Source organism: Homo sapiens, chromosome 19 (assembly GCF_000001405.40).
Source record: "Homo sapiens chromosome 19, GRCh38.p14 Primary Assembly".
NCBI classification, from domain to species: domain Eukaryota; kingdom Metazoa; phylum Chordata; class Mammalia; order Primates; family Hominidae; genus Homo; species Homo sapiens.
In genome coordinates, this window is record NC_000019.10 from 56,594,820 (window position 1) to 56,882,581 (window position 287,762).

General features: G+C 44.1%; 6 protein-coding genes, 5 long non-coding RNA genes, 1 other non-coding gene and 1 pseudogene across 60 annotated transcripts, besides 5 other annotated features; 9 read left to right on the forward strand and 4 right to left on the reverse strand.

Moving 5' to 3' along the window:
* Window positions 445–834: a silencer, noted in NCBI's record as "silent region_11070". NCBI's record gives its function as "represses an Ori minimal core promoter by ATAC-STARR-seq in GM12878 lymphoblastoid cells {active_cell/tissue: GM12878}" and the evidence as "EXISTENCE:reporter gene assay evidence [ECO:0000049][PMID:35858748]".
* Window positions 483–29,667, forward strand: ZNF71 (zinc finger protein 71). Of its 3 annotated transcripts, NM_001370215.1 has the most exons (4): window positions 483–609; window positions 6,688–6,772; window positions 18,993–19,119; window positions 26,449–29,667. In NM_001370215.1, the coding sequence occupies exons 2-4, from the start codon at window positions 6,740–6,742 to the stop codon at window positions 27,936–27,938; spliced, it is 1,650 nt and encodes a 549-aa protein (NP_001357144.1). In that variant the 5' UTR covers window positions 483–609; window positions 6,688–6,739; the 3' UTR covers window positions 27,939–29,667. The 3 variants fall into 3 exon arrangements, with proteins under 3 accessions (NP_001357144.1, NP_067039.1, NP_001357143.1); NM_021216.5 differs by lacking the exon at window positions 18,993–19,119; NM_001370214.1 differs by lacking the exon at window positions 18,993–19,119 and having other exon boundaries at window positions 483–507.
* On the forward strand, window positions 483–62,428 carry ZNF71-SMIM17 (ZNF71-SMIM17 readthrough (NMD candidate)). Of its 2 annotated transcripts, NR_163262.1 has the most exons (6): window positions 483–609; window positions 6,688–6,772; window positions 18,993–19,119; window positions 50,749–51,017; window positions 52,739–52,815; window positions 60,284–62,428. It is a non-coding gene; the product is annotated as a ZNF71-SMIM17 readthrough (NMD candidate) (long non-coding RNA). The 2 variants fall into 2 exon arrangements; NR_163263.1 differs by lacking the exon at window positions 18,993–19,119.
* Window positions 22,179–22,397: a silencer, noted in NCBI's record as "fragment chr19:57128366-57128584 (GRCh37/hg19 assembly coordinates)". NCBI's record gives its function as "represses an EF-1alpha promoter that drives an FKBP-Casp9 reporter gene in an ReSE screen in K562 erythroleukemia cells {active_cell/tissue: K562}" and the evidence as "EXISTENCE:reporter gene assay evidence [ECO:0000049][PMID:32094911]".
* Window positions 43,182–43,476: a silencer, noted in NCBI's record as "tiled region #15209; HepG2 Repressive DNase unmatched - State 10:DNaseD, and K562 Repressive non-DNase unmatched - State 10:DNaseD". NCBI's record gives its function as "represses a minimal TATA promoter and a strong SV40 promoter by Sharpr-MPRA in HepG2 and K562 cells {active_cell/tissue: HepG2 | K562}" and the evidence as "EXISTENCE:reporter gene assay evidence [ECO:0000049][PMID:27701403]".
* Window positions 43,182–43,485: a biological region, named in NCBI's record as "Sharpr-MPRA regulatory region 15209".
* Window positions 43,274–43,485: a silencer, noted in NCBI's record as "fragment chr19:57149461-57149672 (GRCh37/hg19 assembly coordinates)". NCBI's record gives its function as "represses an EF-1alpha promoter that drives an FKBP-Casp9 reporter gene in an ReSE screen in HepG2 liver carcinoma cells {active_cell/tissue: HepG2}" and the evidence as "EXISTENCE:reporter gene assay evidence [ECO:0000049][PMID:32094911]".
* On the forward strand, window positions 48,340–62,428 carry SMIM17 (small integral membrane protein 17). The gene is made up of 4 exons (NM_001193628.2): window positions 48,340–48,391; window positions 50,749–51,017; window positions 52,739–52,815; window positions 60,284–62,428. The coding sequence occupies exons 2-4, from the start codon at window positions 50,849–50,851 to the stop codon at window positions 60,392–60,394; spliced, it is 357 nt and encodes a 118-aa protein (NP_001180557.1). The 5' UTR covers window positions 48,340–48,391; window positions 50,749–50,848; the 3' UTR covers window positions 60,395–62,428.
* A 4,732-nt stretch (window positions 62,429–67,160) lies between these two features.
* Window positions 67,161–76,938, reverse strand: ZNF835 (zinc finger protein 835). 3 transcript variants are annotated; one of them, XM_005259382.3, is made up of 2 exons: window positions 76,782–76,938; window positions 67,161–70,426 (listed from the first exon to the last, which is right to left on the reverse strand). In XM_005259382.3, the coding sequence occupies exon 2, from the start codon at window positions 70,377–70,379 to the stop codon at window positions 68,766–68,768; it is 1,614 nt and encodes a 537-aa protein (XP_005259439.1). In that variant the 5' UTR covers window positions 70,380–70,426; window positions 76,782–76,938; the 3' UTR covers window positions 67,161–68,765. The 3 variants fall into 3 exon arrangements, with proteins under 3 accessions (XP_005259439.1, NP_001005850.2, XP_005259440.1); NM_001005850.3 differs by having other exon boundaries at window positions 76,757–76,938; XM_005259383.4 differs by having other exon boundaries at window positions 76,730–76,938.
* A 221-nt stretch (window positions 76,939–77,159) lies between these two features.
* On the forward strand, window positions 77,160–115,956 carry LOC105372473 (uncharacterized). 2 transcript variants are annotated; one of them, XR_001754023.3, is made up of 5 exons: window positions 77,160–77,612; window positions 89,482–89,552; window positions 107,451–107,520; window positions 111,960–112,095; window positions 114,980–115,956. It is a non-coding gene; the product is annotated as an uncharacterized LOC105372473 (long non-coding RNA). The 2 variants fall into 2 exon arrangements; XR_936110.4 differs by lacking the exon at window positions 111,960–112,095.
* LOC105372472 (uncharacterized) lies at window positions 94,463–163,666 on the reverse strand. The gene is made up of 3 exons (XR_936108.3): window positions 163,413–163,666; window positions 99,538–99,693; window positions 94,463–94,503 (listed from the first exon to the last, which is right to left on the reverse strand). It is a non-coding gene; the product is annotated as an uncharacterized LOC105372472 (long non-coding RNA).
* On the forward strand, window positions 166,046–166,414 carry OR5AH1P (olfactory receptor family 5 subfamily AH member 1 pseudogene; annotated as a pseudogene).
* On the forward strand, window positions 170,503–204,827 carry ZIM2-AS1 (ZIM2 antisense RNA 1). Its single transcript, NR_110744.1, has 4 exons — window positions 170,503–170,595; window positions 195,109–195,259; window positions 196,236–196,488; window positions 203,174–204,827. It is a non-coding gene; the product is annotated as a ZIM2 antisense RNA 1 (long non-coding RNA).
* ZIM2 (zinc finger imprinted 2) lies at window positions 179,728–245,907 on the reverse strand. Of its 15 annotated transcripts, NR_163142.1 has the most exons (14): window positions 245,763–245,907; window positions 241,199–241,285; window positions 238,471–238,601; window positions 229,443–229,608; window positions 228,771–228,860; window positions 227,934–228,017; window positions 226,832–226,935; window positions 223,781–223,883; window positions 222,927–223,019; window positions 195,053–195,132; window positions 187,581–187,652; window positions 187,134–187,302; window positions 184,558–184,653; window positions 179,728–180,710 (listed from the first exon to the last, which is right to left on the reverse strand). NR_163142.1 is itself a non-coding variant. In NM_001387356.1 (13 exons), the coding sequence occupies exons 4-13, from the start codon at window positions 229,456–229,458 to the stop codon at window positions 179,869–179,871; spliced, it is 1,677 nt and encodes a 558-aa protein (NP_001374285.1). In that variant the 5' UTR covers window positions 229,459–229,608; window positions 231,569–231,644; window positions 241,199–241,285; window positions 245,763–245,907; the 3' UTR covers window positions 179,728–179,868. The 15 variants fall into 15 exon arrangements, 11 of the variants coding, with proteins under 11 accessions (NP_001374285.1, NP_001356703.1, NP_001139798.1 ...); NR_163141.1 differs by lacking the exon at window positions 238,471–238,601; NR_163140.1 differs by lacking the exons at window positions 222,927–223,019; window positions 238,471–238,601 and adding an exon at window positions 231,569–231,644.
* PEG3 (paternally expressed 3) lies at window positions 215,263–245,907 on the reverse strand. Of its 29 annotated transcripts, none has more exons than NM_001369720.1 (12): window positions 245,768–245,907; window positions 241,199–241,285; window positions 238,824–238,944; window positions 238,471–238,601; window positions 231,569–231,644; window positions 229,443–229,608; window positions 228,771–228,860; window positions 227,934–228,017; window positions 226,832–226,935; window positions 223,781–223,883; window positions 222,927–223,019; window positions 215,263–222,760 (listed from the first exon to the last, which is right to left on the reverse strand). In NM_001369720.1, exons 6-12 carry the CDS (start codon window positions 229,456–229,458, stop codon window positions 218,856–218,858), a joined length of 4,395 nt encoding a protein of 1,464 aa, NP_001356649.1. In that variant the 5' UTR covers window positions 229,459–229,608; window positions 231,569–231,644; window positions 238,471–238,601; window positions 238,824–238,944; window positions 241,199–241,285; window positions 245,768–245,907; the 3' UTR covers window positions 215,263–218,855. The 29 variants fall into 29 exon arrangements, 27 of the variants coding, with proteins under 27 accessions (NP_001356649.1, NP_001356653.1, NP_001356652.1 ...); NM_001369724.1 differs by having other exon boundaries at window positions 245,763–245,907; NM_001369723.1 differs by lacking the exons at window positions 238,471–238,601; window positions 238,824–238,944 and adding an exon at window positions 232,315–232,427 and having other exon boundaries at window positions 245,763–245,907.
* Window positions 217,661–218,974, forward strand: PEG3-AS1 (PEG3 antisense RNA 1). The gene has a single exon (NR_023847.2).
* Window positions 246,083–253,737, forward strand: MIMT1 (MER1 repeat containing imprinted transcript 1). The gene is made up of 2 exons (NR_024059.2): window positions 246,083–246,767; window positions 253,133–253,737. It is a non-coding gene; the product is annotated as an MER1 repeat containing imprinted transcript 1 (long non-coding RNA).
* Window positions 253,738–269,342: 15,605 nt separating this feature from the next.
* On the forward strand, window positions 269,343–275,752 carry LOC124904779 (uncharacterized). The gene is made up of 2 exons (XM_047439800.1): window positions 269,343–270,239; window positions 275,503–275,752. The coding sequence occupies exon 1, from the start codon at window positions 269,484–269,486 to the stop codon at window positions 270,150–270,152; it is 669 nt and encodes a 222-aa protein (XP_047295756.1). The 5' UTR covers window positions 269,343–269,483; the 3' UTR covers window positions 270,153–270,239; window positions 275,503–275,752.
* Window positions 275,753–287,762: the final 12,010 nt, after the last annotated feature.

Consider the following 287,762-nt stretch of genomic DNA (forward strand, 5'->3'; position numbering starts at 1 on the left):
CTTCCCCTCCATCCTTCTTCCAACCCCTCCTCCTTCTCCATCTCTTCTTCTTCCTCCCCAGCTCTCCTCCCCAAGTCCCTCTCCATCCTCTCTCTTCTCCCCGCTCCTCCCCATCCCTCCTCCCCTTCCATCCTTCTTCCCACCTCTCCTACTTCTTTTCTCCCTCCTCCCCCCTTCCCTCCTGTCCCTCCTCCTCGCCCCTCCTTTCCCTCCGTCTTTCTTTCCACCCTTCCTCCCTCCGTCTCTTCTCTCTCCTTCCCTTTCCCTGCCTCCTCCCCCTCAATCCTCCCTCTCGCCCCAGCCTCCTTGGCCGCGGAGTCCTCTGTGAGATGGAGGAGCTCAGTTGGCTCCGCTCGGCTCCACTCGGCTGGGCTCGGCTGAAAAAAGCCGGGGGGAGGTGGCGCGCGCGGGTTTCTGGGAAGCGTAGTCCGGCGCAGTCCGCGCAGGCGCACTGCCGTCGGGCGGGCCTAGCGGGCGCGGTCATTGTCCTGGCAGAGCGGCGAGCCGGTGAGTGTGGCTGCGGGGTCGCGCCCACCCTCTACCTGTGCCGGGGGCCGGAACCTGGCCCCGGGGAGGGCGCGGCCTCGGGGAGACGGCGTGCAGGCCCAGGTACGGGGAGTGCAGGGCTGGGTGCTGGTCCAGGGCGTGCGGGCGCAGGAGAGGGCGTGCAGGCCGGGACCGAGGTGCGCCTGGAGAGGCTGAGCGGCCGAGGAGAGGCTGAGGGGAAGCTGAGGGGCTAAGGAGAGGCTGACTGGAGGCTGAGGGGCTGAGGAGAGGCCGGGGCCAGGGAGGGAGAGGCGTGAGTGGGTTGGAGGTAGGAAAGTTGCATGAACACGAGGGCCATCCTGGGGGGAAGGTGGCCTGTGTGAGAGACAGGCAGTGCATATCATCCTGAGGATGAGGCTGTGTCTTTGTGGATATTGTGAATGTGTCTGTGTGTGTGTCTGTGTGGGTCTGTATGTGTGTGTGAGACAGATTGTGTCGTCCTGAGGGTATGGCTGTGTCTCTGGATATTGTGATTGTGTGTGTGTGTTTGTGTGTGTGTGTGTGTGTGTGTGTGTGTGTGTGTATGAGACAGAGAGAGAAACTGCGTGTCGTCCAGAGGCTGGGTCTGTGAATGAATGTGAATGTGTCCATGTATGTCCGTGTGGGTCATGTGTGGTAGCGTGTGTGTGTGTGTGTCCCACTTCTTCAGAGTCTTGGTCTCTCTGTGGAGCTGTGTCTCTCCAGGTCTCTGCCTATGCATGTGTGGTGATATCTCTGAGTGACTGCCTGTGTCCTTGTCTTTGGTGTTGTGGGTGTGTCAGCCTTGATCTCTGTCCATGAGTGTCTCTGTGGGAGGGTGCCCTCTGGGTGTCCACTATGTCTGCTCTTTCCATGCATGTCTCTTGGCATGAGTGTAGGGCTGTGTCTTTCCAGGGGCCAGTCCTGTCTGGATCTTTCCTATCTCTGTGTGTCCACCTGTGTCTAGAGTATTTCTTGATGTTTGCGTGTGACTCTGCAGGGGTGGGTGCGTCTGGGTGTGCCTCTTCCAAAGACTATATGCCTGGACAAGGGAGCCTAGCAGAGCCACTACCTTCTCACCCTACGCTTCTCCTAGTCTGCCTGCCCACAGTTCCCTGGCTTTTTCCTGCCCATAGAAGGCTCTGGAGGCGTAGGGGCCTGGGAGTGACAGGGGCCGGGTGGAGGAGGGGAAAAGGAAGGCTGTTTCTTCTGCCTCCCACAGGATCTTCTTAAAGTGGGATCAGACTCCCAAAGGGTCTCTGTGCCCTACTCTGTTCTGACCAAGGAGAGGTTGATTTGTTCAGGGAATGTGTATGCAGCCAGTGCTGGCCATTTATAGATGTCCCAGTAACTCTGAGGTAGAGACCATCATCATCCTTATCTTACAGATGGGGAAACTGAGTCTCAGACTAAGTGACTCACCCAAGGCTACCTCAGGCATCCAGGTTCCAGAGCCCCCACAATTAACCACCAGACAAATGGGAGATCCCTTTTTTCCCTTTCCGCTCAGCTGACACAAGGTTGCAGGATTTTCCCCGAGGGAATCCCCGCTTGGAAACAATGGAAATGGAAGAAAGGAAGGAAATGCCAAAAAGCTCAGAGGAAGAAGAATCCAGATCTAAGGCCAAACTGGGTTCAACAGCCACTGGCCATACTCTTGGGCAAGTCACTTCCAGGGCCGCTGCATGATTTTTAAGGGTACTTTGCCTTCATGGGCCCCTTGCTCCATTGTTTTTTTAAAGCACTAAAAATTACATTTTGTTATTTCATTAATAGGAAGACAAATGTAATCTAGGCTGGATTAGATATTTTCTTATGATTTTAAAAGAAATTAAGACCTTCCTATGGGCCCCTAAAGGTTTCATGGGCCCCATGCTCTGTGCCTACTGGGTAAGTGGGCTCTGGTCACTGCTGTGATCTGGCAAAATGGGCCAGTGTTCTTGACCTCACAGGACAGGGGTGAAAGAGACCACTATCTGCAAGGAATTTTTTTTTATATTAAATTGTGTTTCAAAAATGTTGATGGTAATATGAAGTTTCTACACCCAGGGAAACAATTCAAAGGAAGAGAAAGAAAAAATAATTAATAACTTCTACCCCCTTCTCATTCCCACTCCATGCCCTCCAGACACCAACCCAGCCTCATTCCACAGCCTTCCCCAGGCTGGAAGATGCTGTACAGATGTGTCCACATCCACATGTTTTGGTTTGTTTTTTCACAAAGGGGCTAAAGGTATGCATAAAACTGGGTAACTTGCTTTTCTCACTTAGTGAAACCACAGACATGTCAACAGATGCAGAACTAACTCTGCTTCGCAGAGGCGACCTGATACTTCATACTATGGAGACCCTACCCTCGATTTGATTCCTTTAGTAATGTTTATTAATTTTGTTTTCAGGGTTTTTTTTTGCCTCTAGAAACAATGCTGCCATAAATATCTTTTTTTCCTATATGTAACTTTTACACGGAGCTTTTATTGGTGTGGGCAGATTCCCAGGAACAGGGTTGCTGGGTTATGGGATTTGTGTATTGCCAGCTCACTTTCCAGAAAAATGTTGAGCGACTCACATTCCCTCACCAGTGTGTGAGAGGGCCTGTTCCTTTCAATCCTGGCCAGCACTAGAAGTTAGCTCATCTGTTCATTCAGCTTGATGTCTAAGTGCCTCCTGTGTGTTAGACGTTGTCCTAGATGTCGGAAATACAATCTGAAAGTGATCATCCCTGCTCCCTGGGGGCTTCTGTTCTCATGGAGGGAAGACAGATGACAAACTTGAAAACAACTATTTTAAAAAAGACAGTTGTCAATAGTGGTTTGTACTGCAAGAAAATAGAGGGGGAGAGAGTTGCTGCTTGAGGTCAGGTGATTGGGGGTAGAGGACTTCTCCAAGGAGGTGACGTTGGAGCTGACCAGGAAGCAGGGGTAGTCATGGGAAGAGCATTCCCTCCAGAGGGAACAGCAGATGCAGAGGCCAGGAGGCCTGGGGCCAAGCATGGGAGAGGGGAGTAGAGGAGATGGAAGGGGAGAGGCCATCAGGGGCACATCATAAGGGCTATGTGGGCAGCAGTGAAGACTTTGAGTGATTTCTAATGGTGGGGGAAGCCAACGAAGAGTTTTGAAGAGTTTTAGCCCAGAGGACATTTTCACTGAGTGATTACAGTTGGCCAGGTGTGGTGCCCGGGTACAGGCATTAAGTGGTAGGAACCCCCAGCCCACACCTTTGTGATCCTTTTGTTCTACAACAGGGCTTCTCAACCTCCACACTACTGACCTTTGGGCCTGATCATTCTTTGTTGTGGGGCCTGTCGCGTGCATCGTACAGTGTGTAGCAGCATCCCCAGTCTCTACCAACTAAACGCCCATAGCACTCCCCTGCCAAATTATGACAGTTTGGCAAATGTCTCTAGACGTTGACAAATGTCTCCGGGGGCAGAATTGTTCCCGATTGAGTTCCAAAGGCTTCTGCCAACTTGGCCTTATATATATGCCCCCCTACAATTAAAATTACTTTTCACTTGTGGAAGTTGGGGCCATTTGGCCTAAGAAAGGCTCTTCTTTGTCTTAGTGGTTCTTACGCTTTAAGACGTGTCAGAATCACCTGGGAAACTTGCTTAGAAATACCGATTCAGGGGCCCTACCCAGGTAGTTTGATTCAGAGGATCTGAGGTGGGGGGCAGGAATATATATTCTGAGTGAGATTTTAATAAGCATCCCCAGTGATTCTGGTACTTTGAGAATTGGTGCACCAGCTACAAGAGCATTGTGTTGGAGAGGATTGAGGCTTTTCTGGGTGATCTTGAAGGGTTGGAGATGTAGAGAGGCATGTTTCTGTTTATAGCAGAAGAAAAACTCATTTCCAGTCAGAGGTGTTGGTGGCACGGGTAGTGAGCCCCCATCACGGGAGAAGCCAGGACTGAGCCAGCATGTCTCAGACTCCAAGAATTTGTCCTCATCTGTGTCATGGATCCTATTTTTTTACTTTGCCATTTACTTGATTTGGCTCACTGATTTTTTTTTTGTTTTTAATTTAAATCAACTTAGTTTAAAAGGGTATTCTGTGTGACTGCTGTAAAAGAAGCTGAGTTTTGCTGTAAGAAGGGAAACAAACTTTAAAACAAATTGAAGTAAAGCCAGGTAGTTCTAATGAGATATTATGGTCACCCTAACTTTGGGGCCTGAACCCTGCTTTTCTTTTTAATTTTAATTTTTAATTTTTCTGGGTGTGTAGTGGGTTTATATATTTATGGAGTACATGAGATATTTTGATACGGGCATACAATGTGTAATAATCACATCAGGATAAATGGGGTATCTGTCACCTCAAGGATTTATCCTTTGTGTTACAAACAATCTGATTACATTTTTAGTGTTTTGTTTTTTTTTTTTTTTGAGATGGAGTCTCGCTCTGTCACCCAGGCTGGAGTGCAGTGTTGCCATCTCAGCTCACTGCAAGCTCCGCCTCCTGGGTTCATGCCATTCTCCTTCCTCAGCCTCCCGAGTAGCTGGGATTACAGGCACCTGCCACCACACCCGGCTAATTTTTTGTATTTTTGGTAGAGACGGGGTTTCACCGTGGTCTTGATCTCCTGACCTCGTGATCCGCCCGCCTCGGCCTCCCAAAGTGCTGGGATTACAGGCATGAGCCACTGCGCCCGGCCAGTTATTTTTAAATGTATCATTAAATTATTATTGATCATAGTCACCCTGTTGTGCTGTCAAATAGTAGGTCTTATTCATTCTTTGTGTGTGTGTTTTTTTGTTTTTTTGGGGTTTGTTTTTTTTTTTTTTTTTTGAGATGGAGTCTCGCTCTGTTGCCAGGCTGGAGTGCAGTGGTGCAATCTTGGCTCACTGCAACCCTCTGTATTTTTTTTTTTTTTTTTTTTTTTGAGACGGAGTCTCGCTCTGTCGCCCAGGTCGGACTGCGGACTGCAGTGGCGCAATCTCGGCTCACTGCAAGCTCCGCTTCCCGGGTTCACGCCATTCTCCTGCCTCAGCCTCCCGAGTAGCTGGGACTACAGGCGCCCGCCACCGCGCCCGGCTAATTTTTTGTATTTTTAGTAGAGACGGGGTTTCACCTTGTTAGCCAGGATGGTCTCGATCTCCTGACCTCATGATCCACCCGCCTCGGCCTCCCAAAGTGCTGGGATTACAGGCGTGAGCCACCGCGCCCGGCCCTCTGTATTTTTTTAATACCAATTAGCCATCCCCACATTCCCCCCACCCTTCCACTACCCTTCCCAGCCTCAGGTTTCTTCATCATTCTAGTCTCTATCTCCATGAGTTTGTTTTAATTTTTAGCTCACACAAGTGAGAACTTGCAAAGTTTGTCTTTCTATGCCTGGCTTATTTCACTTAACATAATGACCTCCAGTTTTATCCATGTTGTTGCAAATCACAGGATCTTATTCTCCTGCTTTTCTTTTGTTTCAAGGGGCGAGTGATGGGTTGCAGGGATGTTAAGATATCTCTCCACTTGAGACTTTATCCTGAGCTTGTCAGGAGAACTGGAGGAGAATTGAATCAAGATGCATTTCTCTAGGCGAATCTGGCTCTGAGAGCCCCTGGGTGGAAGTTCCTTACACTCATATCTGCTAGTTGAACCTCATGGTAACCCCATGAAGTCTGGGGGAAGTGCCCAAAGAGGCCACAGGTGGTTCTGGGGCATCTCAGGGGGCCTCAGTCCAGCACTCACACTCAAGGAGGGATCCGGGCAGGGCCATTGGGAGAAGGCAGGGTGTCCGGTGGCCCTCAGCAGCCTGCGGGAATGTGTGTGAGTGTATGTGTGTTAACCATATCTATAGGAGTGTACATGGGAGTGCATCTGTGAGGCATTGTAGCCTGGAGGCTAAGCTGTGGACCCAGACATACTCTGCCTGACTCCAGTCCCAGCTCTGTAATCTTGAGCAAGTGGTTTAATCTCCTCGGGCCTCAGCCTCCTCATCTGTGAAATGGGTAGGTAGAAGTAGTACCTACCTTCCAGGATGGTTGGAAGATCAAGTGATATACATTCAAGTTCCCTACATGCAGTAAGCCCTCTAAATACTCACTGTTGATGTATGTGTATGTGTGTCTATCTGTCTGTCTCTGCTTGTCTCTCAGTGGGTGTGTGTCTGTCCTGTCTACATTTGTGAGGCCAGCCTAGGCCTGGTCTCTCAGCATGCCTCCCTCTTTCTTCTCCCTACAGCACTGTTGGTCACCGCAGGCCTGTCTTCCTATTCACCGTGGGCAGCAGAGGGATGGCTGCTCAGCTGCTGACTGATGAGGCACTGGTGAGTCATGTTGCCCTGTCACTCTCCTTTCCAAAGGCTGGATCCTGCCTTGGGTGAGCCTCTGCTGCTCGAACCCTCTCCAAGGCCCCCAGTCCCATCTTCTGGGGCTGTGTCTGCCCTGATGAAGAGGGCTGTGCTTATAGATGATGCTGACCCTGGCTGTGGGGTCAGTTGTAGGGGACAGGGAAGCTTTGGAATGGCCAAACTAGCTCTCTGGACTCTTAGGAGACACAGGTGGGCACCTGTGGGAAGTGGTGGTTTAGACATGTGACATTGAGTGAAAACTTGCGCAGGACCATGCTGGATGTGTGACCTTTAAAATGGGCAAACACACTAAATGCTTCTTGTGAATGTGAATGCCCACATGTGTGATGAAAGTACAAAAGCTTATGGGAATGAGGCCCACAAATTCACCCATGATTTTACCCCAAAAGATAATCACTCTGGAATGTTTGAGTCTGGCTAAGCAATTTTAATGTTAAAGATTGCTTTTTCATCAGAGATTTCATCCTGAGCATTTCTCCACATCATTAAAAACTCCTTTGTAACGTCCATCTTAATGACCCCATAAAAGTGTTGTTCAGTGGCCATACCCTGGTTTACTTAATGGTTCCTCTGTTGTTGGACCTTTATTGGTTTCCAAGTATTCTTTTTTTGGTTATAAACAGTGTCATGAGGGACACTGGGCACAAATCTTTCTTTGTGTCTTATATGATTTCTTTAGGAGTGATTCCTTGAAGAGGAAGATTGGGTTGGGTATTTTTGAGGTATTTTGATATTATTTCCACATCAGTTACGGCGGTATGTATTCCCACCAGCATGTCTGAGCGGGTCTCTGATGATTTATATGGCTGTTGTCAGGCATTTATTCTGCATGTTGGATATATTTAGATTGGTGCAATATTGCACCATGATAATAAATGATAAATGGATATAAATGACAAATGCTATAAACCATGATGAGCCTGATAGGGGACAAATGGTGCCACGTGATTTATTTCTGAGTAGCATTGTTTGTATTATTAGTGAAGTTCAAGTCTTAGAAAATGTTTACTAGCCATTTCTGTGGGCAGGGAAATGATCCATCTTGTGCTTTAGCAGTCTACAGGAATCTGAGTATGCTTTAAAGACTTTACAGAAGCAAATGTGTGTGTGTAAATATTTGTGGCAAATATTCTTCCCAGATTTGCTTTTTGTTTCTTTATTTTACTTTATTTTTTCTGTATAAAAGCATTTCATATTTTTAAAATCAAATCTGTTGGTTTCTCCCACTGTGGTGTCTTTCTTCATCTTTAAGCTGTGAAAGGGTTTCTCCATCCACAGGTCACATAGCAGCTATATTTTCTTCCTTTTCACCATTTGTCATTTGAATGTTAACAATGAACTTTTGAATCTACCTGTAATTGATTTTGCTATATAAATGTGTCAGTAGACTTATTTGGGAGCTTTGGTTTATTCTGTCTTCATTTGTTTGGTACCTTTGTTGAGGTACACATCACGTATCACAAAGTGTACAATTCACTGATTTTGGGTACATTCATAGAGTCGCGTTAACCATCACCACAGTCCATTTCAGAATATTTTCATCATCCTGAAAAAGAGCCGAGTACCCATTGGCACTCATTTCCATTTTCCCCCATCAGTCCACGGCCCCTGGCAACCAGTAATCAGCTTTCTGTCTCTATGAATTTGACTGTTCTGGACATTTCAAATAAATGGAATCATACATGGTGTGGTCTTTTGTGACTGGCTTCTTTCACTCAGCATAATATTTGCAAGGTTCAACCATGTGGTAGCACATATAGAGCTTCATTCCTTTTTTTGACTGAATAATATTCCAGTGTGTGTTTCTACATATTTTATTTATCCTTTCATCAGTTGATGGACATTTGGGTTGTTTCCACTTTTTGGCTATTATGAATAATGCTGCTATGAATATTCATGTATAAGTCTTTGAACATATGTTCTCAGTTCTCTTAGGTGTGTACCTGGAAGTGGAATGTTGGGTCATATGGTTAACTCTGTTGAACCAGTAAAGGAACCACCAGACTGTTTTCCTAAGCGATTGCACCATGATGCCTTCATTTTTGTCTCATCTGTGATTCTTGCCTTGAATTCTTCTTTTACCTACATTACTTAGAAAGATTTGTTGATTGTTTTTATTTCAACAGGGTTGGGAGTTTTGGTTTAAGTTTTTTTTTTTTTTAATTACTACTAGTGTAATTACATTCAATTTTTAAAAAAAATTGAGCCTGTCTGGTTTCAGCGTTTTCCCTGTGGTGAAATGGTTTGTGTCATTAGACAGGAAACCGAAAAAGATGGAGTACTAGAAAAAGGGGCCTTGGACACGTACGTGCAGAGAACTCAGAGGCCCTTTGTTAGCACTTCTGTCCCAACACGATGGGCTCCCAGACCTGGAAGGCTGTGTTCTGTGTCTCAGCACAACCCTGGTGCCAGTCTGGGCTTGGTGCCTGGAGACTGCTCAGTGAATAGTTGAGTGAATTAGGTGGGTGTACTTAGGGAAGACTTCCAGAAGGAATTGTTGTATTACAATTTTGTAAAATAAATAAATATAGGTGTGAGAGGGAACTTTTGGAGGTAATGGATCCGTTTATGGCCTTGATGGTGGTGATGGTTCCACGGGTGTATATGCATCTGCAAACTCATCAAGTTATGTATATTATTAAATATGCACAGCTTTTTATATATCAGTCACACCTCAATCAAGTAGTTTAAATTTTTAGAAAAGGAGGAATTATTAGCTGGGCTGGCTGAAAGATACATTGGGCCAAAAGGTCAAATAATATCATATAAGGATCTACAGTTGTACATAAGATATATATTAAATATCAACATTAAATAATAGCAAGAGTCGACATTTACTGAGAGCTTCCTCCATCACACGAGGCACTGTGTTTGGACCATATTTGTACACATTTAACCTTACGACCCTGTGGAGGGGGACATTGTTATCAGGAAGCCTGCCTCTCATATGAGGCTTAGAAAGAGAAAGACAGTTGTCCAAGGAAACACAGCTCATGAGGGGCAGAGCCAGGATTCCGTTGCAGAGTGTGGTTCCTGAGCCTACACTCTGAACCACCAGCCCAACTGCTTTCTATCAAAGGTGACCCCTCAGGCAGAGGAGGCTATCTTGAGCCCAAGCCCCAGAAGGGCACCCTAGGACCATAGAGGGACTAGCCAGCGGGGGTGAGGCCTCCCCTTGGGATTCAGTTGGTGGTGGGGACACTCAGTATGCTGGAGAGAGCCAGTGAGCTCTGAGTGTCAGTAACAATAGCTGGCACTTATTGAGTGCCTGCTGTATGCTATGCATTACCATTCTGAGTGTCTTACATAAATAAGTGGGCAGGTGGGGCCTGTAGCAAATTGGAGCTTTCTTGCCCCATCAAAGGGTCAGCCACCACTCAGCTCCAGCCTAGAGTGGCCAGATATTCTGCTGTTTAAAGAGAAACTAGAAATTCATTTTCTTGGTAAATTGTGGATGTGTTTTTCATGTGAGTAACAATTAAAAACAATTTTGAAACCCCCATAGGAGCAAAATAGAAATGTGTACAGCTGGCTTCAGGCCCAGGTACATCTCATATGCTCTGTGTGCTCAGAACTCCCGTTCTTTCCTTGTGCCTTGGGGGTTGTACCACTGAATCAGTTCAGAACAGCAGGTCCCTCTGTAGGACACAATAGGTCTCTCATTACTCACATGCCATGCTGTGAGGAAGCCCAAGCAGCCACAAGGAAAAGTGATGTGGAGAAAAAGAGATGCCCACCAAGGCCTCAGCTGTGCCATCCATACCAGCTCAAGAGACAGACTTGTAAACAAAGAAGCTAGCAGACTACTCTAGCCCAGCTGCCATCCAACTGCCACCACACAAGAGATGCCAGGCACGAACTGCCCAGCTGAGCCCATCAACCCCAAAATAGTAATAAATTGTTGTTTTTGAGCCATTAAGTTCTGAGATGGCTGCTACCCAGCAAAATATAACTGGATCAGAAATTTAATCTGTGGCCATGGCTCAAGATCTTCATGTGGCAGAGTCATGCATGGATGATGTGATCAGCCAGCAATAATGTGAGACGTGCAGGCCTTCATCACACTAGGGAGGAGGTCGACTGTCAAGCACCATCTCTGGAAGTGGCTTCAGGATCGCTTGTGATCTGTCTGGAAGAGAAGCGCCAGCTGGGACACTCTGTGATATTTATCCAACTGTCTTCTTTATAGGCAAAAGACGTGCCATCCATCTCAGGGTCTGATCCAAACTAAACTGCTCCTTGGCTGTGATGCCAGCTAGATTGGTATTATACATGGATGAGGCCATCTAATGTTGGGGCTGAGAGTTGAACTGACTAGGTTTAAAATGCTGCCACTCCCATCTGTGTGACCTCTTGTGCCTCAGTCTCCCCCTTTGTAAAAGAAATGAGCTCATAAAAGTGCCTACATAGTAGGGTTCTTTTGAAGATTAAGTGAGATGGTGTGTGCAGTGGGCTTAGAACAATACCTGGCATGTAGTATGTGCTTAATGAACATTAGTTATTTTTATCATTATTTACTAATGAATTAGTATGGAAGAAACCTGGTGCCAATACCATGTCTGTCTTATTCACAGTTGTATGCCCAGTGCCTGGTGCATGGCAGGCACTTAATAAATATTCGTCAAATGAATACATGAAAGGGTGAAGTATCACTCTGTGTGTTTCCAGGAACCATCAATGAACATATTTAGAATATGTTAGAATATGTATTAGATACCATTGATCTAGAATTCCTGTTTAGGGGGTAAAAATTCAACCATACTTTTCTGGTAGCCCGGAAAATTATAAATTAATCAGTTAAATTTCCGATCCAGTTATATTTTGCTGGGTAGTAACCATCTCAGAACTTAATGGCTCAAAAACTACAATTTATTACTATTTTGGGGTTGATGGGCTCAGCTGGGCAGTTCGTGCCTGGCATCTCTTGTGTGGTGGCTGTTGGATGGCAGCTGGGCTAGAGTAGTCTGCTGGCTTCTTTGCTCACATGTCTGTCTCTTGCTGTGGTATGGATGGCACCGCTGAGGCCTTGGTGGGCATCTTTTTTTTTTCCACATGGATTTTCCTTGTGGCTGCTTGGGCTTCCTCACAGCATGGCATGTGAGTAATGAGACATAATGAGACACCTGTTGTGATGACTGGCTTCTCCCAGAGCAAGTGTTCCAGGAGGCTGAGGCAGGAGCTGGAAGTCTTCTGTGATCTAGCCTGAGAGTCCCAGAACATTACCTCTGCCAGATTCTATTGGTCAAGCAGGTCCCTAAGGCCAGCCCACATTCAAGGATGGGGGAACTAGACTCCACTAGTGAAGGATTTGAGGCCATTTTCAACAAGTCTACCCACTTACTATTGTCTACCAAAGCTGACTTATATTGAAAGAGACAGTGAAAATGGGTAATTTGATCCAGCAAAATATAACTGTATCAGAAATTTAACTGGTGTTTTAATTTACAATTTTCTGGGCTACCAGAAAAGCATGGTTGAATTTTTACCCCCTAAACAGGAATTCTAGATCAATGGTATCTAATACGTATTCTGATATATTCTAAATATGTTCATTGATGGTTCTTGGAAAGGTACCTGCATTTTCCTTGCTTGGGCAGCAGGACTGGGCATTTCTGATTCACAGCCCTGAGTATGATAATTGAGAGTATGAGAGTTGTATGCTCATTTTGGGCAAATACTCAAAGCAGGTAGCTTTTTATGTGTCTTCCTATCACATACGATTGCTTTCTTGGGCCTGTTCAAGGTACCATGTAAGAAATTTAAGGATTCAGTCATTTGTTGTACAAACATTTATTGAGTACCTACTAAGTGCCAGGCGCTGTTCTAGGGTCTGAGGATTCTGTGGTGGCCCAGGCAGACACAACTTCACAACCCCCCATGACGTAGATGCTGTTATCCCCTTTTAACAGAGGAAGAAACTGAAGCCTGCAGAGGTTAGGTAATTGAAGATGTTCACTTTCATACATTCACATAGCTAGAAAATGGCCAAGCCAGGGTTTGATAACAGGTCTTTGTACTTCCCAGACATGCCCTTAAGACACTGCACTGTCTTTCAAAAAACAAACAAACAAACAAAAACACTCACCCCCCTGTATTACTTGTGGCTGTGTAACAAGTTACCCCCAAACTCAGTTGCTTAAAGCAACAATTATTTACTATTTTACACAGTTTCTGAGGGTCAGGAATGGGGCAGTGGCATGGCTGTGGCTCAAGATCTTCAGTCTTCTCAGGGCTTCCCAGGCTGCAGAATCCCTTCTGAGAGCCTCACACAGTGGTTGGTGGTGGGATGCCTTAACTCCTTACTGACATTGGTGGGAGGCTTCAGCTGCTGGTCAGATGGGCCTCTCCAAAGGACTCTGCAGGGCAGCTGGCTTCCTCCAAAGTGAGTAATCCAAGGGAAAAAGAGGGAGTGTGCCCAGGACCAAAGCTATGATCTTTATAACCTTTTTGTCTTTTTTTTTCCCCCTAAATTTCTTATTGTGCTAAAATACACATAACATAAAATTTGCCATCTTAACCATTTTTAAGTGTGCAGTTGAGTGGCATTAAATGCATTCCTAATGTGCAGCGCCACCACCATCCATCTCCAGAACTCTTTGATCTTGTAAAACTGAAACTCTGCAGCCATTAAACAAACACTTTCCATCCCCCTCCCCTCCGCCCCTGGCAGCTGCCATTCCACAAGTCTCTATAAATTTGACTTGATACTTCATTTAAATCATGGAATCGTGCAGTAGTTTTACTTCTGTGTCTGGCTTATTTCGCTGAGCATAATGTCCCCAAGGTTCACCCTTGTAGCATGTGTCAGAATTTTTTTTTTTTAAAGGCGGAATAATATCCCATTGTATGCATAGACTGCATTTTGCTTATCCACTCGTGCTTACGTACACTTGGGTTGCTTCCACCTTTTGGCGATTGTGAATAGTGAGTGTGCATATAACCTTTCCTTGGAAGTGACACCACACTAACCTCTGCTGTATGTTGTTGATCACACAGAATCACCCTGGCACAGTGAAGGGGCTACATAAGGCTGTGGATACCAGGAACTGGGGATCATTCGGGGCTGTCTTGGAGGCTGCCAACACACACACACACACATACACATAAAACATGAAAATATTCACAGTGTCACTCCTCTGATACAGCTGCTGTTCACATTTTGACACATTTCCTTCCATCTTTTTCCTGTGTATTGTTTTCATGTGGTTGAGATAAAATGGTTATTTAGAATTCTGGAAACCCAGAAGCAACTCTACATGGAAAAGCTCTGCATAATCTTGTAATGAAAATAGCTATGTAATTGGCCATGGGGGTAGGCTATTATTTAATGAATCCCATGACATGGATGTTATGGTTGTCCAAAGACTTGCCCATATAAATAAAATGGAGTGGACATCTTTGTGCATGAAGCTTTGCCCAATTTTTGGATTATCTTGTTGGGATAGATTTCCAGAAGTAAAATGTCTGAACATTTTAAACACATAAAATGTGTAATATTAACCTTTTAATTGAAGAAACAATAGGTAAAACGCACCTATTTGAAAATTAGTAAACTGGGAAAATGAATTCTCCCACTTCCCCTCCCCATCCTGAAACTACTGGCATCACCTGCTCTTACCAGATTCTATTTTGGTTAAGAGCTTTATTGAGGTATAATTCACGTATCGTAAAATCCATCCATATAAAGTAGACACATTAATATCCAGTGCTTTTTAGTTTATTTACAGTTATGCAACCATCACCACAATATTTTAGAAAATTTTTACCACTCCAAAAAGAAACCCCATACCCATTGGCAGTCACTCCCCATTTCTCTCCAACCCACCCTCACCCCTAGGCAACCACACATCTACCTTCATTCTATTTTGCCTATTCCGGACATTGTATATAAATGAGGCATACGATATGGATTTTGCCTGTCCCGGACATTGTGTATAAATGAGGCATACGATACAGATTTTGCCTGTTCCGGACATTGTCCATAAATGAGGCATACGATATGGATTTTGCCTGTTCTGGACATTGTACATAAATGAGCCATACGATATGGATTTTGCCTGTTCTGGACATTGTACATAAATGAGGCATACGATATGGATTTTGCCTGTCCCGGACGTTGCATATAAATGAGGCATACGATATGGATTTTGCCTGTTCCGGACATTGTACATAAATGAGGCATACGGTATGGATTTTGCCTGTTCTGGACATTGTACATAAATGAGGCATACGATATGGATTTTGCCTATTCCGGACATTGTGTACAAATGAGGCATACGATATGGTCTTCTGTGTCCGGCATCTTTCACTTGGTGTCATGTTTTCCAGGTTCCTTCATGTTGCAGCGTGTGTCAGAGCTGTCGTGTGGACGAACCACATTGTTTATCCATTCGTCAGGAGATGGACATTTGAGTCGTTTCCACTTTGGGACTATTGCGAGTAACATTGCTATGAGCATCAGTGTATAGTTTTTGTGTGGCACTCTGTTTTCATTTTTCTTAGATATCTACCAAGAATGGAAGTGCTAGGTCATAAGGTAACTCTGTGTTTATTCACTTGAGGAAATGCCAGACTGTCTTCCAAAGCAGCTGAACCATTTTACATCCCCACCAGCTGTGCATTCTTACCAGTTTCTTGCATTCACTTCCATAAAGAGGTCTGCGCCTGTATAAGCACATATGTGTAAATTTCCCTTTATTATTTCCTCTTATGGAAATGTTAACAAACTAGACACACTGTTCTGGGCATTGATCTGTTTTTTCATGTAACAGTATATTCGGGAGATCATTCTGCACCTGCAGCTAAGGGGCTGCCCCCTTTTTTTTTGTTATGGCTGTGTGTATTCCACTGTGGTGGATTCACTGACCTGATTTATCCAAACCCCTACTGATGGCCATTTGGGATGTGTTCAGTCTTTTTACTTCTTCATCTGATACTGTAATAAATATCCTTACACATCTATGTTTTTGCATGTGTATTAATATATCTGAATTAGTCTAAAGTGTTCAAAAGAATTTGAATATTAGTTTTGATAGATTTTGCTAAATGCCACTCCATAGACATTGTCCCAGTCTGTTCTCCTATCAGGAGTGTCAGAGAGGAATGTTTCAGTATTTGAGTTGGAGAGAGTATTTCCTTTAGAGAGGAATGTTGTTGCAGTATTTGTCCTTTTGTGACTGGCATATTTCATGGAGCAGAATGTCCTCAAGGTTCACCCATGTTGTAGCATGTGTCAGAATTTCTTTCCTTATTAAGTCTGAATGAGATTTCATTGTATATAGAGACCACATTTTCTTCTTCTTTTTGTCTGTTAGTGTACACTTGTTGCTTCCACCTTTTGTCTATTGTGAATAGTGCTGTTAGGAACATGGGTGTGCAAATACAGAGTGCACCTGTAAAATTCTAAATTAGATTCTGTCCCTCTCCTGCTCAGACCTTCCAAAGAATGAATAAGAAGGAGCCAGCTTAGGCCAGACCTGAAGGAAGAGCATTTTGGGCAGAAGAAACGGCTAGTGCAAGTTCCCTGGGGGATATTCGAGGAGAGAAGGCAGGCTGGCAGGGCTGGAGCAGAGCACAAGGGGCAGAGCAGTTGTGGGGACAGTGTGGGGGTCAGAGGTCAGAGTCAGGACTACATGTATGGGCACCACAAGTTTTCATTACCTGCCGCTCTGGGTGGTTCGTGAGAGGCAGCAGCCTGCAAGGATGAGGACTCGGGCTCTGGAGACAGCCCATGAGGTTCAAAGCCTGGCTGTCCCACGCAGTAGCTGTGTGCTTTGGTCCAGGAACCTACCCTGTCTGTGCCTTGGTTTCTTTTATCTCTACCTTCCAGCCTCCCTCCAGTGCCCCCTATTGACAGAGCTTCACAGGGAGTAGCTGCTAAGGCAGAAACATCACGGGATCGCAGAGTCAAAGCCCGCAGATCTCTGTGCAGAGTGTGGAAGGGGGGCTTTTGGGGATGAAAGACAATCACTTAATCACTTTTAAACAGGCATACTATATTATAATGTTAGCACCTGACTCGTAGGTCTGTTTTAAGTTAATAATGACTGAATCAATATGTGCCAGCACGGTATCTATTTCTCAAGGCTGCTGTAAATAAGTACCACAGACTGTGCAGCTTAAACAAAGGACATTTATTCTGTCACAGTTCTGGAGGCTGGAAGTCCCTGATCAAAGTATCCACAGGACCACGCTCCCTCTGAAGGCTCAAGGGAAGGCTCTGTTCCAGGCCTGTCTCCCACCTGCTGGCAAGTTCCCTGACTTGTGGCAGCATAACTCCATTCTTCACACAGCCTTGTCCCTGTGTACATGTCTCTCTCTGTCCATGTTTTTCCTTTCTGAAATGCAAATTAAAACCACAACACCACCTTACCCCAGCCAGGATGGCCATTATTAAAAAGTCAAAAAACAATAGATTGGCGTGGATGTGGTGAAAAGGGAATGCTTATACACTGCTGCTGGGAATATAAATTAGTACAACTTCTTTGGAAAACAGTATTGAGGTTTCTCAAAGAACTAAAAGTAGATCTCCCATTTGATCCAGCAATCTCACTACTTGGTGTCAACGCAAAGGAAAATAAGTATTTATATCAAAAAGACACCTGCACGTGTATGTTTATTGCAGCACGATTCACAATTGCAAATATATGCAGTCAACCTAAGTGCCCATCAACCAATGAATAAGGAAAGTGCCCATCAACCCATAGATAAAGAAAATGTGATACACACACATATAATATATATGTATATCACATTTATACACATACACACATACATACACACACATACCATGGAATACTACTCAGCCATAAAAAATAATGAAATAATGTCTTTTACAGCAACTTAGATGGAACTAGAGGCCATTATCATAAGTTAAGTAACTCAGGAATGGAAAACCAAATGCTGTGTGTTCTCACTTATGAGTGGGAGCTAAGCGATGGATATACAGAGGCATACTGAGTGTTATAATAGACTTTGGAAACTCAGAAGCGGGCAAGGTGGCAGGGGGGTGAGGGGTGAAAAACTACATATTGGGTACAATGTACACTATTCAGGTGATGGGTGCACTAAAATCCCAGACTTTACCACTGTACATTTCATCCCTGTAACCAAAAATTACCTGTACCCCTAAAGCTATTGAGATTTTAAAAATTGAAAAACAAATTTCCCTTTTCTATAAGGACACCAGTCCTGTTGGATTAGGGCCCCCTACCCCCACTCCAGGATGACCTCATTTTAACTGATTTCATCTGCAGCAGCCCTGTTTCCAAATAAGGTCATGTTCTTGAGACCTTGAAGGTTGGGACATCAGCATATGAATTGGAGGGGCTCATAATTCAACCCATACCAACCACTTAGAGTAGTACCTGGCACATAGCAGCTGCTGCATAATGACTGGTGTTGCCTACCTCATCATCACCATCCACACTGCTCCGCCAGGTTCTTTCAGTCCACAGGCTTGTGACATCTACCACAAAGTGCTGCTCCTTCCACGTGGACTTCTCTCCACTCCCCAGCAGTCTCATCTGCCTTTTCACCTTCGGGTCTTGATCCAAGCTCTCTTCCCTACCCAGAATCTCCCACTAAAGACCCAACCACCAGTTCTCTTCACAGACTACTCAAAGTCTTCCTGGGCACCCCCCACAGCTGGCATTACTCAGGCACCTGGAGACCTTTGTTCATACCTTCATGATTGATTGCGTTTACCAAATTACGTGTCTTTGTCTGCCTCTGCCATGAGGAACTAGTTCTTGAACATTTTGTGTCTGTATCCCAGCACTGGGCTTGCTGCCTGGTGCTTAGTAGGGGCTCAGAAAAGTTAGCTGTGCCCCTGGATTCCATCTGGGGCTCTGCCTCTGCTGTGCTCCTAATGCATTTGTTGATTCACTGGGTTAGACTCACTTTGCCTTCAGTTCCTTTCCATCTGGTTCTCAGATCTGTGACCTTCTGTTCCAGAATGTTTCATATGGGATTTATTTCTCTATCAGAGTGCCAACCCAATATAACTAGACACAGAGAAAACTGTGAGTGATCCCTTTAGAACTCTGCATCTTATTGAAATCACTTCAGCTACATCCCATCTGCCTCCCCTAAATCCTCTTGGCTTTTCTGGCCATTCCTCCACGCCTCTGTAAGGAGGGCCCTGCGATGAGCGGATGTGGGTTTCCTCTTACAGGAATCAGTGACGTTCAGGGATGTGACTGTGGACTTCACCCAGGAGGAGTGGCAGCAGCTGGAGCCTGCCCAGAAGGACCTGTACAGGGATGTCATGCTGGAGAACTACAGGAACCTGGTCTCACTGGGTAAGGGGCAGCTTCGTTGAGTTACTCATCATTGGCCCATAACTTCAGGACCACAAATAAATTAAAAAAAAAAAAAGATCAACAGATCTGACTACATGGAAAGTTTTAAAATTTGCTCTACTTGAAGCTAAAAATAAAGTTGATCACGATGGTATGGGAAATAATATTTCTCACGTGTTTTACATTCAAAGGGTCATAATTATGTAAGCAGCTCCTGGGAATAAGAAAAAGACTAAGCGAATAATAGAATGGACCAAACTTATGAGCTGGTGATTCATAGATTTAGAAATACACAAAGTTAACACTTTATAAAAGTTTTTTAAACCTTACTACTGGAGACACACAAATTGAGGTACTAGCAGTTTTTGCCCATGAAGTGCACAAAGATGAAAAAAGAATAATAGCCCATATTATGAGGCTGTAGAGGAAAGGACTCTCATTTTAGGAGTATAAAGTTGGGACAGCTCTTTTGGAGGATAGCTTGGCCTTATCAGTCAAATATTGAAGGATTCCATTTTTAGAGATCTGTCCTTTAGAAATTCTCATGTAAGTATGCAAAGTTTTCCATGGGAAGAAAAATCAAGGAAAACGACCTAAATGCCCAGCTGTCTAAGACTGACTGAACGTATCAAGGCCTATCGATATGTTGGAAACCAGGCAGCTCTTCAAAGCTGAGGACTGTTTGTAGGCACTGCCATGAAAAGATGTCCCACAACATACTGTTAGGTTAAAACACTCACTTTTGTAATCAGAGCGTGGTCCTATTTCTTTAACAGCTTTTCTGGAGGTATTATTGACCTGTAATTAACCACGCATATATAAAGTGAAGAGTTTGATGCATTTTGACATAGTGCATACCCAGGAAACCATCACCATGATCAAGATAAAGGACATATCTATCATCCCCAAGAGATTCCTCATCCTCCTTTATTACCCCTCTCTCCCCTTCCTCAACCCCCATCCCCAGGGATCCCCTGGTCTGCTTTATGTCACTGTGGTTGAGTTTACCTGCTCTCCAGTTTTATATACATGGAATCATACAGTATGTACCCTTTTTTTTTTGGTCTGGCTTTTTTTGGTTTGACTTGGCATTATTTTGAGATTCACCCATGTCATTGCATGTCTCATAGTTCATTTATTTTTATCTCTGTGTATTATTCCACTGTATGTGTATGCCACAATTTGTTCAGCCATTCGCCTGGTGATCAACATTTGGGTCATTTCCAGTTCTGGGCTATTACAAATAAAGCTGCTGTGAACATTTGTGAACAGTTCTTTGTGTAGACATTTGCTTTTCCTTCTGTTGAGTGGAAAGTCTGGATCATGTGCTACATGTATATTTAACTTGTTTAAGAAACTGCCAACCTGTTTTCCAAAGTGATTGTACTATTTCACATTTCCACCAGCAGCGCACAAGCTTCATTCTAATTGCTTTATCTTTTAAATTTAGCCTCCCTTGTAGGTGTGTGGTCTCATCACTGTGCTTTTCATTTGATACTGACACTTGTAGGTGTGTGGTCTCATCACTGCGCTTTTCATTTGATACTGATAATCTTTTCCTGCGCTTATTTGATGTTTGTATATTCTCTTTGGTAAAGTATCTGTTCAAGTCTTTTCCTGTTTTTTTTTTTTTTTCTGTTGGGTTATTATTGAATTTTGAAAGTTCACTATGTATTCTTTAACTATCTAGAAGTCCAATGCGCTATCCATTGCGTCACAGAGCCAGACCACTATGTATTCTTGATACAAGATTTTCTTTAGATATATGCCGTGCAAATATTACCTCCCATTCTGTGGATTGTGTTTTCACTTTCTTGATGGCATTATTTCTGACTCTAAAGTTTTTAATTTTGATGTAGTGCGATGTATCTATTTTTTGTTGTTCTCGTTGCCTGTATTTTTGGTGGTATATCTAAACAATCTAACTCAAAGCCATGAAGATTTATTCCTGTGTTTTATTCTAAGGTTTTAGTGGTTTAGCTCTTCACTGAGGTCTTTGATCCATTTTGAATTAATTTTTGTGAGTGATGTAAGAACGGGGCTCAACATCATTCCTTTGCATGTGAATATCCAGGTGCCCCAGTGCAATTTGTTGAAGAGCAGAAGTTTTTAATTCAATGAAGTCCAGTTTATCAATTTTTTTTGGTTTTGGTGTCATTTGTAAGAAATCTTGGCCTATCCCAAGGCCTCAGAGGTTTTCTTCTGTAAGTTATATAGTTTTAGGTTTTACATTTTGTTCTTTGATCCATTTAGAGTTGAATTCTTAATATGATGTAAAGTATTAATCCAAGTTTATTGGGGTATGTTGGGGGGACAAATGTATGTCCAGTTGTCCAACACCATTTGTTGAAAAGACCACTTTCTCCAATCGCCTTTGCATTTTTATCAAAAATCACTTGTCCATACAAGTGTGGGTCCAATTCTGAATCCTGTTCTGTCCATCTGTTTGTGTGCCTTTGCACCAATACCAAGCAATGTCATCCTTTCAGATCTTGCTTTTATGACTTGTGCCCAGTCTAGAATGACATTCTCCTCAAGATCATTCTGGGTTTTCTGCCCAAAGCCCCATGAATGACAAGGTTTTACAGTCTGATTGGTAGGAAAAGGCACTGTTCCCAGCCCTGTGTCAGCTCCGGTCACTGTTTTCAAATCCTTTCAGATGTTTTTTTCCTGTGTTGGGTAGTTTCCTGACATGCACGTTTTGACCAATAGTCTGCTAAATACTGGAGGGAGTTCCTTGCAGGTCTTCAGAACACTGTGCAGCTCATTCCTCTCTCATCTGTCCTGGGAACTCTATCTGCCTTGGTCTCTCAGCTCTGTCTCCTCAACTTGGGGAGTTGGCCAGACTGTACCTCAATTTACCTTTCCTTTGTCAGAGCCTGGAAACTTCCCAGGCAGTTAGCTGGGGCAGTTGTAGGACCCACCTTGTTTGATTTTCTTCTCTCAGGGATTTTGCCCTTCATTGCCTGATATTCAATGTCTTCACAACCATTGTTTTATATATTTTGTTTTAGGCTCAAGGGAATCTTATCCTTTATACTCTGTCTTGGACAAAAGCCCCATTTGGGGGAAAAATGTGTGTGTGCATGTACAGGCGTTGGAGGGGAGTCTAAAATATAAACCAAACTGTTAACTCTGGTGAGTAAGATTACAGGAGACTTCCATTTTCTTTTGTTTTTTTTTGTTTTTTTTGAGACAGTCTTGCTCTGTTGCCCAAGCTGGAGTGCAGTGGCATGATCAGAGCTCACTGCAACCTCCGCCTCCCTGGTTAAAGCGATTCTCCTGCCTCAGCCTCCTAAGTAGCTAGGATTACAGGTGCCTGCCACCACACCCAGCTAATTCTTGTATTTTTAGTAGACATAGGGTTTCACCATGTTGGCCAGGCTGGTCTCAAACTCCTGACCAAGTGATCTGCCTGATTCAGCCTCCCAATATGCTGAGATTACAGAGACTTCCATTTTCTCCATTACTGTTTTGGTGTTTGATGTTTTAAAAACAAGTGTGAATTACTTTCTAATCAGAAACAAGCATAGAAAGACAGAAAACTGAAAAAGTGTGAAGGACGAGATTTAGCAATGTGAAAAAAGAATGCACCTACATTTGTATCAAAAGGAATGAATAGCGTTTTGCACATTAACGGCTTTTGGCGAAAGTGCCCTCTGCAGAAGCTTCGGATGTCTCCCATGACAGTGGCCATGCCGTCAGACTTCCTGCTCTTTTGCTGACCTGACTAGAGAAAAGGTGTGATCGGGTAGTTTTAATCTGGGTGGTGTGGAACTGTGTTTTCACAGCTGTCGTGGTTAAGGGCTGAGTGTTTGCTGTTTGCAGATGATCTCTACTGCAGGGTTTTAGCCTGAGAAAGGGAGGTGGCTTCCTCCCCTCTGTCCCTCTGCTGGTATGCTGCCCCCAGCTCTCCTGATTTCTCCAGGTCATGTTCACTCCAGGAGACTTCCAGCTGTATTCACAACCAAGACTCCTGGTCCTCTCCGATAGCTGCCAGCTCATATTCCAGAGCATCTCAGACTCCATCAGCCCCAGACAAAATTCACCATCACCCCTGGAGACAGTCTTCTCTCCACCGAGTCTACACCCCACACTACCATCTGTGCCAGCATCTGGGCATTGTGCCACACCCTGACTAGGGTCTCTAAACCACAATCATTCTCCTGCATGAAGTATTTCTCAGTTCTTTTCCTCTGAGATGGGAAAAGTGATGCATGGTAATATAGCCACTCCTCAGGAGCCACAGCTCGGGGGCCACACTGCCAGGGCTTGAATCCTGCTGTGCCTCAGGTGTATTGTGCCCTCGAGTACATCTCTGACTCCATTCTTGTATCTCCGTTTCCTCATCAGCAAAATGAGGATGGTCATAACTATCTACTACTGTATGTAACTCAAGTATGATTGTGAGGGTCTCCAGAGATCCGTGCAAATTGTTCAGCACTGTGCCAGGCGTGTTGCCAGTGCTCCATACTCGCTTATCTGGTACCTTCTGTGTGCAGGCTGTGTGAGGAGCTGGGGGGTGAGCAAGGCCCTTGCCTCTAGTGGAGCTGACTCCTGCTGGGGGCCGATAATAATCAGATCAAGGGACAGGCAGAGAAAAATTGCCACAGGTCACTGAGTGTTCATAAAGAAGTGGGCAGGAGGACCTTCCTTCCTTACGTAGGGTGGATTGGGAAGGCTCCCGTGGGGTTGTGGGGAAACAGGCCTGAAGGATAAGGACGTCCACGGCAGGTCCACAGGACAGTGGATGCAGAGGCCCTGAGGCAGGAAGAACACACGGACAAGAGGGAGAGCATGGTGATGAGAAACTGGGAGGGAGGGTGGGCAGGGGACGACTCAGGCAGGCCTGCTGGGTGCTGAGGGCCCTGAGGCTGCTGGAGGTCCTGGCATCATTCTCAGTACCGTAGGGAGGTCACGGGAGGGTTGATCTGACTCCTCAGAAGACCGCACTCCCGGAGGAGTGGAGGACGCATTGCAGGGGTGAGAATGGGGTGGGGAGGACAGAGAGGAGCTGCTGTCGCATTTCAGGCAAGGACCCGTGGTGGCCAGCCGGCTTTTTGTCAGTGGGGACCGGGAGATTTGGTCTGATTCAGGCTGTTTGCGCACAGCAATGCTTGCCAGCAGTCAGGACGGTGGGAGGGAAAGGGCAAGTCAGGATGTCTGCTAAGTCTCTCTAAAACAATTTTTTAAATTTTATATTTAAAACTGTGAAAAATATATAGAGAACATAAAATGTACCATTTTAACCACTTATAGGAGTACAGTTCAGTGGCCTTAAGGACATTGATGTTGTTGTGCAGCCATCACCGCCATCCATCCCCACAGCTCTTTTCATCTCCCGCAAATGAAACCCTATCCCCATTAAACACCAACTCCCACCCACTCCTCAGCCCCCGGCATCCTCTGTTCTACCGTCTGTCTCTGGGAATCCGACCTCCAGGTACCGCAGATGAGTGGAATCACATGGCATCCATCCTTTCATGTCTGATTTATTTTACTAAGTCTCTTTGATGGGCTTTGCTTTTTTAAAAAATGTTTTTCATGGGGAAAGTCTGAAATCCCAAGTTTCGTATCGGATGTGTTAGGCTTGGGCTATCCAGTTGAGATGCTGGGCTTTTTTGAACAGTTTGGACATAGCCCAGAAAGCAGGTCTGGGCTGAAGGTGTATGTTTGAGCAGCATCAGCCTGTGGATAACGTTTAGATCCAGACTCACTTTGTGTGGCTTTGAAGGTCCAGTGTGATTCAGGAGAGTGGTCTCAAACTCAGGTGGCCTCAGGAACTACCAGGTGGATCATTTATGTGGAGGAGGGGGACAGCTGCTGCCCCATGCAATGTCTTGTTGCCCATAAGAATGAGGCTCCACGTGGCCATATCTTCATGTTTTTTATGAGCTAGCAGCCACATGGACAGCAACTTTTAAATGCTGGGAATGAGTCCCCTGATGCAGAGTCTAGACTCCACCTAGGCTAGAAATCGAGGTTTAGAAATGAACAGGATACACGTGGAAGGTGATTGAAGCTGTGGGCACAGAGGTATTTAGCCAGGGAGGGTGGATGAGCAGAGAAAGAGGGTCTGAACCCAAGCTCCACGGAATGCCTGCCACCCAAGAACTAGGCAGCGTGTGACGTAGCAACAGAAGCAATTGTGAGACCCCAAGTCATGTGATTATTGTGGGCTCAAGTGAGCGGTCCTGTGTGTATGAACACTTAGTGCTGAGGCTGATGAGAGGGCTGGGGTGCGGGAGGGCTGGGGCCAGCCAGGGCAGGTGCGTGATGAGCTAGCGGGAGCCGGAGCCCCAGCCAGGGGAGAGGATCTTGCAGCCAGCAACCCTGGGGCAGCCATACCAGAGAAGTGGCAAAGGGGCAGGAGAAATGCCCGATTTTTCTCTCATTTCACTTCCAGTTTCCTGCCTTTGGCCAAACACACAGGAAGCCAGTGGGCAAAGTCAGCATCCTGAGCACAGGGCAGGTCAGAGAAGGGTGGAGAATAGAAAGTGGGTCGAAGGAGTAGAGAATAACCAACACATGCCATATAAATGCTAGCTATTTATTATTTCTTTATTCTTTTTCTTCTTTTTTCAATATTTATTTATTTATTTATTTTTTAAGAGACAGGGTCTCACCCTGTCACCCATGCTGGAGTGCAGTGACGTGATCATAGCTCACTGCAACCTCGAATTCCTGGGCTCAAGTGATCCTCCCACCTCAGCCTCTCAAGTAGCTGGGACAATAGGCATGTGCCACCATGCCTGGCTAATTTTTAAAAAAAAATTTAGTAGAGGCGGGGGTGGGGGGTCTCACTATGTTGCCCAGGCTGGTCTCAAGCAATCCTTGCCTCAGCCTCCCAAAGTGTTGGGATTACAGGCATGAGCCACTGTGCCTGGCCATCTTATTATTTCTGATAAAAACTGTTGCTTGAGGAGCACGACTGGTTGTGGATCTGCAGGATGAAGTGAGGAGGCCCTGCAAGTCAGTAGCCGGCTGCAGTCATTCCTACTCAGGTTTGCAGAGCCTGCCCTTTGCTCCCTGCAAGCCCAGCTCACTACTGCAGTTTCTCTCCAGGAGTGCCTGTCATCCCTCTTCTGAAGGGACATTTGCTCTCCCTGTTCACCTCCTGTGTTGACTCTGCTTCATAAACCACATTGGCCTCAGTTCCATGCCTCCCTCCTCCCTCCCTCTCTGATCCAAGGTTCTTCTTTGCTAACTCGCTCTGTGCCTTGGGCCTCATTGGGGTCGGTTTCATTTGCTCCTTCCTGCTGTGGAGCTTCCTCACTCCCAGCATCTTTAACTACATGTATTTGCATCTTCTGTTTTTGTTTTTTTCAGACTGGGAGACTAGACCTGAAATGAAAGAGTTGGATCCAAAGAATGACATTTCGGAAGACAAGCTCTCCGTTGTTGGGGAGGCCACGGGGGGACCCACGAGGAATGGTGCCAGGGGTCCTGGCTCAGAAGGAGTGTGGGAACCAGGCAGCTGGCCAGAGAGGCCGCGGGGAGATGCAGGTGCAGAGTGGGAGCCATTGGGAATTCCCCAGGGGAACAAACTCTTAGGGGGCTCAGTACCCGCATGTCATGAACTGAAGGCATTTGCCAACCAAGGCTGTGTCCTGGTCCCACCACGGCTGGACGACCCCACAGAAAAGGGGGCCTGTCCACCCGTAAGGCGTGGCAAGAACTTCTCCAGCACTTCAGACCTCAGTAAGCCCCCCATGCCCTGCGAGGAGAAGAAAACCTACGACTGCAGCGAGTGTGGCAAGGCCTTTAGCCGAAGCTCGTCCCTGATAAAGCACCAAAGGATCCACACGGGAGAAAAGCCGTTTGAGTGTGACACCTGTGGGAAGCACTTCATCGAGCGCTCGTCCCTCACCATCCACCAGCGGGTGCACACGGGCGAGAAGCCCTATGCCTGCGGGGACTGCGGCAAGGCCTTCAGCCAGCGCATGAACCTCACTGTGCACCAGCGCACGCACACGGGCGAGAAGCCGTATGTGTGCGACGTGTGTGGCAAGGCCTTCCGGAAGACTTCCTCTCTCACCCAGCACGAGCGGATCCACACGGGGGAGAAGCCCTACGCGTGCGGGGACTGCGGCAAGGCCTTCAGCCAGAACATGCACCTCATCGTGCACCAGCGCACGCACACCGGGGAGAAGCCGTACGTGTGCCCCGAGTGCGGGCGAGCCTTCAGCCAGAACATGCACCTGACCGAGCACCAGCGCACGCACACCGGGGAGAAGCCGTACGCCTGCAAGGAGTGCGGCAAGGCCTTCAACAAGAGCTCCTCGCTCACCCTGCACCAGAGGAACCACACCGGCGAGAAGCCCTACGTGTGCGGCGAGTGCGGCAAGGCCTTCAGCCAGAGCTCCTACCTCATCCAGCACCAGCGCTTCCACATCGGCGTGAAGCCGTTCGAGTGCAGCGAGTGCGGCAAGGCCTTCAGCAAGAACTCCTCGCTCACGCAGCACCAGCGCATCCACACCGGCGAGAAGCCCTACGAGTGCTACATCTGCAAGAAGCACTTCACGGGGCGCTCGTCCCTCATCGTGCACCAGATCGTGCACACCGGGGAGAAGCCCTACGTGTGCGGCGAGTGCGGCAAGGCCTTCAGCCAGAGCGCCTACCTCATCGAGCACCAGCGGATCCACACCGGCGAGAAGCCGTACAGGTGCGGCCAGTGCGGGAAGTCCTTCATCAAGAACTCCTCCCTCACTGTGCACCAGCGGATCCACACGGGCGAGAAGCCCTACCGATGCGGCGAGTGCGGGAAGACCTTCAGCCGCAACACGAACCTGACGCGCCACCTGCGGATTCACACCTGAGCGCCTCTGTGCAGGGCTCTCACTGGCGGTGCCCAGGACGGACGCCAGATGGCTGCGCGCTTTGTCAGCAGTGCTGTGAGAAGTTCTCCCCTGGGGTGGGGACTCGGGGTCAGGGGAGCTCAGGAATGTGGGGTTGTGGAGGGGCTGGCTGATCACACATGCCCCCTCCTTACTGAGCCTCAGAAAGCAAGCCCCTCGGTGTCTGACGTATCTGGGGACACTTCAAGGTTCACTGTAGCTGAGCCATGGCCGCTGGTAACAGACATCAGGGTTCCAGACTAGCCCTCTTGAGTAACTGTCCTAGAGCTGGGACAGGTCACGCCTGCCTCCACATCTCTGTTTCTTCAGCGGGAAAGTGGAGCTGGTGGAGGGGAGGGAGGAGACATCTCCCTCTTTGTCAGATACATCCTGGAGTCCAGATGCAGCTTGTCACCATCTGCATTTTCTCCGTGGGTTGGGAGCGTGAGGGCCTTCCTATCCCTCCACCCACCGTTTCCCTGCAGTGCACGCTGGCAGCCACCAAGCTAGGAAGTGGCAGGAGTTTGCCGGTTGTTTGTGAGGGGAAAAATTTTTTTTTCAGAGTTAGCAAATAACAGTAACTACTGCTTTGAATGCCAAAGTTTCTTAGAGTGGTCTGTTACGTTTTTTAAAAATAAAACTTTTAATTAAGGGAGACTATGTTATTTTAAACAGTCTTCTGTTTTGGCCAGTTGTCTGGTCAAAATCGGCTTCAGTGATTGTGGGAGGGGCAAGAAGGAAAAGAAACAGCAGCAGGTTTGATATTCAGAAAGAAATATGCATGGATTCAATAAGTATATACATCTGAGCACAGATTATTTTTATAGTGATTTTTGCAGCTAAATGTGAAGGCAACTGTCTTAAGTCCCTTCCTGCTGCTGTAACAAAAGACCTTAGACTGGGTAATTTATAAACAATAGAAATTTGTCACTCATGGTTCTGGATGCTGGGAAGTCCAAGATCAAGGCTCTGGCAGATTTGGTGTCTGATGGGGTATGTTCTTCATAGGTAGTGCTTGTGTCTTGATGTGTGTCTTCACGTGGTTGTAAACGGCAGACTTCCTCAGGCCCCTTATAAGGGTGCTAATCCCAGTCACAAGGGCCCTGACCTCATGACCTCCCAAAGGTCCTCCCTCTTCATACTGTTACATTGGGGATCAAGTTTCCAATATGTGAATACAGGGAAGCACCAACAGACCATATCAGTAACTTCGAGTGAGTTTCCTAAGGCCGACTGAAGCTCTGTTTACACATAAGAGTGTTCCCCAAAGTGCACTTTCTCTGGGGCCTTTTAGGCCATACTTTTAATTTTGTTATTTGATACTACTGGTTGCTAATGTTCTGGCATTTCCAGTTGTTCCACACTCCCTGACACTGGTGTACACAAATAAATAATACAGAAAAAAAATTATATCAGCAAGCACATTCTGCAAATAAGAAAAACAGCCACTCGGGCACGTATAAACAAGGTGGACCGTTTTTCAAATTCTGGCAGTCAAGTGGGCCTCAGGGTGGGTTTGATTCAGGCTCTCATCATTGGAGCCATAGCTGTGGTTCTCTGTGATGCTCTGGCTCTCCCTTCATACTTCTTAACATCATCCTCAGGCTGGCTTCCCACGTGGGATTGTGGTGGTTTCCAGCAGCGAGTCTTGATCAGACATTGCTTTAGTTGCATCTGTTGTGGGAATAAATGAGAATATGTATGCACTGCAGAGAATGGAGTGTTAAAACAGTCAACAAATGTTAGCTAATATGTACACAAGATTTTACTACTCTTTAGCAGCAAAATGGAGGGGAAGACCTTCTAAGGCCCTTTGGAGAGATGAAATGGCTCATTTAACCCTCACAAGATCCTCGAGGTAGGGATTCATGTGCATGTCGTATAGATAAGGAATCTGAGGTTCAGTGAGGCAAGGTAAGCTTCCTGAGGGCACACAACATGGAAGTGGAGGGGACAGGGTGTGAGCTGGGGTCCACCTGGGCTCCGAGGTCCGTGCTCCTTGCCTACACTGGACTACTTCTAGAGATGGACATATTGAATTTCTCAGGACTTGACTCCTGGCCTTGGTTTCCTGGACTCCCCAGTGTGTGAAGCAGAGATGGGATCGAGGCTGCACCACCACCATCCCCCTCTCCCATCCAGAGAACCAGCCGGGCCACCTCTCAGGTCCCTCCTGTTTCTTTTCTCTGCAACCCAAGCTGATGTGGAGGGCATTGAGGCTCCTCTGGGGGGATGCTGTGGTACCAGGTGGGTCTCACATCCCTGGTCTCCCGCCTCCTGGGCAAGCTCCCCACTCAGGGCTCCACGTTTCCCCAAGAGGAACCCTGAGGTGGCTGGAATAATGGCCACATTGACGGAGTCACTTGTCCAACTCTGAGGGGGCGCTCTCATCACCCCCACTCTACAGATGGGGAAACAGGCTCGCAGAGGTTCAGGCACCTGCCCAAGGTCACACAGCTGCTGGATTCAAACCCATTCTGACTCCAGAAGCTGGACTGCAGTCCACGGCACCACTCCACCCACCAGTTCCTCAGTCAGGTACTTACTGAAGCCAAATTAAATTTACCCCCCTGAAAATGTGGGTTTGGCAGGGATCAAGCAGGTCAGGAACCTGCTTTTTAACAAGTCTTCTATCCCATACATCTGTCCAAGGCACTATTTGGGGTTATGTGCTGGCCTTCGAGTTCACCCTCACTGGGCCCTGTGTCCCTGTGTCCCTGTGTCCCCAGGCCTGACCCAAGCCTGGCCTTGAGGTAGAGGTCATGGGTGCTGGGTGGGGTCTGAATGACCCCTTTATCACTTGGAGTAAATGCCAAACTCCTCACAAACCCCTGTGTGACGCAGCCTCTCCCAGCTCCCGTCCCGCTCCCCCTGCTCACTCTGCTTCAGCCACACTGTGCTTTCGTTCAGTCCCAGCGCTGGCCCAGCCCACTCCCACCGCAGGGGCCTCTCCCTTCCTGGCCCAGCACCCACGCTGAGCTTCCTCAGGTCCCTGATGCTCAGTTTCACGTGTCGGCCTGGCTGGGCTCCAGTGCCCAGCAGGCCCATCGCAGTGAGTCCCGGTGGTGCTGAGAAGACACTTTATAGATGTGGATGTCACCCATGTCAGCTGACTTTAAGTAAACGATTATTATCTGCAATGTGTGTGGGCCTCATCTAATCAGTTGAAGGCCTTAAGAGCAAAACCAGTTTCTTGGAGAGTAAAAAACTCTGCCTCAGGATTACAGTGCCAACTCCGGCCTGAGTTTCCAGCCTACCAGCCTACCTTATGGATTTGGGACTTGCCAGCTCCCACAGTAGCATGACCCGGTTATTTAAATTAAATCTATTTATATATAAAAGTATACATATGCCATATGTATAACAAGAAATATGAGGTATATAAAAGGATATGTATAAGATATATATAGGGTAGGGCATGGTGACCCACACCTGTAATCCCAGCACTTTGGGAGGCCAAGGTGGGAGGATTACTTGAGACCAGGAGTTTGAGACCAGCCTAGGCAACATAGCAAGACCTCATCTTTACAAAACGTTAGAAAAATTAGCCAGGTGTGGTGGCGTGTGCCTGTGGTCCCAGCTACTCAAGAGACGGAGGTGGGAGGATTGCCCGAGTCCAGGAATTAGAGGTTGCAGTGAGGTATGATCATGCCATTGCACTCCAGCCTGGGTGACAAGGGAAGACTCTCTCTTAAAAAAAAAAAAAGGTCAGTCAGTCAAGGTGGCTCATGCCTGTAATTCCAGCACTTTGGTAGGCCGAGGCAGGCAGATCACCTGAGGTCAGGAGTTTGAGACCAGCGTGGCCAACATGGTGAAACCCCATCTCTACTAAAAATACAAAATTAGCCGGGCATGGTGGCATGTGTCTGTAATCTCAGCTGCTTGGGAGACTGAGACAGGAGAATCACTTGAACCCAGGAGACGGAGGTTGCAGTGAGCTGAGATCATGCCACTGCACTCCAGCCTGGCCGATGGTATGAGACTCTGTCTCAAAAAAAAAAAATCTATATGAGATATATAATGTATATATAATAAATGCATAATATATATAATAGCATATATATGATATATCTATATGGGATATATATGATCTAAATAAGGCAATCTATATGATAGGACATATATAACTATATTAAGTTGTATCACTACTGCCTCTCTGGAGAACCCTAACTGATAACAAGGCCCTCCCTGATCGCCCTTCTTCCCCTGCTTCGTATTCCCCATCACACGCACTGCAGTCTGTATTGATACTTGTTTTCTTTCTTTACCATCCATCTCCATCACGGGCATTCAGGTAGAGATCTGGATGTTGCTGGTTCTGCTCACTGTTGTTTTCCCCAGCACTTGGCACGGCACAGGCACAGGCAGATAGTAGGTGCTCAGTAAATGTCCGTTGAATGAAAGAGTTAATGGTAGGTGCTCAATAAATGCTTCCCGGCTGAATCACGAATAAGCAAGTGAGTTTTCTGAGGCAGCAGCCCATTCCACCCTGGACCTAACATAGTCCCTGGAGACCTGGATCTGACTTGGATTCCTCAGCCTTTTGTCCACTGCCCCTGTCTGATTTAAAATGTAGGTTTTATTCTTATTCTGAGAAGGTGAGGCCCATAGGTCAGGAGACACCAGGGATTGAAAAGAGAGTTGCTACAGTTCCTGAGAGGCGAGGGCAGTGCCAGGCCACACAGGGAAGCCCAGGGCAGGTCAGGAGGTGGAGGGGCTGGGGGAAGACGGGGGCAGGAGCTTCTCTGTCGCTTCCACAGCAAGGAGCAGGATTGGCTTCTCTGAGTAATTTAGCGGTTCTGGGGCACAGGGGCTGCCCTTGTTGTCTGGTTCTCAGCCCTGGATGAGGGCAGGTGCACAGAGCCCCTGAGTGTGGGAGCCCAGTTGGGGAGGTGCTGGGTGTGGGCTCTGGATTGGGTGGTTTGCTTGTGAAAGGCACGCTCTCAAGGGGATTCTTTGCCGTCTCTAGGAATCACCTGGATCTGGGAGTGACAGTCCCTCCAAGGTCGGCAAGGCTTCAAAATGTCAAAGCATCAGAAAATAAAAGGCATTGTTCATACAATCTTTGCTCTAGCCAGAGATAATCCCCTGCATTTGGCCTTAGCATGGGCAGCCGGAGAAGGCTCTGGGCCCAGATCTTGGCTGAGGGGCAGCCTCAGGAGACCCAGGCTGCAGAGGGAAGGCCCTTCTGCTCCTCCCTGCCTGGACACCATCTTATTGTAGGAATCCCAGTCAGTACCCGGGAACCCAGTGCGCCTGCCCCAGAGCATGATGAAGGGGCCTCCTGGGTGGACTGATGCCCCTGGCAGCCGCAGATTCCTGGGCTGAGAATGGTCCAACTGAGAGGCTGGGCCTCAGCTCACAGCCTCAGATATGGGGGAGAGGAGGAAGGTCTTCCTGCAGAATCCCAGTGTGGTGGCAGTTTCCAAATTACATGAGATGAGCTAGGGATCCTCTCCAAGATCACAGACTTTTCTATGACCCCTGACAGGCCAGGCGTAGGGCCATGAACATGAGTGATTTGAGTCAAGCAGGTGCACTATCCAACACACACCTTACAGCCCTAATAATATTTTATTATACATACTATTATTTATTAATAGAAAGTTTATATTTGTAATAGAGTCTTAAATATTTATATAAAAGAGCTACATACATTAACAGGGCTTACATCATTAATATAGGGTAATACTATTCTCACTTTCAATTGAGGAAACAGGCTCAGAACACTAATAATTAGTTCGAGATGATGGAGCTGAAAAGCCAGACTTTATATGCAATGTTTCTGATTTCTAAATGGCAAAAATTTACATATTTGTTAAGAAACGCTATTTTGGGTCAGGCGTGGTGATGTGTGCCTGTCCTCCCAGCCACTCTGGAGGCCAAGGTGGGAGGATTACTTGAGGCCAGAAGTTGGAGGCTGCAGTGAGCCATGATTGTACCACTGCACTCCAGTCGGGGCAGGAGAGTGAAAGGCTGTCTCAAAACAAACAAAAAATATATGCTCTTTGGGCCTGGACTGGACAGGCCACACAAAATACCCCTGGGGAAGAAGGAGATTTGACTCCTGGCTTGCAGCCTGTGTAGGGCCACCAAGTGATCAGGTGGGGTCTGGGGTCAGGGAATCCTGGGCCCAGCTGCTAGTTCCATCACTTACAAGCTGGTGCTTGCTGAGCTCACTTGGTACCTGGGGATGGTCCTAGCATCTTATGCACAGGGGTTAGGCTCCAGGTGAGGTTGCAGATCTTGTGCTGGTTGGCATGGACTGGATGCATCAACAAGCCCCAGAGACCAGGAGATATCCCACACTGGAAAGTATTCCTCATGCATCAAGTCTGATTCTGCTGCTCTCCCTCAGCAGGAGGATCTACTCCATGGGGTGACTCAGGGATCCAAGCTCCCTCCACCGTAATTTCTCAAGTAGACATCTAGGCAGCAGACAGGGGAGGGCAAAGCCATTTCTGGACACATAGCTCTCCTCTCCTTCCACTGGTGAGCAGTGTTCCTTGCACCCTCCTGCACACAAAGGGTCATGGGAAGTGCAGTCTCTGGTAGGGGGTCAGCCAATCCCCAGGACCAACTCCACACCCTGGAAGAAAGGTGCAATGGTCTGAATTTGTGTGTCTCCCCAAAATTTACATGTTGAAACCCTAACCCCTAAGGTGATGGTATTAAGAGATAGGGCCTTTGGGAGGTGATGAGGTCATGAGGGTGGGGCCTCATCCATAGGATTAGTGCCCTTATGAAAGGGACCCCAGAGAGCTCCCTCACTCCTTCCTCCATGTGTGGGCACAGCAAGAGGGCTCCCTCTATGAACTGGGAATGGGCCTTCACCACACACTGACTCTGCTGGCACCTTGACCTCAGCCTTACCAGGCTCCAGAACTGTGAGCAATGAATGTCTGTTGTGTATAAGCCACCCAGTCTGTGATATTGTTACAGCAGCCCAAAAAGAAAACAAGAGTTTGAGCGGAGGCTGACCCCCCTGCTACCCAAAGCCCAGGGTGGTACCAGCACATGTAGACATCAGGTACAGGTATAAAAGGTTAAATTCCCAGTGTTTGGGGGGGCATTTCTGAGCCATGACAGTAACAGAATAAATTGCCACCCCTGCCTGGTCCCAGCGATGCTCACCCCTTGCTGGGATGATTGCAGAGGTCTCCCCGCCTCACTCTTGCTCCATCCTCCCTGCCCCGAGCCTGTTTGCCACGCAGAAGCCCTTCACGTCCCTCCTCTGACCATAACCCTCCATGGCCAAATTATATTCAAAGACATACAGACTGTGTTGGAATAAATTATATTGAAAGACATACAGACTGTGCCTATTTGAACCAGATGAAGTTCTAAGGGCTGGAGAAACAGCTATGAACAAGACTTACAAAACCCCTGCCCTTGTGGGGTTGATGTTCTTCTGGGAAGTGACAATTTTTTTTAAAGCCGTGGAGAAAAAAATCTCAGAAAGAGGAGGGTACTATGCAGAGGGTCGGGGCAGGTTCCAGATTTAAGAAGGTGGAGTGGGGAGACCCGCTGAGGAGGAGACAGGAAAGCAGAAACTCAGAGGCAGGACAAGGCGGGTGAGGATGTGGGGGAAAGTGTTTCAGGAAGAAGGAACAGCCAGGGCAGAGGCCTGGGGTTTTGCCCACGCCTGAGGCAGAGTGACAAGAGGACAGAGAACAGATGGGGGCTGGATCAGGAGGGGCGCTGGCCGGCGGGGTGAAGACTGCAGCTTGATGGGTGAGGTAGGAGTCATGGAGGGTTATGGGCAGAGGAGGGACATGATGGGCTTCTGTGTGGAGAACAGGCTGGGGGCAGGGAGAATGGAGCAGGGGTGAAGCGGGGAGACCCCTGCAATTGTCCCAGTGAGGGGTGAGCATGGCTGGGACCAGGCAGGGGTGGCGAGAACGTGATGGATTCTGGGTAGGTTTTGAAGGTAAATCCGTGATACAATGGACTTTGGGGACTCGGGGGGAAGCGTGGGATGGGGAGGCGAGGTTTAGATAAAAGACAACATACATGGTGCAGTGTGATGGGTGCACCAGAATCTCACAAATCACCACTAAAGAACTTATTCGTGTAACCAAATTCCACCTGTACCCCAATAACTTATGGAAAAATAAAATAATAATAATAAAAAGAAAGTTAAGCCAACAGGATTTATGATCCAACACAGCATCCGACTCCACTGTATAAATCTTGGGTCTCCAATAGGAAAGCACAGCTCCGAAGGGGTCTGGGCTGGTGAGCGTTGCAGGCTGAATTGTGCCCCCCACCAAATTGATGTCCTAACCCCAGTACTTCCCAATACAGTGACTGTATTGGGAGATGGGGCCTTTAACCAGGTGGTCAAGGTCAAATGAGGTCACAAGAGCCAGCCCTAATCCAATCTGCTGGTGTAATTACAAGGAGATTAGGACTCAGACATGTACAGAGGGTCGACCATCCACAAGCCAAGGAGGGAGGCCTCCGGGAAACCAACCCTGCCAACAAATGATGGTGTGTCCCTTCGGGGCTAAACCCCAAGAGGCCTCTGTGCTCTCTCTTACTCTCAGGTCCCTGCTCAGCCATGTGCACTGGCTTGAGCTAGCTTGCTGGAGGTTGACAGGCCCATGGGGGAAGTCATCCTGGTCAAAGGTATTCTAGGCCAGCCAGCACAACCCCCAGCCCACAGTCCAAGCTGTGGACAGATACAGGAGCAAGTCCAGCCAAGATCAGCCAAATTCAGATCAGCAGAACTGTCTAGCTGGTTCATAACTTCATGAACTATAATAAATAATGGTTGTTTCTGTTTTAAGCTTCTAAATGTTGCCATGGTTGGTTATACAGCAATAACTAACTGATAGACCTTCCCAGAGCAATGTCTTTATTGGTACTCCCACCACCAATGTATAAGAACACTTATCTCAGTTACTCCCTGACCCATCCTGAGGAATAACTGCAAACTTCTGATTTTTTAGATCTTCAAGGGTCCAGGGTGGGTGTGTAGAGACTGCTTATTGTTCCCCAACATCTGGTCTCTCCTTCTTCCATAGTACTAGAACCCTTACATTTTAGCTGCATTTCCCAGTCTCCCTTGCTGCTAGGTGTGGCCATGTGACTAGGTTCCAACCAATGAGGTATAAGTAGCAACATCATATTGCCACTTCCAGGAGATGGACTACTGCATTCAGATTCTGGTTTTGCCACTTCTCTGTTGAGGAACTTTGGAAAGGTGACTTAGTTTCTCTGGTGCATCAGTTTCCTCATCTGTAGAGTGGGGATAACGATAGTATCTGCCTTATAGTGTTGTCAAGAAGTGAAGTAACACAATGATGCATTTAGAACATGCTTATGGCTGAATGTGGTGGCTAACAGCCAGATGTGGTGGCTAACGCTTGCAATCCGAGCGCTTTGGGAGGCCAAGGTGGGCAGATCACTTGAGGTCAGGAGCTTGAGACCAGCCTGGGCAACATGGTGAAACCCTGTTTCTACTAAAAATACAAAAATTAGCTGGGTGTGCTGGTGCACACCTGTAGTCCCTGCTGCTCAGGAGGCTGAGGCATGAGAATCACTTGAACCCAGAAGATAAAGGTTGCAGTGAGCCGATATTGTGCCACTGCAATCCAGCCTAAGCAGCAGAGTGAGACTCTGTCTCAAAAAAAAAAAAAAAAAAAAAAAAGAACAGTACTTACACATGGGAAGTTTTGTTATGTGTTGTTATCATTATCAGTATAATAATACTTTCATTTTATTTTTTGAGAATGGGTCTTGCTGTATCCCAAGGCTGGAGTGCAATGGCGTGATCATGGCTCACTGCAGCCTCAACCTTCTGGGCTCAAGTGATCCTCCCACCTCAGCCTCCTCAGTAGGTGAGACTACAGGTGTGTGCCACCACATCTGGCTATTTTTTTTTAGAGTTTTTTGTAGAGATGGGATCTCTCTATGTTTCTGAGGCTGGTCTCAAACTCCTGGGCTCAAGCAATCCTCCCACCTCAGCCTCCCAAAGCATTGGGGTAACAGGTGTTAGCCACCACACCCAGCCAATAATACTTTTATTATCAGCTCCTAAGGTTGATGTAAGGTTTAAATATGACCAAGCTCCATGTCTATTATCAGAACAAGTTTTCCTGATGCTTATTTGTCTACCAAGACCAGGAAGAAATATTAGGAATTATATCCATCCATCTACTCCCTCCTCCCCAGCACCACCCCATGAGGCTCAGTAGATTTTCCATTTCCTTCGTGATACGTACTCATTTGCCCAATAAATCTTTTTCAAAGCATGAAAATTCATAGGGGGATCTTTTTGGCCCAAATTTCTTGTAAGAGATGCCTACAGGGAGGTAAATGTTCATTTATAGCTTATCACCTGTTTTACAGAGAGGTTGAGAGGTGGAAAGAAATGGAGGGAAGGAAGAGGTAGGAGTGAAGTTGGCATTTTTCATTGTTGATCCAATGTAGCACACAGACGTTGGTGTGAGCAGATGCATGTGGAAAGGAGGAGGAGAAATTTGGGTCAGGAAGGAACCTGAGCTATTTTTTTCTCTCAGTGGTGGGTGAGTAGCTGTTTTAAGGAAAAAGAAAGTGGAAAAAAGGAAATAAGAGAGTGAATGCCTAATATATAAATACTCAGAACTTCTGCACCCTCTGATAAGTAGGAACCCCAAGAAACAAGAAGCTTTGGGGGTGAACGGGGTGTCGTTCATTCAATAAACATCTGAGCACCTATTCTGTGCCAGGCACTGTTGCAGGGTCTGGGAACCGAGCAATGAACAAACCAAAGTCTTTTACCATATGGAACCACCACTCCTAATTTCTGGGCATGATCAGAGAATGGGATGAAATGGAGAGTGAAGGGGAGGCCGCCTCAACTTCAGTGGTCAGAGAGGGCCACTCTAAGAAGGTAACATTTGAGCAGAGACCCACTTGGCAAAGAGAAGACAGTTACATAGGTATCTAAGGAAGGCATTCTCCTTTCATCAAAGTGTTCACTGATGCTTTGCTTAGAAGAATTGACAACACCCAAGAGTCCATCCTTAGAAGACTGGCTGAATGTATCAGGATTCAACTGGGTGAGAAATGAGTTGAATATTTGAATATGGTAGGAGTTCTGAATTACAGAATTAAATGAAAACAAACAGAACAATCGATGACAGCATATATGTGTACTCTCATTTGTGTTTTCTTTAAGTGAGGGGGCTTCAGGGGCTTTCACTCAGCAGCTATTTACCTACTTTCACAGAAACATTTCAATAAGTTAGCAACCTATATAGAAGTAGTAGTGCTCTGCTAATTATCAGTTGTGTATATAAAGCGTATCAGTCAGTTTTGCTGTGTAACAAACCACTCCAAAACTTAGTGACTTAAAATAACAAGCATTATTAGCTCATGAATGTGGCCACAGGGGCTAAGTTAAACTGGATAGTTCTGGCCTCAGCTGACTTCATGTGTTCAACTGTGGTCAGCTGTGGGCTGCCTGGTCCAGAATAACCTTGTCCGAGATGACTCGCCTCTCCTCCTTGGGCATCTCATCCTCCAGCAAGCCAGCTCAAGCCAGTGCACATGACTGAGCAGGGATTTGAGAGGAAAAGAGAGCATAGAATTCTTTTGAGGTGTGTGTGTGTATGCATTGATCCTCAGCCTCACTTCTCCCATACATAGAATGAACCTTGTTATTATTACTCATTCCATAATAACAATGCCAGATGCCTATCAGCCGCAAACTATGAGATATGCACTGTTGTTATTGGATAAGTTGTGATAAGTAAATTTTTTTTTTTTTGAGACAGAGTTTTGCTGTTGATGCCCAGGCTGGAGTGCAATGGCACAATCTTGGCTCACTGCAACCTCTGTCTCCCGGGTTCAAGAGATTCTCCTGCCTCAGCCTCCCAAGTAGCTGGAATTACAGGCACCCACCACCATGCCAGCTTTTTTTTGTGTGTGTGTGTTTAGTAGAGACGGGGTTTTGCCATGTTGGCCAGGCTGCTCTCGAACTTCTGACCTTGGCTGATCCGCCCACCTCGGCCTCCCAAAGTGTTGGGATTACAGGCTTGAGCCACCGTGCCCGGCCAGTAAATAATATTTTATTGATGCTGAGTTGTTAGTTATTTACATTTTAATATTTCTCACATTGAAATATGTCTTACAATTGTTCATATCTTTGGCTTTTCTTCTTTTTTCCTTACAAAGTTCTTAACTTCTTTATTTTATAAGCAATACATCTGAAAGGAAAATCATCACATTCATGGCATATCATAGTCAGGAAGAAAAATTAGGTTGCATCCTGAGGTTGACCAAACATACCAGATTCACCCTGTTAAGTCCTGGTCCCCAAATAAAACATTGAGCACTTCCTGTAAGCCGGACTCCTTAGCAAAAAAAAAAAAAAAAAAAAAAAAAAAAAAATATATATATATATATATATAAAATGATTACCACATCCAGAAAGTTTGTGAACTCTCTTCAAATATCAGCATGGCAAAACTCACATATATATATATATAAAATATATATAATATATATTATATATTATATAAATAATATATATTATATAATATATAACATAAATATATATATAATATAATATAAATATAAATATCTATCTATCTATCTATCTGAGTTTTGCCATGCTGAGATTTGAAGAGAGTTCACAAACTTTCTGGATGTGGTAATCATTTAATATTATTACCGCTTTTTTTTTTTATCATGAAAGAACAAATGTAATGTTGGTAAGCCTGGTAATCTTGTGATTTTTTTTCTTTTAAATACCTTTTGTGTTTTTAACTTGAGAAGACTTTATAGACATATCTATGTGCCCACAGAAAATATCGACATTGTTTTATGTGTTGCTGGGTTTTCACGTCATTCATGTCAGACTGCATCTGTAGATTTGCAACTTGCTTCCCCCATCCTCCCATGAAATGATGTGTCTTGGAGACCTTTTCATATCCATCCACGATGATCTATTTTGTTCTGTAAAATGAGTATAATAACAACACTCAACCAACATGATCTTGGTGAGGACACATTAAGCTCTCAATAAATGTTACTTGATTTATAATGATTCTGTCTTTGGAATCATTTTTCTAGCGAGACTGCAGAAAAGCCCTGTGGGCTGGAAGTGGCTAGGAGAACCTGTTTCTCTAAGCAGACTTGACAGCTCGCTGCCCTTGTATGATTTACCCCATACACCCCCAAGTGATTGTATCCTTCTAGGTTTTAAATAACAAGGTGAGTTTTCCCATTTCAATCATACTTCTTCCCCTTGCAATCCCACCTTAAATAAATGGAAAATTTTTTAGTAGTAGTGAAACAAGAAGGTCTTTGGGGACATATCGCTCTGGGTTTAATCCTGGATATGCCATTTACAAGCTGACCTGCCCCAGGGTGTCCGAGGCTCCCAAATGATCACAGTTTGGAGATGGCCACGTACACTAGATACATCCACACAATGTGATTAATTCCCTGCAGTTGCCAAAAAGCATGAAATAGATTCCTCTCCTTGTGGGATGGTCCCTACTGATAGGATTCCCTGCTTGGTGCCACAGAACCCTGCCTTATGGGCCACAGCAGATGTACCAGAGGATAGAACAACAGGTCACTGGCCCATGAAGTGGTCTTATGGCAAAGTCTTACTCAACAGGGGTCTGTGATCTTGGATGTCTCGATCTGGCAGATCATAGACTTCATCCTGCCAACTGACGAGCACAGTTCAGTTCAGGTCACGTCACTCATTTTCCTTTTAATTTAATGAATTACCATCATTAAAACATTGAGATAGTTTACATTTACAAACACCGTTTTTCATTCATTCGACTGTTTCAAAACAACATTCATGGGCCATCTGGTATGTGCCAAGACACGTTCCAGGTTCTGGAGGCTCAGAGGTAAATTAGAAACACACAGCCCCTACCATCATGGGTCTGTACCATTTTAGAAACAAGGCAGACAGTAAGCAAAAAGAAATATTCATAAAGTAATGAGCTCCAGCTTATTTTGAGAAATTGAAATATCAAAACTCACTGGGCCAGCAACTCCATTAGAGGACATAATAGAAAGATAGTGAAGAGCCATATCACAGTGGTTCTAGGTAAACAAAGAGCTCAAAGTCAGAGCCTCAAAGCTCTCTGGCCCTTGAAAAGTTGTGAATATCATCCTATTAGGCATACAGGATATGCTTCAGGCATACTGGGTGTCACCTGCAATGTCCAGCACGTAGTGAGTGCTTTATGAATGTCTGTCTCTTGAGTGATTGTGGAAGCTGTGCCTTTTCTGGTGACCAGATCATTGGGAAGAACACTTATTCATCCATTCAACAATTCCAGAGAGATTTGATTTTGTGAAGGACTCACTCTTGCAGAGGGTGTACAATTCAAAACCCACATAATTCAAGACTAACCCTGACAAAAAGATGGTGGGTGTGTCTATTCACCAGCTAAAGCGACACTAAAATAACAGTCACAGTTTACAATGTATGTGATTGGTTGTATTTGGAAGCATGAGAAACTGTAGCCATGCTGCATTTCTGTAAATCTACAATAACATCCCTCTTGTGACCCCAGCTTGCAACATAAAAAATAGCGCTTTGCCGGCTGGGCGCCGTGGCTTACGCCTATAATCCCAGCACTTTGGGAGGCCGAGGCGGGCGCATCACGAGGTCAGGAGATCGAGAACATCCTGGCTAAGACGGTGAAAACCCGTCTTTACTAAAAATACAAAAAAGAAAAAAAAAATTAGCCGGGCGTGGTGGCGGGTGCCTGTAGTCCCAGCTACTCGGGAGGCTAAGGAAGGAGAATGGCGTGAACCCGCGAGGCGGAGTTTGCAGTGAGCCGAGATCGCGCCACTGCACTCCAGCCTGGGCGACTGAGCGAGACTCCATCTCAAAAAAAAAAAAAAAAAAAAAAAAAAAAAAAAAAAAACCTAGGGCTTTGCCAATAACTCGCATATATTTATATAGCCCTCTCCTCCCCACTCCACTGCTTCTCCCAACCCAGAATAACCAACAGCCTGAATCCGGGGCATACCTTTCTCTGAATTTCCTTTCTGTACTTTCCCCCTCTTCAGAGCTTTTTGGGAAACTTCATGTTAATAATTTCAATCCGGTTCAGCCAGGCCCTGCTGTCCTAAGAACAAAAGCTGTCACTTAAAAATGACTTTGCAGTTGTTGCCCTCATCTGTTTTCATCCCATGATCTCTACAGCCCAGAGATCTTTGTTTCCAGGAAACAGCAGGGCTTTCCCCAGGCGGATGGGTTCTTTGAAGGAGGGGGAAAAAAAAAAGTCTTCTCCAGCTATTCTGTGTAGAGCGTCAGCACCACCGAACGCTAATGCTTGAATGGTTTAGAACTGCGGACAGCTCACGCCAGACAGATTCAGCACCACGGACAGCCCCCAAGGCAGCTCGTGATGTGAATGGTTCAGCACCGCAGACAGCTCAAGCCTCGCCGGACAGCCCTGCTGGAAGTGGTTCAGCACCACGGATAGCCCCGCTAATATCCATCAGAACCCCGGGCGGCTCAGGCCAGAATGGTTCAGCACCACAGGCAGCCCCCCAGGCTCGCAGGACAGTTCCCCCCAGCCTCGCAGGGTAGCCTGTGCTGGGACTCTTCCGGTATCACGAAGAGCCCTGCTGGACTGGTTCTGCAACATGGATAGGAACAAGTGTCATTTCGCCATCACCTGTGCTAGATGTAGACGCTCTTCTGAGCTGATTCCTGAGCCCCCTCTGCAACTTTCACCTCTGGAGACTCTGATGGGGCTATCTGGGTAATCCAGGCTCTTCTGGAGTTGACCTCAGAAATGCAGGCATCCAACAGTTAATATGCCCAAAAGGGAACTCTGGATTTTCCCCACAAAATAAACTTGATCTCACTTAGGGCACTTCAGGGCACTCAGTTGCTCAGGCCCAAAGCCCAGAAGTCTCCCTTGATTCGTCTCTTTCTGTCACACCTCGCACTCCACCCATTAGTGAGTCCTCTCAGCTCCACCTGTAGAGCAAATCCTGAATCTACCCACTGCTCTCCATCCCCATTGCCACTGCCTTACTCCAGGCCACCGTCGCTTCTCACCTGGTTTACTGCAAGAGCCTCCTAAGTGATCCTCCTACTTTACCGCCCCTTCTAGTGCATTCCCCACACAGCAGTTTCAGTGAGCCTTGGAAAATGTAAACCAGAGTCTATCATACCATTCCTCAGTACCTGCCACTATCTCCAATACACCTATAATAAAATTCAAAGATCTTCCTGTGGCTTTCATGACTCTGGATGCCTATCTTTTTTTTTTCCTTTTGAGATGGAGTCTCACTCTGTCGCCCAGGCTGGGTACAATGGCGTAATCTCGGCTGCAACCTCCGCCTCCCGGGTTCAAGCGATTCCCCTTCCTCAGGCTCCTGAATAGCTGGGACTACAGGCGCGTGCCACCACGCCCATCTAATTTTTGTATTTTTGGTAGAGACGGGGTTTCACCATGTCGGTCAGGATGGTCTTGATCTCTTGACCTCGTGATCTGCCCACCTCAACCTCCCAAAGTGCTGGGATTACAGGAGTGAGCCACCGCGCCCGGGCGCCTCTCTATCTTACATCCCATGACACTCTCGCTTTCCTGGTCACACTGGCCACACCACCTCCCTGTTGGTTCCTCAGGGCCTTTGCCTCTGGTGTGCTCTGTCCATGGTGCTGAACTCATTCAAGTGTGGATTCAACTATAACTGTCTCCTTTCCACCATTTGGTCCTTAGCTCAAAATATGACCTTTTCTAAAAGGCCTTCCCTGACCATCCCCACCTAAAGTGGCTTCAAAGTTACTATCACAGTGATTTATTTCACAGAATTTAGTACTTCACAGAATTTAGCACAAACTATATTTCATTTTGCATTTATTGGTTTACTTGACACTGTCTGTTTTCATCATTAGAATGTAAGCTCCATTAGGCCACAGACATCAGTTGCCTTAGCTACCCGGAACAGCATCTTCACATGGCAGTTGTTTAATAAATATTAGTTGTATGAGTGAATGAATGAATGAGTGGATGAATTCTCAGCCCTGCATTAATTTTTCTTTTCCTGGCTAGTCATGGAGCCCCAAAAAGATGTCAACAGCACTTACCTCCTGGTAAAATTGTGGTCCAGGGTTTGTGTTGGGGTCCCCAAGATCATCCGCAGGTTTGATGATTTCCTGGGAGGAGGACTCAAGAGAGACTCAGCACATAGTCATACTCACGGCTATGATTTACTACAGTGAAAGTATACAAAGCACAATCAACAAAGGGAAAAGGCCCATGGGGATAACACATCTGTACTCCAGCCCTTGGCTTGCTATGAGGCTATGGCAAGACAGAGAATGTGTTATGTTACAGTAGGATAATGAAGAATTGGAACCAATAATTCAATCTACCACACGTAGTGGTGGCATATAGCTATAATTTTTTAATCGTGATTTTATTTCCCTTTTAGGTTATGGCACTTGAAACTGGCTTTCCACTTATAGGAGTGCTGTAAAGTTTCCATTTAAAGGTACTTCTTAAATGGTTTTAGAAAATGAATTCATTTTAAATAAAAATATTAAGTAAATAGGAATGCAGGGATGTTATGTGTAAATGAAAGCAATCATGAAGATGTTACTCATTGCTGCAGAAACAGGGCAAACATTGAAAAAGGGTGTTTGAGAGGTTGAAGTTTGAGAAACATTAAAGACATAAAACAGGATTCCAGACACTTTCCCTTCATTGTTTTCTTCTGTTTAGGGAAGAAATCACCTCTAAGGGGTCACTCAGTAACATTCCTTTCGGCCAGGCACTGTGGCTCACGCCTGTCATCCCAACACTTTGGGTGGCCGAGGCAGGTGGACGACCTGAGGTCAGGAGACCAGCCTGACCAACATGGAGAAACCCCATCTCTACTAAAAATGCAAAAATTAGCTGCGCATGGTGGTGCAAGCCTGTAATCCCAGCTACTCGGGAGGCTGAGGCAGGAGAATCGCTTCAACCCGAGAGACGGAGGTTGCGGTGAGCCGAGATTGTGCCACTGCACTCCAGTGTGGACAACAAGAACAAAATTCCGTCTCAAAGAAAAAAAAATTTGTTCCCTCAGAATTCTGGGGAAGCCCCTCAAACTTGAGTCCATTTTGAAACAACCATAATTCATCTGGACTATCAGGATCATAACTGGAGATTTTTACCCCATATTGAGGACCTGCTGTTCAATAATTATAATGATAATACCAGTGACATTTACTGAGCACTCAAAATTAGGAGGCATATGTATTAACCTATATGATGTTCACACTAACCCTATGAGGTAGAAAATATTATTGTCCCCATTTTGCAGGTAAGGAAACTGAGACCGAGTTAATTCACTTCCCAAAGTTATACAGCTAGTACATTGTTAGATCTGCATCTGGATGCCCAGTTCCTAACCCTCTCAAGACTCTGTGACCTGGGGCAGCTCACCTGGTCTCCTGCACTAAATGTCTTGTTATCAAAGGAGGTGATGAGGATTGGATGAAATGTCTAATTCTTGACACTTCATCTCTCTTCTCTGCACACTCTGAACTATCTTTGGAATGGCAGGAAACTCATCTTCTAAACATAGAAATGAAGAAAGTTTCCCATCCCAATTACATAACCTATCTGAAAACTCGTAGGCAAACCCAATCTCAGTCCTTCCATAATCTTACTGTGTGTCCTTTGTACAACTCATTTAACTCCTTTGTGCCTCAGTTCTCTTCTCTGTTAAATGGGGATAATAATACTACCACTTTGGGCTGTTGGAATTAAATGAGATAATATTAACGAGATGGCTTTCCTTGTAGTATTTTTTTGATAAATGACAGTTATTTTTGTTTTTCTGAATAACCAGGGTAATTCAATTTTCTATCCATTAGGGAAAGGAGGTTAAATCCTTACCTCATACCATTCAAAAAAATTCCAGAAGGTTCAAACAAAATAAATATATAAAATAAGACTGTAAAATATAAGATTATACAGGAAAATGTGTTTATGAGAGTAAGGGGAGGCCAGGAGAAGTGATTCATGCCTGTAATCCTAGCACTTTGGAAGGCTGAGCTGGGAAGATCAGTTGAGGCCAGGAGTTTGAGACCAGCCTGGGCAACATAGTGAGACCCTGTTTCTACAAAAAATTTAAAAATTAGCCAGGTGTGGTGGCACATGCCTGCAGTCCCAGCTACTCAAGAGGCTGAGGCAAGAGCATCACTTGAGGCCAGGAGTTCAAGGCTGCTGTGAGCTATGATCACACTACTGCACTCCAGCCTGGGTGACAGAGTAAGACCTTGTCTCAAAGAGACAAGGAGGGGGAGGAGGGGCGGGGAAGAGAGGGAGAGACAAGGCTGAGGAAGGGCATCTTAAGACCCTAAAAGCAAAAAATAAATAAATAAATAAAAAGGATATCTTGTATTTTTATTAAAATTCAAAACTTCAGGCACTGTGTAAACACAATAAAAACATAAGGGAGGAGCCAGGAGAAAATATTTGCCACAGATAGAGTAACAGGCAAAGGATTAATGTGCAGAATATAGAAAGAATGTCTATTAATCAGTAAGTAAAAGCTACATAAACAAATAGAACAATGCGGAGAGGAGGAGATAAACGGGTAATTCACAGAAGAGAGAATAAGCCTGTTCAAATACATGTGTTTAATTCTCCTCACTAGTAATCAGGGAAATGTAGCTAAGATGATGCAGGGACGCCGTTTTCCCCCTACCTATGGCTTTGCCGAAAATTTTAAAAATTTAATGTAGCCTCCATGAGAGCAACTTGGCTGTAGTCACTGCATTGTAAATTTGAACAACAATGGTCATTGATAATAATAGCAGCTATTAGGCACTGTTGTAAGAACTGTACGTGTATTACTTATTATTGTTATTATTGTTTTACTTTCACAGAAATCCTGGGACTTGGTAACCATAATTATTCCCACTTAACAGCATGGGCAACCGAGGCACGGAAATGTTAAGTAACACACCCGAGGACTCACTAGTAACAAATGGCAAAGCCAGCCGCTGCCCCAGGCGGTCGGGCCTCAGGGTCCCCGGGCTGCCACCCCCTGCCCCAGCTCCTTCTCCCTTCCGCCCACCCCGGACTCCCGGTTTGCAGACTGGAGAACCACGGGGGGCGTACGCAAAGCCGCTGGCCTTGGGGCGTCTGTCGCAGGGTACCTCGAACATAACCTACGTGCTCATCAGCTAGAGATGGACCAGCTCGGTACCACACCCCCCTGCAACCACGCCGCGGGTACCCCGCCTCTGCGGCTCATCCACTCCCTTCCCCACGCGCCTCCAGGTGCAGGCTTCCCGGGGGTGGAGGAGGGGAGGAGGACACCCACGCTCCCCAATTCCCCCACCTCCCATCTCCCACCTCCCCCCACCCCCCCGCAGCCTCCGCGTCTGCGCAGCCGCAGTCAGTGCGGCGCCAGCTCTGCAGAGCCCAGACAGGGTCCGGTTGGGGAGGGTGAGTCCTTCGAGGGACCCCCGCGGGCGGGAAGGAGGCGGAGAAAAGGGGCTGGGGGCGCGGGCGGCGATCCGGGGATGCGCGCGCGAGTATGGATGCGCAGAGGGTGTGTGTGCCTGGGCGAGGGTGAGGGGCAGAACCGCTCCAGGGATAGGGTCCGGGGAGAGGGCGTCTCCAAGCCCGTCCGGTGGGAGAGGACCGGGGTCTGTCGGGGTCGGGTCTGTTTCTCCGCAGCGGAGGTCTGTGTCCTGGCTTGGGGGTTGCAGGTGAATTCCAGCCTCCTCGTGAGGAGGGGAGCACAGACCTGTGTACCCTCGTGGGGCGGCACGGGCACGTGCGCTCGTCTCGCTGGGGCTTGGTGTCGATGTTCGCTCCCCCTGGGGTGTTCAGCGCACCTGCCCGAGTGTGCACCTGTGCGTGTTCGCGTTGTGTGTCCGCCTGGGCCCCTGTGGACCACCCTGCAACGGTGGGAGCGCAGGCTCTCAGCAAACAGGTGCAGCAGCCCCGCCCCCACTCTTCTGAGCTGTGTGGCTTTGATCAGGGGACTTCCCTGTCTGTTAAATGGAAACCTAATAGTATCTGTAGCGAGAAGTATGGCCACCTTTATGTGAGAAAAGGGATTCGCAGGGCTCAGCAGGGCTGGGCACAAGGAGAGTTCTGGGCTCCGGGAAACACTGCCGGTATTTTTATTGCTTTTACTGTGGTTGCTGGTTGTCGTTGTTGTGACTGCGTCTCCATTCTCTCAGGGGATGACTTGTTTGCTATTTCACCATGAACACTGAGGCTGTGGGGTGTGAATCTCCTCCCCCCACCATACCTCTGTCTCATCCCCTTTCCTTCTTCCTCCTCCATTCACTGCGGATCCAGCTTCTCCTGACCTTGACCTGATGGCTGTCGTCTTTCCCATCTGTCACCCCGCTTGCCTGCATTTTCTCCTTTCTCATGCCTTCCCCTCCCCTCAACCTAGATCCATGATTAATTATGTCTCATATTAAAAACAAAGCCAAGCAAAACCCCAAAGCAATAAACAAATCAGAACTCCCTAATGGTACTCTCTAACACTCTTTCCCACGAAGGTCCCATAGGAATTTTCTTGCCCTGAAAAATGTCTAGGCAGCCTCCTCTCCTCACTCCCAACAGACTCCCCGGCCCACACTGAGGTTGCAAATGGGCAACCCCAGGGTCTAATTCAGCCCCACAACTTGTGCTATTTGACTAAAGGTGTCTTCCTGTTAAACACTGGAAATAATTATTGACATCATGAAATGTAGAAAATGCCATCTGAAAATATAGATTTCCAGTCTTCTTTTGAGAAATCACAGGATGGGCGACACCAGTCCCATGCGTTTGCTCTGCAGACATTAGCTGAGTTGCATGGTGCAGCTTCTTCAGACAGGAGACCTGATCTCTCTTGCCCCACTCCCCACTGCCTCCGTCGTCTCTCCCCATGCCATATATCCACTGCCATTTGTTCATGTGCTCCTTACAATAGAGAAGTATTTCTCTGGACCTATATTTAATTTTCATTTGTAGAAAAGTGACAGTAAAAGAGTCCTCTTGATTGACTCATTGATTGATTTTTGAGAGAGTCTTTCTCTCTTACCCAGGCTGGAGTGCAGTGGCACGATCCTAGCTCACTGAAGCCTTGAACTCCCAGGTTCAAAGGATCCTTCCAATATCTGAGACTACAGGCTCGTGACACCACACCTGGCTAATTTTTAAACTCCTGGGCTCAAGCAACCCTCCCACCTTGGTCTCCCAAAGTGCTAGGATTACAGGTGTGAGCCACCTCGCCTGGCTGATTTATTTATTAATTCATGTCGTTTCCTATCCCATTTGTTATATACAAATGTGCAGACTGGAGAATCATGTGTGGCTGTAGGTGTGTATATGAGTATGTGAGTGTGTATGTGTGTGAGTATGAATGTGAGTGTGTGTGACTGTGAGTGTGTATGAGTGTGTGTGTTAGTCTATGTGAGTGTGTGTGAATGTGGATGTGTGTGTGTTTGTGTTTGTGTTAGTGTGTGTGTATGTGACTGTGTGTCTGTGTGTGTGTATGTGTGGATGTGTTTATGTTTGTATGTGTGTATATGGGAGTATGTGAGTGTGTGTGTCTGCATGTGCCTGCCCATGACAATCACTCCCTTTCCAGCTTTGTCTCCAGAGCACCCTCTAGCGTTTGACCTGCTGTGTGCTTTATTTGTTCCCTGCCTGTCTCTTTGTCTCCCTACTAGAATGTAAGCCCCAGGAGGGCAGGAATCTCCACTTGATTACTGCTGTATTTCTAATGCTTACAGTCGTGCCTAGCCCCTGCTGGCCCTCTGTAATGATTCACTGAATGATGAAATGTCCATCAGTCCTCAGGTTCTGAATCTTGTGCCTGGAGAACCAGAGAGGACCCTGGAGCAGGAGGAGAAAGAGAAGCTTGTCTCAGAAGCTCCACCTCCTCCTGGGGCAATGCAGAGTCTCAGGCCTGAGCAGACACGGGGGCTGCTGGAGCCTGAGAGGACCAAGACTCTGCTGCCTCGGGAGAGCCGGGCCTGGGAGAAGCCTCCTCATCCCGCCTGCACCAAAGACTGGGAGGCTGTGGAGGTTGGGGCCTCCAGCCATGACAGTGATGAGAAAGGTGAGAGGCAGGGGTCCTTTGGGAGGTGAGTGGGTGGAGAGGAAGGAATTGGCAGAGCCTAGGGAAAGACTAAACATTCACTCCTTCACTCATCCATTCAACAGCTATTCATGGAGCACTGTGTCAGTCAGCTTTTGCTGTGTAACAAGTCATCCCCAAACTTAGGGGCTTAAAGCAACAATCACTTATCAGCTCATGATTCTGTGGGTCAGAAGTTTGACCTGGCTTCAGGGGACACTTTTCCTGCCTGTGCTTGTCTGTGCAGCCTCAGAGAGCTGGTGAGGCCACTGGTCGATCTCAGATGGCTTTACCCCCATGTCTGCTGGTGCTGGCTGTTGGCTGGCTTGGTGGTGCTGAGGACAGGCCATGTGTCTCCAGCAGGATTTTTCAGGGTTATCCTCATGGGGGTGCTTGCAGGGTTCTCAGGGATGGCAAGAGAGGGAATTCCCCAATTTTCAAGCACTGGAAGATTTGAAGAGGAAAAACACATGATCTCATTTGCATTTCAAAAATATTCCTCTAACTCAGTGGATTTCAACTGGGCGTGGTCTTATACCCCACTTCTCCTCCCCGGACGATTTTTGGCAGTGTCTGGAAACATTTAGGATTATCCTAACTGTGGAGATGCTGCTGTTATCTTGTGGGGAGAAGCCAGTAGTGATGCTGATAAACGTCCTACCATGCACAGGACGGACCCTCCCCCCACAGAAAGAATGGTGCAGCTCCAAATGCCGATAGTGCCAAGTTTGAGAAACCCTGAGTCTCACTGCATGTGAGAATGGATTGTAGGGCTAGGAAGTCAAGAATGGAAGGTGGGAGGCCAGTTAGGAGATTCCTGCAACTGTCCAAGACAGAGGTGAGGTAAGTGGAGAGATTTGGGACATCTTTGGGAGAAGGAATCAGTTCTTGCTGATGGATGTGGAGAAGGGGAGGAAACGAGAGGTATCATGATGACTTTTAGGGTTTTGGCCCAAACAGATGGATAAAGGATGGTGCCATTTGCCGACATCTCAATGACACCCCATAGCAGAAAGGGGCTGAACCTTATACCAACTACTAGGCACTGTCTTTTTCCTCAGGGGATGAGCAGGGCTGGGACAGAAGGAGTGGATAACAGAGGCCAGCTCTGCTAGTGAGGCTTGGAGCTCCTGGCTGGGGCTAAGGTGCAGAAAGAGTGGAAAATGCCAGGATTTGCCCAGTCTATTCAGCTTAGGGATGAGAAGGACACTAAGGTTCTGACTATGGGGACATGTCCCCACTAGTGTCTGTTCTTTGGAAGCTGGGGAAGCCTCCATCATCCTGGTTTACTTCTGTGGCTTTTTCTTCTGCTCCTTCACTCAGTTTCTGCTGGGGGCCTGTAGAGAAGGAACTCTTTTATCTACTGGACAGGTAAGGGACTGAAGACTCAAGTGGCAGGGCACATCAGGTGACCCAGTTGAAGTTTTCTAGGTAGTTATAGAACAGAATTCAGGTCTTTCATTCTCTCAGCCCCATCTGAATCATCACATAGGCATATGTGTGTTTGTGTGTGTGTGGGGTTGTGTGTTTGTGTGTGTGTGAGAGAGAGAGAGAGAGAAGGAGGGTGAGAGAGAGAGAGAGAGAGAGAGAGAGAGAGGAGGCTATTACTAGAAAAGGGACAAGATGCCAGTGGGAAGAGCCCACTCCTGCCATCTGGCCACTCACTCATGGCTCCTTTTTCCTCCACTCCCACCCTCACCCAGACCTGTCTTCTCAAGAGACTGGGCTTTCCCAGGAGTGGAGCTCGGTGGAGGAAGATGACGAATCAGAGGGCTCCCAGGTACACTGGGGGGTTTGTTCTTTTTCCACAAATGTCCCACTCTGTAGATCTCAGCACTTTGTCACATTTGCATTCTCAGCTTGGAATTTACCTGCCCCATAAAAATCTCAAGAGATCTCTTGTGTCTGATCTCTATGGTGATCAGACACAGACTGGAGGGTCTCCATGTGGTGTGTGTAACTCAGTTCACATGTACCCTCCAACACTTCCTTCATAAATCCATCTACCCATGCATCCACCTCTGTACTTCATCTTCTGTCCACTTATTCATCAACCCTCCCTTCCATCCACCCTCTTACCTTTCCAATCACTCATCCATTCATTCATCCACCTCTCAAACATCTACTAGCCATTCACTCATCTGTCCACTCTTTCATCCACCTAAACTTTTATTCACCTACTTGCTTGTATACCCATTCCATCCATCCATCCATCCATCCATCCATCCATCCATCCATCCATCCATCCATCCCTATACTTCATCTGTTTATCCACTTATCCATCCATCCATCCATCCATCCATCCATCCATCCATCCATCCATCCATGCATCAACCCATCCCTATACCTCAGCTGTCTATCCACTTTTCCATCCACCCATAAACCCTCCCTTCCACCCACCCTCTCACCTTTCCATTCACCTGTCCATTCATTCATCTACCCATTGAACATCCACCAACTATTCATCTGTCCACTCATTCATTTACCCAACCTTTCATCCCTTATGCATCCATATACCCATTCCATCCATCCATCCATCCATCCATCCATCCATCCACCCATTCATCCATCCATATATCCAGTTATCCATATACATACTCATTCACCCTTTTATTCAGATGCCATCAATCCATCTGTTCAATCCACCCACCTACATATCCATCCCCTATCCACTCAACTGTCCACCCACCTATTCATCCCTCTACTACCTGTTGGCTGTGGTGAGGATATGGCTAGTATGCATCCACCCATATGCCCACACATTCATTCATCCATCTGTATCTATTCACACACCCAGTCATAAGACCACCTACCAATCCATTCACCCATCCACCCACTATTCCATTTATCCATCCACTAATCATCTACTGAGTTTTAATCCAGATACTACAAGTAAAACCAAAGACAATTATCAAACACATTTCTTTCACTCAAAAACCTAATGTTTTCTTTTTTGAGGAATAAGATATCAATATAAGAAAACCAGTGGTTCTTTCATTTATACATTCATCTCATACATGAGAAAAATCACATAATCACTCTCAGTGAGCACATGAGAGTCCCATCCATCTCCCAATCATGTCAGGAATGTAACTCTGGCTGCCTCAAGCCAGAAAATGGATTTATTGGCTCGTGGTGCAGGGATGAGGGCGAGGGAAACAAACTGGCCAACAAACCATGATAGTGCAGAAATAAGTGCTGGGCACAGTGGAGTGGCCCAAAGGAAGAAGTTAACTGCATGCCAGGAGGTTTATTCTTGGATATCCCAGAGAGGAGGACACACCACACCTGGAGTTTTCGGGATAGTAAGAATTCCACAGGCATAGCAGGGAAGGGAACAACATGTGCACAGGCAAGTTGGTATAACAAGGTACGTTTCAGGGACACTGAAGTTAAGGGCAGAGCAGTGGGAGGTTTGGGTGAAAATATGGCTGGGATGACATCATTCACTCATTGCACGTCTATTTCTTGAGCACCTGCTCAGTGCCAAGCAGTGTTCAATGCACAGAGTGTACAATAGTGAGACAGAAGTGGTCCCTGCCTTCATGGAGCTCACAGTCACCGAGGTAGACAGACGACAATTGAAATAAGCAGCTAAAATATGAATTGGGTTGAGTGGTGATAACTGCTATGGAGAAAAATGAAGCAGGAAGGGGGTTTGGGAGTAGGAGCTGGGGCTGGGGGTTGCTATTTTAAGAAGCTTGTCTAGGAAAGTCCCCACTGAGAGGGAGCTATTGAGTGAGGACCTGAAGGAGGTGGGGAGTGAGACTGGCAGATGTCTAGGGAGAGCGGGCTCTATGCAGAGGACACAGCAAGTGCAAAGGCCCTGAGGTACAGATGTGCCTGGTACATTTGGGGAACACCAAGGGGCATGGTGGTCAGTGTGGCTGGAGGGTGGGAGGGAGGACTAGGAGGTGAGGTCATGGGGGCGATGGGGTGGATGATGTAGTGTCTCATGGGCCATGGTGAAATGTGAGTTTTACTCTGAGTGGGTGGGAGCCATAGGCGAGTTCTGGACAGAGGAGGGACATGTTCTGATTTGGCCTTTAGCAGGACTCCTCTCACTGCTAAGTCCCACACCGAGGAGGTTGGATGTGTTTTGCAGGCAGTGGGAGCCATCGAAGGTGTTCGGGGACTTACAGAATCACTCTGGGAGCCCATGTGGAAGGAAGGTGGGTTGGATGTGGCTGGGGTTAGAGTTTAGAGGGGCAAAGGAGCAAGTCAGAAATGTATAGTTAGGGAAAAAAGGTAGAAATGAAACAGAGAAGAGTTGCCACTTTCCTTGTGCATGTTACAAGCTTCATGCTATTCTTTTTATTTTTTATTTTTTTGAGACGGAATCTCGCTCTGTCACCAGGCTGGAGTGCAGTGGCACTATCTTGGCTTACTGCTCACTGCAACCTCCGCCTCCTCTGTTCAAGTGATTCTCCTGCCTCAGCCTCCTGAGTAGCTAGGACTACAGGCGCACACCACCATGCCCAGCTAATTCTTGTATTTTTAGTAGAAATGGGGTTTCACCATGTTGGCCAAGATGGTCTTGATCTCTTGACCTCGTAATCCGCCCACCTCGGCCTCCGAAAGTGCTGGGATTACAGGCATGAGCCACGACGCCCAGCCAGCTTGATGCTATTCTAAGCTCATCTTATTATAACACATCTAGTAACTGAACACTCATTAACTCTCATAACTCATGAGCCTTGTGAGATTGTTAGCATGGTTTCCTCCTCTACAGATGAGGAAACTGAGGCAGAGAGGAACCAAATGGCTTGCTTCAGGTCCCACAATGAGTGGGTAGCAGAGCTAGCATAGAGTTTGGGCTTGGAGGGGAGGATAGGAGCGAATGGGACCCAGGACCTGATGACATTTCCAGACCTGTGGAACGTAAAAGGTGAAGGAACAGGGACAAGCCCAGGGGCAACACGTGAATTCTGATGTGGGGACAGGGTAGAGGGAGGTTCTAGCCTCCAGCATAGGGATCAAGGAGGCAGTTTGGAAGAAATGACAAGGTCGATTTTAGACATGCTGCTTGGGAGAGGCCTCTGTGACATCATTCATTCACTCACTCGTTTGCCCAGTTGTAATTCCTTGAGCCAGCATTGATGGAGCACACACCAGGGGGCTGATAGGGGAGGGCCTCTCATTGGCAGGCCCTGGGTCAGTTTTCTGCATGGACAGACCCTCCTTCCTGCAGACAACCACCCTCTTTCAAAAAAGAAAGAGGAGCGGGCTGTCTGGAACCAGAGACCTTTGATGACAGTTACAGCCTCATTATGGGCCAGGAGCTGGACTTTGTGCTCTACTTACCTTAATTTACTTGGTACTCTTATCAGTCCTTGATGTAGGACCTGTTATCCCATTTTACAGATGGGAAAACTAAGGCACAGAGAGGTTATGTGACTTTCCCTTGTCATGCAACGTGTAAATGGCAGAGCTAGGATTTGTACCCAGCATGTCTCTTAACCACTAGGTGTCCTGCCTGTGCTTGGGGCAGAGATGAAGGCCTCTCTCTCCCTGTTCTCCTAGTCACTATACCTCCTGTGGAGAGGAGTGAGTGAAGAAGTGGAAGAAAGAAAAAGAGTTACTTTCCGGGAGGGCAGAAGTTCCCAGTCTGTGGGCACAGAAGAAAGCAAGCAGGGGAAAATGGTCCCATCATTACCGTTCCATAAAATGCAAGCATATGTAACACCTGCAAATCTTATCTAAGTGCATGAGATTTTAAAAAGATCAATGCCCAGAAATAACCCCTGGTAAAAGTTGCTGTAACAGGCCAAATTCATCCATAGTGTGAGAAGTTGGGGTAGTGGTTACCTTTGAGGTGGGGGGATTTCGGGGTTGATAATGATCTGCTTCCTGTTTGGGGTGCTAGTTACATGGTGTGTTCACCTTCTGAAGGTGCCTCAGGCTGTACACCTAGGATGTGTGCAACCTCCCCTTTCTACATTCCACTTCAACAGAATGTTTTAAGCTGGCTGGGCACAGTGGCTCACGTCTATAATCGCAGCACTTTGGGAGGCAGAGTCAGGCGGATCGCTTAAGGTCATGAGTTCGAGATCAGTCTGCATAACATGGCAAAACCCCATTTCTACTAAAAATACAAAAATTAGCTGGGCATGGTGGCACATGCCTGTAATCCCAGCTACTCAGGAGACTGAGGCAGGAGAATCGCTTGAACCTGGGAGGCAGAGGTTACAATGAGCTGAGATTGTGCCACTGCACTCCAGCCTGGGAGACAGAGTGAGACTCTGCCAAAAAAAAAAAAAAAAAAAAAAAAAAAGTTGCTGTATATATCCTTGTATATATCCTGCCAAACATGTTTCCCTATATACTGAGACTGAATTGAGATTTGTGTGCCAGTGCTTGATTGAGGGTTGTGCTCTCAGGTGAAGCCCAGCGGGGAGTGAGGGAAGCTGGAGAGGGGAGGAGAGGGAGCCAGGCAAATATACTGGTAGAACTGAAATCCAGTCTCCGTCTTATCGCAAGGGAACCCTGGAATGTGAATAGAGAGTTGTCCTCCTCTGGGCTGGGCGCAGTGGCTCACGCCCGTAATCCTAGCACTTTGGGAGGCCGAGGTGGGTGGATTACGGGGTCAGGAGTTCAAGACCAGCCTGGCCAAGACGGTGAAACCCCGTCTGTACTAAAAATACGAAAATTAGCTGGGCATGGGGGCGGATGCCTGTAATCCCAGCTACTCGGGAGGCTGAGGCAGAGAATTGCTTGAACCCAGGAGGCACAGGTTGCAGTGAGCTGAGATTGCACCACTGCCCTCCAGCCTGGGCGATACAGCGAGACTCTCCTTCTCAAAAAAAAGAAAAAAAAAAGAGAGAGAGAGAGAGAGTTATCCTCCTCTGAGTCAGTGGAGTGGCCTTTTGTATCCCATATGAGTTATTGTTGGCTGTGGACTGCCCTGGAGGGCGAATTAACCTCCTGGGTAATCCTCTAGGAAGGAGGATCTCATTAGCAAAGGGCATTTGTCAGAAGAGAAGGAGCAACTACAAACTGTAAACCATACAAGTAGCGGCCAATACCCCTAGCCTCCAGGGGAGAGCTGCACCAGCCTGAAAAACAGAAATAAAGAGAAATTAGGTGAGGCATCCATGGGTCTATTATGTGTGATGTGTGTAAAACTATTGGATTTCAGATTACCTGTATTTATTACATTTTCTTAACTTTATATTCTGCTTTTCAAAATTGAAGTATAATTATTTCCAATAAAATGCACTAACCAGAGAGTGTTTACACATGTACATCCGTGTAACCAACACCCCAATCAAGATATTGAGTGCTGTCATAATTCTAGAACATTCTCTTATTTTCCCTTCTGGTCCATCTCACTCCCCAGCCCTGGAAGCAACTACAGTTCTTGATTTCCACTTGCATGGATTAGTTTTGCTTGTTGTTGAATTTTATCTAAATACTGTCATGTAGTAAACTACATATATATTTTTTAATTCCAAAAAAGGAAATTATGGCAAAATTGTTATTCCTCCAGTTGGCATTTTCACTTAATACGTGCTGGACAGTTTTCCATTTAATATATATTGATTATCTTCATTGTATTTCAAAGTTACTTTTTCCTGCTGCCAAATATTCTCTAGCTCAGTTGTGTCAGACCCATTTCCTTGGGTGATGAATTGCTAGGCTCCCATTGCTGTCACTGTTACAGAAGACAATGCTACAATGAGCGTTTGTTCAGTTGGCCCAATTTTACGCATGGATTATGAGGAACTTTATAAAAATTCACATTCTCTGGTTCTCCTCAGATACACTGAACCAGAAAATCCAAAGGGGATCCCAAGATATTCAAAAACCTCTCCCAACAACTTTTGGTGCTCTACCAGGTTTGGGAACTGCTTAAGTGGGTCATTGTCCCTAGGTATCTGGTTGTAAAGGAAGATTTGAAATAAGGTGTCATCCAGAGGGAATCAGCAGGCTAAAGGGAGGAATTTGTTTCAAAGATTATAAATGTGAATTCCATCAATGATTTATAATATACTTTAATAATTCGTAGTCTGTGTCCTTCCATTTTTCTTTTTTCACAGGATTTTTTTCAGTGTTCACCATTGCCTAACTTTCCAGATAATCCATTATGTCTTGTACATTCACCAAACTTCCTTGATATTTTAATAGCAATTGCACTAAATTCATCATTAATTTGGAAAATTGTCATCGTTAAACATTTTGTCTTCTCATCTCTTATCATGGTATGTTTTTTCATTTATGAACTCATTCAACAAATATTTACAGAGTTCATACCCTGTTCCAGGCACTGGGAATACAGTAGCAAACAAAGCAAAGGTTTGCCCTCTTGGTGCTTACAGTGTCATTGGAGGAAGAGACAATAAACATACATAGCATGTCAGGTGGTGATAGGAGCATGGAGAAAAAGACAAGGGGCATGCATAGTGCAGGGTTAAGGGTATCTGGAGGAAGGGCATTCCAGGAAGAAGAACTCGTAACTACAAAGGCTTGGAAGTGACTGTGGCTGGAACAGAGTGAGAAAGGCAAGGAATGACGTCAGCGTTAGAAGGAGCACTCTGACTGGCCCATGGGCAAGAAATTGGGTGGGATTATCAAGACAAGAAACAAAATTCTGTATCAAGAGTACAAGATAGATGACAGTGGCTTTGGCCAGGGTGGTGGTAGTGAAGGGAAGGGAAATGGTCAGATTCTGAATGTTTTGAAGATAAAGCCAACAGTACTTGCTGATGTCTTGAATGTGGGTGGTGTCAGAAAGAGAGTCAAGGATACAACAATTGGAGGTCTGGAGGGGCCTGAAGGGGTAATGGGAGGAAAACTGCATGAGGAGCTTTTTTTTGTGGGGGACATTACAATATTTGTTTGGGGACATGTGAAGTTTAAGATGTCCATCAGATATCCAACTGGAGATGGCAAATAGGCAGTGAGATATATAGTTGGGTCAACAAATACACATACATATGCAAGCACACACATATCTCTTGAGGGGGTGGGGTCATTAGAGCATAGATGGTATGTTAAAACTGAGATTTAATATACCAGTGAGATTTTGAAATTGTCATCCCATTATTCGAACATTTCCTCTGAGAGAGCATAGTTATGTTACATTCTTTTGTTTATCTTATATCTACTCAGTTGTACCGTTTTAAATTCAAACAGCTTTTCTCTTGATATGACATTTCATTTCTGATCATATAAGTCTATTTTCCTGCAAGTAACAATGGTGGCCCCTTCCTTTCCAATATTTATCCTTTTCCTTTTTTCTGTTTCAGGGCTTTGTGGAGTGGTCAAAAGCTCCACAACAAACAACCATAGTCTTGGTAGTGTGCGTGCTTTTTTTGTTCCTGGTTTTAACGGGGATGCCTATGATGTTTCACATTTAACTATAATGGTGGCTGTTGTTTTAAAAGTTTAATTTAATGAAATAGATGCCCTATGTCATGTTAAGGAATTGTGCTAGTTAAAAATCAGGAATAGGTGTTGAATATTTTCAAATGCCTTTCAAACATCCTTTGAGATGATTTTTAAAAAATTTTTGGTGTGAGTTTTCACATACTTTATTTCCATGAAATGAAGACATCATTGATTGTAAAACATTATTTTGTATACCACGGAGAAAGAAAAGTGCTAATTAATCATTAAGATGCCACCAACTGGAAGATATCTCCTGACTTTGAGAAGATGAAAAAATGTGCAACTGAAGATCAATGAAATCTGGTACATTTCCTAACATCAAACCAACTTTGCATTCTTAAGGTTTTGGTGCACCAGTCTTTTCATACACTAGATTATATTTATTGATATTTTATGTAGGATTCTTGCCTCTATCTTCACATGTGAGATTGGTGCTATCTTTGTGAAGTTTTGGTATCATGGTTAAGCTTGCATCATAGAAAGACTTGGGTAACTTTTACCTTTTCTATGCTTTTCAATAGTTTCTGTAGCTTAGGAAGTATCAGTCCCTTGACACCTTACATGAATTCATTGTTATAACCAGGTCATAGAGTCATGGAGAGAACGTTTCAGCTAATTCTTGGGCAGCTTTCTTAGTTCTTTACAATGTTATCAGTTTATTAATACTTTTTACCTCTTGCATTTATTTTGGCGAATTACAGAGGTTTTTGTTTTTTTTTTTTTTTGAGACCGAGTCTCACTCTGTCACCCAGTCTGGAGTGCAGTGGCGCCATCTCGGCTCACTGTAAGCAGAGGGTTCATGCCATTCTCCTGCCTCAGCCTCCCAAGTAGCTGGGACTACAGGCGCCCACCACCATGCCCAGCTAATTTTTTGTATTTTTAGTAGAGACGGGGTTTCACCGTGTTAGCCAGGATGGTCTCGATCTCCTGACCTCGTGATCCGCCCGCCTTGGCCTCCCAAAGTGCTGGGATTACAGATGTGAGCCACCGTGCCCAGCCCAGAGTTCTTTTATCCTCTAGAAAATTCTTCATTCCATAGAGCTTTTTCATATTATTAGCTTAATTATGCATAATGTTTTATAATTAAAAATTTCTCTTTATTTTGTTCTATCCCCTGTTTCCTGTAAACTGCTGTTTGTGGTTTACTCGTTATTAGATTTGTCAAAGGTTTATCTAGCTTACTATTGTTTTTCCAAAGAACCAACATTAGGATTCATTTATATCCATTATTTCTTTTATTTGTAATTTGTTTTTCTTTGATATGTATTGCATTTATTTTTTATTGTTTTTCTTCTTTGTCTCAGTTTTTATACTGAATACTTGATTTATATTCTCTTTATATTTTCTATAATAGCATACTTATTAACGCAAATGTACTTCTGGATATAGCGTTGGCCACATCTTAACATTTGATTATTCATTTTTGTTTATGTTGTCTAAAAATTACATTGTAGTGTGTCTAAATATTACATTGTAGTGTTTCTAAAGAGTGCTTTGAAACTCAGTGATTTGGTTTATTTTTTGTTTAAAAATAGTTTTGTTTTCTTGTTTTACTGCACTGTGAACACAGAATGTGGCCTATAACACATCTGCTTCCAAAACTTTTTAAAAAGCTTTTAGTGTGGCCTAGAACATGTCCATTTTTTGTAATTGTTTCACGAACATTTAAGATGAAGATATCTTCTCTGTCTGTAGAACTGAAAACTTTATGTGCCTGTTAGTTAACTCAGTATCGTCAATTATATTGTTCAGATTCATGTGTTATCTAATTTTGGCCTATTATATTCATTAAAAACCAATAAGGTTATGTGAAACTTTGTTAGTACAATTGTTTTTGCTAATAAATTTTTATAATCTTTGCTTTATGTACTCAACAGCTGTGTAATTCGAGGCATATAAGTGCAGCATTGTTATGTCCTTGTTAATTAAATAATATATGTAAAACACCATATGACAATGGCTGGCAGATAGTAGGCACTCAATAAATGTTAATTAAAACCTGATTCTGAATCCTTTGTTAAATATAAAATGATTGTTTTCAGTCAATTTAATCCTTTGCCTTAAATTTTACCTTGTCTAATACTGGTTGATATTATCATCCTGCGCTCTTCTGTCTATGTATATGAGGTTCTTTAGAGAAATTAACAGGGAAAAGTATGGATTATCTCTCCATTCCTCTCTCAGGCTGATTGCCTGCAACAAGCAACCAGCCCTTAAGAGAAAGGAAAACAGGCCTTAACTATTACATTTTTTGAGATTCTACTGGAAATAAGAGAAGCTCAATTCAAATGAGCTTAAGCAAAATAATAATAATAATTATTATTATTATTCGTTCATGTTACACCAAAGTTTAGGATAAAATTGGCTTTATTTACAGCTGGTTCTGGGGGACCTAAAAATATCACTGGGGCTTTTCCTCTCCTCACCTCCCTCTCTTCCTTCTACATGGCTGGAGACAGCTATCATGGACCCTGTGATCATCTCTTCCACACGGCAAGGTGGGAGACCTGGCAGATTCCCATCACGCACACCTGCAACTCGCATCCTTGTTCTGCCTTGGGGACAAGAGTCCTGAAATTAGGGGAGAGAGAGCAGCAACTGCAAAGGCCCTGAGACATAAACCGACTGCCCAAGTAAAGGATGGAGAATGGACTGCAGCAGGTCAAAGGCGGAAGCAGGGAGATAAGTGTGGAGACTGTCTTAGGTGTCCAGTCAACAGGGGATGGGCCGGGCATGGTAGCTCATGCCTGTAATCCCAGGAGGGAGGCCAAGGCAGGAAGATCACTTGAGGTTAGGAGTTTGAGACCAGCCTGGGCAACACAGTCAGACCCTGTCTCTACAAAAAATAATAGTAATAAAAATTGTCAGGCATGGTGGCATGCACCTGTAGTCCCAGCTACTCAGGGAAACTGAGGCAAGAGGACTGCTTGAGCCCAGGAGGCTGAGACTGCAGACAGCCATGATCAGGCCACTGCACTCCAGCCTGGGTGAAAGAGTGAGACCTTGTCTCAAAAAAAAAAAAAAGCACCCAAAAATGAAAAATAGGGGATGATGTTGGGGGGCTAACTGGGCTCTGATTAGCTCAGACAGTGCCACAGGTCTTGACTGATTTTGTGGAATATTGAAAATAATCATGGCCGGGCATGGTGGCTCACACCTATAATCCCAACACTTTGGGAAGCCAAGGTGGGCAGCTCACTTGAGGTCAGGAGTGCGAGACCAGCCTGGCCAGCATAGTGAAACCCTGTCTCTACTAAAATACAAAGAAATTAGCTAGGTGTGGTGGGCACCTGTAATCCCAGCTACTTAGGAGGCTGATGCAGAAGAATCACCTGAACCCGGGAGGTCGGGAGGTGGAGGTTGCAGTGAGCAGCAGAGATTGTGCCATACCACTGCACTCCAGCCTGGTCAACAGAGCAAGACTGTCTCAAAAAAAAAAAAAAAAAAAAAAAGAAGAAAGAAAGAAAGAAAGAAAAAAGAAAAAAGAAAAGAAAAGAAAAAAGAATCATGATACTATCAGTAATATAAATCACATTAGCAATGGTCTTCTAATTAGCTCTACAGTATGCCAGGGACCTAATTTCATTGACGACAGAAGTATCCACTCAAGCCACTGACGTTCCATTCTCTACCCGACAGCTGGATAGATCCCATTAAAACATAATCAACCAGATTGGGCAACATAGTGAGACCCTGTCTCTACAAAAATAAAAATAAAAATATTAGCCAGGCATGGTTGTGTGCCCCTGTAGTCCCAGCTACTGTGGAGGCTGAGGCAAAAGGGTCGCTTGGGCCCAGAAGTTCGAGGTTACTGTGAGCTACAACTGTGTCACTGCACTCCAGTCTGCACAACAGAGAGAGACCTTGTTTCTAAAACAACAACAACAATAATAATAATAATAATAATAACAATAACACAATTAGGACCATTCATAATCCTCCCATTTCAGGTAAAGCCAAAGTCTTCACAATGCCATCCAGCCCTATTCCAAGTGGCTTCTCTTCCCTCCTCCTTATCTTGCTCCCTCCCACGCAGCCACACTGGCCTCCTTGCTGTTTCTCAAACTCGCCTATCATGCTTACTTCAGGACTTTTGCACTGTTCCTGCTCCGCGGAATGCTCTTTCCCCAGAAGCTCCCATGGCTCCCTCATCTCCTTCAGGTCTCAAATGTCACTTCCTCACAGAAGCCTTCCCCGACCACCCTCAAGTAGCACCTCTCTCCGCAGGTCCCGCTCTACTCGTCTTCACAGATTGTATCATGACCTGACAAGTAATGGGTCAATGCAGTTCCAGTCTAGCGTCCTCAATGGCCATTCCTGCCCCTTGGGTGGTTCTCCCTGGAGGAACTGTGAAGATGGAATGGGGGGAGGAGAGGGCTGTGGAGTTCAGGTTGTGCCTCCCCGGAACTCCTCACACATCCATACCAGCTTGTGGCACCTCCACACGACCCCACCCCCATGCTCTTGAAGCTGCTCCGTCTCTTCCTGGCTTTTTTTTTTTTTTTTTTTTTTTGAGACAGCATCTCGCTCTGTCGCCCAGGCTGGAGTACAGTGGCGCGATCTCGGCTCACTGCAAGCTCCGCCTCCTGGGTTCTCGCCATTCTCCTGCCTCAGCCTCCTGAGTAGCTGGGACTATAGGCACCCGCCACCACGCCCGGCTAATTTTTTGTATTTTTAGTAGACACGGGGTTTCACCGTGTTAGCCAGGATGATCTCGATCTCCTGACCTTGTGATCTGCCCACCTCGGCCTCCCAAAGTGCTGGGATTATAGGCGTGAGCCACCGCGCCTGGCCACTCTGTCTCTTCCTTTAACAGGGCAGGTTGGACCAGGGTGGTATTTGAATATAGTATCTAGGGAACACTGTGTAGGGGGAAATAAGTACTAGAAGTTGGTAAATACGGCAAATCTAAAATCACAGGGATTAGGCCGGGCGCAGTGGCTCACGTCTGTAATCCCAGAACTTTGGGAGGCCGAGACAGGTGGATCACCTGAGGTCAGGTGTTCGAGACCAGCCTGGCCAACATGGGGAAACCCCGTCTCTACTAAAAATACAAAATTAGCCGGGCGTGGTGGCGTGTGCCTGTAATGCCAGCTACTCGGGAGGCTGAGGCAGGAGAATCACTTGAATCCGGGAGGCAGTGAGCTGAGATCAAGCCAGTGCACTCCAGCCTGGGCAAAAAGAGTGAAACTTCATCTCAAATAAATAAATAAAATGAAGTAAAATCACAGGGATTAAGTGGACCACCCCTTGGGCCAGTCATGTGGCCTGTGGTTAGTAATTCTCATAGTGAAATAGCCCGATTACCCGCGAGATGGTTTGGGAGGGATTAATGAGAAGGCTGCACGCTGCCACCAGAGGGCAGCTTCGGCATCCAGTGCTGTGAGGGTTCACAGAATCCTAGGTCCATTTCCTCTTTACCTTATCTGTCAATCCTTACATTTCAGAAGCTCAGAAATATTTTGGATAATTTTTCCTCCACGGACTCAGAGGACTCTAACCTCCCGGGTGCTTTTCTCTTTCTACAGCAGGAGGGGTTCATGGCAAATTCTCATCACCCCTCCCTATTGCTGCTCTGCCACTGAACAGGCGCTCACGGCAGACCAATCTGCCCACACCCAAGACACTTTCCAGCGGCGCCGCCCATGGGCGTCCCTGCTCCGCGGGAAGCTCTCACCGGCGGATGCAGCCCGACGCCTGCGCACTGGAGAGGCGCCAAGCCCCCTGCACCTGCGCACTCCGACTGGGCGGGGTCTCCTCGACGTCCTGGTGGAAGGGTTCGGAGGACGGACGCCGATCATGCCCACTACCACGCCCCCAGCCCTGCCAGTTCCCCACAGAGCGGGTTTGACCCAGCTCTTTCTGCTGCTCTCTTGGGTGATAAACTGTGCCCCATGTCTGTAAACTAGGGTAGCATTTCACGCATTCATCCTTTCACCCGGCACTGTCTGAGCCCGTACTGTGTGTCGAGGCCTGGACTGGGCGAAGTTCGGCTCTCTGTGGTCCCTGATTCTGAATGGCTCTAGGGCTGGTGTGGGATGTTCAACTTACTCATTCGGTCACTCAGCTTTTCTTGAGGACCTACTGTGTGCTGAGACCAGGGCTGAGCAAAGTTTGGGTCACAGGAAGAAACCAGAATGATTGGTCCCTGAACCTGTGGGCTCCAGGGCTGGTGCTGAGGATGTTCACCTGTTCATCCATTTACTTGGCCTCTCCTGAGGACCTACTGTGTGCTTGGCCTGGGCTGGGGGATGTCGGGGGTGAGGGGGTTAAGGAGAAACTAAATGTGTGGTCCTTGTCCCTGAATGACTCCGGGGCTGGTGCTGGGGATGTATAACTCTTCATACTGTCACTGACAATTCTTGAGGACCTACTGTGTGCTGAGGCCTGGGTGGTCAGTCAGGAGCCAAGGGAAGAACCAACTGCTTGGTCCCTGGCCCTAAAGAGCCTGGGCAACAGAGCGAGACTCCGTCTCAAAAAAAAAAAAAGAAGAAAATTCTGCATATCATATGCTACCATTTGTGAAGAAAGGTGTACTATATATCTTTCCAGAATATTCTATGCATATAAATATTCATATATATGCTTACATATAGTAAGCATTTGCTTCTAGTGAGGGGGACTTGGTAGCTGGGAGACACAGGAGTAAGAACAGTTTTTTTTTTTAACTTTATAAATTGTGGACTACATGAGTGTATTCCCCCATAAAATAATTTTCCAATGATTATAGTCATGTGAAGTTATGAGATTATAACTTTAATTCAACATTGTAGTAGGTGGATTACGTTCATAACTCCTACTTTTCACCCTTCCCTGGGACCACATGCTTAGGAAGGCTCTTCCTGTGCTGATCCTAGGCTTGGCTAGGAGGCTTGCTTTGGCCTGTGGGACTAGATGCAAATGTGACAATATCAGAGACTTGAAAGCATGCCTGTGTGTCCACTCCCTCTCAGACTCCTGCCACCTCCCTGAGAACACACCCAGGTGAGATGTGAGTCAGGAGAAGAAGATCAAATTGGCCCAGCTGAGCCCTCCTGGTCCAGGTCCAGACCAAGCCTGGTCCAGACCAACAGAACCAGCAGCTGACCTCCAGATGCATGAGAAATAGTAAATGGATAAATGAGGGCTGGATGGTTTGTTACACAGCAAGAGCTGACTGATACAAGCATTAAAGTCAGGTCTTTGAGTTAGGGGGAAAAATGGTGGAGATGGGTAGGTGTTTCCTCATACTGAAAAAAAGACTAGGCCCACTCTAAAAATCTTTTGTAGAGGAGAAGCACTCCCTTCTTCTAGAATAACTTTCAGCTCTAGATTTCTCCTGCTCATTTTCTCTAAGCACTATTTCTATCTTAGTGAATCCAGATTTCTTCTTCAGACTCTGCTCCTTTAGTAAATATGCCAACTTGGCCAAAGAAACCAAACCTTTTATTCACTTTAATTCAATTAAATTTACTGAGCAAGGGCTTACTCAATAAAATCAACAATGAAAAGGCCAGCTGGCCAGGCACCGTAGCTCAGGCCTGTAGTCCCAGCACTTTGGGATGCCAAGGCAGGCAGATCGCCTGATGTTAGGAGTTCGAGACAGCCTGGCCAACATGGTGAAACCCTGCCTCTACTAAAAATACAAAAATTAGGCTGGGCGCGGTGGCTCATGCCTGTAATCCCAGCACTTTGGGAGGCCGAGGCGGGTGGATAACGAAGTCAGGAGATCGAGACCATCCTAGCCAACATGGTGAAACCCCGCCTCTACTAAAATACAAAAAAACTAGTCCGGGTGTGGTGGCCGGGCGCCTGTAGTCCCAGCTACTCGGGAGGCTGAGGTAGGGGAATCACTTGAACCCGGGAGGCGGAGGTTGCAGTGAGCCGAGATTGCATCACTGCACTCCAGCCTGGGCGACAGAGCAAGACTCCGTCTCAGAAAAAAAAAAAAAAAAAAATTAGCCAGACTCCTGTAATTTTAACTACTCGGGAGGTTGAGGCAGGAGAATCACTTGTACCCGGGAGGCAGAAGTTTCAGTGAGCCGAGATCGCTCCACTGCACTCTAGCCTGGGTGACAGAGAGAGACACTGTCTCAAAGAAAAAAAGAAAGAAATTAAAGGCCAGCCATAGGTGTTTCTGCAGGTCTACTTGCCCGTGCCCCATTTATAATTTTGCACCAGGAAGACCGCAGGGGAGTCTGGCAGATGTGAGGTACAGTCTTAGCCCTGTGTCTTCCCCACTGTGTGCCCTCAGGCAAGTTAACAAGCTTCTCTGAGCCTCGGTTTCCTCACAGGAAGCGTCGGGGATAACACAGTATCTCCCCCATAGCATTGTGAGGTTGGAAAGGAGGCCCTCAGCTCTTAATCTTCTGCTGGTCCACGCGGGTTTCTGCCAGGGCACCCCTGTTGACAGGTTTCTCCTCCCTGTGAGAGCCCAGGTGTTGAGTCAGGCGTGGGAGCTGGGCAAAGGCGTCCCGAACTGTCTGCATGCGTCCTCTGGTGTCGGATGAGCGCGGAGGAGAAGCTGAAGGCCTTCCCGCAGCCGCTGCACTCGTAGGGCTTCTCCCCGGTGTGCACGATGTGGTGCTGGATCAGGTAGGAGCGGTTGCTGAAGGCCTTGCCGCACTCGGGGCAGGTGTAGGGCCGCTCGCCCGTGTGCGTGCGCTGGTGCAGGGCGAGCGAGGAGCCCTGGCTGAAAGCTTTGCCGCACTCGCCGCACTTGTAGGGCCGCTCTCCGGTGTGGATCTTCTGGTGCTCTATAAGCGAGGACACGTGGCTGAAGGCGGCCCCGCATTGCAGGCACCTGTAGGGCCGCTCACCGGTGTGCACGAGGCGGTGCTGGAGGAGGTGGGAGCGGTTGCTGAAGCGCTTGCCGCAGTCGTGGCAGGGGTAAGGCCGCTCTCCGGTGTGCGTGCGCTGGTGCTGCGTCAGGTGCGACACCTGGGTGAAGGCCTTGGCGCACTGGCCGCACGCGTAGGGCTTCTCGCCTGTGTGGATGCGCCGGTGCTCGGCCAGAGAGGCGCTCTGGCTGAAGAGCGCGCCGCAGTCCTGGCACGTGTAGGGCTTCTCGCCCGTGTGCACGCGCCGGTGCTGGGTCAGGTGCGCGATCTGCGCGAAGGCCTTGGCGCACTGGCCGCAGCGGTAGGGCTTCTCCTCCGTGTGGATGCGCTGGTGGCGGATGAGCGCTGAGGAGAAGCGGAAGGCCTTGGCGCACGCGGAGCACTCGTAGGGCTTCTCACCGGTGTGGATGCGCTGGTGCTCTATCAGGGACGAGCGGTTGCGGAACGCCTTGGCGCACTGGGCGCACGCGTAGGGCCGCTCGCCCGTGTGCACGCGCCGGTGCTGGGTCAGGTGCGTGACGCGCGTGAAGGCCTTGCCGCAGTCGGCGCAGCGGTGCGGCTTCTCGCCCGTGTGCGTGCGCCAGTGGGACGCCAGGTACGAGCCCTGGCTGAAGGCCTTGCCGCACTCGTGGCAGGCGTAGGGCTTCTCGCCCGTGTGCGTGCGCTGGTGCAGGGTCAGGTGCACGCTCTGGCTGAAGGCCTTGCCGCACTCGGGGCACGCAAATGGCTTCTCCCCGGTGTGGATTCTCTGGTGTAAGATGAACGCTGAACAGTAGCTGAAGGCCTTCCCGCAGTCCCCGCATTTCCACGGCTTCTTGGGGCCTCCACCTCTCTCCCGCTGGCGGCTGTCAGGATGCCTCTCCTTCGGGCTCTCCCCAGGCGCGCTGCACCTCCGGGAACTGCTGTCGTCGGGGACACTGGCTTGGGTAGCAGCAGGGCTCGATATGGTTCTTGGGATTCGGCTGAATTCATCGCGTTCCTGCATGCTGTCCCCAGCAGGGTCTCCCTTGCAGGCCACGGCCTCTGGCTCTGGACAGCTTTCCTGGTTTTCCTGCAGGTCCTCAACCTGGCCCTCGTGTTTCCAGTTTCCTTCCAACTCTGCGCCCTGGAGGGCGACGCTCAAGAGTCCCTCCATCCTCGATCCCTGGGCTGCTGTCTTGATCTCACATCTTTTCTCTGGGTCTGAAAAGAAAAAGATAGAAAAAAAAATTAAATGTTGCCACTTGTCCTGAGCTGGAAAAATGGCTAACAGCTGAACTGGTAAGAACTTAGCATGGGGTCCCTGGACCTCTGTGCCAATGACATTTTGGGTCCAATAATTTGGTGTGGTGGGACCCATCCTGTGTGTTGTGAGATGTTGAGCAGCGTCCCTGGTCTCTCCACACTGGCTGCCAGGGACACTACCCCTCAACCCCTGAGTTGTAACAATGAAAAATGTCTCCAGGCCGGACGTGGTGGCTCATGCCTGCAATCCCAGCACTTTGGGAGGCCAAGGCAGGTGGTTGCTTGAGCCCAGGAGTTTGAGACCAGCAAACTGTCTGCTGCCTGGGCAACACAGCAAGATCTCATTTCTACAAATGAAAAAAAAAATTAGCCAGGCATGATGTTGTGCACCCGTGGTCCCAGCTACTCAGGAGGCTGAGGCAAGAGGATCAGCTGAGCTCAGAAGGTTGAAGCTGCAGTGAGTAGTGATCACACTACTGCACTCTAGCCTGGGTGACAGTGTGAGACCCTGTCTGAATTTTCTTTAAAAAGTCTCCAGACACTGCCAGGTGTCCCCTCCCCTGGGGACAAAATTGCCCCCAGTTGGGAATCACTGACTTAATGGAACTAAAAACAAATTTAAAAGATCCCTGAAAAAGAAAAAAAAAGCATGAATCTGTCAGCTCTTAAAATATGGCCCTGTAATCTGGTGCTGTGAACTGAATTGTGCCCCCTCAAAATTTATACATGGAAGCCCTAACTCCCAAGGTGATGCTTTGTGGAGATGGAGCCTTTGGGAGGTGATTAGCTTTAGAGGGGGTCATGAGGGTGGGGCCCCCACAATGGGACTGTTTTATTTTTTTTTTGACATGGAGTCTTGCTCTGTTGCCCAGGCTGGAGCACAGTCTTGGCTCACTGCAACCTCCGCCTCCCGGGTTCAAGCAATTCTTCTGCCTCAGCCTCCTGAGTAGTTGGGACTACAGGTGCACGCCACCATGCCCGGCTAATTTTTGTATTTTTAGTAGAGAGGGGGTTTCACCATATTGGCCAGGCTGGTCTCAAACTCCTGACCTCAGGTGACCCACCCACCTTGGCCTCCCAAAGTGCTGGGATTACAGGCGTGAGCCACCGCGCTTGGCTGGGACTAATGTTTTGATAAGAAGAGGAAGCGACACCAGAGCTCGCTGTCTGTCAGGTGAACACATGGCAAGAAGGCAGCCGTCTGCAAGCCAGGAAGTGAGTCCTCAGTGTGGTCTGACCATGCTGGCACTCTGATCTCAGACTCCCAGCCTCTAGCACTGTGAAGAAATAAGTGTTTATTGCTTCAGCCACCTAATCTGTGATTTTTTTTGTAAGCTGGAGCTAAGATAACTGGAAAGACAGTTTTCTTTTCTGGGGAAAAATCAGTTGAAACTTTAATTCCCAGTGTGACAGCGTTTGATGTGGGGCCTTTGGAGGATGATTAGGTCATGAGGGCATCCTCCTTAATAGGATTAGCGTCCTTATAAGAGGAGACACCAGGGGGCTCACTTACTCTCTGCTCTCTCTGTCCTCTCTGCGTGTGAGGACACAGGGAGAAGGCGGCCATCTGTAAACCAGGAAGAGAGCCCTCACCAGACAGAATCAGCCAACAGTGATCCCAGATTTCACATTATGGGGACACTATTCAACTCACTATGCTCCCCTTCTACAGGGCTCCATCAGTGAAGGAGCTGCCCAGGGTCTCCCAGGCTCAGAGGTTCATGCTGGCTCGTGGGCCCAGGGTCGTTAGAGATGGTGATCTCAAGCTATTGCAGGTTACCCTGTCTGCTTTGCACATTTTCAGTGGAAAGCAGGGATCTGTTTTTATATGAGCCCAGGAAGTCACTGTTTTTTAGAAAGCCATAACAGAAGCCATACATATAGTTACTTCTAGTGGGGCTGTGATGCTGAAGGATTTATACCAATTGCCTGGTGTACACTGGACCTGCACGCTGGCGAGAAACTCACCACTGACTTCTGATGCTTTAGTTCTAACAGAATGGGAAGACAGATGGACAAATGACCTCCTGGTGCTGAGAGAGGGAAGGAGGCAGCTGCCTGTGGATCCACTGTGCTGGGGCTAGCCCCAGAGGAGGGGGCTCACACTGCTGGGAGGTCCTTTCCAGGCTGTGTGGCTGCAGGTAAGTGGCTACCTGCTCTGAGGCTCTGCCTGGTTTTCTCTCTCTAAACAGGGCTCCAGCCTCCCCTTCTCCCGAGGGACATGGCAGGTCTCTCAGCAAGCTTGGCCTCATGTTATGTGTGGGCTCAGCCCCTCACACACAGGCATTCCCTGAACCAACTAGTAGGCTGTGTGCATACAGCAGAGAGTGCTCGGCCTTTGGCTCCTCCGGGTACACTCCTGCTGCTGCTGGACAGGCTACGTCTGAAGCTTGTCCTCCCCACTTCCTGTGTGAGATCCTAACCCTTTGTGGTGGTGCTAGGAGGTGGGGCCTCTGGGAGGTGATGATGACATGAGGCTGGAGCCCTCAGGCGTTGGATTCCTGCCCTTATAAAAGAGGACCCAGAAGGCTCCCTTGCCCCTTCCTCCAAATGAAGACACAACAAGAGGGCCCGGTCTATGAACTAGGAAGCAGCCCTCACCAGACACCAAACCTGCCGGCACCTTGACCTTGGACTTCCAGCCCCTAGAACTGTGTGGAAATAAATGCTGTTTCTTTCTTTCTTTCTTTTTTTGTTTTTTTGTTTGTTTGTTTTGTTTTGTTTTTGAGATAAGAGTTTCGCTCTTGGTGCCCAGGCTGGAGTGCAGTGGCACAATGTTGGCTCACTGCAACCTTCACCTTCCGGGTTCAAGCGATTCTCCTGCCTCAGCCTCCTGCATAGCTGGGATTACAGGCATGCGCTACCATGTTCAGCTAATTTTTTGTATTTAGTAGAGATGAGGTTTCACCATATTAGTCAGGCTGGTCTCAAACTCCTGTCCTCAGATGATCCACCCACCTTGGCCTCCCAAAGTGCTGGGATTACAGGCATGTGCCACTGTGCCCGGCCAATAAATGCTGTTTCTAAGCCACCAGAGTATGGCATTCCGTCACACCCCAAAGGACCTAAAATAGGGCTTTTTTTTTTTTTTTTTTTGAGACAGGGTCTTGCTCTGTTGCTCAGGCTGGAGTGCAGTGTTGCAATCATAGCTCGCTGCAGCCTGGGAATCCTGGCTCAAGTGATCCTCTCACCTCAGCCTCCCAAAGGGCTTGGATCACAGGCAGGCACCACCAACCACACCTGGTCAAGACAGGGCTTTTGTGTGGGCTATTCTTTCTGCCTGACATGCTCTTCCCGCAGCGTGTGCCTCAGCAAGAGGACAAGAGGAGACCCTGAGGGAGTGATGATGTTTGTGTTCAGGGTGGAGAACACAGCAAGTGCAAAGGTCCCAGGGCAGGATGGTGACAAGGGTGGCAGAGGAAAGGTAAAGGGGGTGGGGCTGGACAGAGCAACTGAGGTGCAAGGCAGGGGAGATGCGGTAGAGTGGGGTGGGGGTCAGCTCACACAGGAAGTCACGTGTGCTGGTAAGAACTTGCTGGTGGGGGCCAGGCTGGGTCGGCTCAGGTGCCACGTCCACCGGCATCCCCGGAGTGTGCAGGGGTACCCACCTCGTGTGTAGGGGGAGGGCAGGTGGGTTCACAGCGGGGTTGGGTAAACCTGGGTGTTGTGCACACACAAAGGAGCCCAAGGGGAGACACAGGCTTGCTTGGGGGCAGTAGAAGAAAGCTGTCTACTCCCAGCACTTCTGACACGTGGGCTTTCTCCACACCAACAACCAAGTCTCCAATCTGCTCTGACTGGGAGGCACAGGCAGCTACCAACCATAAAACTGCCTCAACCCCTCCTTGGGTTTGGTGATTTGCTCACATAGCTCATTGAACTCAGGGACATGCTTTATTTACGGTTACTGGTTTCCAATAAAGGATACAACTCAGGAACAGCCAGATGGAAGACACACAGGGTAAGGTATAAGGAGGAGCTCAGAGCACCATGCCCTCTCTGGGTGCTCGACAGCCCCAGAGCTCGGCAAACCCTAAGTTTAGGGTGGTTATGGGGGTTCCATGACACGGGCGTGACTGACATAGGTGTGATGACACTGGCCATCGGTGATGAACTCAACTTCCAGCCCTCTCCCCTCCCAGGAGGTAGGGGCTGGCTGAAGGCTGGAATGCTCATCAGGGCTAGCTCCCGTGGCAACCAGCCCATCCTAGGGGCCTATCAGGAGTCCTCCATTAGCATAAATGTACTTGGGGGTCTACCAGGAGTCCTCCATTAGCATAAATGTACTTGGGGGCCTATCAGGAGTCCTCCATTAGCATAAATGTACTTGGGGGCCTACCAGGAGTCCTCCATTAGCATAAATGTACTTGGGGGCCTATCAGGAGTCCTCCATTAGCATAAATGTACTTGGGGGCCTATCAGGAGTCCTCCATTAGCATAAATGTACTTGGGGGTCTACCAGGAGTCCTCCATTAGCATAAATGTACTTGGGGGCCTATCAGGAGTCCTCCATTAGCATAAATGTACTTGGGGGCCTATCAGGAGTCCTCCATTAGCATAAATGTACTTGGGGGCCTACCAGGAGTCCTCCATTAGCATAAATGTACTTGGGGGCCTATCAGGAGTCCTCCATTAGCATAAATGTACTTGGGGGCCTATCAGGAGTCCTCCATTAGCATAAATGTACTTGGGGGCCTATCAGGAGTCCTCCATTAGCATAAATGTACTTGGGGGCCTACCAGGAGTCCTCCATTAGCATAAATGTACTTGGGGGCCTATCAGGAGTCCTCCATTAGCATAAATGTACTTGGGGGCCTATCAGGAGTCCTCCATTAGCATAAATGTACTTGGGGGCCTATCAGGAGTCCTCCATTAGCATAAACACAGGTGTGGTTGCAGGGGGCTTATTAAGAGTTGCAGAAGACACTCCTTCTACCCCTGTCACTCAGGAAATTCCAAGGGTTTTAGGGGCTCTGGTACCAGGAGCTGGGGATAAAGATTAAACATATATTTCTTATTATATCACAAGATCACAGGAAGACACATGCATTACATCACACTCTGACACACACAGGGTCATACACAATCATACCTGCCCAGACACACACAGACATGCAGAGACACCCAAACCCATATCCAGGGACACACAGTCGCCCTCCTAACCCCCATGCAAGGAGGCAGGTGGGAAGCCATCACCTGCAGCCACACTCACACATGCACACAGGGTCCCGGGCACACGTAGCTACACACACACCCAGCCCCACACGTAGCTCCCTGTGTGAAGAGGTGCACAGAGACGCACAAGGTCACACATGCCACCTGCTCCACACAGGCCGGCCATTACTGGGACACACCCACAGGGGATGGCTGGACACATGTGCAGTCACACTCGGTGGATAGAGCTCCAGCATAGCCAAAGCCCACATGTGCAGCGTCTCCATCATGTGCAGATGCACACACTTCAGACAGCACGGCACTCTACAGGCTCGCACAGCCAGGTCACCCATCATTGTGCTGGCAGGCACACGGGCCGAGCCAGCCTACACGGCGGCACACCCAGACATGCACACGTGGGGTCACACACCTCACATCCAGGAGAACTTTCAGACTTGCCCAAAGGCAGCCACACGTGTATGTGACATGCTGTGATATGCAGACACCGCTTCACATGAACGAGCACATAACACACCGATAAAGTGTTACATGCCTTTACCTGCAGTCACCTGCCTGGGCTGGCACCACTGAGTGAGCAGGTGCAGACACAGTGACACTCGGGGACGGGCTCACAGGCAGTCACACACCTGCAAGGCCTGGCACCGCCGAGTGAGCAGGTACAGACACAGTGATGGGCTGGCACCGCCAAGTGAGCAGGGGCAGACGCTGTGACACTCAGGGACGGGCTCACAGGCAGTCACACACCTGCACCTGCTGGTACCGTCGAGTGAGCAGGTGCAGACGCTGTGACACTCAGGGACAGGCTCACAGCCAGTCACACACCTGCACGGCCTGGCACCGCCAAGTGAGCAGGTACAGACACAGTGACGGGCTGGCACCGCCGAGTAAGCAGGTGCAGATGCAGTGACAGGCTCACAGGCAGTCACACACCTGCACCTGCTGGTACCGTCGAGTGACCAGGTGCAGACGCTGTGTTACTCAGGGACGGGCTCACAGGCAGTCACACACCTATACGGGCTGACACCGCTAAGTGAACAGGTGCAGACACAATGGCACTCGGGGACGGGCTCACACGCGGTCACACACCTGCAGGAACACGCGCACACTACACACCGTTGCTCTCGCCTCCCGGTATCACCTTCGAACGCGCTGGCCGGCCCCCTCCTAGCCTGGTGCAGTCGGCTCCGCTTCTACTCAGTCTCGGGTCCTCCTGGGCCAACGCAGACCCTGGTGCCTCCTTCCTTAGACGAGCTAAGGTCAAGACTTCTGCTGCTGCGGAGGAGCCCGCGCACCAGGCCGGGGTGGACTGCGCCTGCGCATCGGGCCCGCCTGGTTCTTAGGAACTACGACTCCCAGGGGGCGCTGCGCGCTCGCCGGCACCGCGACTAAAGCTTGCAAAGCCTGGGTCATCGAAACTACAACTCCCAGAAGGCTAAGCGTCTGCACACGCTAGGTCCGCAGGGCGCTGACCCCTGGGGGCCCGAGGAGCGCCGGGCTGCTGCCCCGAGCCCCGCCCACTACAGCCTCAGTGCATGGCGGTGGGCGCTTCCAGTAACTCAGGGGTGGGACTTTTTTCTTGCTCAGGGGATGAGGCCGAGCCCACAGGCTTAGAAAGAAGGAACTTGAGTCCGGGCACCTGTCATCCCAGCGCTTAGGGAGGCCGAGGCGGGTGGATCACCTGAGGTCAGGAGTTCGAGACCAGCCTGGCCAATATGGCGAAACCCCCGTCTCTACTAAAAATACAAAAATTAGCCGAGCATGGTGGCATGCACTTCCAGCTACTTGGAAGGCTGAGGCGGGAGAATGGCTTGAACCTGGGAGGCGAGGGTTGCAGTGAGCTGAGATCGCACCACTGCACTCCAGCCTGGGTGACAGAGCGAGACTTCGTCTCAAAAAAAAAGAAGAAGAAAGAAGGAAGCTGAGGTTCAGACAGGCTAAGTCCCTACTGCAGGCTGCGGAATCTAAAAAGGTAGGTGCCAGGGTTTGCAACCCACACTTTTATTTTGGTCTCAGGTAGCTGATGTCATTCCAGTCTATGGCAAAGAAGGTGGCAAATCCATTAACATAGATGAAGAATTTCATTTTACTTTTTAGTTTTATTTATTTATTTATTTTTATTATGTATCATGCTTTTAATACAAACTTTAAAAAATCTGGAACAATAGAAACTGTACAGATTTGATCAATCTTTTTGTTTTGTTTTTAAACTAAAATCTCTAAACACACCAATGTCCTATTCCAAAATATTGCACAACATTCTGAATACAAAACCCTTGATTGTATTCCTCCTTCACTGAAGAAAAAACTTCATGACCCTGCTCCCCGGGCTCCTCTCCAGGCTTGCGTCAATGCCCCCTTCCCATCCCTAGGGAGAAAACTAGAGAATCTATAACTCACTGCATTGAGAAAAAGACATCATTCTGGACTAACAGTTTCCATTCTTCAGAAGATAATCCACCTTTTGATTTGTTCCTGGGAAACAGGGATAGATAGAGGATGGGGAAAGGGGAGAAAAGGTTTTATTTCTCCTCTTTTTTTTTTAAAGTTTGTTTTTCCTGAAAAAATATGTTTCTCTCATCTTTTTAAGAAAAAATCTTGAAAAGAAAAAAATTGTTTTTACGTTAGAAATATACATATATTATATATACCTCTTACATTTTACAAATGTAGCAAATTATTCAATACAAACGGACACCAAAAAATGTAAAAAATAAAAAAAAGTTTTCCTAAGAACCAGGTAAATTAGTGCAGATTTCTGTTTTTGTTTTCTTAAAAAAAATAAAATTGAAGCAAAAGTGCCTAGATTTGAGACAAGACAGACTGAACTGGGCCCAAGAGCCCAGCACTGGAGTCATGCTCCTGAACACACATTTTTCTTCGTATTTCAAAAGACACAAAGGGGTTGGTCTCCCCCCCTCTCCCTACATGTGAGAAACAAGCAGACCTGGTGTGGGTGGGTGCCTGTGTGTGTGGATGGGAGGAGGGATAGAAGGGGATGTAAGGCAGCATCCAACCTTTCCCAGAGAGAAGCTATCTGCTGGGCCTGTCACCTGTGTGGGAGCCGAGGATGAGGGAAAGGGTGGCCCAGACTGGGCTGGCCCCTGAGAAGTCTAGGGGAACAGATGGTGCTGGGCTGAGAAGCCAGGACATTGCCTGCCGGGGGAGGTAGAGCTGGTGCCTACTGCAGGGAGAGGAGGCTGGCAGTGCCGGCCTGGGCTGGACCCACTGCCATAGCAGTTGCCTACTTGGGGTCCCTGGGTAGGATGGAGTGGGTGGGGTGCCAGGGGCTTTGGTGCTTTCTGGTGATGGGACCCTGATGCCAAGTGCCCACTTTGCAAAGATGAAAAAGTTCATGACCCTGCTCCCTTGGCTCCTGTCCATGCTTGCCTGGCCTCCTGGGGTTGGAGGAACAAGCTCTCTCCTGGCAGAGGCAGGAGAGAGTTTTATTTTTTAGAAACAGTTTCGCTTTGTTGCACAGGCTGGAGTGCAGTGGTACAATCACGGCTCACTGCATCCTCGACCTCCCCAACTCTAGTGATCCTCCCATCTTAGCCTCCTGAGTAGCTGAGATTGCAGGCATGTGCCACCACACTGGCTAACTTTTTTTTAACTTTTATTTTTTGTAGAGATGAGGTGTCGCTATGTTGCCCTGGCTAGTCTTGAACTCCAATCCTTCCACCTCGGCCTTAAATAATTTTAATAGTTGACATGCACATGGCATTTACTATTGGCCGGCATTATTTTAAGGTGCCTGCTCTGAAGGAATTCTGTTAGCCTTCCTAAATTATTCCCTTGGCCATTGGAAACATAGGCATGAGATCATTTTTAGATAATTGGAAAAGCAGAGAAATCTGTGAAGATAGAATGGGAAAAAAAATGCATTTCACTAAACCAACATGCCATTGATTGTGAGATTCCACATTACTTTATGTAGCCCCACGGCTGCCCTTAAACCATGACACATGCTTTATTTACAGTTCATATTTTACTTATTCGTAGACCTCAAGAGGCATTCTGTGCTTCCCTCTTCCTTCTGGAAGCTTCATGAGAAGGGACATTTTCCTCAAAGGATGGACAACAGAAACAACTCAAATATTCATTTCCTTTAAATATGGTTTTTAAGACAATTTTCTTTAGAAAGCCACATTTACCTGTTGGGGGTTGATTTATGCTCACCCCCCTCCCAAATATATGTTGGAATGCTAACCCCCTATTCCTCAGAATGTGACTTTATTTGGAGACAGGTTCTTTACAGAGGTAATAAAGTTAAAATGAGTAAATAGGGTGGGCCATAACCCAAAATGACAGCTGTCCTTATAAAAAGGGTGCATTTGCACGCAGAGACACGCATAGAGAGAACATGATATGTAGAGGCACAGGGAGAAGGCCGCCATCTGCAAACCAGGGAGAGAGGCCTGGAGCAAATTCTTCTTCATGGCTCTTAGAAGGAACCATCCCTGCCTACACCCTGATTTCAGATTTCCAGCCTCCAGAAGCGTGAGGCGATAAATGTCTGTTGCTGCAGCCACAGGTTGGCGGTGCTTTGCTGCAGTAGCCTTAGCACCTGATAGATGGTCTCTTTACATGTCAAGCACATTGCAGCGCACATTTGACACACAGGGAGATGGAAGCTCCTGGAGGATAAGTGTTTTGTCTGTGATTTTGAAGGTTGCAAGTGGAGGAACTGGGATTCGAACCCCTCTCTGTGTGATGCCTATGCCTCCTCTGTGTTAACATTTATTTTTACTTATTTTTATTTTTTAGTTTTTGTAGAGATGAGGGTCTCACTATATTGCCCAGGCTGGTCTTGAACTCCTGGGCCCAAACGATCCTCCTGCCTTGGCCTCCTGGTCTTGGGATTACAAGCATAAGCCACTGTGCCAGGCCTACACTTTAAAGCACTTTGCCTCTTTAAAGCACTTTGCCTCTTTCATTTCCTAGCCTGGAGAAAATGTACTTCTGTGGTCACTAAGAAAACACCTTCACAATCAGGCAAAAATGTCCCCAGAAAATGCTGGCTTGGGCTGCTGAGGAAATGCACAATCAAATCAGGCCACACAACGTTTCAGAGACCCTGAGGCAGGGACTCCATGTCCCAGCTATGTTTGTCACACACCAGTAGGCAGCCTCTACCCAGGGGTGGAAGATTCTAGACCCAGCTATAGGCTCTGGCAACCAGGGCAGGCAGCTCCTTCCAGGAACCGGTTTCTGTGGTTTTCTTTGGTCACTTCCATTAAGTCTTAAACACCCCCTGGAAGAAAATGAAAGTGTGACGTTGAGGAACGTGAGATCAGATGGTGGAGTAGTTTTCTAGAGCCACCATAACAAAGCATCACAGACCAGGGTCTTAAACAATGGAAACTTATTTCTTCACAGTTCTCAAGAATGGAAGTTCACGATCAAGTTATGGCCAAGGTTGGTTTCCCCTGATGCCTCTCTCCTTGGCTGGCAGACGACCATCTTCCCCATGTCTTCATATGGTCTTCCCTCTGTGTGTGTCTGTGTCCTAATCTCTCCCACACTCTTTTTTTTTTTTTTTTTTTTTTTTTTAAGAATGTCAGCCATGGGCCGGGTGTGGTGGCCCACACTTGTAATCCCAGCATCTTAGGAGGCTGAGGCGGGTGGATCACCTGAGGTCAGGAGTTCCAGACCAGCCTGGTCAACATGGCGAAACACCATCTCTACTAAAAAAAATAGAAAAATTAGCCAGGCGTGGTGGCAAATGCCTGTAGTTCCAGCTACTCAGGAGGCTGAGGCAGCAGAATAGCTTGAACCCGGGAGGTGGAGGTTGCAGTGAGTGGAGATCACGCCACTGCACTCCAGCCTGGGCGAGAGACTGAGACTCCATCTCAAACAAAAAACAAACAAACAAACAAAACAAAAAACAATGTCAGTCATATTGGACTTGGGACCCATGCTAATGACCTCATTTTATCTTAATTCCCTTTCTCCATCTCCAAGTACAGTCACATTCCAAGGAATGGGGGGTTAGGACGTCAACATAAAATTTGGTGGTGGGGCACAATTTGGCTCATCACAATGGGTAAAATGGGGCATTAAGCTCACATCCTGAATCTAAAACCCACAAGAGGCTGGAGTACTTTGCTTTCCCTGGTTCATGATCACCGTGCTAACTGGAGTGTGGTCACCTTGAAATTGGCTTAGAGGAAGATTTATGATATCCTCCCAAGTCAAGGGCTCAGGCTCTAAACACCGGCTTAAATAAGAGCTGAGTGAAAGTCCACAAATCTTGTTACATCAACTTCTGCTGGACTTTGTTGGACAGATGCTGAAGTCCTCTGTGGAGAAACACCTTAGCAACTTGTCAAAGTAGTTCATTTCTAGAGATCTCATGACCAATGAGCAATTATTCCAGATTCCCTGTGGGTTGAAATATTCTGAATTTTATGCTGCATTATCATTATAACTGGGTGATCTCTGGCTTAGCATCACGTTTGTGACCTCCTGGCTTCTAAATGTTTAGTGCCCACCTGGCCTCTACCACCAAAAGATCCTATTATTCCCACCAAGCTCATGGAATCCAATTTCCTCGTGGCATTTTCTCCATCCTACAATGGACAGCAGCCACAGGGCTCTTCACCGATCCAGAAGCCTCTTCACCTTACAGTGTTGGTGAGGCAAGTCTCCCATGGGTCCTCTGGGAGTATGTTTAAGGGTACCTGGGCAGTTTGCCTGCATAGACCGATGTCTACATTCACGTTTCCTTAAGCTTCCAGACTCCCCCCTTTACCGTGTACTAGGAAATGGCTGGGATTTTGACCTCAGGGGGGTTGCCAGTCCATTCCAGCTGCTATCACAAGACAGCATAAACAGGGCAGCTTATAACGAGCAGAACAGGTGATGTATTTATTTATTTAAACAGAGATGAGGTCTCCCTGTGTTGCCCATTCTGGTCGCAAACTCCTGGGCTCAAGTGGTCCTCTTTCCTCGGCATCCCAAAGCGCTGGGATTACAGGCATGAGCCACTGTGCCTGGCCTTGAAAAGAATCATTCTGAAGGCTAGAAAGCCTAAGATGAAAGTGCCAGGAGATTCGGTGTCTGGTGAGGACCCAATTCCTTGTTCGTAGATGGCACCTTCTTGCTGGCTGTGTCCTCACAGGGTGGAAGGGAGAAAAGAGCTTTCTTGGGCCTCTTAGAATTATGCTAATCCCATTCATGAGGGCTCAGCCTTCGTAACCAAATCACCTCCTCAAAACCTCACCTCCCAACACCATCACCTTGGTGATTAACTTTCAACATAAAAGTTTTTGGGGGGTGACACACACATTCAGGCCTACAGAGGTGGAGTGATCTGCAGATGACTGTTGATTCAGGCGTCACCGCTCCAACACTGGAGACTCTTTTTTTTTTTTTTTTTTTTTGAGACAGATTCTCGCTGTCTGGAGTACAGTGGCACGATCTCAGCTCACTGCAACCTCCACCTCAAGCAGTTCTCCTGCCTCAGCCTCCTGCGTAGCTGGGACTACAGGTGTGTGCTACCGCGCCCGGCTAATTTTTGTATTTTTAGTAGAGACAGGGTTTCGCCCTGTTGGCCAGGCTGGTCTCAAACTCTTGACCTCAGGTGATCCACCCTGCTCAGCCTCCCAAAGTGCTGGGATTACAGGCCTGAGCCACTGCGTCCGGCCCTGGTCCCTTGATCTAGGATTTCAGCCTCCAGAACTGGGAGAGAATAAGTTTCTGTTGTTTAGGTGACCGAGTCTGTGGCACTTTGTTATGGCAGCCCAAGCTCTCTGATATAGAGGCTAAGCAACTGCCATGCTTCATTTACTTAATCAGCTGTGGGTCGGCACTGTGGGTTGGGTTTAGTCAACTAGTTCTTCTGTCTTGGCTGGGCCCACTCGTTCATCTGTGCTGAGCTGGGTTGAGCGGCGGCTGGCCCATCTGTAGCCTCTCATCCTCTGCCAGGACAGCCTAGGGTCATTTCCATGGCAGCCTGGCAGGGTTCCGAGAGAGTTAGTAGGAACCGTCAAGCCCGTTGAGCACAAGGCTCTGTACTGACAGCTTTGCACTTCCACTGCAAGCTACTGGCCAAAGCAAACCACAGGTGCAGCCCAGATTTGAGGGATGGGAAAATGGCCACAGGACAAACGGCATGGGTTCAAGGAGGGGTGGAATACTAGGATGAGTTTTGCAATCTGTCATGTGCACATACACACATGTGGTGAGTTGGATACAGCCTGGTGTGTGTAATTACAAACACCCCTCTAATAAAAATGTGCAAAGATCTTTCAATTACTCAAGTGATGTTATTTCCAAACCTTTCCTATCAGACTCAACCCCCTTTAGATACGATTATTCTCATGCTGGCTGGGCGTGGTGGCTCACACGTGTAATCCCAGCACTTTGGGAGGCTGAGGTGGGCAGATCGCCTGAGGTCAGGAGTTTGAGACCAGCCTGATCAACATGGAGAAACCCTGTCTCTACTAAAAATACAAAATTAGCTGGGCATGGTGGCTCATGCCTGTAATCCCAGCTACTCAGGAGGCTGAGGCAGGAGAATTGCTTGAACCCGGGAGGCGGAGGTTGCAGTGAGCCAAGATGGTGCCACTGCGCTCCAGCCTGGGCAACAAGAGCGAAACTCCGTCTCAAAACAACAACAAAAATTATCCTCATGCTAAAATGTATTCCCAACTATGACTTGAATTTCTCTATTTATTGGTAAAAGAAAAATTCGGCCAAGCGCGGTGGCTCACACCTGTAATCCCAGCACCCTGGGAGGTCGAGGCGAGAGGATCATGAGGTCAGGAGATCGAGACCATCCTGGCTAACGTGGTGAAACCCTGTCTCTACTAAAAATACAAAAAATTAGCTGGGCGTGGTGGCAGCCGCCTGTAGTCCCAGCTGCTGGGGAGGCTGAGGCAGGAGAATGGCGTGAACCTGGGAGGCGGAGCTTGCAGTGAGCCGAGATTGCGCCACTGCACTCCAGCCTGGGTGACAGAGCAAGACTCCGTCTCAAAAAAAAAAAAAAAAAAGAAAGGAAAAGAAAAGAAAAAAAAGGAAAAATTCAGAGGTGGCATGTGCAAAACTTGCACCATACATTTATATAGCTGATACTCAATTGAAGAACATGTATGTGATTTTCAGATTCTTGCTGTGATAAATGATGTTTCTGTGAACATGGTTTTTACCAGTTTTTAAAAATGGGTGATATAATAAATAGAATGTGAAGCTGTATCAGTCAGGGTTCAGAAACAGAATCAATAGGAGATACTATGTACCTATCCACATATATATTATAGATGTATATATTAATAGACACAAATTGATCACGTGAGCCAATTCCTTAAAATCTTTCTCTTATCTCTCTCTGTGTTGTCTATATGTATACATATATAATAGAGATTCTGGTGGAAGGCTCTGAGATCAAGGGGGAAGGGAGGCAGGCCATGAAAAAGTCACTCCAAGACAGATTGGGGTCCTCAGCTCTGCAGACCCAGGAAATTCAGATATATGTGTGTATATATACCTGTCCCTATCTATCTATCTATCTATCTATCTATCTATCTATCTATCTATCTATCTATCTATCTATCTATCTATCCATCTGTCTATCTATCTGCCTGCCTGCCTGCCTGCCTGCCTGTCTGTCTGTCTGTCTGTCTATCATCTAATGTATGCAGAGGTTGAGATTTATTTTAAGGAATTGTCTCACACAGTTGTGGGAGTTGGTTTGTAGGGCCAGCCAGCAGGTGGGAAACTCAAGCAGACATTGATGCTGAAATCTTGAGGCAGGATTTCCTCTTCTCTGGGAAACCCTGAGTTTTACTCAGAAGGCCTTCAACTGATTGGATGAAGTCCACTTACATTACCGAGGGCAACCTTTTCTTAAAAAAAACTGGTTGTAGATGATAACCACATCTACAAAATAACCTTCACAGCCATGCCTGGATTAGCATGTGATTGGATTACCAGGCACTGGACCCCAACCAGGTTGGCCCATAAAACTCACCGTTAGCAGGAGTGTTGTGGGGAGTGGGCAGGAAGGGGTATGTAGAAAGAAATGACTGAGGAAGACTGATGAGATAAATATTGGTTCTAAGTACAATTAGGAAAGATCACCAAGTCCTACTTTACCAAAAAAAAAAAAAAAAAGAAAGAAGAAAGTAGGCCAAATGTAAACCATGATACATGTTATTTTGTTATTTATTCATTTTTTTTTGAGACGGAGTCTCGCTCTGTCGCCCAGGCTGGAGTGCAGTGGCGCGATCTCGGCTCACTGCAACCTCCACCTCCCGGGTTCACGCCATTCTCCTGCCTCAGCCTCCCAAGTAGCTGGGACTACAGGCGCCCACCACCATGCCCGGCTAATTTTGTCTTTGTATTTTTAGTAGAGACGGGGTTTCACCGTGTTAGTCAGGATGGTCTCGATCTCCTGACCTCGTGATCTGCCCGCCTTGGCCTCCCAAAGTGTTGGGATTACAGGCGTGCACCACCGCACCCAGCCCACTGCTTTCCATTTTTAAGGTCTTTATCTAGAATTAGAATTGCTGGATCACATGACAATTTTATTTTTAATTTTTTTTGGAAACCTTCAGACCATTTTCCAGAATGACTGCATCATACCACATTCCCATCAGCAGTGCAGAAGGGTTCCAATTTCTCCAAATCCTGCCAATATTTCTTACATTGTGTTTTATGGATAGTAGCCATGTTAATGAAAGTGAGGTGGTTTCTTATTGCAAAGATGATGATCTTTTAAATTTTTTCAGTCGTAATTGCTTAATAATAGAATGTGTGGCTGGACACGGTGGCTCATGTCTGTAATCCCAGCACTTTGGGAGGCCCAGGCGGGCATATCATGAGGTCAGGAGATCGAGACCATCCTGGCTAGTACGGTGAAACCCCGTCTCTACTAAAAATACAAAACAAAGAAAAAAAAATTAGCCAGGCGTGGTGGCAGGCGCCTGTAGTCCCAGCTACTTGGGAGGCTGAGGCAGGAGAATGGTGTAACCCGGGAGGTTGAGCTTGCAGTGAGCCGAGATCGTGCCACTGTACTTCCAGCCTGGAGGACAGAGCGAGACTCTGTCTCAAAATAAATAAATAAATAAATAAATAAATAAATAATAATAATAATAGAATGTGTGTGCCTGCTGGGCATTCTATACCTTCTCAAACATTGGCATCAGACTGGACTATGCCACCCGCACTTCCTCATCCTTGTTGATTTTCGTGGGTTTGATTCACAGCAAACACTGCCAACCCAGCATCACAAAGCATGATGTTATCAAAGGAAGTGTAGAGAGATCTTAGGCTGAAACTGTGGAACCCTGGAGGTGGAGGTTCATGTGTGTCAGATGTCTAATACTGCTACGCGTCCCTAAAATTGAAAGAATCAGGGTACCTGGGCTGACAGTTGCAGCTGTGGGGATAGAGAGGCAGAAAAGCAGGAGGTGTTCATTGGAGGGGGAGAGAACGGAAGAGCTCCCCTGGTCGCCTAGCAACGCGGAGACGCCCCACAGGGGACTCTGGTGAGAACAGGCAGTGGCAGAGGGGCTATTCTGCCTCAGCCAAATGTAGCTGCAGAGACTCAGGAAAGTAATGTAGATGTAGAAATTAGAAATTAATTAATTTCTTTAATTAATAACCCTCAGTTGTATATTGAGACGGTCTCCACTGATTTTTTCATGTCTACCGTTTGCATAGTTTTAGGCCAGTAGGTCCCAAAATGTAGTTTAAGGACTCCTGGGGGAATCAAGACCCTTTCTGGGGGTCCATAATTCCCAACATTTTCCTAAGAAAATTAAGAATTTACTTGCCTACCGACTTTTCAATTTATCTGCATGATGTAATACTGCAAATGTTTAAGTGGCAGATTTGAGAATCTAGCTGTCTTGTACTAAGGCGAACATTAAAGAAATTTGCAAAAAAGGCCGGGTGCAGTGGCTCACGCCTGTAGTCCCAGCACTTTGGGAGGCCGAGGTGGGCGGATCACAAGGTCAGGAGTTTGAGACCAGCTTGGCCAATATGGTGAAACCCCGTCTCTACTAAAAATACAAAAATTAGCTGGGTGTGGTGGCGGGCACTCGTAGTCCCAGCTACTCAGGAGGCTGAGGCAGGAGAATCGCTTGAACCCGGCAGGCTGAGGTTGCAGTGAGCTGAGATCGCGCCACTGCACTCCAGCCTGGCGACAGAGCGAGACGCCGTCTCAAAAAAACAAAACACAACAAACAAAAAAACCCAAACCCTCAGTTGTATATTCCCAAACCCATCCTCAGTGGAGACGGTCTCCACTGATTTTTTCATGTCTACTGTTTGCATATTTTTAGGCCAGTAGTTCCCAAAATGTAGTTTAAGGACTCCTGAGGGAATCAAGACCTTTTTGGGGGTCCATAATTCCCAGCATTTTCCTAAGAAAATTAAGAATTTACTTGCCTACCGACTTTTCAATTTACCTGCATGATGTAATACTGCAAATGTTTGAATTAAGTGGCAGATTGGAGAACCTAGCTGTCTTGTAGTAAGGTGAACATTAAAGAAATTTGCAAACATGTAAGACAATGCTAATTTTCTTACTAATTCTTTGGAAAATACTGTATAATTGCCTATAAAAATTGTGAAATGTTAATATATAATAAGATTATTATTTTTAAGTTTTAAGTGTATAATTTTCTCAGCTTCAATATGTAATTGTATGTAAATATAGATCATACAAAGAAAAAATTTTAGGGGTTCTCAATATATTTAAAAAATATAAAATTGGCCTGAGATGAAAAACTTTAAGAATTACTTTCTTAGGTTAAGTTTTTAGATATCAGCTGGCTGGGTGGAAGGAATGTGCATACTCGGTGCTTTTCATACACGGTGTCAAATTCCCATGAAGCTATCCAGTTGTTCCGTGGCTCTAAATTCTCATGGGAAATGTAACCCAGATCTGTCTCGCTGTTATCAATTTTTCACGCTGCCTACCATAATTAACCCAGTGAAGAATTTCAGTGAAAGGTAGATTGAGCTATTTGTACCCAGCCTTCCAGAGAATTCCCTTTATATAGGATAAGTTTAAATTCTTTTTGGGGGGCCGGCGGGGGTGGGGGTGGTGGTGTCTGGAAAGGAGGATCATAGGATAAGTTTAACATTCTTAGATGAGAAAGTCAAATGTAGATTCCTGAGTTCACAAACCCCAGCCCCAACATTCATGATGTGGGTGATCCTGGGGAAGACATCTGTCCTTCTGAGCCCACCTCCTTCACTTAGAAATGGGCACTGGGGGTGGGGAAGGATTGGACCTGGTGCCCCCCAAGACATTGTAAGAATCAAGAAATAGTAGCTAGGTGGGGGTTTTTGGGCATTTCTACCATAAATATGAAATATAATTTTATTTTAATAATGTGACAAATAAGATAAAGAGTCATCTTCTTATTTATTATTATTATTATTTTTTGAGATGGAGTCTTGCTCTTGTTGCCCAGGCTGGAGTACAGTGGCTCGATCTCGGCTCACTGCAACCTCTGCCTCCCAAGTTCAAGCAATTCTCCTGCCTCAGCTTCCCCAGTAGCTGGGATTACAGGCGCCCACCACCAAACCTGGCTATTTTTTTGTATTTTTAGTAAAGACGGGGTTTCGCCATGTTGGCCAGGCTGGTCTTGAACTCCTGACCTCAGGTGATCTACACGCCTCGGCCTCCCAAAGTGCTGGGATTACAGGTGTGAGCCACCTTGCCTGGCCGAGAATCATCTTCTTTGTGAATTTTTCCCCAACCACTGTATCGATAATCGTTAAAACAAATTCCTCCTCAATGCTGTCATAAGAGGTATGCTGGTTCTCTTGTTCCCCATCCCTCATGGGGATATAACTGACTGTTTACCTGTTTCCCCCACCAGGTCATGAACTCTGAGAGTTTGAGATGAGCCTCTAAAAGCTGTATCAATAGCACCTTGCACTGTTGAAGCAGGTAAGTGTTTTCCTTGTTACTTCTTAAGTTCAGTTGGAAACCCAACATAGCAAATCCTCTAGAATGCAGCTGAAGCAGTACTAAGGCTGGGTGTGGTGGCTCATGCCTATAATCCTGTAGGGAGGCAAAAGCGGGAGGATTGCTGGAGCCCAGGAGTTCAAGACCAGCCTGGGCAACACGGCAAGACCTGGTTCTCCACAAAAAGGAAAAAAAAATGCTAAGAGGCAAGTATATAGCAATAAACTCCTACATCAAAAAAGTAGAAACATTTCAAATAAGAGATTGGGGGCAGTGGCTCATGCCTGTAATCCTAGCACTTTTGGAGGCCGAGGTGGGTAGATTGCTTGAGACCAGGAGTTCGAGACCAGCATGGGCAACATAGCGAGACCCTGTCTCTACAAAAAATCAGAAAATTAGCCAGGCGTGGTGGTGCAAGCCTGTAGCCCCAGCTACTCGGGAGGCTAGGGTGGGAGGATTGATTGAGCCTTTGAGGTAGAGGTTGCAGTGAGCTGAGATTGTGCCATTGCATTCCAGCCTGGGTGACAGAGCTAGACCCTGTCTCAAAAAAAGAAAGAGAGAAAGAAAGAGAAATAAATAAAGAGAGAAAGAAAGAAAAGAAAGAAAACAAACAAGGAAGGAAGAAAGAAAAAGAAAGAGAAAGAAAGAAAGAAAAAGAAAAAGAAAGAAAGAAAGACTTCAATAACCTAAGGATGCACCTCAAGAATCTAGGAAAGCGAGAACAAACCAAACCCAAAAATTAGTAGAAGAAAGTAAATAAAGCGCAGAGCAGAAACAAATAAGATTGAGACCAAAAAAATACATAAAAGATCAATGAAAAAAAAATTGCTTTTACATCATGGTCTTGACCTTGCAGGGATGGCCCCTCCCAGTTTTAGCCAATTTCTCGAGTGATAAATAACTTGCTTGAGAGCATGCCTTTTATATATAAACCACCAATCCAGAGCCCACATCCCACCCACTCTCTAACAGGGCGCTATACTCACCCCAGGGCCAGGTATCACACCACTAAGAACAGCCCTTTTCCCCAGATCCCACTGAGGTTATCCAAAGTGACCAGCCCTAACCTATGAAATCTGCCTCACTTCTTCCTTTCCACAGAAACTATAGCAAAGTCTTGTCCACACCCACATTTCACTCACCTCCTTCTGACTCCTGGCAGATCCTGGCGCTTTCCCCATGGGGCTGCCTGAGCTGAGACGGGCTCTCTTCTCCTGGAAACTGAGTAACACAATTTATTTCAATGACAGTCACTTCCTCATCTGTTGGCCTCAGCGTACCTCCAATTTTCCATTACACAATAAATGGAAAATAATATAGGCCGGGTGTGGTGGCTCACGCCTGTAATCCCAGCACTTTGGGAGGCCGAGGTGGGTGGATCACCTGAGGTCAGGAGTTTGAGACCAGCCTGACCAGCATGGCGAAACCCCATCTCTACTAAAAATAGAAAAATTAGCTGAGCTTCGTGGCTGGAGCCTGTAGTCCCAGATACTTGGGAGGCTGAGCCAGGAGAATTGCTTGAACTCAGAAGGCAGAGGTTGCAGTGAGCCGAGATCATGCCGCTGCACTCTAGCCTGGGAGACAGAGCGAGACTCCATCTCAGAAAAAAAAAAAAAAAAGAAAATTGAATTGGGCCAGCCCCTCCACACCTGTGGGTATTTCTCATCAGGTGGGACGAGAGACTGAGAAAAGAAATGACACAGAGACGAAGTATAGAGAAAGAACAGTGGGCCCAGGGGACCAGCGCTCAGCATACAGAGGACCCGCACTGGCGCCAGCCCCTGAGTTCCCTCAGTATTTATTGATCATTATTTTTACTATCTTAACAAGGGGAGCGTAGAAGGACAACAGGTGGGGAGAAGGTCAGCAGGGAAACGTGCGCAAAGGAATCTGTATCATGAATAAGTTCAAGGAAAGGTACCGTGGCTGGATGTGCACGTAGACTAGATTTATGTTTCTCTTTACCCAAACATCTCAGTGTAGCAAAGAGTCACAGAGCAGTATTGCTGCCAGCATATCTCACCTCCAGCCACAGGGCGGTTTTCTCCTATCTCAGAATAGAACGAATGGGAATGATCGGCTTTACACCCAGATATTCCATTCCCAGGGACGAGCAGGAGACAGAAGCCTTCCTCTTATCTCAACTGCAAAGAGGCCTCCCTCTTTCACTCCTCCTCCTCAGCACAGACCCTTTAAGGGTGTCCCGCTGGGGGATATAAGGTCTTTCCTTTCCCATGAGGCCATATCTCAGGCTATCTCAGTGAGGGGAAACCTTGGACAATACCCAGGCTTTCTTGGGCAGAGGTCCGTGTGGCTTTCCGCAGTGCATTGTGTCCCTGGTTAATCGAGACTGGAGAATGGCGATGACTTTTACCAAGCATACTGCCTGCAAACATATTGTTAACAAGGCACATGCTGTACAGCCCTAAATCCATTAAACCTTGATTCAATACAGCACATGTTTCTGTGAGCACAGGGTTGGGGCTAAAGTTACAGGTTAACAGCATCTCAAAGTAGAAACCATTTTTTTTGGTACAGATCAAAATGGAGTTTCTTATGTCTTCCTTTTCTACATAGACACAGTAACAATCTGATCTCTCTTTCTTTTCCCTACAGAAAATAATATGGAGATGACAGTGTCTTGTACAACTGTGTGATGGCTTGTCTCCCCATGTCTGTGTGATTGTGTGTCCTTGAGTGTGTTGGATGGAGTGTCCTTCTGTGTGTGTGTGTCTGTGTTTCTCTCTGACTCTGTGCGGTTGAGGGCGTGTGGTCTCTCACGTATGATTGGATGTGACTGCGGATCTCCATGTGTGATTATGAGTCACGCTTCACCGGAAAGTTTCTATCTCAGCCTGGATGAGCCACAGGAATGTGTGTGTTCAGGTTTGCTGTGTGTCTGTGTCTGTTTGACCTGGGCTGTTGTGTGTGCATCTTAGTCTGCTGTGTTACATCATGTGCCGTTGTGTGTGACTCTCTCTAGGACAGCCCGAGTGTGACTGTGATCATAGAGGGGATGAAGCCCCCTGTGTGTGGGTTTGTGACTGTGAGTGTGTGCTCCAGTTAGGAGGGTTTTGAGCGCTCATGTGAGTGTGTGGGAAGATTGTGGATTAATTTGCTATGGCTGCTGTAACAAAACACCACAGACTGGGTGGCCTGGGTAGACTGGGTGGCTTAACCTAATACTAATAGAAGCTTATTTTCTCCCTGTCCTGGAGCCTGGAGCCCAAGATCAAGGTGTCGAAGGAGCCTGTGTTCAGGAGGCCTCTCTCCTTGGCTTCTTGGCGGCCGTATTCTCTTGGCGTCCACACTAGGTCTTTTTTTTTGTATGCATCCCTGGTGTCACTGTGTGTGTCTAACTCCCTCCTCTATAAGGATGCCAGTCAAATGGGAGTAGGGCCAGTCCAAAAGCCTCATTTAATCCCCTCTTAAAGGCCTTGACCCCAGATAGTCACATCCTGAGGTTCTGGAGTTTAGGGAATCACCAAATAAGTTTTCAGGAGAAAGCAGTGAGCCCATAACAGTGTGTTTGTGTGTGGATGTGTGGTCATGGGAGATGCTGTGAAGGTTGCCATTGTGTCCACATGACTGTGCGTGAAACAGTGATTCATGCAATTATGAAACCCATGTTGTGTGAGTTCCACAAGACCAAGGCACCTTTTATCCACTAAATGTGCACATGTCTGTGTGTGTGTGTGAGTCCCACAAAACTCAGGCATCTTTCATCCACTACCTGTGCATGTGTGTGTGTGTGTGTGTGTGTGTGTCCCACAAGACCCAGACACCTTTCATCCACTACATGTGCATGTGTGTGTGTGTGAGTCCCACAAGACCCAGGCACCTTTCATCCACTAAATGTGCATGTGTGTGTGTGTGTATGTGTGAGTCCCACAAAACTCAGGCACCTTTCATCCACTAAATGTGCGTGTGTGTGTGTGTGTGTGAGTCCCACAAAACCCAGACACCTTTCATCCACTAAATGTGTATGTGTGTGTGTTTGTGTGTGTGTGTATGAGTTCCACAAGACCCAGGCACCTTTCATCCACTAAATGTGCATGTGTGTGTGTGTATGAGTTCCACAAGACCCAGGCACCTTTCATCCACTAAATGTGCATGTGTGTGTGTGTGTATGAGTTCCACAAGACCCAGACACCTTTCATTGTGTGTGTGTGTGTGTGTGTGTGTGTGTGTGTGTGTGTGATTGAAGGAGATACTATTTGTGGATAAATAAATTGAAACCTCAGGCCACTTTCCTGTCTTATATCAACCTTATTAGAATCCTGCCCACCCCAAATGCGCAATTCCATAGGTAGAGCAAGATAGGTCCTAGGATCCATCTGGGAAGTGCCCAGGATGCCCTTCCTAGGATGCTTGGAGACAGGATTGGAGCAGGTGATGGAAGCATGGGCTCAGGGCCAGGCAGTCTGGAGACCTCTCCTCTCTGAGCCCAGTGTTGCCTGTAAAATGCAGACACTCCTAGGACCTCACTCACAGCCAGGGGTGCGGGAGATGGCCGTGCATATTGTACTGTGCACTTCGGCTCCTGTTCAAAAGGATACGTGGGATGTGAAACCCAGCCTGCGCTCTCTCCACAGCTGTGTCCATGCCAGGGCCAGAATTCCCACTGGAGTATGACATTGGTCCATCCAAAGTCCCAGAGCCTACCATGGCCATGTGCACCGTTGTCACTTGGGGAAAAAATCTTCTTAAACAGATAAACAAACATGTGCAAATGCATATATTTTAGAGTATCATCTTGTTTTTAAGCCTGGGCAACATGGTGAGACCCCTTCTCTACAAAAAACAATTAGCTCGGCGTGGTGGTACAAGCCTGTATTCCCAACTACTCGGGGACTGAGGTGGGAGGATCGCTTGAGCCTGGGAGGTCGAGGCTGCAGTGAGCTGAGGTCGTGCCACTGAACAGAGTGAGACCCTGTGTAAAAAGAAGAAACAGGACAAAACAAAAACCAAAAACCAAATCTTAACTTTTGTCCGCTAATTTGAAGGAACGCGTATGAAATCACGTTGCTGTCACTAGATGGCACTTTTGCACCATGAAAAAAATAGGCTCTAATTATTATTTTTTTTTTTACTTTTCAATTTTCAATTGTGGCAAAATACATATTACACAGAATTTACCATCTTAAGCATTTTGTGACTAATATGTGAAAGATATATTACTAATATCATAAGCCTGTGATATATGCCTTTTTTATTTTTTTAAACTATGGTATTTATCATTTTAAATATAGTCATGAATCGACAACAGGGATACATTCTGAGAATTTTGTGGTTAGGCAATTTTGACATTGTGTGAACATCTTAGAGTGAACTTACAAACACCTAGACGGTGCAGCCTACTACACACCTAGGCTCTGTGGTATAGTCTGCTGCTCCTAGGACACAAACCTGCGTGGCACGTTGCTGTACTAAATACTGTAGGTACCTGGAACACAGTGGTATTTGTGTATCTAAACATAGAAAAGGTACAGTACAAATTTGGTACTATGATCTTATGGGACCGCTATAATATATGAGACCTATCATTGACTGAAATGTTACTATGCACCTCGTGACTGTATTTTTTTTTTTTTTTTTGAGATGGAGTCTTGCTCTGTCACCCAGGCTGGAGTGCAGTGGTGCCATATCAGCTCACTGCAAGCTCCGCCTCCTGGGTTCTCACCATTCTTCTGCCTCAGCCTCCCGAGTAGCTGGGACTACAGGCGCCCACCACCACGCCCGGCTAATTTTTTGTATTTTGGTAGAGACGGGGTTTCACCATGTTGGCCAGGATGGTCTCGAGCTCTTGACTTTGTGATCCACCCTCCTCGGCCTCCCAAAGTGCTGGGATTACAGGCGTGAGCCACCACGCCCGGCCATGACTGTATTTTGAGTGTGCATCACTATTAAGTACATTCACTTGTTCTGCCACAATCTGCACCATTCCTCTTCAGAGCACCTTTCTTCTTGGAAAACAAGAACTCTGTGCCTATTAAGCAATAACTCTCCATTTCTCCTCCTTCCAGCCTCTGGAAACCACCCTTTTTATTTTTCATTCAGGAATTCTGACTCTTCTAAGTACCTTGTATACCTGGAATCATACAGTATTTTGTCCGGTTGTGATGGGCTTATTTCAATGAACATTGTTCCTCAAAGTTCATCCAAGTCATAGCATGGGTCAGAATTTCCTTTCTTTTTAGGCCCGAATAATATGCCATTGTCTGTATAGACCCCATCTTGCTTATCCATTCACCAATCGATGGAGACTTGAGTTGCTTCCACTTTGACTATTATGAATAATGCTGCCATGCACGCGGTTGCACAAACGTCTCTTTGATTCTCTGCTTTCAAAACTTGTGAGTAAGATTCAGAGGTAAATTGCTGGTTCATGGGTAATTTTATTTCTGTTTTTTCAGAACAGTCGGATGGTTTCCCACCACAGCTGCATCACATCACGATCGCACCAACGGTGCAGGTGTTTCAGCCTCTCCAAATCCTGTCAGTGTTGTTATATTCTGTTTAACGGATAGTGACCATGGAAACGGCAATGAGTTAGTTCCTTATTTCTTTGCCAGGGAAAATATTGCTTTCATTTTTAATACTTATTACTTAATCATGGTATATGTCTTTGGTTATACCGTGGCAATGGCTACTGAAGAGTATCCTGACACATGGATGGGGGTCAGGTCTTGACCTCTGGGGTGCTTTATTGTTAGGGCTGTTGTTAGAGTTGGCAGCAGTTGGATGAATAATGGAATATGATGAGGTGGAAGTTGTAATTGATTTTTTTTTTTTGGAAACAGAGTCGTTATCTGTCACCCAGGCTGGAGTGCAGTGGCATGATCTCAGCTCACTGCAATCTCTGCCTGCCAGGTTCAAGCAATTCTCCTGCCTCAGCCTCCCGAGTAGCTGGGACTACAGGCGCCCGCCACCATGCCTGGGTAATTTTTGTACTTTTAGTGGAGATGTGGTTTCACCATGTTTGCCAGGCTGGTCTCGAACTCCTGACTTCAGGTTATCCACCTGCCTCGGCCTCCCAAAGTACTGGGATTACAGGCGTGAGCCACCACGCCTGCCCAACTGATTTTTATATTATGGTATATTATGGAAAATTGTGTAATTTTTGAGGGCGAGGAGGTAGGATTATTGTGTGAAGATTCTTTAGGTGAGGCAGCCTTGTATAGTTACAGATGCTGATTGGTGGTGGTTGCTGGTCGATCTGTATTTGTGAGCATTTATCTTGCAATTGAGCGTACTCAGGGGAACAGGTTAGATAACTAAAAATAGAGTTAGAAGAGACAGGATAAGGAAAGAGAAGAAGTAGAGTTTAATTAGGCCTTTTTGGGCGGATATGAAAGTGGAGGCTGAAGTTTGGATTTGGACAATGTTTTTTGGTATTGATTTCTCTAGTCAGATTAGTCTAATAGAAGAGACACTAAACATTGACTTGTGTCTAGATTTGTGTGCGGGGTTGTATGGTGTACTGTGATTGGATAAAAACCTAGTATAGGCCGGGTGTGGTGGCTCATGCCTGTAATCCCAGCACTTTGGGAGGCCGAGGAGGGTGGATCACCTGAGGTCAGGAGTTTGAGAATCAGCCTGACTAACATGGAGAAACCCCATTTCTACTAAAAATACAAAAATTAGCTGCGCGTGGTGGTGCATGCCTATAATCCCAGCTACTTGGGGAGGCTGAGGCAGGAGAATCGCATGAACCCAGGAGGTGGAGGTTGCCGTGAGCCAAGATTGCGCCACTGCACTCCAGCCTCGGTGACAGAGCGAGACTCTGTCTCAAAAACAACAAACAAACAAACAAACAACAACAACAACAACAAAAACCTAATATATTTGAGAACTTGAATGTTTGTGATGGGTATTCAAGTTTAAAGTCATTGGTTATGAGATTAAGATCTGTTGCTACCGAGAAGCCCGTTGGGAATTGCACAGCTTCTCAAACCTTGGACCCAGATTGGCCCACGCCACCCTCACTCCTCATCCATGTTGATTTCAGTTGGTTATTGCTGTTCTTCACGGTGACCACTGACACTCCAGCACCACAAAGATGTCAGCAAAGGAAATGTAGAAGGATCTAAGGTGGAGACTGTGAACCCCTGGAGCCTTTAGTTCATGTGGTGTCAGGAGATATTGAATATTGCCGTTCTTCCCTTAAATTTCAAGCATAGAGGTAACTCTGCAGACACTTGCAGCTGTGAGGATGGAGCAGAAGGAATGCTGTACGTGTTCATTGGAGGGGGAGAGAATGGAGGCGCTAATCTGGTTGCCAGGCAATGCTCAGTGTCCTTGGAGATGACTCATGGTGGAATTAGAATGAGAACACGCAGTGGGGGAGGGACTCTTCTGAACCAGCAAAATGCAGCTGTAGAGACTAATAAACTGTATGGAAGTCCCACAGTCTTCCAAATGGATAATCTGTCATTTGTATATTCAGATAATCTCCATTTATATTTTCAGGTCTCTTATTTGTATATCTCCCAGGCCACTAGTTCTCAAAATATTGTTCAAAACCTCATGGCAGAATCAAGATCCTTTCAAAAGGCACACAATTCCAAACTATTTTCCTAGGAACATTAAGATTTTATTTGCCTTTTCTCTTCTTAGCTTTTTCTGCAAGATATAATGTTCCAGGTGTTTGAATTCAGAAGATGATTGGAGGGGATTAAAGGGAGTTGTAAAATGTTAGACAAGGCTGGGTGTGGTGGCTCATGCCTGTAATCCCAGCACTTTGGGAGGCTGAGGCAGACAGATCACCTGAGGTCAGGAGTTCAAGACCAGCCTGGTCAACATGGTGAAACCACGTCTCTGCAAAAATACAAAGAATACAATAATAGACAGGCATGATGGTGGGTGCCTGTAATCCCAGCTACTCGGGAGGCTGAGGCAAGAGAGTTGCTTGAACCTGGGAGATGGAGGAGCCGAGATGGCGCCACTGCATTCCAGCCTGGGCGATGGAGCGAGACTCCCTCTCCAAAAAAAAAAAAGAATCCCACAGCCCCACCATTGACGATGACCTGTCCATGGTGTTGAAGGACCCATTGGATCTATGAACTCTTACACAGGTAAGGGAGGTAGTTGATGCCTACTGACTTATGCAATGGCGACTTCAAAGTATATTTCTAAAATAAATTGAAACCAAGATTCCTTGTTTGATAACCAAGAAAAGAAGACCCCAATTGGGTCGTGTTCTGCCCACATCTTCACATAAAGACTGATTATGCATTTATCTCATCACTCAGCATTAGGGTAGTAAGTGCCATGTGTTAGCCTCCTCCTGTTGGGATCTGAGGGCCACAAATTATCTTTTCAGTGACAGCTGTTTTCTGATTGATTGACATCACCTTACTTCATATTTTCTATGAAGGATCCATCTTTTACGTCAATGTGGAGGTGAAAGTTTCCTGAGCGACGGTTTGATAGCCCATCTCCCTATGTCTCTGTGATTGTGTGTCCTTGACTGTGTTAACTGTGTGTCCCTCTGTGAGTGTGCGTTACCTTGTTTGTGGTTGTATTTCTCTATGATTCTGTGTGGTTGAGAATGTCTTGTCTTGAATGGATGATTGGATATAACTATGTGTATGTGTGTGTGTGTGTGTGTGTGTGTGTGTCTGTATTTGTATTTGAGTTCAAATAAGCCTGCAGCACATTGTGTGTTTGTGTCTTTCTGTGTGAATGTGTCTATGTTTGATCAGGAAATGCTGGTGATTCTTCATCTTGGGTGGTTGTGTTTTATCGTCTGTCATTGTGTGTGACTCTAAGAACTGTCCACATGTGATTGTACTTGCATGAGGGATGAAGCTCCCTGTGTGTGAGTTAGTCACGGAGTTTGTGCACTGGTTAGGAAAGTTTGCATCTTGAGCGTGTGTGAAAGTGTATATACTAATTTGTTAGGGCTGCCAAAACAAAACGCCACATCCCGGGCAGCTTGAACAACAGACATGTATCTACTTACCTTTCTGGAGGCTGAATTTTGAGATTAAGATGTCAGCAGGGCTGGTTTCTCTTGAGGCTGCCTCTGTAGATTGTGACCAATGCTTTCTTGCCATCTCTAACAGTCTTTCCTGTGTGTGTCCATCTCTGATGTCTCTTTGTGTCCATATTGCTGCTTCTATAAGAAGAAATTGGATTAGAGCCCACCCTAAGGACCTCATTTAACTTAATCATCTCTTTAAAAACCATATCACCAAATACAGCCACAATATGAAGTACTGTGTTTGGGAAGAGGAGGCAGTATTCAGATCATAACAGTGTGTTTGCGTGTGGATGTGTGCATGCTTAAGAAGTGGTTTGAAGACCATTTATTCTGCATGGCCTTGCGTGAAAACATGTGATTCATACTATTACAATCTCCTGCATATAAGCTAGGCTAGCTTAGTGTGTGTGTGTGTGTGTGTGTGTGTGTGTGTGTGTCTGTGACTTTATTGGAGTTTTGGAGAATACTTCAGGGACATACAAATTGGGTTCTATTTCCACTCTCCCTGCCTTATACCTACTTCACTAGGACCCTGCACACTTCAAAAGCCCCATCCAGAGGTTGAGGAACAGTTTCAGATCTGGACTCTCTTCTCTGGGAAGTGCCCAGAATACCTCTCCTTAGATGCTCAGAGACAAGATGGGAGCAAGTGATGGAGGCATGGGTCCAGGGCCAGACAGCCTAGAGACCTCCCCTCTCTGAGCCCAGCGTCCTCCACTGTAAAATGCAGACGCTCCTAGGACCTTACTCACAGCCAGGGCTACTGGGGATGATGGGATGCCTGTGCATATTGTAGACTGCACTGAGGCTCTGATCCAAGGAGATGACCTGGATGTGAACTCCAGCCTGTATTCTCTCCATAAACTGTGTCCAAGCCGGGGCTTCAGGCTTCCTACCATAGCGTAGCATTGATCTCTCCAAAGCCAGGAAGCCTACCATGCCCATGTGTGCAGTTATTGTCATTTTGGGGAAAAACCTTATTAAACAGAAAAGCAGACTTATAAAAACATACCCTTAGCCGGGCATGGTGGTATATGCCTGTAATCCCAGCTATTCTGGAGGCTGAGGCAGGAGAATTGCTTGAACCCAGGAGGCGGAGGTTGTGGTGAGCCAAGATTGTGCCATTGCACTCCAGCCTGGGCAACAAGAGCGAAACTCCATCTCAAACAAACAAACAAACACAAACAAAAAAATACCCATTTTGGCAGGGCACGGTAGCTCACGCCTGTAATCCCAGCACTTTGGGAGGCCGAGGTGGGTGGATCACCTGAGGCTGGGAGTTGGAGACCAGCCTGGCCAACATGGTGAAACCCCCTCTCTACTAAAAATACAAAGATTAACAGGCGTGGTGGCACACGCCTGTAATCCCAACTACTTGGGAGACTGAGGCAGGAGAATCGCTTGAACCCAGGAGGTGGAGGTTGCAGTGAGCTGAGATCGTGAAACTGCACTCCAGCCTGGGTGACAGAGTGAGACTCTGTCTCAAAACAAAAAACAGAAAACAAAAAACAAAACAAAAAAATACTGTCTTAATAATATCTTTTTGTTTCCTCCTTTCTTCCCATTTGAAGGAATGTCTGGGAAATTTTCAAATGCCTTTGCTTACGCTAGATGGCAATCTGGCATCATGGTAAAATTGGCTTTTATTTAACTTTTTTATTTTTACTTTTCAATTTTTAATTGTAGCAAAATATATATTACACAAATAAGCCATCTTAAGCATTTTGTTACTAATATGTTAATAATATGTTACCCATAGAATAAGCTTATTATTTTAATTTTTTTTTATATTCTTAAACCGTGGTAAAATAGTACAATTGAATATTCACCTTTTTACCTAGAGTCAGGACTCACCTAAGGGCAGAGATGTGTTCTGAGGATTGTGTTTTTAGGTGATATTGTCATTGTGTGAACATCCTAGAGTGTACTTACACAAACCTTGGTGGTAGAGCCTGCTGCTCCTAAGCTACAAGCCTGTTCAAGATGCTACCGTGCTGAATTCCATGGGGGACTTTAACACAATGGTAAGCATTTGTGTAACTGAACATGTCTAAACACAGAAAAGATACAGTAAAAATTTGCTGCTAAAATCTTATGAGACCACTGTTCTGTATATAATATAATGTCATTGACCGAAATGTTGGTATGTGGCTCATAACTGTATGTGTGTGTGTGTATATATATATATATATATATATATATATATATATATATATATATATATATACTTTTTGGAGACAGAGTCTCGCTCTATCCCCCAGGCTGGAGTGCAGTGGTGCGATCTTGGCTCACTGCAGCCTCTGCCTCCTGGGTTCAAGTGATTCTCATGCCTCAGCCTCCCGAGTAGCTGGGATTACAGGCGCGCCACCACGCCTGGCTAATTTTTGTATTTTTCGTAGAGATGGGGTTTCGCCATGTTGGCCAGGCTGGTCTCGAACTCCTGACCTCAGGTGATCCACCTGCCTTGGCCACCCAAAGTGCTGGCATTACAGTAGTGAGGCACCGCACTCAGCATATATATATATGTGTATATATATGTGTATATATGTGTATATATGTGTGTATATATGTATATATGTGTATATATGTATATATGTGTATATATGTATATATGTATATATGTGTATACATATATGTATATATGTATACATATATGTATATACGTATACATATATGTATATATGTATATACGTATATATGTGTATATATGTATATACGTATATATGTGTATATATGTATATACGTATATATGTGTATATATGTATATACGTATATATGTGTATATATGTATATACGTATATATGTGTATATATGTATATACGTATATATGTGTATATATGTATATACATATATATGTGTGTATATATATATAGTTTGTTTTTATTTGTTTGTTTTTGAGACAGAGTCTTGCTCTTGTCACCCAGGCTGGAGTGCAGTGGTGTGATCTTGGCTCACTGCAACCTCCGCCTCCCGGGTTCAAGCGATTCTCCTGCCTCAGCCTCCCGAGTAGCTGGAACTACAGCATAACTATATTTTTAAGTGTAAAGTTCAGCAATTAAGTACATTTACTTGTTGTATCCTAATCTGTCCCATACATCTTCAGAACTCCTTTAGTCTGGGAAAACCACGACTCTGTACCCATTAAGGAATAACTCTCCACTTCCCTTTTCCAGCCCCTGGCAGTCACCATTTTATTTTCTATTTCTATGAATTTGACTCTTCTAAGTACCTCGTATACCTAGAATCATATATTATTTGTCCTTTTGGTGTGGATTTATTTCAATTGACAGCATTCTTCAGGCTTCATCCAGATTGTAGCACCTGTCAGGATTTCCTTTACTTTTGTTCAATTTTTATTTTGGAATCATGGGATACATGTGCAGGTTTGTTGCAAAGGCACGCTGCCTGATGCTGAGGTTTAGCATGTGACTGAAGCCATCACTCAGGTAGTAGGCATGGTGCCTGATAGGTAGTTTTTCAACCTGTGTCCTTCTTCCTCTCTCCCTTGGCTGTCCACAGTACCTGTTGTTTCCATCTTTATGTCCACGTACGCCCAATATTTAGCTCCTGCTTATAAGTGAGAACATGTGGTATTTAGTTTTCTGTTTTGAGGTAATTTGCTTAAGAAAATGGTCTCCAGCTGCATCCATGTTGCTGCAAAAGACATGGTTTCATTCCTTTTTTTTTTTTTTGAGGTGGAGTTTCGCTCTTGTTGCCCAGGCTGCAGTGCAATGGCATGATCTTGGCTCACTGCAACCTCCACCTCCCGGGTTCAAGTGATTCTCCTGCCTCAGCCTCCCAAGTAGCTGCGATTACAGGCGCATGCCACCATGCCAGGCTAATTTTGTATTTTTAGTAAGAGATGGGGCTTCTTCATGTTGATCAGGCTGGTCTTGAACCCCTGACCCCATGTGATCTGCCCACCTTGGCCTCCCAAAGTGCTGGGATTACAGGCATGAGCCACCGTGCCTGGCTGGTTTTATTCCTTTTATGGCTGCATAGTATTCCACAGTGTATGTGTGCAACACTTTCTTTATCCAATCCACTGTTGATGGGTACATAGGTTCATTCCATGTCTTTGTTGTTGTGAATAGAATGGTAATGAGCATACAGGTTCATGTGACTGTTTAGCAGAATGATTCATTTTCCTTTGGGCATATACCCAGCAATAGGATTGCTGGGTTGAATAGCAGCTCAACGCTTAGTTCTTTGAGAAATCTCCAAACTGCTCTCCACAGTGGCTGGACTAATTTACACTAATTTGCATTTCCACCAGAGTATGTAAGCGTCCCCCTTTCTCTACAGCCTTGCTGATATGTTATTTTTTTTGACTTTTTAACCAAAACTTGGTTAACGAGCAACTTGGGTTGCTTCCACTTTTTTTTTTTTTTTTTTTTTTTTTTTTGAGATGGAGTCTCGCTCTGTCGCCCAGGCTGGAGTGCTGTGGTGCCATCTCGGCTCACTGCAAGCCTGCCTCCCAGGTTCATGCCATTCTCCTGCCTCAGCCTCCCAAGTAGCTGGGACTACAGGCACCCGCCACCATGCCCGGCTAATTTTTTTGTATTTTTAGTAGAGACGGGGTTTCACCGTGTTAGCCAGGATGGTCTCGAACTCCTGACCTCATGATCCGCCCGCCTTGGCCTCCCAAAGTGCTGGGATGCTTCCACTTTTGACTCTCATGACTAATGCTGCTATGCCCATGGGTGTACAAATATCTCTTTAATTTTCTGCTTCCATTACTTCTGGGTAATATCCAGAGGTAGAAAGATAATTTTATTTTTATTCTTTTCAGAACTGTTGTAATTTTTTTTTTCACAGAATCTGCATCTCATCACAATTGCACCGAGAGTGCAGATGTGCCAACTTCTCCAAGCCCTGTGGGTGGTTGTTATCTTCTGTCTTATGGATAGTGGCCATGAACATGGGAATGAAGTGGTTCATTATCTCTTTGCCAAAGAAAAAAATATTTCTTTCACTTTTCAATAGTAATTACTTAATAATGGGATGTATTTGTTGGTTCCTGCACAACTTCTCAAATGTAGGAATCAGACTAGACTGTGTCACCCTGATGTCCTCATCCTCATTGATTTTCATGTGGTTATTGTTTTTTTCATAGATACCACTGATAACCCAGCATCACAAAGATATGATGACTGCAAAAAATAAAAATAAAAAAATGAGAGAACCAATGTAGAAAACATGAATCCCTGCAGCTTATACTTAATGACTTAATGTGGTGACAGAAGATATGAAATATCACCATACTTCCCTTAAAACTAAACTGTAGGGTTACCTCTTTAGACAGATGTGGCTATAAGGTTATAATAGCGGGAATGCAATGCATGTTCATCAGATCAGGGAGAGAATGGAGAAGGTGACCTGGTTGCCGAGCAACCCTCAGTATCCTTGGAGATGAGTCACCATGGAAACAGCAATAACTCTTCATTTCCTTTTTTCCAGCCCCGACAACCACCATTTTATTTTCCATTGCTATGAATTTGACTCTTCTAAGTACCTCATGTACCAATAATCAGGTACCTAAGTACCTCATATTCCTGGACAGTTGTGGGGGACGGCGGGGAAGAAGTTCCTCCTCAGCCAAGGGAGCTGTGGAGACTAAGGAAAGTGATTGGATGTTCCACAGTTTCTTTCATGGACAACCTCTTGTTTACTCAAATGATCTCCACTTATAATCTCCTGTATATCATTTGTATATCTCTTAGATCACTTTTTCCCAAAAATGTAGTTCCAGGACTCCGGGGGGATTCAAGATTTGGAATGCACAATTCCAAATAATTGTCCTAAACACATGAAAAGTTTATTTGCATTTTCCCTCATTTTCTCTGGATGACATAATATTGCACATGTTTGATTTAAGTGGACAATTTGATCATAGCCATCTAGTGGTAAGGAAAACATTAAAGATATTTGCAGAAATGAAAAGCAACACCACCTTTATTGCGAAGTTTGTTTGGAAAATGCAAGCGTACATTTTTCTGTTGTGCTTTGTTTCACTGCGCTTCACAGATACTGAGTATTTTTGAATGGAAGGTTTGTGCAAGTCTGCATTGGCAAGTCTGAGAGTGCCATTTTCCTAAAGTATGTGCTAGAGAGAAGTCAGTGCCTGGCTTCAAAGCTTCAAAGGACAGGCCGACTCTCTTCTTAGGAACGAATGCAGCTGGTAATGTTCAGTTAGATCCAATGCTTTTTTTACTATTCCAAAAGTCCTAGGACTCTTTATTTATTTATTTATTTATTTTGTGAGGCAGAGTCTTGCTCTGTTGCCCAGGCTGGAGTGCAGTGGCACAGTCTTGCCTCACTGCAACCTCCACCTCCCGACTTCAAGTGATTTTCCTGCCTCAGCCTCCTGAGTAGCTGGGATTACAGGTTGCACCACCATGCCCGGATAAGTTTTGTATTTTTAGTAGAGACAGGGTTTTGCCTTGTTGGCCGGGCTGGTCTCAAACTCCTGACCGCAAGTGATTTTGCTGGTTTTGGCCTCCCAAAGTGCTGGGATCACAGGCGTGAGCCACCATGCGTGGGCTAAAAATTCTAGGACTCTTCAGGATTGTGCAAAACCTACTCTACCTGTGCTCTATAAATGGAACAAAGTCAAAATATCAACATCAATAGGAGTTTGAAAGAAGTTGATTCCAACTCCTATTTGATGACTTTGTGGGGTTCAAGAGTTCAACGGAGGAAGTCACTGCAGATGTGGTAGAAAGAGCAAGAAAACTGGAATTAGAATTAGAGCCTAAAGATCTGACTGGATTCTGTAATCTCATAAGAAAGTTTTAGCAGATGAGTTGAGGAGTTGCTTTTTTTTTTTTTTGAGAGACAGAGTCTCGCTCTCACTCTGTCGCCCAGGCTGGAGTGCAGTGGCACAATCTTGCCTCACTGCAACCTCCACCTCCTGGGTTCAAGCGATTCTCCTGCCTCAGCCTTCCGAGTAGCTGGGACTACAGGCACGTGTCACTATGCCTGGCTATTTTTTTTTTTTTTTGTATTTTTAGTAGAAACAGGGTTTCACTGTGTTAGCCAGGATGGTCTGAATCTCCTGACCTTGTGATCCACCCGCCTCAGCCTCCCAAAGTGCTGGGATTACAGGAATTGCTTCTTTTGAACAAGCAAAGTAAGTGGTTTCTTGAGATGGAACCTACTCCTTGAGAAGATGCTGTGAACATTGTAGAAATGACAACAAATAATTTAGAATTTAGATTATATTCTCCAGTTCACAATATCCCCACCTTAATGTAAAATATATTATTGCTAAAAAATTATAAGAATCACCTGACCCTTCAATGAGTCATAACCATTTTTCTGGTGGAGGGTCTTGCCTCAATGTTGATGGCTGCAGACTGATCACGGTGGTGGTTGTTCAAGGTTGAGGTGGCCGTGGCAATTTCTTAAAATATTTCTTAAAATATTTCTCTGTAGCATGTGATGCTGTTTGGTAGCATTTTACACACAGAACTTCTTTTAAAATTGAAATCCATCCTGTCAAAACATGCTGCTGCTTTATCAATTAATTTTACATTTTATTTTTTATCTTCCAGTTTACAAACCCCAGCCCCAACATTCATTATGTGGGTGATCATGAAGAAGCTACCTGTCCGTTCTGATCCTCACAATACATTGTAAACAATCAATAAATAATAGCTTGTTTTTTTTGCATTTCTAGTGTAAATATGGAATACAATTCTATTGTGATGATACAGCAAAAAAAGTGTTAGAAAGAAGAGTCACTTTCTTTGTGAGTTTTTCCCCAACCACAGTATCCACAATTGTTAAAGCAATTTCCTCCTCAATATTGTCATAAAAGATGTGCTAGTTTTTTTCTTCCCCATCTCTCATGGTGAAATAACAGATAGTTTACCTGTTTTCCCCTCCAGGCCATGAACTCTGAGAATTTGGGCTGCATTTTTAAAGCTGTATCACTGGCAGTTTGTACTCAAAAAGCAGGTAAATATTTCCCTGGTTACTCCTTGATTTTAGAAGGAAACACAATACACCTAAACCTATAGGATAGAGCAAAAGCAGTACTAAGAGAGAGGCTTATAGCAAAAAACTCATACTTAGAGAAGTAGAGAGACTTTCAAATAAATACATTAATCATCCACCTAGAAAACCTAGAAATGCAAGAACAAATCAAACCTAAAATTAGTAAAGAAAAGAAATAAGGAGCAGGGCAGAAATAAATAAAATTGAAGCCAAAAACAATTACCAAAGATCAATCAGACAAAAAGTTCATTTTTGGAAAAGATAAACAAAACTGAGAAATCTTTAGCAGACTATGAGAAAAAGAAGGGAAAAGATCCAAATAAATAAATCCGAGACAAAAAGGAGACATTAAACTGCTACCAAAGAAATATGAAGGATTATTAGTGGCTATTTTGAACAACTATTTTCTAATAAATTGGAAAATCTTGATTCTTCCTATCCATGAGCATGGAATGTTCTTCCATTTGTTTGTGTCCTCTTTTATTTCGTTGAGCAGTGGTTTGTAGTTCTCCTTGAAGAGGTCCTTCACATCCCTTGTAAGTTGGATTCCTAGGTATTTCATTCTCTTTGAAGCAGTTGTGAATGGGAGTTCACTCATGATTTGGTTCTCTGTTTGTCTGTTGTTGGTGTATAAGAATGCTTGTGATTTTTGCACATTGATTTTGTATCCTGAGACTTTGCTGAAGTTGCTTATCAGCTTAAGGAGATTTTGGGCTGAGACGGTGGGGTTTTCTAGATATACAGTCATGTCATCTGCAAACAGGGACAATTTGACTTCCTCTTTTCCTAATTGAATACCCTTTATTTCTTTCTCTTGCCTGATTGCCCTGGCCAGAACTTCCAACACTATGTTGAATAGGAGTGGTGAGAGAGGGCATCCCTGTCTTGTGCCAGTTTTCAAAGGGAATGCTTCCAGTTTTTGCCCATTCAGTATGATATTGGCTGTGGGTTTGTCATAAATAATCTTGAAAAAAATGAATAAATTATTGGGCACATTAAACCTACCGAGATTGAAACATGAAGAAATAAACCACTTTAATAGACCAATAACAAATGACTATATAGAAACAGTTAAAAAAAAGTGTTCCATGAAATAAGAGCCCAGGACATGATGGTTTTACTGCTAAATTCTAGCAAACATTTGGATGAGAACTAACGCCAAATCTACTCAAACTCTTCCAAAATATTGAAGGGAAGAGAATACTTTCAAACTCATTCTATGAGCACAGAATTATCCTGATACTAATGTCAGAAAAAGATACAACAAAAAAGGAAAACTATGAGCCAATATTCCTGATGAACATAGAAGCAAAAATCCTCAAGAAAATGGTAGGAAACTGAATTCAACACGTAAAAAGATCATTCATCATGATCAAGTAGAATTCATCCCAGGGATGCCAAAGAGGTTTAACATATGCAAATAAGTGAACACATTAGCAAAATCACAGACAAAAACCATATCATTGTTTTAATAGATGCTGAAAAAGCATTTAATACAACTCAATATCCCTTCATGAAAAAAACTGTTAAACAGGGTATGAAAGGAATGTGCCCCCAGACAGTAAAAGCCATGTGTGACAAACCCACTGCTAACATCACAATAAATGGAGAAAAATAAGAAGGCTTTCCTTTAAGATCTAGTATAAAGGAATGAGGCCCAATTTCACCACTTTTATTCAGCACAGTTCTAGAAATCCTAGCCAAAGCAGTTAGACAAGAGAAAAAAGTAAAGGGCATCCAAACTGGAAAGAAAGAAGCCAAATTGTCCTTGTTTGCAGATAACATAATCTTATATTTAGAAAACCTAAATATCCCACCAAAGAAGACTGTTAAAACTGACGAATGAATTCAAGAAAGTTGTATGATACAAAATCAAAATGTAATAGATAGTAGATTTTTATATGCCATCAGTAAACAATCTGAAAAGGAAATCAAGAAAGCAATCCCATTTGCAATAGCTACAAAAAATTACCTAGAAATAAATTTAAATAAAGAAGCGAAAGATCTCTACAATGAAAACTATAAAACGGTGATGAAAAATATTAAAGAAGTCACAGAAAAATGGAAAGATATCCCATTGTGATGGGTTGAAAGAATTAATATTGTTAAAATTTTCATACTACTGCAGCAATCTACAGATTCAATGCAATCCCTATCAAAACACCAGTGACATTTTCCACAAAAATAGAAAAAAAATCCTAAAATTTGTATGGAACCATAAAAGACCCTGAATACTGAGCAAAGAGAACAAAGCTGGAGACATTACACTACCAGACTTCAAAATATGCTGCAAAGCTATAGTAACAAAAACAACATGGTACTGGCATTAAAAAACAGGTACATAGGCTGGGCGCGGTCATTCACACCTGTAATCCCAGCACTTTGGGAGGCCAAGGCTGGTGAATCACCTGAGGTCAGGAGTTCGAGACCAGCCTGGCCAACATGGTGAAACCCCATCTCTACTAAAAATATGAAAAAACTTAGCTGGGTGTGGTGGCAGATGTCTGTAATCCCAGCTACTCAGGAGGCTGAGGGAGGAGAATCACTTGAACCCTGGAGGCGGAGGTTGCAGTGAGCTGAGATCACACCGTTGCACTCCAGTCTGGGTGACAAGAGTGAAACTCCATCTCAAAAAAAAAAAAAAAAAAATCAGAAAAAACAAAATAAAACAAAAAACATGTAAATATATCAATTAAACAGAGAATAAAGAAATAAATCCATGCATTTTCAACCAACCCATTTTCAATAAAGGCACCAAGAACATACACCAGAAAAAGGTGGTCTGTTACATAAATAATGCTGGGAAAACTGGATATTCTTATGCAGAAAGAAACTAGACCCCTATCTCTGACCACATAAAAAATTGATCAAAATAGATTAAAGAGATAGATGTGAAACTATGCAACTGCTAGAAGAAAGCATTTGGGAAGTGCTTCAGGACATTGGTCTGGGCAAATACATTTTGAGTTGACCTCCAAAGGACAGGCAACTAAAGCAAAAATGGGACTACATCAAGCTAAAAAGCTTATACACAGTAGAGGAAAAAATAGCAAAATTAAGAGAAATCTACAAAAGAGATACCTGCACTGTCATGTGTATTGCAGCACAATTGAGAAAAAGCCAAGTTATGGAATCAACCTATGTGTCCACCAATGAATGAGTGTGAAAGGAAATGTGGTAAATATATATATATGTATATGTATGTATACATATATATATATAATGGAATATTACTCAGCCATAAAAAAGAATGAAATCCTGTTCTATGTGGCAAAATAAATAGAACTGGAGGACGTTATGTTAAGTGAAATAAACCAGGCACAGAAAGACAAATATGACATATTCTGACTCATATGTGGGGGAAATAAAATTGATCTCATGGAGGTAGTGAATAGAATGCTGGTTACCAGAGGCTGGGAAGGATAGGGGGAGGGAGGGATGAAGAGAGTTCGGATAATGGGCTCAAAAATACAATGAGATAAAATGAATAAGATCTAGTGTTCAATAACACAGTAGGGTAACAAAAGTTATCAAGATTATATAGGGTATTTCAAACAGCTAGAAGAGAAGGTTTGGAATATTCCCACACAAATAAATGAAAAATGTTTGAGGTGATGAACATCCTAGTTACCCTGACTTGCTCATTATTCATTGTGTGCATGTATTAATTTATCACATGTATCCCATAAATATTGCAAAAATTATGTATCAATTAAAAAATCACCACCGTGGACTAAGGCCTGTCCATGGTGCTGAAGTGCATGTCAGGTCTGTGAAGAGACCTGATGCTACCTAATGTAGGCAAGGCTGACCTCAAAGTATATTAATAGAATAAATGGCAGCCAAGCTTTGTGTATTATAAGTGAAAAAGGAGACCCCAACTGGGTCATGCCCTGCCCACTGCCCCACATAAGGACTGGTTATATATTTATTTTATCACTCAATCATCTCTTAGCATATGACACATGTTAGGGACAATGCTGGTAACAGAGAAAACAGAACTAGTGCATATGTGGTCATAGCGTTCCACATTCCTCACAGTCTGTGGGTTTTCTGAAGGTGCAAAGCTGACAATTGCTGTTTATATTTTGTTTCCCCAATGGTTTAGAGCAGTGCCTGAACATAAAATGTATTGATTGCTAAATAAATGGGATTTCTGGAGATCCTGGCAAAATCAGAGCATATTGAAGGATGAATCAGAAAAAAAAAGAAGTAAGGGGAAAATATGGGAGAAAGGCAGAAAAGATTGGAAGAAGGAGGGGGAGAACATCAAAGAGAGGCAGAGTCCATTCACACAGAAGGAGATTCTAGGAGAGAAACAGAGAAAGGCAGACAGTCTGGCTCCAGCCACCTTGGCGTTTCACCTTCCCTGTATTGAATAAAGTTCAGGACCTTTGCAGGTGCAGCTCCCTCCACACCCTGAGTCTTCATGTGGCTCCATCTTGTCTCCAACCAGTGCTCTGAACAGAGTTCACCACCCAAGGGAGCCCTCTCTGACTGCTGTCCCCCGAGCACCTGCTTTGTTCCCTTCTTGAGGTTGGTGCTTTCTTTATTCACTTTCTGTTTACTGCTTTCTCTCCATTGGAATATAAATTCCTTAGAGTATGATAAAAAAGATGGACCTAAAGTTGTGAGTTTTTATTGGTCCTAGGTTTCTTACTGGAGGTTAGATAAGTCCAAAGGACAACAATAACAACCACTTCTCACTTTCCTGTGTATCATTATTAAAAGTATTATCTTCCTGCTTCTACTCTTACTTGGGAAATAAGAATAAAATGATAATGGGGTAAGAGAGTTGGAGGATACAGGATAGAAATGCAGTTATGCAGTAGGAATTCATTTGAAGGGAGAGAATGAAGGAGGTAATTTTCCAGGCACTGCTCAGCATCCTTGGAGAGGCATCATCATGAAATTACAGAGAGAACAGGCAGTGGAGAAGGAGCTGTTTCTCCCCAACCACATGCATCTGCAAGAGTGAGGAGTGGAACAGGCAGAGCCAGAGAACAGCAGAGTTGAGGTTTTCCAAGGAGGTACATGCAGCAGAATATGCAAGAGATTCGAGTGTGTCCAGAGGAATTTATCCTAACAATTGACCATGGAAGGTGACCAGATGGGTGTGAAGGTCAGTGAAAAATGGTTAAATAAAGACAGTGTTGGTCTCCAAAGAATAACGGGATGTAGTCCTTAGGTGAGAAAGAGGAGTCACTTGGAAAGTAGGACGTGATGTTGGAGATGGGATGCTAGAACTGAAGGCTTGGAGTGATTTTAGGCTAATGGGAGTGGATGGCTATGGGCATTTGGACAATAGCCATGGAGGAGAGAGGGTCCCTATATAGCTAGTCAGGAGTGTCAGGAGAATCATCTCCATTAGGGATTATCTACCCTGACATTATTGAAAATATGATTTAGATAGTTATTTGTGTTGCAGGGAAGGCTGCATTCTGCATTGTACATTGTTGTGTGTGGAATATGGTCTAGATAGTTATTTGTGTTGCAGGGAGGGCTGCTTTGTGCATTGTACATTGTTGTGTGTGAAATATGGTCTAGATAGTTATTGGTGTTGCAGGGAGGGCTGCTTTGTGCATTGTGCACTGTTGTGTGTGAAATATGGTCTAGATAGTTATTTGTGTTGCGGGGAGGGCTGCTTTGTGCATTGTGCATTGTTGTGTGTGAAATATGGTCTAGATAGTTATTTGTGTTTTGGGGGGAGGGCTGCTTTGTGCATTGTACATTGTTGTGTGTGGAGCAGCACTCTCGCTTCTACCCAGAGGATGTCAGTAATTCTCCTCTACTTGTGTCCAGACCTCGCCAACTGTCTCTTGGGGGCAAAGTCACTCCTAGAATAAAAATACTAATATTATATATTAGTATTTAACATTTTCAGCTGTTATAATCTTTTAAAAATGTCAACCTTTGTTTCAGATACAGAGGGTGCAAGTGCAGGTTTGTGACAGGAGAATACTGCACCCAGATATTGGGCATAGTACCCAATAGGTAGTTTTTCACCCCACACCACCATCCCCTGTCTACGAGTCCCCAGTGTCTATTATTCCCAAGTTTATGTTCATGTGTGCTCAGTGTTTAACTCTTGCTTATAAGTGAGAACATGCGGTATTTGATTTTCTATTCCGGCATTAGTTTGCTTAGGATTATGGCTTCTGGCTCCACCCATGTTGCTGCAAAGGACATGATTTTATTCTTTTTTATGGCTGCATAATATTCTATGATGTCTATGTACCACATTTTCTTTCTTTCTTTCCTTCTTTCTTTTCTTTCTTTCTTTCTTTCTTTCTTTCTTTCTTTCTTTCTTTCTTTCTTTCTTTCTTTCTTTCTTTCCTTTCTTTCTTTCTTTTCTTTCTTTCTTTTCTTTCTTTCTCTTTCTTTCTTTCTTTATCTCTCTCTCTTTCTTTCTTTCTTTCTTTCTCTCTTTCTCTCTCTCTCTCTTTCTCTCTTTCGATGGAGTTTTGCTCTTGTTGCCCAGGCTGGAGTGCAATGGCGCAATCTCGGCTCACTGCAACCTCTGCCTCCCAGGTTCAAGCAATTTTGCCTCAGCCTCCTGAGTAGCTGGGATTACAGGCACACGCCACCACACCTGGCTAATTTTTGTATTTTTAGTAGAGATGGGGTTTCTCCTTGTTGGTCAGGCTGGTCTTGAACTCCCGACCTCAGGTGATCCACCCGCCTTGGCCTCCCAAAGTGCTGGGATTACAGGCATGAGCCACCACACCTGGCTCACATTTTCTTTATTGAATCCACCATTGATGGGCACCTAAGCTGATTCTATGTCTTTGCTATTGTGAATAACATGACAATGAACATATGAGTTCATGTGTCTTTTTGGTATAGTAACCCATTTTCTTTTGGGTATGTACCCAATAATAGGATTGCTGGGTTGAATGGTAGCTCCATTTTAAGTTCTTTTAGAAATCTCAATACTGCTTTCTACAGTCACTGAACTAATTTGTATTCCTCTCAACAGTGTATAAGTAAGTGTTCCCTTTTCTCCGCAGCCTCACCAGCATCTATTGTTTTTTGACTTTTAATAGTAGACATTCTGACTGGTGTGAGATGGTATCTCATTGTGGTTTTGATTTGAATTTCTCTGATGATTAATGATAAAGAGTGTTTTCTCATGTTTGTTGAACGCTTGTGTGTCTTCTTTTAAGGAGTGTCTGTTCGTGTCCTTTGTCCATTTTTTCATTGGGTTATTTGGTTTTTGCTTGTTAATTTAAGTTTCTTATAGATTCTGGATATTAGACCTTTGTCAGATGCATAGTTTGCAAATATTTTCTCCCATTCTGTAGGTTGTTTGCTCTATTCAGTTTCCCTGGCTGCACAGAAGCTCTTTAGTCTAGTAGGGCCCACTTGTCACATTTCCTTTTTGTTTCAAGTAGTTAATATTTATTTTCTTTCTTTTCAGATAGTGTCTTGCAATGTCGCCCAGGCTGGAGTGCAGTGGTGCCCCTCCTGTTGTGAATGTGAGTAACAAACCATCTTTTCAATGGCAGTCTCCTGCTGACCTGTCTACCTGTTGTGTGTGAAGCTGTGTGATTCAAATCAGCTTGAATTACATTTTTGTGAGTTCTGGAAAACCCAGACACCATCTGTTCTTGTGTGCGAGTGTGTGTGTGTGTGTCCGTGGTTGAGGAAGTTTGGAAGACACCCCATGGTCAAACAAGGTGGAGTCTAGGGCCACTTTCCCTGCCACATGGCTATCTTATTAGAACCCTGCCTACCACAAATGCCCAATCCCAAGGGTAAGGCAAGACAGCAGCCCTGGAATCCCTCCTTTGGACGGTTCCAGGACCCTTCTCCTTGGATGCTCAGAGATGGGATGAAGAGCAGGTAAGGGAGGCGTGGGCTCAGGGCCAGAAAGCCTGGTAACCTCCCCTTCCTGAGTCCTGTGTCCTCCTCTGTAAAATGCAGACACTCCTGGGATGTCACTCACAGCCAGGGCTGCTGGGCTTATTGTACTCTGCAGTTAGGCTCCTGTCTGAGGAGATGAAAGGATGTGAAATCCAGCCTGTACCATCTTCACAAGCTGTATCCATGCCTGGGCTGCAGGATTTCAACCACAGCATAGCATTGACCTGTCCAAAAGCCCCAAAGCCTATCATGGCCATGTATGCAGTTATTGCTACTTGGGAAAAATTCTTATTAAACAGAAAACAAGCATAGGTGAAGATACCCATTTTGAAACAATCTTATTTTTTATCTTTTAATTTGAGGTGATGCTCATTGTCTTATAAGGGGCCTTTGCCATCACTAGATGGCATTCTTGCATCATGGAAAACTACACAGGAGCTCCTTTAAAAATCAATTTTGAACTGTGGCAAAATACACATCACATAAAATTTACCATGTTAAAATTGTACAAAGTACAATTTTAAAACGAATATTGACCATGACCATAGGTTTATAATTTTAAAAATTATTTATGTTTTCAGTTATTTTTCAACTTTTTATTTTTTAACTTGCATTTTAAGTCCAAGGGTACAAGTGCAGGTTTGGTATATAGGTAAACTGGTGTCATGGGGGTTTGTTGTACAGATGATTTCATTACCCAGGTATTAAGTCTAGTACACGTTCGTTGGTTTTCACAATCCTCTCCCTCCTCCCACCCTTCACCCTCCAATGGGCCCCAGTGTGTGTTGTTCCCCTCTGTGTTTTCATGTGTTCTCATCATTTAGCTCCCACTTGTGGGAAACAACAGGTTGTGTTTGGTTTCTGTTCCTGTGTTAGTTTGCCAAGGATAATGGCCTCCAGCTTCATCCATGTCCCTGCAAAGGACATGATCTCCTTCTTTTTTTATGGCTGCATAGTATTCCGTGGTGTACATGTACCACATTTTCTTTATCCAGTCTATCTTTTATGGGCATTTAGGTTGATTTGCCTTTTCGAAATATGCTAACAGGCATATAAGGTAACTGATCACTATAATTATTTTTACTTGTATAGTCCACTGGTGTGAAGGGCATTCACATTGTTCTGCCACAGTCTCCACAAACTATGTCCCATATTTTGTTAATCTTGCAATACTGAAACTCTGTGTCCATTAAACCATAACTCCCCATTTCCCCTCCCCTATCCCCTGGCAACCTCCATTCCACTTTCTGTTCCTGTGAATTTGACTATTCTACGTCGAATCTATTATACTTCTAATATACAAGTGAAATCATACAGTTTCTGTCCTTTTGTGACTGGCTTGTTTCACTTAGTGTAATGTCTCAAGGTTAGCTCATGTTGTAGCATGTGTCAGAATTTCCTTTCTTTTTAAGGCTAATAGTTCGTTGTATGGACAGACCACACTTAATGTCCCTCTTTATTCTTTGATAGATACCAGGCTTTGCTGCCACCTTGACTATTATGAGTCATGTTGCTATGAACTTGGGCATGCAAATATCTCTTCAAGACCCTGCTTTTTTTTTTTTTTTTTTTTTTTTTTTTTTTTTTTTAAGACGGAGTCTTGCTCTGTCACACAGGCTGGAGTGCAGTGGCATAATCTCGGCTCACTGCAACCTCCGCCTCCCGGGTTCAAGCAATTCTCCTGCCTCACCCTCCCCAGTAGCTGGGACTATAGGCACATGCCACCACGTCTGGCTAATTTTTTGTATTTCAGTAGAGACAGGGTTTCACTATGTTGCCCAGGCTGGTCACCAACTCCTGAGCTCAGGCAGTCCGCCCACCTCGGCCTCCCAACGTGCTGGGATTACAGGCATGAGCCACCGCGCCCGGCTGAAGACCCTGCTTTTAATGCTTTGGGCTCATATACCCAGAAACAGAGTTGCTAGATCATATGGGAATTTTATTTTTACTTTTTTCAGAAACTTTTATGTAGTTTTCCGTAGTGGCTGCCTTATATCACACCCTAACAACAGCACAAAAGTTTTCCAATTTCTCCAAAACCTGCCAATACTTCTTATGCTCTGTCTTGTGGATAGTAGCCATATTATTGAGAGTAACGTGATTTCTTTTCTCTTTGGAAAAAACATACTATTTATTTCACTTTTCAATATAGCTTAATAATAGGAGCTATGTGCCTGTTGGGCACTGCACGACTTCTCACACTTTGGAATCAGCCTGGAAAATGTCATCCTCAGTTCCTTGTCTTTGCTGACTTTTAGGTGGTACTTGCTGTTCTTCACAGCGACCACTGACAACCCAGCATCACAAATATGTGATGTGAGCAAAAGGAAATGTAGAGGGATCTAATGTGGAGACTGTGAGCCTCTGGAGCTGGTAGTTTGTGTGATGCATGATGATATAGAATATTGCTGTGGTTCCTTTCCATCGAAAATATAGCTATTCCTCTGCCGACATTTGCAGCTGTGAGAACAGAACGGCAGGAATGCAGTAGGTGTTCATTGGAGGGGTCGAGTGGAGGAGCTCATCTGGTTGCCAGGCATTGCTCAGTGTCCTTGGAGATGAGTTGCCATGGAAACAGTGAGGGGCAGAGAGGAGGGGCCGTTCCTTTCTAGCCAAGTGAGCTGCAGAGACGAAGGAAAGTGAGGCGGACGTCCCACAATGTCTTAAAAATCCTCTCCCATTGACACATTCAGATGGCCTCCATTTATAATTTCATGTATATCTGTTCTGCCTGTGGTTTCCAAAAAGCAGTTCAAGGCCTGCTAGGGGAATCAAGACCCTTTCAGTGTTCCAAACTATGTTTCTAAGATCAGGGAAATTGTATTTGCTTTTTTCCTTCCCATTTCCTCTGCATGATGTAATATTGCAGGTGTTTGAATTAAGTAGTCTATCCGGCCAGCAGTTTTTTCATGGGGAAAAAAAACCAGAACAGAATTAAAAAATCAGAGCATGTGGCTTAGAGTAAGTGCCATTCCTTTAAACTTTCACTTCAGTTACACAGACATTTACTCACAGACACACACACTTGCATGTGCACTGGATCAACATGGAGAAGGTGTGGGTTCCTGGGGCCTGCAGTGACCAATTTTTTTTTTTTTTTTTGAGACAGAGTTTTGCTCTTGTTGCCCAGGCTGGAGAGCAATGGCGTGATCTTGGCTCACCACAACCTCTGCCTCCCGGGTTCAAGCAAATCTCCTGCCTCAGTCTCCCGAGTAGCTGGGATTACAGGCATCCCAGCCACTATGCCTGGCTAATTTTGTATTTTTAGTAGAGACGGGGTTTCTCCATGTTAGTCAGGCTGGTCTCAAACTCCTGATCTTAGGCGATCTATCTGCCTTGGCCTCCCAAAGTGCTGGGATTACAGGCGTGAGCCACCACGCCCGGCCTTGCAGTGACCAAAGTTTCAGTGGTGCTGGTGTGAGCCAAGCTTCCAATTTTCACAGACACGGACTCAGGGGTGATGCTGCAGCTGCAGTAGTTGATAGCTCAGGGCCCATAACCAAGGGGATCTTTTCCTCCCTGCTTTTTATTATGGAAATTCTCAAAAATGCACAAAAGTAGACAGAATAATGTATACCCACTGTGAAAGCATTCAGCTATCTTCTCCTTTTTTTCCTTCTAGTTTAAGTAAAGTAAATCCCAGAAATAATATAATTTTACCTACAAATACCTCAGTACATATGTCTATCAGATCATAATTTAACATAATATATTAAAGGAATTTGCAAAAATGTAAAATAATGCCACCTGTATTACTATTTTTTTTGTTTGGAATATGCAGTGTAATTATTGTTCAAAAAAGTGTGTTATGATAATACACAATAGATTTATTGCAAAATTTATTATTTTATTTTATTCATCTATTTTGAGATGGAGGCTTGCTCTGTCACCCAGGCTGGAGTGCATTGGCGTGATCTTACCTCACTGCAACCTCCACCTCCCAGGTTCAAACGATTCTCCTGCCTCAGCCTCCTGAGTAGCTGGGATTACAGGCACCCGCCACCATGCCCAGCTAATTTTTGTATTTTTAGTAAAGATGGGGTTTCACTATGTTGGTCAGGCTGGTCTCGAACTCCTGACCTCAAGTGATCTGCCCGCTTCAGCCTCCCAAAGTGCTGGGATTACAGGCGTGAGCCACCGTGCCACAATTTTTATAATTTTAAACTTAATATTTTCAAATGTCAATGTATAATATGGCAAATATACATAGATACAAATTGTAACCAACAAAATTAATCATAATTCCTTATTTATCATTTAATATCTAGTCCTACATTTCTGGGGAACTTTATAACCTTTTCTAAAATTTTAAGCAATGCAAGTAAATTACATCAATGCAAAAATATTTAACTTTGTTCAAGTTGAAATCACGGGCACCTAGTGGGGCAACCTGAGGCAGAGGCAGCAGACGCTGGGATCCACAACTGAGTTAAGACCACAAGGCAACTTCCTCAGGCTGCAAATCCCAACCCGAGCCGACATGAAAATGCTCACAACTGAGAATGATGGTTTCCAGCTTCATCCGTGTCCCTACAAAGGACATACACATGTATACATAGGTAACAAACCTGCACGGTGTGCACATGTACCCTAGAACTTAAAGTATAATAAAAAAATACATATATAAAATAAAAATAAAAATAAGGGCCGGGCGCAGTGGCTCACTCCTGTAATCCCAGCACTTTGGGAGGCCGAGGCGGGCGGATCACGAGGTCAGGAGATCGAGACCATCCTGGCTAACACGGTGAAACCCCGTCTCTACTAAAAATACAAAAAAAAAAAAAAATTAGGTGGGCACAGTGGTGGGCGCCTGTAGTCCCAGCTACTTGGGAGGCTGAGGCAGGAGAATGGCGTGAAGCTGGGAGGTGGGGCTTGCAGTGAGCCGAGATCGCGCCACTGCATTCCAGCCTGGGCGGCCGAGCGAGACTCTGTCTCAAAATAAATAAATAAATAAATAAAACTTTTAAAAAAAGCTTGAAACCTAAAAAAAAAATTAAAAAAAAAAATGAAGATATGCTAACACCACCCCCCCCCCCCCCCGCCAAAAAATGCTCACAACTCCATTTAAGCGTACATCTGAGTTTCTTACGGAAGGGAATTACATCTCGAGGGGATAGTGGCACAATGCGGGGGACTGGGTCTATTTCGTAGGTAGGAGCCTTATTCTCCAAACTCCAAATCAGGACTTGCAGGCTGAAAACTACCGTTTACTCTGCAGACATCAGGGCAGGAGAGCAGCCCCCAGCTGATCACCTCTACACCCCAGGCCCCCACCTCTGTCGGCCAGTGGACTTCTCTGTCAATGTGCTCATTGCTTCAGGTGAAACCAGCACTGATTCATGTCCCCGTCAGCTCCTCAAGGCCCTCAGCTCTTCCTCAATGGAAACCAAAAACTATGTGAGTCTGGTCTCAATCACTTGAGAAGTTTATTGGCCGGGCCTGGTGGCTCACGCCTGTAATCCCAGCACTTTGGGAGGCCGAGGCGGGTGGATCACCTGAGGTCAGGAGTTCAAGGCCAGCCTGGCCAGGATACACACTGCCACATTACTACAATGCTATTGTTCTGGCTGAGAAAACAATACTCCAGAAGCAACCTCAGACACAAACGTTTTTCCTTGACCATCTCCTATCCTCCTGTCATTCAGCCCCATTCTTCCCTTGGGCTAGCCATAGAAACTAGAATCCCTCCTTTAAGGTGGGCGATAGAAACCAGAATGCCTTTTCCCCAAAGCCAGTTATAAAATCCAAAAATATTACTTTAATTTTCCATCCATCCTTCTGTTGAAAAACTGGCCATAAAGAAACCTGGCTGGGCGCCGGTGGCTCATGCCTGTAATCTCAGGATTTTGGGAGGCCGAGGCAGGCAGATCACTTGAGGCCAGCAGTTTGAGACCAACCTGGTCAACATGGTGAAACCCCGTCTCTACTAAAAATACAAAAATTAGCCAGGTGTGGTGGCTCATGCCTGTAACCCCAACTACTCAGGAGGCTGACACACGAGAATCCCTTGAGCCTGGGAGACAGAGGTTACAGCAAATGCTGAGATTGCGCCACTGTACTCCAGCCCAGGAGACAGAGCAAGACTCAGTCTCAAAAAAAATAAAAATAAAAAAATAAAAATAAAAAAAATGTCTGATCTACCTTGTCCGACTGTAGGTTACAAGACCCTCATTCCAGAGAGTGTCCCTGCACAAAGAGGCCAAGGAGAATCTAAGCAGACAAACCTCATGGGTTTCCCCACTCAGTCCACTAGCATTAAACCAGACCCTTAGCATCCAGTATTTCTACGTGGCTCTCCACACTTTGTAGAACCTAAGCATAAAAATGGGCAATTTCTCCCGTATCTTTGGGTGTTCATTCTTAAAGTTCCCATGCGTACATTTGTTTTTTTTTTTTTTTTTTTGAGGCAGGGTCTCGCTCTGTTGCCCAGGCTGGAGTGCAGTGGTGTGATCTCAGCTCACTGCAAACTCCACTTCCCGGGTTCAAGAGATTCTCCTGCCTCAGCCTCCCAAGTAGCTGGGATTACAGGTGCACACCACCACACCCATCTAAGTTTTGTATTTTTAGTAGAGATGGGGTTTTAGCATGTTGGCCAGGCTGGTCTCAAACTCCTGACCTCAGGTGATCTGCCCACCTTGGCCTCCCAAAGTGCTGGGATTACAAGGTTGAGCCACTGCGCCCGGCCTCCATATGTACGTGTTAAGTAAGCTTGTTATACCTTTTCTCCTATTAACCAATCTGCTTTATGTCACTGATTTTCAGTGAACCATCAGGAGGCCAAGGGCCTTGGCCCCTACACCATCCCATTGTTCCTATGGCTTTGAATTCTCATGGGAAATGTAATCCAGGCCTGTCTGATTCCTTGATTTGCCAGGCTGCCTACCCTGATTAACCCAGCGAAGGAATTTCAATGGCAAGTGTGCTTGGACTCCAGTGACCCGGGCTTGTCGAGATCGCCTCTAGCATAGGATCAGTTTAGAATTCTCAGAAGAGAAGGTAACATGTAGATTCCCAAGATTACAAATCCTAACTTTCATTATGTGGGTGATCATGGGCTAGACACCTCCCTTTTCTGAGCCTCATTTTCTTTTTTTTCTTTTTTCTTTGTTTGTTGTTGATGTTGTTTTGAGGCAGGGTTTCACTCTGTCACCCAGGCTAGACTGTAGTGGTGTGATCATGGCTCACTGCAGTCTTGACCTCCTGGGCTCAGGTGGTCCTCCCACCTCAGCCTCCTGAGTAGCTGGGACTACAGGTGAGTGCCACCATGCCGAGCTAATTTTTGTATTTTCTTGTAGATAGGGGGTTTTGCTATGTTGCTCAGGCTGGTCTTGAACTCCTGGGCCCAAGTGATCTACCCACCTCAGCCTTGCAAAGGGCTGGGATTACAAGTGTGAGCCAATGCGCCCAGACCCTCTGAGCCTCATTTGTTTTTACCTGTCAATGAGTGATAGACATGGGTAAAATTTTGACACAATGCCCAATACATTGTAAGCAATTAATAAATATTAGTTGGGTGTTTTTGTATTTCTAACATAATATAAAATACAATTTTAATTTAGTAATATGAGCCAATGAGTGTTAGAAATGGTAATTACCTTCTTTGTGATGTTTTCTCCATCCGCTGCTTTCACAATTGTTACAAGCTCCACCTCAACACTGTCATAATAATAGTGCTAGTAGGCCGGGTGTGGTTGGTCACGCCTGTAATCCCAGCACTTTGGGAGGCCAAGGCGGGTGGATCACAAGGTCAGGAGTTCGAGACCAGCCTGGCCAATATGGTGAAACCCCGTCTGTTCTAAAAAAATATAGAAATTAGCCGGGCGTGGTGGCAGGCGTCTGTAGTCCCAGCTACTAAGGAGGCTGAGGCAGGAGAATCGCTTGAACCCGGGAGGTGGAGGTTGCAGTGAGCCGAGATTGTGCCACCGCACTCCAGCCTGGGTAACAGAACGAGACTCTGTCTCATAATAATAATAATAATAATAATAATAGTGCTAGTACTCTTGTCCACATCTCTCATGGTGATGTAACTGACTGCCTGTTTCCCACACCACTCCATCAGAATTTGGGCTGTGTCCCTAAAACCTGTATTACCAGCATTTTGCACTTGTAAACCAGGTAAATAGTTCCCTGGTTAAGCACCTGATTTAAAAATCAGCACAGCCCAGCCATTGACCACGACCTGTCCATGGTTCTGAAAGGCACGTCGAGTCTATGGACTCACCAACTGGCAACGGAGATTGTTGATGCTAACTTGTGCAAAGGTGACCTCAAAGTATATTTCTGTAGGGTCCAGCCCCACAGGGTCGGTGGGTCTCTCCCCATGTGTGGAGACGAGAGAGTGTAGAAATAAAGACACAAGACAAAGAGATAAAAGAAAAGGCAGCTGGGCCAGGGGGACCACTACCACCAAGTCGTGGAGACTGGTAGAGGCCCTGAATGCCAGGCTGCACTGATAGTTATTGGATACAAGACAAAGGGGCAGGATAAGGAGAGTGAGCCATCTCCAATGATAGGTAAGGCCACGTGGGTCACGTGTCCACTGGACAGGGGGCCCTTCCCTGCCTGGCAGCCAAGGCAGAGAAAGAGAGGAGACAAAGAGAAAGACAGCTTGCGCCATTATTTCTGCATATCAGAGACTTTTAGTACTTTCACTAATTTACTACTGCTATCTAGAAGGCACAGCCAGGTGTACAGGATGGAACATGAAGGCGGACTAGGAGCGTGACCACTGAAGCACAGCATCACAGGGAGACGGTCAGGCCTCCGGATAACTGTGGGCGAGCCTGACTGATGTCAGGCCCTCCACAAGAGGTGGAGGAGCAGAGTCTTCTCTAAACTCCCCCGGGGAAAGGGAGACTCCCTTTCCCGGTCTGCTAAGTAGCGGGTGTTTTCCTTTGACACTTACGCTACCGCTAGACCACGGTCCGCCTGGCAACGGGCGGGCGTCTTCCCAGACACTGGCATTACCACTAGACCAAGGAGCCCTCTGGTGGCCCTGTCTGGGCATAACAGAAGGCTCGCACTCTTGTCTTCTGGTCACTTCCCACTATGTCCCCTCAGCTCCTATCTCTGTATGGCCTGGTTTTTCCTAGGTTATGATAATAGAGCGAGGATTATTATAATATTGGAATAAAGAGTAATTGCTACAAACTGATGATTAATGACATTCATATATAATCATATCTAAGATCTATATCTGGTATAACTATTCTTGTTTTATATTTTATTATACTGGAACGGCTGGTGTCCTTGGTCTCTTGCCTCGGCACCTGGGTGGCTTGCCACCCACGTATTTCAGGAATAAATAAAAGCCAAATTTTGTTGTGTTGTAACCAAGAAGAGAAAGCCCCAATTTGGTCATGTCCTGCCCACAGCCCCACATAAAGATGAGTTAGGTGTGTGTTTCTCACATCAACAGCCCCTTAGCATGTGCCATGTGTTATGGATACTGCTGGGATGGAGGAAAGATGGCAGAAATAGTGCATATATAATCCTGCATTCAAAACTCCTCACAGTCTGTGTGATAGAAAGAATGAATGGCAGGGCGCTGTAGCTCATGCCTGTAATCCCAGCACTTTGGGAGGCTGAGGTGGGGGATCACTTGAGGTCAGGAGTTCGAGACCAACCTGGCCAACATGGTGAAACCCCGTCTCTACTAAAAATACAAAAATTAGCCGGGCTTGGTGGTGGGTGCCTGTAGTCCCAGCTATTCAGGAGGCTGAGGCAGGAGAATCGCTTGAATCCGAGAGGTGCAGGTTGCAGTGAACCGAGATGGCGCCACTGCAATCCAGCCTGGGTGACAGAGCAAGACTCTGTCTCAAAAGAAAGAAAAGAAGAGAAAAGGAAAAGAAGAGGAAGAAAACAAAAGAAAAGAAAGGAAAGAAAAGGAAAGGAAAGAAAAAGAAAGGAAAGAAAAGAAAAGGAAAGAAAAGGAAGGAAAGAAAAGGAAAGGAAAGAAAATAACCCAAAATAATGGGCTTCTGAGGTTCCAGGTTGTTAATGGGGATTGAATAGGTCCAAAAAACCCACCAAAACAACTATATCTTCTTTCCTGTTGAACATTTAAAAATATTCTTTTAACATTTCTACTTTTGTATGGGAAATAGAAATCTGATGACAATGGGGAGAGAGTGTTGGAGGCTTCAGGATAGAAAGCCTGCAGTGGACTATGTATTCATTGGAGAAGAGAATGGAGGAGCTGGCCTGGTTGCCAAGCAACGCTCGGTGCCCCTGAGATTGGAGATGACTCACCAGGAAATTAGAGTGAGCGCAGGCAGTGAGGGAGAGGCTGTTGTGCCCCATCAAGAGCAGCTTCAGGACAAAGAAAAGTCATGTGAATGTCCTGCAGTTTCTCTAAAAAAATAGCCTGTTTGTTGTACATTCAGATGATCTCCATTTATAACTTTATGTCCATTACTTTTATATATCTTAGCCCACTAGTTCCAAAAATGTAGTTTAAAAACTTCTGGTGGGGCGGGGGCGGGAATCAACTTCCTTTTAAAGGGTCCAGAATTCCAAACTATTGTGCTAAGAACGTTAAGATTTTATTTTCCTATTTCCATCTCATTTTCTTCATGATGTAGTATTGTGAGTATTTGACTTACTGAATTTGAGAATCTGTCTTGTATTAAAGGGTTTTATTGCAAAAATATGAAGCAATGCTACCTATATTACTGTGTTTTGTTTGGAAAATATAATCGTTGTTCATAAAAAACATGTTTGTTAACAAATAATAGGTTTGTTACATTTTAGAGTTTTAAGTTTAGAATTTTCTGAGCTCCAATTTATAATATGGTAACTGGGTAAAAAATACAAATTATGCAAATAAAAATTATCTGAGGATCCCCAGTTACTTTGAAAAATATAAAAGTGGACTGAGATTTAAAAGTTTCATAATTGCTCTCTTAGGTTAAGTACCTAGGTATCATCTGATTGGGTGGAGTAAAGCACACCTTTAATGTTTTTGACACGTGAATTCTCGTTGCTGAAGTGATAGACAGCTGTTCCTCTAGCTCCAAATTCTCACGGGAAATGTAATCTAGGTCTGTCTGACTTTAATTAATTTGTCAAGTTATAAAATCAACCTAAGTGACCATCAACAGATGAAAAACGTGGTATATATATATGTGTGTATATATATATATATATATATATATATATATATATATACATACAATGGTTTATTATTCAGCCATGAAAAGAGTGAAATCTTGTCATTTGCAGCAGTGTGGATGGAACTGGAGGACATTATGTTAAGTGAAATGAGCCAGGCACAGGAAGGCAAATATCGCATCTTCTCACTCATACATGGGCGCTGAAAAAGTAGATCTAATGGAGGTAGAAAGTAGAGTGATGGTTTCCAGAGACTGAGAAGCAGGGAAGATTGGGCAATGGGTAAAAATGGTTAAACAGAAGGAATAATGTCTAGTGTTTCATAGCACAGTAGGGTGGCTATAGTTCCGAAGTATTTATAGTATATTTCAAAATACCTAGAAGAGAAGATGTGGAATGTTCCCAAGAAAAATAAATGAGAAATGTTTGGGTGATGGATAGCCTACTCACCCTGATTTGATCGTTACACATTGTATGAATGTATCAAAGTATCACATGTACCCTATCAATATGTACAACTATTATGTGTCAATTTAAAAAATCAGTGCAGTCCCATCACCGATAAGACCTGTCCATGGTGCTAAAAGGCACCTTGAGTCTTGAACTGATGGCATATGCCAAGTGTTTGGAACCATACTGGATACAGAGGAATGAATGCCTGTATGATCCATGCATTTAAACTTTTTTACAATACATGAGTATTCTGAAGGTACTAAGCTGGCTGTTACAAGGTTCATATTCTTATTTTTCCAATGGTCTAGAGAATTACCTGTACATAACGTGCTGATTGCTAATTAAATAGGATTCTGGAGACCCCAACAATATTAGACTATGTTGAAGGAAGGATAAAACAAAAATAAGAAAGAGAGGGGAAAATAGGGAGGGAGTAAAATGGAAGAAGGATGAAGATAACATCAAAGAGACAGAGCAGAGTCCATGCAGACAGAAGGTTTTCTAGGAGAGAAATAGGGAGAGGTAAACAGTTTGGCTCCAGCCACGTGGGCCACTCTCTTTTCTTGGAATGAATCATCCTCAGGACCTTTGCACATGCAGTTCCTTCCATGGCTCTGGGTCTTCATGTGGCTCCTTCCTGTCTCCATTCAGGATTCTGAGCAGAGTTCACCACCCAGGGGAGTCCTCACTGATTGCCACCCCGAAGTACTTGCTTTGGTTCCATTATGAGGCTGACACTTCCTTTTTAAAAAAAATACAGTCTCACTCTGTCACCCAGGCTGGAGTGCAGTGGCACGATCATAGCTCACTGCAGCCTCGAATTCCTGGGCTCAAGCAATCCTCCTAAGTAACTGAGACCACAGGTGCACACCACCACACCCAGCTGATTTTTTCTTTAAGACAGAGTCTACTCACTCTGATGCCCAGGCTGGAGTGCAATGCCACAATCTCAGCTCACTGCAACCTCTGCCTCCTGGGTTCAAGTGATTCTCTTGCTTCAGCCTCCCAAGTAGCTGGGATTAGAGGCATGTGCCATGAGGCTTGGCTAATTTTTGTATTCTTAGTAGAGATGGGGTTTTGATATATTGATCAAACTGCTCTCGAACTCCTGGCCCCAAATGATCTGCCTTCCTCGGCCTCCCAAAGTGCTGGGAATTACAGGCATGAGCCATTGCACTAAGCCCCAGCTGATTTTTTCTATTTTTAGAGATGGGGTTTTGCTATGTTGCCCAGGCTGGTCTCAAACTCCCGACCTCAAGCAATCCTCCTGTCTCAGCCTCCCAAAGCATGGGGATTACAGGCATAAGCCACTGCACCTAAACTGATGCTTCTTTTCCTTGCTTACTGTTTGTGCTCTTCCTTGCCTGGAATGTAAGCTCAGAGTGTGGTAGAAAAATATACCTAAAGTTGCAAGTATCTCAGGTTTTAGGTTTGTTACTGGAGATAGAAGAGGTTCAAAGGGCAAAAGTAAGAATTGTATCTCATTTCCTTTTGGACATCATTAAAAATATTATCTTAATCTTGTTACTTTTGTTTGGGAAATAGGAATAAGGTGGCAATGGGAATGAAAGAGTTGAAGTCTTAAGATCAGAAAAGTCTGCCGGGGGCAGTGGCTCACGCCTGTAATCTCAGCACTTTGGGAGGCTGAGGCAGGCAGATCACTTGAAGTCAGAAGTTCGAGACCAGCCTGGCCAACACGGTGAAACCCTGCCTCCACTAAAAATACAAAAAAATTAGCCAGGTGTGGTGGCGCGCACCTGTAATCCCAGCTACTCTGGAGGCTGAGGCAGGAGAATCCCTTGAACCTGGAAGGTGGAGGCTGCAGTGAGCTGAGATGGTGCCATTGTACTCCAGCCTGTGTGACAAGAGTGAAAAACTCTGTAAAAAAAAAAAGCCATTATGCAGTGGTCATGCATTGAAGTAGTGGTGTGCATAGAGGAGCTGGTCCTGCTTCCAGGCTGTGCTCAGAATCCTTGGAGGTGAGTCACCATGAAGTGAGGGTGAGAACAGCAACGGGGTAGCAGCTGTTCCTTTCTAGCCACCAGGAGTGAGGAGTAAGGGGGAGGGCAAGGGTAGTCAGAGCCCAACAGGGATGGGGTTTTCCAAGAGAATCACATGAAACAGACTATGAAAGTGGAGTGTGTGCAGAAAGAATCCATTTCACAGATTGACCCTAGAAGGTGACTTGGATGTGGGAGTGAAGTTTTGATAAAAATGGTGGAATCAATGGAGCATTGGTCCTTAAAGGATAAAAGAATGTTGGTATCAGGAGAGGAGGATAAGTCATCTGTTAGGTAGGATGTGATGTTGGAGATGGGAATGGGATGCTGGAAATGAGGGGAATGAATGATCTTGGTTATTGATAAGTCATCTGTTAGGTAGGATGTGATGTTGGAGATGGGAATGGGATGCTGGAAATGAGGGGATTGAGTGATCTTGGTTATTGATAAGTCATCTGTTAGGCAGGATGTGATGTTGGAGATGGGAATGAGATACTGGAAATGAGGGGATTGAGTGATCTTGGTTATTGATAAATCATCTGTTAGGTAGGATGTGATGTTAGAGATGGGAATGGGATGCTGGAAATGAGGGGATTGAGCGATCTTGGTTATTGATAATGACAAGGCAGGTAGGAGCGGGTGGCTTAGGGAGATTGAACAAAAGCCTTGGAGGAGAGGAGGTCAATATGGTGATGGTCAAACATGTTGGGAGGATCATCTGTATCATGTATTCTCTTCCAGGGTAACACTGAAAATTTGGTAGGATATTCTTTGTTGTGGCAGGGAGGGTTGTGCTAGGCAGTGTGGGTTGCTCAGGGGCATTCCTGGATTCTCAGCAGCTCTCCACTCCTGTGATGACTAAAAACTCCTTCAGACACTGCCAACTATCTCCTAGGGGCACGAGGGCTAGCCCAAGCCTGAGGGTGGAACAACACAGAAGCCCTGGAAACCCTGCTCTAGGAGGTGCCAGACCCCTCTCCTTGGATGTCCCGAGACAGGCTGGAGGAGCAGGTGATGGGGGTGTGGGCTCAGGAACAGGCAGCCTGGAGACCTCCCATCTCTGAGCCCAGTGCTTTCTGTAAAACATGGACACTCCTAGGAACTTGCTCACAGCCAAGGCTGCTGGGGATGGTTGTGTGTATTTTCCCCTGCAGTTAGATTCCTGTCCATAGAGCTGACCAGAATTTGAAATCCAGCCTGCACTCTCTCTACAGTTATGCCCACACCCTAGCTGAAGAATCTCACCAGAGCCATACCACTGAAACTGTCTTTGCAAAAATTACAACAGCAAAAATTATGACAGTGAAAGAGATCTGATCTAACCGATCCCCATCTTGCCTTTAACCTCCAAAGTGCCTAGATCAGTGCTGAGTTTAGGCCAAGTTAATCTGGGGAGAGGTTTTAATTCATAATTTAAGTGATAGTAGCCCTTCCCCCCAAAAACCAAAACTGCCTTTGTAAAGCTAAAGAAAGGCCACCAGGTTAGGAGGATGAGCCTGAATTCTGCTCAGGTGTAGACTTAAATGGTAACCAGGAGTCTGGAGGTCATAAGATTTGCCACTTCCACAATTACCTCTGCAGATAACATCGCTCTTGTAGAACCTAAGATTGGCCTTTTGAAATGTCTTTTCAGGTTTTTGCATTTCCGATGGCCAGTGGCTCCATTCGAATCTGTCAACCCACCAACTGGTCCTTTAGCCCCACCCAGAAGTGGAGTCCCTGGCCCACCAAACTAGCCTTGAAAAACCCTAACCTTTGAATTTTCAAGAAGATTGATTTGAGTAATAACTGTCTCCCACGCTGCGTGGCCAGCCTCATATCAATAAACTCTTTGTTGTAGTGTCATGGCCTCAGTGAATTGTTTTTTGCTTGTTTGTTTTGTTTTTTCGTTTTCATTTTTGTTTTTGAGATGGAGTCTTGCTTTGTCGCCGAGGCTGAAGTGCAATGGTGCGATTGCGGCTCACTGCAACCTCCGCCTCCTGGGTTCAAGCGATTCTCCTGCCTCAGCCTCTTGAGTAGATGGGATTAGAGGCACCCACCACCATGCCTGGCTAAGTTTGTATTTTTAGTAGAGATGGGGTTTCACCACATTGGTCACCTGCTCTCAAACTCCTGACCTCAGGTGATCCGCCTGCCTCAGCCTCCCAAAGCGCTGGGATTACAGGCATGAGCCACCGTGGCTGGTGTCTCGGTGAATTGCTTTTTTCTGTGCAGTCAGCAGGAAGAACCAGCCCATCAGGAGGTTACACCATTGCAGATCAATCCAAAGTCCTACAGCCTTCCGCGGCCACGTGCTCATTAATAAAATTTGGGGCACAAATTCTTTTCAAAGAACAAACAAGAAAGTGACACAGCAATTTTTAGGGTCTCATTTTTTTATCTTTCTTCTCATTTGATGCAATGCGTATGATTTTATCAAATGCTATCAAGCCCATTTGCCACAGCTAGATGGCACTGTGGAAGCATTCGAAAGTAAATAGGCATTCCTAGTTAAAAATCTGGCAAACTACACAGGATATAAAATTTACCATATACTCCATATTTTGCTAATATTAATTCATAAGCAAAGACTTTCAAGTTTGTTTTAAATTTTTGAATAAAAATGGGTTAAATTATTACATAATTCAATATTTATATTTTAATCATTTTTAAGTGTGTAATTCAGTGTCATTAATTGCATTCACATTATTCACAAACATCACCACCTTCCATACCCAGAGTAGTTTTCATATTGCAAAACCGGAATTCTGTACTCACGAAACACTAACTCTCCGTTCCTTCTCTCTTCGCCCCTGGGAACCGCCATTGTACTTTCTGTTTTTATAAATTAGACTAGCTTGGGTACCTTATGGAAGTGGAATCATAGAGAGTTGTCGCTTTGGGACTGGCTTATTCCCCTTGGCATCGTGCTCTAAAGTTCTTCCGTGTCGTAGCATGTGCCAGGGTTTTATTTCTTTGTAAGGCTCAGTAATATTCCATCGCATGCAAAAACCACAGTTTTTTTTTTTGACAGAGTCCTGCTCTTGTCGCCCAGGCACGACCTCAGTGTGGCATGATCATTCAGTGGCACATTCTCAGCTCACTGCAACCTCGAGATCGCTCAGTGGCACGAACTCGGCTCACTGCAGCCTCCGCCTCCCGGGTTCAAACGATTCTCCTGCCTCATCCTCCCGAGTAGCTGGGATTACAGGCGCCCGCCATCATGCCCGGCTAATTTTTGTATTTTTAGTAGAGACGGGGTTTCACCGTGTTGGCCAGGCTGGTCTCGAACTCCTGACCTCAGGTGATCCACCCCCATCAGCCTCCCGAAGTGAAAAACCACAGTTTGTTTACCCATTATCCACTCCTCCCTTGATGGACACTTCAGTTTCTCTACTTTTGACTATTATGAATAAAGCTGCTATAAACACGAGAGTACAAATATCTCTTTAAAACACTGTTTTCAATTTTTGGGGGTATATACCCAGATGAGGACACAGGTGGATCATCTGGTAACTTTATTAAGAATTTAACGGAAACCATCTCACTTCCAAAGCCCCTGTACCACATCACATTCCCAACAACAGGGCGGAAGGCTTCTTATTTTTCCATAGCCTGCCAACACTTGTTATATTCTGTTTTATGGATAATAGCCATGTTAATAATGTGTGGTGGTTCCTTCTTTCTCTTAAAATCTATTTTTTCGATTTTTCAACAATGACAATTATTGAATAATGGGATATGTGTGTCTGCTGGGCACCGTGCAATTTCTCGAACTTTCGAATCAGATGGGGCCATGCCACCCTCACTCCTCATTCTCACTGATTTTCACTGGGGGATTGCTTTTCTTCACAGCAAGCACTGACACCTCAGCTTCACAGAGACATTGTGTCAGCCCAGGAAATGTAGAGAGACCAAATGCAGAATCTGTGAACCATTGGAGCTGGTAGTTTCCGTGGCCTCGGATGCGGAATGTTGCTGTTCTCCCCTCAATTTTAATGTATCCAGGGATCCTCTGCAGACAATTGCAGGTATGAAGATAGAAGAGCAGGAAGGCAGTAGGTCTTCATTGCAGGGGGAGAGAATGGAGGAGCTGGTCTGGTTGCCAAGCAATGCTCAGTGTCTTTGGACATGAGTCACCATGGAAACTGAGTGACAACTGGCAGTGGGGGAGGGGCTGTTCTGCCCCAGCCAAATGCAGCTGCACAGAATTTAAAAAGTGATGTGGATATTTCACAGTTTCTTGAATCAATAACGTCTCATTTGTACACTCTGATGGTCTCCATTTGTAATTTCTTGTTCATTATTGGTGTATCTCTTAGGCCAGTAATTTCCAAATGTAGTAAATCAAGATCTTTGTAAGGGTTCCACAACTTCAAACTATTTTTCTAAAAACATTAATTTTATTTTATTTTATTGATTTTTTTGAGACAAGGTCTTACTCTGTTGCCCAGGCAGGAATGCAGTGGTGCCATCACAGCTTACTGCAACCGCGATCTCCTAGGCTCAAGTGATCCTCCCACTTCAGCTTCCTGAGTAGCTGGGACTATAGGCACACACCTCCATGCCCACCTGGTTTTTAATTTTTTAATTTTTAGTATTTTTTATTTTTAGTAGAGGTCTTGCTACATTGCCCAGGCTGGTCTCGAACTCCTGAGCTCAAGCGATCTGCCCTCCTTGGCCTCCCAAAGTGCTGGGATTACAGGTGTGAGCCACTATGCCCAACCAGAACATTAATATTTTATTTGGCTTTTTTCCTTCTCATTTTCTCTGCATGATATAATTTATGAGTAGATTGAGGAAATCTATCTCTCTTCTATTTAGGAGGAAATTAAAGGGATTTGCAAAAATGTAAAACAATACCACCTTTACCTTTACTAAGATTTTATTTGAAAAATATTAATGTTGTTCATAAAATGTGGGTTCTTTTAACATATAATAGATTTGTTGCTGTTTTTAAGTTTAAAATTGAACAATTTCTCTTCTTTTATTTATAACATGACTAATATAGGATATATAAACTGTAGAAAGAAACATTCTTCGGGGATTTCTCAATAATATTTAAGAGTATTGGGATTCTGTCGATGACACAAATGGAGGGAAAATCATTCCATGCTCAAGGATTGGAAGAATCAATATCATTAAAATGGCTATACAACACAAAGTAAACTACAGATTCAACGTTATTCCTATCAAATGACCAATGTAATTCTTCACATAATTGGAAAAAACAATCTGAAGCAGCAAGAACAAAGTTGGAGGTATCACATTACCCAACTTCAAACTGTAAGACTACAGTCGCCAAAACAGCAGGGTACTGGTACAAAAACACACGTAGACCAATGAAACAGAGCAGAGAACCCAGAAATAAAGCTACTCACCTACAGCCGTCTAATCTTTGACAAAGTTGACAAAAAAAAAAAAGCAATCCAAAAGGACTCTCTATTCAATAAATTGTGCTGGGATCACTGGCTAGCCATATGCAGAAGAATAAAACTGGACCCCTACATTTCACCATATACAAAAATTAACTCAAGGTGGAATAAAGATTTAAACGTAACACCTCAAGCTATACAAATCCTAGAAGAAAATCTAGAAAACACCATTCTGAACTTGGGCCTTGGGAAATAATTTATGACTAAATTCTCAAAAGCTATTGCAACAAAAACAAAAATTGACAAGTGGGACCTAATTAAACTAAAGAGCTTCTGCGCAAGAAAAAAACTTTCAACAGAGTAAACAGGCAACCTACAGAATGGGAGAAAATATTCACAAACTGCATCTGAAAAAGGTCTAATGTCAAAAAATCTGTAAGGAACTTAAACAACTAAACAAGGAAAAACCAAATAACCCCATTAAAAATTGGCAAAAGATATGAACAGACGCTTCTGAAAAGATGATATATAAGCAGCCAACAAATATATGAAAAAATGTTTATAATCGCTAATCATCAGAGTAATGCAAGTCAAAACCACAATGAGACATCATCTCACACGAATAAGAATGGCTATTAATAAAAAGTCAAAAAACAGTAATCGCTGGTGATGCTGTGGAGAAATGGAAACACTTACACACTGTTGGCAGGAATGTCAATTAGTTCAGTCACTGTGGAGAGCAGTTTAGAGATTTCTCAAAGAACTTCGAACAGAACTACCATTTGACCCAGCAATCCCATTACTGAGTATATACCCGGGCATGGTGGCTCACACCTATAATCCCAGCACTGTGGAAGGCTAAGGCTAGTGGATCACCTGAAGTCAGGAGCTCAAGACCAGCCTGGCCAACATGGTGAAACACCGCCTCTACTAAAAATACAAAAATTATCCAGGTGTGGCGGCGGGTGCCTGTAATCCCAGCTACTCGGGAGGCTGAGGCTGGAGAATCACTTGAACCCAGGAGGCAGAGGTTGCAGTGGAGATTGCGCCACTGCACTCCAGACTGGGCAAGAAGAATGAAACTCTGTCTCAAAAAGAAAAAGGAAATTGAGAATACAATGACTAAAATTTGAAATAGATAATGTAACCAACTTTTCCGTTATGTTTGGGGTCATTGCTATGGCAACAATAAAAGGGTTCCCTATTTCCCATCAGTCTTAAGCAAGATCTAGTGGCAACCTAACTGATACTGCTGGCACTTAAAAAGCAAAGACTAGGCGTGGTGGTGTATGCCTGTAATCCCAGCACTTTGGGAGGCTGAGGTGGGAGGATCACTTGAGCTCAGGAGTTTGAGACCAGCCTGAGCAATATAGCGAGACTAGATCCCTACAAAAGTTTTAAAAGTTCACTGTGCGTGGTGGCAAGGATCTGTGATTCCAGCTCCCACTCAGGAAGCTGAGATGGGAGGATCCCATTAGCCCAGGAGGTCAAGACTGCAGGGAGTCATGATCACACCACTGCATTCCAGCCTTAATGACAGAGTGAGATCCTGTCTCAAAAACAAACAAACAAAAGCCAAAACAGCATGGTAAAAATATTTTCATAGAAGAAAACAGTCGGCCAGGCGCGGTGGCTCACGCCTGTAATCCCAGCACTTTCGAGGTGGGCGGACAACAAGGTCAGGAGATCGTGACCAGCCTGGCCAACATGGTGAAACCCCATCTCTACTAAAAATACAAAAATTAGCCGGGCGTGGTGGTGCACACCTGTAGCTCCAGCTACTTGGGAGGCTGAGGCAGAATAATCGCTTGAACCCAGAAGGCAGAGGTTGCAGTGAGCCGAGATTGCACCACTGCACTCCAGCCTGGGTGACAGAGTGAGATTCTGTCAAAAAAAAAAAAAAAAAGAAAAGAAAAGAAAGTCGAAATTATTTGAGGTGTATAATTGTTTTCTTAGCCAGTATGCATGTTTTAAATTTAGGACAATTTATCATTAACTATAGAAATTATAAAGGTAATTAAACCCATATTACTCATGTTCTGAACCAAGAAAGCAGCATATTTGGCATTCTAAATACTTACAAAACATAAAAGACTGCTAGAGCAACAAGTCAGCCTTGTAATTAAATATGAAAAATCAACTTTTGGTTGTTGATAAGTTGTATCTCATGCTTACTTTCTGTTTCACTGATTTCTACTTTTAACTTTATTATTTCCTTCCATTCTTCCCCTTTCTTTCCTTTTTTTGAGACAGGGTCTCGCTCTGTTACTCAGGCTAGAATGCAGTGGTGCAATCTCGGCTCACTGCAGCCTCTGCCTCCTGGGCTCAAGCGATCCTCCCACCTCAGTCTCCTGAGTAGCTGGGACTACAGGTGCATGCCACCATGCCTGGCTACTTTTTGTAGAGATGGGGTCTCACTATGTTGCCCACGCTGGTCTCGGACTTCTGAGCTCAACTGAACCACCCACCTCAGCCTCCCAAAGAGCTGGGATTACGGGTGTGAGCTATTGCGCCTGGCCTTCCTTCCTTCTTGTTTCTTTAGACTCAATTTTGTTTATTTTTCACCTTTTTGAAATGGATGATTAAATAATCAATTTTCAGCTTTTCTTGTTTTCTATTATAGGTATTTAAGGCTGTACATTTCTATCTAAGCACAGCTTTATATAAGTATCATAAGTTTTGATAAATAATGTTTTCATTATTTTGCAGTCCAGATTTTTAAAATTTTTATTTTTTGACTGATGCATTATTTAGAAATATATTGCTTAATTTTCTAATATATGGATGTTTTTGAGTTTTCTTTTTGTTTTTGTTTGTAGTTAATTTATACCATGATCAGAAACCATACTCCGATTCAGTTCTTTGAAATTTGTTGAGAATTGCTTTGTGTTCTGTATTTGGTTAATTCATGGGTACTTTATATGATTGTCTCTTCTAGTTATTGGGTGCAGTGTTTTATGTACACCAGTTGGGCCAGGTTTGTAATCACGATGTTTAAATATTCTTGTTTAAAAATTCACAATGTTTAAAAATTCTTGTTTCTTGTTTATTTCGTTTTTCAGTTACTGAGGGAATTACGTTAAACTCTCCTACTAAGAATATGAATTCATTTATTTCTATTTCCAAAAAGAGCATGAGTGTTCTAAAATAAAAGGTTTGAGGATTACTCTCCTAGAATAAATTTCTAGATACAGTTTCACTGAATAGAAGGAAATACACCATTTGTGGTTTCTGATACATGATGTCAAATTGTGACAATGCTTTTCAGTAGTGTTCCTGGGCCCCGAATTCTCATGGGGAATGTAATCCAGCCTGTATGACTTTTCCCAATTTGCCAGCCTGCCTCCCATAATAGACCCAGTGATGGAATGTCTATGAGAAGCATGCTTGGGCTCCTGTTACCTGGACTTCAAAAGATATCTTCTAATATAAAAACTTTTAGAGTTGTCAAAAGAGATGGTAGATTGCATATACCTGGGTTTACCAACCACGGCCCCAACATTCATTACATGGATGATTATGAGCCAGACACGTGCCCTTTCTGAGCCTTGCTTCTTGCACCTGGAAATACAGGATGAGGTTGGTAAGAACTTGACAAAATACATTCTAGGTGCTTAAAAAATCATTGCTGGGATTTGTTTTTTTGTATTTTCACAATAAATATGAAAACAGTTTTAATTTAATGATTATGAACAAAAAAGGATGAAAACCAATAGTCAGTTTCTTTGTAAAATTTTCCCCAGCCAGTCTATCATCAAGTGTTTAAATAATTCCCTCCTTACAACTGTTGGAGTAGGTGTCACATCTCTTGATTTCCATAACTTCTGGTGCTGTAACTGGCTGTTTGCTGTTTTCCCTATCAGGCCATAAACTTCTTGAGAGTTTGTACTGTGTCTTGACAACCTGTTTCACTAGTGCTTTGCATCCAAGAAGCAGGTGAATATTTTTCTGGTGAAGCCCTTGATTAATCAGTACAGCCCCACCATTGGCTGAGATCTGTCCGTGGTCCTGAAGGTCACACTTGAGACTATTAACTCATTCACAGGAAAGGGAGGCAGCTGATTCTAGCTGACTTGTGCAAAGGTGATCTCCACATACATTCGTGGAATAAAGTGAGGACAAGCTTTATTGTTTAGTGAAAAGGGAAGGCCACAAATGAGTTCATGGCATGTCCACAATCCCACATAAAGTCTGGTTTTATGTTTATTCCATCACTCAACAGTCACTTAGCAAATGCTGTGTTAGGGAAAGTGTGGGGGCGGGGTGGAGGCAGAGGAAAAAAAACAGAAATAATGCATATGTGATTCCTGCATTCAAAATTTCTCACAGTCTGTTGGTATTCTGAAAGTACTAACCTGACTATTACATGTTCATATTCTTTTTGTTTTTTGAGACAGAGTCTCACTCTGTCACCCAAGCTGGAGTGCAGTGGCACAATTTCGGTTAACTGCAACCTCCACCTCCCAGGTTCAAGTGATTCTCCTGCCTCAGCCTCCTGAGTAGCTGAGATTACAGGCACGCACCACCATGCCCAGCTAATCTTTGTATTTTTAGTAGAGACGGGGTTTCACCATGTTAGCCAGGCTGGTCTTGAACACCTGACCTCTAGTGATCCACCTGCCTCAGCCTCCCAAAGTGCTGGGATTACAGGCGTGAGCCACCGCGCCCGGCCTTGTTCATATTCTTGTTTCTCCAATTGTCTGTAGCAATGCCTGTACGTAAAATGTGTTGACTGCTAAGTAATTGTGCTATCAGGAGACCCTGAAGAAATAAGACTATATTGAAGAATAGATAAGAAGAAATAGAAAAATATAAGAGAAAGAGAAAATATAGGGAGGTTGTAATATGAGAGAAAGGATGAGAAAGTGAAAGAGAGGAAGAAGAGCATATTCAGATAGAAGGAAATTCTAGGAGAGAAATAGAGGTGAATTATTTCTCTCTAGGAGAGAAATAGAGGTGACATGAGCCTCTGTGTGGGCCTTGAATGAGCCACCCCCAGGACCTTTGCACGTGCTGTTCCCACTGCCACCCGGGTCTTCACAAGATTCCTCCTGTCTTCACACAGGGCTCTGATCAGAGGTCACCTCTCATGGAAGCGGTCCCTGACTGCTGTCCCCAAAAGCCCTTCAAGCACCTCCTGCATTCCACTCATCATGAGGCTGACTTTTATTTCTCCCTGTTTCTGCCTGTACTTACAGTGGAATATAAACTCAATGAACAATGGTAGAAATAAGAAACTCCTGTTTTGAGATTCTTCTGGTGCCAGGAGATTGTTACTGGAGATGGAAAAGGCCCGAAGGACAAAAATAAAACTATACCTGATTTCCTGTTAATCATCATTCAAAATGTTCACTTCCTGGTGTGGCGTATGTGAAGGAACGAGGAATAAAATGCCAACGGGCAAAGGAGAGTTGGAGGTCTGAGCATAGAAAAGCAGGAGATCAGTGGGTATTCCTGGCAGGGAGAGTGAACAGAGGGGCTGGTCTTGTTTCCAGGCAGTGCTCAGCGTCCTTGGAGAGGGGCCACCGTGAAGTTAGGGTGAGAGCAGGCAGGATGAGGGCAAGGCTGTTCCTCCCCAGCCACCTGCAGCTGGAGGACTGAGGGATGGAGAAGGTAGTGTCAGAGCTCCGCGGGGATGGAGCTTTCCAAGGGAACCACATGAAGCAGAATATAAAAAGAGATTCAATTGTGTGCATAAAGTACTGATTCTACTGATTGACCATGAAAGGTGACCTAGAGGTAAGGTCAAGATCAGTGGAAGATGGTTGTATGAATGGCGTGTTGGTCCCCAAGAGATGAATGGATGTTGGCATCAGATGGGAAGGGGGGGTCCCCCGGAAGGCAGGACGTGATGCTCCAGATGGGATGCTTGAACGGAGGGGATGGTGTGATACTCTTTTTGTTTGTTTGTTTGTTTGTTTTGTTTTGAAAGTCTAAGTTTATTATGGGTCAACTTGATTCTTTTTTATTATTATTATACTTTAAGTTTTAGGATACATATGCACAACATGCAGGTTTGTTACATATGTATACATGTGCCATGTTGGTGTGCTGCACCCATTAACTCGTCATTTAGCATTAAGTATATCTCCTAATGCTATCCCTCCCCCCTCCCCCCACCCCACAACAGTCCCTAGTGTGTGATGTTCCCCTTCCTGTGTCCATGTGTTCTCATTGTTCAATTCCCACCTATGAGTGAGAACATGTGGTGTTTGGTTTTTTGTCCATGCGATAGTTTGCTGAGAATGATGGTTTCCAGCTTCATCCATGTCCCTACAAAGGACATGAACTCATCATTTTTTATGGCTGCATAGTATTCCATGGTATAAATGTGCCACATTTTCTTAATCAGTCTATCATTGTTTATTGGTAATGACAAGGTTGATGGGAAGTGGAAGGTTAAGGAAGTTTGGACAGGAAATTTGGGAGAGAGGAAATCAATGTGGAGATAGTGAAAAGTGGTGGGAGGATCACCTGTGTTAGTGTTCTTCCACCTCAGCATCATAGAAAATTTGGGCTGGAATGTTCTTTTATGCAGGATGGAGGAGGCCGTCCTGATTTTCTAGGGTGTTTGTCAGCATCCCTGCCTGCTACCCAGGGGATGTCAATAGTTCTCTTCAGTTGTGACCCCAAATGTTTATCCAAACTTGCCAAATGTCTCCTATGGGCAAAATACCCCTGGTTGGGAACCACAGATTACAATACACATAACATTCACCTGTAAATTAGCGGGAAGTAATATTGGTGAGGATGACAGTTCACACCCACAGAGGACTAAGATCACAAAGAGTAAGGGTTTCGTGAGGATCTATGCACCAACCCTGTCTGTCATTTTCTGTAATTCTGATCCATGACATCTGGGACCTTGCTGACTCCACAGGGATGATCTTGCCAGGTCTTGCCTATTCCGAAAGACAGCAGTCAGTTTCCTTGAGAGGGAGCCTTTCACGTGGAAATGAATCCAGAGCCCACACCCCAACCAGCTTCTATGGAGCTGTCACACTCAGGGCCACTGTGACCTGCCCTGTCACCCAGGGCCATAACCATGGACAGCCATGGGCTCTGCCCAGAGCCACTGAAATTATTCCAGGTAGTCAATCCTGAGCCTGCTCGTTTTGTCTCCCTTGTTTTTTCCTTCAGAAACCATAAGGAAGGCTCTTTGCCCACATGCTCCCCCATGAGCTTCTGCCTCTTGACAGACACTGGGGCTTCCCCTGCGGCCCCTCTTGGCCTGGTGTGCCCCCTCCTCTTGTGAATGTCACAAGCTATTTTTGTTTTAGTGACAGTCATTTCCTACTCTTTTTTTATTTTGTTTTGAGATGGAGGGAGTCTCGCTCTGTCGCCCAGGCTGGAGTGCAATGGCGCGATCTCGGCTCGCAACCTCCGCCTCCTGAGTTCGAACAATTCTCCTTCCTCAGCCTCCCAAGGAGCTGATATTACAGGCGCCAGCCACCACACTAGCTAATTTTTTTGTATTTTTAGTAGAGATAGGGTTTCATCATGTTGGCCAGGCTAGTCTTGAATTCCTGACCTCAAGCGATGTGCCCGCCTCAGCCTCCCAAAGTGCTTGGATTACAGGCGTGAGTCACTGCACCTGGCCCTCCTGTTCTCTTTAATTGTTTTGTGTGAAACTTTGTGATGCAGGGAATTGCTTCCCGCAAGAATTCCTAAATTCCATTTTGTGAGAGTCCTTCAAAACCCAGAGGCATTTTCTCATACTACGTGTGTGTGTATGTGTGTGTGTGTGTGTGATTGAAGGGGAATTGGGAGATGACTCTTGAGTCTCAGGTCATTTACTTGCCCCATATTTACCTTATTGGGACCCTCCCTAAACCCAAACACCTAATCTCAAGGCTACAGCAAGGCAGCAGCCCTGAAATCTCTCCTCTGGGAGGTACCAGCACCCGGCTGCTTGGATGCTCAGAGGCAGGATGGGAGCAGGTGACGGGGGTGTGGGCTTGGGACCAGACAGCCTGGAGACCTCCCCTCTGTGAGCCCACCATCCTCCTTTGTAAAATGCAGACACTCCTAGGACCTCGCTCACAGCCAGGGCTGCTGGGGATGGCTGTTTATGTTGTACCCTGCACTAGGGTCCTGTCCAAGGCAAGGGGAAAAATGTGAAACCCAGCCTGCTCTCCGCAGCTGTGTCCATGCAGAGCTGAGGGATTATTTTCAGGCATCCCACTGATCTATCCCACTTCCCACAGCCCACCCTGTACATAGGCACAGCCAGTGTAATTTGGGAAAAACTCATTTTAAACAAACAAAAAAATGTCCCAGCCAATACAACATACCCCTTTAAAAAGTACATTATTGTGTTTTTCTTTTCATTTGAAGCAATGTCTATGACATTGCAACGTATATATAACTTAATATTTAACATTTTAACCATATTTAATTGTACAGTTCCCATATTAGGTGCATTCACATTGTTTTACTATGATCTCCGTTGTTCATCTCCAATATTCTTTTCATCTTGAAAAACTGAAACTCTGTACCCACAAACAACTCCCTACTTCTCCCTCACACCTGTCCCTAACATCCACTTTCTTTCTTCTTTCTTTCTCTCTCTCTCCCTTTCTTCCTTCTTTCCTTCCTTCCTTCCTTCCTTCCTTCCTTCCTTTCTTTCCTTCTTTCTTTTTTTTCTGAGATGGAGTCTGGCTCTGTCGCCTAGGCTGGAGTGCAGTGACACGATCTCTGCTCACTGCAACCTCCGCCTCCTGGGTTCAAGTGATTCTCTGCCTCAACCTCCCGCGTAGCTGGGATTAAGGCTCCCACCACCATGCTCAACTAATTTTTGTATTTTTTTTAGTAGAGACAGGATTTCACCATGTTGACCAGGCTGGTCTCAAACTCCTGACCTCAGGAGATCCACCCGCTTCGGCCTCCCAAAGTGCTGGGATTACAGGCATGAGCCACTGCGCCCAGCCCACTTTCTACTTTCTGCTCTATTAGTTGGACAGCATTAGAGACACTAAATTATTGGAGTCATAGGGTACGTCTTCTTTTGTGCCTGGCTTGTTTCACTGAGCATAATGTCTCAGGGTTCATACAGACTGTAGCATGTGGCAGGATTTCCTTCCTTCGTAAGGATGAATAATATCCCATGGTATTGATAGAGGATATTGTGTTTATTCATTCATACTTTGATGGACCTTTGGGTTGCTTCTACTTCTTGCTGTCGTGAATGCTGCTACGAACACGGGTGGACACATATCTGCTCGAGTTCCTGCTTTCGATTATTCTGGGTCTATATCTCGAAGTGGTATTGATGCATCATATTGTTAGGGAAACAGGAGCATAGGAGAACCAGGGTGACACCGTTTTAAAATCTGTCCAAAAAAACTAGCAAGGCACATTCCTTGCCAGCCCTCCACCATGGCCATTAAGATGTGTATAGCTGAGGAAACAGCTTAATCAAGCCTGCAAGGACAAACTCCTATGAGAGCAAAATGTCTAGATACCCCAATATGGCATTATATGCTTTTAAGATGATTACAGTTATGCTTTGATGCATTTATGCACCAAAATGCCAAGGATAGCTTTCTTTAAATCAACAAAATAATAAATTTTGTCATGCTGCCAGCCCACCTGCACATACACATAACTTTGCTTAGCTATTACATAGATAAGACCCCCACATAAGTAAAACTTAAAACAAAGATGAGGCATTCCTCTCTTGGCTTTCTGAGGACACCCTACTCTGTATCTGAGTCACTTTCAGTAAATGATCTCTTCTTACTGCACTCTGCAGCTCACCTGGGAGCCCCTCCTGCAAGAGATCCAAGGACCCTCTCTTCGGGTCTGAATTGATAACTGTTTTCTGGCAACAATATGGTAACTCTACTTTTATTTGTCCAGAAACTATTGCACTGTTTTACAAGGCAGCTGCACCATGTGTCCATCCCACTGTCGAAAACCAAAATTTCCACCAGTTTATTTCCACTGTGATCAGATTCAGGATCAGCTGCTCGATGCTCGAAAGCCAGGCACGGGAGACAAGGGTTGGCAGAAGGAAAGACAGGTTCAATCAGAGAGCCAGAAAACCGAGAAGGTGGTGAACTAGCGTTCTAAAGCACCATCTTCAATTTTAGAATTCACCATGGGGGTTTCAAAAGGAAATTTGCTGTGGGAGACATGCGGAGTGTGCAGGGTGCAGGTCTGTGCCTTTGTTCTGGTGGCTATCATGGGTATCACCCACCCTGAGACCTGGCTGGCATTATCCTGACTTCAGAGGAAGAGATAAAGGGGTCAGATGGGAGGGAAAGGAAGTGGGTGATTAAAATATATTTTAAAAACGGAGGTCCCTGGCCTCACAATGATTGAATTGGCATTTGTTAGCGATTTATGGATCGGGCTGCATCCCATCTAGAAATACAAAGGCATTTTTGCCCTTATGGCAGAACAGTTGGCGCACTTTTTTGTCTTTTGTTTTTCTTTTGAAACGGATTCTCACTCGGTCACCCAAGATGGAGCGCAGTGCTGTGATCTCAGCTCACTGCAACCTCTGCCTCCCGGGTTCTAGCAATTCTCCTGCCTCAGCCTCCTGAGTAGCTGGGATTACAGGCGCCCACCACCACGCCCACCTAATTTTTTGTATTTTAGTTGAGACGGGGTTTCACCATGTTGCCCAGGCTTGTCTCAAACTCCTGAGCTCAGGCAATCCACCTGCCTCGGCCTCCCAAAGTGCTGGGATTACAGGCGTGAGCCACCGCACCCGGCCAACAGTTGGCTTTTGTAGGGCTTCTTGAGCAGGAACAAAGAAACAGCACCATACAAAAAGGCGGCTCTTTTAACGTCTGGTTATTTTAGGTTACTTTCCTTTTAAGGGTTAAAGCAGAGGGACTTCCTTCTCTTGGCAGCTCACGTTACTTGGGTCCTTTGAGATCAGATGCTGTGGATCTCTTGTGTTTTGAAAAAACCGGCCTGTTTAGGGATTTTCCTGTTTTTCCAAGTTTCAGTTTGACGACATGCACTTAACCTGAAAGACTCCATTTTTATTTGGTTTGTGAAGGGCTAGAGAAGGAGCTCCGTCCACAACAACAGTCTCCTATCAACTTCATTTAACCACTAAGTGCAGAAGGGTTCCAGTTTCCCCAAAGCCTACCACCATCCTTTATTTTCCATTTTATGGAGAGTAGCCATGTTAATAATGTGTGCTGGTTCTTTTTTTTCTTTTCAGTGGAAAAAATCATATTTATTTCATTTTTCAATAGTAATTATTTATTAGTGGTATGTGCGTGTCTGTTGGGCACTGCACAATTTCTCAAACCTTGGGATCAGACGGGACCATGCCACCTGACTTTCGAAACCTTGCTGATTTTCATGTGGTAATTGCCCTTCTTCACAGCAACCACGGATGCCCCAGCATCACAAAGACATGATGTCAGCAAAGGAAATGTAGAGAGACCGAATGTGAAATCTGTGAGCCACTGGAGCTGGTGTTTCACATGGTGTCAGAGGTGGAATGCTGCTGTGCTTCCCCTAATTTTAACATATCCAGGGTCCCTCTGTGGACAGCTGAAGCTGTGAGGATAGAACAGCAGGAATGCCGTAGGAATTAGTTGGAGGGGGCAGGTAATGGAAGAGCTGATCTGGTTGCTAAGCAGCTCAGAATCTCTGGAGATGAATCATAATGGAATTAGAGTAAGAGCAGACAGTGCAGAAGGGGCTACTCTGCTCCAGCCAAATGCAGCTGCAGAGAATAAGAAAAGTGATGTGGATGTTCCACAGTCTCCCCTTTTCTTTCCTCTCCCCTCTCCTCCCCTCTCCTCCCCTGCCTTCCCTTCCCTTCCCCTCCTCTCCCCTCTCCTCCCCTCTCCTCCCCTGCCTTCCCTTCCCTTCCCTTCCTCTCCCCTCTCCTCCCCTCTCCTCCCCTGCCTTCCCTTCCCTTCCCTTCCCTCCCCTCCCCTCCCCTCCCCTTCCCTTCCCTTCCTTCTTCCTTTCCCTTTTCTTTTATTTTCTTTCTTTCTATTTTTTTTTTGAGACAGAGTCTTGCTCTGTTGACCAGTGCAGTGGCACAATCTTAGCTCACTGCGACCTCCGCCTCCAGGCTCAAGTGATTCTTCTGCCTCAGTCTCCTGAGTAGCTGGGACTACAGGCACCCGCCACCATGCCCGGCTAATTTTTGTATTTTTAGTAGAGACGGGGTTTTGCCATATTGGCCAGGCTGGTCTCAAACTCCTGACCTCAAATGATCCGCCTGCCTTGGCCTCCCAAAGTGCTGGGATAACAGGCATGAGCCACCGCATCCAGCCCCAAGTTTCTTAATAAGTTCTCATTTGTTTATTCTGATGGTCTTCATTTGTAATTGTATGTCCATTGCCTGTATGTATATTTGGCCAGCAATCCCCTAATGCAGTTCAGGATCTGTGGGAAAAATCAAGACATTTCCAGGGGGTCCACAATTTCTAGACTATTTTTTTAAAGAACATTAATATTTTATTTGCTTATTTTCTTCTCTTTTTCTCTGCATGATGTGATATTATAATATTTGAAGTAAGAAGCAGATTGGAGAATCCATTTCTCTTCCATTAAGGAGGAAATTAAAGGAGTTTGCAAAAACTTCTAACAATATCACCTTTATTACTAAGTTTTTGTTTGGAAAATATAATTATTGTTCACAAAATGTGAGCTATGTTAATATACAATAGATTTGTTGTTGTCGTTAAGCTTAAAAAGTAACGTTTGACTATTTATAACATGATCTATATGAGATCATGTTATGTTTTATTTATATCTTATACCAAGAAACATCCTTTGGGAGTTTCCCAATAATTTTAAGAGGGTAAAATAGTTTGAGATGACAAACTTTGAGAATTACTGTCCTGGGTTAAATTCCTTGGTTCCGTTTTGCTGGATTGAAAGACACACACACTTAATGTTTCTGAGACATGATGCCACATTGCTATGATGTTCCACAGCTGTTTCTCTGGCTCTATTTTCTCACGGGAAATGTAACCCAGGTCTGTCGGACTCTTACCAATTTTCCAGTCTGCCTCCTCTCATAAATTCAGTGAAGGAATTTCTTTCTCTTTCTCTTTCTTTCTTTCTTTCTTTCTTTCTTTCTTTCTTTCTTTCTTTCTTTCCTTCTTTCTTTCCTTCTTTCTTTCTTTCTTTCTTTCTTTCTTTCTTTCTTTCTTTCTTTCCTTCTTTCTTTCTGCCTTTCTGCCTTTCTTTCTTTTTCTTTCTTTTTTCTTTCTTTCTCTTTTTCCTTCCTTCCTTCCTTCCTTCTTTCTTTCCTTCTTTGTTTCTTTTTCTTTTTTTTTTTCGTCTTTTTCAGAATCTCGCTCTGTCGCCCAGGCTGGAGTGCAGTGGCATGATCTCGGCTCACTGCAAGCTCCGCCTCCCGGGTTCATGCCATTCTCCTGCCTCAGCCTCCCGAGTAGCTGGGACTACAGGCGCCTACCACCACGTCTGGCTAATTTTTGTATTTTTAGTAGAGACGGGGTTTCACCGTGTTAGCCAGGGTGGTCTCAACCTCCTGACTTCGTGATCTGCGCGCCTCAGCTTCCCAAGGTGCTGGGATTACAGGCATGAGCCTCGTGCCTGGCCCAGTGAAGGAATTTCTATGGGAAGCGCACGTGGCCTCCAGTTACATGGATGTTCAGAGATCTCCCCTCATGTGGGGTATGATTAGATATCTCAGAAGATAATGTTCAAGGTATAGTCTTCAGTTTATAAACCCCAGTCCCGACATGGGGTGTCGTGGGTGATCGTGGGCCAGACATGTGCCCCTTCTGAACCTCATTTCCTTTACCTGTAAGTGGAGGATGGGCTGGGTAAAAACTCAACAAAATGGCCAACACATTATAGGCATTTAATACGTTATAACTAGGTTTTTCTGAATTTTTACACTAAATAGGAATAAGAGTTTTAATAATTATGAGCAAAAGAGGATGAGAACAAACACAGAGTCGGTGTCTGTAAAATTTCTCTCAATAGGCCAGGTGCGGTGGCTCACACCTGTAATCCCAGCGACTTGGGAGGCTGAGGCAGGAGAATCACTGGAACTCGAGAGAAGGAGGCTGCAGTGAGCCGAGGTCATGCCACTGCACTCCAGCCTGGGTAACAGAGAGAGATTCCGTCTCAAAGAAAGAAAAAAAAAAAAGGAATGGATATAGAAGAAAAGGAAAAAAGAAAAAATATAGAAGGAAAAGAACATAGGGAAACTCATAATTTGGGATAATAAGCATAATAAAGTCAAACTCAGGCAGAAGAATGTGATTCTAGGAGACAGAGAGAGGCAAATTATTTGGCATGAGGCCTCTGTGTTTCCCTTAAATGAGCCGCCCCAGGCCCTTTGCACGTGTTGCTCCTGCCATCACTGGGTCTTCATGTGGTGCCTTCCTGTCTCCATTCAGGACTCTGACCAGAGGTCACCTCTCAGGGATGCCTTCTTTGATTCCTGTCCCCAGAAGCTTGTCATGCACCTCTACCTTCCAACCACCATGGGGTTGATTTTTTTTATTTCTTCCATATGTATAAAAAAACAGGATACATGTGCAGAATGTGCCAGTTTGTTACATAGGTATCCATGTGCCATGGTGGTTTGCTGCACCTATTGACCTGTCCTCTAAACTCCCTCCCCTCACCGCCTACCCACCAACAGGCTCTGGTGTGTGTTGTTCCCCTCTCTGTGTCCATGTGTGCTCATTGCTGAACTCCCACTTATGAGTGAGAATATGTGGTGTTTGGTTTTCTGTTCCTGTGTTAGTTTGCTGAGGATGATGGCTTCCAGCTTCATCCATGTCCCTGCAAAGGACATGATTTCATTCCTTTTTTTGGCTGCACAGTAGTCCATGATGTATATGTACCACATTTTCTTTATCTAGTCTATCATTGATGGGCATTTGGGTTGGTTCCATGCCTTTGCTATTGTAAATAGTGCTGTGATAAACATACGTGTGCATGTGTCTTTATAGCAGAATGATTTATATTCCTTTGGGTACATACCCAGTAATGGGATTGCTGGGTCAAATGGTATTTCTGGTTCTAGATCCTTGAGGAATCACCATACCGAATCACCATACCATCTTCCACAATGGTTGAACTAATTTACATTCCCACCAACAGTGTAAAAGCATTCCCATTTCTCCACAGCCTCACCAGCATCTATTGTTTCCTGACTTTTTAATAATTGCCATTCATACAGAATCAAAGAAGACTTCGTATAGCCAAGACAATCCTAAGCAAAAAGAATAAAGCTGGAGGCATCACGCCACCCGACTTCAAACTATACTACAAGGCTACAGTAACCAAAGCAGCATGGTACTGGTACCAAGACAGATATATAGACCAATGGAGCAGAACAGAGACCTCACAAATAACACTACACATCTACAACCATCTGATCTTCGACAAACCTACCAAAAACAAGCAATGGGGAAAGGACCTCCTATTCAGTAAATGGTACTTGGAAAACTGGCTAGCCATATGCAGAAAACTGAAACTGGATCCCTTCCTTACACTTTGTACAAAAATTAATTCAAGGTGGATTAAAGACTTAATTGTGAAACTGAAAACCATAAAAACCGTAGAAGAAAACCTAGGCAATACCATTCAGGACATAGGCATGGACAAAGACTTCATGACAAAAATGCCAAAAGCAATGGCAACAAAGGCCAAAATTGACAAATGGGATCTAATTAAACTAAAGAGCTTCTGCACAGCAAAAGAAACTATCGTCAGAGTGAACAGGCGACCCACAGAATGGGAGGAAATTTTTGCAAGCCAAAGAAACTATCATCAGAGTGAACAGGCGACCCACAGAATGGGAGGAAATTTTTGCAAGCAAAAGAAACCATCGTCAGAGTGAACAGGCGACCCACAGAATGGGAGGAAATTTTTGCAAGCAAAAGAAACCATCGTCAGAGTGAACAGGCGACCCACAGAATGGGAGGAAATTTTTGCAAGCAAAAGAAACCATCGTCAGAGTGAACAGGCGACCCACAGAATGGGAGGAAATTTTTGCAAGCAAAAGAAACCATCGTCAGAGTGAACAGGCGACCCACAGAATGGGAGAAAATTTTTGCAAGCAAAAGAAACTACCGTCAGAGTGAACAGGCGACCCACAGAATGGGAGGAAATTTTTGCAAGCAAAAGAAACTATCGTCAGAGTGAACAGGCGACCCACAGAATGGGAGGAAATTTTTGCAAGCAAAAGAAACTATCGTCAGAGTGAACAGGCGACCCACAGAATGGGAGAAAATTTTTGCAAGCAAAAGAAACTATCGTCAGAGTGAACAGGCGACCCACAGAATGGGAGGAAATTTTTGCAAGCCAAAGAAACTATCATCAGAGTGAACAGGCGACCCACAGAATGGGAGGAAATTTTTGCAAGCCAAAGAAACTATCGTCAGAGTGAACAGGCGACCCACAGAATGGGAGGAAATTTTTGCAAGCCAAAGAAACTATCGTCAGAGTGAACAGGCGACCCACAGAATGGGAGGAAATTTTTGCAAGCAAAAGAAACCATCGTCAGAGTGAACAGGCGACCCACAGAATGGGAGGAAATTTTTGCAAGCCAAAGAAACCATCGTCAGAGTGAACAGGCGACCCACAGAATGGGAGGAAATTTTTGCAAGCCAAAGAAACCATCGTCAGAGTGAACAGGCGACCCACAGAATGGGAGGAAATTTTTGCAAGCCAAAGAAACTATCATCAGAGTGAACAGGCGACCCACAGAATGGGAGGAAATTTTTTGCAATCTACCCATCTGACAAAGGTCTGATATCTAGAATTTACAAGGAACTTAAGCAAATTTACAAGAAAAAAAACAAACAACCCCATCAAAAATTGGGCAAAGGATATGAACAGACACTTCTCAAAAGAAGACATGTACGCGGCCAACAAACATATGAAAAAAAGCTCAATATCACTGATCATCAGAGAAATGCAAATCAAAACCACAATGAGATACCATCTCACGCCAGTCAGAGAGGCTGACTTTTTTGGTTTACTTCCTGTTTTGTAAGATATTGATCAATAGGATGCTGTCTGCTACCCAGCTGATGCCTTATATTCTCCCTCTAGTGGAATATAAGCTCCTTTGAGGATGGTAGAAATAATGAACCCCTGGTTTGCATTACTGATTGTGCCAGAAGATTGCTACTGTGAATGAAAAGCTCCGAAGGACAAAAATAGATCCATACCTGATTTCCTGCTCATTATCATGAAAAATATTCATTTCTCAATGCTGCTTATACCAAGGAAATAGGAATAAAGTAACAATGCACACAAAAGAGTTGGAGGTTTGAGTATAGAAAAGCAGTCATGCAGTAGTACTGGACACAAAGTGAATGGAGAAGCTGGTCCTATTTCCAGGCAGTGCTCAGTGTCCTTAGGGATGAGTCACCACGAGGTTAGAGTGAGAATAGGCAGTGGGGCAGGGGCTGTTCCTCCCCAGCCACGTGTACCTGCAGGAGTGAGGATGAGGAATGACATGGAGGGAGTCATGGCTCATCAGGGTTGAGGGTTTCCAAGAGAATCACATGAAGCAGAGTATGAAAAGGAGATTTGAGTTTGTGCAGAAGAAACTGGTTCTAACAATTGACCATAGACAGTGATCTGAAGGTGGGATGAAGATTAGCGGGAAATGGGTGAATCAATACTATGTTTTTCCTAAAGAAAAGGAAAATTGGCATCAGGTGAGCAGAAGTCACCTGGAAGATAGGCAGTGATGTTGCAGATGGGAGGCTTGAGCTGAGGAGATGGGCTGACAGCCTCTATTGGTAACAACAAGGCTGATGGCAATCGATGGCTAAAGGAGTTTAGATAGGAAATTTGGGAGAGAGGAGATCAATTTTCAGATAGTGAAGTGTTGGGAGGGTCAGCTATGTTAGTGTTCCTCCACATCAGCACTATTGAAAATTTGGGCTTGAAAGTTCTTTTTTTGCAGGGTGGGGAAGCCTGTCCTGTTTTTGTAAGATATTGATCAATAGGATGCTGTCTGCTACACAGCTGATGCCTACAGCCCTCCTCCAGTTGTGACAGCCAAACATGTTTCCAAAAATTGGCAGATGTCTCCTCATGGCAAAATCTTCCCTGGTGGAGAACCACAGATATTAACGTGTAGGATATTCCCCAGGATTATAGAGGAAAGTGATGTTGGTGAGGACAACAGTCCACATCCACAGAGAATTGAGATCACACAGAAATCGGGGCTTTTCATGAGGCTATGTGTCCCAACCTTGCATGTTATTTTCTGTAATTCTGATGGGCCACATCTTGGATCTTGCTGACCCTGGAGGGATGATCCTGCTGGGTCTTGTCAATTCCTGAAGATAGTAAACAGCTCCCTTGAAAGGCAGCCTTTCATGTGGAAACCAATCCAGATCCCACTCCCCAATCATCTCCTCTATGGAGCATTCACACTGACAGCCACGAATCACTCAGCTCTCCTAATCACCCCAGGACCAGGCATCAGACAGCTCGGGGACAACCCCTATGCCCAGAGCCACTGAAATTCTTCAGAGAAGCCAATCTTGTTTACCTGCTCATTTACCCCCACTTGTTCTTTCCCTTGGAAACCATAATTAAGGCTCTTCACTCACAAGTCCTTCCATCCCCTTCCTCTTGCCAGATACTTGTCCTTCCTGTGTGACTACCTGGTGTGGTGTGCCCCTCCTCTTGGGAATGTGAGCAAACAGCTATATTTGCAGTAACAACTTGTCCCTCAGTCTGTTTTACCGTTGTGTGTGAAACTTGGTAATTTCTGGTCTTGATTCATGCAATTATGAGCCTCATTTTGTGGGAGTCCCTCGAGTACCCTGATGCATTTCCCCATCGTGTGTGTGTGTGTGCGAGCACGCACGTGTGTGTAGTTGAAGGGGAGTTTGGGAGACACGGCATTCTCAAGCAAATTGGAGATGCAGACCACTTTCCCTGCCTCTTATCTATATTATTAGAATCTTGCCCAACCCTAAATGTCCAGTCCCAAAGATGGAGCAAGACAGGGGCCCTGGACTCCCTCTTCTGGGAGGGGCCAGGGCACTTTTCTTTGGATGCTCAGACGTGGGATGGGAGCAGGTGATGGAGGCGTGGGCTCAGGGCCAGAGAGCTTGGAGACTTCCCTCTCTGAGCCCAGTATTTTCCGCCATAAAATGCAGGCACTTGTAGGTCTCACTCACAACCAGGGCTGTGGGGATGGCCATGCGTATGTTCCTCAGCATTGAGGCTTCTGTCCAAGAAGCTGAGGGGAGGTGAAATCTAGCCTGCACTCTTTCCAAGTTGTGCTTAGTTCGAGGATAAATAATCCCACCAGCGCCACTCCCTCATTGATCTCTGCAAAGCCCCTTAGCCCACCACCGTGGCCTTGGGTTCACTCATGAAATTTGAGAAACAAATTAGTTCAAGGAACAAGAGAGCAAATAAATAGTGACACAGCCATTTTCAGGATCTCATTTTTTTCCTGTTTCTTCTCACATGAGGCAATGGTAATGCTACTGTAAAGTGCCTTTGCCATCACTAGGTGGCACTCTTGAAGCAATAGAAAGTATACAGACGTTTAACACTTTTTATCTTTTCATTTTTAATTGTGGCAAAATACACAGAACATAAACTTTACCGTATAATCCATTTTTTACTAATATTAATTGAAAAACAAAGGCTGGCAAGTTTAATTTTTTTTTTTGAGACCAAGTCTCGCTTTGTTGCCCAGGCTGGAGTGCAGTGGCGTGATCTCGGCTCACTGCAAGCTCCACCTCCCGGGTTCAAGTGATTCTCCTGCCTCAGCCTCCTGAGTAGCTGAGATTACAGGCCTGCACTATCACACCCGGCTAATTTTTGTATTTTTAGTAGAGACGGGGTTTTACCATGTTGACCAGGCTGGTCTCAAACTGTTGACCTCAGGTGATCACCTGCCTCAGCCTCCCGAGGTGCTGAAATTACAGACGTGATCCACCGCGCCCATCCTCTAATTTTTTTTTTTTTTTTTTTTTTTTGAGACGGAGTCTCGCTCTGTCGCTCAGGCTGGAGTGCAGTGGCAGGATCTCGGCTCACTACAAGCTCCGCCTCCCGAGTTCACCCCATTCTCCTGCCTCAGCCTCCACAGTACCACAGTAGCTGGGACTACAGGCGCCCACCATCATGCCCGGCTAATTTTTTGTGTTTTTAGTAGAGACGGGGTTTCACCGTGTTAGTCAGGATGGTCTCGATCTCCTGACCTCGTGATCTGCCCGCCTCCGCCTCCCAAAGTGCTGGGATTACAGGCCTGAGCCACCACGCCCGACCTAAAAATTTTTTTAATTGTAAAAAATGATGTAGGCCAGGCACAGTGGCTCACGCTTGTAATCCCAGCACTTTGGGAGGCTGAGGTAGGAGCATCGTGTGAGCCCAGGAATTCGAGACCAACCTGGGCAACAAGGCAAAACCCTGTCGCTACAAAAAATAAAAATAAATTAGCTGGGCATGGTGGTGCAGGCCTGTAATCCCAGCTACTCAGGAGGCTGAGGTGGGAGGATGGCCTGAGGTCTGCTGTGAGCTGTGATCGTGCTGCTGCACTCCAACCTGGGTGACAGAGCAAGATCTTTTCTTTAAAAATGGTGTAAATTATTACATAGTTTAACGTTGATATTTTCATCATCTTTTAAGTGTGCAGTTTGTTGGCTTCCATTACATTCGGGTTATTTGCAAACATCACTACCTTCCACGCCCAGAACAGTCTTCATCTTGCAAAACTGGAATTCTGAGCTGATTGTACATGAGCTCTGCATTTCTCCTCTCTAAGCCCCCATGAGCCACCATTCTACTTTCTGGGTCTATGAATTAGGCTAGTCTGGGGCCTGACCTAAGTGGAATCATGCAACAGTGTCCCTCTGGGGCTGACTTATTCCACTCGGCATCATGTCCTCAGGGTTCCTCCGTGTTGTAGCATCTGTCTGGGTTTCCTTTCTTTGTAAGACTCAGTAATATTCCATTGTATGTGAACACTACAGCTTGTTTACCAATATCCACTCATCCTTTGATGGACACTTGCGGTTTTCCACCTTTGACTATTATGAATAATGCATCGTGTCACATTTCCATCAACAAGGCAGAAGTTTCCTACTTTTCCAAAGCCTGCCAGCACTTGTTATTTTCAGGCTGGGCGTGGTGGCTCATGCCTGTAATCCCAGAACTTTGGGAGGCTGAGGTGGGCAGATAACCTGAGGTCAGGAGTTCGAGAGCAGCCTGGCCAACATGGTGAAAACATGTCTCTACTAAAAATACAAAAATTAGCCAGAAATCTCTTGAACCCTGGAGGTGGAGGTTGCAGTGAGCCGAGATCATGCCACTGCACTCCAGCCTGGGCAACAGAGTGAGACTCCGTCTCCAAACAAACAAACAAAAAACCACTTGTTATTTTCTGTTTTATGGATCATAGCAATGTTAATAAATGTGTGGTGGTTTCTTCTTTCTCTTAAAAATAATTTTTCTTTTCAAACAAAAACTATTTTATTTAGAAAAGCCATGTTGAATCATGGCCCAGCTTGGAAAGTTATTTATTTATTAAAATTAATTAATTTTTATTAAAACTTTTTTAAAATGTAGATACAGGCTTGTTACAAGGACATCTTGCCTGATGTGGAGTTTGGCTTCTAATGGCCCCGTGGCCCGCGTAGTGAACGTGGCGTGAGACAGGCGGTACCTTCCCTTCTGCTGTTGACAGTGTCTACTGTTCTCATATCCTTGTGCCTGTGTACCCAATGACAGGCGGTACCTTCCCTTCCGGTGTTGACAGTGTCTACTGTTCTCATATCCGTGTGCCTGTGTACCCAATGTTTAACTCCCACTTATAATGGAGAATGCATGGTAAAAATCATTCTTTATTCTTCAATCATGGCAAGTCCTTCATCATGGGACGCACGTGCCTGTTGGGGACTGCAAACCTCTTATCCCTTGGCATCAGCCTGGACTGCACCACTCTCATTTCCTTATCTATGTTAATTTTTGGGTGGTGATTGCTTCTCTTCACAGCAGCCACTGACACCCCCGCATCACAGAGATGTGATGTCAGCAAAGGAAATGTTGAAACTGTGAACCCCTGGAGCTGGCAGGTTCTGTGGTGTCAGATTTCGAATACAGCTGTATCCGATGCCTTCAATGTTAAGGTACCTAGGATCTCTCTGCAGAGATCGTCACAGCGGTGAGGATAGAACAGCAGGAATGCAGTCGGTGTTCACTGCAGGGGAGAGAGTGGAGGAGCTGGCCTGATTGGCAGGCAATGCTCAGTGTCCTTGTTGGAGAGAGTCACCATGGAAACAGAGTGGAAACAGGCAGTGGGGGAGGGGCTGTTCCTCCCCAGCCAAATGCAGCTGCAGAGAAGAAGGAAAGTGATGTGGGGCCGGTGCAGTGGCTCAGGCCTGTAATCCCAGCACTTTGGGAGGCTGAGGCAGGTGGATCACTTGAAGTCAAGAGTTCGAGACCAGCCTGGCCAACATGGTGAAACCCCGTCTCTACTAAAAGTACAAAATTATACAAAATACAAAAATACAAAAAATACAAAAATTAGCTGGGCATGGTGATGCACACCTGTAATCCCAGCTACTTGGAGGCTGAGGCAGGAGAATCACTTGAACCCGAGAGGTGGAGGTTGCAGTGAGCCAAGATAGTGCCATTGCACTCCAGCCTGGGTAATTCAAAGTGAAACTCCATCTCAAAAAAAAAAAAAAAAAAGAGAAAGAAAGAAAAAAAGGAAAGTGATGTGAATGTCCTGTAGTTTCTTTCATGGATAACCTCTCATTTGTATGTTCAGATGATCTTATAATTTCATATCCACTATTTGAATATATCTTACATCAATGTTGTCCCAAAAGGTAGTTCAAGGACCTTGTGAAAATCAAGACCATTTGAAAGAGTTCACAAGTTCTATATGTTCTTAAGAACACTGTTTTATTTGCCTTTTTCCTTCCCATTTTCTCTTCACGATGTAATATTGTATGTTTGAATTAATTAGCTGAAATGAGAATTCGGCTGCTTTGTATTAAGAAAAGATTTCTTTTTGTAGAGACAAAGTCTTGCCTTTGTCGCCCAGGCTAGAGTACAGTGGTGCAATCATAGCTCACTGAAACTTCAAACTCCTTGGCTCAAGGAATTCTCCCACCATAGCTTCCAGAGTAGCTAGGACTACAGGCACATGCCATTCAACTGGACTAATTAAAAAAAAATTTTTTTTTTTTGTAGAGGGGGAGTCTCACTATGATGACCACGCTGGTCTTGAACTCCTGGCCTCAAGCAGTCCTTCTGCCTTGGCCTCCCAGCATGCTTTGATGACAGGCATGAACCATAGCACCTGGTTATTAAGAAGAGTATTGGCTGGGAGGAGTGGCTCATGCCTGTAATCCCAGCACTTTGGAAGGCCAAGGCGGGTGGATCACAAGGTCAAGAGATCAAGACCATCCTGGCCAACATGGTGAAACTCCGTCTCTACTAAAATTACAAAAATTAGCTGGATGTGGTCACGCACACCTGTAATCCCAGCTACTTGGGAGGCTGAGGCAGGAAAATTGCTTGAACCTGGGAGGCGGAGGTTGCAGTGAGCCAAGATCACGCCACTGCCCTCCAGCCTGGGTAACAGAGTGAGACTCTGTCTCAAAAAAAAAAAAAAAAAAAAAAAAAGAAGAGTATTAAAGGGATTTATAAAAAAGTGAAACAGTGCTCCCTTTATAACTAATTTTTTGTTTGGAAAAAGTAATTATTGTTGATAAAATGTGGGTTCTGTTAATATGTGATAGGGTTGTTACTTTTTTATGTTTTAAATTTAAAAATTTCTCAGCTTCAATTTATAATATGGTAAATACTCCTAGATATAAACCATGCAAAGAAAAATTCTTTAGAGATTCTCAATTATCTTGACAAGTATACGGGCCTTCTGACTTTTAAAAGTTTGAGAAATACTATTTTAGGCTAAATTTCTAGGTATAATTTTGTGGGGTTGAAGAAGACACATGCTTAATGTGTCTGATCCACGATGCCCTATACTTTCAGAGTAAGTGAAAGAAAGTATAGAGCTGTTTTCTGGCTCTGAAAGTATAGAGCTGTTTTCTGGCTCTAAATTCTCATGGGAGTGTGATTTATATGTGTCAGGCTTATTGATTTGCCAAGCCGCCTACCATTATAAACCCAGTGGGGAGATTTCTCCAGGAAGTATGCTCTGACTCCTATTACCCAGGCTTTCAGAGATCTCTCATATAAGTTTAGAATTCCCAGAAGAGAAGGTAGAATGTATATTCTCAAGTTTATAAATCCCAGGCTAACATTCATTACTGGGTGATCATGGGCCAGACACCTGCCTCTTTTGAGCCTCGCTGCCTTTGCCTGTAAATGAGGATTGGGGGTGTATAAGGATTTGGCACAATGCCCAATACATTGTACAAATTCAATAAATAATAGTTGTACATTTTGCATTTCTACCATAAATAAGAAATACAGTAGTAATTTAATGATGTGAGCAAATGATAGTTAGAAAGAATAGAGAGGCATTTTCTTTGTGAAAGTTTCTCCAACGACTGTATCCACAATGGTTAAAGCTCTTCTCTCCCCAATTCTGGTATGATAGGTGTGCCACTTCTCCTGTTCCTTGTCTCTCTTGGTGATATAACTGTTTACCCATTTCCTTCACTGGGCCATGAACTCTTAGTGTTCGGGTCGTGTCTCTAAAACCTGTATCAATAGCACTTTGAACTTAAAAAGCAGGTAAATAGTTTCCTGGCTTAGCCCTTGATTTAAGAATCAGGACAGAGGCCAGGCGCGGTGGCTCACGGCTATAATATCGGCACTTTGAGAGGCCGAGGCAAGCGGATCACGAGGTCAAGAGATGGAGACTAGCCTGGCCAACATGGTGAAACCCCGTCTCTACTAAAAATAACAAATACCGGGCATGGTGGCACACACCTGCAATCCCAGCTACTCGGGAGGCTGAGGCAGGAGAATCACTTGAACCCGGGAGGCGGAGGTTGCAGTGAGCCAAGATCGTGCCACTGCACTCCAGCCTTGATGACAGAGTGAGACTCCATCTCAAAAAAAAAAAAAAAAAAAAAAAGAAAAAGAAAAAAGAAAAGAAAGAATCAGAACAGTACCATCAATGACTAAAAGCTATCCTTGGGGCTGAAGGACAATGAGACTATGGACTCATTGATAAGGGAAGTAGTTGATGCTAACCAACTTATTCAAAGGTGACCTCAAAGTATATTTGTGGGATAAATTGAAAATTTATTATTTTACAAATAAGAAGACAGGGCCCCAATTGGGTCTTCTGCCTACAGCTCCACATAAAGACTGGTTATGTGTTTATTTCATTATTCAACAGTCACCAGCACATGCCATGTGTTAGGCACAGTGCTAGGGACAGAGGGAAGAGTAGTGCATATATGATACCAGCATTCAAATTCTTCACAGTCTGTGGGTTCACTGAAGGTCCTACGTAACCATTCCAATGTTTGTATTCTTGTTTCTCTAATAATCTAGAGCAATACCCGTACATGAAATATGTTGACTGGTTAATAAGTAGGCTTTCTGGAGAACCTGAAAAAAAAAATCAAACTATAGTCCGGCGTGGTGGCTCATGCCTGTAATCCCAGCACTTTGAGAGGTCAGGAGTTCAAGACCAACCTGGCCAACACAGTGAAACCCCATCTCTACTAAAAATACAAAAATAAAATAAAATACACCAGGCATAGTGGCACAGGCTTGTAGTCCAAGCTACTCAGGAGGCTGAGGCAGGAGGATCTCTTGAATCCAGGGGGCGGAGGTCACGGTAAGCCAAGATGACACGACTGCACTCCAGCCTGGGTGATAGGGTGAGACTCCATCTTAAAAAAAAAAAATCAAACTGTATTGAAGGATGAGTAAGAAGAAAGAGGAAAGGGGAAAATGAAGGAGAAAGGGGGAAAATGAAAGAGAAAGAGAGAAAATAGGTAGTTTGCGATATGGAAGGATGAAGAGAAAGCAGAGAGGGAAGAGAGAGCATTCAGACCAAAGGAGATTCTAAGGGAGAAATAGAGGCAAAATGTTTAGCTCCAGCCACATGGTTATATCTTATACCCTGGAATTAATCAGCCTCAGGACCTTTTCATGTGCAGCTCTTTCCATCACCCTAGGTCTTAATGTTGCCTTTCTCTGACTCCAGTTAAGGTTCTGATAAAAGTTAACCACCCAAGAAAGCCCCCCCTATATTTCTATTTCCTTAATAGAAAGCAGCCGAATTCTCATTTCAGCTAATTAATTCAAACATACAATATTACATCTATTTCCTTCTTTCTTTCTTTCCTTCCTTTCTTCATTCCTTCCTTCCTTCCTTTCTTTCTTTCTTTCTCTCTCTCTCTTTCTTTCTTTCTCTTTTTTTTTTCGGAGTCTTGCTCTGTCACCAGGCTGGAGTGCAGTGGTGCAATCTCAGCTCACTGCAACCTCCACCTCCTGGGTTCAAGTGATTCTCCTGCCTCAGCCTCCTGAGTAGCTGGGATTACAGGCGCGCACCACCACGCCCGGCTAACTTTTTTTTGTATTTTAGTAGAGACAGGGTTTCACCATGTTGGCCAGGCTGGTCTCGAACTCCTGACCTTGTGATCCACCCGCCTCAGCCTCCCAAAGTGCTGGGATTACAGACGTGAGCCACCGCGCCCGGCTGCAGATGCTTCTTTTATTTGCTTGCTTTTCACTGCTTTCGATCCACTGGAATGTAAACTCCATGGATAATGTTTGAAAATGAACCTAGCGTTGTGAGTTTCTGCTAGTTTCAGGTTTGTTACTGGGAATAGAATAAGTCCAATGAGCAACAATAGTAACTATATCTCATTTTCTTTTGAGACATCATGAAAATATTCACTCTGTGATGCTACTTGTATTTGGGAAATATAAATCAAGTGAAAATGGGGATGACAGGCTTGGAAGTTTAAGGATAGAAAAGCTGGCATGCAGCAAGCATTCATCGGAGGGGGATTGAATGGAGAAAGTGGTCTTGTGTTCAGGACGCCCTCGGCCTTCTTGACAGCGAGTCTCCATGAAAGCAGAGTGAGAACAGGCGGTGGCCGAGGGTCTGTTGCTCCTCAGCTATGTCCAGCTGCATGAGTGAAGGACAGAGCAGGCAGATTCATAGTCCAGCAAGCATTTATTTTTCTAAGAGACTAACAAAAAGTAGAATATGAAAAATTGCTTCATATGTGTGCATAAAAATTTTGTTTTAAACAGAGATCATAGAAGGTGACCTTGAGGTGAAAGTTAAGATCAATGAAAAATGGGCAAGTCAATGGAGCATTGGTCCCTAATGAATGAAGTGATGTTGGCATCTTGTGACAAGTTACCTGAAATGTAGGAAGTAATGTTGGAGATGGGGTGCTTTAGGTAAATGGATGGAGGGGTTTGGGTTATTGGTAATGAGAAGGCTAATGGGAATGGATTGCTAAGAGGCATTGGACAGAAGCACTGAAGAAGAGGAAGTCAATATATTGATAGTCAAGAGGTTGGGAGAACCATCCATATTAGGTATTATCTACCTTAGCAACGTAGAAAATTTGAGCTGGATAATTCTTTATGTCAGGGGGGTTCTGTTCTGACATTATAGAATGAGGAACAGCATCCCTGACTACTATCCACCAAAAAGCTCACTCGTCATAATCAATTGGGTTATTCCAGGGATGCAAGGATGTTTCATCATATGTAAGTCAATAAATGTGATACATCATATCAATAGAATGAAGGACAAAAATCATATAATAATTTCAGCAGACACAAAAAAAGCATTTCACAAAATTTAATATCCTTTCAGAGTAAAAATTCTCAGCAAACTAGGTGTGGACAGAATGTACTCAATATAATAAAGACCATATATGGCAAACCCACAGCTAATGTCATGCTTAATGAGAAAATGTTGAAAGCCTTTTCTCTAAGATCTGGGACAAGAACAAGTATGCCTATTCCCACCACTTCTATTGAGTATAGTACTGCACATTCTATCCAGAGTAATTAGGCAAGAGAAAGAAATGAAGGCATCCAAGTTGGAAAGAAAGAAGTTAAATTGTACCTGTTTAGAGTGACTTGACCTTACATATAGAAAATCTTAAAGGTTCCATTAAAAAGTGTTATAACTAATAAACAAATTCAGTAAAGTTGTAAGATACAAAATCAACATGTAAAAAGTAGTAGCATCTCGATACACTAATGGCAAAATATCTGAAAAGGAAATTAAGAAAGCAGTTTCATTTACAATAAGCTTCAATAAAATAAAATTCTTAGGAATGAATTAAACCTAGATGGTGAAAGATCACTACACTGAAAACTATACAACCCTGAGGAAAGAAATTGAAGAAGATACAAGTAAATGGAAAAATATCTTGTGTTTATAGATCAGAATAATGAATATAGTGTTAAAATGTCCATACTACGCAAAGTGGTTCAATGCAACCTCTCTAAAATCACAAATGGCATTCTTCATAGAAATAGAAAACAATCCTGAAATTCATATGAAACCATAAAAGACCCAGAGTAGCCAAAGCAATCTTAAGCAAAAAGAATAAAGCTGGAGGTCTTACACTACCTGACTTCAAAATATACCACAAAGCTATAGGAACTAAAACAGGGTGATTCTGTCATAAAAACACACACATAGACCACTGTAACAGAATAAAAATCCCAGAAATAAATCCACACATTCACAGCCAACTGTTTTTTACTTTTGACAAAGATACCAAGAACACATAATAAGGAAAGGACAATCTCTTCAACATATTGTGTTGGGAAAACTGGATATCTATATGCAAAGGAATGAAGTTAGACCCTTATCTCACCTTACATACAAACATCAACTCAAAATGAATTAAAGACATAGAGGGAAGCCTCAAAACTATAAAACTAATAGACGAATACATAAGGGAATATCCCCATGAAATATAAAGGAAAAGTCATTCACCTGGGCAATGACTTTTTGGATATAACCTCAAAAGTACTGGCAAGAAAAGCAAAAATAGCCAAATGGGATTGCATCAAACTAAAATGATACTGCACAGCAACGAAAACAATCAACAGAGTGAAGAGACACTGCACAATGAGAGAAAATATTTGCAAACTATATATATCTGATGAGGGGCCAACTCACACTCACACTCCTCATCCACGCTGATTTCAGGTGGTGATCTTTTCTCTTCACAGCAACCACTGCCAATCCAGTATCACAAAGGTAGGATGTTAGCAAAAGTAATGTAGAGAGAGCTAATGTTGAGTCTGTGAATTGCTGGAGCTGGTAGTTCATGGTGTGTCAGATGTGGAACATTGCTGTTCTTCCCTTAAGTTTAAAGCATGGGGATACCCCAGCAGACAGTTGCAGCTGTGAGGACAGAAAAGCAGGAATGCAGTAGGTTTTCACTGCAGTCGGAGAGAATGAAGGAGCGGGTCCTGTTTCCAGGCAGCTGTCAGCATCCTTGGAGATGAGTTGCCATGAGATAAGAGTGAAAACAGGCAGTGGGAGAGGAGCTTTTTCTCCCCAGCCACGTGCAGCCACAGGAGTGAGGGGCAGAGCAGAAAAGGGTCAGAGTCCAGCAGCGATGGGATATTCCACAAGAATTGCATGAAGAATATAAAAAAGAGATTTGCATGTGTGCAGAAGGAATTGATTCTGAGGATTAGCCATGGAAGGTGGCCGGGTGTAAAGGTGAATCTCAGTGTAAAATGGTAGAATTCCTGGAGCGCTGGTCACCAAGGAACGGGGGGACATTGGTGTCAGGTGGGGAAGGGGTCGCCTGGAAGTCAGGGAGCTGATGTAGGAGATGGGATGCTGATCTGATGGGATAAAGTGATTTTGGTTATTGGTAATGAGAAGTTCAATGGGAGTGGAAGGCTGAGGGAGGATTGGAGAAGAGGTCAATATATGGATCGTCGAGAGGGTTTGGAGGATCATTATAATGGGTTTTCCACCTTGGTGGTGTGGAATATTTGGATTGGATAACGTGTCGTGTGGGGACAGGGACTTCCTGTGCATTGGAGGATGTTGAACTGTATTCCTGGCTTCACAGGACCCTTTCAGAGGTGAAAATTAAAAATGTCTCTAGATATTGACAAGTGTCCCCAGTGGGCAAAATCACCCTGGCTTGGAACTACTGATCTAAGTGGGTTATAATAGTCAACCACAGTGTGGATCGAAGTATTTTGGGGTCGTCACTCCACATCCACAGAGAACTCAGAACAACAGGAAGTGGGGAGTTCCCTGAGGATGCGGGCACCAAACCATCTTTAACTTCCTGTATTCTGATGCTTTGACATCTGGGACTGGCTGACCCTGGAGACATTTCCCCTCTCAGCTGTCTTCAACCGCTGGAGATAGTCACAACTTTCCTGCAAGTGTGCCTTTCATGGGTAAACCAACCAGTCCTAGCTTACACCCCCAGCCACACCTTATGGAGCTCTGAGCCACAATCCACGTGCACAGTCACCCAAGGTCAGGTATCAGAAACAACGAAGGACGTCCCATAACCCACAGCTACTAAAATGACCTAAATGAGCCTGTCGTCAGCCTGCTTATCCTGCATGACCTGTTTCTTCCAAAGGGAACTTCAGTGGCTTTGTCCACATTTCCTCCTGCATCTCTCTGGGTTTTTGCTGACCAGGTGATTCCCCGTGTAGCTCCCCTGGCTGTGCTGTGCCCTCGACTTGTGATTATGAGCAACAAACTTTCCTTTTAATGGCAGGTATCTCCTGATCTGTTTAACTCCTGTGTGTGAAACTTTGTGATTCATGCAATGAGAACAAGGCTTTACGTGAACAGACCAGAGCCCAGGTGCAGGGCGGTCATTCCAGAGCCCAGGTGCAGCAGGTGCAGGGCGGTCATTCTGCCCACACAGGTATGTGTTGGGGGAGGGCAAGTTGAAACAGAGCCTGAGAGATGAATTCATTAATGAACAAATTTGAGCCCCAAGCCACATTTCCTCCTTTACAGCCACCTTGGTAGGACCCTACCCAAGCCCCAAATGCCAAGCCAGAATGCAGAGCAAGACAGCAGCCCTCAAATCCCCCCTCTGGGAGGTGCCAGGACTCCCCTCCTTGGATGCTCAGAGACAGGATGGGAGCAGGTGACGGAGGCGTGGGTTCAGGGCCAGGCAGCCTGGAGACCTCCCCTCCCTGCGCCCAGTGCCCTGCTCTGTAAAATGCAGACACTCCTAAGACCTCACGCACAGCCAGGGCCGCTGGGGATGGCCGTGCGTATTCTACCCCGCACTTAGGCTCCTGTCTGAGGAGATGAGAGGATGTGAAATGCAGCCTGCACTCTCTCCACAGCTGTGTCCATGCCAGGGCTCAAGATCCCACACCTCAGCCTAGCATTGCTCTGTCCAAAGGCAGACAGCCTGGTACAGCCATGTGTGCAGTTATTTTCACTTCAAAAAAAACCTTATTAAACAAAAACCAAATATATGTAAACACACCAGTTTTTTAAGTATCTCATTTTTTTTTCTAATTTGAGGCAATGCCTATTGTCAAGTATCTTTGCTGTCATTAGACGGAACTCTTGAAGAATGGAAAAGTAAATAGGTATTCTTTCTTAATATTTAGTTGTAGCAAGATACACATAATACAAAATTTGCAGCCACACACGGTGGCTCATGCCTGTAATCCCAGCACTTTGCGAGGCCGAAGTGGGAGGATCACCTGAAGTCAGGAGTTCAAGAGCAGCCTGGCCAACATGGTGAAACTTCATCTCTACTGAAAATAGAAAAAAATTAGCCAGGCTAATTTGATTCATGTCTGGCTCCCCCACTCAACTGACAGCAGGCCCCAGGACAGCCAGTGGCTGTGTCATCATGATCTGCTTTGCCCTCACTGTCCTCTCTTACATCCGCATCTTGGCCACAGTGGTTCAGATCCGTTCAGCAGCCAGCCGCCGGAAGGCCTTCTCCACCTGTTCTTCCCACCTGGGCATGGTGCTCCTGTTCTATGGCACCGGCAGCTCCACCTACATGCGACCCACCACCCGCTACTCCCCGCTGGAAGGGCGCTTGGCTGCTGTCTTCTACTCCATCCTCATACCCACCCTGAATCCGCTCATCTACAGCCTGAGGAACCAGGACATGAAGAGAGCCCTGTGGAAGCTCTATCTCCAGGTGCCATACTAGGGTCTGCCATCTGGATGCGGGAGGGACCCAAAAATCCACCTTCCCAAGATTTTCCTTGTGGTCGTGGTGGAAGTGTTAGTGCCTCCAGAGACCCCCAGGAACACACCTATTCGCCAAAGTTGTCAACAAAGTTGAATTGCAATGAATCATGCAGGAGAACCCTGATGGATGTCTGGATAAAATGGAGACAAATCCAATGTGCATTTAATTTAGGCAAATAGTATTAAATGTACACAGGGGAGGAGAGAAAGAGGAGGAGCAAATAATTTAAATAGGGTGGGTGATTCCACCCAAGAGCTCACTCAATAAATTTATGACCTGGACTACGAATCCAATAGGAGACTGTCCTCTCAGCCTGCCTCGGTTTCCATGCACTTCCCCATGTGGACATGTTTTATCCTGCTCAATGTGGTTCTAATGTTTAGTGGTACACATTTTTTCATCTAGTGTTTGTCCTAAATGCAAGCCAAAGCCTTCATCACAAGCAGCAGCATCTATTCCAGAAGAAAAATAGGCCATATTGGACGTGCAGAGAAATGGTTGGTAGTCTTCACGCGGCTGCTTCCTAAGGGAAAGTCAAGGGTACCTTTATCTTTCTGCAATGTTTCTCTGATAGCAAACCCTGTATTTGTTGTATTTCTGGTTCAGCTGCTTTAACAGAAACAAAATAACAGCAACCTAAGTCATACAGAAGGCTTGTTTCTCTTTTGTGTAATCATTTGTGCTTGGAGGTGACCCTGGGTGTCTCTATGCCACAGTCATCCTGAGGCCAGGTTCCTTCTATCTCGTTGCTCTACCATCCCTGAAGGTTTCCTTATTCCTATGGTGGGAGTTGGATCACTAGCACCTCATTCACAATCCAGCTGCTGGAAGAGGGACAGAGGAAATGGAGGGCAAGCTACATGGTTTTAAGATGTGACCCAGAAGTTATACGCTTCACTTCTGCTAACATCTTATTGGCTGGTGTTTAGCCACATGGTCACACTGACCGCAAAGGAGGCTGGGAAATGTTGTCTCCAGCTGAGAGCCCAGATAAAACTCATGAAAGGAGAGAATGTTATTTACTAATTTGTAATCAGTCCCTCACATCTGATCTCTTGATGAGCCACCATTTATCTTCTTACTCAATCCTACCATTATGCTTCCAATGGCCACCTGTACTAATGTTTAGTGGCACTAAAACTTTACATACATTGTCACTTTTATGTACATTATCTCTAATATTCAAAACACCTCTGTGAGGTAGTTGTAATTTTCCTCATTTTTTAGATAAGCAAAATAAAATTCTGATAAGTTAGGCAGTTTACCCGGAGTTAAGAAGGTTGAGAAAGGCTTGATATTTTTAGATTGATATTTTTAGGTTTGATATTTCAGAATCACTCAGGATTCTTTTTTTTTTTTTTTGAGATAGGGTCTTGCTCTATTGCCCAGACATGAGTACAGTGGCATGATCATAGCTCACTGTAGCCTCAACCTCCTGGGCTCAAGTGATCCTCCAACCTCAGCCTCCCAAATAGCTGGGACTACAGGCATGCACCACCACACCCTGCTAACATTTAATTTTTTTTTTTTTTTTTTTTTTTTGTAGAGATGGGAGTCTCATTATGTTGCCTAGGCTGGTCTTGAACTCCTGGGCTCAAGCGATCCTCCCACCTAGGCCTTCCAAAGCGCTGGGATTACAGGCATGAGCTACCATGCCCAGCCTCTACTTCTTTTAATGATAGAGATTGAATTATATGTGTCTAGGGCTTTAAAAAATCTTACCTTACAGAGGCATTTCTCAGAAGTTTTAGGAGTCCGTTGCAGTCCTACCAACATATCCCTGAGGATTGAACAATTCTGCTCTACCTGGGACCACCCTTTGATCAAAGACATAACCCTTAGGGGAGACATAAATTGGCCAAAGAGAGAGAAAATGGGTAGGTGACCAGCCAGCTTGATCAAGTCTCTGGTGACTACTGGGGCATGGCAGATGCACACAAAGGTGACCACCAATTAGTCACTTTCTTGTATAAACCCTTCCCCTTGAGTGTGGTAGGAACCTGGGATTTGCCTTCAGCCAATAGAATATGGCAAAGGTAAGGGTTGGTCACTTCCACAGTTATCTGAGAGCTCCTCTCTGAGGTGAAAAACACCTCATTCTGTTTTACTATCTCCATTACATTTACCACCCTTATGAAATTATATAAATTATTGAGTGTGTTTGTTCTACCCCAACCACCCCATTCCTCTGAATATAATATCCATGAAGGCACGGTCTTGTTTTCTTCAATGCCGTATCCCCTGTGCATAGCGTAGTACCTGACACATATTAGGTGTTAAATATGTATTTTTATGAAGAAATAAATGTGAAGCAGAACAACAAAAAACAAAAACCAGAGCTGTTCTTGTGTAAACGAGGGTGAGAGGGCTGGGATCCTTGTCTATTTGGTGTTTTCCCAACCCCTCAGCACAGTCATTTCTGCAACACCTACATGGGATCTTTGAGCTCCACAAACCTGGTTGAGACACCTCTTCTCTAATCAGATTAATACATGCTATTGAATAGAAACCACCATTGATTGTAAGATACTCCACTATCTTGCATTCCATTAAGAAAGAAAAAGACACTGCCAATCAAATTGTGACACTCCATCAATAAAACATCTTGATTTTCCATGCTAAAATGTGCTCCTCAGCCTTCAGATCACAGCTGAAATGTCACTTCCTGATCACCCCTGCTGGCCAACCTGTGTCATTTCTCCTTCTATACTCTCAGCGAACACACACTGCAATTTTAATTAATTATGTAATTATTTGTTTAAAATGTCTTCTGAAGCAAAAATGAAAACAGAATGAAGGTTAGAATTATGTCTGCTTGCATACTATTATCCAGTGGTATGTTGATAAACTTGCTCTCTCAAAAAAAATTATAAATAGCATTTGACAGTTTCTATGGTGTAAATATTCTCACCACAGCTGATGTCAAGCTATCAATAGTTCAACAACTTATTTCCAACATTCCTGAATATTTATAATTGGCTCTTGTGAGCTGACATCAGCTTGCTCCAGCACAGTTCACCCAGGACCAAACACTGTATCTGTACATAATAATGGCTTAATAAATGATTGGTTAGTGAATGAATAAATGGTTGTGAGTCACACTGAATGAATATGTAGCAGGTATTTCAAAGTTAACAGTTCAAAATACAGCCCTTTATGTCTCCTTCATACCTGTGGTTTTTCCGTTTTCACCTCAGTTAGCAGCACTGACATCTGCTGGTCACTCAGGGCAAAAATCTCTAGGCATATTGATTTCTCTCTCTCCCTCACCTCTTCCCAGCACTCTTCTCATTATATCCATGAGTCCTGTCAATTCTATCCTCAATGTGTATTCTATTCTATTCCAAACCCATCCCTCACACCATCCCCATGGCCACCATGCTAACCCAGCACATCATGGCCTGGCCACAACAGCCTCCTGCCTGGATTCCCTCCCTTCAGTCTTACCTTTCAAAGCTCATCCTCCCTCCACCTTAACTCCCCACACCCTGCCTATGCGAAAGCCACAGGGTGTTGCTGAAAAGATAAGTCAGGTCCCATCATCCTCCCGCTGCGGCCCTCCAGGTCCTCCACGATCGGACCCCACCCAGCTCTGCAGCCTCCTCTATCACGCTCTCTCCTGCAGCTTTTATTCCCAGCTATGCTGGCCTTAGCTCAGTTCTTCAAGCAAACCATTCTTCTCCCTACCTCGGGGCTCTGCACTTGCTCTTCCGTCAGCTGAAATACCCTTCCCCAAATCTGAGCATCACCGCCTCTGCATATCTGAGCTTCATTCTAGACGTCGTCTCTTTGGAAAGACCTCTCCTAACCACTTCTTTAAGTGGCATCATCCCCTCCCCCTCTCGCACATCCCCCCGTTTTATTGCTTTCTGAGCCCTTATCACTGTTGGAAATCACCGTGTTGCATAACTTTGCAGAGCCTGAGACAAGGACTTGGGAAGGGTGGTTTATGCCTGGGAAAAGGCAGGCCGGGTGCCGGGATGTAGTGCGCCTGCACGCCGTCTCCAGACTACAACTCCCAGAATGCGCGGCGCCCCGAGCGTATTTCCGCTTCCGGTGGCGTTTTAGCGGGAGATCCGAGCGTCTCGGCTGGTGGAAGGGGCGAGGAGCTTTGCAGTTGTGTGCGAGTGTGTACAGGTGAGTTTGTCCGTACGCGTGATTAAGTGTGTGCGTGTGATCAAGTGTGGGGGCGAGTGTTGCGTGAGCAAACCTGTGAGAGGGTGAGAGTCCGTCCGTGTAGGTGAGGGAGCTAGCAAGAGTGTGAGCGAGTGCGAATGTCCCTACAAGTGTGGGCGCGTGATGTGTTTGAAGGTGTGTTTGTTCGAGAGGGTGTGTGTTGGGGTCAACGAGGGTGCATGTGTGTGAGTGAGGAAGCCTGAGTGTGTGGTGTGTGCGCGAGCCAGCAAGCTGGAATGGCTCTCGCGTGCTTGTAGATCATGAGCGTGACTTGGTGGCTTTCTGTGATGGTATTGGGTGTGTATGGCTTTTTGCTGTCCATGCATGATTGTGTTAGCTTGACTCGTGTTGGTGTTGTTTATGTGGGAATGTGAGGGATTTAGTTCATGAGATTACGTGTGTGTTGCTCTGCAGTCTCAAGCTTGCTGGGTTAGCTGTTTCTGAATAGGATTTGACCCAAGTTCAGCGTCAGCTTTTCAAACAGCCTAAAAACTCTGGCCTTGGGCATTGAGAAATCAGAAAGTTTTTTTTTCTCTCTGTCCCTCTGACTATAACAGTTGTGGAAGAATTAGACAATTCTAAGAAAGAAAGTTTCCTGAATTAGCATTAGGAAAACTAGACACAAAAATCCCACTTTCTGAAAAAATGAGAAACTTCCTAATTGTAACTAAAATGATCAGTAAACAAGCCACTTGCTGGTTTGGAAGAAAGGAAACACACCTATGTGTTCTCTTTCTGCCAACACTTGAATTCTCTGGTCCAACTGTTACGCCGTCTACGTGACTTCCATTAAGAACAAGCAGCACCCTTAAATGCATCTCAAGTGTTGTATGTCGCTAAAGGCCATGACCGGTTCTTGGTTTTCCTTATCTCCAAGCTAAGCCTCAGTTTCTGCATGCACAAAATTAGGAAGATAATATCCACCCATCTACAACTCAATGCATTGAGTCACATGAAAGTTTTGTAGACAGGAAAAGTTCTGTGGCACTCGGCCTGATCAAGTCAGCTTTCCTGGGTGTTGCTGAGTTAACTATAAGGATTATATGGAAGGACCATCCCTAGACTAATTCTAGACCTGGCTCCTAATGTGCAGGTCAGCAGTTCTTTCCGTGACTGGCAAGTCTGAGGTCATTTGCAAGTTAAGGAAGATAAATGTACTGATATCTGACTTGGTTTGCGCCAGAGATGATTTTTTCAAAAGATGTATTAACTGGGTTGGATGCAGTGGCTCACCCCTGTAATACCAACACTTTGGGAGGCTAAAGCAGGAGGATCGCTTGACCCTGGAGTTCAAGACCAGATTGGGCAACATATCAAGACCCTATCTCTACAAAAATAAAAAATAAATAAAAAATTAGCTGGGCATGGTGGCACTTGCCTGTAGTCCTAGCTGCTTGAGAAGATGAAGTGTGAGGATTGCTTGGGCCCAGGAGCTGGAGGGTGCAGTGAGATGTGATCACATCACTGCACTCCAGCCTGGGCAACCGAGCAAGAACCTGGCTCTTAAAACAAAAATTTATTAACTGGAAAATTAGGCTTCTTCAACAGTTATTTCAAACTTAAGAGCCGGATGCCCCCACATAATATTAAAGCTGATTTTCAAGGATCTCTTTTCTCAATGTAAGAATGAGTCCCAAAAGTGAGAAAAGATCTGTGAAGGCTGTGGTGGAGCAGTGAAAAGCATTGTAATTTTCTTGACTCTTTGGTCCAAACATACAGGAGGGACTTCTTTCCAGTAAACAGGAGTGAGGAAAAGACAAGGAATTTAAATATATCTATGTATGATCTGCAAAATACACGAGCTGTGGCGTATAAGTTAGAAAGATCCAGCCATCTTTCATGGTTTGCAGCAGTAGATGGACACAGCTTTGCAGAATTGCAGAACTTGGGTGATTGAGATACCTAAACCTGGAGTTTTGAATCCCAGCTTTGTCATTACTAGTTGTGTGGCCTTAAACAAGTCACATCACCTCCCTGTGCCTTAGTGTCTCTGTATGTAAGATGGGGTGTTGTTACCCATCTCACAGTAATGGTGTGAGTGACCGATGTGAATCTCCCAGCATCCAGAAAGGCCCTCCAGTCTAGGAGGGGCCCTGAGACTATCAACAGTAGCCAGTTAGGACAAACCAAACTGAAAATAGCAATTATCAAGCCTCTATTCACTGACTTCAATAGCATAAACAGAGGCCAAAAAGAAAAAAGTGCCAGCTTCTCTGTTCTTTTTCCCACGTAGCAGCACCGGGCGAGGGTCAGATGAATCTATACAGGAGGTAGGGCTCATCTCCCTGCCAGGGAACCCTGAACAAAGGGCCCCAGATCAGACTTCTCAAGTCGGGATGATTTTACCTCCCAGATAAAATGTCGAATGACATTTTTGCTTGTCACAATTGGAGAAGCGGGTGCTCCTGGCATCCACTGAACAGAGGCCAGGGATACTACTAAACACCCTACAATGCACTGGATGGTCCACAGGAGTTGCCCAACACCAAATGTCAACTGCACCAGTGGAGAAATCAGTCCTGGTGCTGCTCCCACATCTGATCCTATCACTCTCCCTCTCACTCGCAACCCTTCTACTGTCTCCTCCACCAACATACAAAGCTATTTTCTGACCAAAGAGCTTCGCTCATGCTGTTTCCTCTGCCCGGACACTCTCTTCTCCAGGGTCCCAGGCTGACTTCTCATCTGATGGTCTTTGCTTAAAGGCCATCTCTTCAGAGAGCCTTTTTTGGACCAACCTGTCTTAAATTAGCCCTCCCACTTCCATGGTAACTCTCTACCCTCTTTCCTGGTTTTATTTTTCTTCATAGCATTTACCACCTTATTTTGCTTATTGCCTGTCTCCCCCATATTGCACATTAAAGTTTGAGAAATACTGGTTTCAAGAAAGGATTGAAAACTGAGGATCCTACAGGGGCCAGCAGAGATGATCTTGGGTGACTTTATTTTTTTATTTTATTTTATTTTATTTTTTATTTTTTTTAATTTTATTTATTTATTTTTTTTTGAGACGGAGTCTCGCTCTGTCGCCCAGGCGGGACTGCGGACTGCAGTGGCGCAATCTCGGCTCACTGCAAGCTCCGCTTCCCGGGTTCACGCCATTCTCCTGCCTCAGCCTCCCGAGTAGCTGGGACTACAGGCGCCCGCCACCGCGCCCGGCTAATTTTTTTTGTATTTTTAGTAGAGACGGGGTTTCACCTTGTTAGCCAGGATGGTCTCGATCTGCTGACCTCATGATCCACCCGCCTCGGCCTCCCAAAGTGCTGGGATTACAGGCGTGAGCCACCGCGCCCGGCCTGGGTGACTTTAATAAAGCAGCCAAATGTAGTTAGTCTGGTTCTAAAATTTCAGAATTCCTTGGCAATGCCGAAGTGACCCTATTCTTGAGATGCTGGCTTTTTAGAAGAAATATAAGAAAAACTCTATAGAAGAAAACTCACAACTGCAAAAACATGCAGAAATAACTAAGGAAAACTTGTGACATTTTGATAAGAAAACTATAAAGCTTTACTGATTGATACAAAAGCTTGAATGAATGAAAACACAGTATCATATTCCTGGATGTTAAGATTAAATGTAACAATGTTAATCCTTCCTAACTTATAAGTTCATTGCAATAATAATCAGAAGGTTGGTTTTTGATTACTAAAGATAAATTTTAATCTGGAATAACGGAAACTTATATATAACTTCACATAAATTTATGCATACATGTACATATACTTTTTAAAGGCACAATGATGGAAAACATTAAATATAGCCATAAAAATTAAGAAGAATATAGATCTAGGATAAAACAGGGCAACAAGCCAATAAAAGCAAGTAGATGGTCCAAATATAGAACCTACATTATAAAATATAACAATTTATAATTTACTAATAATGTTGGGGCAATTAACAATGAGGAAGAATAAATTTAATTCTCTTTTCATACAATATGCCCAAGTAAATTCAATAATCACTAAAGCATATTTTTAAAACTCCAGAATAAAACACTAATGTTTACAGAGGGTTAGATTTTGTAGGGTTGGAAGAAAATAGAAGGATTGAAATATATAAAAATTGAAACATTTTCAAAAAATAAAGAAAATACCAAAGAGGGAAAATCATTTGCAGCCAAGATGACAACAAAGAATTAATATCTTTATTATGCAAAGAGATGGTTCAAACTGATAGGAAGCTATTAAAGTCACATAGACAAATGATTAAAAGACAGACAATGTGAAGAGAGGAAACAATGGCTTAAGAAGCTTACAGGAGAAAGTTCAACATCCTTAAAAATCAAAGACAATTAAAATGAGATGCCCTTTCCCCTATTAGCAAAGTTGCTACTAAACACCCTACAATGAAAAGTGCTGTTATTACATAATGCCAGCTGGGCGGGAGGTGTGGGGGGTAGTGGGTGTGTGTGAGGAACACGTATCCCCAAGCATTACTAGCAGTAGCAGCAGTGCAAACTGATGTAATGTTTCCAAAAGGAACTTGGATATATCAAAAATCTTAAAAGCAATTATACACCTTCTGATGCAGCAATTCCTCTTTGGCAAATATGTATCGTAAAGAAATTTTACATTTGGAAAAAGGTTTAAGCACCGAAATGTTGATTATAGTATGTTCATAACTATGAAAAATTGAAACTGAATTTTACCTCCTAACAACAGAGGAGGAGCCATCCACAGAAAGCACTGGGTTTGCTGTGCCACTGGTAAGGCGGTGATAACCACAGACGAGTGAGTGATGACAGCAGTTTTGTAAGGTATAAGATTGGGTAGAAAAACAAGGTATACTATCGCACACATGGAATAGTCACAGCTATATGACAACTATCTATAAATACCTTAAAAATAGGTAATACAGGGTTGGGTGCGGTGGCTCACACCTGTAATCCTAGCACTTTGGGAGGCCAAGGCAGGCAGATCACCTGAGGTTAGGAGTTCCAGACCAGCCTGGCCAACATGGCAAAACCCCATCTCTACTAAAAATAGAAAAAAAAAAAAGCCGGGCAGGGTGGTGCATGCCTGTAGTCCCAGCTACTTGGGAGGCTGAGGCAGGAGAACTGCTTGAACCTGGAAGGCAGAGGCTGCAGTGAGCCACGATCGCGCCCCTGCACTGCAGCCTGGGCAACAGAGCGTAATACAGTCATGAGGGTAACAAAGTGGACAGGTATAGACCATGAAAATGAGATCTTTACTTCAGCCACTCCCCAGAGGCGACTACCTTCATAAATCTAGTCATTAATTTTAAGTTACAAGAAAACAGACTAAAAATGTTAGTGGTGTTCATAGTGTATTTTTCTGTTTCGGGGCAGAGGGAGGGAGAGAGATCTACATTTCTGTAAAGTAGTTGCCTTTAATGAGTCAAATATTGCTTTAAAAAGAAAAATAAACATTAATCCATCAGAAATGTGTACTTAAAAGGAAACTGAGTTCACACAAATTAGTAAGAAAAAGCATAAAGACAAAAAAGCTAAAGAGGTAAAGGGCCTAGGTTATACATAAAGAAGTTTTTAAAACTTATTTGGAAAAAATGCATAATAATAATGCAAAAATGGATTAATTATTGTTAATAATAATCTTTTTATTACCAAATAGGTGAAGATTTTTATCTTTTTATTACCAAAAAGATTTATCTTTTTATTACCAAATAGGTGAAGATTTTTATTTATCTTTTTATTACCAAAAAGATTTATCTTTTTATTACCAAATAGGTGAAGATTTTTTGGTTGTTAAGTGAATAAATACCCAGTGCAGGCAAAGTTATTTAAAGGGAGTATTTATTTGGTACCAGGGTGACAAAGGCAGTTCTTTGCACATACAAAAACTGCTTAGTGTGTCTTGTTTGCCTTGGGTGCTGTGCTGAGAAAGATCCAACCCTGTCCTCAGGTTCACTGGAACCAGAGAGTGCATAACTGGTTAACAACGCCTGCCAGGGACTCGAGAGGGAGGATTGTAAGTTTACCACCTATTTCATACCTCTGGCCCTCCCTATGCTGAGGGCTACAAATGGCAGAGCCCCTCCACAAACAAATCCAGCAGGATCTTTCGAGAGCCTTAGAAATGTTCATCACATGTCATCTAGTGAAACCACTTTTTGGAAATCGATTCTAAACTGTAAATACAGTAATTTATGCTTTGTTAATCAGACTTTTATATAAATTAAAAATTGTCACAAAATCAGAAAAGAACTTTAAACTTGTAATATTATTTTTAAAAACCTACACATAGAAAAAAATATTTGTAGAAAAAATACTAAAATATGATAAAATGTGGTTGCGTTTTGATGTGTTAACTATGGTTTACAACTCTAGTTTATTGCTGCTAATAAAACATTTTAAAAAATAAATTTTAGGCCGGGTGCAGTGGCTCACGCCTGTAATCCCAGCACTTTGGGAGGCTGAGGTGGGCACATCACGAGGTCAGGAGTTTGAGACCAGCCTGACCAACATGAGGAAACCCTGTCTCTACTAAAAATACAAAAATTAGCTGAGTGTGATGGCACGCACCTATAATCCCAGCTACTCAGGAGGCTGAGGCAGGAGAATCGCTTGAACCCGGGAGGCAGAGGTTGCAGTGAGCCGAGATCATACCACTGCACTCCAGCCTGGGTGACAGAGCGAGACTCCATCTCAAAAAAAAAAAATAATAATAAAATAAAATTTAAAATACTCCCTAATTGCAACTACTTGTTACTGAGTGCCTTCTAAATACCAGGCACTATTAGGCTCTTTTCTATAGATGAACTCTAGACCTTTTAATGGTTCTCCCAGGGGAGGATCCCCATTTCCTAAGAAAACGAGGTATAATCAGCCTCTAAGGAGGACCTTGAAATTTGACCTCAGCTCTCCCTGGCTCCAAAGCCCACCCTCTCTCTTCTCTGCCAAGGGTCTCTTCTACTTGTGAATATAACTACCTCCCTGGACTTGTACTAGTTGCATACCTAGAACTATTAGGAAGTTTATTAGCCTTCTCTGTTTTGCAAAATTTTCTTTAATATGCTCAATATTATTTGTATAGTGAGGAAACAATACCTAATAAAACTATGTTAAAAATCATAGTTCAGGCCAGGCACGGTGGCTCCACACCTGCAATCCCAGCACTTTGGGAGGCCAAGGTGGGGCGGGTCACAAGGTCAGGAGATCAAGACCATCCTGGCTAACACAGTGAAACTCCGTCTCTACTAAAAAAAAAAAAAAAAAAAAAAAAAAAAAAAAAAAAAAAAAAAAAAAATTTGCCAGGCATGGTGACGGGTGCCTGTAGTCCCAGCTACTTGGGAGGCTGAGGCAGGAGAATGGCATGAACCCGGAAGGCGGAGCTTGCAGTGAGCTGAGATCGCGCCACTGCACTCCAGCCTGGGTGACAGAGTGACACTCCATCTGAAAAAAAAAAAAAAAAAAAAAAAAAAAAAAGAGAAATTATAAGCAACCCCAGTTTCCAACCATGAAAGGCCAGATGAAATAAATTAGGACACATCCATGCAACCAAGTACTAAAAGGAAATTTAGGAATGTATTTCTGTATATGGAAAGATGTTCATAATATATGAGAATGAAAATGACAGCCCTCAAAACAGTGTTTATGGTAGTATATTTCAATTCATAAAAATATAACTTTTTTTTTCTGAGATGGAGTCTCATTCTGTTGTCCAGGCTGGAGTGCAATGGTGCAATCTCAGCTCAGTGTAACCTCTGCCTCCCAGGTTCAAGCGATTCTTGTGCTTCAGCCTCCCAGGTAGCTGGGACTATAGGCGAGCGCCACCATGCCCGGCTATTTTTTCATATTTTTAGTAGAGACAGGATTTCATCATTTTGGCCAGGCTGGTCTCAAACTCCTGACCTCAGGTGATCTGCCTGCCTCGGACTCCCAAAGTGCCAGGATTACAGGCATGAGCCACCATACCCAGCCTAAAAATATAATTTTTAAAAGCTATACAGGTTTATGCATAAGAAAAAATGGGCATAAACTTTTAGCAGCAAGTATATTTGGGAGGGGGAAATACAAATATTCAAAGAAAAAACAAACTTTTTCTAGTTTTCTTCAGGGAATGTATATTACTTGCATCACCACTAAAAAACTTAAAACATGAGTGTTTCTAAATTTATAGGCGCGAGCCACCGTGCCCGGCCTACAATGTGAATATACTTAACATTACTGAACTGTATGCTTAAAAACGGTTAAGACACTAAGCTTTATGTGGTTTTTACCACAATGAAATATAAGAATTTTTAAATGAGTTCTTCTAAATTTAAAAATGTAAACATGAAGAGGAGTCTCTAAACTGTTAGACATATCACGAACTGGGTAGGAACAGGAGGGAAGTTCTATATTAACCTCAGGGTTGCACAGGCCTTAAAAACGTGAGAGGGGATTGCTTTAGATTAAGAGACTTAAGAGATTAAACAACCAAATGCAATCTGTGGACCACATTTAGATCCAGATTGAAACAAGCCAACTGTCAAAGGACATCTTGGAGATAATCAGGGAAGTCTGGTTATCGTGTGAGTAAAACCCTTTGTCTGAGGTGATTTAAAAATTTCCTTTTTAAGTAGAGGTACTGAAGTTTAAAAAACATAAATGAGTCCATTAAAAATATGTCAAGTAAATAACAGTTCAAGCAGAATACAGATTTAGCAAAAACTGCAACGGGAGAAGTGAAATAAAAGACTGATCAGGCTATGAGCCTTCTGACCATGAGGAAAGAAGCAGATTTCATGAGAGTGAATGAGGTAGAAACTACCTTAAAGACATGATAGGGTTTTCCTGGAGGTGAAGGGAGAAAAATTATGGAAGATATAGAAAGGAAGTGGTTCCTGAAAAGGATGGGAGCTTATTGAAAAGGCACAGGAGCCGACTGAAAGAGCTCCCAATGGCCAAAGCTGTAGCCATTTGAACAACAAAATAAATGACAGTACTGAATTACAGCCTGTAGAATACATATCCACGAATCCAATCTGATATAAAGGAGGGCAATCCTCCCTCACGATGAGTATCACTGAAAAAGGCAAAATCTATTAGCTACTTTCCTATGCAACAAAAATATTCTTTGTAAGCTTTTCACCTGTGTGACGTGAGGAATCCCCTCTTCGAAAAATTGCAACTTTTTTTTTTTTTTTACCACACTTTGATGAATGTTCAAGTTGTTAACAAGGTGGGGCTAGTGAAAGGCCTTCTCACACTCACAACACTCTAGGAGGAAGCCAATAATGTTGAGAAAAGTGTGTGCTGTGACTAAAGGTTTCTCAACAGTGATCGCACTCAACAGTTTTCTCTTGAGAATGGAGTTGATAATGTTGAGTGAGGTATGAGGGTCGGCCGAAACATTTCCCACATAGCTGACACTGGTAAGGCCTCTCTTGAGTGTGAGTTCTATAATGCTGAATGAGATATGAATTCCGACTGAAGACTCTGCCACAGTCACAACACTGGCAGGCTCTCTCTCCAACGTAGTCATGTTTCCGCTGATAACGAATTAAGTATGTCTTGCTGTGGGACAACCCAGGAGGAAGGACTCTTGCTGCCTCATGGGCTTTGAGATGTTGAAGAAGATGCACATTCTGGAGAAAAGCTTTGCCGCACTGAAAACATTCAAAGTAGTCCTCCTGACTGTGAATTCTTACACGTTCACAGAGATTCGCACACTGGACGGAAGGCTTTCTACCTTCATTGCAGCCAGAAGTCTTCCTACCAGAATGGGTCTTCTGATGTCTGTTGAGGTGTGGCATGAGATAGAAGGCTTCAGCACACTGTTTACATTCATAGGGTTTCTTCCCAGTATGGATCCGTTCGTGTCTCCTAAGGGCTACTTGCGTACTAAAGGTTCGTTTGCAAAATTCACATCTGTTGTGTTTGTTCTCTTGGGATGCTGACTGGGGACTCGTACATATTCCAGGAGCAGTGCCTTCCTGGGGATCCTTTCCTAGAGGATCCTTTGATTGTTTACTAAGATTAGAGCTTCTCTCAAATTCATCACTGCCATAGCTTCTTTCCGGAGTGAGGGTCTTGGGGTCATTCATTGTTATAGGAGTCAAAAGTTTCTCTTGGTTGCCCTGGTGTGGTTCCAATGGATCATCATGAGACTCTCCTGCAGAGACAATGCCAGAAGTTACCTACCGCCCAATTATCCAATCCTGCCCCCCAATAATGATATTTCTATAGGCAGGCTTTGCCCTGGAGTTAGTGCTTTGGTTTCAGGTCTCTTTTCCTAATCTGAAAAAAAAAAAGTAAAAATTCCTCTATTCTTTTTACTCAGAGAGACATACCAATATAATAGAAATAAAGAGACCAAGGATAACAAACAGATCTTATGGAGGTTGAGAGAGTTTTCTGAAAACCTAAAGAGAAAATGGAAAAAGGATAGAAAGGACAGTAAGTGGCCGGGCACAGTGGCTCATACCTGTAATCCCAGCACCTTGGGAGGCCGAGATGGGCGGATCACAAGGTCAAGAGATTGAGATCATTCTGGCCAACATGGTGAAACCCTGTCTCTACTAAAAATACAAAAAATTAACTGGGCATGGTGGCGCGTGCCTGTAGTCCCAACTACTCAGGAGGATGAGGCAGGAGAATCGCTTGAACCCGGGAGGTGGAGGTTGCAGTGAGCAGAGATCGCACCACTGCACTGCAGCCTGGATGACAGAGTGAGACTCTGTCTCAAAAAAAAAAAAAAAAAAAAAAGGAAAAGACAGTAAGCAAGGAAGAGTGAGGAAGAAACAGAAAAAATATCATCTAGGAGGATGGCGTGTCAAAAAGATGCCACAATTGTACAGAGTAGAATGAGCAGAAATCAGAGAAAGAGCTGGGGTTGGGGTTTGTCAGCATTTTCCAAACCATGTTTGGCAGATCGCTAATATTCTGAAAAACAAATAGCTGTTACCATGAAGGGGGCTCCACTGTCAAGTTAATTTGGGAAATGTTGTATGACACAAATCAAGCAGGTTTCATTCCTGTAGGATTCAGAACTTTTAATATGCACCTTGAACCCTAAAGAGGGAAGGTACAGAATGTGGCATTTCTTAAAGTGATCTTGCTATGAAACATTTTTTTTAGAACATCTATTACTATGGTTCTTCAGGACTACTGAGGAAACACTGGAGCAAACAGGTCAACAACCTCTTGTTCAGAATTAAACAAAGATTCTCCTTTCTTAGCTCTGAATCTCTTGTTTTACCCCAATCTACACTGTCAACCAATCCTCTTTAATTCAATATTTATTAAATGCCTGTTTTGTGCAAGGCATTATCTAACCAGATGGGTCAGAGGTCTGTAAAAGGGACTCTAATCAGACTGTAAGTGACGACAGGAGCAGAGATGGGGGAACTGACTCCACTTAGGAACAGAAAATGATTAGTGGAGGGGACAGCATTTGGCGTCAGTAAACGGGGAAGGGGGGCGAGTTTATATAAAACAGCCTGAGTTAAGCTATAGAACTGTGAAAATATACAGTCCTGGGGAGCTAGAAACACAGGATCTTAGTTGCAAGATCTGTAGATGAGGCTGGGATGCAAATTTCAGGCCAGAATGGGAGGAACTTCAGTGTTTTGCTAAAAGTTTGAATTTTATCTTGACGGAGGTAAGAAGCTGATAAAAAGTCTGTGCTTTATAAAGGCAACTCTCTGGTTGGAAAAATACTGAAGCCAAGGAAGTCAAGTATAAGACTGTGGTTTGGAAGAGAGGTGATGAACACAGTGGTTGCATCCTGGCAGACACTTGAAGTATGTGAACAGAGTACAGGTAAAACAGCAGAGCCAGAACATGGCTTAGGAAGTCATCAGGAAAAGAGGGATAGCTGGGCCCATCACAATGGATTGACTCTTTTAGGAAGTGGTCTTTGAAGAGAACACTCAAGAACGGAAGAGTAAGAGAACACCTAGTCCTCACTGGCTCTTCTGTTTTCCTTACCCTGCTGTATATCCAATATTTCAGCATGTTCTGTCAGTTCTTCTTTCAGGGAATACCTCCAACCTGACCCCTCTACAACCACGGCCTCAGCCTCCATCATCTTTAGCCTGGTGGACTTCAATGGCCTCTTGAACTGGTTTCTCTGGCTTTTCCTCTTAAAGCCCGTTCTCCATAGGACAGCCAGATGGATCTTTCTAGAATAGCACTGCCCAGTAGAACTCCCAGTGATGATGGAAATGGTCTACATTTTTGCTGTCCAGCACAGTAGCCATTAGCCACATGTTGCTATCAAATACTTGCAATGTGGCTTGTGTGACTGAGGAACTAAATTTTAAATTTTATGTAATTCTTACTAGTGTAAATGTAAGTAGCCACATGTGCCTACTGTCTAGCATATTGGACAGCAAAGTTCTAAAATATCAATAACACTACTTCATGCCCCTGCTCAAAACCTCCCCCCATCTTTGCATCTCACTTATAATAAAATTCTTTAACATATTCCTAAGCGGGCTGGCCCTTGACTATCTCTGTGATCTCATCTTCTATCTTCCACTTAACTCAGACCATATTGCCCTTCCTACTGTTTTTGGAACACCCAAGCTCATTCCAATCTCAGGGCCCTGGCACTTGCTGTTCGCTCTGCCTGTAACACTCTTCCTCAAGATTTCTACATTGGTCAGCCCCCCATCTCATTCAAGTCTTCCACAGTGAGGCCTTCTCTGACTATTCCATCTCAAGCAACCTCCCATATCTCATTCTCTATCCACTTTACGCTCCGTTATTATTTGTCTATTTTTTAAAACTACTGCCCCCATTAGAATGCAAGCTCTATGAAGGAAGAGATTTGTCTGTCTTATTCATTATTGTATCCACAGATACTAGGACAGTATCTGGCCCACCACAGAAGCCTGATAAATATCTATGAGATGACTGAATAATGAAGAAACCAGAGTAGGGAAAGAAAAGAAGACAATGAAAGAAACAGAGAGGAGTCTTCCTGGTAACTTCTTGAATTTTGTTTGGACATCCACTTTTCCACTCACACAGACAAACGTGGAGGAGGGCTGTGTCAATCAGCACTGTACTGGACACAGCTGCTAGTTCAGGAAAGGGATATAACCCGATATGGAACAATGAAAAATCAGGAGAGCTGGAAAAGATGCTTCCTCTCTCTTGAGAATGCTTCTTGGACACACCAGCTCTTTCTTGCTCCTTTTTTGTACAGGAACAAAAAAATGCATCTAGGATTTATTGTCAGAGTCGAAGGCAGAGTAGAAGGAGAAAATGAAACTAGGTCTTCGATGACTTCACTGGGTCCCTGAATACAGCCCAGCTGATCAGTATTATAGGCTAATAATCCCTCTATGACTTTAGCCAGTTTGGGTGTGGGTTTTCTGTTAACTACAACTGAAGGACAACAGTGATCCAGCCGCTGCACATGGTGACCCATTTCATGAAGATGGTAAGCGTTATTAGACTGTAGCCATAGAGTTTGGAGGAGGTGAAGTCTATGGTTCCAGAACTATAAGGACGCTAGTGGGAACCTTTTGTGGAAGTTTCAGAAAAGAGCGTATATGTGTGTCTGAGTTGGCATAAGTAGGGGGATGGAAACCAGAGGGTGGGGATTAAGAAGAAAAGGGAAGGGAGCGTCTAGGTGTCAACAAGTCTGAGGAGCTGATGTGAGGGAAAGTGGGAGGGCAGTGAGAAAGACAAGTGGTATCAGGCCAGGATTTTTTGTTTGTCTCAGTTAAAGAGGAGAGATGTATGATGTTTAGCTGCAAGGAGAAAGGCATGAGTGGACGGAAGGGCTGGAACACGAGGGTGAAAGGACACTGGCCTCCCTGGAGCTAAGCAGGAGAGGAGCTCATGCTGCATGAAGAGATGGGCTTCAGAAAGGAGACCAAGGGGAGTACTGAGGAGAAAGGGCACCTACCAGACTTCTCCTGGCCCAGGGGACTTTGAGGAAAGCTCTCTGACTAGCATTTACTGGTTCCCCCTCCTACACCCCGGGCTTCCCCCTCACTACTCACCTTGACAAATCACTGTATGTCTGCTGTCTGTCTCCATTGCATATGATTCCTCCTCTTCCAGGCGTGAGATAATGTCAGGTTTAGAGAACTGGTGCCCTGTTGGAGAGGAAGACTGAGAACTCAGGGTTTCAGTAACTCCCAACCTTAGGTCCCAAAGACTCTGGAATAATAAGGAAGGAACAAACTCTCGCAGGAGTAAAATGAAGCCTGTTTCCAGCCTACAGAGATTTTACCCCCTAAGGGACATCTAAAATGTATGGAGATATCTTTGGTTGTCATAACTGTGGGAGCAGAGGGAGGGGTTCCTAGTGTCTAGTATGGCTGGAGGCAGGGACACTGCTCAACATTCTGCAAGACAGCCCCACAACCCGGGACGATCTGGTTCCATGTCAAGAGTGCCAAGGTTGAACAACCCTGCTATGAAGACTAAAAAGGGGGCATGAGGGCAGTGTGCTGAGCTCTACACTTCAGCACCAAGAATCTGACATAGCTGCTCAAAAAGTCAACATTATGGTTCTTTTCCCTCCTGGGATAACGTCCACTGCCCCTTTGTCTTGAAGTGCTGCTCCTCCCCCTCCCTTAGTTCCTTGTTTCCCAAACTTTTATCATTTGCATACCAAATTATTATCTATTTGTTTACTGTCTGACTCCACTGAAATGTAACATCCATGAGAAGGGGAAATGTCATCTATTTTGTAACCAAAATGCCTATACCAGGCCTTGTATGTCTGAATTCACTGACGAGTTAATGAATGACCCTTGCATTTTGGCATTTCTACGTGCCATTTATAGTCATATTCAGTATTTATTTAATGTTTTTCTTTAGATCACCTTTCTTTTTAACTTAGATATGCTTATTTTCTTTTTTCTTTTTTTTTTTTTTTGAGACAGAGTCTCACTCTGTCTCCCAGGCTAGAGTGCAGTGGCACGATCTTGGCTTACTGCAGCCTCTGCCTCCCAGATGCAAGTGATTCTTCTGCCTCAGCCTCCTGAGTAGCTGGGAATACAGGCGCCCGCCACCATACCCAGCTAATTTTTCGTAGTTTTAGTAGAGACGGGGTTTCACCATGTTGGCCAGGCTGGTCTCAAACTCCTGACCTCAAATGAACCACCTGCCTCAGCCTCCCAAAGTGTTGGGATTACAGGCGTGAGCCACTGCGCCTGGCCAATACGCTTATTTTCAATGGAAGCTTTATATCAACCCTATAAATGGAAACCAATGTCACTCACACACACACACAAAAATGGAAGGTAACATCATGATAAATATAACAGAAACTAAGGTTATTGAGTGCTAGCTAGCTTCTGTTGCCTATCTAACATTCAGGGTTTGATGTCTGCTCTCACTTTACTAAAATGGAAGAATAACAAGATAGACATGCTAACACCAAACTGATATTCTCTACGTGATACCATCAGAAGGCTTAAAGGAAAATTGAAGAACTTCTTTTTCACCAACAGATTGAAGGATTATGTCATGCTGTCCATGTACTGCCTAAAATAATCTTCTATTTAGCCCACTGTACTCATTCCACACTTAGGAAGACAATGTCCCAGGTGATATATAAGATCTCTATTAACACAAAACCTTCAGTGTTAAAGAAGCCAAGGGCTCACAAGATAGAAATGCTCCAGGTCACTGCATGAGAGCTGGAATGATACAATTAATTTATTTCCTCTATTTTGATACTATTCCCTCTATTTTAAGTCATAAAATGTGGTAAGCTAGAGAAGAGTGTAAAATATGCTGGAAAATGTACTTCCTTGTAACCGATAAGAACCAGAGTTAAACATATGCATCCCTGTGCTAGGTTTGGGGTAGGATGTGTGTTTTCCCACTAGGTCCCTGACTTGCCAGTGGAACAGTGTTTGTTTTGGATTCTGTTTTTCAGGAGACCTCAAGCCCCCAAAAAAGCCACTGAAAAAGGAGCTTGGCACTGGCAACGTAAACTTTTCACTTTTCACTTTCAACTTTACCTGTGAGAACAGGTAAAACAATTTTGCCTCCGCACGTAAAGAGAGATTGGCAATCTCTGTTTCTTCAAACTCAAGCCAGTAGAAGTCTTTGGAGCTCCTGGAATTTTTAGCAATTCCTTCGCTCATTCAGTAAACATCATTTTGAGCCTTCCATTGTGCTGAGAACTGGTGGAGCAAACCCCTGTCTGGTAGCACATCAGAGTTTAAAAGAGCAGATTCTGGAGTCTGCTTGGGGTTAAATCCCAGCTTTCGACAAGTACTTTAGCCTTTCAATGACTCAGGTTCCTCAAAGTTAAAAATGTCAATAATAACAACAACAATAAGTATACCTCCCCCTCACAGGCCTAGTGTGAGGATTAAAGGAGTTGAAATATGCTAAACACTTACACAAGTGCCTGACACATATGTCGTGCTCAAGAAATGTTAGCTATGTTATAATTAACAGTGAATTTGATATTCAAATATTAAAATATTGCCTCTGACCTGGGTTGAGACTCACTGACATGGTGAACCACCATTACTGATGAGAGGACACGAAGGAGTTGAGAGCTACTGCCCTAGTGGGAAGAAACCAAGTCCTGTGGAGAAGGCATACTTACCCAGGGAGACCAGGTTCCGGTAATTCTCCAGCATCACCTCCCTGTAGAGGTTTCTCTGAGCAGCACTAAGGGAACTAAGTTCCTCTGGGCTGAAGTCCACAAGCACATCCTCGAAGGTCACCAACTCCTCAAACACCAGAAATGTTCCTAAGTGTTTGAAGTCCGGGAACTATCCCAGAGAGAGGAGAAGGGACGTGATTAGAGAGGACTGAACATGATGCAGGCATTCAGACCAGCAGAGAGCTTCCACGTGCTCTAATCCAGAGCCACAGGCACCTGGCATTGCATCTTTCTTTGTCTTATCGAGTCTGAGAGAAGTGGGAACATTACTGAAACAGTTCCTATTGCTAATTACTACAGATTTGGGTTGAGGGGGAAATATCCTTTTAAGCCACTTTATAAAGACAGAATGCAAGCATGCAAATACTTAAAAGCTCAGCAGTATACCTCAGCCTCAGGAATCAGAGTCCTGGCTCTGGTTCTTTGTGAGTTTGGGTAGGTTAAGCCTCAGGGTCCCACCTGTAAAACAAAGTGCTCATAACATGAAGAAATATTCAATCTTGTTAATAAACAAGGAGATGAAAATCAAAATGACAAAATACCATTTTATACCCATTCAATTAAGTATTGGGTAAAAATTAAGTAATTGAGTGAAAATTAAGAAGTGGGACAATACCAACTATTATATAAAACATGGATCCACTGGCGATGCTAAGGGAAATGTAAATTAGAAAATCACTTTTGATCCAGAAATTCTTTTTTTAATTTTTAAAAATTTTTGTGGGTACATAGTACTTGTATATACTTACGGGGTACATGAGATGCTTTGATACAGGCAGGCAATGTGGAATAAGCACATCGTGGGGAATGGGGTATCCATCCCCTTAGGCATTTATCCTTTGAGTTACAAAGGATAATAAAGAGTTACACTCTTTATTTTAAAATGTACAATTAAGTTATTATTGACTATAGACTCCCTATTGTGCTATCAATAGTAGGTCTTATTCATTCTTTCTACTTTTTTTTTGTACTTGCTAACCATCTCCACCTCCCTCCAGCCCCCCAACTACCCTTCCCAGCCTCTGAGAACCACCCTTCTAATCTCTATTTGACCCCAAAATTCTATTCCTAGGTATATTTACTCATGTGTACTTAAAGACATGGATGGGCATGTTTATTATAGCATGTTTGGAACATCCAAAATCTGGAAATAACCCAAACATTCATTAACAGTAGAAGAGATAAATATAGTATAGCCATACAATGAAATAGTATTCTAGCAATAGAAATCAATTAACTACAGTTATATACAACAATCTTAGTAGCCTAAGGTTGAATTTAAAAGGCAGATACCATATACCCAAAGGAAAATAAGCTGTCCTACCAAAAAGACACATGCACTCATATGTTCATCACAGCACTGTTCACAGAAGCAAAGACATGGAATCAACCCAAGTGCCCATCTACAGTGAACTGGATAAAGAAAATGAGGTGTGTATACACCATTGAATACTATGCAGCCAAAAAAAGAACAAAATCGTGTCCTCTGCAGCAACCGGAATGCAACCGGAAACCTCAGATGCAACGGGAAACCATTATCCTAAGCGAACTAACGCAGAAACAGAAAACCAAATACCACGTGTTCTCACTTATTAGTGGGAGCTAAACACTGGGTATACATGGTCATTAAAATGGGACAACAGACACTAGGGAATACAAGAGGAGGCAGGGAGGGAGGAGAATAAGGATTGGAAAAGGCCATTTATTGGGTACTATGCTTACTATCTGAGGTGACATACTCATTCATGCTCCAAATCTTAGCATTGTGCAATACACCTTTGTAACAAACCTGCACATGTGTGCCCTGATTCTAAAATAAAAGTGAAAAAAAAAGATAGACTGACCTCTTCAAATCTAACATTATCCTGAGGCAATAGGATACTTACCTTCCTTAGCAAATCTGAATATAGAAAATTGTAACACGTGTAAGAAAATGCATAGGATCTCCCCACTCAAATATGCTAATCCAATAAGTCTTTATAAACAGTTAATGACAAAAATTGAAAATTAAAACTTACTAGCCATTTTGCTCAAAATGTTGTAGCAGTTAATGATTTTTCTGTCTGTTTCCAGTCATACTTTGGCAATAAAAAAAATGATTCAAAACCAAAGGTACATTGTTGTTAGGCTGAGGTCTTAACCTGGCAATCACAGATTCTTAAGGCTGAGCTTTGTAGTGCATGTGCACCTTTCTGGAAGATAAAAATTCCGTTTCTCAAAGGAGTCTGTGACTCAAAATATTTAGCATAGAGAGCAATCTCAGTTTTTCATAACCTTTTTTCTTGTGCTTTATTTTACTTAATACAGTTAATATGCTACAATACCTTGAATATAATGGATAATCAATATTATTATATTAAAAAAAGATTGTTAAAAGAGAAATGTTACCTGATTCAGTATAAGAAAATTGAATTTAGTTGTAGAAAAGGTATCTATTTCAAGTAAGAATCACTGTATGGTAGGTCATGATTTCTCAGTCACAGTGTCATATTTAAACGATGGTGGTCATGTGGTAGTCAGAGCATTTTTAAGACTGCTATCTTACTGTTCCCAAATGTTTTCCTACTGTTAACTGTCCATTGACCCTCCTTTCTTTTTTCCATCTCATACTCTGTAACTATTAGAGAAAATCATGGGAACAAACCTACACTGGAATAAGGAGTTTTGAGTTCTGCTATTAGCTAGTTGTAAGGCATGGGTTAATTAATCTCTTTGATTCTCATTGTCTCATCTTTAAAATAAAGAGATCCATTACATTATCTCTAAAGTCATTTACACTCTAAAATTTTATAATAAAACACATAAGATCCCTTGATACTATAAAAATAAAAAGGCAGATACCAGAACATTACATAAGACTCTGATATCCATTTTATTAATATACATCTTTTGTGTTTTAAGTGAAACTTTCTAAAACTTTTTATGCAAATCAACAAACACTGGATTAAATTAGGGATCATATACTGGCTGCCCAGCTCCTTCAGATGGGTTTATTTGGCTCACGTGGTCCTATTGTTTTTTAAAAATTTGTATTAGCTGCCAATACCAAAAAAAAAAATTAGGAAATGTCATTCTTAACTGGTTTTGTGGCTTCTGATTAAAAGCATTAGAAAATCTGGGGACTGGGTCCACATTCTCACATGGCACCATCAGCAAAAGCTGAGTCACAGCTGCCCCTATATATGGGACAGGCACTCCCCCTGTTTCTCATAATCCACCCAGACCAATTCCTTATTTATATTCCCTTGGTAGTCCCTCCAGGGCATCTTTGCTTGGAATCCCTGGCACAGACAAGGTAGGGACAGAGGGCTACTCTCAGGAGCAGATATTCTAGAACAGTGTTTCTCAACCTTTTTTCCTTACCTCGCTCCCCCCACCCCAGTAATCTTTATACGTCATTTTTTCTAATCACAACCCCCATGAATTTTTTTCTGGTTCTAAAGAAAGCAGAGTATATTAATTTCATTATTGTCTTTTAGGTTTCTAAAACATGACTTAACAAGAACACTGGAGAACATTTTTGAAACAAAAAATCAGAAAACCTCATAACAGTATCATGTCCCTATAAGAGCTGCCATTTGTTAAAGGCCTACAATAAGCCACACCCTTTGTGTGGGTAGAAGGGGTTGTCTTCATTTACACTATTTTCATTGTTGCAAAGTACATTCCAGCCCTTGACATGGATATACTTTTTCAAACAATTATAAATTAGCATTGATTCACATACACAGGTATTGGATGGTTCCAATTTTAATGTGCACACAAATCACCTGGGGATCTTGTTAAACACAGATTCTAATTCAGTTGGTGGAAGTGGGGCCACAGATGCTGTATGTCTATTTTTTTAAATAACAGCTTTATTGAGATTTAATTTACGTATTATAAAAGTCACCTAAAGTATACAATTTAATGAGTTTTTAAGCATATTCACAGAGTTGTGCAACCATCACCCCAATAAATTTCAGAACATTTCATCGCCCCAAAAGAAACCCTGCACCTTCTAGCAGTCACTCTCCATTTCCCTCCAACATCTTCCCACGCCCTACCCCAAGCCCTAGGCAACCACTAACATACTTTATGTCTCCATGGATTTGCTGATTCTGGATATTTCATAAAAATGGAATCGCACGGTACCCCATACATTTTAATATCGCAAATATACTGTGTATGTACTGTATGTATGTCTGTGCTGTACACATAAGAAGAATAGTATGTGTTCACCCTCAAGAACCAATTTTCTTCCCCTTGAAGGCAATATCCTCCTTAAGAATGCGTGTTCCAGGACATGACTTTCAAGGAAAAGGCCCTTTTCAATTGCTCTGTGACTTTTTGGCACCCCCATATGGTTCTAAGAACACTTTTTTCCCTCAAACAGAGCCTGACACCGGTAGACGTTGGTGAATAAACAAACAGATGATGACACTACCAGAATCATTTGTATAATCTTGTACAACCTGAAAAAAGTTTTATGTTTGATGATTTCATTAAACTATTATTCATTATTTTGGAGGAAATACATGGTAGGACATAACTACCTTTCCTTTTTTTAAAATTCTGGACTATTCTAGCCTATCCATGCTTCCCAGTGGACCCCATTGTCTCAAATCCCCAAATCCAAAAATTTAGTTGAAATAGGACGGCCAGATAAAATTCAGCATGCCCAGTTAAATTTGAATTTCACTAAGTTTTAAGGGGCTGAGTTTTTTTAAATCTTTGACAATTTCATTCATGGATAGTGTGTTGGGTGGGAAGAGCACTGGGCTGGCAGTTCAGAGACCTGGGTTCAAGTACTGTACTGTTTTATTGTTTTTTGTTTTGTTTTGTTTTTCTTGTTTGTTTTTTGAGATAGAGTCTCACTCTGTTGCCCAGGCTGGAGTGCAGTGGTGCAATCTCAGCTCCCTGCAACCTCCACCTCCTGGGTTCAAGCAATTCTCGTGCCTCAGCCTCCCAAGTAGCTGGGATTACAGGTGTGTGTCACCACGCCCAGCTAATTTTTGTATTTTTAGTAGAGATGCGGTTTCGCATGTTGGCCAGGCTCGTCTTCAACTCCTGACCTAAGGTGATCCGCCTGCCTTGGCCTCCCAAAGTGCTGGGGTTACAGGTATGAGCCACTGCACCCGGTCTGTACTGTTATTTAATTTCATTGGACAAGACAGGTAACATCTCTGATCTGGACCTTGATCTATAAATGGTCATTGTACTTTTTGTATCATAGGGTTTTGTGAAGAACAAATTTTGTTATGTGTCTATTAAAAATCTTTTTTGGTTTTGTTTTTGTTTTTTGAGATGGAGTCTCACTCTCACTCAGGCTGGAGTGCAGCGACATGATCTTGGCTCACTGCAACCTCTGCCTCCCAGGTTCAAGTGAGTCTCCCACCTCAGCCTCCCAAGTAGCTGGGATTACAGGCATGTGCCACCACGCCCAGCTAATTTTTGTATTTTTAGTAGAGACGGGGTTTCACCATGTTGGTCAGGCTGGTCTCGAACTCCTGACCTCAGGTGATCCTCCCACCTTGGGAGGGATATTGGCCTGAAATTTTCTTTTTTTGTTGTCTCTGCCAGGTTTTGCTATCAGGATGATGCTGGCCTCATAAAATGAGCCTCTTTTTCTATTGTTTGGAATAGTTTCAGAAGGAATGGTACAAGCTCCTCTTTGTACCTCTGGTAGAATTCGGCTGTCAATCTGTCTGGTCCTGGGTTTTTTTTTTTTTTTTTTTGGTTGGTAGGCTATTAATTACTGCCTCAATTTCAGAACTTGTTATTGGTCTATTCAGGGATTCGACTTCTTCCTGGTTTAGTCTTGGGAGGGTGTATGTGTCCAGGAATTTATCCATTTCTTCTAGATTTTCTAGTTTATTTGTGTAGAGGTGTTTATAGTATTCTCTCATGGTAGTTTGTATTTCTGTGGGATCAGTGATGATATCATTTTTTATTGTGTCTTTTTGATTTTTTATTGTGTCTATTTGATTCTTCTCTCTTTTCTCCTTTATTAGTCTGGTAAGCAGTCTATCTGTTTTGCTGATCTTTTCAAAAAACCAGCTCCTGGAGTCATTGATTTTTTTTGAAGGGTTTTTTTTTTTGTCTGTATCTCCTTCAGTTCTGCTCTGATCTTAGTTATTTCTTGTCTTCTGTTAACTTTTGAATTTGTTTGCTCTTGCTTCTCTAGTTATTTTAATTGTGATGTTAGGGTGTCAATTTTAGATCTTTCCTGCTTTCTCCTGTGGGCATTTAGTGCTATAAATTTCCCTGTAAACACTGCTTTAGCTGTGTCCCAGAGATTCTGGTACGTTGTGTCTTTGTTCTCATTGGTTTCAAAGAATTTATTTATTTCTGCCTTAATTTCGTTATTTACTGAGTCATTCGGGAGCAGGTTGTTCAGTTTCCATATAATCGTGCGGTTTTGAGTGAGTTTCTTAATCCTGAGTTCTAAATTCTTTTCCTTAAGAATGTTGATATTGACCTCCACTCTCTTCTGGCTTGTAGGGTTTCTGCAGAGAGATCTGCTGTTAGTCTGATGGGCTTCCCTTTGTGGGTAACCCGACCTTTCTCTCTGACTGCACTTAACATTTTTTCCTTCATTTTAACCTTGGTGAATCTGATGATTATATGTGTCTTGGAGTTGCTCTTCTCAAGGAGTATTTTTGTGGTGGTCTCTGTATTTCCTGAATTTGCATGTTGGCCTGTCTTGCTAGGTTGGGGAAGTTCTCCTGGATAATATCCTGAAGAGTGTTTTCCAACTTGTTTTATTCTCCCCGTCACTTTCAGGTACACCAATCAAACGTAGGTTTTGGTCTTTTCACATAGTCCCATATTTCTTGGAGGCTTTGTTCATTTCTTTTCATTCTTTTCTCTCTAATCTTGTTTTCATGCTTTATTTCATTAAATTGATCTCCAGTCTCTGATATCCTTTCTTCTGCTTGATCGATTCGCTATTGATACTTATGTATGCTTCATGAAGTTCTCATGCTGTGTTTTTCAGCTCCATCAGGTCATTTATGTTCGTCTCTAAACTGGTTATTCTAGTTAGCAATTCCTCTAACCTTTTTTCAAGGTTCTTAGCTTCCTTGCATTGGGTTAAAACATGCTCCTTTAGCTTGGAGGAGTTTGGATAAACAACAGTTTTTTACATAAGTATGTCTTAAATATGAAACATTGCATCCTTATGCAAAAAATTGTCTATCTGAAATTCAAACTTCATAGTTATGCTAAAAATTTATTTATACTTATGCTAAAAATTTATTTGTAGTTCATCTAAAATTCAAATTTAATTTGGATGTTGTGTATATTTACTTGCTAAATCCGGCCAGCCGAAGTTGCAGTAACTGCACTACCTTAGGCAGCAATAACTAAGTGGTTATGAATGTGGACTCTAAAGCCAGACTGCCTGGGTTCATATCTCAATCGTATTATTTAACAGCTGTGTTACCCTTCAGCATATTATTTAGTCTTTCTGCCTCCACTCCCTCATATATAAAAAGGGGAACAATAATAATGCAAACCACACAAGGGTTTTTCTGAATAAAATAGAATACTAAAAAAATAAGTAAACAATTAATTCAAAAGACAGAAAAAAAGGAAAAATATTAAATATATAGTATGTGGGATGGTGATAAGTACAACAGAGAAAAGTAAAGCACGGAAGGAGGATAAAAGAGTCAGAAGGATTTTTCTTGGAGAAATAAGAAAAAAAAGAATCATAAGCAAATGTCAGATTAGTCAGAAAAAAGGCTCAGTAAAGTGATATTTATATAAAAACTTAATGGAAATGAGTATGTGGTTTAATTAAATAAGGAAGTCCACAAATTAGGAAGATAAGATCCCCATATTTGATAACCATGTCAGAGGAAAGCCTGACTCACCTGGGACCCAGCAGATGGCAGATTGTCTAACATCTCTGTGTTCCTCTTTTCTGCAGGGACAGAGTCCTGAGCAAGGAAACCTAGAAGGGAGAGAGGAATACCATGGAATTGAGTCCTGTCTGGTAGCACTGACAGACACAGTGGCCAGCCACCCTCATGCCACCCTGTCCTGCCATGGGAAGGAACAGCAGCTCTAGAGTTCCTATGGTGAGAAAGTCAGATATCATTTCTCAACTCAAAATAACAAGTTCCAAAAGAGAGCTCTGGTTATTTCCCAGCTCTAAATGCTTCAATGGCTCCCACTGCCTTCCAAATAAAGTGAAAGTTCCCTCCATATCAGTCATTTCGGGCCTCACTGTCCAGTCAAGATCACCACAGAACCTCTGTTTCTCAACTGTAAAGCAGAAATAATGACAATACCTATACAGTAGTCCCCACTTATCTGAGGTTTTGTTTTCTGCAGTTTCAGTTACCCATGGTCAATTGGGGGTCAAAAATATTTAATGGAAAATTCCAGAAATAAATAATTCATATGTTATAAATTGTGTGCCATTCTGGTGATGAAATCTCACACTTTCCTGCTCTGTCCCACCTGGGACATGAATCATCCCTTTGTCCAGTGTATCCACTCTGTATACACTACCCCTTAGTCACTTATTAGCTGTCTTGGTCATCAGATCAACTATCACGGTATCACAGTGCTTGTGTTCATGTAGACCTTATTTTACTTAATAATGCCCCCAAAGCACATGAGTAGTGATGCTAACCTACTGTTATAATTGTTCCATTTTATAACTAGTTGTTAATATCGTACTGTGCCTAATTAATAAACTTCGTCACAGATATGTATGTAGAGGAAAAGACATAGTATATATAGGGTTTGATAATATCCACACTTTCAAGTGTGTTAGAATGTATGCCCCTCAGATAAGGGGAGTATACTATACCTCTAAGGGCTCTTGTGAGAATTAAACATTACATATGTAAGGCACACAGTAGGTATTTTTTTGGTAAATGGCAGCTCTTATGATTAAGCCTTTCCTACATATTTTTCACTCGTTGATCTAAAAGACAACCACCCCTTTCCCTCCAGGAGCCTTAACCTTGATGGCCTTCCTTGCCTATATATTCTCTTTTCTCGGTAAACCCTTCATTAATCTGTTTTTTCTTTCTGGTACCCTAGGGAACTCTCTTTCCTTCTCACTGAACTCTAGCTTCATCAATAACTCAGTGCCTCTGGCCAAGTTTTTAGCCTCTGGGACAACATCCACTATATCCATATGAGGCACTCATGTAACACGGTGATTAAGAGTACAGATGCTGAAGCCAGCAGCCTAAGTCTGAATCCTGACTGCCAATTATTAATATAAGTTGTGGAACCATGGTCAAGTTACTCAACCTCTTTATGCCTCTGTCTCCTGGTCTACGAAATGAAGGTAATACCTATTTCACAGAGCTATTAATAGAAGAAAATGAATTAACATGAAAGAACACCTATGATAATACATTAAAACATTCTAAGTGCTCAAGTGTTCACTATTAGCATTTTAAAAATTCTTTTAAGTAATGTGGGAGCACAGAATGGGATTAATCATAATCCTTAGTTCATGATATGCTATCTTTATTGAGCCATGCATGGCTCTCATGGTTATTTTAAATTCATTTGTTTATATTTTTAAGTATAATTAAGGCCTGTGAATGTACTATCCAACCCAAAAGTATAACATTCCCAATAACTTACATCTGCCTGTGTGCTTCTTTCATGTCCATACTCGAGCCTTCCCTCTAGAGATAAGTATGCCCTGAGGTCTGGTGTTAGTATTCATTGTTCCCTTGCTATATATATGCCCCAAACAATACTTTGCTTTTAGTTAGTATTATTTGTTTCAAAGCACTATAAGGACCCAGTGGCTTTCTTCTCTCATTCTTGAAATGCCTCCTTAGCTCTAATCTAATAACTTGAGTTTCTAAGATACCAGTCAAATTTTGGCAGAAGTTGAACTTCCAGTCTTTGTATCTCCCACATTTTATGCCCCCTTGCATCTAAAATTTAGCTAATCATTCTTGTTCTTGAATAGAAAGACTAAATAATGTAAAGACCAATTTTCCCAAATTTACACTTAATATATTAATGCCACAAGCAATCCCAGGAGTTTTTTTTTTTTTTTTGTAGTGTGTCTGTCTTGTTTTATGTTGCAACTAAGGTTTACACTGGATAAGAAATGTGAGGCAAGGTGAACAAAGCTGATACACTCAGAGAAATAGTATATGTTAAAAGCAAAAGCCAAACCCACATAGGCATAAAAAGGAATGAAATCATGTCCTCTGCAGCAACATGGGTGCAGCTGAAGCCATTAACCTAAGCAAATTAACACAGAATCTGCGGTGGCTCTTGTCTATAATTCCAGCATTTTGGGAGGCTGAGGTGATCCACCCGGATCACAAGGTCAGGAGTTCGAGACCAGCCCTACCAACATGGTGAAACCCCGTCTTTACTAAAAATACAAAAATTAGCCAGGCGTGGTGGTGGGCCCCTGGAATTCTAGCTACTCGGGAGGCTGAGGCAGGAGAATTGCTTGAACCCGGGAGGTGGAGGTTGCAGTGAGCTGAGATCATGCCACTGCACTCTACCCTGGGCGACAGAGCAAGACTCTGTCTCAAAAAAAAAAAAAAAAAAAAAAAAAAAGAGAAAACCAAATACTACATGTTTCCGCCTTTAAGTGGGAGCTAAACACTGGGTATACATGGACTCTAAGACGGGAACAATAAACACGGAAAATTCCAAAAGGGGGTAATGAGGAAGGAGGGCAAAGGTTGAAAAACTGCCTATCCAGTACTATGTTCACTACTTGGGTGACAGAATCATTAGAAGCCCAAACTTCAGCAGCATCCAATATACCCATGTAATAAACTTGCAAATGCACCCCTGAACTTAAAATAAAAATTTTAAAATAACCCAAACACCAAATTTCTTTCATCTCACATGAGATTAGGCAGATCAGACTGAATGTATAAAATGCATTCTTTCATTCATTCACTCAACAAAATTTCTATTTAGCTCCTATTACGTGCCAGGCATACAGCAGATATTCAATAAACAGAAGCAGCCAGTTGCTTCCTCCTTCTCACCTTCCTTCTCACATGCCTGAATAAAGTTTGCCACCATGGTTCCTGCCTCTTTGCTGTTCTTGGGCTGTTTTGACCTCACCCATGTCTGAATCTCCTCTGGCAGGGTGCTCAGAAACTGTGTCAGCACTAGTTGCTCTATCATCTGCTCCTTGGTGAGGATCTCTGGCTGCAGCCATTGCAAACAGAGCTCCTGGATTTGGCTCACAGCTTGATGAGGCCCATTCACTGACAGGTACTGAAAATCCCCAAACTTTTGATGAGAAACTTTCAGTGTCTCTGTTTCTAGTTTCTTCTCTTGACCACACACACAAAAGATGTAGGGATTCCTCAAGATATCTGAAACCCCTGTCACATCCAGCATCTCTACACCTTGGCCCTTTACAGGACAGAGCTACTCTTAAAGGCAGGCTGCTCCAGTACACAATGTTGTGGAAGACGGTAGGCAGGGCTGTATCAGCTGAAAGGATACAGAAACCTCAGGACCTGCAGAAATTACATACAGACTTACAACTAGCCTGCATAGTTATGATTGGACAGTGGAGTGAAGGTGATCTGAACAAGTATTACACAAAAGATGACAGCTATAAATAGCCAATCAACATAAAACAAGGCTAAACTTCATTAGTTATCAGAGATATAGGAATTAAAACCCCAATAGGATAACACTATGCACCCTCCAAAATGTCCAAAATGAAAAAGTCAGACAATACCAAGTGTTGACAAGGATAATAGAGCCACAGTAGGATGATATATTTGTATATTGGAATGCTAAACAGAAAATATGAATGTTAAGTTGCTGTTGAATGAAAGAAACCAGGCTCAAAAAAAAAAGGTCTGTATTATATGATTCCATTTATATAAAGGTCAAAAACAGGCAAAATAAACCTAAAGTGTTTGAAGTCAGAATAGTGGCTGCTGTTGGGGGGAAGGGTGGTAATGACTGGAACCAGGCATTAGGGCTTCTGGAAAGCTAGGAATGATGTGGACACAGTGTATTCACTTTCTGAAAACTGAGCTACACATTTGTGGTTTGTGCCCTTTTCCATATGTATATTTTGCTAAACATTTATTAGCTGTATTATAGTTGTAGGAAAACATCTAGTCATAATATCAAGCGGAAAAAGGAAACCTGTACATAACAATATATGCTTACCCATATAAAGCAGAGAAAAGGTGGTAAACCAAAATACTGTGCCAGTGGGTTAAGTACGAACGGTAATATTATAAGTGATTTTTATAGGTGATTTTGTACTTTCTCTCAAAACTATTTTCTAGCTTCAAGATGTTCTACAACAAACCTTCATTTCTTCTGTAATCACAGAAATAAAACATACCTTCCATAAAGGCTACACTCACTCTAAGAAACCATGAACAAAGATGCCACTTGGGGAAAACATTTTTTTCTTTTCTTATCCCCACTAAAACTTACGCCTTTTATTTCTATAATTTAACAGTTTTTCCATTTGAAAGCATTTATTTTTGTTTTCCATTAGAAATCATAACGTAATGAACATCACTGAAACTAAGTATTTGCTCCCAAATTACATAGACAAAAGGGATAAACTGTTTTTAAAAGTTCTTGACACAATCTGCCAAATTTTCCTTTCAACGGCTACCAACTTCTTCTTCCAAACTCAATGTATAAGATTACATGTCTCACTCAGTCCACCTTACAAGCCAATAGTGCCATCTTCATGGGCTTGTAATCAGGGCAGTCACAAGAGCCCCATTCTCATAAAGCCCACAGGCCTAGTTTAATGCTTTACTGTCACTCTCTTGAAATTTTTCACAATTTTTTGGACAAGGAGCCCCACATTTTCATTTTGCCCTAGGCCCTGCAAATTATGTAACTGGTTCTGCCAATCAAGAGCATTATCATCCCTCAAAATCTGTTGTCAATTAGACAGATTGAAAAATATATCATTTTATTCTTTAATTTTACATTTCTTTTGATTAATAATACGGCTTTCTCTTTGTTTCAGATTTACAAGCCAATTATAAATTGTTCACGCCCTTTGTGCTTCTTTACATTGGGGTGTTTCTTTTTTTTCTTTTCTTTTTTTTCTTTTTTTGAGGCAGAGTCTCGCTCAGTCGCCCAGGCTGGAGTGCAGTGGCGCAATCTTGGCTCACTGCAACCCCTGCCTCCTGGGCTCAAGTGATTCTCAAGCCTCAGCCTCCGGCCTTGGGGTGGGCTCCAGGCCCACCAGCGCAGAGCCGTCCTGGGTCCCTCCCTGCAGGGGCACCGATTTTAGGGCAGTCAGACGCAGCCCTCGCCTCTGGGGTGGCTTTTCCACCACAAGGCCCCAGTAGGGCCCGCCGCGGAGTCTTCCTCACGAAGCCGCGCGCTGCCCCGCGCTGGATGCCTCTTGCGCCCTCAAGTCCACTGGGGCCCCAGCCCCGCCCAGGCCCCTGGCTGGGCTACCCGCTCGCCGGCCGCTATCCTACCCCGGGCCCAGCGAACTTACCTCGCACGCCTCACGCCCTGGCCTGGCTGAACGTCTCCACGCCCTGACCAAAACCAGCAGCGCATGCGCCGTGGCTGGCTTGCGCGTGCGCTCTGCGGTGGACGGGCTGAGGAACCACAGCCGCTCCTGGCCAAGTGCCCTGTGAGACACGAGGATAGGGTTGGTACGGCGAGGAGAAGGGCGGCGACGTAGGAGGGCGCTCCTGTGACCTTCCTTCTTAAAACTAACGCCTTCTGTTGGTGGTGGGCGCCTGTAACCCCAGCTACTCGAGAGGCTGAGGCAGGAGAATTGCTTGAACCTGGGAGGCAGAGGTTACAGTGAGCCGAGATCGCGCCACTGCACTCCAGCCTGGGCGACAGAGCGAGACTCCACCTCAAAAAAACAAAAACAAAACAAAACAACAAAAAAACTAATGCCTTATGTAAGTTTTGGAGAGTTAATATGTTACTTAGAACTTGAGGATAAGTGGTAAAAATAAAAAATAACAAACTAATTTCAAAAATTTGAAAATAAGCGGTAGTCAGTGAAAACCCTTCCTCACACCACGTGTGCACCATTCACCAAAATTTTACCCCCAAAACATACGTAACCACTGTAACTGATCTGAAGTGCCCCACCAATGTTTCTTTATACTTGTAGAAGAAATGTATATGTATATGTGTGTAAGGCTTCCCTCAGTATTCCTGGGGGATTTGTTTTAGGACCCCCCAGGGTATCAAATTTTGTGGACGCTGAAGCCTCATGTAAAATGGCATAGTATTTGCATATAATCTATGCACATGCTTAGGCATACTTTAAATCATCTCTAGATTACTTACATTACCTAGTACAGTACCTACACATCATTCTTGCGGATTTGACAGTACGCAGCACACATGGCAAATTTAAGTTGTGGTTTTTGGAACTTGGTGGAATTTTCTTCCAAATTTTTCTTTTTCTTTTTTTTTAACTTTGTTAGAGATGATGTCTCACTCTGTCACCCAGGCTAGAGTGACAGAACAGTGGCATCCCCGAAGCTGGATGCCACTGCTGCAGGTTGGCTCCACTCATGCCCGAACCTCTAAGCTGGAGGCTGATCCCCGCTGGAGAGCGGGTCAGTCCTCTAGGCCCAGAAATGACCAAGCAAAGCTTACCCTCTGGCTGCTCACCCATGGACAACTGGGGTGAGCTTGCTCAGTGAGTCCACTAAAGGTCCCCCAGGCAGTGGGGGGTGGGGAGGCTGACCATATGCCCAGAATGAGTGGGACAAAGAGCAGGCAAATGAAAGCGTTGCCAGAAAAGGGTCTTGATCCAAACCCCAAAAGAGGGTTCTTGGATCTCACACAGGAAGGAATTCAAGGCAAGTCACAGAGCATGGTGAAAAAGGCAAGTTTATTAGAAGCTATTCCATTACAGAGTAGGGTGTCGTCAGAAAGCAAGCAGACAAACACACCATCTTTGTTTTAAGTTTTTAGGGGTCTTGTCTACGTAAAGACTAAACTAAGCTGTGACTACGTGAGGGTGAGCTGAAAGCATGACAAAATTTATTATTCTATTGATTTAAAGAGGCCAGGCACGGTGGCTCAGCCAGGCTTGGTGGTTCACACCTGTAATCCCAGCACTTTGGGAGGCTGAGGCAGGCAGATGACCTGAGGTCAAGAGTTTGAGACCAGCCTAATCAACATGGTGAGACCCCCTCTCTACTAAAAATATTTTTAAAAAATAGCTGGGTGTGGTGGTGCACACTTGTAGTCCTAGCTACTCAGGAGGCTGAGGCATGAGAATGGCTTGAACTCGTGAAGTGCAGTGAGCTGCCCACTGCACTCCAGCCTGGGCAACAGAGTGAGACTATGTCTCAAATAAATAAATAAACAAATAAATAAATAAATAAGCTGTGACTATGTGAGGGTGAGCTGAAAGCATGACAAAATTTATTATTATATTGATTTAAAGAAAACCATCCTTAGAAAGGTGAGAGAGGAATTGAAGGGTTGACAGTGTAGACTACAGAACCAGGAAATGACCTACCAGCAAGTCTTTTATGTGTGTGTGTTCTTTTCTATTTCTTTCTGTTTATTCCTGTTAGTGTTTGTTCTCTTATGCCTGTGAAAACCTCCTACATGTCAATTTCCATGCACTGGAGGAACTTGGATTTCTCCCCGTCTTAAAAGTACCTCTTTCTTCTTCTCCTCCTTCTTCCCCTCCTCCTCCTCCTCTTCCTCCTCCCTGAGGCCCTAAAAACAAGGTGGCCTTGGCTGCTCTACCAAAAGGAGGATGATTCAGAGGCTGTGAGTTTAAGGGACCACTTTTGGGGGATTGGAAGAAATCTCCATTATGAGGTTAAGGTACCTATGGGAGACTACCTGAGACAGGGTGCCAGTGATGCCCACTAGCCTCAATAAGACACCAGGGATGCCTGAGTGCAATGGCCAATATCGGTTTTGTGCACAGTAAGGAAAATTTAGAGCTTAAATGGTTAATCTGCTGCTACAGAGTTAAGTAGAATCCTCTAAAGCTCCATATCTTCCTTTCTTTTCTTCTCTGCCAGCTTTGAATCTGCTGTTATTAAGTTGCTGGTGCTGAAATAACACTTATTATTTATGATCTAACTGAAATGGGAACACTGGAAACTTCTTTGAAACTGAAGAAAAAAATGAAAAAGAAGTTTTTACAATCAAAACTGCCATGAAGACTGCTTTACCCAAAATTTTGGTCCACAGCTTTCATTGAATTACTTATCAGGGCAAACAAAGTTTAGCCATGTGAACACGTTCCAATTTTGTTGGAAATAATTTGGATCCAGCTATCTTTATACAATGGTGAGTTCGTATTGCATCTCATGGCTAAAATACTGAGGTAAAGGCTTTTGGATCTTTGTGTGTGTGTGTGTGCATGTGACAAAAACAAGCAATGGGGAAAGGAGTCCCTATTTAATAAATGGTGTTGGGAGAACTGGCTAGCCATATGCAGAAAGTTGAAACTGGAGCCCCTCCTTATACCATATACAAAAATCAACTCAAGATGAATTAAAGACTTAAATGTAAAAACCCAAACTATAAAAACCCTAGAAGAAAATCTAGGCAATACCATTCAGGACATGGGCACAGGCAAATATTTCATGACAAAGATGCCAAAAGCAGTAGCAACAAAAGCAAAAATTGACAAATGGAATCTAATTAAACTAAAGAGCTTCTGTACAGCAAAGAAATTATCATCAGAGTGAACAGACAGCTTACAGCATGGGAGAAAATTTTTGCAGTATATCCATCTGACAAAGGTCTAATATTCAGCATCTACAAGGAACTTAAACAAATTTACAAGAAAAAAAAACAACGCCATTAAAAAATGGGCAAAGGACGTGGACAGACACTTCTCAAAAGAAGAAATTTATGTGGGCAATGAACATTTTTTTTAAAAAAGCTCAACACCACTGATCATTAGAGAAATGCACATGAAAACCACAATGAGATACCATCTCACACCAGTCAGAATGGCTATTACTTAAAGGTCAAAAAACAACAGATGATAGCAAGGTTGTGAAGAAAAATGAACACTTTTATACGTTGGTTGGAGTATAAATTAGTTCTACCCTTGTCGAAGACAGTGTGGTGATTCCTCAAAGACCTAGGGGAAGAAATATCATTTGACCCAGCAATCTCATTACTGGGTATATACCCAGAGGAATATAAATCATTCTATTATAAAGATACATGTGCATGTTCATTGCAAAATAGCAAAAACATGGAATCAACCTAAATGCTCATCAATGACAGACTTGATAAAGGAAATATGGTACGTATACACCAAGGAATACCATGCAGCCATAAAAAGGAACAAGATAATGTCTTTTGCAGGGACCTGGATGGAACCAGAAGCCATTATCCTCAGCAAATTAATGCAGGAACAGAAAAGCAAATACCACATGTTCTCACTTGTAAGTGGTAGCTGAATGATGAGAACACATGGACACATGGTGGGGAACAATACACACTGGGGCCTGTTGCAGGGTGCGGAGTGGGAGGGAGAGCATCGGGAAGAATAGCTAATGCATGCTGGGCTTAATACCTAGGGGATGGAATGATCTGTGCTGCAAACCACTATGGCACACATTTACCTATGTAACAAACCTACACATCCTGCACATGTACCCCTGACCTTAAAATAAAAGTTGGAAATAAAAAAAACCCTAAACATATACCTACTACCTGATCCAGTGATTTCATTTTTAAGTATTTACCCAAGAGAAATAAAAACATATGGCCACACATGCAAAAGAAATACTTGTACATGAATGTTCTTAGCAGCTATATTCATAATAGCCAAAAATCTGGAAACAGCCCAGGTGTCAATCAATAGTAGAATAAATAACCAAAGTATGCTAGGTTCATGCGATGGAATACTACACTCAGCAAAAAAGGAACAAACTGCCTATACATGCGATAAAATGGATGAATATAGAAAAACATGCTGAGTGAAAGAAGAGTTACACAACGAATGCATGCTGTGTCATTCCATTCATGCTAATTCTACAACAAGCAAAACTAATGTGTGGTGAAAATAAATTGGTGGTTGCCCCTAAGGAGACAGAGTTGGAGACTGATTGATGAGGAGCAAGAGGGAATTTTGGGATTGACAATATTGTTTTGTATATTAATAGAGATTTGAGTTACACAGGTGTACATATTTTCCAAAACTCATTGAATAATATCCTTAAGATCTGTATGTTTTGATGTATGTAAATTTGACCTCACAATAGAAAAAAAAGAATCCTTAAAAAAATGAAAGAACTAAGTACATATAAATGGGAAAAATGCTTGTAGACAGACTTTTCATGTAATTTAAAATCTTATAATTATCTTGAATAATAAATACTCATTAGATGTTGGGTGTTTTCCAATTAAAAATGGGTTATAATATGAAAAAAACATGTTTCTAAAAATTACAGAATGGTTTCAGCTATAAAATGCTAACATCTGATAAACAGTTCAAGATTTATTGCTTCCTGAGTTTTCACTAAAATTTAAGGTTACTAAAAGTAAGAATTGCAATAATATATAACTCTGTAAGTTGTATTCTTATTGAGAAAACAATAATTTTATGTAGTTTAGAGGTTATTTAAAAGTTATTTATTTAAAAAGGTAGAAAGGAACCAGTAAGTAAGAGAGAGAAAGAGAGAAAAGATTTTTAGACATAAAGATGTATTTTTGGTAAGAAAAGAAATAATTTTATATAAGAAAAGGATTTCATGTGGTAAAGTTTTGTCCTAAAATAAAATGACCGATTATTTTAAAAGAGGTATGATAGAACAAATCAAAAGGTCCAAGCATGTCATAGATGGTCTGTGTAAGTTCATGATCAAGTCTGTGGAAGAAAATTTATAAAAGGAATTTTGTATATGATTAAGTTGGCTATAATTAATAAGAAATTATTCATAATAGTCTTTCTGAGATTGGTCCCCTATGTTAAAACAAGGTTTCTTGATGGTATTACTTTTTTTTTTTTTTTTTTTGAGACAGAGTCTTGCTCAGTCACCCAGGCTGGAGTGCAGTGGCACGATCTCGGCTCACTGCAACCTCCGCCTCCCAGGTTCAAGCAATTCTCTGCCTCAGCCTCCCGAGTAGCTGGGATTACAGGTGCCCACCACCATGCCCGGCTAATTTTTTTGTGTTTTTAGTAGAGACAGGGCATTCATCATGTTGGCCAGGCTGGTCTTGAACTCCTGACCTCGTGATCCACCTGCCTCGCCCTCCCAAAGTGCTGGGATTACAGGTGTGAGCCACCTCTCCCGGTCTCTTTATGGTATTAATTTACTATTAATGAGATTGTAAGAGGTTTTGATTTTTAATTCTATAATCTTTGACCTATAGCTCCCTTATCCTCAGTGGCCTCTGCAGGCAACACACTCCCTCCTTACCAATCCCCTTCAGACTCTGCTGAGGGACTCAGCCCAGCCACTACCTGGAGCAGGACATTTACCAGCCTTACTCTATGATGCCCCTTCCAGCAGATCCCCAGTGCGGAAATAGAGATGTTTGCTGTACATTTTCCCTTCACAACTTCAGAGCTTTATAACGGAAAGTCTCATTCTAAAGGACTAAGGGAAGATCCTGAGGGGTTTCAAAACCTCATTCAGAATAGTTTCAGACCCATGACCTCAACTGGGCAGACGTCCAGTCCCTTTTAATATTCTCCTCAGTGAAACAGAAAAATACCTCTGCTCTCAAAAGGGCAAGGGAGGAAGTGGACCAATCCCATAGAGAAGAGACAAACAATCCTATTGTAGCTCTCAGAGCACAGCAGACATTAGACATAAACTCCAAAAAGTAAAATTAGAGCTCGATGCTCTCATCTCAAGACTAGTAGACCTGGCCAATAAGGTGTCCAACAACCGGGATAGGGATGAAGAACATAAAGAAGACAGAGAGGACAAATGGCAAGCCCACCTACTGGCTGTTGCCCTCAAGTGCCAGCTGGATAACTCACAGGATACCTATCCATAAAGTACCACAGCTGAAGAGAGTGATCCCAGGTCCCCTAACTAACAGAAAGGATCCTAAAGACCTAAGGGACTAGGACCAAACCAACATGCCCTCTATAAGGGGGAGGATCACTGGAAAAGGGACTGTCTCCTTCATGTCTGAAGGGAGGGGGAAGAGGGCAGGTTCCACCAGGTGCCTCACAGAGGCAGATGGTCCAAGTAGTAAAAATGACAGGTCCTGGGGACTCCTCAATTGGCCCTCCAGGTGTCCATCCCCCAGGAGCCCAGGCTGACACTGGGCATGAGGAACAAGCCTGTTGACTTCTTGGTCAACACAGGGGGCCACCTACTTGGTTTTGAATACCCTCAAGGATAAAATTACCCACCAAAATTGACTATGGAAACGTGAGGGAAGGCAAAAGATAGCCCCTTTATTGAGCTCCTAAAATATAAACTAGATCAAACGAGATGCACTAAAAGGGATGGCCCCAATGATTAAAAAGCTTAGAAAACAGGGACTTCTGAGGGCCTGTCAATCCCCTTGCAGTACTCCTATCCTCCGTGTTAAGAAATCAAATGGAAAATACCAATTAGTGTAAGATTTAAGGACAATTAATGAGGTCACAGAAAACAGAAACCCAGGGTACCTAATCCTTATACTCTATGGTCCACTCTGCCTCCAAGTTGTACATGGTACTCAGTCCTGGATCTAAAAGATGACTTTTTCTGCATTCCACTGGCCACAGACTCTCAGCCTCTCTTCACTTTCAAATGGCAGGATCCTCAGACAGGCAGGAAACAGCAACTGACATTTACTGTGTTGACCCAGGTGTTCAAAAAACTTCCCCAAAATATCTGGAGAGGCCCTAGCCATGAAGCTGGAGGATCTGACCATTTCGAATGGATGGGAGAATGTGACCAAGCATTCCAAAAGCTAAAAACCCAGCTCACGAGAGACCCAGAATTAGCCCTACCTGATTTAAGCAAACCTTTCCATGTTTATGTTCATGAGAGGGGAAGAATTGCCCTAGGAATACATATTCAAAGGTTGGACCCACTGACCTGGGTAATGATCTACTTTTCCAAGCAGCTGGACTCAGTTGCTAAAGGATGGCCACCTTGCCTTTGGTTGGGGATGGCCATGGCCACCCTTTCAAAAGAGACAAAAAAGTTAACTGTCTGGACTCCCCACCATACCCAGACCCTCATAAAAGAAAGGGGGCAGAAGGGCTGTCCCCAGGCAAGGCTCTCCAGTTACAGGTAATGCTTATTGATGACCCCCACATAACTTTGAAGGTGTGTAACAGCTTGAACCCTGCCACCCTCTTTCCATCTGAAGATGGTTACCTATCTCACAACTGCTTAGAGGTGATGGTGAAGTGTACTCCAGTAGCCCAGACCTTAAAAGTGAACCTACTGAAAATGTGGAAGTCCAATGGTTCACTGGTAGGAGCAGCTATCTGCAAGAGGAACAGAGGAGGGCAGATGTGCTATGTTCTCTCCCACTGAAGTTATACAAGCCAGCGCTCTCTTGCCAGGATGCTCTTCACAGAAAGCAGAGCTTGTTGCTCTAACCCAGGCGTTAGAGTTTGGGGAAGGGAAAGTCCTCACCGTATACACTGATTCCAGGCACGTGTATTCCATCTTACACCCACATGGGGCTATTTGGAAGGAAAGGGGCAGGTTAAACTCTTAAACGTTAGTGCCATCATTTTAAGATTATTGGAAGCTGGAAGAAAACCAGCCCACATGGCAATAGTCCGTTGCTGAAGCCACCAGAAGTGGGACATTGAGGTAATTAAAGAAAATAATAAAGCCAACCTAGGGTCAAAACAGGCAGCTTTAGGGAAGGTCACATTCCAAATGCCACTTTTGCCTTTCCTCCTGGGTCCTGCTCTTTTAACCCCAGTTTTCTCTCAAAAGGAATGGAAAAAGGCGACCAAATGGGGTTATACCAAAAATCCTGACCATCCAGGATGGCTAATAAACCCTCGTGGACAATTTCTTTTCCTAAAAACAGTTGCACTGCAGGCCATTAAAAAGGCTCACTCTAACACCCACTTTGGTGAAGAAATCCTTTATAACTGATTTTGTGAAAGCATGACTGTCCCAAACTTCAGGGAGTCAATCAAAAAGGTGGCTGGGACTCATCCCACCTACTATGTTAATAACCCCTGATACCCACCCCACGTGGGGATAGCAGGGGTGAGAGGAACTCAGAGAGGGCTCCTCAGCTGGTCCAGTTCCAAGGTAGATGTCCAGGGGAAGATGAGAAAGTTTTCATAGTTATGCCCAGAGGCCTGGGAAACTTTAAATACCTCCTGATCTTCACTGACACCTTTTCAGGGTGGATAGAAGCCTTTGCCACCTGCACTGACACTGCACATCAGGTGGCAAAGGTGCTATTAAAGAAAGTTGTCCCAAGAATTGGGCTGCCTCAGTCAATCCAACTGAGGGACCAGCATTCATATCTTCCATTACTGAAGCTACTTCTCAAAGCCTAGAAACAAGATAGCACCCACATGCTACCTGGAGACCGCAGTCTTCAGGTAAGCAATGAGTAGGTGTAGCGATTTCTGTCAAGACTATTATTCCTACCTAATGGTTATTTCCTCTTCTACATGCTTGACGTACTATGATCTCATGTAACCCTCACAAGGTAGCCTCTGTTGTTATTTCTCCATTTTACAGAAGAGGAAACTGAGACAAGAAAGCTTCACTAACTTGTCCCACTCAGTATGATTAGAATGGGACAGGCAGAGGGTTAGGATTAGAAGTGTGCATCTAACCTTCTTCAAGGGTGGAAATTTCCAATCAGTTATGTTACAAACATTTGTAAAATAGGCATGTTCCAAGAATGGTACAAGTAATGCACTCACTTAAACCTTATAGTAACCCCGTAACGGGGGTACTAACACCAGCCCCATTTTACAGATGAGGAAACTGAGGCACAGAATAGTTAAGGAAATAACCCAAGATTGACAGCTGTTAGTGGCAGAGGCAATATTTGTGACCAGGCAGTTAGACCCCAGAGTCTGGGCTTTCAGCTTCACCAGGCTGGCATTTTCAGCTGCGAGGCATCAGAGTAGACTGGAGGGTTGGGTCTCTGCTCTGTCCCCCTTCCTTTGCAGAACCATCCTTCCTCTGCTCCAGGGTTTTTCAGCCTTGGCTCTACTGACATTTTGGGTCGGTTCATTCTGTGTCCTGGGGGTGGGGACACTGTCGTGTGCATTATAGGGTATTGAGCAGCTTCCACCTATGAGATGCTGGTAGCATCACCCCTTCAGTTGTGACAACCAGAAATGTTTCCAGACATTGCCACATGTCCCCTGGAGGGCAAATCGTTCAATCCCATTTGAGAACCACAGACTTACTCCACAATTTCATTGTTTAACTTTAGGGAGAGTCTGGGACCTTCCACTGGGAAGGGCCAGGCACGCAACTCAGGCTGGGCCAATAAGAGTCCTACATCCCCCAGTTGTGGATTGGTTCTGCAGTAGACATGTGACCCATCATGGACCAATCAAAATATTCCCCAATCCTTCCTTACTTGCTTTATCTAAGTGTCTCCCACTGATTGTTTATTAGTTGCAAGGAGGGAAACCAGAAAGTATTCAGTGGGTAAATCAGGCAACCACCTTGACTGGGTGGATCAAAACTAGCATCACCAGTGATGGCATATGGATCTCTTGTGGGTTAAAACGTGAGGTCCTGAAAGGACACAGAATCACTTATGTGGTATTCCAGGAACGACTGCATAACCTGAATCTAATTCATAGGAAAATGGCCCCCCAAACCCCAAAGTGTGTCAGAGTGTGACTTAGAAACCAAAGAAAGGCTGAGGAGGTTTTCCAGATTAAAGGAGGCTACTTTACAACTGCTAAACACAGGCCTGGTCCTAGCCCTAGAAAGGATACTGTACTGGAGAAAAAAAGAATATTTAAATGGAGGGTATTTAGCAAGTTGATAAAATTGGAATATTGACAGATTTGATAAAAGCACTGTGTCAATATTAAATGTGCAAAGGTTATAATAGTACCTCAGTTATGTAAGAGAAAATTCTTATTCTTAGGTGACACAGACTGAAGTATTCAGAGGTGAGCTTTGTGATGTGTGAAATCTATGCCCAGTGGTTATAAAAATAATGTATTAGGTATATATATAATAGAGTGTGCAAATGACAAAACAAATAGGAGAAATGTTACCAATCAGTGAAGATGGGTGATCTTTGTACTATTCTTGCAACTTTCCCATGAGCTTTAAATTATTTCCCAATATTTGTTTGTTTCATTCCTGTAATGAAGAGCCCCCAATTAATAGATGCTTAAATATGACAGATGTTTATTTCTCATGTAAAAGCCTGGATAGGTAGTCAAGAATCATCAGACATAAGCTCTTATCTCATTACTCTGACATCTTCAATACATGGCTTCCCTTTTTTGATCCAAGATGGTTGCTCCAGTTCCTACCATTATTTCTACATTCCAGCCTGTGGGGAAGGGGGAGGAGAGAGTAGAAGGCTGGTTGTGACCTGGAAATCACACATACCTTTACTGTGCTCATCCCATGGACCAGACATTAGTCACATGCCTACTTCTAGCTGCAAGGGAAGCTGAGAAAATATTTACTTCTTCTAAATAGCCACATAACCAGTCAACATTTAGCAAGAACAGGAGAATGTATATTGGGAGATATATTGTTACTGCCTTCCTCCCCGTACATACTGCTGTGGTCTGAATGTTTGTGTCCCCACAAAACTCATATGTTGATGTTCAAACCCCAATCCAACAGTACTAAGAGGTGGGGCCTTTAGGAGGTGATTAGGTCATGAGGGCTAAGCCCTCATGAATGGGATTAGTGCCCTTATAAAAGATGTGCAAGGGAGCTACCTAGCCTCTTTTGCCATGTGAGGATGCAGCAAGAAGTCATCATCTTTGAAGCAGAAAGCAAGCCCTCATCAGACTCCATATTTGCTGGCACCTTGATCTTGGACTTCCCAGCCTCCAGAACTGTGAGCAGTAAATTTCTGTTGTTTATAAATTCCCCAGTCTAAGATATTTTGTTATGGCAGCCCAAATATACACATACTCTTGGTTCCATGAGGGCAGGGACCATGTCTGATTTGTCCCCCACAGAATGCCAAATGCCCCAAACAGTACCTGACACTTACAAATGGCCCATCAATTATTGAATGAATTAAGGTGGCTTGGGAGTTCAGAGTCAGAGAAATTTTAAGAAGACCTTGCATGGAGAAGAGACCTCATGGTTCTTGAATAAAAGGCAAAACGTGGTTATAAACCAAAATGAAAATTGACTTCTTTCCCAGTGATCCCTGAAGACTAATTCAAGATGACAGGCAAATGACCAACGTATCCCTTTATGCGCTTCCTCATGATGGGATGAGGGAAAAAATAGAATAAAGAACTTAAATCAGAATTTTTTGAGAAAGTGAGTTCCCATTTGTATCATGTTATGATTATACAGACAGAAACTTTCCATATGTTCAGCTGTGATAGGATAGATTCCCTTGAAAATAAGTCTTCTTGAGTTTGGAATGGTCATCAATATCTCTGACAGGGCAACAACAACAAAAAAACATGTCTAGGCCAGGCACAGTGGCTCACGCCTGTAATCCCAGGATTTTGGGAGGCCAAGGCAAGAGGGTCACTTGAGCCCTGGGCACCATATTGAGATCCTGTCTCTACAAAAAATTAAAAAATTGGCTGGGTGTGGTGGCACCTGCCTGTGATCCCAGCTACACAAGAAGGTGAGGCCAGAGGATCACTCGAGCCCAGGAGGTTGAGGCTGCAGTGAGCTGTGTTTGTGCCACTGCACTTCAGGCTGGGCAACAGAGTGAGACCTTGTCTCAAAAAAAAAAAAGAAAATTAAAAAGAAAACACATTTGTGCTAGAATTCTCTGCTTGCAAGTAACTTAAATTCATTCAGGTTAATTTAAGGGGGAAACTGGATCTTACTGGAATAATATTGTGTAGCTTAAAATAGTGAGTAAAGAGTTATCAGTCCTTCTAGTAGGACAGCAATCAAAGAAGACTTGTTAATCTCACTAGGGGGAAATAATAGACTGCCTTTTCTCAGTGTGGCCATAAGAATGACTGGGCTTTGAACACCTTCAATCCATGTATTGCTCTACTGAAAATTCAAATTCTTGGGTGAGGAAGTCTGACTGGTCTACCCCAAACCATGTAATTAGTCCTTTGCTGGCATGAGGGAGGGGCAGGGATGGTGATCAGAAGGAATGGGGTCAGGATAGTCCACCAAAACCATGCAGTGTGCTGTTATTTAACGGATGCTGGGCATACAGAAGAGCTATCCTGGACAATTCACCCTTTGGCTTTGTGGAAGAAACCATGCAATTATCACGGGGAACCTTCTTGAACTACTTTGGTTTGAGAGTAGTCTCCCCAGATTTTTTCTGTACTCCTTGCTGCTTCATATGGTATATAAGTGGTACGAGGCATGCAGTAAGTCAGCAGACATTCCTGAGAGGCTGGTGGGCAGGAAAAGTCAAGTCTAAGTCCAGAATGAATCTCTATTCCATGAGGCTACAAAACTGCCCTTTCTGTGGTTAAAAGGGCTTGGTATGATCAATCAATCTGCTGTCTGGCTGGTGGGGAGATATGGTACCAGTCCTGGCTTCTTCATCACTCCTGCCTTTCTAGGGGAGGAGTGACTTAAACTCGAGAGCTGGCTAGCCTGCAGACAGTGTATGTTCATTGCTCTTCACCCTGCAATGTTCTGATCCCCAACAATTAGTGTTTAGATTCAACATCCACTAATCCTTGAGAGGTTTGTCAAAAAATGGATTAACCATGTAAAAGAAACCAAGGGCAGGCAGTTCAGCCAGACTCCACAAGGCACTGGGGTGGATGAGGCACCAGGAACCAGGATTCCCTCTGGCTTTATGGTCTATTTCCTTCTAGGCCTGTTTATTCACAAGTATACCCAGCCCCAACCCATATGACCACCTAGGTAGCCCTCACTCTGAGTCTGACTGGACACGGGGAACCTATGGGCATCAATCAACTGACACCAGGGAGAGGTCAAGTCTAACAGAATAAGCATAGCAGTAGGGAAGTTAGTTACCCCTTCAACTGGGTTGTGGGGTGGAGGAAGGAATTGCCCAAGAGTATAAGGATTGGTCAAACAACCCCTAATGACACCTACTTCATTCCCTTCCTTTACAGCCTCTTGTAACACATTATTTAGGAAATCCATCCTTAAAAAGTCCCAATCCTCCCACCCTGACCTATGCTGATGCTCGTCACAGAATGACCATGGAAGCTGTGACCAAATAGTCAGATGCCACAAGATATAAAGTTCTAAGAACATGAAAGAATGCAGGACTCTGTCAAATCCTAGTTAGAATTAGTGGCAAGTACACTTTTATATCTTAAGAACAAAATCCAATCATGTGACATGAAGGATATTAGACGGGCATGAAGTACACAATCATCTCCTCCTCCGACTTATGGAATCAGGGACACAGCAGCCGCAAATTGGGTATGGTGCTATCCACTGTGGTCGCCAACAGGGTTCCAGTTAGCAAGCTGGTTGAAAAGCTCTGATCATTATGGAATCACAGGCATGTTTAAAAATTACTCTCAGGGATGACAATCTACTGAATTGCATGGGATGTTTCTCGTGGGGAAGTCAGGTTAAAGTATGGTTAATGAACTTGGGGGAAAAACAGTACAGAGATGACCCACTCAGGATAATTACCTTTTAACCTCAGGCAAGAGTCAGGAATAAACACTTGAGATTCTATAACATAGTATCAACACTTTTATGTTAAGGGTTTATTATTGTCTGTGATTTTTTATGTTTGAGACAATCTCACATTTCCAATTAAAAATGCCCACTCAAGTAACTAAGATGTACTTGCGGTCATTATCAACTTTAAAAAAATTGTTGGAACATATGTTTTAGTTTCATAAGGGCAGTTACAAATGTGAAATCAAACAGTATTTAAAAATCCCTTAGAAGTAATTGTTGAAATAGATAATACTTAAAAATAGAGTAAGATTTGCAAACCAAACTTTTTAGGCTAAAGGAGGAACTAAGCTTTTGGATTTATAACTCTAACAAAATAACATATTTAAAGCCCCAAAAACAAAACAGACAAAAGAGACTGAGAAATATTTATTTTTAACTTTATTTTTATTGTTGACACTATTACAGATAGAATGACCACAACCATATTAACAAACCAAAAACCTGTGCACAGAAACAAGATGAAGAAAATATATCAAGATGTTAACCACACTCTTTGGATGGTGAAAACATGGGTGAGTTTCTCTTCTACATTTCTGTAACTTCAAAGTTTCTATAATGAACACATTTCATATATAATGGAAATATATGTAGTAAAGGTGGACTACCAAAACACTAGAATGATGACCTTTCAAGGAAACCGAAACAAAATAACCATAATCCCACAACAACCACACAACTATTTCTTGTTTTTCATCTTTCTTCCCATCTTTGACATTTATGCATACTTATCACTAACACCCTAATAATCACAGACTAGTGCACAGATCAAGATGTTAACAGTTAATTGTTGTTGGGTGTTGGGAATATGTGTGAATTTTCTTTACTGAATTTCCAAAGTTTTGTATGAGTATGTATTATATTTGTAATGGAAAATACATACATAAAATTTATTACCAAAACACCAAAGATTATTTAAGGAATTTGAGACAAAATATTTAACCAAATTCCCACAATGACAACACTATTTTAGTTATTTTCCACATCTTTTCATTTAAGACTTTATGCACACATATTTAACACTGTTATCACAAGCGTGTGCACTGAAACAAGATAGAGGAAACAGATCAAGATGTTAGCAGTAGTTGTTAGGTGTTGGGAATATAGGTAATTTTTTAAAATAATTTACTTTATTTTCTAATTTTTCCTCTGGGTATGTATTATGCACACCAATGGAGACACACATAATACACTGTTATCAGGACATTATTATAGGGAACATTTGAAAAAATTAAAGTGAAAGTATTTAACCATAATTCCACAAAGGTAATGTAACAGCTATTTTGAATATACATTTTGACACAGTTATAATCATAAACCTGTGCACAGAAACAAGAATGAACAAGATAAGAGGAGAGTATATGTCTTTGGATGGTGGGGATATGATTTTTTTTCCTCCACTTTTCTGTATTTTCCAAGTGTGTGATAATGAGTTCAAATTATGTTCACAATGAAAATGTGATCATAAACTTTTTAGTAACACTACCATAAAGAACATTCAAGAAATTTAAGAAAATAATGCTCAACTATAAGCCTACAACAACAACACCACAACAGCTTTTGACTATAAGCATATATATTTTTAAACAGTTATAATGAACTGTTTAAATGAACTGTTAAATGAACAGCATATAAATGAACTGTTGAGTTATAACTGTAGTATAAATATACTTTCGTGTCCTGCTTTCTCCACTTAATGTTCTGTAAATATATTTCCACGTTGCTACATAACTCGTGATTATCATTTTTAAACAGTTGCATTAAGTGTCCACAGATAGGTTTAAACAATCATTCTCTTGTTTACCATTTGTTACTACCTTTTCACTAGCTGAAGGTTGGAACGGACACCCTGACTTACAGCAAGTTGCTTTCTGAAAAGGGGCTACCACTGCCAACAATGTTAACACCAAGTAATGTACCCACAAAGTTCACCCCGACATCAACACTGATTCTCGTTTCAAGAGTCCTTTTCCCATGTAGTAAACCTCACTGCCCCTCAGCTTTCCCGATGTCCGTTCCAACCTCAGTCCTTCCTATGCAGCCAGCCCTCACCTACACCATACCATCAAAAACTCCTTTTCCAAACTGCTCAGGACACCCCGCTCAATTCATTCTCAGAAACCTGGCCTTCTACAGTTCTTGCCTCTGGTGTTTTCTTCTGTCTGTCTCCTCTCCCCTCCTAGATCTGGTGATATATTAGGACTCCCTTCTTTGACTCACTCATTTCTGCTTCTTGCTCTCAGCTCTACAATCTTCCTAAACTTTGACACTCCCTGCATCTTTGACATACTTCCAAGCCCTAATCCTGCAGATCCAGAAGAGTAAGATTCAGACACATTTCCCCCAGTGGGTACTTTAATTTTGCTTGTTCAAATGATCTACACTTACATTTTGCAAATCTTTTTTTTTAAATTTTTTAAATTTTATATTTTTTTTCCAGCCAACTCAAGGCCAAAAAAAATTTCTTAATATAGTTATTATGCGAGGGGAGGGGAAGCAAAGGAGCACAGGTAGTCCACAGAATAGGACACAAGAAACCTCAAGCTGTGAGGTCAATTTGTAATTAAAAGAATACTAAGATTAGATGAACACAACACTCAGAAATACTCTAGGAGAGCTGAAAAAGAAGGAACAGATGTTAACAAAACAAATTAAGGCTGCTGGGGAACCTGAGTCCATGTTAAGCTTGGGTTGACTGTAAAGAATTTTTTTTTTTTTAATGCAAGTTAGACATGGAGTTAGAGGGTCAGATAAATAACGAAGAGAATTAAGTTAGCGATAGAAAGATCTAAGGATACTAGCTCCTGGGCACCTAGGGTGCAAACTGACTTGTGGCAGCATAAGCTGATGCTGCACAGGGGACCCAAGCCATGTTGCTACTTGTCACTTAAGGCAGGAAGCGCACAAAGGAAGTGATGAAAGGTTATTAGCCTGCAACATTATTTACAGCATGAGAGCCTCTCCTACGGTTCTCAACCTTCATTAGGCACTACTGTGATCTAGTGATGGTTGTAACCCATTCTTTAAAGGCAAAGATGTAAGATTTACAGGGAAAAGCTTCGGGTTTTATCAATTCACTATCATCAAACACATATTGAGTTGGTTAAAAAAAAAAAAAACCCAGAACACAAATGTGTAATATTTTTGCATGAGAACCACTTCAACAAACATAACATGTGGCAACCAATCAATCTGGGTCACAAAAAGCCAATCCGTATATTGTAAAGCCTTACACAGTATTAGGTTCCAAAGTGTTGGCGCAGATGAAATGGCTGCAGAAAGAAGCTAAAGTACTTATCTTTTCAAACAGTAAGGAGTAAAAGCCATGTTATCTATCATGCCTACAGCTTCACAAGACTATTTAAGGGTAAGAAACAAAACAATTACTCAAAAAGATATTGACAGGGTTCAAATAATGCACAATAAATCTTTCTCAGGATCTAAGACACTTAAAAATATAATCAAATTTGTTGCTCTCTTCCTCCTCCAAAAAAAAAAAAAATTCAAAGAATACCAGGTAAGGTACCTCTGCAGAGTAAACTGTAACTGTATATCATATAAATCCAAATATATGTGATCACTGTTCTGTCATAATTTGCTATTTTATATACACCTCATGAAACACTATATATACGTTACACAAGTGTCATTTACAGTTGATTTGGGCAAACTCTGTAGTCTGGAATACTCATAGGGTTTTCTCAATCTGATTACTTGGAAAGGTAAGATGTGTGCTATGGCTTTCCCACATGCAGACACTGACATCTGAAGGGGAAAGCTTAAGACTGTGGAATCTGCACATTCGGTCTCTTTTCAATCTGAGTTTAGAGATGTTAAGTCAGGTGTGTAACACACTAAGGTTAAGTCTCCTACTGACATTATCATGGATTGGTTTGGATTCTCTGTGGTTTGGTAAGGGTCAAGTCCTAGGTGAAGGTTTTCTAACCTTTACCCCATGCCCTCAGCCAGTGTGGGTATTCTGGTGTCTGGCGAGGGACAGGCGGTCATTGAAGAGCTGCCCACAGACGTCACATTTGAAGTACTTCTCATCAGCTTGATTGGCACCACCTGTGCTGGTGCTGGCACGTTCGATGTAGCCTGAGCACTCCCCAAAGGCATTTGCAGGCTCAAATATGATCATGCTGGCATGAGTTTTCAGGTGTTCACTGAATGCTGTGCTGGAAGTGAAGGTTTCTGTGCATTCATGGCAGTCATAGTATGGTTCTTCTACCTGAATCTCTTGATCTTCACCTTCTTCTGGGTCTTCAATTCCCACACCGTCAGGCTCGTCGGCATCTCCCTCTGGCTCTTCAGCTTTTCCCTCTGGCTCTTCAGCTCTTTCTTCTGGGTCTTCAATACCTGCACCATCTGGCTCATCAGCATCCCCATTTGGCTGCTCGGCCTCTCCATTTGGCTGTCCAGCCTCTCCAATGGGCTCTGCAGCCTCTCCATCTGGCCCTTCAGCCTCTCCGTTTGGCTCAGCAGCCTCCACTTCTGGCTCAGCAGCCTCCACTTCTGGCTCGGCAGCCTCCACTTCTGGCTCAGCAGCCTCTACGTTTAAGCCCTGAATCCTCAGAACTACTTGTGGAACATGGACATTGGCTTCAACTTCCTGGGCTGCTGCTGCTGCAGCTGCTGCTGCTTCATCTTCTTCTTCTTCTTCCAGATGAAGCTCCTTATGTTTAGTGAGGACTGTGCTATGAATAAAGGACTTACCACAATCCTTGCATTCATAGAATGGTATAGCTCCTTTGAGGGGCTCAGTAAGAAATGAGGTGTGAGTATAGGAGGACCCGTACTCATAGGGCTCATTCTTATGAACAGTTACGTGATCTGCAAGTTCTGCTGGGTTGACGAAAGATTCTCCACAGACTGCACATTCAAAGAGTCTCTCTTCGGTCTGACTTCTCTGAAACTCAGTGAGGGCTAAGCCTGGAATGATAGCTTCCTCAGCCATCTGGCTCTGCTCCAGTAAATCATCTTCCCTATGAAGTCTCATATGCTCATTAAGGGCAGAGCTATGAATGAAGCCTTGTCCACACAAAAGGCATCGAATGGCCGACCCAGCAAGAGCAGGATTCCTCTCTGCAGCACGATTCCTCCGTGGCTTCATGGGCAAGAGGGCAATAAAACCATCATCACACCCCTTCATGGAATACAACTGGTCTTGTTCATGGATTCTCTGATGCTCGAAAAGGAATGAGCTATGAATAAAAGATTCCCCACACTTTGGACATTCATACAGCTGCTCTCCAGTGTAATCTCTCTGATACTCGCTGATGGAATGGGTGTGAATTACAGAATGTGTGTACTCCCGACTGTCAACCAGGCACTTCCTGCTGTGGACTTTCTGATGGTCTGTGAGGTCTGTGAGATCCACAAAGCCCAGGCCACAGTCCTCACATTCATAGATTTTGTCATCAGGGTCATCCTTCTGAGGGTCTTCCATGTCTGAGCCTTGAATGACAGGGTCTTCAATTGTCTCCTGACCATGGGTCTCCTCGCTGTGGGTCTCCTCCCCATCAGTATTCTCGCCTTGAGACTCCTCGCCATGAGACTTCTCTTGGTCATAGATTTTCTGGTTTGTGTTGAGGTCTTCGCTGGTAGCAAAAAATTGTCTGAAGTCCTTACATTTGTTCCGCGCTTGCTCTTTAGCATACTGCTCTTGGGCGTAACTTGTTTGAGGGTCAGTAGGGGCCAAGCTGCGAATGACAGACCATTCATAGTTTCTGCTTCCAGAGGGCTTCTCCCTATCATGAATCTTCTGGTGCTCAGTGAGGTCAGAGCTATGAGCAAAGCACTCCCCACACTCCTGACATTCATAGAGCATCCCTCGAGGGCGAAATGTTTGTTCACCAAAAGGCAGAGAGTGAATTACAGAGGTCTCATTGCTCCTATGCTCAATGTATTTCTTTTTAGCACGAGCCTTCTGGTATTCACGGACATTTGAGCTGGGAACAGAGAATTCGCCATCCTTCTTAAACTCACCAGATCCCTCTCCAGGAACACTTTTCTGAGGTTTGGCACGGAATACACTCTGTATGACAGAGTCTTCATAGTTGCGATTCTTACTGCCCCCTTCACAAGGGTTCTCTCTGGCAGGAATCTTCTGTCGCTTATCATTAAGGTCTGAGATATAAATGGAGGATTCTCCCTTCTCATTAGATTCCACCAATTCATTTCCATTGTGACTTCTTGGAGGTTTGGAAGCCACTAAGCTATGGATAACAGACCTACTGTATTCCCTTCCTTCAGAGGTGTTCCCTCCAGCACGAACTCTCTGATGGTTGATAGCATCGAAGCTCTGAATGGTAGACTCTGCCATTACTTTTGGTTTACTGGGCCCTGCTACACTGTGACTTTTCTGAGCTTCCACAGAGGCTAAGCTATGAATAACAGACCTCTCATATGATTTTGCCTCATAGACATTTTCCTTAGTGGGAATCTTCTGGTTTTCATAGGGGTTAGAGCTAATGGTGAACGCCTTTTCGTCCTCATCACTTTCAAGAGGTCTTGTTATAGTATGACTCTTCTGAGATTCAGTGAATGGCCCACTATGAATGACAGATTTCTCATACCCTCTGCCTTCAAAGAGGTTCTTTCGAGAATGAATTTTCTGATGCTCACTGAGCTCTGAGCTTTGCATGAAGGCATCCCGGCCATCTGTAAAGTCACAGAGCTTCTCCTTATTGTAAGTTTTCTGACGCCTTTTAAGGGACTGACCAGGAATAAAGGTTTCCTCACACACTTTACCCTTGTTTTCAAATGGGTTCCCTCTAGTATGGATTTTCTGATGTTCTTTCAGGGATGAGCTATGAAGGAAAGTCTCCCCACACACCTTACATTCGTACATTTTCTCTTTACCATACATTTTCTGAAACTCATTAAGGGCTGGGCTGGGCCTAAAGGTTTCCCCGCGCTCACGTTCACGTTCACGTTCATGTTCACGCTCATTATCTTTGTCATCCCCAAAGTGGATTTTCTGGTGCTCAATCAGGGCAGAACTATGAAGGAAGGTTTCCTTACACACCCTGCACTCGTAGAATTTGTCTTTGCCATATATTTTCTGAAGCTCACTAAAGGTGGGGCTAGGCATGAAGGCTTCCTCACATTCCTGATTCTTACATTCCACAAGATAACCTCTAGCATGAATCTTCCGATGTTCAGCCAAGGCGGCACTCTTATTGAAGGTCTCTCCACAGTCCTTACATTCAAAACGTTTCCCTCCAACCTGACTTTTCTGAACTTCACTGACAGCCACACTGTGGATAAAGGACTCACCATACTCATAGAGGTTCTCTCTAGTATGCATGATCTGGTGCTCAACAAATTCTGAGATGACACTGAACGACCTCCCACACTCATCACATACATATGGCATTGCCCCAAAATCAATTGGCTGTGACTCGGTAAAGGAGGGGGAGCTGAGGCTGCTCAGGCTGCTCACGCTCATGGCTTTTCTCATCTCACTACCACATTCAAAGGGCTTCTTCCTGGGACAGCCTTTTTGATCGTGAATCGAGCCCTTCCCATCTGTGTCAAAATGATAGCGCCTCTTTCTTTCAAGAACTCTCTTTCTGGAAACAAGGGTTGAATTAAACCTAAAGCCTCCCCTAAATGCATTCCCTTCATAAACCCGCTGCTGGATCACTGACTCCCTCTTGTTCAATGAAATGTCCTTCCAGTTATCATCTGACATTCTGGGGAATCTCTGTGACCGGTCGCTTGACTCCCTTGCTCTTCCCGATTTGGAACTGCGTGACACATCCTTGATGAATTTTTCCATTATCACTCCGTGGGAAGATTCATCTTCACAAATCCCCCGCCGGTGGGTTGATTTTTTGGCTTCAGGCATAGTTTTTAGACCTGGAAAGAAACCCCAAATGTAAATACTCCCTAGTCCCCATAAGAAGGACAGTGGGACTTGGAGGGGTGCACCCTTCTGTGATGTTTAGGAATGCAAAGTGTAGAAGTTCCTTGATAGCATCTCACTGGTTGTGTGGCTCCTCTGTGGGATGTGCCTCCTGCTTACCTCGACTGGTGCTTGGGTAGGCACTTCTCTTGGATCTTGATGAGTGGCCCTGCGTCATGTGGGAGTGGCCATCGTCTTCAGCAAGCTGCACTCCTGGTCACAAGGACAATATGATGCCTCAAATTCAAGTTGAGGACCAAGACTCATCACCATAAATTGATCTTCATCTTTCACTGAGCCACTAAATATGAGGTGGCCCACATCTGATTCCTTGGATGTCAGAAGACATTTGCTGTCTCATTTCCCTACTATCTATTCCCTAATCCATTCTAATCTACATGTAATTCTTCTGACTCCACTCAGAAATGTGTACAAAGACCCCACATGTCCCTGAAATCAGTGCATTGTCTTTTAGTCTTCACCTTCTTGTAACCACTTTTTAAGTCCTCTTTTCCACTGGCCTTCTTCCTCTTACCTCGCGACTGCTCTTCCTCCACCCACTCCCTTGAGGCCCCATGGCCTTACAGACCTGCAGCACAGCCAACTGCCCACTACCAACTTGGGCTAGATGTCTTCCAGGAAAGTCCACATGGGAACTCAGGATCCCATCCTGAATGTCTACTTAAAAACCTCCAGTGCTACCACTCTGGAAAAAAGTATCAACTCTTGTGGCAAGAAGCATCTCCCTGCTTGTCCCCACCCTGTACAATGTATCTTTACCCAAAGCCAGAGGCATTTCTTAAAAACACAAATTTTATCATTTACTCCCTCATTTGAAATCTTTCAAAGATTTCTTATTACCCTTGAAGTCCAAATATATTAATGTGGACTCTAACATCCAGCTTAAAAAGGAGCAAGATGACAAAATGCTCCAATGACTGGACTGGGAGTGACTGAGAGAAGCAGCTGCTTACCGAGGGAGAGCAGCTTCCTGTAGTTTTCCATGTTGTCCTGGATTGTGTTGTGAGGTTTCCTGTCCTCAGCGAGGTCCACCACATTTTGGTATGATTCAGCATCCTAAAACAGCAAACACAGACCTCTCAATGGAGTCTGTCCCCACCGATGTTCAAAGACAGAATAATGTTGGCAACATGGGAGTTACATATATGAAGTTATATAGGAAGTGCTCACGGTATTGGGGTTCTGAGTGATCCAAGTCAAGTGTTACTAGGGACCTACGTCGTACCTACCTTGGTGCTACACTCTGAGGCAGATCCCAAAGACGCATGACACATATTCCTTGCCCTCATGCAGCTTATAATTTGGTTGGAGAGAAAAGACTCATGAAACAATTAGAGAACAATAAACAATAAATCGGGGTACAGATAGTAAGTGCTAAACGGGTTTTGTAGAGGGACAGTTCAGGGTGGGCCTGAACAGTGTGCAAAGGTTTGTGGAGGGCAGGTGGGGCCTTAAGTGGTAAGTGAGATTATGACACATATAGAAAGGGATTGGTGGGAAAACTTAGACTAAATATCAAACAGGCACGGAGTACTCAGGGAACAGAAAGAAGACACACACATTCAGGAAGACATCTGGTCAGGATGTGACTTAAACCTCCCTCCCGGTTTCTCCATGGCATAGCATGGCTACATTGAGGGAGTCTCCAGTTTGCACAATTTCCAAATCACCCAGGAATAACTGTAAGCCCTGAGGGCATTTTTATAATTGCCTTTTCTGTCTTAATGGATATTTACCTAAAAAGGAATTTTAAAATTCCTCACATTACTGAGGAGAACCTTCTACCAGGATTCTAAAGGACCTTTGCTTATTGCCAGAGGGCTGACTAGAACTGGTTTCAGGGAGTCATGGTCCCAGGAAGAATGGCACTGAGGCTGGAGAGAGACTTGAGGAGGGAGATGGTGCTGTGGGAAGCCCACAGGCTTTGGAGCTGGACAGAGATCTGGGTCAAAGAAGGATTGCACCAATTATGAGCTATGCAGCCTTGGGAACGGAAATCTTTTTGAACCTTTCTTTCAGGTTCTTCACCTGTAAAATGGGGAGAAGAGTATCTATCTGCTTTGCAATACTGTGGGTGAGGATTTTCTGCAGTGTGATGTCTTGCTTAAATATTAAGAAAATTATGTAAAGGAAATACAAATGTCTTGATATTAAATCTACCATAGTTCTATTGCTGGGAAGAGGCATGGAGCAACATGAAAAATGTAGCAAAAAAAAGAGGACTTGCTGAGTAAGCAAAGACAAAGAGGTACGGGTATCTGGGTTTAAGAGGGAAGCCTTATCCATGAACTGCCTGTGTCCTGCCACAAAAAAGCAGAAACAACAACAAAAACTAAGTAGGGCAAGGAAACACAGCAGAGCTTCACAGATAAAATTCTTTTTTCACATGAAAGAAAAAGCACGCTTTGATTGAAAATTAAAATCTAGGCCAGTGGGCAGCCCTAAATTGGTTGTTCGCTTTGTGTTTGTAATCAACAATGACATCTTAATGCATACAAACTGCAATCAAGTTCAATGGAAGAGATGCTGTTCTGAAAACAATGCTAGTATGGCTCAATGTAGTTTTCACAACATGATCTATACATGTGAACAATTAAGAAATTTACACATGAAGCTAAAAGATGAGAGAATTTTCTGTTGTGTACACCTTCAAAATGTAATTTGTGTCATTTGCTGCTGGTGTTACCACCATACTGAGTCAGTAGGAATCAGTAGCTTCCAGACTTTTAATTATGCAGACATGGGGCTCGGATGCCAATTCTTCACACATTGTCAAGGAAGGGCATTTAAAAAGCAAAACAAGACAAAGCCCAACTACCAAGACACCAGTGGCCAGGCCCACACATGCCTCCAGCCTTCTTCCTATATCCCAGCCACCTGGCCCTTGGTTTGGTTCCCATCCCACAACTTTAGCTGAGCTCTCCCTAATGCCTGGGGTCCCCTCCCCCAACACCTGACCCGGCGTGCTCCTGGCTCTAAATGGCAACTGTTAATGCCTCCAAGACATTTCCCTTCAATCCAAATCAAGGCCCTTGTTACAATTTCTTGTTAACTCTCTATTTTTCCTTGAGGACACTGAGAATGATGAGCAGTTATATACAACATTTGTGTCAATACTTATTTGTGCAACTGTCAAAAGCTTCTCAGGGCAGGGCCCCTCTCTGTGTTGCTCACTGCTGTGCCCCCCAGGGCCTAGGCCTGCTTTCTGACATGGGATGGGTACTGATATGTGAAGGAAAGGAAGGCTCAGCCCAATGGCTTCTCCCTTCTTTGAGTCCAGTCAGTGCTGGGGTCCTCCTCCACACTCCACCATGTATAAGTGACCCCTCTCCTCCTTCCTAAAAAACAAGCTCAAGTTCCACATTTTTTTTCCCTTCATGAATCTCCCCGGCACATGCTGCCTCTTAAACCACAACTGCCATAATTGTTAACATTTAACGGTGTGCCTACCATGTGCCAGGTACTTTATGTATGTGTGTGAGTGACTTTTCACAGCAGCCCTGGGAGCAATCACCATATTCATTTTACAGATGAGGAAACTTAAATTCAGCTTATGAGTAAATGGCCCAAGGCCACACAGCTAGCAAGTGGCAGAGCCAGGCTTTAAACCCAGCTCCTGTCAGCTCCAGAGCCTTTGTGCTCCCTGGCCAGTCTACTCTGCAGACCCACAGCTTTCCTGGCTCCCTCCTGAGGACCAGAAACATCTCCAGAGTCACTCTGCTTCCCTGGCCCTGTAGGGAACGGCCAATGTGACCAACCTACCAAGTGACACACATGCTGAGGGGGCAGGAGCTCCTCTGACCACATGAACGACAAAGAAACAGCCAGCAGCAACCTGGGCTACTTGTCACCTAAGGGATGGGCCCGGGCTCCTCCTGGAGCGCTGGGACTCTCACCCCAGCTGGACTCTAGGGGGCAGATAAACACACCATCTGGGGAAAGAAAGGCGTCTCTGCCATGAAATGAAGATGGCCTTTCTAGAAAGAGAGGAAACCTGAGCATACCTGAGATCGGGACTCATAAGCCCTGGAGTCCCTGTCGTCCTCTCTGTCCATTTCAAAGCTTGTTTTCGCCACCACAGGAAGGGAAAGATCCCGCGGAGGCATCCCTGGGAAGAAAAAAGGCATCAACAAGAAGCAGGGCCCAGTCCATCCTGCAGGTCCCAGGTTTGTCCCACTCAACTATGAAGCCAGCTGGGGTGTGAGTGTATGAGAGCAAGTGCCTTTCTCTTCTCTGCATTCTGTGGCAGCCTCTGAGGAGTCCCATAAAACCAGTGGCCCTACAACAACCCAGACCCAGGGCAGGGCCAGGGGCCCTGCCTCATCCTTCTGCTCCCAGTCTCGGAGGTGGTTCAGATTGTGCCCAAGCTGTGTGGGTCCAGGTACAGTGTCCACTAGCCTCATCCTTCGGGCACAACCTCTGGGTCTCCCCAGCTGCAATGTGTGACAGGGAGATGGCATCAGAGACCGTCCCACAGGGTCATGGCTCTGAACAATGCCTATTGTGTTGTGAACCGTCACTAAATGTCACTCACTCCTGATATCCTTCTCCTGATCAATTTTAGGGTGCCCTGCTGCCCACAGCAGTGTTCTCCAAGTCCAGGAAGAAGAGGAAATGATTTCCAGCAGTATGGACACCAACAATACACTGGTGTGATGATTGATTCCCTTCCAAATCTCAGGCCTGGTGCTCAGATGTGGCACTTCCCTAACACTGCAGGAAGTCATGGCAGACATTCCTAGTTAACAATATTGTTACAATGTGTTTTTCATTCTCGCCTTCTGCCTATGGCACTTCATACTAGTTTTCAATTTTTGCAGTGGCATAGTCTTTCATACAGAAACTTCCAGTTTTTTTTTTTTTAATGCACCAGCTTAAGAATACTGAGCAAATAGTTTAGGTGGCAACAGGTCTATGTGGTGAAACCTGTGCTGGTGGTACCGAGTGGAACTTCAAAAATACGAGCCTTGGACTAAACTTTTGGGGAAGCGGAATATACTCCAAATGGAGCAGCAGAAACTTCGAGGCCCTGGCACTTTCCCCTTGAACCTGTGCACAGCACATGCTCTATATCTCCTACTGGGAAAGAAAGTGGTTAAGACTCACTGCTTCTTGGGTTCCTGGTGTGGGACCAGCGGTCTCGTGGCTCCATGTCTCTGCTTCTGCCCCTCCGGTCCCAGTCCCGGTCACCTAAGCAGGTGAGACATTCCAGTGGTTAACAAAGCTCTTTGACACACCTGTTTTCCCTGCATGTGCACAAACACCCCTCTGGAAAGAGATGCTACCCTCTTCCCACAAGGAGATGGATCCAAAACAGAGAGCTCCAGGTTCCCAGGCTCATCTGGCCCCTTCTTTATCATATACCCGCAACATGGTTTCTGCAGGCTTTGCCCAAGTGGGGCTTGCTTCCAAGCAAGTTCCAAAGCTCAGTCCAGTAGCTAACCCCCACTTCAGACTCTTTGCTGGCTTCCCAGTTCCTAAGGGGCTGAGTCCACATTCAGGAGAATGGACTGCAGACCCCCTACTGTCTGGCAGCCGATCTTAAAGTACACGTTATTCTACTACAAAAAAAACAAAACCCAAGAAAACAACACACACACCCTCCCTGAAAGCAGTGCTCCCTATAAAAGCTCACTGAAGCATCTTTAATGAACCTTCCTGAGGAGGCTGGGGGTACAGCTGGAAGCAGCCTGTTGCAAATTCCAAATAGCTTTATATACTTTATCGTTGAATAAAACGGTATTAAGTATTTAAGGTGTCTGTTTAGATATAAAAATGTCTCATTATGACATCAATTAATTTACCCTCTCCTCAGATCTCTGAGTGAAGCTGACCACTCGGGGATGGCGGGTCATCTTCATGGAGGCCCCAACCCACTGTGTCTCCATCTGGAAGCATCTGGCAGCGCCTGCCCATGGGTGACCAGTGGGGATGGGTACTCACCACTGAAAGAATGGACTGAGTGAGGTGGTGAGGACTCTCTTCTGTTCCGGGTCATGTCGTCGTCGCTGGTCACGTCACTGTTGTTGTCGTCTAAGAGGACACCGGTCGCCAAGTTACTATCTCTGGCCCACATTCTCACAATAGTTCCCCCCAATCCCTGAGCCGCATCTCCCTGTCACAGACACACATGGTTGGAATGACCTGATCCTGACATTTCTGAGTTCAAAACCCTTCAGCGGCTTCCAACCACTCCTGGCATACTAAAAACTGGGTGGGGGGAGCATGGTGGCTGTGACCACCCCGACCTCACCCCCAGACACAAACAGCCAGAAGGCAACCTCCTAGCACACCACACCAAAAAGGCAGGAGCCATAGGAGGTTTTCTCCCTTCTACAGAAGTGTCTCCTTTCCCTCTCCTGACTCAGGATGGTGGTTCTGCACTAGGGAGGTTTTGGCGACCAGGGGATACCTGGGCATGTGTGGAGACACTTTTGGTGGCCACACCCAGAAAATCATGATGCAGCTCAATATCCCACAGTACACAGGACATCCCCACCGCTGCCCAGGACAGAGAGTTATCCAGTCCAGACCATGTCAGAAGTGTGGAGGCTGAGAGCCCCAGGGGACACCTGAGGCCTGCACTGACCACCAACACCCCGTGGAGACTCTCACCTTCTGGTTGGTACATCTCCTTGTAATTCTCCAGCAGAGTGACGAGCTTCTCACAGTTCTCCGGCTTTTTTGCTCGCACCCAAGGCTTGAGCTTTTCAGGGATGATGGTCAGGTACTGCTCAAGGACCAAGAGCTCGATGATCTCCTCCTTGGTGCGGGTCTCCGGCTGCAACCAATCGAGGCAGAGGTTTCGGAGTTTGATCAGGGTCTTCCGAGGCCCAACAAATTCCACATAGATTAGGTTCCGAAACCTCTGATGAAAAAACTCAGAGTCAGTTGGACCTTCTCCTATGATGACATCCGGCTCCTTAGTCAAGTCACTGTCTAGCTCATACAGATTTGGGGCCCAGGACTTCTTAGGTTTGGTGGCAGACAAGTGCTTTGGAGGCAGCATTTCTCTAAGTAAAATTTTCACTGGAGGAACCAAACATGAGTCAACAGGAAAGACGCGGCAGCCTGTGACCGTCAGTACTCAGGGACCTGTGGATCGTAAGGAGATATACACATGTCCCAGAAGTTGAAGACCAGGCAGCAGTGGAGGCCACCTTACCAGAGGCATCGACAATGCTTTTGGGATATGGGAGTCCCCAGTAAATAGGCAAACAACCGCACAAAGTTGGCCTCAGCACAGCAGTTACAAGCATGACCTCTGGGCTTCACAGAGACCTACTCGAGGAGTTAGCTCGGCTACTAACTTGGGCTACTAACTTGGGACTGTGGGCAACTTGTCTAATGCCCTAGAAGTCTCTCTGTAATCTGAGAAATAAGAATAACAGCACCTCCATCCCTTTCAGAATTGTGAAGCTTAAATAAACTAAGATACCTAAAAAGACTTAACTGCCCAATGCAAGGCACAAGAGAAATGTTCAAGGCCCTAGCCAGTACTAAAATCAGACGTCAGCACGTTTATTAGCAAAAATGAAAAGGGGAAGTAGGAGTTGGGGCAAATCCTCCCCTAACATTTCTTCCCTTAACACAATTATTAAAACACAGTATACAACATGTAAAAAATGGAAGACCATTCAAAAATATTAAAAGTACTCAACTCTAGGTAATATGACATTATTCCCTCACACAGTGAGAAGTGACCATTGAGCCTCTTGATGCTACTGCACGTTCTTTTGCCTTCATCAATCTTGACAAAGGTCTAATCTGTCTAAAAGAACCGGCTTTCTGTTTTGACATTCCTTTCTTACTGTTTCTTTACTTAGTTCATTTATTTCCTTCTCTTTATTTTATTATCTGCCCCCTTCCATTTTTTAAACTTTTGAGATTGGACATAAATGTAAAGATTTTCAATCTCTCCTTTTTTTTATGTAACCAAGTAAAGCTATACATTTCCTTAAAGCATTTTTGCTATTATTTGCATTTTATTGCGTATTTTAATGACTGGTCAGCACATCTGGTGCAACTAAGTAAGGCAATATGGGAAAGAAATCTAGGTCTGGGAGCATAAACTACCTACTGGCTTTACTTCCAGAGAAGAAAAAAAACCATATGCAACAGAAATTTTCTCCCTTTGTTTTAAAAGGAAAGCAAGTTTAAATTTTTTAATTTGGAAAAAGTCTAAAGGAAAACTGAAGGTGTTTCCATTATTCAGAGTCTCTCATTAGACATTATCACTTGCAAATCAATGTGGTAATCACGGTAAACTCATGTTTACTCGTCTCAGTGATGGGCTCCCACTTCCCTCCCTATGCAAACTGCCCTCCCACGCTCTCTCCTGCATATTATCATCCCATGGAGCTTGGGCACCATCCAATGCAAATGCCTCGATCCTGAAGACCTTAGCGACTGGACTATTTCCTTGCTGCCTTCCTTCATAGGACTGAGAAACCACGGAGAGCACAACATAGATAATGCTCTGCTGGGCAGAAGAATCCCAAAGCAAGGGAAGGCAACAGACCAGAGAGTCCAGGCTCCAGATGATTGGTGTGACATTTCAGACATGGTCACTCTAACCCAGGACAGGGCAAGAGCAGAGGTCTGTGCCTGTGAGGGAGACAGGCAAGGGCAGACGGCCCAACTCTGTTATGTGGCAGACAGACTCAGGAGAACACTCTGGTACCTGAAATGATACTAGCCCTCATCCTCAGGCAACAAGATACCCTCAGATATGTAATCACCTGTCTGGGAACAGGATCCTTTCTGGAACTTCAGACCAAGCAGCTATCCACAGGAACAGAGTCAAAACACAGGTATCTGCAGAAGTTTTAAAGGAAGAAATACACAGACTAAGAATATGAAAGACATGTAGAAGGAGTGTCAGAGAATTAACTCCCCAAACAACTGGGGACTCAAATAGCACTGGGGTGATGCCTTCTATACCTTCGGGGAAAGGCCATTCCCATGCTATATAAACCATGCCAGACAGGAGAAATAAAAAGCTTTCAAACTGTCTTTATGAAACCAGAACAAGTCAAAAACGCAAGACAAAGATATCACTAAGAAACCACGAACCAAAACTCATGAAAGCAGAAATAAAAGTCTTAATGCTGCTATTATTGAACATTATTCTATGCAGTTCTACTCAATTACAATAAGACAAGAAAAACACATCTGAGGCACAGAGAGATAAAACTAACATTCCCTTATGTAAGATCTATACACATATATATGCTTCTATTCTGTGAATTTCTCTCCCTAACAGACATGAATTGAAGCATAAAGTACCCTAGGTGAAAGCTATATATCAGAATGGCAGGCTTATAGAGTTCAATAGGAAACCAATAATTTTTTTAAAGAAAATACAAATAGCCCAACCTGACTCAAGAAGCAGAGAAAAATATGACCACTAGGGAAGAAATCTAAAAAGCTGAAATAATGTAAAGAGCAACTTCCCAAGTAAACTTTCTGTGAATAAAATATTTACCGTGTTATAAAAACCATTCCAGAGCACAGAAAAGAGATGGAGGACTTCCTACAATTAATTTTGTGACCACTTGAATGCCCATATGTATCTTGTCACAAGGTGGATGCCAACTTCTGTGCCAAAAAAAATAAAACACATTGCTTTTCCTCAAGAAATTCAGGATTAAACATACACAATCTTCCCTTAACATGCTCAAGATTTTCTGACCAGGCCAATAGAACTTGGCCCTTGGTCAATAGAAGCCATTGAAAAATGGAAGTTATTTTTTTAACAGAAAAACCTTAAAAAAAAAAATCAGATCTGAGCTACTTCCCACCATGGCAGAGGAAACTCATTTGGGAGTAAAGAAAGGCTTTGGAAACAAAACAATCAATCATAAAGCCGGGCAACATATGTTTGTATGCACGGGAAGAAACAAGTACACTCATATACTGCCTGTGGCAATGCAAATTTTATCAAAATTAAAAGTGCACATATCCTCCTCTCCTACAAATTCTACTTCTATGAATTTACCTCAGAGATATGTAATGACCTATGTGCAAGAATATATTCATTGAAGTGTTGTTAATAGACAAGATATGTTATGTTTGTATAATGAATTACTATGAAACCCTTTAAAATAAGGCAACTCTAAATAAATGAGTATGAAATGATCTCCAAGATAGTTAAGTGCAAAACCGGACACAGCACTGTATACAGCATTCTCAGAAACTAAAAAAAGATGTGCTTAGACAGATGATTTCTAGAAGGATATATAAGAGACTATTAATGATGACTAATCGCAATTGCCTCTGGGGAAGGGAACTAGGGGTCAGGAAAGGGAGGGCAACTTACTTTTTCATTGTATATTCTCCTTTTGTTTTTTGTTTTTATTTTTATTTTACCATGAGCATGTATTACCTAGTCAAAAAAATAAATTCAAAGTTAAAACAAAACAATAAACAAAACTACCAGTAGAGGCCTTTAGAGGTTGTGCTACTCACAGAGCAGGTGCAGGCAGCCGTAACATCTTTACACTGATGCTGAGCCCAGGCTCTCCCCGCATCGCCTCCCTATCACCATCCACAGCTTGAATCCATAGTCATACCCTAACCTGGCCATTAGCAGGTACATGAAAGTCAATTTAGAAAACCCTAAAGAATCAACTTTGAAACCTGTTAGACCCAATAAATACTTATGATATTGCAGTTGCAATCTGAATATACCCCTCAATTACACCCAACAACTGTCAGTACATAAATACAATGCCATCCCCTATCTTGGCAATTCCACTTCTGAAATCTAACTCACAGACCCATCTGCCCATGTGCACAAAGATATACAGTTCAAAAGTGTGTTCACAGAAGCACTGTTTACAACAGCAGAGAACAGGGACAGTCAAACAAATGCTCAAGCGTAATTCCAATGGCAGAGACCACTGAAAGGCCACCACGTGGGAGACAGGAAAATAAAGATGGGTCCAACTTTTCTGCACTATAAAAACCAACCAAAATAAAAACCAAGCAAAAAGGGAGGGGGAAAAGTATTTTATAACACAGATGACAGTTAATGTTTGAAATGTAAAAGGCTTTTGGCATTAGGAAAAATAGCCCAATATGAAAATAAACAACACTAATACACAGAGTTCCTAAAATTAGTGATAATAAAGGCCGGTTACTTAACATCAAAAATCAAAGAAATGTAAAATATTACAATAAACCTTTTTTGACCTGTCGAATGGGCAAATGTTTAAAAGATGAAAATTGATGCTAGTGAGGGTGTAGAGAAGCTAGCTGGTGCAGGCATGAACCACATTTCTGGATCCCATTTTGGCCACTGTTTAAAGATACTAAAAAAAACACCTACTTCTTTTGAACCAGCAATTCTCCATTTAAGAACAAATATAGCCAAGTAGATAAAATGATAATAAGAAAAAAAAGCTAAAAAGTCAGCTGCAGCTGGGCGCAGTGGCTCACGCCTGTAATCCCAGCACTTTGGGAGGCCGAGGCGGGTAGATTACCTGAGGTCAGGAGTTCGAGACCAGCCTGGCCAACGTGGTGAAACTCCATCTCTACTAAAAATACAAAAATTAGCTGGGCGTGGTGGCAGTAATCCCAGCTACTCAGGAGGCTGAGGCAGGAGAATCACTTGGACCCAGGAGGCAGAGGTTGCAGTGAGCCAAAATCGCACCACTGCGCTCCAGCCTGGGCAACAGAGCGAGACTCCATCTCAAAAAAAAAAAAAAAAAAGTCAGCTGCACACTATGGTTTAACCTTTGTATGTACAGCTAATTTCTGGTTTGTAAAAGGTAAAACCTTGAACACAAAATAATGGCAGGTAACACATTTTACACATGGAATGGTGGGAAGGGACGAGCACCACTGACAGGGAAACGTGTTCTGTTGTGTTACTGCTATGTAACCACAGTCCTAACACAAGTCACATTAGAGCAACCCAGAGCCAAAGGCAGGAAGAGGAAGTGCTGGTCAACCTTCTCCTGCAGGGCTACCTGACACAAGGTGGGCCATATGCAATGAGGTTAGCTGCCTTCCTGGCCGAGTGGCCCAACCCTTAGCCTTGGATTCAACCCGTCCTCTACTTGCTGCCCAAAGGGCAACTAGCAGTGGGGCCAGATGCTGAAATTTGCACCTGCCAGGGCCACATACTTACCTCACCCTGACTGGGGAAGACCAGATCCCACGTGACCTTCTGTGACAGCGAGTCTGGCCAATCAAAAGCATAACTGCTCTGCCCACTTGGCCCCCACTTCCCCAGGCCAGCTTCTCCATGGCAACAGCCACGCCTACCACTGAAGAAAACAGAAGATACGTGTTTGCAGGTGCTGAGAGGAAGAAAGGTCTAAAGGCTTGCCTGATGCTATCAAATGAAATATTAAAGCTGAGGAGTTAATCTGCCTGAGGATGGCCTAAACGGGCCATCAATAAAAACGTAGCTTATTAATCAGAGCTGTGCTTGAAGATGTATGAATCCAACAGAACAACAGAGCACCTGTATTTATACCCTACCGCAAGGCTCCATGGGCAAAGACTCTGTTACCTTTTTCATCTCTATATTTTTATAGGTGTTCAATAAACATTATTTGCATATAGATGCAAAAACATTTAATAAACCCAAACTAACAAAGTCCAAATAATAGCCCATGATCTTGAAAGGCTATTCCAGGAATACAAGGAGGATGTCCCATCAGGGTAAACTGTTACATAAAGGATGAAAGGGGAAGGGGAGCCCACAAGCAGTATTTCAAGTTAAAAAACATTTGCAAACTTCAACAGCCTTTCCTCATAAATTCTTAGCAGAGTAAAAGCAGGAGACCATCTAAGCATTATAAAGACTTATCTCAAATACATGCAAACAAGCATGTTATTAAACATTAAAGATGTTCCTCTGGAAGTGGGGACAAGGAAGGGACAGCTATACCACAACTACAATTTAACATGACCCTGGAAGTCCTAGCTAGTGCAACTGAAGAAAAAGAAAAGTATAAATATGGGGCAAGCATTATTTTGAACTACAAAACCTTATGAGTAAATACAGCAAGAGAAATAATTCCCATTAATAGCAAAACAAATAAATAAATCTCCATAAATAAATTTAACAAAGTTACCTGCAACTTCAAACAAAATTTCAAAAATTTACAGAAGGAACACAAAAATTAGCCGGGTGTGGTGGCATGAGCCTGTAATCCAAACTACTCAAGAGGCTGATGCAGGGGGGCCCTGGGAGGTGGAGGGGGCAGTGGGCTAAGATCATGCCCCTGCATTCCAGCCTGGGTGACAGAACTAGACTGAATCACCAAAAAAATAAAAAACAATAAAAAATAAAATAAAATAAAATAAATGACAGAAGGGCAATAAGTCTGAAATAAATACATAAAGACACGTGTATCACATTTAAAAAGCTCCTTTTTATTTTGAGGTGGGGAGTTTTGACAAACTGATAATCCAGTTCTTCTGGAAGAATAAATGTACAAGAATATCAAGACAACCCTGCATAAGGTCTATTTGGAGTGGGAGGTGGTTTGTCTGTAAAATGACTCCAACACACAAAAATAAAGTGTTTTTTCCAATATAAGGATATAAGCACTAGGACAAATATACCACTGGGACATAACAGAGTCCAGAATTCAACTGTGTAAAAGTCTATAGACACATGGGGACTTAATTTATAATAAAGGACTGGAAATGGATTCCTTATTTAAATATAAACTAGGAACTTTCTTACAGCTAAATGGCAAAGGATAACTTTAACAAAAAGGCCATGACAGGACCGCTAATACCTCAGTGTTTGGTTACTCAAGCATGCATTTCTAGAATTAGGGTTGGCCTTTGACGTTAGGAAAGGCCAATATAACCACTGCTGGCATGGAGCCTCCCCTAAGAAATTAGGTATTTCAGCTACACATCTCTGGAAGGCTAAGGCCACTAGGGCCAGTGACAAACATACTTTGTTCTAAGTAAGTTACTGCATCCAAAAATCAGCATCTCTCCTGAGTTTTCATTAAACAAGGAATGAAAACAAAGTATTTAGCAAAATGTTACATAACCATTAAGTCGTGTTGTCAAGGAATGTTACAGCTTTATTTTCTGATTATAAAAATAAAACACAGCACTACATGCAGGTATTGCAAAACATTCACCATAGAAACTGCAAGCCACACCCACTGGTTAACTTTGTTGCTATTAATAAATCTTAAAATCTATACTTATGTTGTTCTTACTGCAAATATTCCCATTTACGTGTACACAGAGAATGAGAATGTCCACACAATGGAATATAATGCAGTTTTCAGAAAGCAAAGCTATAGATGGAGACCTTGAGTGTGAACTGTTTAATAAATGGCATGATCTCATGTATGTAAAAAATAATCAAACATATGGCAGTACATACAAACTAAACTGGAAGAAAACTCACATAAACTTGTATTAAGACTATTCATAAAATAGAGGAAATCTATCAGAATAAATGATTAATAATAACAAGTCTCTGTTTCTTTTTCCATCTCTATTTAAAATGTTATTTTAACTTCGCAATCAGGAAAAAAACTGAATATAAAAATGTAAGTAAATGCAATTACTGTTTCCTAGCGTGTTTGTTTTCCTTCCTGCCCAGCTTGTTACAGCACATCAGGCCCTGCCCTTTCTCTGCTGGGTTCCCCATAATACAATCTCCCTCTGACCCTTAAGCACTCCCACCGACAGTACCCTGTGGTCACCATCTGTACCTCCCCTCTCCAGTGACTGTACCACAGAGGGGGCTAACACGCATCAAGCTCCACACCCAAATCCTCACTTCATTGACAGCTGTCTAGCCGTCATATGGCTCAAGACTGAACTCTGGCCCACAGGGCAAACCCATATCCTTCCTGGCTTGAAGGTGGGCTCCCACACACCCCTCATTACTAAAGCTTCCATATCTCCCTCTGCTCTCTCTTCAGAGCAGGACTCAGTGTTAAGTAGTAGCCAACAGCAGTTAGGGGCACACAAGGGCTAGCTGACTCTGGGCCAGGGGACAAAGAAAGGTCACCAACTTCAAGGGGAGGGAGGAGAGGCGCCAAGTGATGGGGCCACTAATAAAGGATCCCTCTACACAGCCAGGCAGGAAGGGTGCTTCTGGGAGTCTGGCGTTCTTTGATCTCCAAAGGATGTTTTCTTTACACTAGATGTCTAAACATGAAACCTCTCTGTATACAGAACAAGCCTGGCGCTGCCTGCTGCATGACAGCATTGCCATTGAAGTCTGGATGGTGGTACTGATGCCATTCTTTGGATATTTTATGACACTTTACTTCTATTCCATTAAAATGAGTAGGAAATAAAAGCATGGCTCTTACAATTAATATAACACATAATAAAGATGAAACTCATCAGGCATCCTTGCCAGAAGTCAGGGAAGATCCATGGCTTTAATCAGAGAAATGATGGGTCAGTGTTCAACTGAGCAGGGAAGAACTTAATGAAAGAACACATCATGCACTAGAAAGCGTCTGGGACCATGTGTGAGAAGAAATCCTGTGACTCCGGTTTGGCCTCAGGCTCCCACATCCCATCTGATGCAGGAGAAAATCCACCGAGTCTCCTTCAGTCCCATTTCTATTTACTTACTTTGGTCCCTCACCATGGTGCACCTAGATTCAGCCCCCTAACTCGTTCTACCTACCTCATTAAAAGGGGGCTGGAATTGAGAACTTTAAAGTCAGGAACCGAGGAGGTTACTCTCTTCGTCTCCCAGGGACAGCGTGGTGTGTGGTCTCGTCTCTCTTCTTGTTTGCTCCATTCTCCTGCCTCTCTCTGCAGACCGACATTCTCTACTTCAGCACGCACATGGAGTAAGATGCTGTCCCAGCCCAGGCCTACGTCACCTCCCAGTTTAAATGCCCGACACTCAGTGTCCCTTCATCCAAATTCTCAGTATTAAAGTGCATGCTACAGCCTGATTCCTTCTAGGGCAGTGGTTCTCAAACTCAGATGTGCAGAAGAGTTGCCTAGGGTGCTTATGAAATACGGAGCTACCTTTCCAGGTGGGATGACTCAGGAGGTCTGTGGTTCCCCAGGAAAGAAGCATTCCTACAATCACTCCAGGAGCTGTTCTTTGAGAACCACTGCTCTAAGGTATCCAGTCTGGTCCAATCACCTATGAATAAGGTACATATGGGACATAGGGACTTTAGAGGGAAAATTTTATATAGGAGCAAGGAGTAAATGACCACCAACTCCATCTCACAGGCCACAACCTCCACCCTCTGGTCTGTTGGCTGGCTTCTCTCAGATAATCTCAACATCCTGGGCTTATTTCTACCACATTAAGCTTAGCACTTACCACACTGCAGCAAAATCTCCTTGTTGTTGTCCATCCTTGAGAGATTTCCCCAAAAGTTTAGAAAGAGAGGAAATAATATCTAAGAGTTCAGTCTTATGACCAGCACAAAATGGTTCAAGACAAATAAAGCTACTTTAAAGAGACAAAATGTCTTCCAGAACAGTATGAGTTATTTGACTATATTCTAATAACAATAATTGGCTCATCTGATTTTTTTAAGGGGAGGGAGTACTAAAAAGTAGGCCACAAAGCTTGGTCCATCCAACCATCTACAGGATAGTGAACAACTCTCATCAGACCTAACTTGAATGGAGTTTGGGGAGGACAAGGGTGTTAGATAAGGGGCTTCCGATATCTTGGTAACCCTAAGCAAGGGTTTCACTGTGACAACATGGCTGTACCAGGCTATGTGACAAACCAGCGCTATTAAAGCTCACCCACATCCTCTTGGTTCTGATTCCGTACTCACCAAGCAACCTTCTCATTATGGTTGTGTTTCCCATGTAGGTCTGCCTACAGGGAGAGAATTTGCTGATCATACACACTGCTGAGTACTTGGGTCCCTGCTATTGTACTCCTACCATGAATTAATAAACCAGAATTGTGGGAACAGGAACATCCTATTTCAAGTCACATGTCAGTACGGTTTTAAGTCTCCTGAGCTTAGTTAAATGTGGATCTACCAACATGAGCCCTCGGGCAAAGGAGGTTTCCAAGTCTCCACAGGGTTAAGCACCATAATGCATATCTTGAGCACTGAGGCCAGGAATACACCAACCCATCCCAAGGGCTCACCTGGTCATGTCAGCTTCTCCCTAAGCAGTATTCCACCACCACCATAGCCACCTATCTTGGTAAACACATTCTTACTCTTCTTGTGATGGGAGTTTCCATTCAGTAGACACTGAGGCCAGGGATTATGTCATTCACTTCTGGAGACTCTAAGCCTGGCATGATCCTGTCCTGGATCAGGCCCAGTATCAATGCTTGCTAACAAATGAACAAACAGACAACCTCTAGCTATGTGCTTGCTTCCCCACATCATGTGACTCACTGTGCCTCCTCTGAATCAGTCAGCAGGCCATGAACAGAGAAAGTGAGGAGTCTCCCTCCTCAACACCTCTCAAATAATCTACCCACTTCACTCCTCCCTGTGATATGACCACAAACCAAGCCACCATCTCTCACCCAGGCCCAAGTTGGTCTCCCCACACCCACTGCGTCCACCCTCCCCTTCTGCACCCTGAAACCAGATGATCTTTTTAAAACCACAAATCTGATTATCATGATACTCCCATGGTTAAAAGCACTTCCCGCTGCACTTAAGGTCAAGCCCAGTTACTCACCACAGATTACAAGTCTTTTCACAATGAAACCACAACTTACCTTCTTCCTACCTCAATCAGATGCCACTCAACGATTCCCTTGCTCTAGGAATCCTGGATTTTCAGCTCCTCTCTCTGCATCTCTCAACAACAACCCTATCCCCTCTGCTGAGACTACTCTCCCCATGACACACACCATTCACACTCCTTCAGGGCTCAGCTTTAATGTTCTTTACCATCTCAGGGAGGCCCCTATGTGGCCTCTCTAAGATTAAGTCAGCTGTTGCTAGCAGATGTTCTCTTGCAAAAGTATAAATCAAACAATTATGTTTTCCACAGCTTTAATTCCCAAATAGACTAAAAACTCTTTGAAAACACTTCCTTTCCCCCATTGGGGCTATGTCCCAGTACCTGGCACAAAGTACACACTTGATCAATATTCACAAATGAGTGGATGAATCTCTCATGCTTCTTTAATCACCAGGCAAGAGAAAAAGAGTAGCCCTGAAGGAGTAGCTGAGTATGAGAAAAAGAGGGAGGATACTGAAATGGATGGTGTGAGGCCAAGGAGAATTTTTAGAGAATACACAATCCACCAGAAGAGTCTGGGTGTTCTCAGAGGGCACAAATGGTGCTGGGGTGGCTATGTGGAACACATATGCAGTAGGAAAGTGTCAGAGTAAGGAAGTGCGGTGGTCACTCCAAAGATGAATGTGGCACTGTGAGGAGGAAATTCAACTCACCTGGACCCAGCCACCTAGCGTTTGGACCTAGTCCCTCTTCCTCTCGCCAGTCGTCTCCAAGAAGGACGGAAGATCAAGAAGGCAAAGCTGTAGAGGAAAAGAAAATGTGAGACGCCAAGTTTATTTTGCAGTTACTGGGTTCCTCAGGGGGGAACAATACCACAACAGTTCCACATTTATCTTCTATGATGGCACAGGTCAAATGAGACCATGAAAAGCATCCCATCCAGGATGAATGGCCACGGGTATAGCTCCCTTAGACCACCTCACACCCTGGGATGTACTCATAGACTTTCTCCAACAAGGTTACATCAAAGGCATTCAAGTCAATTTCTGGGGTGTCTTACAACCTTCTCTGGGGCTCTAGATTAAGGAATCAATTCAAGAACCCCATTTTTGGCGCTGGCCGTCCCCATGTTAGGACCGCTATCCTATCGTTATTATTAGGTAATAGTACCCTTTATCACGTAAAATATTTTAGGGTTTATCAACATGTTCTCAGTGGACTAATAGGACATAGTCCAAGTCCCACTGCACCTCAGAGTATGTGTTCAATCAATTAGAGGTCCCTGGGGGAAGGACCTTCATGATTATGAGACTGGTTTATATTCCAAGAGTCAGGTGGGCATATTTTGGTGAGGTTAAAGAGCTTATTAAAAACTATTCAAAGGATGGGCGCAGTGACTCGCGCCTGTAATCCCAGCACTTTGGGAGGCCAAGGCGGGCAGATCACCTGAGGTCAGGAGTTCGAGACCACCCTGGCCAAAATGGCGAAACCCCTGGTCTACTAAAAATATAAAATTAGATGGGCATGGTGGCGCGCGCCTGTATTCCCAGCTACTCTGAAGAGGCTGGGGTGGGAGAATCACTTGAACCCGGGAGGCAGAGGCTGCAGTGAGCCAAGATCACGCCACCACACTCCAGCCTGGGTGAGAGGGCCAGACTCTGTCTCAAAAAAAAAAAAAAAAAAAAAAAAAAAAAAAAAATTATGACAGGCTAGGAAGGAAGCGTCATATGTGTCACTTTCCCTACCTCAAACAAAACAAAAGGGCTGACTTAAGATCTCCTTGGGTGGAGCCAGGGCTAGGTAAGTGAGCTCTAGGACTCCGTAGGAGAGCTAGGGCTGGGAGGGCCACACCCAAACGAACTAAGCTTTGGAAGCTGGGCAGCCCTCTAGCGGCTCTGCTCATGAACAGTTTCTCCAGAGGCCCCACCCTACCTATGGGGCAGCCCCTTTAAACACACCCCCACCTGCCCAGGGCAGCCTCCTAGTTCCCATGCACTGCCCCTCTCAGGACCACCCGCAGCCCTGAATTTTTCCACCTCCAGCTGTACGATTTTGAGTGAAAATCCTTCACCAACAGAGTCTCCAAATCACCTAGACCCCAAATCTTACACCCACAGCCCACTTCCTCCATTTTCTCACTTAAAATCCCACCTTTCCCCAAATCTCTTAAAACGTCTGAGTTTGGCCTTGGATTCCACTTTTCTGCTCACTGACCCAAGGCTGCACAGCTGAACCCGCCCGCTTCCCGAGGCCTGGCTTTGGCGCCCCCTGGAGGAAGTAAGGCGCCACCAGCCATGAGGGCACGCTGCCCAAGATAGCGGGGGTAGGGCTCAGCTGGCACGCCAGTGCAGCCCGCGGTCACTCAGGAAGGCTCCAGTGCAGGCCCCACCCATGAACCGGCAAAGATGGCACAGAATGAATGAACACGGCTCTACGGCCCTGCCTACCTTGAAATCCCCTCAGCCCCCTCCAACAGCCCTGCTGTCACTCAAGATGGCGCCTGCGCAGTACACCTCTGCTGCCCCCGCCACCGGCCAACACACGTGGTACTAGGATGGACGGGGCTCACGCTCACTCCTACAGCGCAGCTGTCATTCAGTAATGGTGCCTCCGCACTGCACCCGCCACATTGAATGCCGGCTGCTCTATCAGACAAGACACACATGCTATGGCCCCCCTCAGTCACTCAAGACAAAGCAGACCCTCCCTCAGAACCGCACCTGCAGCCAGCCCAGCTGTCATTCAGGATGGCACCTGCACAGTACACCGTGGCTGCCACCTAATGGCCAGCAAAGATGATGCCACAGAGTGGGCGGGGCCATGCAGACCCCGTCAGTCACTCAGTCCTCTGCACCCGGCCCTACAGCCAACCCAGCAGTCATTCAAACCAGTGCCTGTGTAACTGCCCTCACGTGCCCCATTACAGCCAAAGATTGCACCACAGTGGACCAGGCTCGGCAGCCCCTAGTCACTGAGAAAGCCCTCCCTCATGCCCGCCCCTGGGGCCGACCCAGGTGTCACTCAAGATGGCGCCTGCGCAATCAACCTCGGGCGCCACCCTGTGGCTAGCACAGACAGTACCGTAGAGGCGGTGAGGGGCAGTGGAGGTGAGGGTGCTCTCAGCCCTATCAGTCCCGAGGAACGGTCCCGGGCCCCAGCCCTTAGCCCCGCCAGCAGGGCGCCTGCACAACCCGCCTCGCAGCTCCCCCACTAAGCCGCCCCCATACACAAGATGGAACCACACGCATCCTGTGGTGAACAAAGTCTTGGTCAGGCAACAACAGGGGAAGGGGTGAGCCTCTGCCACCGTTAGCCAAAAACACAGCGAGCGCGGTGATAACCCGTCACCCTGTCCTTAAGCATAAATGGCTCCGCGGCCGCTAAGGCAAACTCTTTAGGCACGTCTCCCGGCTCCCCCAGATGCGGGGACTGAGCCAGTCCCACTGGCAAAACAGCCTGGCGACCAGCACACACAGCCCAAGGAGCGCGGCACTCCACAGCTTTCCATCACCGCAAGGCAGGCAAGCACAGCAACCGTGGCCCCGCCCCTCCCTGTGGACAACCCCACACCTATGCGGCAAACCGCAGCCGCCCCGATCAAAGATGGCACCCAGGTGGGCGGGGCTTGAACAGACCGTCCCGCCCATGCCACCTGCAGCCACTTCAGCCTTGCCCCGCCGCATCTGCCGCCAACCAATCCGGGCAACGCCTGCGCGGCAAACCTCAGCTGCCCCCATCAAAGATGGCGCCCAGGCGGGCGGGCCTTGTCTCGCCCAACCAACTAGGACAGCGCCTGCGCAGCAAATCTCAAGCACTTTCATTAAAGATGGCGCCCAGGTGGGTGGGGCTTGAACAAACCACTAGGTCCAATGCCACCCTGTCACTTCAGCCTTGCCCCGCCCCATCTGCCACCAACCAACCAGGACAGCACCTGCGCAGCAAACTCCAGCAGCCCCCATCAAACATGGCATCTAGGTGGGCGGGGCCTGAGCAGATCGTCATATCCAATGCTACACAGTCACTTCAGCCTTGCCCCGCCCCCTCTGCTACCAACCAACCAGGGCAGCACCTGCACAGCAAACCTCAGCAGCCCCCATCAAACATGGCGTCCAAGCGGGCAGGGCCTGAACAGATCGTCACATCTAATGCTACCCAGTCACTTCAGCCTTGCCCCGCCCCATATGCCACCAACCAACCAGGGGAGCACCTGCGCAGCAAACCTCAGCAGCCCCCATCAAACATGGCGTCAAAGCGGGCGGGGCCTGAGTGGATAGTTACCCAATCACTTCAGCCTTGCCCCGCCCCACTTGCCGCCAATCAACTAGAACAGCGCCTACTCGGCAAACCTCAGCCACCCTCATAAAAGATGGCACCCAATGGGTGGGGCTGGAACAGACCATTACATCCAATGCAACCCACAGTCATTCAGCTTTGCCTCGCCCCATCTGCCACCAATCAACCAGAACAGCGCCTGCGCGGCAAACCTCAGCCACCCTCATAAAAGATGGCACCCAGTGGGTGGGGCTTGAGCAGACGATTACGTCCAATGCCACCCAGTCACTTGAGCCTTGCCCCGCCCCATCTGCCGCCAACCAACCAAGGCAGCTCCTGCGCAGCAAGCCTCAGCCGCCCTTATTTAAGATACCGCCCGAGAGGGCGGGGAAAGAAAACCCCTACAGGCAGGACAGCCCTTCGCCCCTCCCACCACCACTGCGGCAAACAAGCCCCGCCCCCAGAGGGTAGCCGGGCACGCCGGCGCCGCGAGGCCGATGGCACCCCGCAGGAAGGGGCATTTTCGCAGCCCCCAGACCCAGCCCAGGAGGCCCAGGGCTCCCGAGAGCCGCATTCCGCCGTGGCAACAGGGATAGCATTGGTGTCGACCTTGCTGGACTTGCCGTGGCAGAGCCCCCGGCTGTCTGCCCTAATGCCCCCGGTTTGCTGCGGTGGCCCCCGGCCAGTCAGAAAGGCGCGGAGACCCTGCAGCAGCCCCTCAGACCCCGGACTGCAAGATGGCGGCACCAACGCAGCAGCCCGGGCTGCGCCCACCCCTGCCCCAAAAAGGCACCAACCATCCACAGCCTGGCCGCCACTGTGCCCACTCTCGGACTGGGCAGCGGGCGGCCAAGTACCATGTCCGCCAGCCCGCCCTGCCACAAGGGTCGCTGGCTTGCCGCGGGGTCTTGGGCTTGCGGCAAGACGGCCACTCTGGCCCAGAGCCGTCGCGACACCAAGGTCCCGCGGGCAGGAGGCGCGCGGGGCGGCCGAAGGCGCACTCACCTCACCTCAGTGCTGCGCAGCCTCGGGCACGAACAGCCGCCTAGCGCACCCTCATGGCGCCCGGCGCCCGGCGGCGCCACCAGCCCAGGGTGGACATCTCCCGCGCCTCCCAAACCTCTCCTCCCGCAGCTGCCCAGACTTCTGCACCGAGGTGCAGCTCGACGCCTCCTTGTCAGGGCTTCTCCGCAGAGGCGGGGCTTCTGTGCTAGCCAATCAGCAGCCTCACCGCCCTCTCCGGGCCCCCTCACCACAGCCCTGTGACGTGCCAATCAGGCTGCGGTTGCCACAGCAACAGTTTGGCGCGAAGGCTGGGGGCTGACGTCAGGGAGTGGCCGTGAGGGACCCCAAAGCCAGGTCTGGAAAAGGGGGGTGGGTTGGGTGGTGGGGGTGCAGCCCCCAAAGAAATGGGGGTCGAAATGGAGGAAACCCCACTGAGATGCTCAAATGTAAAACCGCTGAAGAATAAAGGGACAAATGTACACATCTGTCTAAATGAAAAAAATGAAAATCCTGGCCGCAAAAACACATACATTAACGTCTAAAGACCTGCAGGGAAGACAAGACTTTTCCGCCTGGGACACATGAAAGACATCGAGCTAATTTCCTTAATAAATGAAGAGCTCTTGGAAACCAACGAGATAAAGACCAAACCAAGACAGAAAAATGGGCAAAAGGGATAAAACTGGCAATTCGCAAGAAAATCCAAACGGCTGGCCGACCTGCGAAGGAAACATCACGACCTGTTTGCATAAAGAAATGCAAACCTGAAACACCGGGCACGTGCGGTTTAGGGGAGCGGGCAGTCTCACACACTACTGAGTTGTTTCCCAGCAGCCGTCAATACAGACCTTCCACTGCGTAAGCCCACTGCATTGCCATTTAATAAAACAGCAAGAAAATGAGAGAGAAAAATAATGAGGTAGAATTGTATGGGATTATTAAGGATTGAATTCTCAGTAGATTTAGTGAAATATACAAGTTACTGAAGTTTGTAGAAACGAACTGGTAAGTGTTTTCTCATTTATTTGTTTTTTAAGGATAAACCCAAATATAGGTAAAACTGTTGGAAAGGTAGGCAAGAAATTGTTGATGAGTTACTTCTAGGGACAAGGAATGTGGGGTGGAAGAGGGATTTTTCCCTTCTGCCATCCATACTGTGAATTTCCTTGGCAGAAATACGTATTTCTTCTCTGGCAGTAAAATCAATGAATTACTAAAAGTTCACTAATGTACTCTTTGGTCCAACTATTCCACTCTCAAGGAACTAAAAAAGCAAAGGAAATACAGGGATATACAGAAGATTCTATACAGGGATATTCACGGAGCATCATTTTTATCACCAAAAATGTGCTCCACAGAAAAGAATTAAACTGTATTCTGGTAAATTTACACAGCGCGATTTTAACTGACTAATAAAAATGCTGTATGATTTTAACTTTAAAGGAAAAAATCTGTAAGATGTGGTTAATTACCAAAAGGTGTTTACCTAAGGAGCACACAGACTTTAATACCCCAAATTAAACTTTATATTATACTCAAGGAGTTATCAGTGGTTGCTTGCTACACTGAGAAGCTGCTTTATGTGTTTTAGACTCCCTAGACCATCAACAGTCTCTTTTTGCCCAGCAGTGCCACATAAACATAATATACGAATGAAAACACTGTGCTTCTTATGAAAATACACGTTCAAAACAAATTCCCCAGCAGGAATATTGAAGGTGAATGTGGTAGTACCCTGACTTAGGTTACAGATTTTCAAATCTGGCTACTCTCATTAGGCTCACCTGGAGAGCTGTTAAACAATGCAGATTCCCAGTGTCCCACAGAGATCTTTGTTTTTCAGGTTCCCAAGGGATCCTAATGTCTAGTTAAGGTTTTGTAGGTGATTTTAATATATTTTAAAGACTCCATCATCCCCCTGTCTCCTCAAAGGCCTCTATCTGCAATACCAGTTTCTCTCCGGATCCTGAATCATTAATTTCCACAAGACACCACATGCTCTCAGAGCTCCTGCAGTTACCACCCCCTTGCTCAGCACCTCTTGGCCCTGAAAATGCCTCTTGATAGAGCAGTCTACTGTCACTAACTCAATGGTTTTACCATACATTCTCTCCTGCTAACATATATGCCCCACAGGCTTCCATCCCTTCCAAACCCACTGAAATTGCTTGACAATTTCAGCAATTCCTTATGTGGCCAAGAAACTTGCTCTTAATCTCACTTTATCTCTCAGTAATATTCAACATCCTCATTAAAACAAGCAAACAAAAACAAAATCCCATGCATGCTATCTTATTTTTGGTGACAATTACATGGTCCTGGTTTCCGCTCCCCTGCCATCAGTGGTCTCTTCTCAGTCATAAATGGCTTCTGCTCTGCTTGCCATCTACACGCTGGAGGGTCTTGCCTCAGAACTTAGTCACTAGTCTTCTCCATCAATGTCCACTCCCTAGGTAACAACCCTTCCCTCCTCACCTAGTCACATAATTTAAATGCCACCTACATGCCAATGGCTCCCAAATTCCAATCCTCTGCCACAGGACTGTCCACAAAAGCGCAGTCTTTTGCTTAGAAACTGACTGCTCCCCTTGGATGTCTATCAGGCAACTCAAAGCATTTTAAACAAATATTAATTTCCCCTTTCCCCATTTCTATAAACAGTACCAGTTGCTGAAGCCAAAAAACAAAAACAAAAAACGACAAAAAAAACCCTCACGATTGTTCTCGTTCCTTTTTTCCTTACCACCAACATCCAATTTATCAGCAAGTCTTGCTGACCCTATCTAAGGCAAATCCCAAATTTGTCCCATGATTTCCCTTTCCATGGTAGTCCTAAGAAACATTATCTTCCTACAAAAACCCTTCTTCCATTCCAAACCCTTCCTCCAGTATTCTCCACACAGTATTAAGGGTGATCTTGCAAAGCAAAAAAGATGTCAATGTTCCAGCTTGAATGACCTCCTGCCCCCATCCCAATTGCATTTAAAGTCCAAAAGCCCAAAATTAGAAGAGCCAACATTATCTTTTGTCTTAGAGGACAATTAAATATAGGTGTTGTAAAATTTCACAATCTCTTCCTTCAATGCCTAATTTAAGAAATTCTTCCCCACACTGATGTCATAAAGATATTCAAATAGCTGTGCATTTTAGTTTTCTTTATGGTTATTTTTGCCTATGTTCTGTGTTAGGGATCTAATTTTCCCCTGACTTTGTATCATATTTCTCTATATGAGCAGGTCTGTGCTTGAACTCTCTTGTTGGTCCCCTGATCCATTTCTCTATCTCTGTGCATTAACGCACCATATTATTACAGCTTTACAGTATCTTGGTATTTGAAAGGGCGACGGCCCTACCTTGTTTTTCAAAAGTGTCTGGCCCTACCTTGTCTTTCAAAATTATCTGACTCTTAGCCCACCATCTTTCAAATAATTTTTAGAAGCAGCTTTTAAAGTTTGATGAACTATCCTATTGAGATTCTGACATTTTATTAAATCCACACAGCAATTTAGAGAAATTGAAAACATTATATCAAGATCTCTCATCTTTGACCACTGTCTATATCTCTTACGGCTGTCAATGATACACTGTAATTTTTTTTCCCTATAAAGGCCTTATTTGACTTTAGGAGGTCCTTTTTTTCCCCCATTAATTGTATAATTGGTTATTTAATAGTTTCAGAATTACAAAAAAGTTGCAAAGATAGTACAAAACTTCCCCACCCTGTTTTCCCTGATGTTAATACCTTACATAACCTTGCTACTTTGTCAAAAAGAAGAGATAATATTAACACTAAACAAACTACAGACTTTGTTTTGATTTCACCCATTTTTCCATTACTATCTTCCTTCTGTTCCAGGATCTCATCCCAGACACAGCATTACATTTAGTGATTACATCTCCTTAGGCTCCCCAAGGCTGTGACAGCTTCTCAGTATTTTGTAGAATACTCAGTTTGTTTGATATTTTCTCACAACTTGATTTGGGTTATGAATTTTTGAGAAGAGTATCTGCTATTGCCTTTTTTTTTTTTTTTTTTTTTTTTTGAGACAGAGTCCGGCTGTGTCGCCCAGGCTGGCGATGCAATGGCTCAATCTCAGCTCACTGCAACCTCCACCTCCCGGGTTCAAGCAATTCTCCTCCCTCAGCCTCCTGGGTAGCTGGGATTACAATCATTTGCCATCATGCCCAGCTAATTTTTGTATTTTTAGTAGCGATGGAGTTTCACCATGTTGGCCAGGCTGGTCTCGAACTCCTGACCTTGTGATCAGCATACCCTGGTCTCCCAAAGTGCTGGGATTACACCGCACCCGGCCTGCTATTGCTTTTTATACGCTGACTTTGGATCCAGTGAACTTGTTGACTTTTTTTTTCTACACAAAAAAAAGTTCCTGTATTTTTAAAATGTTAACATGCTAATTAATGACTTCATTTTTACTTTCGGAGTTTCACCATGTTGGCCAGGCTGGTCTCGAACTCCTGACCTTGTGATCAGCATACCCTGGTCTCCCAAAGTGCTGGGATTACACTGCACCCGGCCTGCTATTGCTTTTTATACGCTGACTTTGGATCCAGTGAACTTGTTGACTTTTTTTTCTACAGAAAAAAATGTTCCTGTATTTTTAAAATATTAACATGCTAATTAATGACTTCATTTTTACTCTCATTGACAATCATACCTCACTTCATTAACATAATGCATTGGCTAGGACTTCTGGGGTGATATTGAACAAGTCTTGTCCTATATTTGAAAGGGGATACTCTTATCTTTACTATGAAAGGGGATACTCTTATCTTTACTATGAAGTAAAAACATTCACTGCAGGCTTGTTTTGTACAGCCTCTTTATTGGGGGTTAAGGAAATTGCCTTAAGTTCTAGTTTTTTAAAAAAATTTATCATAAGTTTAATTTTATATAATGACTTCTCTGCATTCATTGGGAAGATTGTATTATTTAACATCATCTGATGATTGGTGAATAAAGCAGGTTTTATGTTGAAAACTGTATTCCTAAACCCTGCTTGATCATGATTATGTGTATCTGATTCGTATACACATGCAGCTGGGTACTACTGAGTTATACTTTTTTATTACACTATCCTTGTCTGGTTTTGCTACCAAGGTTGTAACAGCCTTATAGAATGATTTGGATTGTTATCTCACTTCTTATATTCTCTACCATAGTTTATAAACTCCTCTCCATTGGAAATTATGTCCCTTTTTCTATTACTAATATTATTAATCTCTCCATGTTTCTCCATCAGTTTTGCTAAAGATTTGACAGTTTTGTCTTTTTAAAATGACTTGATTTTGTTGACCATATTCTTCCTTCTTTTCCATGTAATTAATTTCTGTTCTTTTTGTAGTTCTTTCTTGTTCAGTTCTGTATTTCATTGTTTCCATTAGATTTCCTCTTTGCGACATGAAGAAACGTCTTTAGGGGTCAAAGATCTTGGGGAAAAAAACTATCTTTTGAATACAGATTTCCAAATTAATTGCATTATACTCATATAGCATGGCCCATATGCTACTATTTCACATTTGTCAAAGCATCCTTGGTGATCTTAAGATATGGTTAATTTTAATTGTTCAATATATTAGAAAAGAATGAGTATTGTCTAATTGTTAGGTATCAATTTCTATTTATGTTCATAGGATCAACTTGTTAACTGTGTTCAGATTTTTAGTATTCTTGGTAATTTTTTGTCTGCCTGATCTATCTGTTCTAGATATAATAAAATCTCCCAATATTCCTATGGTTTTATCCACCACTCCTTATAATTAATAGTTTTTGCTTTATATATATATATTTCAAGGCTATGTTTTTAGGTGCAAACAAGGCCATGACTCTTTGTTGAGAAACACAGGGAAGTTAATCTGCTTACATTTTTAATTATTGATGTATTTGTTTAATATGCTTTTGGTCATTTATTTTCTCCTTTCCTGCATTCTACTAAATTGATCAAGTTTTCTTTAGTCCCCTTTCTTCCTTCTGCTTATTTGGGAGGTTTCAATTATATTTATTACTTCACTGTCTATCTTTAAGTTCCTAATTTCTACATAAGCATATATTTTTTTAACAGACTATAAAGTACTAAAGCAAACATGTTGGCACACGTTAGCAATTCACTGGATTTCCCATTCCCACCTTCATTAATATTGTCTAGAATTTTAATTATACCTGTTTTAAACAAATGAAAACATTTTTACAGTCAATGATTAATTATATTTACTGGTATTTCAAGAATTTATTCACTCATTCTTGTTTCTTGAATCTCACTCCTCGTCCCTCGAGGTTTACTTTTTCTCATTGCAATAAATCCTTAAATGTGTCTTTAAATAAGTGTATAAGGTAGTCTATTTGTATTTCTAAAAATGTCTTTATGAGACATTTTTGAATGACATTTTAGCCAGGTATGGAATTCTTAGGTAACCTTTATCTTCTCTCCTTATTTTGAAGATATTATTCCATTGTCTTCTAACAAACCTGATGAGGAGGTCTGCATCAGCGTAATGTTCCTTTCTAATAACGTCTAGTTTTTCCCGCGGTAGCTTTCAGAATAGATGTTATGTATAGATTTTTGTTTATCCTGCTCAGGATTGATGTGACCAATGAAGGTCTTTCTTCCATTCTGGAGAATTCTTGGGCCAGTGTTTCTTTAAATAGAACTTTTCTGCCATTCCATTTCTACTCTTTTCAACCTATAAAGTATAATGACCCGTCTTAATCCATCCTCCATTTGTCTCAATCTTTCTGTTTTTCATACTGTTTTCTGTGCTTTCTGAGTAACTTCTCTTTTTAACTGCATCTGGTAATAGCATTTCCCTAGATGTTTTAAATACAGTAACTATGTTTTCTGTTCTATGATTTCCAATTGGTACTTTTTTTATATCTACCTTTCTCAAATGGATGAACATTTTATGGACACTATTCTTTATTTCTTCAAAAATCGTAAAGTCACACTAACACTATTTGAATTGCATTTTGAAAGGACTGAATTCATGTCTTGATTGCTAGTTTTGCTGTCTTGTTCATTTTAAGATTTCCTAACTTTAACCCAGTGCTTTGCAAGTTTAGTTTCTAAGTGTTTTTCCTATGGGTTATCTTTTCCCCTCCTCTCTGAACTTTTCTTCCCTCCATGTCTTTTTGGCTGTCTCTACCTCACCCATGAGAAGCACAGTCCAGAGACAATCTTGTATTGTCAACTGGGGATTTTGTGCCATGTGACAAAAGGGGTGTATTAGTCACTGAGCAAGATTAAAGCTTAGGCTGGGTCCTCTCTGCATGGCTTTGTTTTTTCACCCCCTGCCACCACTCGTAAGTAAAAAACCTGGGTATCCATCACTGTTTGTTGTTGTTGTTGTTTTTCCAGGCTCCTTTTATGTCAGGAGAGTCCAAATCCAGTACCTGTTTGCCACAATGAGCCTGGGACCTCAACATGCATGGAGTGCTTCCGGACCTCATTACCCAAGAGCAGTCAGATTTTTAATTTCCTCTGCCTTTTTCAAGATCATTAGTTCAGAAGGTTTATGTTTTCAATTCCACATATCCTTGCATTTTTCTTTCAAGTTTTGACCCATATGGATATCTTAAATATTCCTATTATTGCAAGTTTATATTAAAAGGAGGTTAAATTGTGAACTCACAAACTCATAGCATCATAGCACCATCTCAATCAAAAGTATTATCTTCTGTGAACTACAACAGTTTTCACTTCTTTCGCAAGTGTGGAGTGACGTTTGCCTGAGGCTGTATGACCTGTGATATCATGACAAATTGAAGGCCAAAGCAGATGCGAATCCAGCTGTTTTCTATTAAGTCAAATGCCAAGGAGATTTACAAAGATGTAAAATAATGCGCCTCTTCTCAATAACCTTTGGTTTTGAAAATTGTTATTTTTCATAAAAAATGTTGCTTCCATTAACCTGTAATAGGTTTACTACCATTATTTTAAATAAAATACACATTTCAAATGGCTTAATTTTTTCTTAAGATATAATTGATAAGTAAAAATTGTATATATAGTGTACAACATGGTGTTTCAATATACATATACATTGTAAAAGGATATCAAGCTAATTAACATATCTATCACCTCACTATTTTTGTGTGTGAAGAACACTTAAGATCTACTCTGTTAGCAATTTTCAAGTATAAACTATAGTCACCATACTGTGCAACAGATCACCAGGACTTTTTAATCCCATCTAACCGAAATTTTGCACCCTTTGGCCAACATCAGCTCATCTCCTCTGACCCCTGACAACCACCATTCTACTCTCTACTTGTATGAGTTCAACTTTTTTAGATTCCAAATATAAATGAGATCATGCAGTGTTTGTCTTACCGTAATGTCCTCCAGGTTTATCCATGTTGTCATAAGTGACAGCATTTCCTTCTTTTTAAAGGCTGGAAAAGTATGCCATTGTACATATATTCATTTTATTTATCCATTCATCAATCCATGGACAATTAGGTTGATTCCACATCTTGGCTAATGTGAATAATGCTGCAATGAACATAGAAGTGTATACTGATTTTGTTTAGATATGTAGCCAGAAGTGAGATTGCTGGGTCATACGGTAGTTTTACTTTTTTTAAATGAATTTCCATACTGTTTTCCATAATGGCTATATTAATTTACGTTCCCACCAACAATGTACACAGGTTCCCTTTCTCCATATCTTTGCCAACACTTGAAGCTTTTTAGTTTGATTCAATCCCTTTTGTCTATTTTTGCTTTTTCTGCCTGTGCTTTTAAAGTCTTATCCAAAAATCATTGGTCAGACCAATGACAAGAAGTTTCTTCCGTTACGTTTTCTCCCATTAGTTTCACAGTTTCAGCTCTTAAGTCTTTAATCCATTTTGAGTTGATTTTGTAATATGGTGTGTCTAATTTCATTCCTTCATATATGGATATCTAGTTTTCCCCACCCACTTATTTAAAAAAAAGTCCTTTCCCTGTTGTGTGTTCTTGACACTTTTGTCAAAGATTGACTGACTATAAATTACGGGATCTATTTCTGGGCTATTTTGTTCTATTGGTCTCTATGTCTGGTTTTATGCCAGTATCATGCTGTTTTTATTACTGTAGCTTTATACTCAATTTTGAAATCAGGTAGTGTGATGCCTTTCCAGCTTTGTTCTTTTTGCTGAAAGTTTGGTTATTTGGGGTATTCTGTGGTTTCTTATGAGTTTTAGGAGTATTTTTCTATTTCTGTGAAAAATGACACTGGAATTTTTTTATGGAAATTGCGCTGAATCTACACATCACTTTGGGTAGTATGGAGATTTTAACAATAGTTTCTAATCCATGAACACCAGATATTTTTCTATTTGTGTCTTCAACTTCTTTCATCAAAGTCTTATAGTTTTCAGTGAACAGGTTAATTTTATTTTATTATATTATATATATTATAAATTCTGGTTAAATTTATTCTTAAATAATTTGATGGTACTGTAATAATTTGATGGTACTGTAAATGGAATTGTTTTCTTGATTTCTTTTTCAGATGGTAGTAGTACCTGGAAACAATATTGGTTTTTACTGCAACTTTACTGAATTTGTTTATTAGTTTAACAAGTTTTTGGTGGCATCTTTAGGGTCTTCTATATATAAGACCACATCATCAGCAGAGACAATTTCACTTCTTCTGTTCGAATTTGTATGCCTTTCGTTTTTCCTTATCTTGCTCCTGATCTTAAAGGAAAACCTTTCTGTCTTCTACCACTGATAGTGATGTTAGCTGTGGGCCTGTCATATATGACCTTTAATATTTCGAGGTATGTGCCTTCTATACATAATTTGTTGAGTTTTTATCATGAAAGGAAGTTAAATTTTGTCAGATGCTTTTTCTGCATCAATTGAAATTATCACATTTTCTATGCTTAATTTTGTTAATGTGGTGTATCACATTTACTTATTTGTGTATGTTGAACCATCCTTACATCCCAGTGATTAATCTCACTTAATCATAGCGTATGATCCTTTCAATGAGCTGTTGAATTTAGTTTGCTAGTTATTGTGTTAAGGATTTTTGCGTGTATGCTCATCAGAGATATTGGCCTGTAATTTTCTATTTTTGTAGTGTCTTTGCCTGGCTGTGGTATCAGGGTAATGCTGACCTCATAAAATGAGTTTAAAAGTTTTCCCTCCTCTTTAATTTTTGGAAGAGTTTGAGATGGCTGGGTGTTAATTCTTCCTTAAATATTTGGTAGAATTCACCAGTGAAGCAATCAGGTACCAGGCTTTTCTTTGTTGGGAGGTTTTTGATTATAGATTCAATCTCCTTACTCTTTATTGATCTGCTCAGAACTTCTATTTCTTCATGATTCAGTTTTGGTAGCTTGTATGTTTCTAATAATTTGTTCACTTCTAGGTTATCCAATTTGTTGGTGCATACTTGTTCATAGTAGTATCTTATGATCCTTTGCATTTCTGTGCTATGTCTCCTCTTCCATTTATAATTTTATAATTTATAATTTATTTTATAATTTATAATTTATAATTTTATAATTTTGAGTTTTTTCTTAGCCTAGCTAAAGGTTTGTCAATTTTATCTTTTCAAAAAACCAGATTTCACTATTATGATCATAGTTTCGTTGATTTTTTCTATTGTTTTTCTATTCTCTATTTCATTTATTTTTGCTCTGATCTTTATCTTTCCCTCTTTCTCTAGATTTTGGGCTTAATTTGTTCATCTTTTTCTAGTTTCTTGAGGTGTAAAGTTAGGTTCTTTGAGATCTTTGTTTTTCTTAATATAGAATTTAACACTATAAACTTCCCTTTTAGAATTGCTTTCTCTGCATCCCACGTTCTGGCATGTTGTGTTTCCATTTTCATTTGTCTCAAGATATTTTTTATTTCCCTTATGATTTTTTCTTTGACCTACTGGTTGTTCAGGAGTGAGTGTGTTAATTTCCACATGTTGTTTTCCAATTTTCCTCATTATTGATTTCTAGTTTCATACCATTATAGTCAGAAAAGATACTTCATATAGACATCAATCTTCTTAAATTTGTTAAGGCTTGTTTTGTGGCCTAACATATGATTTGTCCTGGAGAATGTTCCTTGTGTGCTTGAAAAGAATGTATATTCTTCTGCAGTTAGATGGAATGTTCTGTATATGTGTGAGGTCCATTTGGCCTACAGTATTGTTCAAATCTTATTGTTTTCTGCTTACTCTATACATTACTAAAAGTGAGGTACTGATGTGGTTTCGCTCTGTGTCCCTATCCAAATCACATCTTGTGGCTCCCACAATTCCCAAGTGCTGTGGGAGGGACCCAGTGGGAGATAGCTGAATCTTGGGGGCAGGTCTTTCCCATGCTGTTCTCATGATGGTAAATAAGTCTCACAAGATCTGATGGTTTTGAAAATGGTAGTTTCTCTGCACAAGTTCTCTTTGCCTGCCACCATCCACATAAGACTTGACTTGTTCCTCCTTGCCTTCTGACATGATTGTGAGGCCTCCCCAGCCATGTGGAACTGTAAGTCCATTAAACCTCTTTTTCTTCCCAGTCTTGGGTATGTCTTTATCAGCAGCTTGAAAACAGACTAATACAATAAATTGTACCACTAGAGTGGGGCGCTGAAGAGATACCCAAAGATGTGAAAGCAACTTTGGAACTAGGTTAACAGGCAGAGGTTGGAATAGTTTGGAGGGATCAGAAGAAGACAGGAAAATGTGGGAAAGTTTGGAACTTCCTAGAGACTTGTTGAATGGCTTTGAAAAAAATGCTGGTAAGTGATATGAACAATAAGGTCCAGGCTGAGGTGGTCTCAGATGGAGATGAGGAACATGTTGGCAACTGGAGCAAAAGTGACTCTTCTTATGTTTTAGCAAAGAGACTGGCAGAATTTTGTCCCTGCCCCAGAGACCTGTAGAACTTTGAACTTGAAAGAGATGATTTAGGGCATCTGGCGGAAGAATTTTCTAAGCAGCAAAGCATTCAAGAGGTGACTTGGGTGCTGTTAAAGGCATTCAGTTTTATAAGGGAAGCAGAGCACAGGGAATGCTTCCAGTTTTTGCCCATTCAGTATGATATTGGCTGTGGGTTTGTCATAGATAGCTCTTATTATTTTGAGATACGTCCCATCAATACCTAATTTATTGAGAGCTTTTTAGCATGAAGGTTGTTGAATTTTATCAAAGGCCTTTTCTGCATCTATTGAGATAATCATATGGTTTTTGTTGTTGGTTCTGTTTATATGCTGGATTATGTTTACTGATTTGCATATGTTGAACCAGCCTTGCATCCCAGGGATGAAGCACACTTGATCATGGTGGATAAGCTTCTTGATGTGCTGCTGGATTCGGTTTGCTAGTATTTTATTAAGGATTTTTGCATCAATGTTCATCAGGGATATTGGTCTAAAATTCTCTTTTTTTGTTGTGTCTCTGCCAGGCTTTGGTATCAGGATGATGCTGGCCTCATAAAATGAGTTAGGGAGGATTCCCTCTTTTTCTATTGATTGGAATAGTTTCAGAAGGAATGGTACCAGCTCCTCCTTGTACCTCTGGTAGAATTCGGCTGTGAATCTGTCTGGTCCTGGACTTTTTTTGGTTGGTAAGCTATTAATTATTGCCTCAATTTCAGAGCCTGTTATTGGTCTATTCAGAGATTCAACTTCTTCCTGGTTTAATCTTGGGAGGGTGTATGTGTTGAGGAATTTATCCATTTCTTCTAGATTTTCTAGTTTATTTACGTAGAGGTGTTTATAGTATTCTCTGATGGTAGTTTGTATTTCTTTGGGATCGGTGGTGATATCCCCTTTATCATTTTTTATTGCATCTATTTGATTCTTCTCTCTTTTCTTCTTTATTAGTCTTGCTAGCGGTCTATCAGTTTTGTTGATCTTTTCAAAAAACCAGCTCCTGGATAAAAGTTCGAAAAATTTGCAGCCTGACAATGCGATAGAAAAGAAAATCCCATTTTCTGAGGAGAAATTCAAGCCTGCTGCAGAAATGTGCATAAGTAAGGAGGAGCCAAATTTTAATCCTCAAGACAATGGGGAAAATGTCTCCAGGGCATATCAGAGGTCTTCACAGCAGCCCCTCCCATCACAGGCCTGGAGGCATAGGAAGAAAAAATGGTTTTGGGGGCTGCGCCCAGGGTCCCCGTGCTGTGTGCAGCCTAGGCACTTGGTGTCCTGCATCCCAGCTGCTCTAGCCATGACTAAAAAGGGCCAAGACACAGCTTGGCCCATGGCTTCAGAGAGTACAAGTCCCAAGCCTTGGCAGCTTCCACGTAGTGTTGAGCCTGCGGGTGCACAGAAGTCAAGAATTGAGGTTTGGGAACCTCCACCTAGATTTCAGAGGATGTACGGAAACACCTGAATGTCCAGGCAGAAGTCTGCTGCAGGGGTAGGGCTCTCATGGAGAACCTCTGCTAGGGCAGTGCAGATGGGAAATGTGGGGTCAGAGCCCCCAAACAGAGTCCCTACTGGGGCACTGCCTAGTGGAGCTGTGAGAAGAGGGCCACCATCCTCCAGACCCTAGAATGGTAGATCCACCTACAGCTTGCACTGGGCACCTGGCAAAGCTGCAGACACTCAATGCCAGCCCATGAAAGCAGCCTGGAGGGAGGATGTACCCTGGCAAAGCCACAGGGGCAGAGCTGCCCAAGACCATGGGAACCCACCTCTTACATCAGCATGACCTGGATGTGAGACATGGAGCCAAAGAAGATCATTTTGGAACTTTAAGATTTGATTGCCCAGCTGGATTTTGGACTTGCATGGGCCCTGTAGCCCCTTTGTTTTGGCCATTTCTCCCATTTGGAACAGCTATATTTACCCAATACCTGTACCCCCATTGTGTCTAGGAAGTAACTAGCTTGCTTTTGATTTTACAGGCTCATAGGCAGAAGGGACTTGCCTTGTCTCATATGAGACTTTGGACTGTGGACTTCTGAGTTAATCCTGATATGAGTGAAGACTTTAGGGGACTGTTTGGATGGCATGATTGGTTTTAAAATGTGAAAACATGAGATTTGGGAGGGGCCAGGGGAGGAATGATGTGGTTTGGCTCTGTGTCCCCATCCAAATTTCATCCTGTGGCTCCCATAATTCCCACGTGCTGTGGGAGGGACTCAGTGGGAGATAGCTGAATCATGGGGGTGGGTCTTTCCTGTGCTGTTCTCATGATGGTGTATAAGTCTCATGAGATCTGATGGTTTTGAAAATGGTAGTTTCCTTGCACAAGCTCTCTTTCTTTGGTGCCATCCATGTAAGACTTGACTTGCTCCTCCTTGCCTTCTGCCATGACTGTGAGGCCCCCCAGCCATGTGGAACAGTAAGTCCGTTAAACCTCTTTTTCTTCCCAGTCTTGGGTATGTCTTTATCAGCAGTGTGAAATTGGACTAATACAGGTACTGAAATCCTCTGACTTTATTTCTAGGTGTTTGTTTGTTTGTTTGTTTTTGAGACAGAGTCTCACTCTGTAGCACAGGCTGGAGTGTAGTAGCATGATCTCGGCTCACTGCAACCTCTGCCTCCCGGATCCCGGTTAAGCAATTCTCCTGCCTCAGCCTCCTGAGTAGCTGGGATTACAGGCGCGTGCTGGAGATGGCATGGTGGGGTTCCACCATGTTGGAACCCCATGAGACTTTGGACTGTGGACTTCTGAGTTAATCCTGATATGAGTGAAGACTTTAGGGGACTGTTTGGATGGCATGATTGGTTTTAAAATGTGAAAACATGAGATTTGGGAGGGGCCAGGGGAGGAATGATGTGGTTTGGCTCTGTGTCCCCATCCAAATTTCATCCTGATGGGGTTCCACCATGTTGGCCAGGCTGGTCTCGAACTCCTGACCTAGTTATCCGCCCACCTCAGCCTCCCAAAGTGCTGGGATTACCGGCATGAGCCACCACACCCGGCCATATTTCTAGTTTTTAAAATACCTAAAACTATACATATTGATAGGTATAAGCCACATAAGCAAAAGTTCTTTAGGGTCCTCATTTTCATGAGTGTAAATGGGTTTTGAGACCAAAAAGCTTGAGAATCTCTGGTCTACAGTAAATCTGTAACAGTCTGGGTTATTTGAGCAGATTGGATGGAAATCTGTCTTTTTCACTATTATGATCTCAAGGCCTAGCACAAAGCTTAATACACAGAAGTCTCTCGATAAATGATTATTCAGCTATTGTTTCAGCAAATATTTGAGTACCTACTATCTTATTAGGTTGGTCAAAAGTAATAGTGGTTTTCGCAATTACTTTTAATATAAGACCCAATGCTAGGTCAACTTCATGGTTCATTGTAAATCAAATTGAAATGGCCCCTGCCATAACTTATTTATTTAATATGTCTTCAGAGTTTCAGTCCAGCTGGGAAGAGACATTCAATAAACCTTTAAAGATTATGGTAAATGCTTTAAACAAACAAACAAACAAAAAACCCAGGATGCCGAAATGAGGATGGTTATGTTTGTATGGTAGATACAGAATAGTCAGGGATCTCTGAGGAAGAGAAACTAAGACTAAATTTTGAAAAAGCCAGCCTGGGGAAGAAGAAGGGAAGAACATTTCAAAAAGACAAAACAGGCAGGGCGTGGTGACTCACGCCTGTAATCCCAGCACTTTGGGAGGCTGAGGCGGAGGATCACTCGAGGTCAGGAGCTTGAGACCAGCCTGGCCAACATGGTGAAACCCCGTCTCTACTAAATATACATAAATTAGCCAGGCATGGTAGTGCATACCTGTAATCCCAGCTACTACTCGGGAGGCTGAGGTGGGGGAATCGCTTGAACCCAGGAGGCAGAGGTTGCAGTGAGCCGAGATCGCACCACTTAACTCCAGCCTGAGCAACAGAGCGAGACTCCATCTCAAAACATAAAAAAATAAAAAGAACAAAACAGCAATATACAAAGATAATAAAGGAAAAAAAACAGAAAAGACATCAGAGTGGCTAGAGGATAATGAGGGGTGTAAAATGAGGTTGTACAGGTATTCAAAAGCCAGCTCTTTTGGAACTGTAGATTAAGAGGAAGATCTTGAACTTAATCCTAAATGTAATGGAGGCCATTAAAGATTTTTAAATAAGGCCTGACACAGTGCATTTTAAGATGATTCATGTTGCTCTGTGGAGAACTAGGGGACTAGAGATACTTAACAGAGGAAGCAGGAAGACCAGTTAAGGGGCAGCAAAGGATGGCAGGGCTCCAAACTAGTATGGTGGCAGTAGAGATACGCAGAAGTGAACAAATACAAGATGTACTTTGGAAACAATATAGAGAAATCTTGCTGATGATTTGTGTATGTGTGGCAAAGAAAAAAGAATCAGAAATGAGTTCCACATTTCTGGTTTGGACAACTGGGTGCACAGGAGTGTTATTTGGTGAGTAACTGAGACACAGGTTTCAGGGTAAGAGCATAACATCAAAAGCTATGTGGGACATGTAATATTTAAAATGCTTACACTAAAGCAAGTGGAGACACTGAGCAGGGATTCTGGAGAGGTCTCTGCCAGGGCTCTGAAGTCCTCCACACATAGCTGATTTGTTGCATGGTCAGATTAAAATAAACACTACTTTACAAGATAAATAAATAAACCAGTTCTTAAGTATTTCGAATTCATGTGTATATATTCGGTGCTGCTGGATAAATATCTTCAGATACAAATTTGTACACCGTTCCTCAGTAGTGCAAATCTAACAAATTTTCCTTAAGGAAAACTTTTATTTTTTAACTTTCTCAAGTAGGAGTTTCAGGACAGTATAAAGCCAAACATTCATATTAAAGTAACCAACCCTTTCACAAAAAGTACCACTAAGTCCAAATATTAAAAGAACAGTTCCCAAAAGCAATTAATTACATACAGGATTAAAGACAGGCAAAAGACCACCTCCATCATGAATCAGATATTATAAAAGGAAAATATGTCAAGTCTGGCAGACAGTGTTAAGGTTCAGAACTAAAGTTCAGCTTATATGTCCCTGTCCAAAAGGGCACTGGACACCATTTCTCATGAGAAGCTAAAACATTCAGAAGTCAAGCTATAACATGGTAACCAAAGTAGTACATGTAGAAAATGCAGGGTTACTCATCCACTTTTTGCTCAAGTTGGCTTACCAGCCAGAAAGCTCTAACCCTGAACTGGCAAAATGGTAGATGTTCATTTATCCAACCATCTAATAAACAGGTAATGCGTATCAACTACATTCAGACACTAGAGACACAGTGATAAACAATGGAGACACAGTCTCTGCCTTCATGGGGCTTATAGCTCACTGATGAAGCCAAACAATCAAATAAGCATATAAATAACATAAGTAACAAGCAATAAATGTGATGAAAGAAATATTGTGCTATAACACATATATCAGAGAGCCTGACCCAGACTAGGTAATAAAGAAAGACATTCCATGCCTAGTTAACGGTGTGCACAAGGCTTATGAGGCTGGAGGAGTACAGAAACCTGTGTAGCTAGAATACAGAATGGCATAAGATAAAGGCTACAGAAGCACAGAAGAGTCAGACCCTGCAAGACCTGTAGGCCATTTAACGACTGGAGATCCCATACAACCCGCAACTGTAGCACACTACAAGAATTTCTCCCAGGTGAGATCGGCACTCACATCTCAAGCAGGTCCCCTGAAAAACAGCATGATTTCCACACATACTCACATGTCAATGCCTAAGAACATGACCAGAATGATAAGGAGAGCTACTCTGGCTTCCACAATGCAGATCATCGTGCAGGTAGAGAAAATCATTTTTATCTGGTTCATTTTAAAGGCCCATCATGAGATAAACCTAAGAAGAATGGAGAAAAAGGCAATAATTGATATAAAAGTAAAACATGAATCAGAAAGCAGAAAAACATCTGGAGCTAAGAGATACAGATTTAACAAAGTCTAACAATAAGTAAAATGTTCACAAAGAGGAGACTGGATGAATAAATTATGGCACATACATTTAATAGAAAAATCTACAATGATAAAAAAGCATGCAAAAACTCTTATGGAACAATCGCCAAGATACATTGTTAAATGAAAAGCCAAGGTGTTGAACAGTAAACACAGTATACTTCATTTATTAAATAAAAAGAGAAACACACTGTATACATATTTGCTTCTATATGCATGGAATAACACTGGAAGGATATTCACAAAACTATTGACATTGGTTATCTTTTTTTTTTTCTTTTTCTGACTCAAACACATCTTCTGAGACACTGGTTATCTATAGAGAGGGAAAGATGGGAGGAGGAATTTTCTCCTTTTTGAATTTCAAACCACACAAATATATTACCTATTAAAAGTTTAAAAAAGTTAATATTCAATATGATTTTAGATGAGTACATATGAAAATTTTAATGAAAAGGAACATTTTCAAGGAAAATAAAAATTAGCAAACTGACTGCCAAATGGGGGGGAAAAAAGGTAAGAAAAGCCTTCTTACAAAGAATCCTGTATGTTAAAACTTTCTGGTACATTTTAATAATCTAGCCCCCACAGGCTCCATGAGATAAAACTAATATTTATTGAATATTTCCCGTGTGCTATATACTGCATCAAGCATTACATGTATTTGCAGCTCATCCTCACAATTCCTGAGATAGGTGTTCTCATCACCTCTATTTTACATATAAGGAAACTGAAGCATATCCAGTAAGTAACTCCAGAGGTCAGACTCTGCAACCACTATCCTACATTAATTCTGTATTAATAAACTGGAAAACCTTAAAGAAATGCATAATTTTCTAGGGAAACAAAATTACTTGAAATCTGTTTGACTGTAAGTGTTCTTCCAATGCCTAAGGAACAAATTATTCTTAGTCTGCACAGATAGTTCCCAGGACATTAAGAAGAAAAAGACGAGGGCTTGCCAATTCATTGAACTAAATTAGAAGAGTGGCTTTCAAGAACATATTTCCTACAATGAAAATGTGTTACAAGAATAGCTATCTTGTATGGGATACTTACCCTGTGCCAGGCACTGGAGTAAGTGCTTTATAAAAGATCTGGGTGCCACTTGGAAAACAATCTGGCAGTTCTTCAAAACGTTAAACATAGAGTTACCACATGACCCAGTAATTCTACTGGTAGGTAAAATTAAAACACATGTTCACACAAAAACTTGCACATCAATGTTCTTAACAGCATTATTCATAACATAGCCAAAAAGGGGAAAAAACCCAAATGGCCATTAGCTGATGAACAGATAAATAATGTATAGCCAAACAACAGAATATTATTTGGCAATAGAAAAGAACAACGTTCTAATACATGCTACAGCATAGATGAACTTTGAAAACAGTAGGCTAAGTAAAAAAAGGCAGTCACAAAAGCTCACACCTTGTATGATTCCATTTATATGAAATGTCCAGAATAGGCAAATCTATAGACAGAAAATAGGTGAATGGTTCCCTACGGTTGGAGGAAGAGGGGAATGAGGAGTGAAGAGTTTTTTTTTAGGGTAATTAAAATGTTCTCAGATTGAGGGCAGTGATGGCCATACAACTCTGAATATTACTAAACACCACTGAACTGTACACACTGTAAATAGGTGAATTGTATGGCAGACGAATTATATCTTGGTAAGGCTGTTATTAAAAATACATATCTAGGTGTATTTTCCTAACAACCTTAATGAAACTGAAACTAATATACTTATTTTGTAGACGAGAAATCTGCAGCTCAGAGGGGACACTATCTACTCATGGTCATAATCTAAATAGTTGAGAAAGCCAGAATTCAAATACGAGTTTTTCTGTCTATACTGCTTACTATCTCCCAACACAATCCTATGCAAATGCACTGAAAATCTTCAAGAAACGGCCCCCCTTTTTCTTAGAAAACAAACTTATGGGTTGGGCGTGGTGGCTCACGCTTGTAATCCCAGCACTTTGGCAGGCCGAGGTGGGCGGATCACCTGAGGTCAGGAGTTCGAGACCAGCCTGACCAACATGGAGAAACCCCATCTCTACTAAAAATACAAAAAAAAAAAAAATTAGCCAGGCGTGATGGTGCATGCCTGTAATCCCAGCTACTAGGGAGGCTGAGGCGAGAGAATTGCTTGAACCTGGGAGGTGGAGGTTGCGGTGAGCCGAGATTGCGCCATTGCACTCCAGCCTGGGCAACAAGAGCAAAAGTCCGTCTAAAAAAAAAAAAAAAAAAAAAAAAAAAGAAAACAAACTTATGACTAACAGGTTCATGAAGGCAGCCTCCTAAGAACAAATAATTCATATACAGTTGAAAATCCCAAATCCAAAAAAATCAGAAATCCAAAACACTTCTGGTGTCAAGCATTTCAGATAAGGAATACTCAACCTACAATGCTATTAAGCATTTCAAACCTACAATAAGAGGGAAGCTGTCCATTTAAGAAGCTAGCAGATGGCTTCCAAGTGCATCTTAATTCAAGAGTGCCCTGGAGAATAATAAAAATAATAGCTATAATTTATTAAACTTTTACAATGGGTAAGGCCTGGCACCAAGCACCTTATGTGAATGATTATGTTTAATTATCATAACAACTTAATAAGGTAGATGCCATTATTACCCAGGTTTTACAGATGAGAGGCAAGCCTTAAGAGGTATTTTTTCCCAGGTTACAAGCTAAAGGGTGGCAGAGCTAGAAATCAAACTCAAATCTGTTAGATTCCTGAGCCTCAGCCCTCAACCACCACTCAGTACATTTCTAGGCTATTAAATTTGAAAGCCATAATGAAATGGAACGTTCTTGAAAGGAAGGGAGATAATAAACACTTGGCAGACGTCAGGGGAGTACTTTCCTCAAAAAGTTCTCCAAGCCTTTGCCATTTATAGGCAACTTTCTTCACATTTCCAAAGAACAAATAATTCTTATGCTTTATAAATTGTGTAAATTTCAGCAAAAAGAGACAAAAGTGTTTCATTTGAAGAAAGCACATGGATTTTCAACCCCAAATATACCTTATTTTGACATAATAAGAATGTGTATGTACCAGGAATGTGTCTGAGCACTTTATAATTGTTAGCTTCTCAAATCTTCATGACAACTATCTAAGGTAGGTACTATTAATAATCCCTATTTTACAGATGAGGAAGGGGAAGCACAGAGAGGGTAGATGACTGGCACAAAGTCACATGGCTAGAAAGTGGCTAGGATTAAAAACCAAGTCATCTAGCTCTACCCTCCAGCACTTAGTCTACTCAACCAACTCTCAAAAAAGAATATGCTATAGCTAATATATGATTCACTGGACTCCTAGCACTGTGGATTATCACACTGACTCCCTTCACATGTATTATCCCAACTGACAACCAAGAAGGTAGGTAAGTTTACTGCCTATTGCAAGATGAAGACCATGAGGCTGAGTGATGTGCTAATTTGCCCAAATACACCCAATTAACACATATCAGAACCAAAATTTTATTAAACCCACGTCTTTCTGACTCTACATCACACCACTAGTCACTGTGTCATGAAATACTATGGTAGGGGTCAGCAAATTACAGCAAGCAGGCCAAGTCCAGTCTGCTGTGTTTTTATACAGTTCACACAGCCAAAATACAAAAATTCGGTTGAATCAAAAATAGATGGGCCAGGCACAGTGGCTCATGCCTGTAATCCCAGCATGTTGGGAGGCCGAGGTGGGTGGATCACGAGGTCAGGAGATCGAGACCATCCTGACTAACAAGGTGAAACTCCGTCTCCACTAAAAATACAAAAAATTAGCCAGGCGTGGTGGCACACACCTGTAGTCCCAGCTACTCAGGAGGGTGAGGCAGGAGAATCGCATGAACCTGGGAGGCGGAGGTTGCAGTGAGCCGAGATCGCACCACTGCACTCCAGCCTGGGCGACAGAGCAAGACTCCGTCTCAAAAAAAAACAAAAAAAACTTGATGGTTGAAAAAAACAAAATATTTCATGAGAAAATTAAATGAAACCTAAATTTCAATGTTCATAAATAACATTGGCTGTGTTTTACTGGACCCAGACACACCCATTTATTTACAGCTGCTTTCACACTACAAGGACAGAACTGAGTAATTTTGACAAGACATCGGTATATCGAACAAAGCCTGAAATATTCTCTGTTTGGCCATTTACAGAAAAGATTTGCTGACCCTCTTTGTTATTATATTTAAAACTCTTATTAAAAGGGAGGAGTAGTGCACAAAAAGTACCCCCCAACCCCCGAAAAAAGGAAGAAAAAGCATGGCCTCAAAAGGTGACTGGAGTAGGAATGGAAACTAACCTCCAACTTTCAAGGAACAAATAATGTCTCTGTTCCATAAAGTGTTCCAAGGCCTAGAAAACAGTGGAGGGCTTCCCAGTTCATTTTAATTAACTGGTTCACAGAGGTTTACAATCCCTAAGCTGTTTTAATTGGAAAGAACGCTGCAGAATGGAAATAACAACAGCTGGCAGTTATGGAACTTTCCCTGTGCTGCCAGGTGCTGTGGTTAAATAGAAGATTTCCATTTAATCTTCCTGACAACCAGGAAGGTAGGGTGCCATTGTTATCCAATTCCACGGATGAACCTGGGTCCTCGGGATGTTAAACAAATTGCCGTATGTTCCACATAGAGCTCAGCACTCTAACCCTCATTTCTGCCCTCCAGAGATTAGTCTTAACACCCCACCATTTACTTTTATTAATAAATCTGCAAACATAAGGAAATACATAATTTCCTGAAAAAATATAACGTACCAAAAGTAACTATCAAAATAATCTTGGTGAGCTGTATAAATTTCCTACCAACTCCCAGGAAGCAAATAAGTATGTGCCACAAATTGATCTGGGTCATAAGAAAACAGACAAGTTTTAATACCCTAGCTCACTGGGTTGCAATAGCACTCATCTCTAACTCATCACCACTAAAAAAAAAAAAAAAAAAGCACAATTAAAAAAAAAACCATGCAAGATAATGATAGCTAACATTTTTAGCTGAACTATGTGCCAGACACTAAACACTCCTCATGCAATAACTCATTTAAACTAGGAATAAATATCCCCTGCAGACTAAGACATAAGGAGGTTAAATGGTTGTCCAAAATCACACAAGCGAGAGGGCCTGGATCCAAATCCAAGCCAGCAAGTGAACAAACCCGGCATCCTTAACAGACTTTCAGCTAATAAGTCTGAGAATCCTAATTATACATGCTCAATCCAGGGAAAAAAGAAATTGACAAAACTGAGCCAAACTTAAGGGCATAAAGGGGTGCGTGGTACACCTACAGCTTTCAAGCAATGTCAACAGTCTCTACGATTCACTCAGCAAAGCAGTTCTGAACCAAAACTAGCTTCCTCTAAAAGAGACCAAACTCCACATAAACGTTACAATATGGATGAACTTCAAAAGTGTTCTGCTAAAGGTAAGAAGAAAACATCATAAACTGTACAATTCAGTTTTCATGGAACGTCCAGAAAAGGGAAATCTCAAGAGCCATAAAGTGGATTAGTGCTTGCCTGGGGCTGATCCTCAAATGGGCTCGAGGGAACTGGGGATGGTGGGATTGGTTGACGTAAACATTCTAAAAGTGGGTTGCGGTGATGGCTGTACAACTCATACATTTACCAAAAAATATTCAGTTGTACACTGGGTACATTTTGACGTAATCTGCATCTCCACAGAACTGTGTAAAAGAGGCTGAGTACCCCAGCAACTGCTTCTTGTCGAAAGCCATTTCCTATCCTCCGCGCTAGGCGTCTCACAGGCTTTTCCCCCAGTCAAATCAATGCTAATAATCGGAAATAGCAAGTTCTGAGAAACGCTAGCGTAGAATGGGCGCACTAGGGGTAAGGGGATGGGCCCCAGACTTCAGCAGCCGTTCTGGGAAGTTGCTCGCCTTTTTCGAAGACTCTAGCTGCAAAACTGGAAGCCGTCGGTGGGGCAAGGCAGAGAAGAGACCACGTCTGGCGGATGAGTCCTGTGATTATCAGGTCACCTGGGTAACGCCCAACCACGACGGGCTGGGTCTCAGCGCGAGGCCTGCAGCCCGGCGCCGACTGGAATCCCCAGCACTGCCGTCTGGAGGACATCGGCGGTATCTCCCCAAGAGACGGGAAGTCTGTGTGTCGAAGAGGCGCGGGACGCAAGCCCACCAACCTGGCCGACCCCAGGGAAAGGCCGAGCGTCCAGCCCGCGGGGGCCCAAGATGGTGCCAGAGTTCGAGGCCCTCTGTGCATGCACCCCGCCCGCCTTCGAATCTAGCCTGTTCGCCGTTGTGGTTTGTCCTCCCGGTTCCTCTGAAGGAGTTGGTCAGTAGAACCATGGCCTCCATTGACTACGTCCTCAGAGTCGCAGCTCTCTTCAGTCGAGCTCCAGTCACAGAGGACGGTTGTGGTGAGACCCAGGCAGAAGTATTTCCGGTCAACGAGGTCGCGGGTAGTGCGCATGCGCTTCGTGCAGGGCCCTGCGCAAGGGCGCCTGGGAAACCTTGCGAGAAGTGACACACGCCCTGTCCTCAGGGAGCCCACGGCCGACTGGGAAACAGGAGAACGGGTCAAACGTGGGACGTCCGTCAGCTATACCGAAAGGTCTGTGATAGAGCTTGGAGAAATGTGCATTTGGACACATTATTTTTACATTGTGATCTAGACAGTGAGGTAATCTTTTAAAAAATAAGTTTTAGAATTCTATTAAATTTCAGTTTTAGAATTATATTTAATCATATTTTGAATATTTTGAAATATTTTGAAATTTCATACGGTTTTTTTGTTTTTCCGGTTTTTTTGAGACAGGGTCTCGCTCTATCATCCAGGCTGGAGTGTAGTGATGTGATCACAGCTCACTTCACCTCAACTTCCCAGGCTCAAGTGATCCTCCCTCCTCAGCCTCCTGAGTAGCTGGGACTACAGGCACGCACCATTACACACAGCTAATTTTTTTTTTTTTTTTGGTATTTTTGTAGAAATGGGGTTTCACCACGTTGCCCAGACTGATCTCGAACTTCTGGGCTCAAGAGATCCGCCTGCCTCGGCCTCCCAAGATTTCGTTATGTTGTGGGGAAAAGATGTATGATTCTATGATCAGAATGAAAGCTCTGAGAGGGCAGCCACTGATGAGTGTAGGTGCAGTATCCTCTACACCTTGCATGGTACTTGGCATGGAATGGATGCTCCTTGAGTATTTCTCAAATGACTGACTGGAGTCTTTGAAAAAGGCACCCTGAGTTACTGTTAACAGACAGATTCGCTAATAATTAGCTACTGTTAATCGGATAGATTAGCTAATAACACCAACTTTTGATTTGTCTCAGAGTGACCTAGTGTGAAAAGTAGGGTTGCAGATTTAGTAAATAAAAAATGTAGGATAACCCTGTCAAATGTGATTTTCAGATAAACTAAGCAAATAATTTGTTAGCATAAGTATGTCCCGTTTGGATATGCTGGGTGTCCTATATTTTATCTAGCAACTTAGAAGACATGTTAAGGTGGGGGGGAAAAATGATTGTGTTCCTCTTAGAAAAAGAACTGGAGGAGAAAAGAAAACGGTATCCGGAATTTGTAAATAAGTACTTCCAAACAATTCTAAAGCAGGTCAGAAAACTACACTTGAGAAACTGTGATTTATAAAGTTCGTGGTAAGTGTTGTATTTATATCATCTTAATTGAAACCTCTTACACAGTAGAACGATTATTTTTATTTTATAAGTGCAAACAGAAGCTCAGAGATAGGAGGTTACTTGTCCAAGTTCTAATATTTTCACTGTCACCCCAAAAAATATGTATTGAGGCCTCTCGGTGGCTCATGCCTGTAATCCTAGCACTTTGGGAGACTGAGGCAGGCAGATTGCCTGAGCTCAGGAGTTCGAGACCAGCCTGGCCAACATGGTGAAACCCTGCCACTACTAAAAGTACAAAACATTAGCCAGGTGTGGTGGCGCTACCCTGTAGTCCCAGCTACTTGGGAAGCTGAGGCAGGAGGATCGCTTGAACCCGGGAGGGGGTGGTTACAGGGAGCAGAGATCACACCACTTCACTCCAGCCTGGGAGACAGAGTGAGACTCCATGTCAAAAATAAATAAATAAATAAATAAAATAATAATTATTATTTATTGAGAGCTGACTGTGTGCTGCTGGTCTCGGATTTCTATTCCACATAATCTGCCTCCAGAGCTGGAAAATTCCAGTGTCTGACCATTCCTCAGCCTCCCTCCCCTTCCCCACTCCAGCTGCAGTTTCCATGGTAACAAACTGAACCTGCTTCTGTAGCTAACAAGAGCTAAGAGTTTTTGAGAGGGAATAAGCCAGAACAACTGACGTCAGCATACCCTGGCTGGGGGATGGGAAGGACTGCTTGAAGCCCTAAAGCCTTCTATTCCTCCATCAATGGTTTATGCAAGAATTTTGTATGTGTCAACATCTGTCCTTGGATGGAGTCTCTGCAAAAGAACAAAAATTGTCTATGTAAACCTCTGCAGACCCCATGAATTCATAAGTTTTCACTTCAGGAATTGCTTCAAACACTGGTGACATAAACTTTATGCATCCTTACCATATTAAAATGTATTTAGTCATTATTCAACCAATAATGATGGGGGGCACTTCTACATATCAAACAGTGCTAGATCCCAAGGATATAATTACTATCAAAACATACACAGTCTCTATTTTCCTGTTTCTTAGAGTTCAGTGGAAGAGACATTTGTTTATTCTTCAGTGTATTCTAAGGACCCTTATGTGTGAGACATGTATTAGGGACTGGGAGATACACAGATGAGTTCAAAACAAATCGTTGAGCTGCATGGAAATGATCCTGGTGGGATTGGGGTCAGACATTAAATAGATAATCACAAAACAGCAGATATTTACTGAGCAGCTACTGTGGTGCCAGGCACTGTTTTAGGCAAGGGGAGGACAGCAGGGAACAAAATAGACTTGGTGTCTGTTCTCATGGAACTTACATTCTGATGGAGAGGGAAAATATATAAATGAATTCATTTGCTTTTAGTTAGAAGAAAAAGGATATTAAACTCAAATTGACTTAAATAAAAAGGAGAATTTATTGGCCTAAGTAACTGAAAATGCCAGAGATAGAACTGATCTCATCAGTATTCATGAACATAATTTATGTTGTTGCAGATCTCTGTAGTTTTTCTGCCCAACACTCCTTCCCCAGGCTTCCTGCCACAGAAGCCTTCTTTCCTATGGAGAACTGGTTAGCATCTGACCTAGGCCTGGTCACTTCATGCTGTTGCTATGCCCACAGTGATTGGTTCAGGAATGGGCACATGACTCCAATGGGCCAGTCAGAGACTTACTGACCTGGGACTTTTCCTTGGGAATTATGAGAAATATCGTTCCCTTTGCTGTGATGCTAAACTGGTCTGAAGTGTGCCTGGCCTATAGCCATCTTTTTTGCCTATCTGAATAAGTCAAGAAAGAGCATCCCACTGTGTGTTTTTAAGCTTCTACTAGATAATGCATGTAATGTGCTTAACACAGAGTAAATTCTCAATAAATGTTAGCCAGTGTTGTTAGTGATTTACAAAGGAATGAGTGAGAAGAAATTATTTGCAGGAACTGAAAGATTGTGCTTCAAAATGAAGGTAAATCAGGAGGGTTTTTGGAGTGCATGGAATGAAAACATGGAGGTCCACAGTATAGAGCAATGTTTCCTCTGAGCCACGATGAGGTTTTATGAGCTGTCCAGGGTTCACTGAAGAATATACTTGCCTGGATTCAAAATGCTTGGACCAACCCATTCAGACATTCACTGACCCCTTCCCTGGGTAAGATTCTGTAAAAGAGAAGATGCACAAGGCATGATCATAGCCATTGAGGACCTTATACTCAACTGGAGTAGCAGGGAGGTGAACAACCAGTAACAGTAAGGCCAGAGGAGTACGGGGCAAGCTTCAGCTCCACATTCATTTACATAAGAAATACACAGGAACATATCTAACATGCCAGCCATGGTGCGAGGTGTAAGAGATATTGTATTGAACCAAACTGATGCCTTTTTTATTGGAACTTATAATCAAGTGCAGTGGTTAGCAAAACTTCAGGAACAGACCAGACAATAACTATTTTAGGCTTGTGGGCTGTACAGTCTCTGTTGTAACTATGCAACTCTACCATTTTGTGTAAAATCTGCCATGGACAATATGTACGTGAATGAACATGGCTATGTTCCACATTATTTTGGGACACTGAAATTTGAATTTCAGATGATTTTGTCACATCAAAAATACTCTTCTTTGGATTTGTTTTCAACCATTTAAAAATACTGAAACCATTCTTAGCTCATGAGCCATACAAAAACAGGCAGTGGGGCCAGTTGTAGTTGCTCATGCCTATAATCCCAGCACTTTAGGAGGCCAAAGCAGGAGGATCGCTTGAGCCCAGGAGTTCCAGACTAGCCTGGGCAACATAGAGAGACCCTATCTCTACTAAAAATAGAAAAATTAGCTAGGCATGGTGGCACATGTCTGTAATCCTAGCACTTTGGGAGGCCAAGGAGGTAGGATCGCTTTAGCCCAGGAGTTCAAGATCAGCTTGTGCAATGTATCAAAACTTCACCTCTACATAAATATTAAGGCTTAAACAGCAGAAATGTGTTGTCTCACAGTTCTGAAGGCCAGAAACCCAGCAGGGCTGGTTCCTTCTGACAACAGGGAAGAAGGATCTGTTCCAGGCCTCTCCCCTAGCTGCTGGGGGTTTGCTGGCAGTCATTGGCCATCATTGGCCTCCATTGGCCATTGCCCTGATCTCTGTCCTCATCTTCACATTGTCTTCTCCTGTGTACACATCTGTGTCCAAATTCCTCCTTTTCATAAGGACCCCAGTCGTACTGGATTAGGGCCTGTCATACTCCAGTGTGACCTCGTCTTAATGTCTTACATCTGCAACAACCCTATTTCTACATAAGGCCACATCCTTAGGTAGTCTGGGGGCTCAGACTTTAACATATGAATTTCTGGGGTGGGGTTGGGGATCCCACAGCAGCAAGTGTGCCAGCCTCTTTGCTGGTCTCCCTGCTTCCACTTTTTCCCACTTCCTTTCATTTCCCCAGCCTAGGCAAGGGTGACCTTTCTAAAATGCAGACAGGACCAGGAGCCTGCTGTGAGTCATGGGGCTCACTGAGGCCTTGTTTTTTGGTTTTTTGCTTTTTGGGATTTTTGTTTGTTTGTTTGTTTTTGAGACACAGTTTCGCTCTTATTGCCCAGGCTGGAGTGCAGTGACGAGGTCTCAGCTCAGGAATCAAGGGAGGATTCCTAGGTGTCGTGGGCCAGCGTCCCCTCTGCACGTTCAGCCCATGTGGATGTTTTGAAGCTTCCTCTCCTCGGGGGGCACAAGCTTCAGCCAGAAAATTCATCCCATTTGTCTCAACATTTCTGTAACTCTCCAAAGAAATTTGATCATCTCCCACTATCAGCACTGTCAGTTGGGGTCTGTCCCCAGGACTCCATCCATGTTGCCACCATCTCTCCCTGGGCATCTGCTGTGGCCTCCTAAACGTTCTTCCTTTTCTATCTAGTCACCTTCCACCCGTTCCACACACACACAGTGGCCAAAAAGAAAGCCTCACTGTGTAATCTCCTGCCCCTGCTCCGGGTACCCCAGGGCTGCCGCCCATCAGGGTAAAGTCCAAGTGGCCAACATGATGCCTCGGGCCCTCCAAACCCAACCTTGCCAGCTGGCCCAGCTTCACCTCTCTCTGCTCCCATCCTGGGTCTCCATGCTGCGGCAGTAATGACAATCTTCCAGTTCCCTGCGGAGGCCACGTGCCCTCTGAGGAGCTGGCTGTACTCACTGTCCCCATAGACTCATTTCTCCCCTCCCATTTTCTCCTCAGTTCACTCCAACCAGGATTTGCTGCCACTCTACAAAATCTTCTCAAGATCAACAATACCCTCTGCCTGACCAACATGGTGAAACCCCGTCTCTACTAAATACAAAAAATTAGCTGGGCCTGGTGGCTCTTGCCTGTAATTCCAGCTACTTGGGAGGCTGAGGCAGGAGAATCGCTTGAACCTGGGAGGCAGAGGTTGCAGTGAGCCGAGATTGCGCCCCTGCACTCCAACCTGGACAACACAGCGAGATTCCGTCTCAAAAAAAAAAAAAAAAGAAAAAAGAAAAAACACACACACAAGAAAACAAAAAACAAACAAAAACTACATCAGACACTTTCTAAGGATTAGGAATGTATTGGTTAAAAATCAGGTGAGGCAGTTGTCTCTGGAGATGATGTCTTAAAATTAAAACATGAATGGAAACCCAATATGGTCTACCCATACAATGGAATATTGTTCAGCCTTAAAAAGGAAGGAAACTCGGGCACTTCTTACAACATCGATGAACATTATGACATTATGTTAGATGGAAGAAGCCAGTCACAAAAGGACAAATACTGTATGATTCCACATGAGGTACTTAGAGTAGTCAAATTCATAGAGATAGAAAGTAGAATGGTAAGTGCCAGGGGCTGAGCCACAGGAAATGGGGAGCTGTTGTTTAATGGGTACAAAGTTTCAGTTTTTCAAGTAGAAAAGAGTTCTGGGGCTGGATGGTGGTGATGGTTGCACAAAGATGTGAATGTATTTAATGTCACTGAACTTGAGGATTAAGCTCTGATTCTTTTATCTTGCCCAAATTCCTATGTAAGGGGTCTGGGAAGTCATGCCCTACAAACCATAAATTCTCATCAGATAGGTTTTGTTTAACCCTATATATTGTAACTTACTTTCTCATCTGACTCCGGCATAACGTTACGTGATGAAGAAGAAAGTCAAAATATTTTACCCCAAACATGTTTCTTTGCCATGTTTTGAAATGGCCATTGAAAGCTGTCCTTTGTGGGGGAAAATTCGCATCTGTAAAGAATCTCTATAAACATAGCTAGATCTTTTTCTTCTAGGCCTTCCCAATCCTGAGGAGATTAACTAAGAGTCTAGCACCTTTTAAAGGTCTGAATATGAAACATTTGTCATCTATTGTGTCTAAGAGCAGCCACTATAAGACTTCAAAAGAACCCTGGGGCCAGGCGCGGTGTCTCACACCTGTAATCCCAACACTTTGGGAGGCTGAGGCAGGCAGATCACCTGAGGTCGGGAGTTCGAGACCAGCCTGACCAACATGGAAAAACCCCATCTCTACTAAAAATACAAAAATTAGCTGAGCGTGGTGGCGTGTGCCTATAATCCCAGCTACTTGAGGGGCTGAGGCAGGAGAATCGCTTGAATCCGGGAGGCAGAGGTTGCAGTGAGCCAAGATCATGCCATTGCATTCCAGCCTGGGCAACAAGAGCCAAACTCCATCTCAAAACAAACAAACAAACAAAAAAAACCTTGTCCACAATCTTTTATCTTAACCTGAACATTTTCTTTCTGTAGATTCCAACTATTTAGACAAACTCAACCAATTGTCAACCGGAAAATATTTAAATTTACCTATAGCCTGGAAGCACCGCCCCCATCTCATGCCTCCCTAAAATGTATAAAACCAAGCTGTACCCCGACCGCCTGGGGCACATGTTCTCAGGATCTCCTGAGGGCTGTGTCACGGGCCATAGTCACTCATATTTGGCTCAGAATAAATCTCTTCAAATATTTTACAGCATTGGACTCTTTTTGTTGACAAACTGTACACTTAAAAATGGTTAAGACAGGGCCAGGCGTGGTGGCTCATGCCTGGAATCCCACCACTTTGAGAGGCTGCAGCAATAGGATCACTGGAGCCCAGGAGTTCAAGACCAGCCTGGGCAGCATAGTGAGGCCCCATCTCTACAGAAAATTGAAACCTGAGACAGGCATGATGGTGTGTGCCTCTCTAGTCCCAGCTACACTCAGAGGCAGCGAGAAGATTGCTTGAGCACAGGAGTTTGAGGCTACAGTGAGCTGTGATCACACCACTGAACTCCAGCCTGAGTAACGAGCGAGATCCTGTCTCCAACACTTTTTAAAAGCAAGGGTTAAGATGGTAAATTTTATGTTATATATCTTTTTTTTTTTTTTTTTTTTTTTTTTTTTGAGACAGAGTCTTGCTCTGTCACCCAGGCTGGAGTGTGGTGGAGTGCAGTGGCACAATCTCAGCTCACTGCAACCTCCACCTCCCGGGTTCAAGCAATTCTCCTGTCTCAGCCTCCCAAGTAGCTGGAATTACAGGCACGTGCCACCATGCCCAGCTAATTTTTGTATTTTTAGGAGAGATGGGGTTTCACCATGTTGGCCAGGCTGGTCTTGAACTCCTGAGCTCAGGTGATCTGCCCACCTCAGCCTCCCAAAATGCTGGGATTATAGGCATGAGCCACTGTACCCAGCCTGTGTTATATATCTTTTGCCACAATTAAAAATAATTTTTAAAAATTAACACATAAATAGGCCGGGCACCATGGCTCATGCCTGTAATCCCAGCACTTTGGGAGGTCGAGGCAGGTGGATCACCTGAAGTCAGGAGTTCGAGACCAGCCCGTCCAACATGGTGAAACCCCATCTCTACTAAAAACACAAAAAATTAGACAGGTGTGGTGGTGGGTGCCTGTAGTCTCAGCTACTTGGGAGGCTGAGACAGGAAAATTGCTTGAACCTGGGAGGCGGAGGTTGCAGTGAGCTGAGATCACGCCATTGCACTCAGGCTTGGGCAACAAGAGCAAAACCCTGTCTCAAAACAAAAACCAAAAAAACAGAAAAAAAAACACGTAAATAAATGACACCTACCTTGTAAGCTCATCCTCCATGCTGGGAACACGTTTTTGCCTCTTGGCTTGGCTTCCCAAAGAGTATATTACCCCAGAGTTTCAGAGATACACACATTCTAGTCCTCACCTAAGCTAATTCCATTCCAGTCCAACTCTTCCACTTTTAAATGGCCCCCTTGTAGGAACATCCACATCACTCATCTGGGAATATCATCATTTGGCAATTTAATGATCTCTAGGCAAAGACACAGTAGAGATTTTACCCACTGGTGTGGCTTGGAATGCTGCCTGTGGTGGCTCAGTGCTGTGCTCAACTTGGCAGAACCAGAGTGATGTTTCACAGAGTCCACTTTCTGTTATGGTTCTCGGCTGGGCTTGGCCACCAGAGGTGTTTGCCTGGGATGGAGAACGCATGGGTGGAGCGGCAGCTGTGTGTGCCCTGTGTGTGTGCGTGTGTGTGTGTGTGTGTGTGTGTGTAGAGGTTACAGTTGGGCCAGGTGCTATGCAGCTCATGCACGTCCCTGCCAGCTGCTGGCTCACCTTGTGTATGTGTGTGTGTCTGTGTCTGTGTGTGTTTAGAGGTTACAGTTGGACCAGGTGCTATGTGTGTGTGTATGTGTGTGTTTAGAGGTTACAGTTGGACCAGGTGCTGTGTGTGTGTGTGTGTGTGTGTGTGTGTGTTTAGAGGTTACAGTTGGGCCAGGTGCTGTGTGTGTGTGTGTTTAGAGGTTACAGTTGGACCAGGTGCTGTGTGTGTGTGTGTGTGTGTGTGTGTGTGTGTGTGTGTGTATTTAGAGGTTACAGTTGGGCCAGGTGCCGTGTGTGTGTGTATGTGTGTGTATTTAGAGGTTACAGTTGGGCCAGGTGCTATGCAGCTCATGCACGTCCCTGCCAGCTGCCGCCTCACCTTGTGGCTCATGGGGGCATTCCCAGCTCCCACTGAAACCACCTTTGCAAAAATTATATCAGTGAGAAAATGTTGGCATGGAGGAGAGCTGATCTAGCCAATCTTCCTCTTGCCTTTAGCTTTCAAGTTACCTTAATTATCACTGGGCTTAGGCTGAGCTAACTTTGAGAGATATTTAGGTTATAGTTTAAGTAATAACATCCCTTCCCCAAAACTCAACCGCCTTTGGAAAGCCAATGAGAGACCACCAGAGTAAGGGAGGGGGGAAGACTGAATTCTGCTAAGGTGTAGACTTAAAGATTGCCAGCCATTATTCTGGAGGTCCTGCAGGTAACATTGCTATTGTGGACTGGCCTTTTGAGATATGTTTTCAGGTTTTTTGCATGTCTGACACCCATGACTCCACCTGGACCCATCCACGATGGCTCCTGTGGCCCTACCCAGAACCAACTCAACATAAGAGGATGGTTTCAACTCCCTATAATTTCACCTCTGACCTAACCAATCAGCAGCAACCATTGCATAACCACCCCCGCCCCTTATCCCAAACTACTTTTGAAAAACCCCCAACCTACAAGCCTTTGATGAGATTGATTTGAGTAATAACTCCATCTTTTGTATGGCGTGGCTGGCCTCACGTCAATTAAATTGTTTCTTTACTGCCATAACATGGTCTTTATTTGTGCAGCAGACAGGAAGAAACTTTTGGGTGGTTACACCACTAGCTTCTCCTGGGCTGTTTGCATGTTTTTAGCTCACACTGAAGGGCTCCAGGGTCTCCTGCAAAATGCCCCATCCCCACAGGCCATGAGAGACTGATGGAGGTTCCAATTCATCTCCGTGGGTGCTGGCAAGACCTCCCAGATCCATTTGCACTTGTTCTTCTTCACTTTCCTTTCTCAACGGCAGCACCAGCACCAAACATAGGTTCCAGGGCTAAGCTCGACTGTCGAGCCACCTCCACGGTTGCAGAAGGTCAAGTCCCTATTTTAAAACAAAAGCAGAAGAAATCCTCATGCCACATCACTCCTAGTGATTCCAACACCTCGGATTGGACCCTGTGCCAGATCCACCATCTTTTTCTCAATGTGTCCTGTACGTCCAGTCCAGGTCTCTGGTCACGCATGAATCCTGCTTTCACTGGACGTTTCCACTTCGGTCTGGTTCCAGTTGGTCTCAGTCCCTTGACTCCAAATTCTGAATTGTTTCTTTTTCAGTGTTAATCAGATGTGCTCGGGATGCCAGCACCCACCCACTCACCAGGTCAGAAGTCTGGGACGTCTTGGGTCCTTCTGCCCCCCTCAAATCCATCACTTGCATCTCCAACAGAAACCTTGGTTTGTCCACACCTGTCTCTCACTGCCTCCATCCCCATGCCACCCTCCTTAGCTGCCGAGCTTCTGTTATCTCTTCCCTGTTCAAGAATGACCATTTCCTTGTTGTATCTGCTTCCTCACTGCCCCTTTCCCATACGTTCATCACATACAGCCAAGGTCACCTTTCCAAAAAACATACTGGCCATGAGTACATTGGGCTGCCTGGGAAGAGCCAGACCCCAGCAGGAAGCTGCAGAAACTGTCAAGGCAGGCAAGACACAGACCTCCTCTGTCCCCACTCTGAGTAGGAGTAAGGAGGGAGGCCACAGAAGGTGAGTCAGGGTGTTGCCAGGGGAGGCTGCATCTGCTTGTCCCCCTCTCTCTCCTCTGTCTGCCTCTCTAAAGACCTCACCCTTCTCAGGGAGTAGGTGCGGCAAGGGGAGAAGGCCCCTGAGATGCTCGTGACCCTGACCTGCTGGGTCAGCCTTTTTTCCCTCTCTGGAATTGCCTTTTTTCTTCTCAGAGGGTGGAGGCCCTTGGCTTTGCCTGAAATTCTTTGCTTAGTCACTGAACACATAAACCTGTTCCCTGTCAGTCACCCCAGGCAGAGACAAAGCTATAGTTCTTAAGTGCTCCTGTCTGCCCCAAGTTCAGCCAGTCAGCTTCCTATCGCTGCCAATTTTACCTCATTTTTCTTTTTTCTTTATTTTATTATTATTATTGTTTTTTGCGATGGAGTCTCACTCTGTCACCCAGGCTGGAGTGCAATGGCCCAGTCTCAGCTCACTGCAACCTCCGCCTCCCCGGTTCAAATGATTCTCTGGCCTCAGCCTCCCGAGTAGCTGGGACTACAGGCGCCCACCACCATGCCCAGCTAATTTTTGTATTTTTAGTAGAGATGGGGTTTCACTATGTTGGCCAGGGTGGTCTCAAACTCCTGACTTTGTGATCTGCCCGCCTCGGCATCCCACAGTGCTGAGATTACAGGCATGAGCCACTGCGCCCCGGCTGTTTTTCTTTTTTGTGATGAGAAGCTTTATTTATAATAACCGCAAACTGACAACAACCCAAATGTTCATCAGTTGATTAAAGAAGTTGTTTTGTATTTTTACAATCAATATTCCTCAACAATAAAGAGTAAACTATTGGCAGATGCATCATTATGCTTAAATCCCCAAAAGCTGGGTGTGGTGGCTCACATCTATCATCCCAGCACTTTGGGAGGCTGAAGTGGGAGGATCACTTGAGCCCAGGGGTTTGAGACCAGCCTGGGCAACACAGGGAGACCCCATCTCTACAAAAATATTTAAAAATTAGCTGGGTGTGGTGGAGCATGCCTGTAGTCCCAGCCACTTGGGAGGCTGAGGTGAGAGGATGGTGTGAGCCCAGGAGATTAAGGCTGCAGTGAGCCATGATTGCTCCACTGCACTCCAGCCTGGGCGACAGAGCAAGACTCCATGTCAAAAGAAAAAAAAAAACAAAACATTAAAATGAGGTCATTATGGTGGGTGCTGATCCAATAGGACTGCTATTCTTATTAGAAGAAGAGGTTAGGGCATGAAAAGATCACATTCTTTCACCACTTTCTTCTAAACAGGCTTCCTCCCTCCCACCCATGACACAGCTGTGCTCAAAATCTACTATGTTGTCAGATCCAACAGTCACTCCTCTGTCCTCAGGTTATGTGGCTTCACTGTGGCAATCAAGAGAGTTGACCTCTTCCTCCTTCTCAAAAACGCTTTCTTCTTGTGCCTTCATAGACCCTCTATCCTGATTGTCCTGGCCCCACCTTCTTCCAGCTCTCCTTCTTCTGCTTGTAGGTACTAAAGCTGAAAGCGTGCACACCCTCTGACCCCGCCATTCTTATTCAGGGAGCCCAGATGACCACTCCACAAATGTGCACTGAGCGCGGAATAATAATAATTGCCAATATGCATCGAGTGCCCACATTAGGCCAGTCACGCGCCCTGTCCAGGAATGCATTTAGACGAACAATTTATATCTCCTTCACGTTTCACAGAGCTGACAGTCTCATGGGGCCCCAATTGTCAAAAAAGTTGAGAATAAGCAAGTTCTCACAAGCTTGGGAAAAGATGGATTAGTCAGCAGCCAGGGAAACGGAGCTATCAGAATCAGTTTTAAAGTCGTACAACTGACCCGTGGCAGCCTGCCTCAGTGAACGCGCCTTTGCACGCCAAACAATCATTTGGTTAGGAGGGACTCACTCTGATACACACGTCTCTGAGTGCCAACCAATCCACAAGGGTCCCACTCGAGAAATCACGGTCCTGCAGATGATGTCAGCCCCTTGATGTCTATGAAAGCCCCACAACCTCTGAACTCCACATTGCCCCGAAACCCTCCATAAAACCAGACCGTTCTGCACAGAGAGACTGTCTGGTTAGCAGAGCTCTCTCTCCTTTATTATGGTAAGAAATCAATTCAGGATTGTTCTTTTATTTCAGATATTGAATTGTGTTAGCTTGGGCTGCCATGACAAAGTACCACAGACCGAGTAGCTTAAACAACAGAAATGTATTTTCTGACAGTTCTGGAGGCAAAAAGTATAAGGTCCGGGTGTTGCTGGGGTTGGCTCCTTCTGAGGCCTCTCTTTGGCTGATATCTGGCTGCCTTTCCCCCATGTCCTTACAGGGTTGTCCCTCTGTGTGTGTGTCTGTGTCCTGGCCTCCTCTTCTTAAAAGGATAGCAGCATATGGATTAGGACTCACCCTAATGACCACATTTTATTTACCTCTTTAAAGATCCTATCTCTGGCCAGGCACAGTGGCTCACACCTGTAATCCCAGCACTTTGGGAGGCTGAGGCGGGCGGATCACAATGTCAGGAGTTCGAGACCAGCCTGGCCAATGTGTTTGAAACCCCGTCTCTACTAAAAATACAAAAATTAGCCAGGCGTGGTGGCGGGTGCCTGTAATCCCAGCTACCCGGGAGGCTGAGGCAGGAGAACCGCTTGAACCCAGGAGGCGGAGGTTGTGGTGAGCCGAGATCGTGCCACTGCACTCCAGCCTGGTGACAGAGCGAGACTCCATCTCAAAAAAAAACAAAAACAAAAAAACAAAACCCACAGATACCACTGGGTGACAGTTGTCTACAGTATTCAAAACAATAGCATCCTATCCAGGTGTGTGGTCTGGGAGCAACTGGCTGTCCTATAGAGGCTGGGTGTGCAGTAGACTCTACCAACTAGGTGTGTGTAAGTGCAATCTAGGATGTTCACACAATGACGAAATGGTCTAACAGCGCACTTCTAAGCACGTTTAGGGATGTACGGCTGTGTAGAGTTCGTGGCAGGTGTCAAGTAAGTAGAATTCTTCCCAGGAAATTTTTCTTTTTCTTCTTTTTCTGAGACAGGGTCTCACTCTGTCACCCAGGCTGGAGTGCAGTGGCACAATCACAGCTCACTGCAGCCTCCACCTCCTGGGCTTAGGTGATCCTTCTGCCTCAGCCTCCCAAGTAACTGGGACCATGGGAGTGCGCCACCATGCCTGGCTACATTTTTTTTTTTTTTCTGAGGTGGAGTCTTGTTCTGTCTCGCCCAGGCAGGAGTGTAATGGCAGGATCTCGGGTCACTGCAACCTCTGCCTCCTGTGTTCAAGTGATTCTCTTGCCTCAACCTCCCGAGTAGCTTAGATTACAGGTGCCTGCCACCACACCTGGCTGATTTTTGTATTTTTAGTAGAGATGGGGTTTCCCCATGTGGCCAGGCTGGTCTCGAACTCCTGACTTCAAGTGATCCGCCTGCCTCAGCCTCCCAAAGGGCTGGGATTACAGGCATCAGCCAACACCCAGTGGTTATTTTTATGTTATTTAACATATTCTCTATATTATCCAGGCTGGTCTCAAACTCCTGGGCTCAAGCAATCTACCCACCTCAGCCTTCCAAAGCACTGGGATTACAGGCATGAACCACCATGGCTGTCCCCCAGGACCTTATTCTAAACACAGTTCAGTATTTCCCAAGCATTCTTGAATGCCAGGAACTAGGCTGGGACAATAGTAGTGTGCAGAACAGACTAGACATCTATTCAGCAATCTTGCTTCTGGGTATACACACAAAAGAATATAAATCCGGGTCTCGAAGAGATGTTTGTACACCCGTATTCATAGCACCATTATTCCTAGTAGCCAAGCGGTGGAAGCAACCCAATGTTCACTGATGGATGCGTGGATGAGCAAAATGTGCTCTATACGTACAATGAAATATTGTTCAGTCCTGAAAAGAAAAGGAAATTCTGACACTTGCTACAACATGAATGAAACTTATTTTTTTTTTTTTGAGATGGAGTCTCGCTGTGTCGCCCAGGCTGGAGTGCAGTGGTGCCATCTCGGCTCACTCCAACCTCTGCTTCCCGGGTTCAAGTGACTCTCTCACCTCTGCCTCCCAAGTAGCTGGGACCTCAGGCATGCACCATCATGCCCAGCTAATTTTTGTATTTTTAGTAGAGATGGGGTTTACCATGTTGGCCGGGCTGGTCTCGAACTCCTGACCTCAAGTGATCCGCCTGCCTTGGCCTCCCAAAGTGCTGGGATTATAGGTGTGAGCCACCGCACCCGGTCTTGAATGAAACTTTTGAAAATATTATGCTAAGTGAAATAAGCCAGTCACAAAAAGACAAATACTGTATGATTTTACTTATATACTGTACTTAGAGTAGTCCAACTCATAAAGACAGAAAGTAAAGTGGTGATTGCCAGGGACTGAGGGAAGTGGTGAGTGGGGAGTTAATGAGGGCAGTTTCAGTTTTGCAAGATGAAAAGAGCTCTGGAGGCAGATGGTGATGATGGTTGCACAACAAGGTGAATATATTTAACACTGCTATCTGTACGGTAAAAATGGTTAAGATTGGCTGGGTGTGGTGGCTCATGCCTGTAATCCCAGCACTTTGGGAGGCCGAGGCGGGTGGATCACCTGAGGTCAGGAGTTTGAGACCAGCCTGACCAACATGGTAAAACCCCATCTCTACCTCATCTACTAAAAATATAAACTACTAAACCTCATCTACTAAAAATACAAACAATTAGCTGGGCCTGGTGGCAAGTGCCTGTAATCTCAGGAGCTACTGAGACAGGAGGATCGCTTGAACCCAGGAGGCGGAGGTTACAGTGAGCTGAGATCAAGCCATTGCACTCCAGCCTGGGCAACAAAAGCGAGGCTCTGTCTCAACAACAACAAAAAAGTTTAAGATGGTAAATTTTATGTTACCTGTATTGTTCCACAATTAAAAAACAAAACGGGCTGTGTCTCTGCTGTCATGCTCTTGTTTTCCTGCACTTCTTGGAGGCTGCACTCTCAGTAGCCAGACTTGGAGCTCTGGACCTCTTGGCTTGAAACATTTCCCCTTGCCATTCCTTCCTGTTCTGCCTGCACTTTTCAGGACACTTCCTCCAAGGAGGCCCTCTCTGATGCCTTCCTCCCATCCCCTTCAGAATCGGGGTAGCCCCAGTGGTGGCTTCACCAGCCTCATGAGATCCAGTTTTGTTCATCTCTTCGCAACTCCACATTCGGTGATATCACATTGTTAGCTTCAGGTCAGCCACAGTGGGAATATTTACACCATGGGAATTGGCAGACTCTACAAAGCATGGTTTTGTTCCCTTGAGAGCTAGTTGTTAAACATTTACCAGCCCACCATGGAATGGTCACCCCTTCCGTGCTGCTCAAACATCCTGTCCTCTCTGATGTGATGTCTGTCTTCCCTGTTAGATGATAAGCTTCACTAAGGCAGGGGCCAGGCCTGTAGCTGGTGAGTGGTGGAACCAGGGTTTGAAGGCTCAGGGGATACAGGTTGAATATCCCTTATCCAAAATGCTTGGGACCAGAGGTGTTTCAGGTTTCAGATTTTTTCAGATTTTGGAACATTTGCATTTATGTAATGAGATATATCTTGGGGATATAACCCAAATCTATACATGAAATTTATTTGTTTCCTTTTTTTTTTTTTTTTTTTTTTTGAAACGGAGTCATCTTGCTCTGTCTCCCAGGCTGGAGTACGGTGGCACAATCTCAGCTCACTGCAACCTCCACCTCCCAGGTTCAAGCGATTCTCATGCCTCAGCCTCCCGAGTGGCTGGAATTACAGGCACCCACCACCATGCCTGGCTAATTTTTTTTTGTATTTTTAGTAGAGATGGGTTTCACCAGACTGGTTTCGAACTCCTGACCTCAGGTGATCTGCCCGCGTCAGACTCCCAAAGTGCTGGGATTACAGGCATGAGTCACGATGGCCGGCCTTATTTATGTTTCATAGACATTTTATACACATAGCCTGGAGATAATTTTATGCAGTATTTTTAATAATTTTGTGCATGAAAACAAAGTTTTGACTGTGTTTTCACTGCAACCCTTTGCAATTTTCCTCGTGTGGCATCATGCTGGCACTCAAACATATCAGATTTTGGAGTATTTCTGATTTCAGATTTTCCCATTAGATATGCTCATCCTGTAATGGCCACCCTAATTTCAGTCTCTCTCCCTGGAAATCAACAAGACAATAATAATGATAGAAATAATAGTCAGCCAGGTGTGGTGGCTCACGCCTGTAATTTCAGCACTTTGGGAGGCCAAGGTGGGCAGATCACAAGGTCAGGAGTTCAAGACCAGCTTGGCCAACACGGTGAAACCCAGTCTCTACTAAAAATACAAAAGTTAGCTGGGCGTGGTGGCACGTGCCTGTAGTCCCAGCTACTCCGGAGGCTGAGGCGGGAGAATCACTTGAACCTGGGAGGCGGATGTTGCAGTGAGCTGAGATCGTGCCACTGCACTCCAGCCTGGGCGACAGAGTGAGACCCTGTCTCAAAAAAAAAAAAAAAAAAAGAAAAAGAAAAGAAATAATAGTCATAGCTGTTATTATGAATTGCAGCATTCCTGTATTCCTGCAGACCTTTTACCTTTACAAAAACCTTACCCTAGCTCAGAGTCGTCTCCTCCCACCTCTCCGCTGGCTTCTTCAGCCACACTGGGTTTCTTTCTCCCTCTCCAACATATTTCTCTCCATTGTCTTCTCACTTCTCGGTATGTTCTTCCCTCAGATCTTTGCTTGACTGATCATTTAGGCTTCCTTCAACTTAAATGTCACTTCCTTGAAGGGGCCTTTTCTGAGAACCTGAGCTAAAATAGCCTCGGTCACCCTCCAGTAATGTATGTCGTGCTGTAAGTGGCCTCATCCCCATAATTA

Bases quoted from the DNA above. Each gene is read 5' to 3' on its own strand.
- ZNF71 (NM_001370215.1), top strand. From the start codon at position 6,740: ATGGCTGCTCAGCTGCTGACTGATGAGGCACTG. The intron at 6,773-18,992 runs GTGAGTCATGTT...TTCCTCTTACAG, and splicing joins TGCTGACTGATGAGGCACTG to GAATCAGTGACGTTCAGGGA. The intron at 19,120-26,448 runs GTAAGGGGCAGC...TGTTTTTTTCAG, and splicing joins CAGGAACCTGGTCTCACTGG to ACTGGGAGACTAGACCTGAA.
- SMIM17 (NM_001193628.2), top strand. From the start codon at position 50,849: ATGCAGAGTCTCAGGCCTGAGCAGACACGGGGGCTGCTGGAGCCTGAG. The intron at 51,018-52,738 runs GTGAGAGGCAGG...ACCCTCACCCAG, and splicing joins CCATGACAGTGATGAGAAAG to ACCTGTCTTCTCAAGAGACT. The intron at 52,816-60,283 runs GTACACTGGGGG...TTTCTGTTTCAG, and splicing joins ACGAATCAGAGGGCTCCCAG to GGCTTTGTGGAGTGGTCAAA.
- ZNF835 (XM_005259382.3), bottom strand. From the start codon at position 70,379: ATGGAGGGACTCTTGAGCGTCGCCCTCCAGGGCGCAGAGTTGGAAGGA.
- ZIM2 (NM_001369774.1), bottom strand. The intron at 228,018-228,770 runs GTGAGTACCCAT...TCACCTGCTTAG, and splicing joins CTCAGTCCATTCTTTCAGTG to GTGACCGGGACTGGGACCGG. The intron at 180,711-184,557 runs GTGAGTAGTGAG...TTGTCTCTGCAG, and splicing joins ACATACAGTGATTTGTCAAG to GAGAGTCTCATGATGATCCA.
- PEG3 (NM_001369717.1), bottom strand. From the start codon at position 229,836: ATGCTGCCTCCAAAGCACTTGTCTGCCACCAAACCTAAGAAGTCCTGG. The intron at 223,884-226,831 runs GTATGCTCAGGT...TTGCTGTTTTAG, and splicing joins CTTATGAGTCCCGATCTCAG to GATGCTGAATCATACCAAAA. The intron at 223,020-223,780 runs GTAAGCAGCTGC...CCTTGTGACCAG, and splicing joins CAGGAAGCTGCTCTCCCTCG to GAGTGCAGCTTGCTGAAGAC.
- LOC124904779 (XM_047439800.1), top strand. From the start codon at position 269,484: ATGGGCGCACTAGGGGTAAGGGGATGGGCCCCAGACTTCAGCAGCCGT.